This window comes from Muntiacus reevesi, chromosome 18 (genome assembly GCF_963930625.1).
Source record: "Muntiacus reevesi chromosome 18, mMunRee1.1, whole genome shotgun sequence".
Lineage (NCBI taxonomy): Eukaryota > Metazoa > Chordata > Mammalia > Artiodactyla > Cervidae > Muntiacus > Muntiacus reevesi.
Window position 1 is genome coordinate 37993921 of NC_089266.1, and position 287918 is coordinate 38281838.

The 287918-nt window shown below is 48.9% G+C and overlaps 5 protein-coding genes, 1 non-coding gene and 1 pseudogene across 8 annotated transcripts; 3 read left to right on the plus strand and 4 right to left on the minus strand.

The window, feature by feature from the left end:
- Window positions 1-1061: 1061 nt before the first annotated feature.
- On the minus strand, window positions 1062-2012 carry LOC136150171 (olfactory receptor 1468-like). The gene has a single exon (XM_065910926.1). The coding sequence runs from the start codon at window positions 2010-2012 to the stop codon at window positions 1062-1064; it is 951 nt and encodes a 316-aa protein (XP_065766998.1).
- Window positions 2013-14549: 12537 nt separating this feature from the next.
- LOC136150172 (olfactory receptor 1D2-like) lies at window positions 14550-15528 on the plus strand. Its single transcript, XM_065910927.1, has one exon. It carries the CDS (start codon window positions 14593-14595, stop codon window positions 15526-15528), a length of 936 nt encoding a protein of 311 aa, XP_065766999.1. The 5' UTR covers window positions 14550-14592.
- Window positions 15529-24915: 9387 nt separating this feature from the next.
- LOC136150173 (olfactory receptor 1D2-like) lies at window positions 24916-25920 on the plus strand. Its single transcript, XM_065910928.1, has one exon. It carries the CDS (start codon window positions 24928-24930, stop codon window positions 25918-25920), a length of 993 nt encoding a protein of 330 aa, XP_065767000.1. The 5' UTR covers window positions 24916-24927.
- Window positions 25921-40452: 14532 nt separating this feature from the next.
- On the minus strand, window positions 40453-180702 carry RAP1GAP2 (RAP1 GTPase activating protein 2). Of its 3 annotated transcripts, XM_065908783.1 has the most exons (24): window positions 180573-180702; window positions 141490-141574; window positions 98047-98082; window positions 92728-92772; window positions 92001-92033; window positions 91388-91600; window positions 90032-90135; window positions 82764-82842; window positions 81934-81987; window positions 78872-78955; window positions 73938-74038; window positions 71158-71287; window positions 68080-68235; window positions 62679-62750; window positions 62080-62166; window positions 60591-60725; window positions 52281-52418; window positions 50244-50362; window positions 47186-47299; window positions 46803-46920; window positions 46165-46291; window positions 42570-42646; window positions 42119-42157; window positions 40453-41256 (listed from the first exon to the last, which is right to left on the minus strand). In XM_065908783.1, exons 1-23 carry the CDS (start codon window positions 180677-180679, stop codon window positions 42149-42151), a joined length of 2223 nt encoding a protein of 740 aa, XP_065764855.1. In that variant the 5' UTR covers window positions 180680-180702; the 3' UTR covers window positions 40453-41256; window positions 42119-42148. The 3 variants fall into 3 exon arrangements, with proteins under 3 accessions (XP_065764855.1, XP_065764857.1, XP_065764858.1); XM_065908785.1 differs by lacking the exon at window positions 92728-92772; XM_065908786.1 differs by lacking the exon at window positions 81934-81987.
- LOC136150489 (U2 spliceosomal RNA) lies at window positions 147997-148094 on the minus strand (annotated as a pseudogene).
- An 88300-nt stretch (window positions 180703-269002) lies between the features above and the next one.
- On the minus strand, window positions 269003-269109 carry LOC136150353 (U6 spliceosomal RNA). The gene has a single exon (XR_010659788.1). It is a non-coding gene; the product is annotated as a U6 spliceosomal RNA (small nuclear RNA).
- A 3420-nt stretch (window positions 269110-272529) lies between these two features.
- Window positions 272530-280730, plus strand: CCDC92B (coiled-coil domain containing 92B). Its single transcript, XM_065910929.1, has 3 exons — window positions 272530-272674; window positions 277106-277153; window positions 280135-280730. Exons 1-3 carry the CDS (start codon window positions 272545-272547, stop codon window positions 280728-280730), a joined length of 774 nt encoding a protein of 257 aa, XP_065767001.1. The 5' UTR covers window positions 272530-272544.
- The last annotated feature ends 7188 nt before the right edge of the window (window positions 280731-287918 follow it).

Sequence of the window (287918 nt, forward strand, 5' to 3'; positions counted from 1 at the left end):
ATAATCCTGCAGTTGAGTTTTCTTAAATCTGGTACACTTTACACTCATCGTATTTCTTGCTTGGCTCCCCAGGAATACAGCTTACAACTTCAGTTCTATAATTTCTGATTGTGTATGAAGAAAACAGCAATTCAATGCCTCAATAAGAAATATGAAAAGTACATAAAAAATCAGCATGATTGATTAACAAGTGATTGGAACTGGACAGAATCCACCGTTATAATGGAAGAGAGTAAGATGCTATAGTCTGAAGATGCAGTATTGTATGGTCACGGAGATCTAGAGCTGTGAAGCCAAACTACCTGAGTTCAGATCTTAACTACACCACTTATTTCTTATGTGATGTTGGACAGTAAATTAATGTTTCTATCACTTTGTCTGTAAAAAGGAAAATAATAGGAGCAACATCATAGAGGTGGTAGATTAACAGATGGGAAAAGTGCCTGACACATACAAAAACACTCAGTAAGTGTTTTCTATTTATTATCTCTCTTAAAGGAAGGTTGCTCTGATCTGGGCCCAAAAAGTAAAATTAAAGAACAAAATGCTGTTAGTATATGCATGGAGATAAGGTAGTAACAAATGTTTTAATCATGGTGAAAAAAGGAAAGGTGTATCAGAAATAGAGAACTCCAGGAGTCTCTGTGCTTCTGTGAGCCAGAAAGCGTACATTTCATTCTTTCTTCATTTGTGAGCATCATTAAGGATTTTTGGGCAGGAAGAAAGCAATGATTCCAGTGATGCTTGAAAAGCTAATTCCTGAATTGACATGGATAATAGACATTCTGCACAAAAAATATATAAATCTTATTTTCAAACATGAATTCCACCTGGGAAGAGGAAAATAAAGATGCAGAGCAGATGGTTTCCTGACCTCAATTCTACTTCAAACACAGTTTCATGGTCATCATATTTTCATATTAGCCTTTATCATGGGGTTTTGCTTGAATAAAAAGGTTAATGGCTTCAAAACTGAAAAAAGAAAGCCACTGATTTAGAGTAATACTCCACTGGCAACATTACCATAACCACTGAGTTAAATAGTGTAAAAATCCCAATTGTTACCGTTTTAGAGAGAAAGATATTTTCTTTTTCCAAAAGACTCTTCCCAGGGCTCTTTTCATGTCTCTGTTCCTCAGGCTGTAGATGAAGGGGTTCAGCATGGGAGTCACCACAGTGTACATCACAGCCATCACAGTTTCCTTAACAGTAGAATTATTAGTTGATGGGCACAAGTAGAGACCAATAATTGTCCCATAGAAGAGAGACACCATGGAGAGGTGGGAGCCACAGGTGGAGAAGGCCTTGCGGATACCCCTGGCAGAAGGAACTTTGAGGATGGAGGAGACAATTCGTGCATAGGACATGATGATGAGTAGAAATGGGATCACGAGAATGAGTCCTCCCATGAAAAGTATCACCAACCCATTGACTCGAGTATCAGAGCACGACAGCTTCAACAAAGTAGATGTGTCACAGAAAAAGTGAGGAATCACATTGTCAGCACAGAAGGACAGCCTGGCCATGAGCAGGGTGTGCAACGTGGCATGGGCAGTGGTCAGCACCCAGGACAGCGCCAGCAGAGCGAGACAGAGCCTGGGGCTCATGATGGCAGCGTAGTGCAGGGGGAAGCAGATGGCCACGTAGCGGTCATAGGCCATGGCCACAAGCAGGAAGCTCTCAAGAACTCCAAAAAACAAGTAAAAATACATCTGGGCCAGACAGCCTGCGTAGGGGATGGACGGGGCATGGCTCTTCATATTCTGCAACAACTTAGGCATGGTGACAGAGGAGAAGCAGAGGTCAGAGAAAGACAGGTTACTGAGAAATAAATACATGGGTGTGTGGAGGTGCGGGTCCAGTCGAATCAGGAACATTATGAGGAGGTTCCCCAGGACGGTGGTAACATACATGGCCAGGAACAGAGCATAGAACAGGTTTTGATGCTCTGGCTGGATAGGCAGGCCCAGAAGGAGGAACTCTGAGATGATGGTTTGGTTCCTCTTTGCCATTCTATAACTCTATTATTTATCTTAAAAAAAACCACAGACTTTAAATCCAAATATAAAAGTAAATAATGTGTACAGCATGTGGCTTATTGTCAAATGGTGGATGAGTGAGAATTTAGGCACAGGCAACAGGTGACTCTACTGAAACTACCCCTGAATAACATTCATGTCTCTAAATCCAATAACATATCCCATTTAGTACTAATGATCACTTTTTTCCTTTGTAGGTCTCTCTCATCTCTTGGCCGTGGTGATACCTCATGCTCCTGTTTTATTCTGGCCTCCATAACAATGCCTTCTTCACACAGTCATTAGAGAAGTCTTCATGACAAATCATTATTTGAATATTGGGGATCCTCAGCATATTGTCCTTCTACTCTTATTCAGCCCACACCATTCTTCTCAGCTACAGACCTGGGTGTTCAACTCCCTGATGGCCATCTTATTTGCATGTTTCACCTTCACTCCAAGACAAATCTTCCCGATATTAGGCCTGTTGTTTCTTCAGTTCCATATTTGACTCACTCCCAATGTTCTCTACCTCAGTGACTGACAATACCACCTATAAGATATACAAGTCAGACCTGAGAGCCATCCTCCCTCTGCTAATCTCTCCTTGTTCATTTACTATATGTTTCCAGTCCCACTTTCTGAACATCTCTCATATATGCCCTTCTTGACATCTTACAGCCACCATTTAGCTCAGTTACTAGTCTCACCTGAACAATGTCAACAAATTTGGACTCTCTCTAATTTCACTTCCCTACAATGCATTGACATTACCCAGAATCATTCTTTATATATCTCAAACGTTTCCATGTCACCATTCTAGCTGAAGAGTTTCCCCCTTTCCACTAACACAAAGACCTTATTTTATCATGGGTGACATGGTCCACAAGACCTTATTTCATCAAAGCAATGAGCTCATGGCCAACCCTCTCTCTACTCTAAGTAGACCAGGTATCTCTCATTTTCTCAAAGGCAGACTATACTTTCACCCAGCATAGCACATCATGCTTCCATTACCTGGATGTGTGCTGTCCCCATCCCACTCCATTCCTTCTCCTAGGAACTCATCTTCCAGATCATTAAACATGGATTATTTGCTCTTTGCTAGATGCTAAAGATAAAAAAAGGTTCTACTTTGTTCACTGATGAACATTAATATCTAGGACAATGAGAAGCACAAAAAGAAAACTTTCAGGCCATCCAAGAGATTACTGAATTGTTTCAACAGACACCAAAAATATGGAAGGTAGAAACATCCACTGACAGCCTTTCCAAATCTGAGCTACAAATCTGACAGCTCCCTTATCTAAATCATTTGTGTTGATTTCCAAATACTGTACTATAGACTATCTAGAATTTTTCTCCCCAGGTTAGAAAACTACCTTATCTCAAGCTATCTTATTATGTGGCTTAACACTAATGTACCCAAGCAAGGCTGTCATTTTTTTCCTTAAAACTCAGCCCACACAATGTCAATATTGATGCTGAAGTTCAGAGGTCATGCGTGCATCCATGCTAAGTTGCTTCAGTTGCATCTGACTCTTTGCAACCCCATGGACTATAATCTGCCAGGCTCCTCTGCCCATGGAATTCTCCAGGCAAGAATACTGGGATGGGTTGCCATGCCCTCTTCCAGGGGATCTTCTCGACCCAGGGACTGAACTTGCGAGTCCTGCATTGCAGGCGGATTCTTTACGGCTGAGACAAATGTCATGAAAAAGCAAATAATAATAAAAATAATTTACAATCTCTTGGACCCAGTGCCTGGTCTACTCCCAATACATTTCCCCACAGTGTGAATCAGGATTTGACCAAAAAAAAGAAAAAAACAGGAGGAGCACTTCAGAATGAGGGAAACTTCTTCTAACCCCAAAGAGATATAGAATAGTACCCTCACTGCAGGTACTCACCAAGATCATAGGGTTTAAACCAAGCAAATGTATGTGTTTTCACAATTGGACAGAAGCAAGATATTTGTTATATATTAGTGAACCAGAGGATGAATTTCTGACACCTCAGGAACTTCCATTCCTGGGAACTAGGTGGGATCCATCTATTATATAAAACGCCTGATTACAGAGTCCAAATCAGTCAGATATCATCTAAAAACGCTGGCCTTGAGGAAACCCACTCCTAATTACCTTTTCCTTACACTTCTCTACATATTACCTTCTTCAGTTTTAACATGACAATGCTGACTTGTTCCTGACTATCTTTCAAAGCTTCTGTAAACTTGAAATCTCTTTTGAGAATCTCTTGCAAAATACAGAGGACTCCATTATGAAATACTTACAAATACTATATTGACAGAAAAGTTAAATACGGTAGATGCTAATCAACACAGACTTTCTAGAATGTTGAGCAGGGGTTTTTTAGACAGCCTGAAAAAAAATCCCATAGAGTCATATCATAGGATCTCAGTAGTCTGGATACTCAGGCTGCAAAATCCCCAAGGCCTGGAGGAAGAAATGGCAACCCACTCCAGTATTCTTGCCTGGAGAATCCCATGGACAGAGGAGCCTGGTGGACTACAAGTCCATGGAGTTGCAAAAGAGTCAGACATGACTGAGTAACTGAGCAAAGGCATGGACTCTCCAGCCTAACCTACCAAGTATGTCTGAGGATGACTTCAGGGCTTTGACCTGGGGGTATTCACTCTTTTATTCATTATAGGCATAAGGAGATAGACTCTGCAGTTATCACCTGATTCTACAACATACCTTTTGTCATTCTGTCTTACTGGGCCTGAGGGACATTGGGTCCCAACGGATACTAGGACTTGGAAAAACTCATTAATAACAAAGTAAATTTTATTGCTTCTCTGGGACAAATCCCCTAGGAGGTCTAAGGCAGTTATTTCTTAATTACTAATCATCTTTGGGTAGGGGAACAGGCAACAGAGGATGCAAGCTCACACACTAATCCCACAGGAATACTCCTCTGACTGTGCTAAGTCGCTTCAGTCGTGTCCAACTCTTTGTGACCCTATGAACTGCAGCCCACCAGGCTTCTCTGCCCATGGGATTCTTCAGGCAAGAATACTGGAGTGGGTTGCTGTTTCCTTCTCCAAGGGATCTTCCCAACCCAGGGATTGAACCCGCCTCTCCTATGCCTCCTATATTGGCAAGTGTGTTCTTTACCACCAGTGCCACCTAGGAAGCCCACTCCTCTGGCTACCATAGCCCAAAAGAGCTCGTTCTTCTCTAGGTTCTATATTATTTTCACTCCTGAAGTATTTGCCTTCCTCCTTTAGAGGAAAATATAGGAGAACATTGATAAAGATATAGCAAATATCCTTAAACACTAATTATAAAATAAATATTGCTAAATTGGACTGTTTTGCAATTTGTTGTTGTTATCCAGTCCATAACTCAAGTCTGACTCTTTGCGACCCCCATGGACTGTAGTACACCAGGCTTTTCTGACCTTCACTATCTCCCCAAGTTTTCAAGTCCACTGAGTCGGTGATGTTATCTAACCATTGTATCCTCTATCACCTCCTTCTCCTTTTGTCTCCAATATTTTCCAGTATCAGGGTCTTTTCCAATCAGTTTGCATCAGGTGACCAAAGTATTAGAGCTTCAGCATCAGTCCTTTCAATGAATATTAAAGGTTGATTTCCTTTATGATTGACTGGTTTGATCTCCTTGCAGTCCAAAGGACTCTCAAGAGTCTTCTTCAGCACAATTCAAAAGCATCAATTCTTCAGTGCTCAGCCTTCTTTACAGTCCAACTCTCACATCCATACATGACTATGGGGGAAACCATAGCTTTGACTATACAGACCTTTGTCAACAAAGTGATGCCTCTGATTTTTAATATGCTGCCCAGGATCGTCACAGCTTTCCTTCCAAGGAGTAAGCTTAATTCATGGCTACAGTCATATCTGCAGTGCTTTTGGAGGCCAAGGAAAAAATATATCAATACTTCCACATTTTCTCCTTCTATTTGCCATAAAGTGATGGGACCAAATGCCATGATTTTAGTTTTTTAATGATGCATTTCAAGCCAGCTTTTTCACTTTCCTCTTTCTCTCTCATATTTCTAAATATCCACCATTAATTGAATGAAAGTCAACTACAAAGTTGAAGACTACATACATCTGACAAAGGATTTGTAACCAGAACATATAAAGATCTCCTACAAATCAAATGAAAGAGATAGGTAACCCAATAGAAAAATGGGCACAAGACTTGGCCAGATAATGTACAAAGAGGATATAGCTCTGGAGAATAACCATATGCAAAGGTACTTAACTTTGTTAGTCAGCAGGGAAATAGAAATGAAAACCACAATGTGATACTACTATACAGTTATCAAAAAACTCATAGGAAAAGGATGGGGAAAATACCAAACCACGTTAAGAATGTGAAACAAGAGGATTCAACTGTTACAAGGGGTGGGGGGTAAGTGTGACTGGTGACTGCTTAGCTCTGTCTTCTAAACTAAACAAGCACCTGCCCTATAATCCAGAAATCCCACTCTTCTGTAGAGATGCTCAGGAAGAACAGGGAGCTTCAGGATTCATAACAGCCAAAAACTGTTCATCAGTGGTAGAACGGATGTTGTTAATGGCTTATTCACACAATAGAACTCTACACAGCAATGAAAATGAACAATCTACCACTGCACACAGCAACATGGATGAACCTCACATACATAACACTGACTGACAGAGGGAGACAAGAAAGAGAACAAAAGATGCACTTCCATTCAGATAGGCCCAAAAACGGGTAAAATTAATGTATGCTGTAAGTTAGTTATTAATTATTAACAACTGAAGGAGATCAGTCCTGGGTGTTCACTGGAAGGACTGATGCTGAAGCTGAAACTCCAATACTTTGGCCATCTCATGTGAAGAGTTGACTCATTGGAAAAGACCCTGATGCTGGGAGGGACTGGGGGCAGGAGGAGAAGGGGACGACAGAGGATGAGATGGCTGGATGGCATCACCGACTCGATGGGCAAGAGTTTGAGTAAACTCCGGGAGTTTGTGATGGACAGGGAGGCCTGGCGTGCTGCGATTCATGGGGTCGCAAAGAGTTGTACATAACTGAGCGACTGAACTGAACTAAACTGAATATTTAGATAGCTAATATATTTATTATTATTAAATTAACTAATTTAATAGCATAAATTAAATTAATGCTATTAATTTAATGACAAGAGAGTGAATGCCCCTGCAGGAACAGCAACTAGCAGAGACGTGACAGCATTCCTGCAGGGCTAGTAAAGTTTTTGATCTGACTGCTGGTTACTCATGTTTGTTCAGTTTGTAAAAAGCCCTGCCAAAATTTTCACCTTTGGTTCTATATCCAAAAACTTCCTCAGCATCATTGGTTTTTCAGTCCATGTCTGATTATTACGCTATCTAGAGTAGATAAAGAATCTGCCTGCAATGCAGGAGACACAGGTTCAATCTCTGGGTCAGGAAGATCTCCTGGAGGAGGGCATGAAAACCAATCCATTGCTTTTGTCGGGAAAATCTCATGGACAGAGGAGCCTGGCAGGCTACAGGCCAAAGGGTCACAAAGAGTCAGACATGACTGAAGCAACTGCGCGCACACACACAGAGACTCCCTGAGGCTTTCAGCTGCTGGTTCTTGCTTTAGCAATCTTATTCCCTGACGTGTTTGTTTATCTTTGGGTTTCTGCCAGATACTGTGTATTGAAGGGAAAGCACTTGAAGTCTTAGATGATATTCTTTTCCTCCAAATATTTTTTTTCAATTTTTCTCTTAGTACTTGGAGTCACCAGCAATCCAGGATCATCCCAATCCAAATTTAGTTCTCGAGATTCTGTGGACCTCTGCTGACTCTCACCCAGGCTAGAGCATGTGTGTGTTGTTCTCTCCAATTATGGTTTACTTTTACACCTAGGGCACCTATAGGATTGCTGCCCGGTGTGAAGTTGTTTTACTCCTTGTAAACAAGACCCATTTCCCAAGACTTTTGCTTATGGATACTAACTTTGGAAGCAATTATCCAGGTTCATCTCAACAAGCTGTCTTGGGATTGCTTCCCCAAGCCGTCTCCAAAACTGATAAATAGATCTGATGTGGCTCCAGTTCAGTTCCTCTCTTCATGAACCCGGTATCCAAGGGTCGGCTCTCAGATTCCCCAAGCTCATCAGAACATCCACAGTCTTCTTCTCCTTTTGTGCAGGCGCTCAAGTTCCAGGCACCGATTCCATCCTTCCTAACTTCAGCGAATGAATGAATCACCAAGTTCTATTCAGAAAGAGGGCCTCAGTGTCCTCCACGTCCTGACTGAATTTTCATCCGTCCAGCAGGAAAGTGCAAGCGGCAGAACTAGGCAGCCCTGTGACCAACACAGAACAGTGGGAAAGGTCTGCACATTTCAGAAATATTCATATCCTCTGCCTCTCTCATCCCTTTCTTATCTTCTCTTCTCCATTTACTTTCTCACAAATATACTCACATACTTTGAAAATCTTCATTATCGTCTAACTCCTTAGTATTTAAGGTAATTAACAATCCCTCCTATCTTGTTAGCACTCTAGTTTTCAAAGTGCTCTCACTAGCCTTGTGGCACGTGATTCTCAAACGTATAAGAAAGGCTTTACAGGTGAGATGAAGAGCTCAAGGAGGTTTCATGCCCTCCTCAGGGTCCTTCCACTAAAAAGCAGCACTGGAGAGACAAAAGGACGGCTTTCTAAGGCTGAGTTTGGAGCCCTTTTCCATGACACCTCAAGCTATCTCCCCTCTCCATCCGGCCACACTGCAGAGGAGTTTGTGTCTCTAAAGCCAGCTGACTACACACATGCTCAGAACCCACTGGCTCTTACAAAAAGAACAATGTTTCCAAAAGTGTACAACCAGAAACATCAGGTGATTTCAAAAAAGACTTTGTTTGCAGAATAAGAACCAGTATTTCAAGGAAGTGAGCCACAAAATGGACTTTTATTTAGTTTTGAAGCATCACGGGTGACTCTGATGGACACTAAAGTGTAGGAGACTCCTGTGTTGATGGCCGAAGCAGAGGTAGAGATTCCTCAGGTCCTCTGAGTTTTCCCAGCCCTCATTCCTGCCTCCCTCCCTCCCTCCTATCAGGCAGATGCCCCAGAGGATCCTGAATCCAAGCAACAGGCTGTGAAAGGAAATAGTTTCTGATGAGGTCAAAGGAGGTGGAAGACCTCTGTCTTCATGGCAGAAACAGGTGGTGGCCAGATGTGCTTAGGGCTGGGGTTACTTGGGGAGTCACCATGGTGCACCTGTCATTCTCAGGTCAATTTGGGGGGTCTTAGGATGAGCCCATCAGTCCCCACTTCTCATTGAAACTCTGTTTTCTGATAGACAAGCATCCTCTTCAACTCGAAGCCTCACTTACATACTGTGAGAGATAAATGAGCTCACCCACAGTATAGAACCATAGGTGAATGATATGAGTATCAAACAGCAGATGTGGGAAGCTGTACATGCAAAAAAGTCTCTAGAGAATGTCCTAAGGATTACTCCCACTTCACTCAAACATCAAAGGACCACCACATGACTACTCTGTAATTTGGAATCTTAATGGTAAAAGAGAAATGAACCATCACCCACCTCCACCAAATGTGTGAATCACCTCTGAAATGATCACTGAGCTCACTCTATCATGCAGGCTGTTCAAAAGCCTTCTGTGAATCACTTTCCCTCTGCCAACTCCTCTGTAGGCACAGCACTTCAGTCTTCTGGAATATAACCTGAACTTTCTGCCTCTTTTACGTTTTCTAGCTCCTGAACTGAACAATCTACAACCCTTCGCACATGAAGGCCACAATAATACCTTCTTCACTCTTCTCTCCTCCATGTAGATAGCACCAAGAGGACAGCCACATGTGAATCTCCACCTTGACATCCTGGGTCATTTCCTGCAGACAAGGTGGGCTGAGGCTGTACCCAGGTGAGTGGGGAGAAAAGCCATGTCCAGGATGGAGTCAAGACTGGGGACACTGATTCTTCTTGGTTCTGAGAGCAGGGCTGCCTACTGAGCCAGGGTGAGGGGCAGGGGGGTGTTACTCAGCAACACTGAGAAATGGTAAAGAATAGGACTCCTTCTGAGCGCCCCTGCCCCCAATAACATCATCTCTCCCGCCACTTACACAGGGCTTTAAGGATGGCGGAATGTTTCGACATCTAGCATTTCAGATCTTTTCTAAATGCACAGTGAGGTAGGCAATTTTTGTTTTGGCTGTTCTGGGCCTTCGTTGCTGCGCATGGGCTTTCTCTAGTTGAGGCAAGCTGGGGGTACGCTCTAGATGCAGTGCGCAGGCCTGTCATTGCTGTGGCTCTAGTTGCAGAGCACAGGCTCTAGGCACACAGGCTTCAGTAGTTGCAGTATGTGAGCTCAGTAGCTGTGCCTCAAGAGCTCCAGGGTGCTGGTTCTGCAGTTGTGCCGCACAGGCTCAGTAGCTCCCCGGCATGTGGGATCTTCCTGGATTAGGGATCGAACCCGTGTCCCCTGCGTTGGCAGGCAGATTCTTAACCACTGGACCACCAGGATAGTCTGAGGTAGGCATCTTTACTCTTGTTTAATGTGTGGTAGAGTGGCTAGGGTGTCGACTCCAGAAACACAGAATGGGACTCAAATCCCAACTCTGTTACTAACTAGTAGAAGGAATTTGGGAAATTCATTAACCTGCTAAGTCTCAGTGACCTCATCCACAAAATGGGGTAATAAAAACCAATAGTACTGTTGTGCAGACTAAATAGAAGAGACAGATAGATAGATAGTCACAACACATTATCTGAGCAAATAGGGTAGTGATTTGTGTTTTTTTGGGGAAAAAAAAGAGTTGTATGTGTTACTTGGGGTTTAGACATAAACTTCTTACTCAAAATCTCAAAATAACAATGTATATATGTCTATGTTACTTTCGCCATTTGTCTCATTTTTCCATTTGCCCATTTCTTCTCCTTCCCCCACTGTGTCCACGAGTCCATTCTCTAGATCTGCGTCTCATTTCGTTCCCTGAAAATAGGTTCATCAATACCATTTTATAGGTGAGAAGTTACTATATAACACAGAGAGCCCAGCCAGGGGCTCTGTGATGATCTAGAGGGGTGGAATGGGGAAGGGGAGGGAGGCTCAAGAGGGAGGTGACATATGTATAATTATGGTTGATTTGCATTGTTGTATGGCAGAAACCATCACAACATTGTAAAGCAATTTTCTTCCAATTAAAAAATAAATTTAAAAAAATCTCAAAATGAAATGCTAATTATTATCCAATATGTAAGATAAATTCCAAGAAATGTAGCAGAAAAAAAAAATAATGAAAAAAGTGAAAGTAGATTCTCATTAAATGAGGTGAGACATAATTTTTAAATCAGAAAAGACATTATAAGTCAGATAAATCAATGAAGGAGAAACATCCTTCACGTTTCAAATTTCAAAAATAGCAAAATATGAATAGTTGTTCTCTGTCTTCCTATAGTGGAATACAATGCAGTTCCTAAACAGAGTTGGTAAATTTTAACTTTAAGAATAAAGAAAAAAATTATGCAGGTAGAAATATAGTTTATTTAAGGAGGAAAAATAGGAAACAAATTACAATTTTGAACTGGAGGAAGCTCTTGATCTCATTGTTGACTGAATAAAGATGACTGGAAAAATAAAAGTATGCTCACTAAAAATGTTAACAGTAGTTGCTTGGCAGAATTTGGGATGATGTTTACTTTCTTTTGATTTAAATTTTTCTGTATTGCTTGACTCATTCACACTGGAATTTTTTGTTTATAATCAATAGATTGCAATGTATTAGAAACTATTTTGGGAAAATGAATTCCATGGGACTTCTTTTAAAATTTACATATGAAATTATTGAAAAAATTTCAACAAATTCCAGATAACAGAAATAGACAATAAGTGAATATAAGTTTAAGATAGAGGATAATGCAAACAAATTATATGCAAAAAATGCAAACAAAAAATTAAATCATATAAGGATGGCATATAAAAAAGAAATAACAGAATAACAGATAAACCTCATATATAAATGTGGCTACAACAGTCTAAATTAAACAACTGGAAATCAACTTCAGTATTTTATACCAAGATTGGAAGTGTTTCAATATTATCAGAGCTATTAATGTAACAGGCACTGAAAAATCATTTGATCAGAAATGAAAATACATAATTATTAAAATAATGTTACCAAAACACAAATAAAAGAATAGTTGTGAGGGATTTCCCTGGTGGGCCATCAGTTAAGACTCCCCACTCCCAATGCGGGTGGCATGGGTACGGGTTCAATCCTTGGTCAGGGAACTAAGATCCCACAAGCCAAAATAGTTACTAAATATATACACCCTCCTATGCTTAAACATTTTAATGATCCTCACTGCACCTGGAATAAATTTTAAACTCATAATAAGGCTCTGAATGACCTGACTCCCTGCTCACCTATACAATCCCATATCTCACCACTCTGCTCTCCAGCCATCCCAAACTATATTTAATTCCTTAAATACAACAAAAGCACAGCTTGGGTCTTTGCACATGGAACTCTCTTTCTGAAATGCTCTCAACACTTCATAGACTGACTTTTTTTCACCCTTCACATCTCAAATAATAAAAATATCAAATATAAACAGTTGTTATCTATCTCCATAAAGTATAATTTGATGTATCTTATTTACATACTTTTTTATTTTTTGAACTTAAAAAAGTTTTATTTCTTACATATTAAGTTTTCAAAAGGAAAAAATACACATTATGCTATCTTCATCCTCAGTATGCCTGAAAGGTATTTCATAAGAAGCAAAACATTGATCTCATGGGTGTATGTTCAGACACTCAGTGGTGATCAACCCTTTTGCGATCCCATGAACTGTAGTGTAGCCCAGCAGGCTCCACTGTCCATGGCATTTCCCAGAGTACTGGAGTGGTTGCCATTTCCTTCTCCAAAGTATCTTCAAAATCCAGGGATCAAACCACATTACCTGCATCCCCTGAATTGGCAGGCTGATTCTTTACCACTGTGCCGCCTGGGAAGTCCGTTGCTCTCACATTTCCCCCTAAACAGACAATTGTCTCAATGCCATTTACTGACTAATACCAAATGTATCTCCTGGTAAAAGTGCTCCCATAATAATCAACTAAATGCTACATGTTATTTGGCCTACATTTGAGTTTCTGTTCAATTCTATCAGCCTGTTTATTCCACCGGTATCACACTGTTTCATAATCTTTCACATTTGGCAGAGGAAGAATCTCCTTATTATTCTCTTTTCCGGCATTCTTCTAACTTATTCTCACACTTATTTTTAGACTAAAATGAGATGATATTTTTCTTTCTCAAAAAACCTGTTAGAATTTGGACTTCAAATGAGTTAAAATTTATATTAATTCAGTAGAATATGCATCTTTGGGATCTTAATGTGCTTACCCATTTATTGAGTTTTTATCATATGCTTCTCTGGAGAATTTAAAGAACTTGACTGATCCTTGTTAACATTTGGGGGGGGGTAGTGCAGGGTCTTTGTTGCTACGCAGGCTTCCCTCTAGTTGAGGTGAGTGGGGCTACTCTCTAGCTGCGGTGTACAGACTTCTCATTGAGGTGGCTTCTCTTGCTGTGGAGCCCAGGCTCCAGGTGTGCGGGCTTCGGTAGTTGCGGTTCTCAGACTCCAGAGCGCTGGCTCAATCAATAGTCGTGGTGCATGGGCTGAGCCGCTCAGTGGCATGTGGGATCTTCCCATGTCTCCTGCATTGGCAGGTGGATTCTTTACCCCTGAGTCACTAAGGGAGCCCTGATTCTTGTTAACATTTTAACACACGGGTTTTTTCAGTTGTTGATGTGGATGGGATTATTTCACATTATATTTTAATCTTTTTATTCCTGAGTATTATTATTGTACAGTAATAATAAGGAGTATTTCTGGAGCATTCACTGCAGGCCAGCTATCTATGTTAAGCACTTTATTCATTTTATTCTCACCTTAACCCATTTTTCACATGACGAAATGGGATCTTAAAGAGCCAGGTAACTTGCTTGAGTTAGAAGAGCCAGGTAACTTTCAGAGTTAGAAAGAGTCAGAGCCCAGGCTTAACTTCAAGTGTTTTGAAATCCCTTTTTATTTCTAGTAGCATTTCAGTTGATCATTTTAGATTTCCTGAATATGTCATCTTATCAGCAAATAATGGTAATTTTTACATTTCCTTTCTAATATTTTTACCTTTTTCCCCTTTGTCCAATTGTGTAACATCAGTTTTTTTTACTGAAGACACTTGTTTTAAATATCATTAAATCTACAGAATATCGTAACACACTGATCTTTAAGCACATCAAGACAGTTGTAACAAGATGTGGTTTAAAATAAGACCTAGGCATTATTCCTATTATATTGAGTATGCCAGACTAGAACTTGCCAGAAAGACTAAATTGCATGAAGATTTTCCATATCTTGTTTTTGTGTTTGTTACATTGTCTCTTATATCCCAAAAAAATGTATAAAATTTAGCCTAAGATACTGTTCATGTTAGGAAAACAGCTGATTTTGCTTATTTTAATGCTTTTACTTACTTGAGGGCATATAGTAAACATCTGTGTTGTGCTGCAGGAAGTTGGGGAAATGGATGGAAGCAACCATAGTAGAGTCTCTGAGTTCCTGCTCCTTGGGCTGTCAGAGAGTCCTGAGCATCAGAGGATCCTGTTTTGGATGTTTCTGTCCATGTACCTGGTCACAGTGGTGGGAAATGTGCTCATCATCTTGGCCATCAGCTTTGATTCCCAACTGCACACTCCCATGTACTTCTTCCTGGCCAACCTCTCCTTCACCGACCTCTTCTTTGTCACCAACACAATTCCCAAGATGCTGGTGAACCTTCAGTCCCAGAACAAAGCCATCTCATACGTGGGGTGTCTGACCCAGCTCTACTTCCTGGTCTCCTTGGTGGCTCTGGACAACCTCATCCTGGCCACGATGGCATATGACCGCTACGTGGCCATCTGCCGCCCGCTCCACTACACCTCGGCCATGAGCCCAAGGGTCTGTATTTCACTCCTTACCCTGTGCTGGGCACTCTCTGTCCTCTATGGCCTCATTCACACCCTCCTCATGACCAATGTGGCCTTCTGTGGGCCCCAGAAGATTCACTATATCTTTTGCGAGATGTATGTCTTATTGAGACTCGCATGTTCCAACACCCAGATCAATCACACAGTGCTGATTGCCACAGGATCCTTTATCTTCCTCACCCCCTTTGGATTCATGGTCATGTCCTATGTCTGGATTGTCAGAGCCATCCTCCGAATACCCTCAGCCTCCAGCAAGTACAAAGCCTTCTCCACCTGTGCCTCCCATTTGGCTGTGGTCTCCCTCTTCTATGGGACACTTTGTATGGTATATCTGAAGCCTCTCGACACCTACTCCATGAAGGACTCAGTAGCCACAGTGATGTATGCTGTGGTGACCCCCATGATGAACCCTTTCATCTACAGCCTGAGGAACAAGGACATACATGGAGCTCTGGGAAGATTCGTCATAGGAAAATCTTTCAGAGGTTGACTTGAGGATAAATTTGGAAAGGGCATTACAGTGGAGATAGGAATTTCCTTCACCATGTCCAAGGCATTATCCTATGTGGGATACAAGATAGATTTAGCTCAAAATAATCTCATACGTCTATGATGAAAAAATACACAAAGCAAAACCCACTGTCCACCAAACCCGACCAATTTTGACAATAAATATAGTACCACTAGCAAAAAATGCAGGTTCCATCCCTGGGAAGATACCCTGAAGTTGAAAATGGTAATCCACTCCAGTATTCTTGCCTGAAAACTTCCAGGGACAGAGGAGTCTGGTGGGCTACAGGCCATGAGGTTGCACAGAGTCAGACATAACTGAGTGACTAACACGCACACACGCACACACACAACACTAATTAATAGTAGAAGTTTGCACGATCAAATCCTTCAGCTTGCACTAACCTAGGATTACAGTCCCAGCCTTATCCAGATATATCCAGTTATGGCTTAGTGAGTCTCACATGTTCACTAACATACATTCACTCATATCCTTCTGAACTCTGAACTTCTTTGAGGAGCCTGCTGCCTTCAAGCCATTTATAGAATACACTTGACAATACACTCACTGCAGGTACCCTGAGTGAGGCCACCCCCTTCCTGATGCTCTCTCTGCCAGACACAGCTCCCACTGCTCCAGTTTTGACCCACAGTCCCTCTGGACACAGCCCCTGGTATTCAAGCAGAAATAGAAAGATATTTTTGTGTTTTTCTCTGGGATGACTTTTATCCCTTGGACTCCAAAGCCATACTATATCACTTGCCTTTTTCCTGCAATTTTTTTCCTCTGAGAGAAATCAGACCATCCTGCTCCTTATTTCTGTGGCTCTTCACCTTCCATCTCTTCTTCATTACCTCAAAACAAAACTCTCAAACATTTCAACACATGCTCACAAACAGGAGTGGTGGTGGAGGGAGCAGAAAGGGAGGAAGTCATTGTGAGATCCAATCTGTTTAGGTTCTATGATTCGGATGCCAATTCTAATGTGTGTGTGTTCTGTCCACACCACTAAGCAATTCTCTGACATTAGATAGGGGTCCTACAGTTCCTCAATTATAACAGTATCTACCCAGAGATGGCATCAGATTCCACAAGTTAAGGGCTCACCTCCCCACCCTCACCCCACCACTTCAGGTGACAACCTCAAGTCCAGGTTGTCACCTGTGCTTCTGACTGACCAGCTATAGACAGGAGGTTCCTAAGACCCCTTCTTTGGGCTCAATTAATTTGCTAGAGGTCCTTACAGAACTCAGAGAAAACATTCCACTTGCCAGACTACCAATTTATTATAAAAAGTCATAACTCAGAAACAGTTGGGTGGAAGAGACTCACAGGGCAAGGTATATGGGAAGGGGCATGGAGCTTCTATGCCATCTCTGGATGCAGCACTCTACCTAAACCTCCACGTGTCACCAACCCAGAAGCTGTCTGAACCCTGTCCTTTGCAGTATTTATACAGACTTTATGACATAGGCATAACTCATTAAATCTCCAGCCACTGGTTATTGATTCAACCTCCAGTCCCTCACCCTTTTCCAGAGATTGGGGCTGGAAAGTCCCTGAAGGGGAAAGAAGTCCCAAAAAAAGGGGGCTATACGTATACATTGGAGGAGGAAATGGCAACCCACTCCAGTATTCTTGCCTGGAGAATCGCATGGACAGGAAGCCTGGCAGGCTATACAGTCCATGGGACTGCAAAGAGTCAGACACAACGTAGCCACTACACAGATATGTATACACATAGCTGAGTCACTCTGCTGTCCAGCAGAAACTAACACAACATTGTAAAGCAATTGTATTCCAATAAAAAAATTAATTAATAAAAATATTTTTTTAATGTGGAACAGGAGGAATCCATTGCTACCAGGAGGGTGATCATTACAAGTGTGATGGAAACCTGTTTAGCCCTATCTTCTAAACAAACACCTACAGTATCATCCACAAAGCCCACTCCTCCACAGGGATGCCCAAGAGGAATATGCAGCTTCACTATTCACAACAGCCAAACCTGGAAACCACAAATCCCCATCAATAGTAGAATGGATTTTTTTAATGGCTTATTCACACAATAGAACGCCATACAGCAATGGAAATGAAAAGTCTACAACCACATACCACAAAGTGGATGAACCTCACACACATAATGTTGAGTGAAAGAGGTAGACAAGAAAATAAAAAAGGTGCACTCCCATTTAAATAGGTGCAAAAATGGGTAAAACTAACTCATCCTTTTAGGAGTCAAGGAAGTGACTGCCCCTGCAGGAACAGCAACCAGCAGAGACCGTGACAGGATTCCTGCAGAGTTAGCAATGTGTTTGTGATTGGACTGCTGGTTATTCATGTCGGTTCAGTCTGTAAAAAGTCCTCCCAAATTTTCCATTCTTGGTTCTATATGCTAAAACATCATAAACATCACTGCTTCTCACCCTGTGTCTGACTACTATACTATCTACAGTCTCTGTGGGCTTCCCTGGTGACTCAGACGGTAAAGAATCCACCTGCAACGCAGCAGACCCAGGTTCAGTCCTTGAGTCAGGAAGGACTCCAGTATTCCTGTCTGGAGAATTCCATGAACAGAGGAGCCTCTGTATGCCTTTCAGCTGTTAGTTCTTGCTTTAGGAATCTTATTTATGTGTCTGCTTATCTTTAGTTTTGTGCTTGATGTTATGATTGAAAATGTGATGAAGTATTTGAGGTCTAAGGTGATGCGATTTTCCTCCAAATACAACTTTTTAAAATTTCTTTGATGCAGGACTTGGAGTCACTAGCAATCTGGGATCATCTTAATTCAAATATAGTCCCCGAGACTTTCTGAATCTCTGCTGATTCAAAGCCAGGCTGCACTCTATGTGAAGTCTTCTTTATTTCTGGCTTAATCCAATCCTAGGAAAACTAGGATTAAGATTTCTGCCCAAGGTGGAATTGGTTTACTCCTTGTAAATAAGATTCATTTCCCAAGATCTTTGCTTACAGATAATAATATTGAAGCAATTACCCAGGTTCATCTCAAGAAGCTGTCTTGGGACTACCTCCCCAAGGCCTCACCAAAGCTGATATATAAGTCTGATGTGGTCTCAGTTCAGCCCCTTCACTTATAAACTAAGGATCCAACCATCAGTTCTTGGGTTCGCCATCCTCATCAAGGCATGAACTGCTTACCTGTTTTCTCCTTGTTTGCATGGGCTGATTATTCAGACACCAACTGCCCTGCTTCCCACCTTTAGCCAAAAGGAAGAGTCATCAGGTCCTATTCAGAAAGCAATGTCTTAGGTCCTTTATATCCATCCTGACTGAAATTGCATCCTACACAGGATGAAAGTGTAGGTGGCAGCACCAGGGAACTCTGAGATCAGCAGAGAGCTGTGGGTAAGACCTGGTCATTTCTGGCTTACGCTCTCTCTTTTCTTCCTTTCTTATTATATCTCTCTTGTCCATGTTCTCTCTCACACAAACATACTCACATACTTGAAAGTGTTCATATAATCTAACCACTTCATATTTAAAGGTGATGTAATCATCCCTCCAGGACTTCCCTGGTGGTCCAGTGGTCAAGGATCCGCCTGCCAATGCAGGGGACACGGGTTTGATCCCTGGTCCGGGAAGATTCCACATGCCAAGAGGCAGCTAGGCCGCTGCACTGCAGCTACAGAGGCCATGCTCTAGCATCCTCAAGCTGCAACTACCGAGGCTGTGCGCCGCAACTACTGAGGCCCCGCACCCTAGAGCCCACACACAGCAACCAGAGAGTAGCCCAACTAGAGAAAGTTCACATACCGCGATGAAGACTCACAAATTAAAAAGTAAAGTGGTGTGTACATGTCAAAGAAAAAAGATCACCCCTCCAATTTGTAACTTAATGCAGGAGATGTAAGAGACGGGGCTTCCATCCCTGGGTTGGGAAGACCCCCTGGAGGAGGGCATGGCAACCCACTCTGGTATTCTTGCCTGGAGAATCCCACAAACAGAAGGCCCTGGCGGACTACAGTCCATAGGGTCAGAAAGAGTCAGACACAACTGACGCGACTTAGCACACATGTACAGATTGCAAGGGTTTTCCTGGTGGTTCAGACGGTAAAGAATCTGCCGACAATGCAGAAGACCCAGATTCAATCCCTGGGTCTGAACAATTGTGAAGATCTCTTGGAGAAGGGAATGGCCACAGTTCATGGGATCACAAAGAGTTGGACATGACTGAGTGACTAACACACACACAGACATAGAGGTTTCAAAGTGTCATCATATGCCCTGTTGAATACAGTTCTCAAAATGGCAAAGAAGTCTTCATTGGTGCAATGAGAAGGCTCAGAGAGGCTGCATGCCCACTTCAAGATCATGCAGCTGGGAAGCAAAAGAGAACTGGAGGCCAACTTTCCAGCATCATGTGTGGAGCCCTTTTCCACACTCTCCCCATATTCTCCATTCTCCATCCAGCCACACTGCACTGAAGTTTGTATCACCATTTGACCACACAGGTGTTCAGAACCCACTGACTCTTAAACAGACTCAGGTCAGTGTTTCCCGAAGTACACAATCAGAATCATTGAAGGCTTGCTGCAAATGACTTCATTCTCAGAGTGAAGTCCTAACAAACACCTTACACATACATATCTATGTTTCTGTCTGATTGTATTTCAAGATAAATCTGTAAAACTGTGTGTTGGTGCATTCATAGTCACGTCCAACTCTTTGCAACTCCATGGAGTGCAGTCCTCCAGGATCCTCTGTCCATGGAACTTTTCAGGCAAGAATAGTGGAGTGGGTTGTCATTTCCTACTCCAGGGGATCTCCCCAACCCAGGGATCGAACCCATATCTCTGATATCTCCTGCATTTACAAACGGGTTATTTACCACTACTGGGGCTGCTCAAAGGGATACTTTATTTAAGAGCCTATGACATGGAATGTCAAGTTTCCTTCTAGAACACTGTTTTTAATTATTTCCTTTCATCAGATATAAAACTGCCTGTTCATCCCACCTTTTGATAAGTAATGTTTGTTCATGTGTTTAATGACTTGGAATTTTCTTCTTTTATGAAGTGCATGTTCCTGTCTGTTCCAGTGTGTGTGTGTGTGGGGGGGGGCAGTGGTAACTTTATTACTGACTTAACTAGATCTTTCTCTTTTTAGCATTTTAAGCCTTTACATATCACATCCATGGCAAGAATTTTTCCTTTCTGGCATTCTTATTTGTTCATGTTTTGCTGCTATATTATGGTGTTTTGGTGAAGGAGGTCTTTTACTTTTATGAAATAAAATATGACATAACTTTTCATTGTATTTTTCTCCTTCAATGCTGTTCTTGTGAAGACAGTTCCCATATCAACACTTTTTTCCCCTAATGAAACAATTTAATAGAGAAGAAGAGAAACGATATTCACTTCCCTCCTTTGCAAATATTCCACTTCAAAATGACCAAAGAAATTTAAAAAGTAATTTAAAAATTGAAAACCACTCTGGACAACAGGTGACATCATAAATCAAGAACTTAAGAGGAATCATTGCATGATGTAGATCAATGGGCTTGGATTGAGGGACAAGCTGTAAGGTGTCAAAAGACCCAGCAGATTTAGTGCAAAGTTTTTGCTGGGGAGAAAATTGGTGGTGATTCTCTTCAATGAGGTCCTGGAAAATCAGTAAGTAAGGAACAGCAAGGGATGAAGCAGTCAGTGGAACAGGGAGAAAGACCCTAAAAAATGTCAGGAACTGCCCCGGGCTCAGAGCAAAAGGGCACTGACTGCAGCTTCAATCCCATGGTTCCCTTTTATGAAGACAATAGGAGGCTAAGGAAAAAGATGAAAAAAGAATCTAAAACAGAGTGGATATATGTATAACTGATTCACTTTGCTGTGCACTTGAAATTAACACAACACTGTAAATCATATAATTACTCTAATAAAAAAATTTTAATAAAATAATTAAGAAGAAAAAATTCTAGAATGCTTCCATCACCTCCAAAAGAAACCTTGTATTCTTCAGCTGTCTGCTTCTTACCCATCACCCTTCTCTCAGGTGTAATCAACCACTAATTTACTTCCTGTCTCTATAGATTTCCCTATCCTGGCCTTCCATATGAATGGAATAATATCACATGTGGTCTTTCGTGACTGGCTTCTTTCATGCTTTCAAGGTTCATCCATGTTGCAGCATGTACTAGAAATTCATTCCTTTTTATGGCTGAATAATGTTCTATTGTATGGATGTGCCACATTTTGTTTATCCATGCCCAAGTAACAGACATATAGATTATTTCCACCTTTGGGGCATTATGTGTGTGTTAGTTGCTCAGTCATGTCCGACTCTTTGCGACCCCATGGACTCTACCCCACCAGGCTCCTCTGTCCATGGGATTCTCCAGGCAAGAATACTGGAGTGGGTTGCCATGACCTCCAGGGGATCTTCCCGACCCAGGGATGGAACCATGGTCTCCCGCTTTGCAGGCAGATTCCTTATCGTTTGAACTCATAACGCTGCTATAAACATTCATGTACAAGTTTGTATGTGGACCTATGTTTTGATTTCTCTTGGGAGATACCTAGAGTGGAACTGCTGAGCCATTTGGTAACTCTGATTAGCCTTTTGAGGAAATGCTAGACTGTGTCCAAAATGGCTGCACCATTTTTCATTCCCATTGGCAGTATAGGAGTGTTCTGATTTCTTAACCTCCTTGCAAAGGCTTCTTCTTTTCTGAATTGTTTATTATCTGAATTGTTCCTAGAGGGTGTGAAGTGGTGGCCTTCATTTGCATTTCCCTGATGACTAATGATGTTCAGCATCTTGCTGTGTGCCTACTGGCCATTTGTGTATCTTCCTTGGAAAAATGCCTTCAGAATCTTTGCCTGCTTTTAATTGGGTCATTTTTCTTTTCATTATTTGGTTATCAGAGTTCTTTATATATTCTACATGTAAATGCCTTATCAGATATATAATTTACAAATATTTTCTACCACTGTGGAAGTATTTGTACTTTCTTGATAGTGTCACTGAGAGCACAAACATTTTTAATTTTGATTAAATTGAATTTATTTTTTTCTTCTGTTGCTTTTGGTGTCATATCTAAGAACTCTTTGCCAAATCTAAGGTTTGAAGATTTGCCTGTTTTCTTCTGAGCCTTTCGCAGTGTTAGCTCTTATATCTGTGTCATTCATCAATTTTGAGTTAAATTTTGCATACAGTGCGAGGTAAGGGTTCACCTCTTTGGCACATGGCTATCCTGGTGGCCCAGAACTATTCATTGAAGACATCTTTTTCCCGCTGATCTTGACATCTTTGTTGAAAATCAGTTGACCACAGACACATGAGTTTATTTCTGGAATCTCAATTCTATCCCATTGATCTATATGTCTATCTTTATTGCTTTGTAGTGAGCTTTGAAATTGGGACATGGAATCCTCCAAATCTGTTTTTGTTTTTCAAGATGGTTTTGGCTATTCTGGGTCCCATGCACTTTCACATGGATTTTTGAATCAATTTACATGAAGTTCTACAAAAGAAATCAGCTGGAATTCTGATAGAGGCTGTATTTAGTCTGTAGATCAAGTTGGGGACTATGCCATCTTAACAATATTAAGTCTTCCAATCCATGAGCATGGGTTGTTTTTTTTTTTTTTCTGATTATCTAGATCTTTAATTTCTTTCAACAATATTTGTAGTTTTCAGAGTACAAATTTTGAATTTTTGTTAAGTTTATTCCTAAAGATCATTTTCTATTTGATGCAATTATGAATGAAATTATTAACTTCATTTTCTGATTATTTATTGCAAGTATAAAAAAATGCAATCAATTTTTCTATATTGATCTTGCTGTGCAATCTATCTGATTTCATTTATTAGTTGTAGTAGTTTTTCAGTAGGAATATTTAATAAGATTTACTATATGCAAGATCATGTCATCTGTGCAGAGAGATACTGTAATTCCTCATTTCCAATCTCAGTTCAGTTCAGTTGCTCAGTCATGTCCAACTCATGAACCGCAGCACACCAGTCCTCCCTGTCCATTACCAACTCCCGGAGTCCACCCAAACCCATGTCCGTTGAGTCGGTGATGCCATCCAACCATCTCACCCTCTGTCCTTCTCCTTCCATCCCTTCTCCTCCTGCCCTCAATCTTTCCCAGCATCAGGGTCTTTTCAAATGAGTCAGCTCTTTGCATCAGGTGGCCAAAGATGTCTTTTAATCATTTTTCTTGACTAATCATCTTGGCTAAATTAAGCTTTCATTTTAGTTTTATTTTTTCTGTATTGCTTGAATGATTCACACTGGAAATTTTTTGCTTTTAATCAATAGATTCCAACAGAGTAGAGAAGCTATTTTTATTTGGAAAAATAATTCCATGTAATATATTTTAAAATTCATATCTTAACCTGCTGAAGAAATCCCAACAAATTCTAAACATTAGAAATTGACAATAAATGAAAGCAAGTTTAATTTTAAATCTAATGCACACCAAATCATACCAAAAAAGAAACTATAGATAAACCTCATTTATATTAATAAATACAACTACAAAAGCCTAAATAAAATATGACAAGTAATTTAAACCAGGAGTGTTAATATATTTTTTTACTTCTGTTTTTTGACTGTTCTAGGTCTTCATTGCGGTACATGTGCTGTTAGTGGTGCGTGGGCTTAGTTGCCCCTTGGCAGTATTTTTAAATATTAGAAAAGCATAGTGTCTCATGATAGGCACTGAAAAGTATCTGGTTAAAAATGCAACAGCTACACCTGATTTTTGAAACACTATTGGTAAAATACAAACAAAGGTAGTTGCTAATATATATATACACTGCTGCTTAAACCAGTTTATATTGGTCATTCTGCTTAAAACTTTTACACAGTATAAAATTTTTAAAATCTTAACAAGGCTAGCATGATCTGGGTACTTTTTACTGCACAACCTCATATACCTTTGTTCATTTTCAATGGCATTTTGGTTGACTGTCTTAGGCTTCCCAGATCATTTTATCAGTAAATAGTGATACATTTTTCTTTTCCCTTCCAATATTTTTACTTTTCCCCTTTGTCCAGTTGTATAATGTCCATTTGCTATAATGCATATACCTATTTCAAATATTATTTTCAAATTTATGCAATATCAAAATAGAGCATACTAAATCTTTAGGCATTTTAAGAATATTGTAAGATGACAGGGCTTAAAATAAGACATAGACATTATTTCCATAATATTGAATATGCCAGATTAGAAGTTGCTGGAATGATTAGGTTGCATAAAGATTTTCTACATTACGTTTTTTTCCTCTGGTATTACTTTGCTGCTTATGGGAAAAAATTTCTGAAATCAGCCTGAAGTATTTTTATTGTTAAGAAAATAGTTGATTTTGCTTATCTGAATGTCCTTAATCAAAGGCAATTAGTAAACACATGTTGGTGCTGATGTTGCAGACGGCTGGGGAAATGCATGGAGGCAACCAGAGTGGTTTCTCTGACTTCCTCCTCCTGGGGATCTCGGAGAGTCCTGAAGAGCAGCAGATCCTGTTTTGGATGTTCCTGTCCATGTATCTGGTCACAGTAATGGGAAACGCGCTCATCATCTTGGCCATCAGCTTTGATTCCCACCTGCACACTCCCATGTACTTATTCTTGGCCAACCTCTCCTTCACTGACCTCTTCTTCGTCACCAATACAATCCCCAAGACATTGGTGAACCTTCAGTCCCAGAACAAAGCCATCTCATATGGAGGGTGTCTGACCCAGCTCTACTTCCTGGTCTGCTTGGTGACCCTGGACAACCTCATCCTGGCCACGATGGCATATGACCGCTATGTGGCCATCTGCCGCCCTCTCCACTACATCGCAGCCATGAGCCCTGGGCTCTGCATTTTGCTCCTCACCTTGTGTTGGGCACTCTCTGTCCTGTACGGTCTCTTTCTCACCCTCCTCATGACAAAGGTGACCTTCTGTGGGTCCCGGAGAATCCACTACATCTTCTGTGAGATGTACGTCCTGCTGAGGCTCGCCTGTTCCAATACCCAGGTGATTCACACAGTGCAGATTACCACAGGTTGCTTCATCTTCTTCACCCCCTTAGGGATCATGGTCATGTCCTATGTCTGGATTGTCAGAGCCATCCTCCGAATACCCTCAGCCTCCAGCAAATACAAAGCTTTCTCCACCTGTGGCTCCCACTTGGCTGTGGTCTCCCTCTTCTATGGGACACTTGGTATGGTGTATCTGCAGCCCCTCAAAACCCACTCCATGAAGGACTCAGTAGCCACAGTGATGTATGCTGTGGTGACACCCATGATGAACCCTTTCATCTACAGCCTGAGGAACAAGGACATGCATGGGGCTCTGGGAAGACTCCTCTTAGGAAAAGCCTTCCAGAGATTGACAGGAAGGAAACTGAGGCACTGAAGTTGAGTCTGGGAATTTCCTCCATCATGTGCAAGGCATTATCCGGTATGAGATACAGAAGCTAATTAAGACACAGATCCAGCTCAGAATGAATCTGTTGCTTTATAGTAAAGAAAAGACATGCATGTGTAAACCAATGACCCTTAGACTTCACCAGCCTTGGCAATAAATAAGGGCACACTAAGACTAACAGAAGACGTTTGTAGGATCAAATCCTTCAACTTGTCAGACAAGACCACAGTCCAAGCCTCATCCAGATATATTCAATTATAGCCTAAGGAGGTCACTCATGCTAACACACATTCACTCAAATTTCTGAGCTCTGACCTTCTCTTAGAAGAATGACTTGCAAGCCATTTATAGACGATGATTTGTGTTACCCCTACTGCAGCTGTCATAGGCAAAACTGTCCCTTACCAGATACACTGCCAGGAAGGGTATGTGCAGCAGGGTACATGCAAAGAATTTAAGCAATCTGAAATAATGCGAGTGGTGGCAATGATGCCATCAAGACAGTATCACAGGCTGGGTTCTCCAGAAGCAGGTGCTGAGATGGAGTTTGGAGTACAAAATGTTTGTTAGGAATAGATATATGTGAAGGAACAAGGGAAGAAGCTTGATCAGGCAGAGGAGGAAGTCAAATTATAAGCAAGCCCACAAAGTGTTGACCAACCCAGTACAGAGATCTGGAGTGAACACTGACCATCAGAGTTGTCTCCCAGCGAGCCAAAATGGACAGGCTTTATAACCACCAGGTGTGGATTACCCTGGGAAAGACGCAGCTGCAGACAAGGAGGGTACGTGCAGCTGAAGAAAACCCTCGAGGAGCTGACAGCTAGAGGCTCTCTGCTGACTGCTGCATTCTCCACAGCTAGACAGCAAGCCTGTCACTGAAGGGGGATCTGGGAAGCACAGCTCCATTTTTTCAATGCAGAAGCATTGTCTTCGAGGGCCACCGATAGCTAGCTAGTAAGCTAAGATTTCATTCTGTATACATAAATGCCTCTTTGCATAAATTGTTGTGAAGGACATTCAGGTAACTTAGAAGTTCCCTCTGGATAGGGAAATAGGGACATCAGAGTAAGAAAGAAACTTTTCACTAATTATTCATTTCTGCAGCTTTTATTTTTTATGTTTGTTACTTTAAAAATAAAAAAAAAATACTGTCAAGAGTAAAATGAAAAATAAGTCTGTACCCTTCCTTCCACATCCCCATATCTGCTTTGATATCCAAAGAGTAACCCACAGTTAATCCTTTCCTCCACAGATTTTTCTGGCCCAACTATTTGTCTACATCTACACAGGAACAAACTACTTAAAATTACCTAGACACTGACTCTGTGTTATCTTCGTAGTTCAAAGTTCAGAGCAATAGGAGAGGGATCCAGATGGGTAGTGACCAATGCTGCTGGAGTGGTTTTTGCCAGGTTGCCAGTGTAGCAGTGCCCACTACAATAAGCATCTTACCTCCTGACCCAAGCCCACATGATTAGACCACTAACTCTGTGAAAGTGAAAGTCGTTCAGTCGTGTCCGACTCTGCGACCCCATGGACTATAGAGTCCATGGAATTCTCTAGGCCAGAATACTGGAGTGGGTAGCCTTTCCATTCTCCAGGGGATCTTCCCAACGCAGGGATCAAACCCAGATCTCTCACATTGTAGGCAGATTCTTTACCAGCCAAGACACAAGGGAAGCCCAAGAATACTGGAGTGGGGAGCCCATCCCTTATCCAGTGGATCTTCCCAACCCAGGAATCAAACCAGGGTCTCCTGCATTGCAGGTGAATTCTTTACCAACTGAGCTATCAGAGAAGCCATAGTATCAGAGCCAGACTGGCTTGCATTTTCCATATTCAATTTTATTGTTTAGCAAGGATCCTCCCAGGTCCTATTCTAGTATACTCCTTCAGCCTTTTATCTACAAATGTCTATTCAGCAGCACCAAGCCCTGGGCTGCAGAGAGCTGGGGAGCCAGTTTTTCTCTGAAAACCATGTATGTGTTTGTGTGTGTGTTGGAGGAGGGTGGGACAGCACCATAATTTTTCTACTACCCACTATAGGCATCCCGCCTTGGGCCTACAAGTTTTCCAAGGACTAATAATATGACTGAATCCTAATATATATATATATATATATATATATATATATATATATATATATATATAATGTATTATTGACTCCAAAATACTAAAACTTCAAAGTTAAAATTACTAAGTGTTTTTTTCAATGTCTACAAATACAAATGTCTAAAGGGCCCTCAAAGGTATGACGCTCCCACTGGGAGATCCCAGCTGAAGGGAATACCTCCTGCCCAGCTCTGGTAGGAAAGGGTAAAAGCTGTCTACAGTGATCTCCTTCCCCATTCAGGACTCTACCCCAGACTCCAGATCTGTAGCTCAAGCAAGACATCCCTTCCCCCGCTCCAGCTGTTTTCTACAGGGTTGGCACTGCTGAGCCCCCCAAATCCACCCCGGTTACAGCTGTCTCCCGAAGCTCATCCAGCCCTGTGTGCCGCGGGTCTAAGGCAAACAACGCTAAAGAGAGATGACAGCCACTCGAAGAGCATCGGCTCCGCTACGGAAGCCCGCTAAAGCGCCAAGGAGAACCTCGGCCACCCCAAAGCGAGAGCCGCCGGAGTAAGGCAGCAGACACTGGGAAGTCTTGAGAGGAGGGGTTGAGCCTCCTGTTTGAGAGCCCAGTGAGAGGCCCTGATTGATTGGTCCCGGTAAACCCGGACTTCTGGCTCTCTCCTACAACCTTTTCAAACCCTCAGAAGGGGCTGTCCAAAGACTTACCGGCCGACAGCCAATGAGGAGGTCAGAAAAGCGGGACTCCCGCAGAACCAGCTAATGAAAAGCCGGGAAAAGTCGGCGCTCTAATTATTCTTTCCCAACCGCCGCGGAGCGATGCTTGCTGTTTCCGCTGGTTGCGCGCGCCCTCCAGTGGCGCCTGGGCAGAGATCTCCAGCGTCATTACTGTTGTTGAGTCGCTCAGTCGTGTCCGACTCTTTGCCACCCCATGGACTGCAGCACGCCAGGCTTCCCTGTCCTTCACCATCTCCCGGAGCTTGCTCAAACTCATGTCCATTGAGTCGGTGATGCCATCCAACCATCTCATCCTCTGTCGTCCCCTTCTGCCTTCCATCTTTCCCAACATCAGGGACTTTTCTAATGAGCCGTCACTTCGCCATCAGGTGGCCAAAGTATTGGGGCTTCAGCATCAGTCCTTTCAATGAATATTCAGGGATGATTTCCTTTAGGATTGACTGGTTTAATCTCCTGGCGCTAAAGTCTTCTCCAACACTACAGTTCAAAATTATCAATTCTTCAGCATTCAGCCTTATTTACCATCCAACTTTCACATCCGTACATGACTACTAGAAAAACCATAGCTTTGACTATATGGACCCTTGTTAGCAAAGTAATGTCTCTATAAGTGTCATTATAGAAACTTAAATCTAGTTCACCATCTTTGTGGTGGTGGTCGTGGTCGTGTTCGTGGTCGTGGTCGTGGTGGTGTCGTCACTAAACCACGTTCGATTCTTGCATAGTGTTAGGTCAAGTCAAAAGAAAGGATGTCTCTGCCAACCCTCCTGGTCCACTGGGGAGCAAAACAGTCCTGGATCCTTTAACCCTTCCTTAAACTAAGCAATGGGCTTCCCAAGTGGTGCTGGTGGTAAATAACCTGGCTGCCCATGCAGGAGACAGAGGAGACCCAGGTTTGCTCCCTGGATCAGGAAGATCCCCCGGAGGAGGGCATGCAACCCATTCCAGTATTCTTGCCTGGAGAGTTCCACAGACAGAAGAGCCTGGCAGGCTACAGGTCATAGGGTTGCAAACAGTCTGACACAAGTAGTACACGAACTTAGCACACATGCAAACTAAGTAATTCTTTCCTACCAGCACCAAGCACCCATTCCCACTGCCCCGGTTCTGTCTTTTGTCAAGGAATTTGATGCAAAGTTTCTAAATGAAATACGAGCAGATTAAGTCTAGAATTACATTTTTTAAACAACATGCAATGACAACAATCAGATAGTTAAATGAACAAAGGCCTTGGATAAAATTTAACATCGATCACTGAGTTTAAAAATAAAAAATTCTCAGTAAACTAGGGATTCAAAGAAACCTTAATTAATAAAGACTTAGAAGACCACAGTGAATCACAAACTGTATGATACTCCAGAAGCATTCCTGCTAAAGTCTACATGGATATTAATACCCCTACTGTCATCAATTTCGTTTAACGTTTTAGAAGAGCCTGACCAAGCTATAAGACTTTAGACAGGGCAGGGCAGCTAAGTGGAAAGAAAAAAGAAACTATGATTAATTAGGTCAGGTAAAAGGATTTATACTTGAAAAACCAGAAAAATCCACTAAAAACTAAAGAATTCAGTAAGGTAACTGGAAGAAAGGCATATATGTGTATAGAATGTGTTGTGTTTGAGTATACGGGAGAAAAAGAAGAAAAGAGGTAAAAGTAAAGATTTGACCTGTTAAGACCTCTGTAAACACTTTTAAGCTTCCCTGATGGTTCAGAGGTAAAGAATAGGCCAGCCAAGGCAGGAGACACAGGTTTGAATTCCTGGGTTGGGAAGATGCCCTGCAGAAGGAAATGGCTACCCACCGCCCTATTCTTGCCTGGGAAACTCCAGGGACAGAAGAGCCTGGCAGGCTACTGTCCATGGGGTCACAAAAGAATCCAGCACAACTTATCGACTAAACGACAACAGGAACAACACACTTTTAAGGTTCCAGCAGGTGGGTGCAGAGATCTACTTCTCTAGCAGTCACTCAAGATAACCGTCATGGTTTCCCCGAGTATTAAACCTGCACCTACCAGTCTGGAGCGGTCTGCCTGTTACTTCCGTCTCTCCCCGTGCTCCATGTAGACACTGCCAGTTTCACACTTCACGGGAAACTCCTGAGGTGACGGAGCAGCAGGTGTAGGAAGAGGGTGCTGCTGGGAGAAGCCAATGGGTGCTCCGGGCCGTGGCACATCGCGGGCCCATGCACTGGAGAAACTGCGGGCAAGGCCTGGATCCGCTGCCGAGACAGCAGCCGGCGCTCGGGCAGCCAAACCTGGAGCCGACGCATGCGCACCAAGTGTTTGCCCAGTGAGGCCTGAGGGCTTGTCGATCACGCATAGGAGAACCGGAAAGAGCCAGGCTTTGGCTTCAGAAATGCACAGCACACTGAGAGGAGAGATTCAGGATGGCCACCTCACTCTTTCAAACAGAGGCACCGAGCTCTGTGATGAAACTGGCCCGATGGCCGATTCCCCCACCTCACAAAGAGAGACCGCATTCTGAGAAGAAACACCAGACTGCCAACACTCTACCTCAGAAAGCTTTTCTGAGGAGAAATCTGGAATAGCTGGCCTTCTCTTTTGTTGTTCTTGTCAGTTCTTTTGCTTTTCTCATGTGTAGTTTTTTAATAGGAGAAAGAGGGGAGAAAACAGCTTCTAGGAAAAAGGAGTGCTGCATGTTGACATAATCTGTATCATAGTTATTGGAATAGCTGGCCTTCTAATTTGAAAAGGATAAAGAGCTCTGTGACAGAAAGAAAGATGTCCAGCTCTCTGAGTCAGCCAGAGAGACTACTCTCTCTGAGGTGAAAACCTGAGGCTCAGCCCTGCCCCTTGAATAGACAGACATCCCATCAGAGGAGATATGCTTGTTGGTTGGTATTGTTAATCAAACAGAGAGTCCTTCAGGAAGAAAAAAGCCTCATGGTCAACCTTCCAGCTGACACAGAAACACAGCTCTCTGAGGAGAAAGGCAGGAGGCTCAGAACTACCATTCAGTTAGAGACAGCCCTCTAGAAGGTGAAGGGCTGGCCAGCAAGACTGCTTTAGGCAGAGATAGGTCTCTATGAAGTGAAATTCAGGAGAGTCTGCAGGTTTTTTCAAGCAGAGAGACAGACCTCTCTGAGGAGATAATGCCCAATGATTGGTCCTCCACCTCAGACAGACCATACTCTGAGGAGAAATGCCAGATTGCCAGCACTCTGCCTCAGAAAAGGAAACAGCTTTTTCTGAGGAGAAAAGACAGATGTCTAGCTCCTTTATTTGTACAGGGAGACAGCTCTCTCTGGGGTGAAGTGCCAGAGGCTCAGCCCTCCCCCCTCCACAGCTTGGCAGCACTGATAGAGGAGAAATGCTTGATGGTCGATTTTCTTTAGAAAACCACAAAAATAGGAGAAACATTCAATAGGCAGCCTTCAGGCTCACATGGAGAAATAGCTCTCTGAGGGAAAAGGCAGGAGCCTGGGACCTACCATCTAGTCAGAGACAGTGTTCTAGGACATTAAGAGCTGGAGAGCCAGGCTTCTTCAGACAGACACAAGGCGCTCTGAAGCAATTTCTAGATGCCAGCTCCTTTTTCAAATAGAGCTCTCAGAGGAGAAGTGCCTGATTGCCAATTCTCCCCTCTGACAGGGATTCTCTGAGGAAAATGGCCAGAATTCCAGTTCTCTACTTCAAGCAGTTAGCTCCTTATGAAGAGAAACCGCAAATGGCCTGGAGCTAGTGCGTGTGCCTGTGCTGCAAGGGTTTTCCAAGTGAGGTCTAAGAGCTTGCCAAGCCTGCGCAAGAAGATAGTGAAGGACAGCGAAGCCCAGCCTGCTGCCATCCATGGGATCGCAGAGTCCAACATGACTTAGCCACTGAACAACAAAACCTGCACAGGTCTACCAGAAACAAAACTCCTTTACCTTTTGCAGTGCCTCTCTTGCACCCTCTACTGACAAAGCCTAACATCGTGCCAGCTGACGAAACAATTCATGGACCCAAATCCATAACCCTAGATGCAAGACAGAAAAAGAGTCACAGATGTATAGAGCAGACTTTTGGACTCTGTGGGAGAAGGCAAGGGTGGGATGATCTGAGAGAATAGCATTGAAACATGTACATTATCAAGTGTGAAACAGATCACCAGTCCAGGTTGGATGCATGAGACAAGTGCTCAGGGCTGGTGCACTAGGTTGACCCAGAGGGATTGGGTGGGGAGGGAGGTGGGAGGGGGGATTGGGATGGGGAACACATGTAAATCCATGGCTGATTTATATCAATGTATGACAAAAACCACTACAATATTGTGAAGTAATTAGCCTCCAACTAATATAAATAAATGAAAAAAACAAAAAATAAAAAAAAATTAAAAAATTTTTAAAAGGTCTAGGCAGTGAAGACAAAATGGTGCTGACACCAGCTTAGCTGGTCTTCAGAGAGAGAATAAACCAAGCAAAAAACCTTCAATATTCATAAGGAAGTGACACAACACAACAAAGAGAAAAGAAATACAGAGAAATGCAGAAAGAAGTGAGAGATAGGCATAAGGCCTGATGACCTTTGTTGTCTTACTATTGGCCTAGTTGTATCCCCTTCGTTTTGAATCTAGGAGAAACCCTGTCCCTTTTTTCCCCTCATTTTTTAATGAAGTATAGTTGATTTACCATATTGCATTAATTTCAGATTGCACAGCAAATTGATTCAGTTTTGTCTTTCAGATATTTTTTGTTATAGGTTATTATAAGATACTGAATGTAGTTCCCTGTGCTATAGATTAAGCTCTGTTGTTCATCAATTTTTTGTATAGACCCCTCTCTCTTTTTAATAAATGCCTCCTTTTTTGTCAGTTTAAACCAGTTTGAACTGCTTCATGTTCTGCAACCTAGTCATCCTAGTGTACATGGGCTAGCATTAGTCACTGAATTAAAATCTTAGATAATAATTTTATCATTGCTGAATCCTTGTAATAGATTCCAGTTGTTTATATCTGCTGGAAATGTATCCTTTCTATATTTTTGGAAGCTCTCTTCCTTGGTAGAAAATTCTACGGCATTCCCTGCAGGTCCAGGGAACTCAGTGCTTTCACTGACTTGGGTCTAGGTTCAATCCCTGGTCAGGGAACTAAGATTTCCTCAAGCCATGAGGCACAACCAAAAAAAGAAAGAAAAAAAAAAAAAGATCTATGATTAAACAAGTTAAAATCCTTTCCCATTACATATACTACTATACTAGGTTTCATAGATGGATTTCATCTAGGCTTTGCTGTTCGTTTTCCCTGAACTTTCCCTCAAATTCCTTATTAGTGATAAATTCTTGTAAAACCCACCAACTGATACTTTAGAGCAAGGCTATGAAGACTTCATTGTTAGTCTTATATATATATATTTAATGTTAATATAATGTTTGAAAGGTGATTAGTAAAATTTATCTGATCCAATACTTTGAGCACAGTTTCTCCCATCTTTCTCATAAAGTGTCTGCATTTTTCTGTAACACAATCTAACTTACATCTGTCTAATCATTTGTTTGTCTTCGTGTGGGGTCATTTATGTGCCAGTTTGTTTCTGCTAGTTCTTTTATGGGGCTGTTTTGTGTTATTATTCCCCTTGATGGAGTCAATTCATCAGCCACATCCTTTCATTTACCTACTGTAGTTACTAGATTACTTTGCCTCTAACATCATTAGTGACAGGGAACATGTCACCCAGGGGTGCTATCTTCAGCTCTTTCCAGCAGCTGATTTGTTCCTAGATTGCCAGTGGGTTTCCAAAGTCTCCCATCACATCTTTCATCTGATAATTCGGCTTGGTTTGGAGAAAGAGGCTCTAGCTGTGTTTTAATTTTTAATTTTAATTTAATTTTTAATCCTCAGGATCTGATTTTTTTATTTCTTTTCACCAAGTCCTTTCTCTCTGCTTCAAGCATGACCTCATCTTTTCTCCCAGTCTTATTACAGGAGGCCCTGGTCATTCATGCAGTCATAATGCATTTTCATCTTAAACTATTCCTTACAAGCTTCATGTTTTATTTATATTTCTCTATTCTCTTCTCTCTAAGCGATTTCCTTTCATTTTCCTGTAAGAGCTTGTGTCTTGCTGGGACAGACATTTCTCCCATATTTGTGATAATGATAATAATAGTCCCCTTAGGTGGGGGACTGGCATCTCTCAAACTCCCCACACCCTCACTGTTCCCCATCCATTTCCCACTGAGACTATTGTAATAGAAAAGGGATGTATATAGAGACTACAAACCAGATCAGTGCATCAGAATCCTTCACAAGCTCATTAAAAATGCAGATTCCTGGGACCCAGTCAAATTCGAACCTCTGAAATGGTGCCTGATATCTGCATTTTTAACAGTCTCTCCAGGTGATTTTTATGCACTCTAAAACTAAAATGCTTGAGAAGCCATCCCTGGATGGGAGCAGTTTTCTGTTCTGAGGGTAGAGGGAGCTGGTCTGAAGCAGGGATGACCTGATGCTCCCAACAGGTATTATCTCTGTCTGAAGAAATGAAGTCTGGTGGCCCCCTTCAGCCGATCACTGCCTTTAGGTGTCATAACTACTTCTCAGAGTTCCTCCCTGGAACTTAACTCTGGTTCCTACAAATAGTATCTGTCATGGGAGCACAGAGATTTGAATGAGCCAAAACAGTGATCTGCCAAATCTGCATTTCAAATTCAGAGAACCACTGGATCACTGGAGCCAACTATGGAACACCACCAGGCTGGCAGAAGGATACCATTTCATTAGAACCAGCAATAAAAGCAACACTCCACCTCATTCACCAGGCAGTAGAAGAGGGGGATTGGCTCCATGAAAGAAGAGCATTTGGCTTGTTTCTGTTTATTCCTACAAGATTGAGGGTCCTCCAAACACATCCCACAGTGAGTCATATATGATGATTGTCTTAACATTGCCAAAACCACTTGTCACGGCTAGTGTCTGGAGAAAGGAGAAGGTAGATGCAGGGTGAAGAGAAAGAGTGCTAGGATGTGACATAGAGCAGCAGATATTGCTACCTGCAAGGGTGGTGAGGATAAGGGGACATCCTGAGAGCTGAGTGGACACCAAGGAAGTAGCCAAACTTGAAATTCTTACACTATTAAGCAAAGACTGTATGCGTGTAGATTTCTCTCATAACAAGGGAATTTATAACAAATCAGCAGCATCTGAAAACCTGCCAAGCACAAGGAGCCAACAGAGGGTTTATATCAGACAGAGAGGCAAAAAGAACCAAGAGAAAGGAGGCTTTAACCACCCCCTACATTGCTGTGGGCCCGGTGGCTCAGTGATAAAGAATCTGCCTGCAATGGAAGAGCTGCAGGGAGATGGTGACAGTGCCTAGGGCTCTGCAATAGCCTTGCTTAGAATTTTCTTAGAAATGAACTGGCAGGGGGGATCGGGATGGGGAATACGTGTAACTCTATGGCTGATTCATGTCAAGGTATGACAAAACCCACTGAAATACTGTGAAGTGATTAGCCTCCAACAAATAAAAAAAATTTAAAAAAAAAAAAAGAAAAGAAATGAACTGGCATCAAAGATGCCTCCATGCCATGCTGCTTCCTCCCATCTCTTCTTCACTCATGGTCAGATCCGCGTGGCAGTCTGACAATTCTTCAGCTTTCTTCAGCTCCCTCCCCATTTTCTCTCACAGGTCTTTCTTCTAATAAATGTCTTCTTCGTGTCTTGGTGTCTGCTTCTCAAAGTACCACAACTAACACTGTACTCACTCGGGAGCAGTCTCAAAATCAGAGGTCTCTTCTGCCTCCCTCTTCTCCCTACTAACACTGGTGTGGATGTGCAGAGGAGAGGCTAGGTTGGGGGGCAGAGGAGGACAAGTTAGCCACCTGTCAGGGAAAAACTGCCCCAGAGTTCAAAAGGCAAGGAAGAGTTTATTTGAGGATTTAAGGCTATTGCAATCAGGGAGAGAGACTGAACTCAACTCCAAATACAACAGGGACAAATGGGGATTTCTAGCCAATGGCCGGGTGAGGAATTGGATGGAAAATTATCAAGAGGAACTTGGTTAGGTATCAAAGGTGAGGGAAGAGCAACTTGATTGGCTATTGAGAATGAAGCTGGGGGGTGGGGGGTGGGTGCCAGTGGTCAGAGGGATGTTTCTTGACTAATACACCTACAGGTTAGATACAGCCTATGGGAAAATGGATTCAATCTCTGATGTACTGAAAGATGCGCAGGACTGGGGCCCTAGGCAAAGAAGTCTGAACACTGATGGACACAAAATATCTTATTTATTGTCAATTTCTGCAAAGACACATTTAAGCAACAAAATATACATTTGTCAACCTTTTAGAATTCATTTTATACATTAACAAATACAATGTGCTACCATAGCAATAAATTAAATGTACACTATTTACATTACATAGGCAGGTGGGGGTGGGGGTGGGGGTGGGGGTCTACAAATCACCTCCTCTGAAAGAGGAAAGAAAGAAAAGTCATCATCACATGGATCATCATCTCCAAGCTACACTTTGCAGGTTCTAGCACACAGAGGAATCTCTTCACACGTAAACAGCGGCACTCCCCAGGCTGGAGTGTGGAAGGGCAACGCCCGGGAGAGGGGAGAGTGGACACACATGCTAAGGAGCAGGAAGCGGGGGATTAACCCTTCCAAGTAGAAATGTCACAAAATCAGAAACGATGGCATTTAAATTCCAGTCTTCCAGCCACACACTCTCTCCCTGGGACTGATAAGGACAGGACAGTGCCCTTGCCTCCCAATAGGGTCTCACTAGGCAGGACTCCACTGTCCTTGGCCTTAGTGGGGGGTTCCTCCTTTCTCCCAAAGAGGCACAGGGCCCTGCTGAAAGGAGGGAGCTGTGGGGTTGGGGTAGGTAAGGAACTGGCGATAAAACAGCCATCAGAGCAGAACAGAATGCCCCAGTCGGGGCCCCCAGGCGGTAGGAACAGCCCTGGCAAGCTGCTGACACCCTGCTCTGAGAGAGCCACGGGGCCCCTGCCAGCCACTGGCAGCCACGAGATCTGTTTGAACCTCGACCGTCCCCCCACAACAGACCTGTCTCTGTTGACTAAGAATGAATGAAGGTAGTGTTTGAGTTGGCACCTTAAACGTCAGGGTAAGAACATGAAACGGGCTATCATCCCTTGAGCTGAGGTTCTTATTGACTACCTTTGTTTAATGATCAGGGAGAGTTCAAAGAGTTTCCTTTTATCCCTTTTCTCCTTAACTAAAAAAAAAAAAAAAGGAAAGTGAGGTTTGGTTAACTGCATCTTGGCCCAGGCCTATGCCCTCATTACAGATAGGGACTGAAGAACTAATGTCACTGAGGAACAGTCCCCTGAAATCTCTTTCCCCCCTTGTTTTCTTTGCACGAGCTGCAGCCAATCCCCAGGACCCTCACTGAAAAAATCCCAAAGAACATCCCTCCTGCTGAAAAGAACAGAGTGAGACTGAGACCCACCAGCCCTTGTGGCTGATACCTCCCAACCAGTGCCGAGAAACTGGCTCACTGGCTTCCTCAGATCCCACGGCCCCGGTAAATCCAGTCTCTTGTTCCACCAACCACATAGGTAGTGCCGAAGAAAGGGCTCTGGGTTGTGGATTCTCATCCCAGTTTTGCCACCAGCTGGCTATGTGACCTCAAGCAAGCTGTTTCCCTTCACTGGAGCTGAAGGTTCTCATCTGGAAGATGACACGGTTGGATTAGATGCCAAATGGCACCCGGAAGGCTTGGACATGGAGATGAAGCTGACAAGGCTAAAGCACAGAATGTTTTTCCCATTTCCATCCATTAGCAGAGATAGAAACTCTAGCTAAGACCTTCTCCCTTCAGCTCTCTCTGCATCTGTTTTTAAGCCTCAGTTCATTAGAGGCATATGGATGCCCAACAGAACTGAAAAGTATAGCTTCTTCCATGAGGTCCCAGAGCCAAAGTTACATCCAGGAAATACGTCTCTCATGGGATGCCTCAAATACCAGCAAGAACACCATCAGGGCTGAGTCTAGTCATAAAGACCAAGGAGGTTGGAGCAACCTTTGAGCCCCAAGACTAGATGGGGCAATAAAAGGAAAGACATTCTGGAGCAATGCAAGAGGGTATGGAGCGAGCGGCCTTCAGGAACCCAAGCTGTCAGTCCCGTGGTCCAGGGGACAAAGGGAGACTGGCCTATCCTTGTTCTCCCTCTCCTCCACAGCTTTGGACCTCAGTGGGGCTAGTGGGGTACACTCTAGAAGCCACAAAATAAACTTCCTAGATGAAGTGAGGGAGGGACATTTCAGATCCTGCCCAGAGCATCTCCATCAGCACACAGAGGGTAGAGGCTACTTCTCGGGTGTGTTTCTTAGGAAGCCCACGTACGCCTCTCAGTTTCTCTGGACACACGGAGCAATCATCCTGGCCACTGGCTCAGAGGCAGGGAGCAGAGCCCTCCCGGGAGGTGGGGGCTGCAGAGAGAGCAGCCAGAGCAGTGGGGGAAGGTGAGTGGAAGGTTCCCAAGTAGGACAGAATGGGGACCACCTGAAAACCCCAGGGGACCCCCAGAGCATGACAAACAGCACAGCACAACCACCAGGCGACTGTAAATACCAGCTACTCAGAGAAGCCAGCCAGAACCTGGAACAGTTTTTAAAGAAATGGAGTTTGACCTTTCAAGTTCTTTCAGAAGCCCAGCCAAGAGAACGTTGTCAGAATCCACGGGCCTCATTCCAGCCATGCGTGCTGCTATGGGGATCTTTAATAAAAGCTAAATAGACACTGTTGACCTTCTAACCAGAATAAATCTAATCGGACTAGTACTTTAAGTAAACACATTTCCCAGATAGTGTGAAGGGGAGACGTCCACCCAACCTATAAATAGGATCCCACAGAGTTCACGTCAGTTGGGGATGAAGGACCAAGATTTTGCTCTAAAAGCAAAAGCAATGGGGAAATTGTCACATCAGTCAAAAAACGAGTGCAACATTTTTATGTCTTGCTTTGGGGATAGGCCCAGATCCCGATGCAAATACAGCATTTAGTTGGAAGCCCATGTAATCTGCTCGTTGAAATAGGAACCTAGCGGCATCACCCCGGCAGCTGTGTGTCACTGAGGCCCCATACACACTTGGAGCTGTGGCACCCCTCAAGGGTCTGCTCTCCAGACTCTGTTTAACTCGGAGGACACCTCCTCACCTTAAACCCCACCATGGCCAGTCAACAGAAATGACCTATCGCTGGCTCAGATGGCTGAGAAGAAAGGAGGGCCCACTTCTCAGACAGCGAGCCAGCTCAGCCCGGCAAAGGGTGAGGGTGCAGATAACAGATAGTGCCTGAACTATACCCAGCAGGGACCTAGGTTGCAGGAGTCCCACTCATGTGACAAATGCTTACAGACTTGTGGCTGGAGAGGAGAAAAGAAGGATTTAAGATTTAGGGTGGATCAAGCCCTGATAAAACCAAAGGGCTTAGTAGCTGGAAAGAATCCCCCAGGGCACTGGTGGAGGCCAGACATCTAAACTGCAGAAAGACATCACCCATCCCCACACCTAAGCTAGACCAACCCAACCAATTGTCCCCCACCCCGCCTCTTGGGCTCCCCTCTAAGTGGGGGATGGAAGTAAGTCTCGATGCCTCCCGTGAACCTCCACAGCCAGCAGTGACTTGGCTCCCAGTCAGTCCTTGGGCCTGAGGTTCTCCTTGGCCAAGGCTCCTGCATGCTCCGGGCTCCCCCTGAATACCCTCCCACCCCCGCTGCCCACCCCTTCATGGGAAAGGCATCCGCTCAAAGGGGAGAGGCTGACGACTTCCCCGGCAGCTACTGCTTTCCTGCAGGAAGTGAAGCCGTCCAAGAAGAACACGCCTCCCACGCGTGCCCAGCTGCGTGTCTCAGCTTCACCCGACCGCATAGCTCGAGATCCAGGGGCAGCAGGGGCAAAAGCAGTCTGGCCTGACGTCAGCAGGTGGGTAAGAAACTCCCAGCACAGAAGCAAGTAGATGTTGGGAGCTCCAGACACGTAGGAGCAGCAGAACCGGTTTCTATCAGGACGCCTTCGAGGACGACTACAAATCTAGATTCTTAGAAAAATGCTCCCTCTACCACTACTAAGTGCATCTGCTTCGGGGAAGGGAGACATGCTCAGTGTGGCTGCAGCCTCCTGCCTACCACGTCCAGGACACGGCGCTGCCCCTGCCTGGGTGTAGTGCCCTGCTGTCGGCCTCTCCTGCCCACCTCACCACTCTCTCTGCCTCTCTGGACTCTGACTGGTACCCAGATCCCCCTCTTCCCTTGCCCAACTCTTTCCCCTGCAGACAGAACGAGATGACAAATGACCCAGACACACATCACATCGGGCAGTCAGGAGCGGAGGGAGCCTGGAGGGATGAGGCCTTGTCCAGAGATGGGGAGGTGCTGGCAGGGACGGGCAAGGCTGCGGCCAGGTCGGGACACTGGGACAGACAGCTTGTCTGGTGACCAGGTGGCCAGTGGAAAAGCAGGCCTGTGACGGTCAGAGTAGTGGACGGCACCCCCAAACTGCTGGAATAGGAGCCTTCTCCGAGCCAGAATCAGGGCTTCCCTGGAAAAAACAAGAAGAAGGCAGAAGATGATCGAATAGTAGGTAGAGGAAGAGAAGGACACGCTTGTGTTCACATGTGCTTAGGACGGGTGGCTGCCAGAGACAAGGGTACAGAGAGGCCACAGCCCGAGAAGTTGGGCACAAACATTACTTTAGTGAACAAGGCACCTGAAGTACATGATGGAAGTGGGAATGAGTGTCAACATGCCCATTTACACAGGCCGGGTTTACACAGTGAGTGCTCACTTGTGCTCCTCCCCTTGGTTCCAAACCTGACTCATACCCCTGGAAGCCCCACGGCAGGGAGAAGGCTGGGAGTCAGACGGGTCTCTAGTAACTTCCTTAGCAGGAGGCCAGGCCTTGGCGGTGGAGAGCTGGACCAAACCTCACGAGTCCCTGACTGAGGCTGGGAGGCAGGGTCCTCCTTGGGCTCACCCTGCACCAGGTTTAGGAGACCAGGGCATCTCTGGACACACAGGGAAGACGTGTCTCATCTCAGAGAACTGGACAAAGACACGAGGAGAGAAAGGCTGCCAAAACAGGGAGGCCAGGGGCCAACTGAGGAAGCAGGGCTCTGGGCTACTGCCCTCTGCATGCTGAAACAGGCTGCTCCGGGGAAGGGAGATGCTCAGTGAGCCGGGTCCAATCCGATCAGGCAACCCTTCCCATGGGCACCTGAGGCCATGTGCCCTCTTCCCCATCCAGACCTGAGTCCCACCATAGAGACACCAGGGAAGAGGCACTGGCCTTCCCCGGCAGTCAGGATCTCTCTGGCCATTCTCTGGGTATCAGACCACCAGCACACCGGATCTTAGTGACACACCCTCCCTCGTGGCCTCAGCAGGACCAACACCTGACCCACCTTTGACAAGCGAAGGACTCCTCTTTCACATTAGTGACCCTGTTTCAAGAAAAATCCATATGAGAGTTTTAAATCACTAGACCACATAATCCCCACTGACAACACAGCTTCTGTATATTTGGTGCTCATCTCTCCGGAGAGCCTGGGAAGGGACCTGAGGCCCCGGGAGCCAACAGTTTCCAACCTGCATCTGCCTGTGTTCAAGGGTGTGGCTCTGATACAGGAGGTATGGAAAGGTGAATGATGAACCCCAGGCTGATGCCTGCACCATGGGGACCAATGGGGAACCAATGGCACCCGCAGATCAGACCAGAGCTTCCTCCCTGCCCCCAGGTGAGGTGTGAGGCACCCTCTTCCTCCAACCCCAGGAAGGATGGCTGGCTTCTGGAGGAGATGGGCACACGGTAGGTGGAAGGCTCCCCCGGCTCCCCCCACGTCCCTAGATCCTTACCGCACTGGAGCTGGCATGACTGAGCTTATCAAAGCGGAATTTCAGGTTTGACCTCGGGGAGTTTCTGCTTTTGACATCTAGGAAAAAGAAGAATGCCCTTGAGAGGAGGGTGGGGCTACAGAGGTCACTGGGGCTGGCGGGTAGGAGCTGGATAGGGAACCCCAGAGAAGCAGGGGGCGTCCTCTCCACTAGGCACTCTAGCTGACCTGTGCTGATTCACAAGAGACAATTCTCACATTTTTAGAAATGTCATGAGCTGGTTGTTACACACAGTTATCTTTTTTTAATTCTACAAGCTTACAATTAAATTATATTCATCAAAGGAGATAAATACTCAGAAGTCATCTAGTTATTTCAGTACATTTTACTATTATTTATTCTCCTAAGATTATTTACATCTATTATGTCTGATGCATGTGCGTGCTTAGTCGCTCACACATCGCTCAGGCACGTCCAACTCTTTGTGACCCTGTGGACTGCAGCCCACCAGGCTCCTCTGTCCATGGGGTTCTCCAGGCAAGAATACGGGAGTGGGTTGCCACGCCCTCCTCCAGGGGATCTCCTGACGCAGGAATCCAATCCGCGTCTCCTGCAATGCAGGCGGATTCTTTACCGGTGAGCCACTGGGGGAAGCCCCCATTATGTCAGTTAGTTCTTCCCAACTCCACGTCACACGGATACTTGAGACCAGCCAGGAAGAGTCACACCACGGAAGTCAGCAAACACTACAAATCAGAGCTTCATTTAATGTTTTCTTGTTTAGACGTAAGAAACTCATGGAGCATATGTTAATAGAACGGATTATACTTGATAATGTGTTTGTCTCTAGTCATTACATTGTGAATGGCACAAAAAACTGAGAAAACACTCTTTTCGTATTTGAAAACTATTATCTGATTCACCAGAGAAGCTGCTCACATCACTGACAGAATAATATCAATCATCATTCATGTCAAGACAACTACACTCATTCATCATCTGGAACTTTATGTTTTCTATGGATACAAAGGTTGGGCAAATATCAATAAAAGCATTTTGTGAGAATCAATTGACTCTGAGGAATTTATAGTAAAGAATGCTGTATATTTTATTAATATCATTATTTATAAATTATGTGCTTCAGCTCCTTTATATCAGTAAAATTTAAGTAAACATATGTTTGTGTGTGTGTGTGTGTGTGTGTGTGTGTGTGTGACAGCCAGTTGTTAAACGCTGACAGCACACCACTGGCAGGGAGCTCACTTGGCTTTCTGATTTTCCCCTGGCTGAGATAAACTACAGCTTAGTACACTCCATCTAGAAACTGCTGACTTACTCTTGGTGCTTTATATTCAAGGCTTCCACTTGGTGCTATGATTACCTCTCGGTGTGAGCCGCCAGCACCCTCTCAGGACCCCAGGGAGCTCACGTATGAAATGACCAATGACCATGGCACTGGAGATTATGGAAGACCAGATGTCAAGCCCTCCCAGCCAGCTCCCTCCTCTCAGCCCTGTCTCTTCCGCTGAAACACGTTTCCAGATCTCCACAAGCCCACTCCAGTCCTACAGGTATAAAGCACAACCCTTGTGGGGCTGGGAGTGAGAGGCAGCCCCCACCCCAGGGTTAAACACTTCATGGGAGGTGGGGGTGCAATAAGCACTTGCAGGAGTCACAGACCTATTGGAGATCCCCTTCTGCCCTAGGTGACCTTCAGCAAGTCACACTCTAAACCTCCTTTTACTCAAAACCTTATTTATTTGGATATTTATTTAATATCAAGTAGGATCCAGGCTTGGTTACAGATTCAATCATTCCTTCAATATTTAATTAATAAGCCTTGTTAAAAAAAAAAAAATCTGGGAATTTACATTACTATCCCACTTTATAGATGAGGAAACTGAGACTCAGAGAGGTGGACCTGTCAACACTGCACCAGGATCAGAACCCAGCTCCACAGCTGCTCAGCCACAGGGGATTGCCGCCCTAACATAAACAATTGTTTAGTTGGGAACCATGCCTTCTCTTTATCCCTAACATCGCATGTCATCATTTGTCAACATTTCTTCACCATGAGAACCCCAGAAGCACCGTGGTTTAAATGACCCTGCTGGCCCACTGGCCTAAAATGTTTCTATCATTTAGACTAAAGTTCCTCAACCCCAGCCTGACATTATGAGCCAGATAACTTTGTTTCGGGGCAGGGCGGTGGTGTGGGGGGGCAGGGGGCTGCCTTGTACACTGTAGGGCGGTTAGCAGCATTCCTGACTTCCGCCTAGGAGATGCCAGCAGGACACTCCCCTCCCACAATCATGAAAATCAAAAATCCTCCAGACACTGAAAAGCATGCCCTAGGAAGTAGCATCACCCCCAGTTGAGAACCACTCATTAAGCTATTGTTTTCTTCCTGTTATTCAACAAATACTTAGGTTAACAGTTCTGCGTCTCTTACAACCATAAGCTCATTTACTCATCACACAACCAACTATGTGAGGCAGGAAATATTCTACTCCCTCCATTTTTCGTTTGGGGAAACGGAAAAGGCACAGAAAAGGCTCAGTAACCTGCCCACTGGCACATCACTAGTAAGTGGCAGATCCAGGATTTGGAGCCAAGCTCCAGAGTCCTCCACTACATAATACTGCCCCCCTCAGGGGGCAGGACCAACTGTCTGATTTCCAGGCACACCCAGTGCCCAGTGAGGCCAACCACACATGTCTGCTTAGACACCCCTTGGGCTCCAACCCCTCACTCGCTCCCCAGAGCTGGCTCCTCCTTCTCTGCCTGATTGCAGGGATCACAGAACCCTGAAGGGCCCACACTCTTTGTCTTCCCTGAGCCCTCACCACTGAGCCTGGGCACCCCTTGAATCCACATCCTTCTCCCATCACCCCAGACACCATCCCATGGCCCTATGACCCCTCACCACTCACCGTGACCCCTCAATGCTCTCTCTCCCTGCATCCCCTCCACCAACCCTTTCTATTCAGCCAGCTGCAGCCACCAAAACAGTCTCTCTCCTCCTTTAAAGACTGAAGGCCCTCCAATGTCTCCCACTGGGGGCAGGATGAAGCAAAATCCTCACCAGGGTCCCCGTGGTGGTCCTACTATCTAACCACTGTCTCCCCTCGGACACGTCCCCCTCCATGCACTCCAGCAGCACTGAACCACACGTGGGTCCAGACACGGCCTCTGGGCTTCCCCCAGGCCTCCCCACTGCGGTTCCGTCCACCTGCACCACGCTTCCCACTCCTTATCACTGTATGATCAAGATGGTCGCTATGACAGAGAGGCCCTGGGTCGGTGACGGGGTAACGGAGAGGTCAGGGGAAAGAGCCTCAGCTTTCCAATCATACAGTCTCAATGCCTCTGGCAAAGCACTGAACTCTCCGAGCCTCAGTCTCCCCACAAGTAAGGAGGGGATGAGAACACAGCCTCTGGAGGGTGATGAACAGATGTGGTGAGCCGGCAGAGCTGGAGGCCCTAACACTTCGGGGTTGAAATGGAAACAGGACAATTGAGCGTGCCTGGGGCTCGAACCCCACCAACTGCAGCCAGGCCACAGCCCCGCCCCTGCCAGCCACATGGTCCACACCGCCCACGAGACACCACCGACCTGTCGGACTCCGGCTCATGATGATGGGGGTGGCGGCTGCCCCCAGGCTGGGGCTCTCGCTGCTTGGGGACGGGCTGTAGACAAACACCTCCTGCTTGAAGGGAGAGGTTGTGGACGGCTGGCTGCTCTGGGGAGAGAGGCTGGGTGAGCCAGGCAGTCCCACCCTCGGCAGGCCTGAGACAGGTTCCCACTACCCCACTTGGACCTGCTCTTTCCCTGCCAACCTCAACTCCAACCTCAACTCCAACCTCAACTCCAACCTCTCCCCTGCCCCCCAGGAATTGCCCCTGACCCAGTCCCATGCAGAGAGCTGAGCCCTCCTTCAGCTGGGAAGCCCGCTGCAGGGGCACCATTCAGTCTGACCTCTGACCCCTGCTGCTGATACTCCTGAGGGAGTATCACTCTGAGGAGGGAGGGAGTGTCACTCTGAGGGAGGATCCCCCACCCTACCCTGAACCACTGCTCCCAGAGGGTGGAGATCGCTGACTGGGCCTTCTCCCGTTTCCTCACTTCCCCTTTAATCTGCCGAGCCTGCGTGAGGCTCTGCCCACAGGAGCTATTTTAATGCACAGAGCAGTATCCCCCTGGGCCCAGGGTGCCCCTCGCTGCTCCCCAGGGTTGGACGGGGCCGCACCTACCCCACTGTCACACTCCTCCATGGCCTCGCCCTCCCCCGCCGTGCTGCTGAAGCTGCTGGTGCTGGAGGAGGAGCGGGAGATGTTGGCTCGGCCGTTCTCCTTCAATTTGATGAAGGGCCTGCAGGAACGGGAAGGCAGGCAGGCCCTGGTCACACGCCGCGACGCCCCCCACAGGCCCTCCCTGAGACTGAGGGTAAGGCAGCCCGGCAGACCTGAGCTTGCCCCCCTGCAGCCCCCCACAGGCCCCTGCTTTGGTGCTGGCTTTTGTGTTCCAGAGAGTTCCCAAGGCAAGAGAAGCTGGTTGTCAGCCAGCCAGGAGTGGAGCACATATTCTGGGGCCCCGGGTGCTAAAGCCCACCCCACCCCCACCCTCGCCCTCTTACTTCTCCTTGTTGGGGCAGATTTCCGGAGAACTGGGGTTGGATGAGGTCTCAGACTTTATCTCCTGAGAAGAGTGTCCGCCCTCTGGGGTCTTGGGGTTGCTGGACGCACTGTCACTGAGGAAGTGAGGATGAAGAGGAGTGAGGCCACAACCGCCCCCCACCCAGCACTCAGCACCACGGGGACCTGTGGGGTCACAGTGCCCTCCGACAGCACGGCCACCAGGACCTCCACTCCCACCCAGACCGCCTCAGACACTGTGTCAGACCACCGAGTCCCCTGCGCCCTCAGAGGCGACTCCAGGCTCCCGGGTGAGAGTCAAGAGCCATCAAGCGAGAGCTCTAGGCTGGTGCGCCTGAGCCCAAGTCCACCTTCCCCCACCCCAGGCTGGCCATCTCACGCGGCAGAGCTCTAGGTCAAGAGCAGGCCACAAAGGGAATGGAGGGGGTCTGGGACAACCACCCCTCAATGGGAAAAAAAGAAAAAAACAATGCACATGGGCTCCCCAGGGTGCTATCCAGGCCACCCACTGCTCAACTCCAGAGGTCACACTTCACACAGACTAAAATGAGCTCCCTGGGTCCAGGTGATGAAGCGGCCCTTGTGCTGGGAAGTGGGTCACTTTCAGTCTGGGGTTCCAGGGTTTCTTCCTCTTCTTGCTTAACAAAGACCAGGTCCTGACGCCCACTGCCCTGCTCACTTTTAGAGACATGATGGCCCTGTCTTCAATGCACTTTTATTTTTATAATAGCTTTATTGGGAAATAATCCTTACACAATTCACCCACTTAAAGTGTGCAATTCAATGGTTTTCAGTCTATTCACAGAGTTGTACAACTATCACCACAATCTAATTTCAGAATATTTCAGCCTCCCCTGAAAGAAACTCTGGATGCACTTACAATCGCTGTCCATTCTCCCTCCCCCCAACAGTCACTGGTCAACTGTCTCTATGGATTGGCCTATTCAGGATATTCCGTATAAATGGAAACATACAATGTAGTGTGGTCTTTTTCTGATTGGCTTCTTTACTTAGCATAGCATTTTCAAAGTTCATCTATGCTGTAGTAGGTACTATGTTATTTCACTGCTTTTTATTGCAAGCAATATTCCATGTTAATTTCATTATTTTTTATTGCAAAGTAATATTCCATGTATGGATATACCACATTTCAGTTATCCATTTTTCAAGTGATGAACATCTGGACTGTTTTCACTTTGGGCTATTATGAAGAATGCTGTTATGAATATCTGCATGCTACTTTTTATATAGACATATATATTCTTTCTCCTGGGTACATACCTAGGAGTGGAACTGCTGGGTCATTCAGTAACTCTCTGTTTAACCCTCTGAGGAACTGCCAGACTGTTTTTACAAGCAGTTGCATTATTTTACACTCCCACCAGCTATGCAAGGGAGTTCCAATTTCTCCATATCCTCACCAACATGTGTTATTATTTGTCTTTTTATTTTTATTCTTAGAGCCATCCCAGAGGCAAGAAGTGCCTCAATGTACTTTTAATGAGGCGCTAATGACCTCCTAGGGTTTCCCTGGTAACTCAGACAGTTAAGAATATGCCTGCAATGTGGCAGACCCAGGTTCAGTCCCTGGGTAGGGATGATCCCCTGGAGAAGTAAATGGCTACCCACTTCAGTATTCTTGCCTGGAGAATTCCACGGACAGAGGCTAGTCTCATGGGGTCTCAAAGAGTCAGACACAATTGAGCAACTAACACTTTCACAATGATCTCCTGGTTGTCAACCCAAGCCGGGGTTTGGGTCTTTGAGTTGGACTTCTCTGTGTACTTGGTACAGCTGACTCTCCCTCCAGGAATATCTCTTCTCCTGGCCTCTGAGATCCGTCCCCTACCCTTGCATCTCCAGGCTCTCTCCTCTTTCACCTTCTTCCCAATCTTCCTTACTGGCTTTCCTCTCTCCACTTGCCCCTAAACGCAGGTCTTCCCCAGGCATTCTATACACCCTGTGGTGTGATCATATTCTTTGGTCCCTCTTTAAACATCACCCCACCCCAGGAGCTCCTGTCTCTCCTTCTCCAGTCAAGAGCTCTCTCCTGAGCTCAAGACCTGCAGTCTGATCACTCCCAACTCTGCCCTTCTCTCCTGGGGGGCCCACATGGACTTACTCACATTTACAGGTTTCAGATAGAGCTTTTTCAGCCCTTCTATAAACCTGCCCCTGGTCCTGCATGCTCAAGCCCAGGGGATGATGCACCATCCAGGGCTGCAGACAGACAACTTGGAGGCCTGGACACCAATGCCTCCCTTCCCTTCATAAGATGATAAGCTTCTGGAAGGTAAGTTTTCATCTTCTATAGCTCTTGACAGAGCATGGAGCCCAGCACGGGGTAGGCACTCAGTGATGCTGCTTACTGAATTAAATGATAAGTGGGCTCAATGATTAAATGATCAGAAAGAACATTATCAGGAACAGGTGAAGTATGATGCAATATGAGAGTTGTTTTAAAACAAAAAAGAGGGAGAAAGAGCATTCTAGAAACCCAGAGGAGGTTTGATGAACTTTGCCTGTTAGAATCAGGCAAAGGTTGCCGTAAGAGCTGACATCTGAGTAAGCACTGAAGAAGGAGGCAAAGAAAGATAAGAACTGTAGTGACATTTCTGCATGCGCGCATGCTAAGTTGCTTCAGTCATCACCAATTCTTTGCAACCCTATGGACTGTAGCCCACCAGGCTCCTCTGTCCATGGGATTCTCCAGGCAAGAGAGTGGGTTGCCATGCCCTCTTCCAGGGGATCTCCCCAACTCGTATGTCTCCTGCATTGGCAGGCGGGTTCTTTACCACCAGCGCCACCTGGGAAGCCCAACGGTGTTTCTAGTTTGGGTCAAAATGCAAATTTTGGAAAGTCCTGTGCAGAGATTACTCAAATCTGCCTCGGTGGATAAAGAGCTGAATGAGTGACAGGGGGCGTGCAGGTATCTGAAGTGGGGACCAGGTTCAACAGGAAGCCATCTCCCGATCTATGCCAAGCTCTCCCCAAGGTTGGCCTCTGACAGCTGCAGCAGTGGTGAGAACTGACAGTTACCATCGCGTCCGGCTGTCCCCTTGGCCTTCAGAGCCCGTGTGCAGACGGGGGAAGAGCCCCGACCTCCGCTTTATGGGGCTCCGTGACTGGTTCTTCGCCGTTGCCACCGCCACCGGAGGCTGCCAATGAAACTGCCAGAGTGAGTGCTGACCCCCCAATACTCAGCCCTCCTTCTCCTCATCCCCCTTTCCTACCTACAAATAGGCCCTGGTCTGGAGGAGACCCCAGAAATCAGCAAGCCAGCCAGGAAGGTGAGATCTAATAATGGGGGAATGGGAGCTGGGACCCTGAGACTCAACCCACCTGCAGCCTGTTTTCCTGTGTTCTTAAGCCACACCTGTTACCCAGGTAACACTCTACCAAAGACCAGGATTCCTGGAGGTCAGGGGCACCCTAAGGAGAGCCCCACATATTTAGAAGGACAAGATGACTCAGACTGAGAACCACAGAGCTGAGAGTCCTGAGAGAGACCTGGACCAGTCTCTGGCTTTTACCAGTGAGGATGCTAAGGAGCCCAGGGATGAGGAGAATTGGCTTAGGTCATATGGCAAACTGCCAAAAGACAAGCACATGTGCCCAGGGCTCCTGACTCTACCAAGAAATGGGTCCAAGCTGGTGTCACAGATTGGACCCAATAATAAGACAGACTGAAAGCAGCAGAGTCAGGTGCACACACGGCCCCAGGCAGGGGGAGCCCAAGAATGTGGCTCTGCTTCAGCCACATGCAAGGAAACCATGGAGAGCTGGGAGACCATGGAGGGGGAGACGAGAGCCTATGGCCAACCTTCAGAGCCCACCAGGCTCCTAACCCAGGTCCCAGCTTCTGCCCTCCACGTGCTGTTCAACCTCAGGCAAGTGACAAAACCCTCTGGGCCTCAGTCTCTTCATCCACAGAATAAAGATAAAACTGCCCTGCCCTGCTCATTCACAGACCTTGGGGGAAGAACCAGATAATAGCTATGAAAATATTTGATAAGTTAAATGAATTGTGCAAGGGACTCCCCTGGCAGTCCAGTGGTTAAGACCATTTTCCAATGCAGGAAGCATGGAATTAAGGTTCTACGTGCCATGGAGTACGGCCAAAAATAAATAAATTGTGGGACATTATTTATACTACTAACGATTAGTATCCTGGTGGACATGTTCTGCAAAGAAAAGAAAAAAATCTAATCCATGCAAATGCAAAGTCACTTTGCTTTTTTAAAGAACTGACGGGCTCCTTGCCTGGCCAGCCTCTGGTGTGAGCTGACCAAACTAAAACTCACAGACCTGCCAGGTTCCTTCCTTGGGAACCGTCTACGCGGTGACTAAGAACTCAGACTTTGGATTAGGGAGACCTGCATTCAAATCCTAGCTCTTCAGCTTAGCTGGGTGACTTGTAGCAAGTCACAAACCCTCTGGGCCTCCTTTTCCTCCAGGAGCTGTCATGGGAACAGATCAGATAATGTTCAGGAATGATATAGCTCAGTGCCCAGTGCACGGCAAGCGAGGGGGGCAGGGGCTAAGGGGCGGGGCTAAGGGGGCAGGGGGTAAGGGGGCGGGGCGGGGTAGGAGACTGCTACTGTTATCATTAATAAGAACAAAGCAAGGACACGCCTCTCACAGTCAGGGGTCCCAAGCCCCCAAGCAGAGACTCACTTCAGGCCCATTTTGCAGGGTTGGCCCTGAGGATGGCTCAGTGGTCGAGGAAACTCAGGGAACAGGACAACAAAAGGGCCTCTGCTGCTGATGCTGCTGCTAAGTCACTTCAGTCATGTCCAACTCTGTGTGACCCCATAGACAGTAGCCCACCAGACTCCTCCATCCCTGGGATTCTCCAGGCAAGAATACTGGACTCTAGACCGGGCCAACCCCAGGGATGCAGGCTCCATTTCAGAGGCAGGGCCTGGGCTCACTCCCCAAACAGCCTTAGTTTCCCTCTGTCGTCCCTGCTCTAAGTCGCCTGGTCCCAGCCCCCACCCCCCGCCCCCCACTACACTGGGGCCTGGAGGACCCTCCCCAGGCCCCACGTGCCACCCTCGGGCCAGCAGCTCTCACCGAGAAGGTCGTCTTGGTGACCTCCACGCTGTTATGGGTGATGCCCCCGCTGAGGCTGCCGGGGATGCCCCCGCTGTGCTGCTTCTTCTGGCTGCTCACCATGGTCTCCATGGAGTGGCTGCGCACGCGGATGGCCCTCTGCGGGGACAGCAGATGACAGAGGCCTAAGGGCTGGAGTCTGGTCCCTCTCGATGACCCTGTCCGTTTAACAGGGTCTGCAGACGAGCCCTCAGCATGTATACACGATTACACACACACACACACACACACTGTGTGTGGCCCACACCACACTCACTACTGTTTGCAGAGTATTTTCACATACTCCATGCTCTGGGCATGGGTGGCTGTTTGCAGGCAGAGGTCAGAGAGGACACCAGCCAGAAGGAGCCTGAGGGGCCAATGCCCCAGCTCCTGGCAAGGTGGACAAAGGCTGTTATCCTCATCTTACAGGTGAGGAAAGAGAGGTTTGGACAGCCCAGTAAACCCAGGTGACCCTCGTCTGACTACCACCTCTCCAAGCTACAGCTTCCTCATCTGTAAAACGAGAATGATGCACTCCATGCAGCATCACGTGGGGACTAAATATGGTCATGTGCCTGACCCCAATCTGACTTTTTCTTGCACAAATTAAATGTATTTCTATATTTATGCACCAGCTAGCCCTACTGCCGTCATCCCAAAGTGTGCTGTGTGCAATGTGGAATACATTCACCTTGCTGAACCATAAGGAGCTCTTACTAATCCACGCACTGAGCCTCCCTTGCAGTTGCAGGGGCTTAAGAGACTATGAAGACAAGCCTCCAACCTCACACAGCTGCTGGAAGAAGAGATGCATGCTCAGACTGGGCAGAGATGTGGGTTTTTGGTGGGGGCGTAGAACTGCTCAGGCCCATGTAGGATCACCAAAGCCCAAAGGGCATGTGGGCAAACAGTGACATGTCCAGGAGGGGACAACCAGGATGGCCAGAGGCTTGCACAGAGCAGGCAGGGATGAGAAGAGCTCAAATCAAGGCTGCTGAGCCCTCAGCAGGGATGGGCTGGGGAGGTGATGACTGCACCCTCAGGCGGCTTTGCAGACCAGTGTGGTTCTGGAATCAGATTCATGGGCAGTGGTCCTCCAGAGGCAGTGCTCAGCTTGACCCAGGGGTGGATTTCCTGACAAGGGAAGGCCCACAGGATCCCGCCCACCACGTAGATGATACTCCCTGGTTCTGGACACCTTCAAAGATGACCTGAATGTCTAGGAAGGGAAATTCTCTCTAGTGACCCCCAAACTCTCCCATCACTTTCCTTTAATCACTCATTCGGTGACTCAATAATACAGCCAGGAGGTAACGCAGCTCAGAGGTCACCAGCATGGGGTACCAGGGTCCATCTGCCAGGACCTATATCCGGACTCTTTGCCCCACAACCTCTCAGCTGGTAGATTAGCTGGGGCCCCTGGTAGGTTCCTTGGCTTTTCTGAGACTTACCTGAAGTGGAACGGAGGAGATCTACACTGCAGGGCTCTGGTGAGCTTACATACGGAGGGCCCAGCTCATCATAAATAACCCTCGTATGTGGCTACTCTGCTGTCAGTCATAAGCATTTGCTGTGTGCCTCCCTTGTGCCTAGCACTGTGCCAGGAATAAGGAGATTTAAGGGAAGGGAGTCAAAGAAGTAGAAGACGCAGCCCCGGCCCCCAAGAAGCACACACGTCAGCTGAGGGAACAGGACACGTTCCTTAAAAGTAGGATGACACCAAAGACCCAGGGCCAGTGGGGGGCGCCCTCTGCACTCATTAGCTGTCCAGGGCCCCAGGACCTCAGGTCCGCATACAAACATATGTGGATGCAGATATCCTTAGTTGCTCACAATCAGGTGCCTTTCCCCTCCACTGTCAAGCCACTTTTTAATAGCAGAGCCACCATTGATCCAATGTTCCCTCTTCCTCCTTGAGACAAAGGAATAAATCATGACCCCCATCCCCCTGCCAGTGGAACATGAGGGGACGCCTTCTGGGGGCTTTGGGGAAAGGTTTACTCAATGACCCCCAAAAGAGATATGACATGTCTGCTTCTATAACCACAGCAGCCACCTTGGGGCCAAGAGGCATCAAGCCTGAGGGACGAAGCTGACGAGCTGAGGATGCCAGAGGGGAAAGGAGAAGAAACCTGGATAACCATGAGCCACCTTGGGCCCTGTTTTAAGTGAGTTAATGGACTTTCCTTATTGTGTGAACCAGCAGAACCTCAGCTTCAGAAAACTGACATGGAAGGATGAACATGTGGACACAGCTCCCACCCTCACCGGGTTCATTCCCACACTCACGCATGCATGTGTCAGCTTACACACTTCACGAGATGGCCTCATGTGGAAGAGCTAACCTCCTTCCCTCCCTTAAAGTATCGAGAGAAAAGCTTTGTCTGCAGCACAGCGGTCCCAAGAAATCAGCATGAATGGTGCCCCCAACCCACACACCAGACCCCCTGGGGGTGTTTCCTCAAGGTCAGGAATTCAAGCTTCAGCCCCACTGAGAACAACAACCTGCCTGCCTTTCCATCCTGACAAGGGAAGCTGATTCAGGAAGGAACACTGTTTGCAAATAAGCATGGAACCTACCAACCTCACATTCTTCGTGCCACCTAACCTCTCCCATCTGAGCCAAAGACACCCCTTAAGGGATCTCATCTCTCTCCTCCTCTCTCCCTTTCTAGGCCACAAGACAGAGTCACCGAGCAACAGTTTACTGCAACATGGCTAAAACAGCCACCACATCCTATTCATTTCATCATGCAAAGAACATTAAGTCATGGACCCTTTGGAGAACTAAAGGCAAGGAAAGTAGGTACCATGCTAGGGAGTCCCTCCCCAGATAAACATCAAAGATCCTTAGATGAATCAAGTGCTCCATAAATCTCAGCATCACTTCATTCCATGGGTGCCCTCAGGTGCCACGAACACTAGTCATCAACAACGCCATGTCACCTAGTCATTTATGTTCTGATGTGTTCCCTGCTCGCTCTTTCCAGAGAACATCTGACATGGGTAATAAGCCCTGTGTGATGGGATCTGATCTGAGCTCCACATACACAATCTTATGGAATCCTGCCACTCTTAGATGCAGAGAGGACAGCACCGATAGAAAAGGTCCCTAGAGGTAAATGATGACCCAGGTCACACTGCAGGTAAGAGATGGAGCCAGGATCCAAACTCAGAACCTGGGCTCTAAATACAAGGGCTCTAGGATCCTAAAAGTGGTTCAGATTCAACATATAATTCAACTGGTTGATGATCTACAGGTGGTCAGAAACCATGAAGCTTTAACACCTCCACTCCCCACTCCCCCACACACACAAAAAAATTTCCAACAGTGATGTCAGGGAAGAATCTTCTTGAATGCCCCTAGTGCCGCTGTTTGAGTCAACAAGACAAGAATGATAGATAAGGGACTGACAGGGAATTCCAGGGATGTGCTGGGCAGCCATCTGCTGCTCAAAGCAAACAGGGGGTGGTTTGCATCCTGGTTCTTCCCAGTAGAGCACGTGAGCCTCTCGGAGACAGTCCTCTTGTACATAAACATGAGAATGACATGGGTGTGCCAGACACCTGGTGCGATACCTGCGTGCTCAGGGTCAGCCCTCCTCCTCCACCCTTAGGGACCGAAGGAGAGAGAGACAATGGCTCCCTCCAAAGCCTAAAATAATGCTTGATTCAGACAAAATCACCCAGTGACATGGTCTAAAGTATTCCATCAGTTTCAACCTGATGTAGAGCTGGCAGCGCTGGGCTTCTCATGTTGGGCAGAAGACAGAAGCAGAGGGCAGTGCTGTGGGAAGAAGGCACATGAAGCCTTTGCAGGAGCATCAGCTCTGCAGGGACCAACTGCACCTGTTCCCACTCTCCCCAGCACACCCAGGCCACAGTGCATCGCCCCTCTGCTTCCCAGGGACAAGCTCCACTGCTTTCAAGGCTGCCTGTGCCAGCCGCAGACAGCATGACCTTTGGAAAGGTCTTCTGTGCACTGATCTGAAATCTTAACATTTCCAGCCCTTGGAGTCTCTGACTCGCCTACTCCCAATTCACACAACTATCCTTACCTGTCCTCACAGTCTGCTCTCCTCCCAGCCAACCACCACCATCCCCAGTCACTAGGGTTTCCCAGCCCTCTTTTCACCTCCTGGCTTACCTTCAAATGAGTTCTCCTCTGGGAGAGTCAGAAAGGAGAGGGAGTCACTTTCTGGGTACCTGCTCACGTCACTTCATTTCAGCTGGGCAAGGGAGCTGAGTACCAGTTAGCATCATGGAGGAAGCACGTCTCCTCCGGGTCAACCACAAACCTCGCACGCTTACAGATGGGTTTTGTGAGTGTTCCAGTTTAACTCAAGACACAGTTGCCAGACATGAGCACTAATGGGGACATGCCTACTGATACCAGGCAAGCACCAGAGGCAGGGGCCTTGGAGAGAAATATGCTAATTGCTGGCCTGCTGAGATGGCTCCTAATCAGGAAGTACTGAGGTTCATAACAGGTCTTTGGTCCCTCTAGCAGCCCAGGAGGATAAGGAAATAACCCTCTGCATCTCCACCTCGACAGACCAGAGCTCCAAGCCACGAGCTACAGGGCTGCCCTGACTGTAGGGATTTCTGCAGGGATTTCTGCAGCTCGGTGCTCCTCTCCTGCCACTAGGGGTCAGAGAAGACCAGTGCATCACCTACCACATACCCACAGAGGCTGGGAGGAAGTCACCTGACCACTCCCTGGTTGCTGTGGTCCCAGTTCCCCTAACACTGGGTGACCATCCCCTCCATGGGGTTGATGAGGTTGGCGGAGGGTTAGCTACCTAGCAGGGCTAGCTCTGTGTTTCTTGCTTGGGGTATTAATTCCCTGATAGCTCAGTTGGTAAAGAATCTGCCTGCAATGCAGGAGACCCCAGTTTGATTCCTGGGTCAGGAAGATCCAATGGAGAAGGGAAAGGCTACCCACTCCAGTATTCTGGCCTAGAGGATTCAGTCCATGGGGTTGCAAAGAGTCAGATATGACTGAGTGACTTTCGCATAGCATGTGGATACATCAAGTATCATCACTCTTTCCCTTTTATTGAATGCATGCTTCGTCACTCAGTCATCTCCTACTCTTTGCACCCCTTTGGACTGTAGCCGTCCAGGATGAATAAAAACTTCATCAACAGCTGGCAGTGGTTGAGAATGGCATTCAAGAACAGTAGTCAAGAGGTCACTATTTTTCAGTAACACACACTCCTTTTAACGAAAAGTCTTCTTGCAAGACTCCAAAAATATGTTCACAGAGCTCCAACAACAGTGGTCCCTGGACTGTGTCTGCAATATACCTACCTAGTCCATAGAAATATCTTTGAATGGTGAATTTCAAGGTAAAAGTTTAGCCTCTATAATTAGAAATATGCACATACAGATAGATGGATACTTACGTGTGCATGCGTGCTAAGTCACTTCGGTCATGTCTGACTCTTTGCAACCCCATGGAATGTAGCCCACCCGGCTCCTCTGTCCATGGGATTCTCCAAGCAAGGCTAGTGGAGTGGGTTGCCATGCCCTCCTCCAGGGGATCTTCCCAACCCAGAGACTGAACCCACGTCTCTTACATCTCCTGCATTGGCAGGGGGGTTCTTTACCACTAGCGCCACCTGCGAAGCACCAGATAGATACTCATCTAAAGCAAAAGTGCAAAATTTCAAAGTGTTTGTAAAACAGGCAGATTCCTCAGAATATCTCTAAGCATCTCAGTTTGAAAAGCATGCCTAGATGCTCATAAACGAATGGTTCTGTTTCTCATGAGACAAAAGCTTAAATGAGAGTCAAGGGGATTGAAGTAACAGATGAAGAGCTATTCTAAGTAGTGTGCCAGGCAGCACAGCCCAGGTCTGCCCTGGAGGTGGAGGAAGAACAATCACAGAGGCAAGGGGAGAGAGGGCTGAGATGGCTTTCAGTTCTGGGAATTCTCAGTTCTGTTTCCACGTGCCTATGAGATGAGAAATTTGACAGGAGTGAGATGAAACATGCAACTTTTCTTCCTGAGGTCATTTCCTGCACTGTTCCTATGAATGATTCCACGGAGGTCTAGGTGAGGAGTTCCAAGGGAATGCCAGTGATTTTGACACCCAACACCACCCAAGTGGCCCCTAAAGAAATACCAAAACTAGAGATGGTTTCCTGAGCTGTGTCGGACCAAAGGCAAGGTCACAGACACGGCCCAAACACCAGAACCCTCCCCCATCTACTGGGCTTCATGCCACTACACCTGGCCTGCCCCCAGCTTGGGAGACATGTGAGCAACAGTGGAAGGGACAGGGAGAAAGAGCTCATGTTCCCAGCAAGGTTTGCAAAAAAAGCTAATCATACCTGGCAGAGCTCTGAAGGTTTACTCGGTGTGACTGACCATAACAGTGACCATGACATGACTATCCCCTCCCCTTACCCAACAGAGCTACCTCAAAGACAGACAGGGAAGCAGAAAGCAGAAGTGAGTCTATCTTCAGCCTACAGTTAGAAGGATTTAGGGTTGAAAAGATGGATTCCCTGGATTACAGGATCAAAGATGAGCAATGATAAAGTCTTTAAACATCTCTCTTGGAAAAGCCTTTTAATCGGACCCCCTGGAGTCAAAGATAGATCTACCAATTCTGCAGCTGGAGGCAAGAGCCTGGACAAATGGCCTCAGGCCACTCTCCCTTAGACCCACAACCTGTCTGTAGCTGCTGGGGCCATTTTATCCACTGTCCACAGCCTACAAGTTTTTTCAGGTTATAGAAACATTTGAAATCTAAAAAACTAATTTATTAACTCCTCGATACAGAAAAAAACCTGCAAAACCGAAAGCAGCAAAGGCTTCATTACACGTCTGCAATACATAGCATGATGTTAGCTAGCCAACTGCAGCTCGAGTCTTACATGAATTACATTGACTGTGGGACTCAGGAACAGCTTGATGCGCTTGCTGAGATGGGGTGGGGGGAGCCTACAAAGGTTTTACCAGTTACCTGGTCTCATGGTCATCCCACTCATGGCTAGGCTAGCCAACCTGGCTCCCTCCTTCCTCCCCTTTCATCTCGTCCATCTCTTATCCCTCATCCCCCTTTCTTCGTGATCTCCCAATTTCTATTTCACCCTGCCTGGCTCTGACCATCAGGACTAAAACAGATGCCCCAGGAATCTCTCGCCAACCTTGCCAAGCAGCTTGGCTCCTACCCTCACCCCTGTGAGGAATCTCAGCAGCTGGCCCCAACTAGGCCGGCAGAGCCCTGCCCTGCTCTCTGCGGTCCAGCCTGGCAGCCAGGGACGGACCCCAGGCTTGCCCAGGCCAGGCTAGCCTGGGTGGAGTCCTAACAGAGTTGAGAACCAGGAGGCAGTGTCATATAGTTGTTAAGAACACGAGCCTTTGGAATCTGGCAGACCCAGATTTAACTCCCGTGTCTGCTGGGTGACTTGGGACAAACTGCTCTGTCTCTTTGAGTCTTAGCTTCCCCACATGTAAAATCACACCCATCATTATTAAAACTGAGTGTGAATTATCAAACCAAAATTATCGTGCCCATAATAACAGCCTTCCTCACAGGGCACAGAGGGCAGTCGTGAGGCTTTTGATGGGATAATGTGCATTAAGCTTTCACTTTCCATGAAAACAGTAATACCAGCTAACACTTCCACTGAGCACTTCTTGTATTCCAGGTCACAGGCACTTTTCCACGCATTATTTCAATGAGTTTTCCCAATGATTCCACGACAGAGGTTCTATTGATCATCCCTGTATTGTTGGTAAGGAATCCACAGCTCATAGACTTTAAAGACTGTGCCCAGGATCACATAGGGCTGGGATTCTAATACGGGTAGGTCCAACCCAACCCAACCCCACACATACTTCCACCAAAATGGCAGCTTTACAAATCATTCTGCAATGGGCAATCCAGCAGAACATGGACCTAAAAACCAGAAAACCTGGGTTTGAAACAAGGCTCTACAGCTCCTGTAGGGGTAACATTTCAAGCAGCCCTTCAGCCTCACTCAGCCTATCCCCTGGTGTGTAAGTGAAAAATATTGATTTGGTCAAAAAGTTCATTCAAGTTTTCCCATGAGATGTTATGGAAAAATCCAAATAACCTTTTTGACCAATCCATTCACATTCCCCGATGCCCTCTGCAAACACCTGTGATGCCCCTGCTGCCCGCCCCCCTCTGGCTGACACTTGGGCTCTGGGGTCAGGATCACGAGGACTTTGCCCTGCTGTCCTCCCTGGGTCCATCCACACACACACCTCACTGCCCTAGCAATAGCCAGCCACTCTTGTGCCTCTACCTTAAAAGACTCCAGGAATCCCCCATGGCCCCCATTCTCAAATTTGTCCTCTTCTGGGCCCAGTCCAAGCATGGCCTGAGTGTGGGCGTGGAGTTCATCGTGAAGGTTGTCCAGGAGGGCGGCCCTCGTCCGGTCCTGGAAGGGAAGAGGGATGTTGTGAAGCTGGCACTTGTGGCAGAGCCGTGCCCTCTCCCTGGGGGGATCTAGACACCTGGCCCAAGGGCTGCTCTTCTGATCAACTGCATCCGGGTGACGGTGTGGACCTACCTCCTGTCTGGGCTCCACACTCACAAATGCTGCAGCTAACTCGGGCCTTCTGCCCTCTACCCTCTGCCCCTTTTTTCCCGCCCTCCCATGGCTCTGCCCTGATGACTCCCCACCCTGATCTCTGCCCCAGGCACCATCTGCATGTACCCAACTACCCAGAGCTCTTCTCCATCCAAATGTTTATCCAGGGCCATGTACACAGCCTTCATTGTGGGGGGCGGGGGGCGGGGGGCAGCGGTGGAGAGAGGGGATTCACACAGACCAAAACAAGCCCTTCCATCAACTTAGCCTTTGTGAGCATCTCCAAATAGCAGGTCTAGATAGAACCCATCTTCAGTGGTCCCCATGTTAGCAAAGAGCCCAAGCCAAAGACTCAAGAGCCACCTCACAAATCCACTTCCCCATACCCTTATAAACATCATGTCTTTCTGATTCTAACCATTTCCTATGCCCAGTGTAAGCAGCTGTCACTATGTCTTTTGGACTCCCATAATAGCTTCTAACTGGCCACCTTTCCTGCTCTCCTCCCCTTCAATCTCCCCTCTCTCCCACACCCTCCTGTATTTTATTAGGGCCCCATCACCTCTAGCTGGAAGCCTTTCTTGATCTGACCCCCTAGCATTGCCAAAGGGGCCTCCCACCATTCCAGACCCTACATGAATGCTTAGGCCACATTCAATCCTCTAGAGTCCCTCACAAAGTCGTGCTCTGAATCTGCTTGGCCTTTGCTCATGCTGTTTGTTTTTCACACCTAGAATAACCATTCTCATTCTTTCTTCTGGGCAAAAGATTCATCAGATATCCAGATTCAGCAGCTCAAGGGCCACCTCCTCCAAGAAGCCTTCCATGAACATACCCTCCATTCCCCAGAGGCAGAAGCAGTCTCAGTACTAGCCTCCATCACAGTCTAGTGCACTGTATCCTACCTGTGTCCTAACAGCCTACAAGCTCTTTAAGGGCAGAAACTCTGTCTCCAGGATCCCACGATCCCAGGGAACAGAACAGAGTCCAGCACACAGTAGGTGCTGATCAGTGAATGGTTGACTAGACCTAAAGTTTGGACGGAGTTCCCACAAGAAGAAAGAGCTCCATATCAACACAAGGCTGAAGGCTCAGAGGGGCAAAGACAGTGCTTCCCCATCTTAAACAGCCCCCAAGAACAGACCCCCCAAGAAAAGGCTCTCTGGGAGGGCAGGAGGAAGATCAGAAACCACGCTCTCACCTCCAGCTTCGCAAACTTGTCCGACTTGCAGCAAGCATTCTCCGCGTTGGTGAGCTTGGTGAGCAGAAACTCCCTGAACTCCGGGCCCTGGAACAGACAAGACATCCCACCCTTATAGCTGTTGTTGCCCAAAGGGCTTCAGCCACAGGAAGAGGTAGGCAGAACAGAGGGTCTGGGAAGAGTCCCTCAAAGGTCTGACACTTCATCATCTCTAGCCCAGCCCAAGCCCACCTGCTAAGATACCAACACGGAAACCAACTTCCCTGAGGCTGGGAAACCAACCCTCACACCCCACAGTGGCATTTCCATGACTGCAAGCCATCTGTGCCCAGGGCTCCTGGGACTGGATCATGGTGTAAAACCCTTCTTTTGGCAGAAAGGCAACCCCAGGGTCAAACAGCCTGACGAAAGGCCCTGTGTGGGCCAGGCTGGCAGCACAAGGAGAGGTGGGGCGAGACCCCACACGAGGAGATACCCCTAACCCAGCTGAAGGTTCTCCTGAAAGTTCTGGCCCAATTCGGCCCACTGCAGTCCCTGCCACTCAGGTGTGGAAACCTAGAGTCTCAGATATGAGAGGGGCAGAAAGGAGAATTTCTTACCTTCTGGAAAACAGGGGGGCTGGGCAGGGGTGGGCCGAAGGCAGGCACGTCTTCCCGTGCAGTGACTGCGACCTGAAACACAGAGGGGCTTGGTGTGGGCCGGGAGGGAGGAGACGCAGGCTGAGGATGATGTGCGTTCAGAGCCCTGGCCCTGGGGGGCCTACTTCCCTTCTCCCTCCGCCCCTTCTGAGAATACAAGGTGCCTCCAGAGTCACTGTTCCTAGAAGCGGGGCTGGACGGCACAGAGTCATCCGCATGCCCTCCTCTGCATTCCCGAGGCCGGAAGCCAGACAACTGAACGGGGTTGAGGAGCAGCCTGGAACCCCAATTCTAAGGCAGTAACAAGGGCCCAGGAGATGGTATCTCATTACCGCATTCAACTGGGATGCTAACCCTACAGAGAGGACACAGGGAGAATTATCAGCCCTGGATCCCTGATGAGGAACCAGATGCCCAGAGCCGTGGACCCAACCCCGCAAAGGCTCCAGAGATGAACCCCAGAGATGAACAGAGAATCCAAAGCTTCCCAACCCTGCTCTGGGGCTCTCTCCCACAACACTGACTCCCAAACCTGGCCAGACGTCAAAATCCCTTCAAGTGTTTAAAAATAAATGCCAATGGCATGGGCTCCACCCTGAACCTACTGAATCAGCAGCTCTGGGGTGGAGCCAGGAGTCTGTACCTAAGAGTTTCTGTGCCGTGAGTGGACTGGTGTTCGGGAGCCCTGGTCTCAGACACAAAGGGTCGGTGAGACCAGGTGAGGCCTGAACTAACAGAGCACCAGAGCCCAGGCTGGGAGTCCTAATTCTCAGGCAGTAACAAGAGCCCAGGAGATGCTATCTCTACAGATGCTAACTCTACAGAGAGGACACGGAGAGGCTGGGAATTAGGGGTGGGGGTGCTCTGCGTGGGGGTGTCCCAGGCTCTGGGTCGGGTGTGCACCTCCGGCCCGCCTCATGAGCAGGAACTTGGTGAGGGGGGCACCGAGGTGCTCTGGGGTCTCCCCGGCTCGGGACAGGCCCCATGCCTGCACCTCTCCTCCACCTCTGCACAGAGGTGCCCTGGTTTCACCTGCTCTCAGCCCACAAGGCTGCAGGCCTCTCTGGAGACTGCCCTCTCCCTTCCCCTGGCGGCTGCTGACGTGAGCCCAGCCTGGTCCGCCGCCAGCCTCCCGGGCCTGTGAAGTAGGGCAGATGCAGAGAGTCTGCCAGGCGGGGTGAGCAGGCAGCTCGGAGCCCGGCCAAGGAAAGGCCCTGCCAGGGTCTGGAGGGGGAGGGAGCCAGAGAGGGCCGGTCAATATGACTCTCTCTCCCCAAGCGCAGGGCTGTCCTCGCAGCTGCCGCCACCCCGCCAGCTCCCACCCCTGCAGTGCCCGGAGTCAGGAAATGGTGTGTGTTTGACTGACGTGATTTTTGGCTGGTTCCAGCTGCCAAACTGTTCCCCCTCCACCACCCACCATGCACCCGTGGCACAAGTCAAGAATTCCACCCACGGAGCCAAAACTGGGGGGAGAGGAGGGGAGGCCACTGAGAGGCTACTGACGGGGATGAGGCCAGAGGCCAGACTCAGCTCGCCCTTCTTCCGTCCCAACGCCCCCTCCTTCTCAGGCTTGCATTAGACAGGTCTGTGCTGACTGGGGAAGATGTCCTCTTAAATCCATCCCAGCCACCCAGCCAGACAAGCCCACGGAAAGGAGAGATGAGCCTTCCTTTGACGGCCATTCTCGACCCCCACGTGCTCCATCTCCTGACCCTTTTCCAGCCAAAGGCCCGGGCCTCTGTTGTTCCCTCCTCCTGGGGACCGTTGGGTGGCTGAGTTGAAAGCAGAAGCTGCCTAAACACAACCTCACCTTCCTGTTTTCTAAATCCAGCCCAGGCCTCCCAGCAGGGGTGGGGGCACGGCTCAAAAGGAGAGAGGCAGCAGGTGACTCCAGGGAAGAGACTCTTCAGGACTAGAAAGCGGAAGGAGGCATGGGCCTGTGGGTAACAAGGATGCCCCAGGGAGGCGCGGAGCCTCCAGCGACTCCAGGCTTACTAAGATCCTGCCTGTCCAAATGTGGCCTGGAAGCCTTAGGGGACCACAAAGTTGCCCAAGCAACAGACCAGTAGTGAAGAGAAGCGGGTACACAGATAGCAGCCCATGCCCGTGGTCTGCTTCACACAAGATTCCTGATGCTTTTGCAGAACTTGAAGAGTCTGGGAGGAGACAGACTCCTAATGATGGTTCAGCTGGAGTTTCAATTAGCAGGGTAAGGATGATATTCACATGTGAAACACACTCCGATGTGATGTTTCATGTTCCTGGGACTCACACCCCAGGTCATGAGTCCACGTTCCCACCTGCCCTGATAGCTCTGGGACGAAGACCACAGTCAGACAGGGACAGGACTCCAGCTCCACTATTCCAGGCTCAGTGGCCTCAGGCCTTATGAGATGTAAGATCTCAGCTTCAATCTGCCCCCCTGTGAAACAAGGTTAATGGAAGGCTTCCTGGCTTGGGAGAACTCAAGAAGACTGCTCTCGGGGGCCAAGCACAGTGTCGGGCAAGATCAGATGCCCAGTCTTCATATGAAGCTTTTATTATTTTCCATGCTGACCTGCACCTAACAAAGGACACCTGAAATACTACAGAGTTCCCCCAAACCACTTCTTAATCCACACACACGCCCGTCTTTCTCAACTCCCCCTACTTCCCCAGCTCAGCATGTCAGAACTAAAAGGATCTGAGATTGCCTACTCCAACTTCCTCATTTCACACAGGAGGCAACAGAGACCCAGAGAGGGAAGGAACGACCCAGGGTCACACAGCAGTCAGAGGCAGGGCCAGGACCAAACCCCGGATTTCAGAGCTTCTCAGTCTGGGGACCTTTCCTGCATATTTCCACCTCTGTCCTTCACCCTTTCCTCTTCTTTCCTGTTGTTTGTCCTCCCCAGTGGGGGCCCCTGGGGCACTTGTTCAGCCCCCAGGAAAATCTCACCCTCCTTTGCCATAGCCCCTAGGCCTTCAGGGGTGACACCTGGACCCCCTGAAGGATCTAACCATGTTGTCCTCAGTCTGCCCGTCACTGGAGTGCTGCTGGGGGCATGGATAGACAAAGCTTTGGGGAGCATCTTGAAAGGCTAATCTTCCTCCCTGCCCCGCCCCCTCCCCGGACCCAGCCCCCACTCACAGGTCTTGCCTTCTGGCTTCAGTTCTGTCTGGCAGGTGGAGCCCGAGGTCCCACATTCCATGGGCAGCCCCCTCTCCTTATAAGCTCTGGTTCTCACCCTCTCCCTGAGGACAGTGCATTTCCCTGGACCAGAGACTGTGGCTGGGGAGACTTGGTTTATAAAGACTTCCAGCATCACCACTGGAGGTGGGGCAGTACTTCCCTGGATCTTTGATTTTCTTTCTCTCTTCTATTTTCCCATTCTGCTAAAGCTCTTAGAAACTGAAGAGCCAGTTAGCCGAACCCCATTTCCTATCAAGAACTAAAAGCAAATACAAAACATCCACAAGAGGCTTCATTCAGCCAGCAGATGAGCCATATGTACATATAATGACTGATTAGCAGAACCTGGGAGCCCTCCTATCACACATCTCTGAGGCTCCTTCTTGGCCTCCACTGGCTATTAGAAGACCCAGGTGGCTGTCTGAGTGTCCCGATTGTTGAACCGCACTCATGGCCTTTTCTGTCCCTTCCCTGAAACTGATTTTTTATGTCACTTCCAAGTGCCCACAGACAGCAGGCAGTGAACGAGAACACTTACTTCCACCGACAAATTAATCAAGCCACTGTTTGAAGTGACCACCCATGTCCGTCAAAGCCTTCAAGGAAACACCCAAACCATGGCTTCTCCAACTTTTCAGCTAAAACTGCTCAACACCAGAAGAGGATGAACGTGGGCATGTAAAGGAATCAGCTCTTCTCAGCAAGAGAGTTAGGGGGGAAGCTTTGTTTTATTCTGAAGCCTCCTATTTGGCTTTAAAGCTGATGTGAATTTTGTACTTAATACTCTTGGGTTTGTACTAGTATAAAAATTATATAAGATGATTATATAACAGCATTTTTCTTTCCCAAAATATTCAGGCAAAATTGATACTGTGTAAAGATGGCTATGAAGTCCTATGGCCTCAGGAACCCCAGAGACCAGCACTGGCCTCAGCTCCTATAGAGAGAACAGAGACCTCTCTGGTGACAGAGTGGATAAGAATCCGCCTGCCAAGCAGGGGAGGTGGGTTCGATCCTTGGTCGGGGAAGATTCCTCATGTGGCAGAGCAACCAAGCCCATGCACCACTTCTGAGCCTGTGTGCCACGGGTACTGAAGTCCTCCCGCCCCACAGGCCGTGCTCCTCCAAGAGCAGCCACTGCAACGAGAAGCCCGCACATGGCAACGGAGAGGAGCCCCTGCTCACCACAACTGGAGAAAGCTGGAGCTCAGCAACAAAGACCCGGTGCAACCCAAAATAAATATAAATAAATGTACAGAAAACACTTCAGGCCTACGGTTTCCTTTTCCCAGGCTCCTTTTCCCTCTCCCTTACAACAGTGATTCTTAACGGGGAGCATGGAGCTCTCTGAGAATTTGAGCTATGGCCTCTCTCCCCAGAAAACACAAAGAAGCATGTGAACTTGATATTTTGTCCTTATCTACAAGGAGTTCAAAGACTGTCGAACATCCACGTTAAAAACTCTGCCTCAGTCTATCTCCCTGGGACCCCAGACATCCCAACACCACCGTGATATAGAGAAGCTGTTACCCAGGGGGTTGAACTCAGTCCTCATGGAGAGACGAAGGGGAGGTTTAGCAACAGGGCCATCAGGAGGGGGCAGAGTGAGGGCAGCTGAGGCTCAGCTGCATCCCCGAGGATTCTGAGTCAAGGCGTCAGGAGGCTTAGACCCAGGGGCTCACAACCGCGGCCGCCTGTGAGTCTGCAAATAGAGATCATTTGCCCAGAACGGCTAAGTCAGAGGGCCCGCCCGGGGCCAGGGTCTACCAGGTCCCCGCTCTCCACCCTTCTCACCATGAACACCTCTCCTTTTTCTTCCTTCCCTTTGTTTGATGCCACCCTCCTTCCTCTCGCCTTTCCTGACAGCCCTCCCCCCTTTTTCTCTTTCACTCTTCTCTGGCTCTTCCCTGCTCTAGGAAACGGCATTACCAGATTCCAGGAAGGGACACAGGGAGCTCTTCAACCCCTGAAGGTTGGGAGCCTTGGAGGCTGGGAAGCCCAGGGGCAGCAAGATGGATAAGGTGACTTCAGAAGGCGCTCTCCGAGAGTCTCGCTCCCAAATCCCAGAAGCCCGAGAATTCAAGGGAAATCTATCACATTTTTGGAGAATGGTCTGAGGAGCCACGGATCCCTGGTGTTCCTCGATATTACTCATTCTATGTCCTTCCTCCAACGCGACTTTCTCCTCACCTTGTAGGATGGGGACTCTGTGCCCGGGTTCTCGGCCTGCACAACAATGTAGGCATGTAAGAAGTTGGAGGCAATCATGTCTGGGACAAACGGTGTGTTTTCCTCTTGGAAGATGATGGCCACAATGTCATTCCCGATGTGTCTCTTTCTCTGGAGCTAAACAAAAAGATTTCCATTATTCTAAGCCAGTTAGGAACATCCTGAAAACAGAACAGGTCTATATAGGAAATTCTTCATTATTCTATCTTTATACATAAACCCTGGAACACAGAGACCTCTCTCTCCAGGGAGCTTTTTCTTTCAATCTTTAGAAACCACTAAAAAGGAAAAAAATGAGAAAAATGTCTAAGTTGTCAGGACCAAGCTCTACAGCATGTAGAGTGAGCTCTGACTCAGGACTTAGGGAAAACAGTTAAAAAGTGAGGCTGGTTTTGCCCTCGGAGAGCTCACAAGTGACCTGGGGGGGACACAAACGCTGGTGGAGCCACCTGAGAACACTAACAAAGCCACTAACAAAGCGATTTAGCAACTGCTGAATCAGTCACTACCCACAAAGTGCCGACACTATGGGGGCAGAGAAGGGGGCAAAGTCAGAGGCCTAATGGTATTCTAAGAAGACTTCCTGGAAGAGGAGATTGGGAGAGAAGGGAGCACTTGATGGAAATGTGGATGAGCGGGAAGGAGGGGCCAGAAGGGAGAAGAACCAGGCTCAGAGAAATATGGGCAACCTGGCTTGGTGGCGGTCATGGGGGAGAGAAAAATCTGACCCCGATTTAGGATCCCAGGTTCTGCCAGGTGCTGTCACAGGAGATCTCAATCACCAAGCACCTACTGTGTGCCAGGAACCACGCTGGGCTGTTCACATGCATGATTTCAAATGTTGAGGCCCTCCTGTATACCAAATCCCGGCTAGGTACTTATCTAGCTTTGTTCCTTTATTAAGCACTGACTGCATGCAAACTATGTTTCCCATTGAGTTTCCCACTTACTGAGCACCTGCTGTATCCTGAGCCCTGTGCCGGGCACTTTTACAAATCGTCTCACTTATTCCACACACATCATCCTATTTCTTCTGATGAAAAATTAATATCTACTCAGTCCTTGCTGAGAGTCAAGCTCTGTGCACGTCCCACTTAACAGAGGAGACACTGAGACAGGCAGAGAACAGCCCTCAGTCTTAGGCTGGGCAGGGGTGAGGGGGGCCGTGAAGGAACAGAGCTCAAGGTAAAACACTGAGCAAAAACCTCCTTTGGATACAACAGGAATCCCGCTCCTATTTGTTTCTGGAACATTCAGTAGTTATTTTAGAGCCAAATCACAGTCTCCTTTGCCAATTTCCTTTTTTCCTAAGAAGCCAGGCACTATGTTTATAATATTACATCTGTGCTCCCTCCCGGGTTCCCTGCTCAGAAACAAGAGTCCGAGTTTGGTGAGAGGCCCAAGTTCCTTCCTTATCTTCCTAGAGACTAAAATGGTACAAAGGGTGGGACGGGGCCGACGGGGCCACGGGGGGGCCAGCTACTGGTTTCAGGGCTCAGTGAGGAAGAAAGGTAGGTTGGGAATTCCCTGGCAGTCCAGTGGCTAGGACTCTGGGCTCTCCCTGCCAAGGGCCCGGGTTCCATCCCTGGTCAGGGAACTAAGACCCTGCATGCCGCAGAGCACGGCCAAAATAAGTAAATAAATAAATAAAACGACTATTTCACCAACAAAACAACTCCTGTTTAAAAAAAAAAAAGAAAAACTATTTGCAGGGCAGGAATAGAGATGCAGCCGTAGAGAAAGGACTTGTGGACCTAGCAAGGAAGGAGATAGTGGGACAAATGGAGAGAGTAGCACTGACATATACATACGACCTCATGTATAAAACAGATACTAGCAGGAAGCCGCTGTCCTGCCCCGGGAGCTCAGCTCGGTGCGCTGTGATGACCTAGACGGGGGGATGGAGAGTGGGAGGTGGGAGGGAGGCCCAAGGGAGAGGGGTTACGTGTATACTTAATGGCTGATTCATGTTGTTGTGCAGCAGAAACTAACAACATTGCAAAGCAACTATCCTCCCATTAAAAATAACTTTTTACAAAAACTGGGAGAATACCTTTATGACTTGAGAAAAGGCAAATATTTCTTAGACAAGATACCAAAAATGCATTAAAAATCTAAAGGAGTAAATTCAAAGCTACACATCATTAAATTTAAAAATGCTGCTTGTCAAAGAACATTTTTTTAAAAAAAAAATCAATAAATCACAACCTGGAAAAAAAATAATAAAAAATAAATAAAGTAACAAAACTAAAAAAAGAAGAAGAAAAAAGGCCAGGTCCTCCCTGAGGACATGCAACTGTCTGTGCCGCAAATGAGGGGGAAAGCAGTCTCATCCAGGGTTTTCCAGTCAGGCAGAAGGCTGGATTCCTCCCCACAGCAGGCGCACTGAGAGGTGAGGCTGTGTGACTAGGAAAGCTGTAGGGGGTGAGGGGTGTCTCGTGCAATAACCAGACTTACACCTCTGGGCCAGAAGGGTGGGCAGTGAACAGCTGCGAGGTAGGAAGTCTGCCACAAGCCAGGCATTGTACTGAGCCCTACAATCGGAACCCTACGTGATCTCCACCACTACCCTCTGACATTCGTGGTATAACCCCCATTTTACAGATGAGATGAATGAGACCACAGGGTTACCAGCTTGCCCAGAGTCACAAAGCCCTAAGGTGGCAGAGCTGGCTTCAAGCTGCCATGTGCAGACCCCATCATGTACCCTTTCATCACCACTCTCCACGATCAGGGCACCTGGGCTCTGCTCCCAACTCTGCCCCTATCACCTGGGACACAGTCTTTTAACTACTATTTCCCCATCAGCCACAGGGGTACCCAAGAACTCTGTCCCGCCTCCCACCCAGGCTGGTGACCTGCGGCCTCGGTGTGACAATGCAGTAGGACAGGTTTTGATAAGAGGAACAAAGTTGAACAGACAGGCCTCTAGATTATGAAAATGGGAAAAGGGGCCTCGGGCCCTGGGGGACACCAGCCTGAATGCAGGTTTTCACTTCGCACGCCCCGGGCTCCCAAAGCCATCATGAACACGGTTACCTGCTGGGTGTCTCCCTCGGTAAATGGCAGCTTTGTGGAGACATGGAACATGATCTCTCTGTCCCGGAATACCGTGTACACTGATTCCACCCCCGTCTGTCCGTGGGTCACGTCCAGGCCTCCTCGGAAACTGTCAGGGAAACAGGCAGGGGGCGGCAGGGAGAGAGAGAGAAAAGGGAAGTGGGCAACTTGGCACAACCTTCCCTAAGGACGTAGGGGCAGGAGAATGAATGGGAAGACATGGAAGAGCGGAGGGCAGAGAGATTACCATGTGGGGAAAGCAGATAACCCTCATCTGAGCAGATGAGCCCTGGTGTTCCAACCATAAATTATTATTTAAAAGACAAAGGCAGACCCTCCATTCCAAGCCTCAGCCAAGCCCCTTCCACACCATGGGAAGACGGAGGTCCAGCCACAGTTTCAGACAAATGCCACCTCAGCTACTAGGGGTCCCCAAGCCTGGGCATAAACCCTTCTCTCTGCAAGGGCAGGTCCGCAGCCCTGAGCCAGGGCAGTCGGGCATCCTGATGGTGATGAGCCCCGCCGCCCCCAGAGAGTGTCCGGAGTCAGCAAGAAGAGGGGACAGACGCCTGACTTCTACCCACTCAGTCCCAGAAGTGGAGATTTCCCCTGGAGATTTCCAGGTATCCCAGGGGCTCCCTTCTCTGGCTACCTCCTCACAGGCAGGAAAGAAAAATACTAAGGAACTGGGTGGACTTCTAGGAGTTGCACCTTCTTCCTTTATAGAAACATGGCTGCGGGTCGTGATCATATCCGTTAGCAAGCAGAGTAGGATACAGGTTCCTTTAAGAAAATGAAATAAAATAGACCCTGGACATCAAGTCCTCCCCAACCCCCAAACACTGCAGTTCAAGCCAGAAATGTGCTCAGCCCCACATGGAGGAAAGCACAGGAGGCCGGGAGCTAGGAGCTCCACAGGTTCTAGACCAGCTTCTGCCACGAAGTCAGCACACGCCACTAGGCACATCACTTAATCTCTCCAGGCCTCAGAAAATAAAGGGACAGGATTATATGATCTCCAGAGTCCTTTGTGGTTTTAGCCTTTGTGTATCCTTTGTGTATCCAGGGTCCTTTGAGTACTTTATCTCATCAACTGCAAGATGCAACATTTTTTTGACATTTTAATATCTCTGAAATCAAGATATATCCTATATTTTATTTTTGATGTTTTATTTATTTGGGGGGCCACTCTGTGCAGCCTCTCTGAAGCACAAGGGCTTCCCTTGTGGCTCAGCTGGTAAAGAATCCACCTGCAATGTGGGAGACCTGCGTTTGATCTCTGGGTTGGGAAGATCCCCTGGAGAAGGGAAAGGCTACCCACTCCAGTATTCTAGCCTAGAGAATTCCATTGACTGTATAGTCCATGGGGTCGCAAAGAGTCGGACACGACTGAGCGACTTTCACTTTCCCTGCAGCATATAGGATCTTAGTTCCCCAACCCTTGCCCCCTGGAGTGAAAGTTCAGAATCTTAACCACTGGACCAGCAGGGTAGTCCCAGGATATATCTTGTAAGGATGGCATCTTAGAGCCAATGGTAAGTGGTATAATAAGAACAATAATAATGACATCCATTGCTTACACTGTGCATGAAACTGGCTTAAGTGCTTCCTGTGCATTATCCATTTTAATTCTTCAACAAGCTTGTAGGGTCAGTGCTATCTTTATCTCCCTTTTTATAGACAAGGAAACTGAGGTTTGCAGAGCTTAGGTCCTCTTAACCTCTTGTTCAAAGTCACAGAGCTAATAAGTGGCAGGGATGAGATTTTGACCCATGTGTGACTGACTCTAGACAGCAGTGATGACCTTGAAGGGAGAGGAAGAGGGGAAAAGGGAAAAGGAGAAGGAAAATGAGAGAAGGGAGCAGAAGAAGTAAGTGATTACTGAACGCCTATGCCATGCCAGGCACGGGGCTAGGTGCACTCACACGTTCGGAAATCCCGTTAAGGTGGCTGTTAAGGTGGAGAAATCTGAGGGTTTAGCTGTGCTCCAGCCACAAAGCAAAGAATAGGTTGGCCAGGTCTGCAGGCCGTCCCCAAGGGCTGCCTTTGTCAAAGGAAATAAAGGGCTGAGTTTTCAAAGCAACCGTCCCAATATTCTCTCGGTCCACTTACAGAACCACAAGCTGTTGCACAGATTCCTGCCAGAAGGACTATGGCATTTGCACCAACTCTATTACCCAATTTTTTTGTGTATTATCTAAAATGGTCACTCACCCCCACCCCAACACCAAACTACACAGGACTCTCTTTCCAGAATGCCTAGCAGGTGAATGACCTGCTCTTCTGGAATGGAAGGTAGATTCATTTAACTCTCAGTCTGAACCAACTGTAATTAGGAAGGCAAATCTCAAGTGGGACAATTTCATCATGCATCCCAAGGGCAAAAGTCAATGCCTTGAATCAGGTCATCTGCCGTTCGGGATTATCCCCTGTACCACATGGAGAAGGAAATGGCAACCTACTCCAGTATTCTTGCCTGGAGAATCCCACAGACAGAGGAGCCTGGGGGGCTACAGTCCATGGGGTCGCAAGAGTCGGACACGACTTAGTGACTAAACCGTCAACCACCACCTGTACCACAAATTCCTTAGAGATGCAATCAATGAATGTTGAGCACTTACTGAAAAGTAATCCCATGTTCCTTGTGTGTGTTTTTAACTCTCACATGCCCCCTCCCTGCTGAAACTCAGCTGTTGGCTCTCACCCTTCCTCTAGGGCTTCATCAACGGGGACAGAACCATCACTTGGCTAAAACTCACCCTTTGAAGTCCTGCAGCGTGATTGTGTCCCCTAGCAGTTCCAAGAACTCCTTGAAAGCTGGGCTCTCTTCATTGTTCCCAAACAGTTCCTCCTCCAGGGTCTGAAAGAGAAACAGAATCAGGGACAAAAGTTCAGGAAAAAAAAAAAAAAAAGACTTATTGGTGCCACCAAGGGAGGGAATGTGGTTGTGCGGATACCTGGTCCCTTTCTTCCTTTCCCCATTCCGCACAGTTGCCATCCAGTGGCTCTGTCATGCTCAGGAGAAAGGACTAATGGGGCTCGCTGAACAGAGCTGGATTTTGGGGGGCGATTAATGAAGATTTGTATTTGAACAAGAGCTACTGCTCACTGATCACTTTAAAAAGAAAAAGGCATGACCAGTATTCAGACATCTTGATTTTTTTAAAAGCATGCAAAGTTTAATGGATAATACATTTTCCCAAGCCTATGGATATATAACTGCTAATTTAGTTAGCCATGCTTTCATTGCATACTATATGATAATATTAATACGTGACTTTTTAAAGTACTTGAGAATTTACAAAATGCTTTCACCATGGTGTCTTTACAACAACACTGTGTAGTAGGAACAGAAAATAAATTGAGTCTCAAGGAAAAAATAAAAGGACAAAGCTGAAGGAAAGAGTTCTTAGACTTGAAACCATAAACCAATCCAAAACTGAAAAATTCATAATAGGACTTCTGACAAAGGATTTATATCGGAAATATATAAAGAACTCTCAAAACTCAATAGTAATCAAAACCACAGTGAGACAGCACTTCACACTATAATAAAAAAGAAAGACAAGAAGAAGTGTTGGTGAGGGTATGGAAAAATCAAAACCCTCATACATTGCAGGTGGAAATGTAAAATGGTGCCATTTCTTTGGAAAATAGTCTGGCAGTTACTCAAAAAGCTAAACATGGGGTTACCATATGACCAGCAATTCCACTCCTAAGAATATACCCAAAAGACATGAAAACAACAGTTCATACAAAAAAAAGCTTGTATACAAATGTTAATAATAGTATTATTCATAATACTCCCAGGGTGGAAACAACCAAAATGTCCATCAACTGATAAACAGATAAACAAAATGTGGTGAAAGTGACAGTCACTCAGTTGTGTCTGATTCTTCTCGACCCCATGAACTGTAGCCTTCCAGGCTCCTCTGTCCATGGGATTCTCCAGGCAAGAATGCTAGAGTGGGTAGTCATTCCCTTCTCCAGGGGGATCTTCCCAACCCAGGGATCAAACCCGTGTCTCTCTGCATCACAAAGTCTTTACCATCTGAGTCACCAGGGAAGCTAAAATGTGGTATATCCATATGATGGAATATAATACAGCCATTAAAAAAGAATAAAGTACTGATTCTTTGCACAATATGAATGAACCTTGAAAGCATCATGCTAAGTAAAAGAACTAGACATCAAAGGCCACATATTATGATTCCATTTATATGAAATATCCAACAAATCCACAGAAATAGTAGAAATAGATATGTGGCTTGACAGGAGCTACAGAGAATAGGGATGACGGGAGTGACTGTTAGGTATGGAGTTTCTTTTAGGGGTGATGAAACTTTTCTGTAGTTAGTGGTAATAACTGCACAATTCTGTGAATATACTACAAACCACTGAATTGTGCACTTTATTGAGATATAAGTCACAGGCTGTTGTGAATTGTATGGTATGTCAGTTATACCTCAATAAAGCTGTTATTTAAAAATTTTAAACTTCACAGTAGAAAAAAAAAATCCTATTAGGAAATGGTCAAAGGACATGAACAGTCATTTCACTCAAGAGGATCTACAGACAGCAAATATGATGTTCAGGTGAGAAGAGATGCTCACTGTTATTAGCCATTGCGCTTGTGCATATGCTTAGTTGCTCACTGTGTCCAACTCTTTGCGACCCCACAGACTGTAGCTTGCCAGGCTCCTCTGTCCATGGGACTTCCCAGGCAAGAATACTGGAGTCAGTTGCCATTTCCTCCTCCAGGGGAATCTTCCTGACCCAGAGATCAAACCCGTGTCTCCAGCACTGCAGGCAGATTCCTTACCCACTGAGCCGTCAGGGAAGCCCCATCGCTAGCCATTAGAGAGGTGCAAATTAAAACCACCATGAGATCTCACCACACATGCACTGGAATGGCTAAAATGAAAAATAGTAACAGCACCAAATGCTGGCAAGGATGTAATGAAAACGGATCACTCACACATTGCTGGGAGGAATGGAAAATGGAACAACCATGCTAGGAGACAGCTTGGTAGTTTCTTACAAAACTAAACATATAATCACCACACACCCAGGCAATTGTCTTCCTAAATATTTATCCCAGAGAAATGAAAACGTCTGCTCACATAAAAAAACTATATACAAATGTTCACAGTGGCTTTATTCATCATAGCCCCAAACTGAAAACAACCCAGCTGTCTGCCCCTCGGTGGGTGAATGGTTACACAGACTGCAATTGTTGTTTTTGTTGTTTAGTTGCTAAGTCATGTCCAGCTCTTTTGTGAACCCATGGACTGTAGCCCGCCAGGCTCCTCTGTCCATGGGATTTCAAAGGCAAGAATATTGGAGCGGGTTCCTTCTCCAGGGGATCTTCCCGACCCAGGGATTGAACCCATGTCTCCTGTACCGGTAGGAGAATTCTTTACTACTGAGACACCTGGGAAGTACAGTGTAGGTGCAATTAAAAAAAAAACAGAAGAGTAGAATGATATGATCTTGGATATGGTTTGTAAATGTCTAAAGTTGGAGAAGCAATGCTCTCTAGCAGGGGCCAGCAGACTATGTCCCGGGGTGCCGAGTCTGGCCTGCTGCCTGTTTTATAAATAAAGTTCTTTTGGCACACAGCCAGGCCAATTCATTTAATATTGTCTGTGGCTCCTTCTGTACAACAAAGGTAGGGTTGAATAGTTGCAACACAAACTGCATGGTCCGAGAAGTCTAAAATACTTCCTGTCTGGCCCTTTATAGAAAATGTTTCCCAATGCCTGATCTATCACAACCCTAGCCCAATACGCTGTCTGCCTCAGGTCAGGAAGCTAGGGTTCAGTAGAATAACCACTTCCAGACAATGTACCTCTTCTCCTGAAAAAAAGACAATCTAGCTTACGTTCTGGGGTGTGTACCTCTCTCCAGGATTTAACTCTGTCTGGGATTACTGTCTTTATTTTTGCATTGGCTTTGAGCTTGATCATGCATTCAGGGAGGGGTTCCGAGTCATTGCTGTATCCTCCACAGAACTTAGCAAAGTGCCTGACAAACACAGAGTCAGATGGGGCTTATTTATATCCTCGGGCCAGCATAGGGCTTTCACACAGCAAATGTTCATATTAATCCCTCCTAATGTAGGTTTGCAAAACAACAATCCATGCTTTTTAAGAAGAGACTTTTATCTGTCCTTGCACCCACTCCTTGCCTCAGTTACGTCAGGTACATAAACAACATGCAGACTCCCTCAGATTCCTTTTCTGAGGTGGATGGTTAATGTTCAGTAATTATAATTTTGCTGGAACATTGGGCTGTAATCACCTTATGAGATCTGCTTTGGTAAATTTCACAAGCAAAGAACTTTAATTAGTGGGACTGTATTATCAGAGCTGTACAAAATAAAAATGCAATATGTGAAAATAATTAGAGCAGCTACTTGAATAATTCCCTTACATTATAAGATTCATCTGTGTTGGTCTTTCAGCTCCTCAAGCCTTCATTAATTAGAGAGTTTTTAAGCAAACACATCCCTCTTGTGGTCTAATATCTTCAGACAAGGAAGTCAGCTATCACCCAGTCAAGAAAGATGTTGTCACGCAAAAGAGATGACAGAGGTAATACTGAAAAATATTATTGACCTACCATCAGGAAGGCCAAAACTTTTATTTATTCATTCATTCAGATAACAAAAAATTGAGTGTATTTCTATAAAGTCACTGTGCTAGGCTCTTGGATGATACGAAGATGAAATGGATATGGAACCTTCCCTCATACAACACAGATGAGGAAATAGTGGTATGTTCAGCCAACCACTTCTCAGGATGTTAATAAATGTTCATGGTAGGAAAGATGGGAAGTTTGTGGTCAAATGAGTATGGGAAATACTGAGTTCAACAAAGTTATAAAGAGTTATCTACTTTGAGGGTTCTCAGAACCTTTAAAATGTTCCCACACAACTGATCACTCCCCCCGGAACTCATTTGTTCATAGAGTACCTCACCGGACTCATGGAACATACTTTGAGAAACACCATTCTGGTCAACTAAGGTCTCACGGAACACATTTTGAGAAACACCGTTCCTGTCAACTGACTCCAAAGCAGCACATGAAGCACCCCAAGAGACAGAGAAGGATGAGCAGGGGGTACTGGTAAAAATTTTAACAACTTGCTCTCCAAAGAGAGAAAAAAACAGCAGCTCTGGTGTTTGCCCATTTCCACGGTGTGAACACTTTGATCATGGCTTATTGGAAGCCACCAGCATGACATCAATGAACACAGACCTGGGCAGAGAGCACACACTCGATGCCAGGACACTACTCACATCTGGGGAGCACAAGCGAATTCCCAGCGGGGAGAGTGGTGGGCAGAAAGAAAGCAGCCTTCACTAAGCCATTCCCTTCCACCCCGTCTGATTTTCCTTGTGACCAACAGACCATTGTTAAACACAAGCAGAAGTAAGCCAGCAAAAACTAGAATTCACTGAATGAAAAATTGTATCACTGTTTCAAGGACATGCAAGCCTTTTTGAGAGCAGCAGCCTACCTTGAAGACTCTGCCACCTCCAGTCTAATTCTTATCTGGGCAGGATGGTTGTACTCACAATATTTAAGAACCTAATCCAGGTGCTCTTATGTGTGGAAAACGGAAAAACAAGCGTCCCCAGGGAGAAAGCACAGGCTCAAGTGAGCAGTGTGGATTCGTGATGCTTACCTGCCTGGCTTTCTGGTAAATGACCCCGAATTTGAAAGTGTTGTTGACATCATGCTCGTCGTAGGCCACAATCATTTGGGAGGCCTGGAAAACGTGGGAATAAAAGAAATTAGATTATTAACCTGGAGGCAGAGTGAGGAAGCAGGTGGAAGGGGAAGTACCCATTTCAGTGGAGGACGGGCCCCAGTTGATATGAGATGTCCACACATGGAGGAAGAGAAGAGATGAAGTCAAGGACACAGTCAGGACGCAGCTCCGAAGATCTCAGCTAACTTTCAGCCCCTGGGCTTCCCCCAGTGACGAAACCTCTGGGTCACCCATTCCATTTTCATCTAGATCTCTCACCCAATGCCTGCGCACACAGATAGTCCAGCAGGACACAGGGAACTGACTTGACCCCAGTGTTTTTATCTGGGGAAAGAAAAGTGAAGCTGGGACTCCAAAACCACAGCCATCAAGGATGATGCTAGCTCTAATTTCACCTCTCATCAGCAGTGTGACTTTTTTTTTTTTTTTGGCTGCGCTGGATCTTCACTGCTGTGCACGGGCTTTCTCTATGTGAGGCAAGTGGGGCTACTCTTAATTTCGGTGCATGGGCTTCTCATTGCAGCGGCTTCTCTTGTTGCGAAGCATGGGCTCCAGAGAACGCAGTCTTTAGTAGTTGTGGCACACAAGCTTAGCTGCTCTACAGCACATGGGCTCTTCCTGCATCAGGGATCGAACAGGGATCGAACCCATGTCCCCTGCATTGGCAGGCAGATTCTTAATCACTGGACCACCAGGGAAGTCCAGCAGATTGATTTTGAGCAAGGCACTGCTCCTGTCCAGACTTCAATCCCCCTTATCCATAAAATGAGAGATCTCTAAGAAGGAACATACCCTAATTCAATAAGCAAAGAAAAAACAAACAAAAAATCCGGACCATTGATTCCATCTAATTGTCTCTTGTGTTTCAAAGAGTTGGTCAGAAACACTAATCTCTAATTTTCAGTCCACTGCTTTTACCTGTGCAGCTTTGATTAAACCACTTAACTTCCTCGGGCTTCAGTTTCCTCATCTGTTCAATGAAGACATGTGAATGTGAAGATTCAGGGAAATGGGGCATATGAAGTACAGAGCACACAGCGGCAATTATCATCACCATCTAGGTAAACCCGCTAGAAAGATCAGAGCTGGACCAGATTGTTAGGAGACTGGTGGCTGTTCTCTGCAATAAAAAGGAAGGATTCGACCACATGAGATGCTACGGGAAGAACACCAGGCACAATTTGTTGGCCCGAGTACGTGACCCATGTCAGCTGTCACCCCCGACATCTCTCTCTGTGGCCCTCAGCTGTCCGATAAAATGGACACATCTCAGCTTCACCTGGAAGATCAGCACTGCCTGACCCCAGAGGGTGCCCCCCGACTCCCGCCTGGAATGAGTCAAAGGCTCGGAGCAGTTGCCCTGCCCAGGAAGAGGCACTGAGCCATGGACACCCTCCAAGGAACATTCTAAACTCTGTGAACTGTAAAAACATGCACACATCTCAGCCAGATGAACATCCCAGTCGGACGAAGCAATCCTTCCAATCTAGAAAACATGAAAATACAGCTGCTCTTCCATTATTCCCAGAGCCGGAGGCTTTACAAGCTACAGAGAGAACACTACAAAAATGAGAGTCATCGGTGGCTATGATTTGACAACAAAAATTGCCAAATTTGTAGTTCAGTTAGGACTTTATGATGGGGTTTTGATGTTGGGCTAAACCTCAGTAATTCAGCTTTAATTACAAAGGGGAGGGCAGTCTGAGTGATAGAAAATGTTCGATGGAGCGCAGCATTTTACTGGGAAGCGCCTTGGATGCTCGGATGCAGTGAAACAGCTGTCTTAGAGGAGAAGGATTCTGGCACATTCTCCACATGGGAGAAGATTCTGCCATTAACTCTGCCACCGCATGGGGACAAATAGTGTGTCCAGCACAATCGTGAAGATCTGAGGTGTTGGTTCTAGGGGTTTGGGGTGTTCCAACCAGGACAGGGTCCCTCTTCATACGCACCACCACCAGACGTTTCACCTCCTGGTTCCTGGTTGTCAGAACCGGGACTCAGGAAATGGACTGACCAGCCCCAGCCAGCCTTAGCTGGCCCACAGTGTACGCTTGGGAACACCAACCAGCTTGCACGATCTCTGCCTACCCCCTGCAGGCGCACAAAACAGTAGCCAATGCCCTGGGTCTCTTCCTAAGGACAATTTTTTTTTTCATTTTAAAAAAAAAATTGTGTTTTTACTATTTGGCAGCACTGTGCAGCATGCGAGATCTTAGTTCCCCAACCGTGGATCAAACCCATGCCCCCTGCATTGGGAACTTGAAGTCTTAACCACTGGACTACCAAGGAAATCCCCCTGTGACCAATCTAAAGCAATTCACTGTCCATGCACGATTTAGGTCCTTTCACGCCGAGTTGTTCTTGAGTGGGCTTATGAGTTCGTTTTGTTAGTACTGCTTTTCTCCCCACCCACACCCCCACATCAGAACTGGGGTCAAGATCAGGCCAATCCTAAAGAAGTTGTTAAAAGAGGACCAGCCGAGTCGATTAACTAGAGCCCGGTGGAAGAGGCCTAGCTTGTGAGGTCTCAGAACTGCAGTAATGCTGGCAACGGGGAGGTCTGGCCTTGTATTTCTTAGTGGGGTTCTGCCTTATGCTCGCTCCCCGGCTCCATGCTCATGGCTGACCAGGTCTGCAGCAGCCCCCCGACCTAGAGACAGAATCACTCCCCAGCCCAGCACCCGCCTTGGGGAGGTTTAATCAGGGTGAGACGGAGAAACTGTTGCCCATCTGCTGTCTCCACGAAACTGGGGACCAATCGATGGGGGCCGGAGACCCAGGTGTGGCTGAGGACGGGTCTCCAGCAGATCAGTTCATGAAGGGGTGGGCAGGGAGAGGGGAAGACATGGAGGTTTGTCATGGAGACCCCACAAAAATCCCCAAGATGCAGAGAACTTCCCACAGAGCCACAGGCATGCAAATCCAAGCCAAGCGGCAGCGGCCTAAGTCAGGGGGAAGGGGACGGTCCTCACCTTGGGGTACAGGACAGGGTTGAATTTCAGCCCCACTGCGTCGTCACAGAAAGCCTGAGCGGAGAGAGAGAAACGCACAGCTCAGGGCCCACGTCCATGGAGCGCACCTGGGCTGCCCTGCCCACCAAGAGAAAGAGCATGAGGCCACGACCTGCAGGGCCCGGGGGTCTGGGGTCAGATGCTGGGCACTGCTGGTCACTCGTGTGTGGTCAGGAAAGTCTAGGGACCTTCCTGGGGTTTCCCACTGAAGTGAGGCCACCAAAGGTATCCAGCACCGTTCTGCCTGACCTTCCCACTCCCGGAGTGTGGGTCCAACCCAATGCAGCTGATCATCCTTCCTGCCCCACTTTTCTGACTCAGTTCCCAGTATCCCAGAGAAGGGACCCGGGCCCCTTCACCCACTGATGGTTCCTTACCTGAGGGGCTCCTCTGTCTGGATCAACAGCCTGACCATCCCTCAACCCCAACCATCCTCTGCTGTGAAGGCTCCCAGTTGCCCCCTCCCCTCCATCCTCCTCTGAAGCCCCACCCTACTCTCCATATCCAGGCCTGTCTTTCCATTTCTCTGGTCTCCTGAACTAGCTGCAAACTTGGGGTAAGAACCCGGGGTAAGAACAGCCTGTTCCCTGAGCAGCCTCAGCAGCAAGAATGAGATGGAGTAGGGATTCGGGGGTATCCACCAACAGCTCCCCCACCCCATGCATGCAGTCAAGGGTCCAAGAGGACAGTGGCTCCTCCTTCCCAAAGGCAGAGCCCACCCAGGACAAGCCTGCGCCCCCCAAGACCCGGCCCAAAAGAGGAGGCCACCTCCTCTTGGTGCCAGCTTTTACCTTTGCAATCTGAGGGACACTGGGCAACTTGCTCAGTCCGGCCAAGGGAATCCGCTCGTGTACCGTCTTCACTTTGGACCTATACACGTCCAAAAGATGAGAAGGGGTGAAGATCACCTTTCACGAGATGGATGAGGATGAGAAAGGAGAGTCCACAGAAATGGAGTCAATGAGGAAGGTGGCTAAGGTCACGACAGGCCACAAAGCAGGTACTTGATTCAAGTCACCCCTCGGTCAGACCTGCCTCATGCCACCCAACCCAGGCACTGGGTGCCCCCGACTTAAATGGGAAAACAGAATCCTACTTAGGGACCCCACGGGAAATGGATACTCAAACAACCTGCTGGGTACAGCTGACTGCAACTGAAACACAGGAAATGCAAATAGTCACCTTCAAATTCAACATTATTTTTTTGCTTCTTGGTGGGTTTTTTGTGTTCTCCAGAAGTGGGCAGAGCTTCTGGATATATTCGGGTCTGACATGCAATTAAACCTTTAAGAAAAGAAAACCTAATATTTGAAAATCTGGACTTACTCAAAATATAAATGGGATGCCAGTTGCTTTATAAAGAGATTCACCATAAGATTCTAAATTTAGCCCATTCCCCTGATTCATTCAGCACATTATGAAAGTGTTGAATTCCACCGAATGCTTTTCTGCATCTGTTGAGATCATCATATGGTTTTTAATCTGTTAACCTGGTGGATTACATTTCTGTTGAGCTATCTTTTCATTTCCTGGGTAAAACTTCACTTGCTTATGCTGTATTATTTTTTTCATATCCTCCTGAATTTAACTTGTTGATATTTCATTTACAGTTTCATACCTACGTTCAGTAGCAACACTGGCCTATTTTATTTTCTTGTACTTCCCTTGTCAAGTTTTAATATCAAGCCTCAAAAAAATGCTAGGAAGCATCTCATCCTTTGAAATAGTTTGTATATCATAGGAATTTTCTGTCCCTTAAAGGTTTGCTAAAATCTGTGAAATCTCTGGGCCTGCTGTATTTCATTTGGAGGATACTGCTGGCTACCAGTTAGGTTCTTTAACGGTGAATGTTAAAGTTTTCTACTCCTCATTGAGTCAATTTTGGTAATTTATGTTTCATTCTATAAAATTATCCATCAAATGCTTAATATAAAGTTGTTTTTGGTGTTCTCTTAAGATTTCATTTCTATTTGTAGTTGTATCCCTTCCTTCATTGCAGAAATAGTATCTGTTGTTATCTTTTCTGTTTTCATTATCAGCCCTTGCTGGGGGGTTAGTTTATTAATCTTTTCAAAGAGATAGCTTTTAATTTGTTTACTATTTCTATTCTTTTTTTTTTTTTTTTTGCTTTCTACTTCACTAGCTTATGCTTGCCTTTTTTCTTTCCTTCTATTTTCTTTGGTTTCTGCTTTGCCTAAAGCTATGACAAACCTAGATAGTGTATTAAAAAGCAGAGACAACACTTTGCTGACGAAGGTCTGTACAGTCAAAGCTATGGTTGTTTTTTTCCAGGAGTCATGTATGGATGTGAGAGTTGGACCATAAAGAAGGCTGAGTGCCAAATAACTGATGCTTTCAAATTGTGGTGCTGGAGATGACTCTTGAGAGTCTCTTGGACAGCAAAGAGATCAAACCAGTCAATCCTAAAGGAAGTCAACTCTGAATTTTCATTGGAGGGACTGATGCTGAAGCTAAAGCTCCAATATTTTGGGCACCTGATGAAAGAGCTGACTCATTGGGAAAGACCCTGATGCTGGGAAAGATTGAAGGCAAAAGGAGAAGGGGGAGGCAGAGGATGAAATAGTTAGATAGCATCACCGACTCTATAGATAGTGGAGGATAGGGGAACCTGGCATGCTGCAGTCGATGGGATCGCAAAGAGTGGGATACAGCTTAGCAACTGAACAACAACATACTTTTTCTAACATCCCAACTTGCATGCTTACACACTGAATCTTTCTTCTTTTTTACAAATGCATTTAAAACTATACATCTCTTCCTAAGTACCACTTTAGCTGCATCCCACACATTGATAGGTGGTATTTCCACTGTCACTTAGTTCTAAATATTTTGTCAGTTCTTTTGTGATTTCCCCTTCAGCACATGAGTTATTTAAGAGGGTTTTCTTTGGGGTTTTTTTGTTGTTATTGTTTTTTACCATTCCAAATGTATGAGTTTTATCTTTCAGCATTTTAATTGCTGACTTCTAATTTAATTTTTGTATATTCTGGCAATATAACCTATCACATTAGTTAGAAAGTCACTCAGTTGTGTCCAACTCTTTGCGACCTCATCGTCTATACAGTCTATGGAATTCTCCAGGCCAGAATACTGGAGTGGGTAGCCTTTCCCTTCTCTAAGAGATATTCCCAATCCAGGGATCGAACCTACATCTCCCGCATCACAGGCAGATTCTTTACCAGCTGAGCCAGAAAAGAAGCCTCCATATAAGACATTTATATTTGAAATTTGCTAACTTGATTCATGGACTGTTTTTTCATGTCCATGTGAGCTTGAAAAAGAATGTCTTTTTTTCTTTTGTTGAGTTCAGAAATGTATCAGGAATGTATGTTAGAGGATCAAATTTGTTAACTGTGTTGTTCAAATCTATATCCTCACAATTTTTGTGTCTGCTTGGTCCATCGGTATCTAAGAGGCATTCTTGAAGTCTCCCACTGTAGCTGAGGATTTGTCTACTCACATTCCTATCAGCATTTGCCTCTTTAAACTCAAGACTATGTTACTAAGTACAAGTTCATGACTATTAGACTTTCCAGGTGGACTGTTCTTTTGATCATCATATAGACTGAGGCCTCTGAGGTGAAAGAGCATCTTTCCTGGCCCAAGTTATGAACAAAATCAGAAAAAAAAAAGAAATTAAAAGGAAGGCAGTTGGGGACTTCGCTGGTGGTTCAGTGGTTAAGACTCCACACTCCCATTGCAGAGGGCTCAGGTCTTAGAGAACTAAAATCCCACACGCCACACGGCATGGCCAAAAAAAAAAGTGAGGCAGTTGGAAATGAAAATAACTCCTGTGGTACTGATAAAGATGGAGAGGAAGCACAGTAGCTTAGTGTGAAGGTGAAATGGATGTTTAAACTAAAGCCCAGAGTTATCCAGCAGTCACAGGCAGTGCGGGGCAGGGACACACCTCCTCTCCTGGGGTTTCCTTGGGTGAGACCACAATACAGGGAGCAGAGGGAGTGCCTCGAGGGCAGAGAGCTTCAAGAGGGAAAAGGACGCAGCTACCTACATCAAGTTCCTACTGCAAATGCACCTACCAAGAGGGTGGAGAGAGCCAGGAGTGCTACCCAAAGCAGGAAAATCAGGAGTAGGGAAGGATTGCCAAGTTACAAGAGTGCTCCTTTTATCTCTGATGCATTTTCCTTGAAATTCTACTTTTTTCCAACAGTACTATTGCTACGCCAGACTTCTTAGCTAGTATTTTTCCAGAATTCCTTTTTCTATTTCTTCATTTTAAATCTTTCCATGTCATTTTTCTTTAGACATGACTCTGATAAGTAGAATACAGCTGCATTTTAGTTCAATTCAATAGCCCGATATTTTCATAGATTATTTGTACTTGTGCTTACTAATATACTTGGAATTGTTTTTATCACTTTGTGTTTTTAATAACCCTGTGTTTTTTCTTTTTTCTCCTTCCCTGCCTTCAGTTTGGTAAACTTTTTAAAATTCTCTTTATCCCTCTGCTAGTTTAAGAGGGATATTGTATTTCTAAAACTTCCAAAAAACCTATCTATATTTTTCCAACCAACTCTAAACTTAATTGCTATCTCTCTCCTGAGGAAGGAAGGAGACACAAGAGCTACTGAACTCTTTCCTTCCCATTGTCTTTCCTATATTTGTTTATAAATTTAATTCAAGAACTTTTTCTTTAAAAAAATTACTTCTTTTTCCAGTCAGGAATTAAATTTATCAACATAGTTTATCCATTTTTTCTTACTTTTTAGTTGCATCTTTTCTTTTGGTTTTTCTTTTCTTCTAGCTGAAGTATACCCTTTAGTGATTCTTTCAGTTAGATTCTGTGAATAATGTACTCCCTTAATTTTTTTAAATGTTTGAACAGCTTTCTTCCACCATTTTCTTTTTTTTTTTCTTCCATCATTTTAAAGCTACTGTCCCACTGTCCCATGGCTGATAAGAAACTTGCTCTCAGCCTGGTTGTCATTCATAGATAATCTATTTTTAGGTAGCTTTAAAAATTCCCATTTATCTTTGAAGTTCTAAATGAAATCTGTTCTTTACAAGTTTCGAATAACTACCTGCAAACCATCTAGATCTAGAAACTTCTGGAGAGAGAATTCTTTGAGAACTTTTCAACTTATTCCATTACTGTTATTGACCTGGTCAGGTTTTTCACCTCATGTTAAATTTAGTCACGTATGCCCTTCTAGAAAAGCATCTGCTTCAAATGAAATTTACAATATAATAGCCTGGGTTGAACACAATGGGCTTCTCTTGTGGCGCAGTGGTTAAGAATCTGCCTGTCAATGCAAGAGATGCAAGAGATGTGGGTTCAACCCCCAGGTCTTAAACACTGGACAGCCAGGGAGGTCCCTAATCTTTTGTCTTTAAAACAGTTTATTTTTTTCTAGAGGTTTGCTGAAAATACAAAGTTAATGGATATTGGAATTTAACTTGGCTTGCTATAATAAATCCTTTCCAAAGCTTGGATATTTTCCTACCTTCTAAACGTTATGTTTTTTTAGATGCAGGATCTTTTCTTTCACCAAACTATTAGGGTTTTGTTTTGTTTTTTTTTTTTGCTCTCCTTCTTTTTATATCCAAACTTAAGAAAAGTGGAGCTTCCCAGGTGGCGCAGTGGTAAAGAATCCACCTGCCAATGCAGGAGACACGAGAGACGCAGGTTCAATCCCTGGGTCGGGAAGATCCCCTGGAGTAGAAGATGGCAACCCACTCCAGTATTCTTGCCTAGAAACTTCCATGGACAGAGGACTCTAGTGGACAGTCCATGGGGTTACAAAAGAGTTGGACATGACTTAGTGACTGAACACACACACACATTGAAAAAGGTGACATCTACTCAGGCCTGTTACTTATCTCCAAATTGTAAGGAGATTCTCCTTGGCAACTGTTGTCAGAATCCTCAGATTTTAGCTGGAGAGCTGGCTGCTCTAAGACATCAATTAAATAATCCAGAAGCCAACAGGGAATGAGGAAGAAGCTGGGGTAGGAGTCACTGCCAGCAGGGGAATTTCATCTCTGCATAATTTCTTCTTTGTGCCTGATGAAGTTGCTAGGCCATGGAGCCAATTTTTTTTACATCTGGCTTTCGGTATACTTTGTGATTACCCAACTTCCTAGCTGGGGAATGGCTTCCCTCTGCCACCCTGTTCACTGGATTTCTACTGGGAGAGCCACATTTGAGCTTAACTCCCCAGGGCATTTTTTTTAAAAAAAGAATCCTATGCATTTCTTTTTTAGTATTTATTTACTCGGCTGTGCCTGGTCTTAGTTGCAGCACGAGGGATCTTCGATCTTCCTTGTTGTACGCAAGATTTTTTTAATTGCAGCATGCAAAATCTTCATTGCAGCATGTGGGATCTAGTTCCCTGACCAGGCCCCCTGTACTGGGAGGGTAGAGTCCTTGCCACTGGACCACCAGGGAAATCACTCCCCTAGGCATTGAATTCAAACGCTGTTGATCTGAAACAACAAAAGTGGTTCCATGTGCAAAGACCCCTGAATGTTCCAGGGCTCACCCTTACTTCTAAACAGCACAGAATTATCGCCAACATGCGGGAAACCCGGGTTCAATCCCTGGGTTGGGAAGATCCCCTGATCTACCCACTCCAGCATTCTGGCCTGGAGAATTCCATGGACAGTATAGTACCTGGGATGGCAGAGTCAGACATGACTGAGCAATTTTCACTTTATCTATTCCCTCACTACACTGCTTTCTAAGGAAGAGGCACTGAGGTCAGTTCTCAATATCGCCCCATAGATTACCAAAGAATAAAAAAATCATCAAAATGTGCTGTGTGTCAGGCATCTTTCTCTCTCTTTGAGTCCAGGTGTGGCATTTCAGATAGGATATGGTATTAGAAAAAGAGGGTTAGATGCTTGTGTTCAATTATCTTCTTAACTCAGAAATGCTACCCCATCTGGGTCTGATTTTTATTAAGAAAGGAAGTAATTTTCTTCACAGAGGTTCACCAACTTGAAATCCTATTAGGATATGGGGATCCAGGTATTACTCTCTCAGAATATTGGTGCCAGCGATTTAATGGACTCTTCCTTGCCTTACAAACATCATTTCTAGCCAGGTGAACCTCAGCAAAGAAAATTGGTTCCATTCTTAAGAAAGAGCAAATCCAAATTGGATGAGTGCTGACAACTTCCTTGTACCAGCTCCCCCCTCCTCCTATCTTTCCCGTTGCAAGGATAGGTGTCACTCTCCATCCCATTTTTATCTCAAAACTTGGGCAGAGAAAAAATGTTATTGCTCTGTTCCAAATACCATCAAAGACTTCCAAATAGATTCACAAATATGGACTGGGAGCTTGACAGGTCCACAGCACACTGCTACGCACCACTGCTGTTTTTCCCCACTTCCCCACCAGCCCAACGGGGATAGAGATATTTAAGACTGACTCTCTGTGTTCCCACAGCATCCTGTGCAAATCAATAAAATAATACTTGTCCCATACATTAAAATCCTCTGTGTTTCTCACCACTAGGCCTGCAGAGAACATGGACCATCCCACTGTCATTATTGCTAAAGATGTTCTAAAAAACACATAAGTCCAACAGAAACCAATTCCAGTTCCTGCCCTTGGGAAGGTCATAATCCGGAGAGAGGTCCCCGGCCTGACTGTGAATCAGTGCTCCGGTTGTTACCACCATTCCTTTCTGGGGAACCCAAGGTACACAGAGATGCTTTGGGACCTATTTTCCACGACTGGATGCACACTGGAGGCAGTGTTCTGGCAAGCCTCCTCCCAGGACAGGCTGGAGCTGTATCTCAGCAGGGTGAACCATCTTCCTCAGAGTCCCAGTCCCCACAAGAGAAGCAGGTGGGGGTACAGTCTAGGTGACCTTGAGACCAGACGCCACGCTGACTCCTGCAGTCAGCCAGCTGGCACAAACACCCGGTCTCCCCGCCTGGCAACCCACACGTAGCCCCAAGACTCCAGCCAGGTTTGTTTCCCCAGCACACCCAGACCAGACTGGTCAGACCAGTATTTCTGGGTACCGGCCACTAGAGGCGTGGCCTCCAGCAGCGCCGAAGCCCCACCTGAGAACGATCCGAAGGTACTCAACGCCCTCGGCCTCCTCACACTTGACGGACAGGAGCAAGTTTCCCAGGCTGCTGCCGGTACAGTAGAAGTTCAGATGATCCTAGAGACAGAAATCAGCTGTTAGCAGGGATGGGGGGACCCTCCAGACATGTTCCCCCAAATCACCTCCTTCACCAGGAGGGCACCCTCCAGACATGTTCCCCCAAATCACCTCTTTCACCAGGAGTCAGAAGCCCAACAGCAAAGAGCAAGAGACAAAAGCTAATTTTGTGGTTCTGCTGGTGATGGTGAGGGGAGGGGTAGATGAGGATAAGGAGGAGAAGGGTCACAGTAACAGGTTCCAACTGCCCAGAGTCCCAGGACCTGCCAGACACTGAGCTAAAAGCCCAATATCCCTTCACTTCTTTAATCCTGACTTTCAACTTTATGCATGAGAAAACATCATCATGCCCATTTCACAGATGGGTGAACCACATTCAGAGTCGTTAACTATCCAAGGTGATACCACTAATAAGTGAAAGATCCAGGATTCCACATCTGTCTTGACCAAAGCACAAGTTCTTAAGAACTGCCTCGCTCCCAGGGGCAACCCTCCCCAATTCAGACTATTTGCAGGAATAAAGCCGGAAGGGTGGAGCCAGTTGGTTCTCTAAACAGTGGGTCTCTCCCTGGCTCAGGGAGCCCATCCTGGACCAGCCATCTCAGGGTGGGGGCCTGGAGTCTGCATTTTAACACATTCCCCAGGAGGTGCTGACACACAGCTCCTAAGACAGAAAAGCTGCCTTAGGCTGGAGATTTCCGGAATCTGCCCTCGGGACTTCCGGAACCTGGCAAGTCTGACGGGCAGAATATATTTAAAGAAATGTAAAGTCGTCACTTTTAAGCCATCAGAGGTTCACAGCACATCATCTGGTACAAGTACCCAGGGGGACCTGCTAGAATGAGGACACAAGAGACTTGTACTATTTTGATAGAAACAGACTTCCAAAGTGTGAGAACATTTTTTTTTTCTTCCAATCTCCTTCACCTCCAAACACTACCCCTTCCATCACCTTCTAAAATATGTGTCTAAAATATGTGATGTGTCGGGGGTGTTGCCCACCTGGACCCATCACACATGAGCCTTCCTGGCTCTGCAGACACTCTGCCCTACCCTCACCCCCAACCCCCGCCCAGGGGCAGAGCCAGTCAAGACACTGGCAGGCAGCAAGGACAGAGACAGGACTTGGAAGAGGAGAGACAGAGAGAAAGGAGGCCTGGAGAGGAACGCCAGGCTCCTGCCCCTACCCCCTGCCCCCCGTCCCCCCCTCCAGCAGCTATTTATTTCCCTGCCCTGGATCCCCAGGCCTTACCTTCCCCAGAAAGTGCCTGCGGTAGGCCCTGGCTTCACCCTTGCACTCGAGCTTGTAGCCAAATGTGCTGGGACTGAGGCTGTCCTCCTCCTCATCCTCACAAATGCTGCTGCCCAGGGAGGTTGGTGTGCTCACGTTCTCAGGGTCCTCAATCCAGTAGCCCCCAAACTGGGGCAGGACGATCAAGGGGTACGGGCCTCCCTTCTCCACGACCTGGAGGCAGAGGGAGGTTCTGGCACTGCAGCCTGCCCCGGGGTCTATAGAAGGAGGGGAAGGGTGCCGGTGGGGCGTCCCTCAACCTTCCAACCGCTCCAAGGAGGGGATCCCATCTTTGAGGCCAAAAGCAGTAACATGAACCCCTCCTTTAAGCCCTGTAACACCTCCAGTTTCACTGACCCTGGAACACCAGAGGTGCAAAGCTCTGGCAGATACCTTCAATTTAAACATGGAAAAGCTGAGGTCACAAAGCGGATAATGGAAAGAGACCTCAGGCCCTCAAGTTCCAGGGTCAGGGTTCTCTCCCACATGGGGCCGGGCAGACCATCAACATCATCACCCCCAGCTGTGCCCCAGAGACAGGACCCAGAGCTGAACGCAGCCAGGGGGCTCCTACCTCATCGATGCTGGGGTATGGAATGTAGTCATCCTGCAAGACAAACCAGACAATGTCACCATTCATCCCCGCAACACCCATCAGGTTTGATCACTGTTTCCATTCCCCTCTCCCAGATCGGGGAGGTAGTGGGCTGGGGGCCTGGCAGACTGCAGCAGGGCCTTGGGAAGATCAGCGGGCAGAAAACCAGACAGAAAAACAGCCTAGAGGCAGCTCTGGAACCTGGCTTGAGTTCTTCCCCAGAATGACAGAACCTGAGTGCAAACCCTGCCAGCTGAAGACGCAGTATGCAAAGCGCTGAGGCCCACACTCCTGGTGACCCAGTTGCTCACCCTAGGAGGCTGTAACAGGAAGGTAACCTCTGTAATCCAGCCCCCTCCAGGTAAGAGGGCTGCACCCCTGGGCCTGGGCAATGGAAGTTGAAGCTGATAGCTGATGTCTCTGGAACCTGGAGCACAGAGTCTGACACCCCTACACACAGCACGTGGTCCATTCTCAGGAGTGGGTGCAGAGAAGCCAGGCTGAGCCTCAAGCCTTGTCTCCACCCCCGTCTACCCAGAAGCTGCCCCAAAGGCATCAAGCCAGGGCTCCCCTTGCTGCCCACTGTGCCCCAGTCAACATGGTGTGGTCACTGAAGTGGCTCATGATGAAAATCTGAGGGAGACAGCTAAGATAACAGAACCCAGCAAGCCCACTGTGTCCCCTGCCTGTCATCCGCCCAGCCCACCTTGTTCTTCTGGGGTCCCGGCTTCTGCTCTTCAAGCTTGATCCCCTGCAGAAACAAGGAAAAGAGGATCCATGGAAAAGCAAAGGTCACAGAAGACGAGCCAAACAGAGGAGTCTACCAGGAGCAGCTGCCTTTAGCTGGCGGTTAGTGATAGCAGCGGCAGCAGCTGGCATGTGCTGGGCCCTTACACACTCAGGCCTCACAGCAGCCTCCGGCAAGGCAGCAGGTTAAGAGCATGGGCTCAAGCCAGATACAGGGGTTCAAATCCCAACACTGCCACTTATGACCAGATGACCTTGGACAAGCCACAAAACTCTCTGGAGCTCAGTGTTCCAATCTGTAAAATGGGAACGAAAATGGCACCTACTCTTGTGGTGAAAATTAAATGTTGAGAACATGTTGAGCCCTTGGAAGAGTGGTCATTATATGGTAAAAGCTATAGGGAAACAGCTTTTTCATCTTGGAGCAATTTTTGTTTTTTACTGCGCTGGGTCTTTGCTGCTTTGCATGAACTTTCTAGTTGCAGCAAGCAGGGGTTATTTGACATCGGAATGTTGTGGTCTTTGTTGCAGAATATGGGCTTTAAGTGCACGGGTTTCAGTAGTTGCAGCACTTGGGTTCAGTAGTTGTGGCTCATGGGCTGTTGCCCCATGGTGCGTGGGATCTTTCCGGACCAGGGATCAAACCCATGTCCCCTGCATTGCAAGGCATGTTCTTATCCACTGTACAATCAGGCAAGACCCACTCTAGCACTTAAATATCTCCACCAGGCTCTCTCAAAGCCAACAGGTGAGGGGTGAGGGACGGGAACCTGCATCTTGGGGTGTCGGCACCCACAGGCTGGACCTCATGCCACACCAGCAGCACCCCTCCCGGGTGGGAGGGCCCACAGCTGACAGGCAGGTGGCCTGGTCCTCACTCTGCTATTGCCTTACTGTCAGTGACCCTTGACGAAGCTGAGCCTCGTGCAGTTTCCACAGCTTCAACTGCGAAATGAGGATTCTAACACCCACCCATCCATCTCACAGCGGTGTCATTGCAAGGGTCAGGCACCTTCACTGGGCCTGGATTAAAGGGCAGCATCTGCAGGTGTCCGGAAGATGCTCTTCTGGGGAGCACGGCCCGGTTTCCAGTGGTGCCACGTTCTGACTTAAGTGGATTTTGAGCAGGTGGGGTACATGGTGTTCCCAAGACTGAAGAAATTCCGACAAGGGTGTGAGATCCTGGGACACGTTGGGACACGCAGGTCCCTCTGGAGAGAAGAGCGTCCTGCAGCAGCCCCTGCCCGATCATAATAACACAGAGCAGGAACCTGACCTTGCACTCCCTCCTTCAGTCCCCTCTGAAAACCCTCAGCACCTATTTACCAACACAGAAACGGGGGCCCTGGGAGGAGGTTTCTGGAGCTGGTGGGTGTGAGCACCCAGAGGTGAAGCTGGGCCATGGGTCTACAGTACACAGCCCTCAGAGCCCAGGACCCCTGCTCACTCACTGGGTGGATTTAGACTCGGGCTTCTCCGGACTTGCCGGGGCTGAGTCACCTGCAGGGTCACCCAGGAGGGCGTGGGGAGGGCCCCTCCCGCTCGACAGGGCACCCTTTCTCCACACGGGGAGAAAACCACCTGAGTGGACAGCAGTCCGTCACCAGGGAAGCAAACTGGGAGGATGAAGAGAGGGGTGATGTCAGGAGTTGGTCTGTTTGTCCTTCGTTAGTCATCCCTGCCTGGAAACAGCCCCGAGCAGGTGAGCAAACCTCCTCCCGTGCCCTCCCCCATGACAGAGCCGCCACCCAGCACTGGGCCCTCTCCAGTGTCAGCCTTTGCTATTGTTGTTGTTCAGCTGCCAAGTCGTGTCCGACTCCTTGTGACCCCATGGACTGAAGCACACCAGGCTCCCCTGTCCTTCACCATCTCCCGGTATCCATTGAATCAATGATGCCATCCAACCATCTCATCTTCTGTCGCCCCCTTCTCCTCCTGCCTTCAATCTTTCCCAGCATCAGGGTCTTTTCCAATGAGCTGGCTCTTCACATCAGGTGGCCAAAGTATTGGAACTTCAGTGTCAGCATCAGTCCTTCCAATGAATATTCAGGGCTGATCTCTTTTAGGTTTGACTGGTTTGATCTCCTTACTATAGGTGTCATGATTATGGCCCCCTCCCTCATCCCTGGCCATGTGGACACTGAGGTTCAGAGAGGTAGAATGACTTGACCAAGGATGTTCAGCTAGAGAGTATCAGATAGAACTTGAACCCAGGACCGAAGGGATCCAAAGTTTGAGCACTTCTGTTGCTTCAAAGGATTGTGCTCTTCTTCAAATTCCTAGACTCGGGGGTCAGGAGTCCCGGATCTTAGTCTCAGCTCTTCACAACTCTCAGAGCGCCCTGGAGGCTACAATACTCGAGGCTCTGTCTCCACACCCGCAACATGAGAGAGGGCGCCCACACTCAAGGACAGACTCCAGCCACACTTCACACCAGCCACTTCCCCACAAGACTTTCAGACACACGGAAGAGCTGGAAGCTGTGGCCCCTCGGAGGCTGGGGCCCAGTGGGCACTTGGCAGAGGCCCAAGCATTGGGAAGTCTGATCTCAGCCCTAGTCTCAACTGAGATGAAACTGACCAACCACCCGCAGGGGTCAGCCACCTGCCATGGAGACAGAAAGGAAGCATAAAAACCAGACCCCTGGGAATTCTCTGGTGGTCCGGTGGTTAAGACTCTGAAGTTTCACTGCAGAGGGCGTGGTTGCATCTCTGGTCAGAGAACTAAGATCCTGCAAGCCTCGTAGTATGGCCAGAAAAAAATAAAACAGACCTCCTGCCCTTGACAGGCTACCAATCTAGCTGAGAAGACAACTCAGCAGCCTTGAAACAAGAGAATGATGAGGTCAGTTGAGTGGGGCTGGATTCTGGGCTCAGAGGAGCCCTTTGTGGAGAAGGCAGGGCTAGGGGGAGGGAAGTGGGTAAAGGGTGAGGAGTGAGTGGATTGCAGGAGCAACCAGTGAGAAGGCAGGGCAAGCTGCAAATTCCCCACCAGCTTGGCAGAGTGCAGAGTGGGACTCCAGGGATTGAGGTGGAAATCCCAGCTTTACTTAATTATATGCTGCCTCCCACCACTCACTGTCAAGGCCAAGGCCCTCCCTGTTTCCAAAACTTGACTGTAAGTTCCCTAAATACATATAAATTAGCTTGTAGTCCACACACTGCTGGGCACAGAAGGGGATTCTAATAACTTGCTTGTGATAATAACACAACCACTAATAATAGTTTTCCCTTAAACCATCCCTATCTCTCCCCACCGTTAGGGCGGCAACCTGGCTTTCCCATGAGGACCATGCTTGATTGCTTGCTGGTGGCAGTCACCCTCTCAGCAGCTCCACCTGCATCTCGGGCTGACTGTGGGCACTTCATTTGCCTCCCTCCTAGAGCTTCCAAACCATCACTACAGAATCTTCCTTCCTGGAGCCTGGAGCGTCTACTTAGCCACCATAACATAGTGGCTAAGCCTTCTGGCTCCAAAGCTACAATAATAACTTACCAGCCCTTGAATGCTTTATTTAATAGCTCTGTGTCTTGGTTTTCTCATCTGTGAAATGGGGATAACAATATACCTACTTCCTGGGGGACTTCTCAGGAAGAAATGACGTGACACCTATCAATCTCTGAGCCCAGAGAAGTGCCTGAAATGTGTAGGCTATCATCAGCATCTTCTTCCCATCTGTAACTGTTATTTCTCATTTCATCTGGACAACCATGTGAGTGGGTATTTGCATTCTCATTTATAGAAGCTGTGCTATTGTGATTTATGAGAAATATTAACATATATTTGGTACAGCCGCCAGGCCCCAGGGGCTCCCACTGGCCAAATCTAAGACAAGTTGAGCATTAAAATAAAGATTTTATTATATAGACTATAAACTATAGTATAAACAGAATCCATGAATCCATACCAATGAGTGAATGGATGAATGGATGGATGGATAGATGGAGAAATGAACAAATGAATGGAGAAAAGGGAAAGCTCTTTCTGATTATAGAAAGCCAACTATAAACGTAGGAAAAACCTAAAACCCTTGGCATTTCCTAGGTGCTAAGACCAATGGAGCATCTATGGAGCATCTCTTTTTACAGCATTTGAACCTTTGTCCTTCATTCCTGAAACAGCTCCAGAGCCAGAAAGGTGAAAGGGGCATCTTAAGTTTATGTTAATGAGGTAACTTCTGGGAAGCCCCTAAGGATGGGAGCTTGCCAGGGGAACCAACCCTGATTAGAGGGTTGGAACTTTCAGCCCCACCCCCAACCTCCAGAGACAGAGGAGAGGCTGGAGATTCAATCAATCACCAACGGCCGATCATTTAATCTATCATCCTGTGTAAAGAAGCCTCCACAAAAACCCACAAGGACGGGGCTTGGGGGATTCCCTAGCCAGTGAACACACACTGTTCCCGAAGGCGGCAAGGGAGCTTGCATCTCTTCCCACATACCTTGCCCGCGGTCATTCTTCCATCTGGCTGTTCCTGAGTTATCTATTTTTATAATAAGCTGTTAATCTAGTAAGTCAGTGGGTTTCCTGAGTTCTGTGAGTCGCTCTAGTGAATTAATGGAACCAAGGAGCCATCATGGGAACCTCTGATTTATAGCCAGTGAGTCAAAACACGGGTTTGGGATCTGGATTTGTGATTGGGGTTGAAGTCAGAGGAGGGAGGTCTTGTGGGACTGAGCCTGTCACCTGTGAGATCGCCGGGGAGACTGTGTCAGAACTGGGTGAAATTGTAGGGCACCCAGATGGTGTTGATGAATTGTTTAGTGTGGGAAAACAGCCACGCGTTTGGCATCAGAGTGAGGCGAGAACAGTGCTGTGAGGAGACAGAAAACAGGAACCAGAGGCTCAGAGAAGGGTAGGAACTAGTGCTAGCAAGTGTTAGAAGCAGGATTTGAACTCAGGTCTGTCTCCTACTTGGCTGCTCTGCCTCCCAGACATGAGACGACTCCTCTAAGAAGGGGCTTTCTTTCTCACCCATTCCAGGAACAACAAACCCTCTCAAACCCTCCCCACATCCACCTGCCCTGCAGGCAGGTTCTGTTTATCTTCTCTCCATCCTTCAGGCAGGAGCCATTCCAGAATCCTGTGTGCTGTTCATGTGGACATGACCTCGGCTGGCCCAGGCCATCAGAACTGTGAGTGCTCTCTTTTCTGCCCTCCCTCCCAGGACCCGAGTTTTGCCCATGGGTTTCTCCTGGTGTTGTGTCCTGAGTGTCCTGCGGCATTCCCACCCGGGACTTGCCCCACCCCACCCCACCCCGACATTGAGGATGCTTACCTGCATCTTCTCCAGCATCTCGAAGAACTCCGCTGACTGAAAGATACAAGCAAGGCAGAGAGACAAAGACAGGGCGTCAGCCAGGAGGCAGAGAGAAAAAGTCTCCCTGCTGACTGTCTGGAAGCTCAACCCGGGCTTCCCCAGGGATGAAATTCATTTGGATCAAGAGAAGATAATTTGATTTTGCCTTTGCAGGGCTGGAAGGGCCAGAACACCCCATACAATGAAGCATGCCCAGGCTGGCACATGGCCCTGGAGAGAACAGTCACTCAGTCTCTGTCAAGAGGGAGGGGCCCCTGGGAAAAGCTGAGGTTTCCCCAATGCTTGGAGACTCACCCTCCAGCAGCATTCGTGGTTGGGATGCTTTCAACCCAACAGTGGAGCCAAGATGTCCCACACACACAGATTTCCAAGTTTTGTGGCAACACACAGCCCCTTCTGTCTTCTCACAAAAGTCTCACTTAGAATTCCAGCATACAAAACCAGTTAAAGCATGCTGCTCCGGCCAAGACAGCTGTGGAAGCTTGCGCTCCTGGTGGCTCACCTCTGCCTGCCTGTCCCTGTCCGCTGTCCCCAAGAGACATTTTTGGGAACCCGAGAACTTGAGAGCAAAGCCTGAAAACTTCACCCTCCAGGAGCCTGGATGGGTTATTTTTAAAATCATAAACTATGTAAGTCCAAAATTTTAACCTACTTTGGTGCCAACTTTGTAAACTCCAGATAAGACCAAAAAGAGAAAAAGAAGGTGGAATGGAAGGGCGAGGGGCTGAAAGCTGTACCCTAACAAAATACAGGCAGAGGTTCCACCAGAAGTCCCCACTTCCCATTCTAGGAAAAGAGCTCTACTTTCTTCTGGGCACTGGCAAGCCCTGAGTTAATCAGCGCTCAGAATGAACAGCCCCAGATGAATAGGGGACAAAAGAAAGCAGTGAAAAGGAAACAACGTCCTTGTCTCTTCTCCACTTAAAGGTAGGGCATCCATCCTGCCTTCCTCTGCAGGCACTCACAGGCCAGAATTGCCTGATGCCCCCGTCAGCCTCCACATTCTCAGAAGAGAACCACCATGGAAAGGACCCTTGTGGAGTCACAGGCAGAAACCTGGCCCTGCTGTAGACTCCAAGCGACCTCTCCCAAGCTAAAACTGGCCCATCAGAGGTGAAGAGTCTCCAACTTTCTCAAGTTCAGGTGCCAAGGTCTGGAAACCCCACATGTGAATGTTCAGGGTTGAGAACAAGCTTAGGGCACCCACATCAAGCACCTTTGACCAGAAGCAGCCATCAAACATCCAGCTCTCAAATCTATCCTTCCCATTTGCTCTGTGGATTCTTACCAACTCCAATCTCCAGGATACAAAGAATGATAAACATAAAGAACTTATGGAGGGACTTCCCTGGTGGTCAAGGGGTTAAGAATCCACCTCCCAGTGCAGGTGATGCAGGTTGGATCCCTGGCTGGTGAACTAAGATCCCACATGCTGCAAAGCAACTAAGTCCATGCACCCACCGCATTTACCAAGCCTGCACACCACAACTAGAGAGACGCCCTCAAGCTGCAACAGAAGACCCACGTGACACACCAGAGACCCGGCACAGCCAAATAAATAGGTAGTTTTTTAAAAAAAGAACTTATACAAATTAGTAAGGATAGAAAGATGAGAAGAAAGAGGATAAGAAGATAGAAACAATCAATATTTTAAATACACAGACCTCTGACCCAACAATTCCTCTTCTAGAACATACACTACAAACACACTGACACATGAACACAAAAATAGACACAATAAAATGGTTATTGCAGCATTGTTTGTAACAGCAAAAAAAAAAGTGGAAACAACTTAAACATCGATCTACAGGAAACTGGTTAGAATACGCTACATAGAATAATATACAAATACTATGGGAAGCCATGTGTCAATAATTTAGATAACTTAGATGAAATGGGGACTTCCAAGGTGGCTCAGAGAGTAAAGAATCTGCCTGCAATGTGGGGGACCCAGGTTCAATCCCTGGGTTGAGACGATCCTCTGGAGAAGGGAATGGCAACCCATTTCAGTATTGTTGCCTGGAGAATTCATGGACAGAGGAGCCTGGTGGGTTACAGTCCATGCGGTCACAGAGAGCAGGACACAACTAAGAGACTAATACATACACAGGTGAAATGGATAATTCCCAGCAATCACAGGCTACCAAAACTGACTCAGGAAGAAACAGAAGATCTAAGAAGACCTATAATAAATAACAGAGGTTGGATTAGTAATCAAAAAACTACCCACAAAGAAAAGCCCAGGTCCAGATGGCTTTCGTTGTAAATTCTACCCCTTAAAGAAGAAGTAATACTAATTCCTCCCAAACTCTTCCAGGAATAGAAGAGGGAACACTTCCCAACTTGTTTCCTGAGGCTAGTACTACACTGACACCAAAATTAACATCACAAGAAAAGAAAACTACAGACCAATACAGCTTATGAAAATAAATGCAAAAATTCTCAACAAAATTCCAGCAAACTGAATCCAGCAACATAAAAAGAACTACCATATCAGTAATTCCACTCCTAGGTATATATCCCCAAGAGAAGTGAAAACATACGTCCACTCAAAAACTTGTACACGCATACTCACAGCAGCAGTATTTGTAATACCCCCAAAAGTGGGAATAACCCAAATGCCCATCAACTTTTGCATAAAGATTATAGTATATCTATACACTAGAATATATTCGACCACTAAAAAAAGAATGAAGTCCTGGCACATGCATGACACCGCATGGATAAACCTTGAAAACACTATGCTGAGTGAATGGACAGACATAAAAGGTTGCATATTATGTGATTCCATTAATATAAAATGCCCAGAATAGGCAAATCTATAGAGACAGAAAATAAATTTGTGGTTGCTTAGGGCTCAGAGAAATGGGGGATTTGGAAGCTAAAAGATACAAGGTTTCTATTTGAGCTGATGAAAAATGTTCCAAAATTGATTGTGGTAATGGTTACACAATTCTGCAAATATACTAAAAAACATTAAACTGTACACTTTAAATGGGTGGCTTTATGGTAAGTTGTTCAAAAAACTGCTCAATTATTCGGAAAGAAACCTGAGGACTTCCCTGGTGGTCCAGTGGTTAAGAATTTGCTTACCAATGCAGGGGACTCAGATTCAATTCCTGGTTGAGGAACTAAAATCCCGCATGCCTCGGGGCAACTAAGCCCGCACACCACAACTCCAGACCCCATGCCTCAACTTGAGAGAAGCCTGCCTGCCACGCGAAAGATCCTGAATGCTGCAACTAAGATCGGATGCAGCCAAAATAAATATGTTTTGAAAAGAAAACAGTAGCTCCATATTCCAGCACAAGATGCTCTCCAAGATCTATTAAATATCGGGGTGCGAGGGTGCAATTCAGAACATCACAGAGAATGTGACCCCATTTTAGTAAAAACAAAACCCAAAATTATTTATAGATATGTATATAAATGCGTAGAAAATAATAAAGAAGAATATATTTCACACTGTCAAAAAGTTATTATTACAAGAAGAGGGAGAAAGAAGGGAAGGGAGTTCTGCTTTATATATGCGTTGCTTCAAAAGCATGTACATTACTTACATAGTACATTACTACATTACTCACATAGCTCAATTTCAAAGAAATAAATTTTGTAAAGGAAATAAAAATATGCAAAGGACTCAATTTGCTGAAGAAGAAACATAAAATGACCAATGAAACATGCCCAGCCTCCCTAGTTATTAAAGTAAGATAATAAGATAACATCTTTCACCTATCAGATTGGCCAAGATTAAAAAGAAAATCCAGTGCTGGCAAGGACAATAGATAAAGTGTGTGCCTGGTACTTTCTGAAGGGCAATTTGGTACAATGTGTCCAAAGCCTGAAAAATGTTCAGGTATTTTGGTCCATAAACCTACTGTAAGGAATTTACACTAGAGTAATATCTGGGCAACTACACAAAAATACTGTATACAAGGATATTTGTAGAAACATCGCTTATGGGTTAAAAAAAAGTGGAAATAGTTGAAGTACACATCAATAAGGGAAAAATAAATAATACACGGAAGTATGCACATACAATAAAATAACTCTAAAAGGAGATCTGTACCAGTTATGCTGGTATGAAGATTCATGTCATATCGCTCAGTGAGAAAAGTAAGGATCAGAACAATATGGTCCCTCTTTAATTATTATTTACTTATTTATTTTTGGCCATACTGGTTCTTCATTGCTGAGTGCAGCTCTTCTCTACTTGCAGCAAGTGGGGCCTATTCTCTAGTTGCGGTGCTTGGGCTTCTCACTGCAGTGGATTCTCTGGTTAAGGAGCACAGGCTCTAGGGCACACAGGCTTAGTAGTTGCAGCTCATGGGCTCTAGAGTGTGGAGTCAGTTAAGTTGTGGGCTTAACTGCTCCGAGGTACGTGGAATCTTCCCAGACCAAGGATTGAACCCGTGTGCCCTGCATTAGCAGGCGGACTGTTAACCACTGGACCACCCAGGGAAGTCCTAATCCTTTTTTTTTCCCAACATATATATCTTCATGTGGATGTACACATCACTCTTGAAGGATATTTGCCAAGTTGAGTTTAAGGCTAAGGATAATTTTTTCCTTTTTGCTTTTCAGTATTTTTTCAATTTTCTATAACAATTATAAATCATTTCTGTAATTAATCAACTGCAAAGACTTCAATAGATAATCAGAGGCTCTAGCGTGCCTCTCTTCACTTCCCCTAACTCCTGCTACAGTATGCCCCGTCCGGCACTTTCATAAGATAACACTCCCAGGAACACAAGTTTTACAGCCTTTTGTGCCCACAGAAAGCCCCTGAATTCAGGCCAATTAATTTCCAGGTCTAATCATGACCCTGTGTGTTATAGATAAAGAAACTCTCTTGAATCACCCCCACATCCAACTTACCCATTGGCATCTATATAATCTGGCAACCAAAAAAACCTTAGGTGTGTTCTTACACAACGCTCTTGTGCTAGTTAGTCAATTAACCCCACACGATTAAGCACTGGTCACTGGAAGTGCTGGGGAAGGGCCCTCTCCCAGGTGGCTCAGTGGTAAAGAACCTGCCTGCCACGCAGGAGACTCTGGTTCAATCTCTGGGTCAGGAAGATCCCCTGGAGGAGGAAATGGCAACCCACTCCAGTATTCTTGCCTGGCAAATCCCATGGACAGAGGAGCCTGGTGGTCTACACTCCATGGGGTCTCAAAAGAATCGGACATGACTTTGCAACCACACAACAACAACAGATCTTAATTATGAGACAAAACTATGCAGAGTGACACTGCAGGTGACCAGTGGTTCAGAGCAGGCAGGCCGCACTCCTTGCTGGGAGGTAAGGGTACTAGTTCACAACCATGTAACAAATTACTCCCAAAACATAGTGACCGACAAGAGTGTCCATGGGTCAGGAATTCAAACTGCTTCTTTGGGCAGTTCTGGTTCAAGGTTTCTCAGGAAGTTGCATTCAGGATGTCAGCAGAGGTTGAAGCCTTGATTGTGGCCAGGGGATCTGCTTCTAAGATGGTTTAGTCACAAAGCTGTCAGCAGGAGGGCCCAGTTCCCATCACATAGACCTCTCCTTTGGCTGCTTGAGTGTCCTTACAACATGGCAGCTGACCCTCCCTCACCCCAACCCACCCAGAGCAAGACAGCCAAGAGAGAAAGCACAAAAGAAGTTATAGTACCTTCTTCTAGTCCTTATTCTAGTCCTTATTTTTATCTTATTTTATCCTTATTCTTTATCCTATTCCTTATTCTTAATGTTTTTTTTTAATATTTATTTTTTTATTTGGATGCTTGGGGTCTTAGTTGCAGCATGCAGGAGCTTCCTTGCAGCATGTGGGATCTTTTGTTGCAGCACTTAGACTTCACTCTAGTTGTGGTGCACAGGCTCCAGGGCACCCAGACTCAGAAGCTGCAGCCTATGGGCTTAGTTGCCCATGGCAGGTAGGATCTTAGTTTCCTGACCAGGGATGGAACCTGTGTCTCAAGCATTGAAAAACGGATTCTTAACAAATGAACCATCAGGGAAGTCCCTGTCCTATTCTTTAGAAGCAAGTGTCCATGACCAGCCTGCACTCAAAGGGATAGGAATGAGGTTCCACCTCTACAGGAGAGAAGTGTCAAAGAATTTGAGGTCATGTTTTAAAATGACCACATCAAGGAAGGCTTCTTGTAAGGTTTCTGGTTGTAAATGCAACCAGACCTTAAAAGATAAACAGGAAGAGGGAGGTGGGAGGGGGGATCGGGATGGGGAATACGTGTAACTATATGGCTGATTCATGTCAATGTATGACAAAACCCACTGAAATGTTGTGAAGTGATTGGCCTCCAACTAATAAAATAATATTAAAAAAAAAAAAAAAAGATAAACAGGAATCACTTGATAGAGAAGGAGGGTGTGTTAGTCACTCAGTCGTGTCCAACTCTTTGGGACCCCATGGACTGTAGCCCACCAGGCTCCTCTTGTCCATGAGGATTCTCCAGGCAAGAATTCTGGAGTGGGTTGCCATTGCCTTCTCTGGGGAGGGATCTTTCCAACCCAGGGATTGAACCCGGATCTCCTGCATTGCAGGTGGACGCTTTACTGTCTGAGCTACTAGGGAAGAAGCCCTATAGCGAAGGTGGGGAGGGCGTTACAGGCAGTGGTAACAGTGAGGGCAAAGGTGAAGGAGCATGGTGTGTACTCAATGAATGGTGAGTGGATCGACTCGGCTGCCCGAGGCCTCTGGGTCAACACCCTGAAGCTCAGACTGAAAAGGAGGGTGCAGGCCTGAGAGACTCTGAATGCCAGGAATTTGGGCTTAATCTGGAAGGTCCTGGAAAGCTACTGAGGTTTGCATATGGTAGAAAGACTGTCTCCCTCAATGTCTGTGGGGGATTGGCTCCAGCATCCCTGAGGATACTGAAATCCAAGGATGTGCCTTACAGAAAATGACACAGGGAATTCCCTGGTGGTCAAGTGGTTAGAATTTGCCTTCCAATGCAAAAGACACAGGTTCCATCCCTGGTCCGGGAAGATTCCACATGCCCCGGGGCAATTAAGCCTGTATAGCACAACTACTGAGCCCGTACCCCCCACAGCCCATGCTCCAAAAAGATAAAAGAAGCCAATGTAATGAGAAGCCCATGCACCACAACTGAAGACTAGCCCCTGCTCACCACAACTAGAGAAAGCCCACGAAACACTGAAGACCCAGTGCAGCCAAAACTAAAGAAAGAAAGAAAGAAAAATTTTTTAGGAAAAGAAAACGGCGGAGTACAGCTGCCCCCTTTTCCCACAGGTTCCACCAGCTGGGGATCAAAATCAAAATCATTGGTTGAATCTGTGGATGCAGAACCCGCAGATACAGAAGGTCAACTCAACAGGAGGTGGTAGAATCCAGTGGTCAAACCCAGGTCTGGAGAGTGGCCGACATCCTACGGACTGGTTTGTATGGCACAAGGCATGTGATTCAATTTCTCTTACTTCCCTCACCTGAAAGCAGAATCAGCCCCTGCCTTTCAAGGCTCACAAGAAGCTGAAGTAAGAACATGAACAAGAAGTACCAGAGCCTGTCCACGGCTTTTGTTGTTGTTCTGTCGCTAAGTCGTGTCTGACTCTTTATGACCCCATGGACAGCAACACACCAGGCTTCCCTGTCCTTCACTATCTCCTGGAGTTAGCTCACATTCATAGCCATTGAGTCCGTGATGCTATCTAACCATCTCATCCTCCGCTGCCTGCTTCTCCTCCTGCCTTCAATCTTTTCCAGATCAGGGTCTTTTCCAATGAATGGCCTCTTCGCATCAGGTGGCCAAAGTGTCGGAGCTTCAGCTTCAGCATCAGTCCTTCCAATGAATATTCAGGGTTGATTTCCTGAAGGCTTGACTGGTTTGATCTCCTTGCTGTCCAAGGGACACTCAAGAGTCTTCTCCAACAGCACAGTTTGAAAGCATCGATTCTTCGGTGCTCAACTTTCTTTATGGTCCAACTCTCACATCCGTACATGACTACTGGAAAAACAGCAACTTCTACAAGGAACTTCTATAAGAAAGCTCACTCTGGAAATAAACTCTGTCCTGCTGGGAAATGATCTAGTACCTTTAGGTAGTTAGCTTTTCCTTTTATTTTCATGAAAATTTTTATTTATTTAATTTCTGGCCTAGCTGTGCAGCATGCCAGATCTTAGTCCCCAACCAAGGATCAAACTCGTGCCCCCTGCAGTGGAAGCAAGCAGTCTTAACCATGGAACACCAGCGAAGTCCCAGCTTCTCCTGATTAAGCTTTTCTTAACTTCATCCATCTTCCCAGAGGCAGTGTGTTTCGATTCCTGTTAAAAATGGGTCTACTTCCTGAATGAAGATGCTCCATGGCCTCAGCGCTGGCACAGGTGGGGAGATGAAAGGGCTGTGACTCACCCTCAGTCCTGAATAATGCACAGGATGGACAACTGTGGCGTGGACAGTGTCCAGGAGCAGAAATCGGCCACTGGCAACTCGGCCTGGGCTGACCTGGCCCCACTTCATGGTGACTTGTTGAACTTTCCAATGGGATGGTGCCAGCCTTGGCAAAGAGCAAGCCTCCTTTTCTACCCAGAAGCAAGGTGACTCAGGCCAGCCTGGGACAGCAGTTCCAGTCCCACCCTTGTCCACACCCCCTGAGACTGCTTCACGCAGCCAAGGGCGTGCAGCAGGCAAGCAATAAATGCTCAATGACTCACTGGCATCATTCCCCCAGGCCCTTCAGGATAGACTGAAGCCCTGCCGGGAGCAGTCTTCACAAGGGGATACCCCTCCATCAGTTACCAAGAAGTGTAGTTCAGCCTCCTCACCAGTAGCAGTGGCCCAGCTGTCTAATTTATTATTAGCAATAGCCATCACCACCCAAATCTGACCAGAGGCCAGCTTTCCCCCTGGGCTCTGCTTTAACAGCCAGTCGAGTAGTCCGTGAAATAATCACCGAGAACCAGTACCCAGCCAAGGAATCCACAGGCTGGGCCCCAAGGCTTTGTCCAGGTCAAGCCGTGTCCTCCCACCTCCAGGCCAGCTTTCCCCCTGGGCTCTGCTTTAACAGCCAGTCGAGTAGTCCGTGAAATAATCACCGAGAACCAGTACCCAGCCAAGGAATCCACAGGCTGGGCCCCAAGGCTTTGTCCAGGTCAAGCCGTGTCCTCCCACCTCCCCATATAGAAACCACCTGAACTTTCTTTAGAAGGACAAAGGGAGTCCTTGCGGGGAGAGGGTCAGAGGAGGTTCGAGGTAATAGGGGCAAGAGAGAAAAGGGACTGCGAGGCCAGTCTTGAGGAATCTTCCCTGCACCCCTCCTTGTTCACTCTGGGGCCAGTCCCCTGCCCAGGTGATGAAGAAGCAAAAGCAACGGAAGAAATTCAGTACAGTGGGGCCACCACCCCGTCTCAGCACCCTGGGCCCTTCCTGGGGACAGGAGCGGACTGGCCTACCTCCCTCTGGTCCACAGCAGCTCTACACGTGGACACGGCCTTTCCTGGCAGATGGGCGGCCACCTGTTCTTTCCTTCTTACAGCATCACAGCTCGGAGGCCCCCACCAGTACATCCCCCACCCCCTTTCCTCCTCCTCTCGGAACCTCGCTGGAGATGTAACACCCACTGGCATCCATCTGCTGCCCACCGGATCCCTGCTGGTGGTCCTGCCCTAGCTCTGGGTTCCTCCGCTCCCCTCTTGCAGGCAGGCTGTGTTTGTGTGTGAGCAGCCTTCCTACACTCCTGCCCAGGAGGTACCACCCACCTACTGCTCACACACAGGATGAGGTCATGTGAGCGCCTGAGCCTTGCAATGGGGCTCAGAACTGCGCCGACTCACAGGGCCGTGGTCAGATAACGTGAGCCAGTCTGCAGAGCCAGGGATGGTACCCAACGCAGGACTCACTCCATGCACGGCAGCAGCGGCTGTTTCCTGATCCAGCCTCAACGCAGGACATGCACGAGGAGGCCAAGTCACGTTAATAGCAACTGGAAGGGCTAAACCAGACAAGGATGGAAGACAAGGTGTCTTCCAGCCCACAGGGGTCCCACGAAAACAGGATGGAGATGATGTCGGGGGTGGGGGAGAAAACAGGGGTTTGAGCAGGTTTCTCATCCCACAGGGAAGGAAGACATCACTAAAGAAAAGGATTCCTGCAGAATTTCATAGGGATTTTTGGAAACTTGAGGAGCTGGGAGCCCAGAGCACATACCCCGTTGGGAACCAGCTCAGATGTGTCCCAGGGCTGCCCAACCACACCACACACCGAGCTATCCTGGCTCAGCTGCTGGCTCAGAGGCCCCTATCTACAGGACAGCAGGATGAGAGCCAGCTGGATGCCAGCCTGGCTGCTGAAACCTGTAGAGGAAAGCAAAGGATGGCCCACGAGAGCAGAAAGCCCTTGAGGGCAGGGCTCTGATTATTTTGTTCACTGCTATATCCCTGGGTTTACAGCTGCCTGGCACAGAGTAGATGCCCAGGAAACATTTCCTGAGTGAATGACTTAAAACCCTGCCCTGCAAGATGAGAATGAAATGGGCAGAGGAGACTGTGCGTGACTGGGTCTATCTCCTCGGGATGGCTACAGTCAGGGCAGGACAGGCCAATGCATGTGCTCCTAAGCGCTGTCTCTTCTCTGACCACAGACTGCACCCCTCACCCTGGACAGCCAACAGGTGTCCCCAGTAAGATCCATCCAGACACAGGTCCCATTCCAATCAATCCTCCTCCCCTCCTCTCCCCGGTGCATGCTTCATGCTTCTCCTTCCCTGCTTTGGTCTCCCTTCCCACCATCTCGCACTGAACACAGCTCCTTGGCTGCCGGAGTAATGCAGAGGCACAGCTTCAATTATGTCAAGTTGGGCCAGATTTGCAAGACTCTCTATTACCTACGGCAATGGTGATACAATGGAACCACGCGAAGGACCTATTAAAACCCAGGTTCCTGCCATCACCACCCCCACCACCACCACACTGCTGCCAAGAGAATCTGCATTTCTAACACACTCCCAGGTAATACCGATACTCCTGACCAGAGACCACACTGTGAAAACCACTGACCTAAGGAATTATCATATCTAATGCAGAGGGGGTGTGAAAGGGACCAAACTGGCCAGAGCAGAGATAGGACAGGGAGAAGGGGTGGGGGGGATGGCTGGTTTTTATAAGACATCTTCAAAATTAGGCAGATTCATATTTAAATCTGTGAAAGAGGATTTGAAAATGCAAATGACTACAAGTACCAGGCAAGTAACAATAAGAAATGAAGAGATAACAAGAGATTGGATCGGTAATCCCAAACCTCCCAACAGAGGAAAGCCCAGGGTCAGGTGGCTTCATGGTAAATTCCAGCAAACATTTAAAGAAGAATTAGCATCAATCCTTCATAAACTCTTCCAGAAGAAGCAAAGAGGAAGGAACACTACTTAAGTCATTCTATAGGCCAACATTACCAAAACCATACAAAGAAACCACAAGGAAATAAAACTATAGACCAATATCCCTGATGGACACAGATGTAAAAATTTTCAACAAAACCCAACGGCACGTTACATGCTGTTTCCAGGTGGGATTTATCCCAGGAATGCAAGGTTGGTTCAACATAAGGAAATCAATCAGTGTAATACATCACATTAAAGGAATTAAGGGGAAAAAAAACACAAAATCATCTCGATGCAGAAAAAGCATCTGACAAAATCAAATGTCCTTTCTTGATAACACTCAGAAAACTAGGAATAGAAAGGAACTTCCTCAACATGATGAGGGCTTTTTTTTTTAATCCATAGCTAACATCACACTCAATGATACTGAAAGCATACTGCAAGCTTCCCCCCTGAGATCAGGAACAAAGAAAGATGCCCACTTTCTCCGCTACTATTCAGCATCCTGAAAGTTCTATCTGGAACAATTAGACAAGAGAAAGAAATGAAAAAAGAAAAATAAAACTATATTTGCAGGTGACATGATCCAATATGGGAACCCAAAGAATCCAGAAAAACACTGCTAGAGCTAATAAAGGAAATCAGAAAAATTGCAGAGTACAAGATCAGCACACAAAAGTCATTTGTACTTCTTTACACCAGCAATGAACAACCTGAAGAGAAAATTAAGAAAACAACTCCATTTATAAGAGTATCAATAAAATAAAATAAAATACCTAGAATAATTTAACCAAGGAGGTAAAGGATCCAAACACTGAAAACTAAAAGACATTGATGAAAGAAATTAAAGAAGACTTAAATAAATGGTATGGCATTCCTTGTTCATGGGTTGGAAGAATCAGTATTGTTAAGATGGCAATAACCACCCAAAGTGATCAACAGATTCAATTCAATCCCTATCAAAATTCAAGTTGGATTTCTTTGCAGAAATTGACAAGCTGTTCCTAAAATTGAAGTGGAAACTCAAGGAACTCAGAATAGCCAAAATATTCTTGGAAATATCCTCACAATTCCCAATTTCAAAACTCACCACAAGGCTACAGTGATCAAAACAGTGTAGTACTGGCATAAGGATAAACACGTAGACCAATGGAAAAAAATTTAGAACCCAGAGATAAATCCATGCATTTATGGCCAATTGACTCTTGACAAGGTCAAAACCAATAGACAGAGAAAGAACAGTCTTTTCAACAAATGGTGCTAGAAAAACTAGATACCCACACGCAAAATAAACAAAGCTGGACACCTGTACACCACACCACATCCAGAAAGCAAAAACTTAAACCTAAGAGGTAAAACTTTAAAACTCTTAGAAGAAAACATAGGGTTAAATTTTCACGATCTTAGATTTGGCAATGTATTCTTAGACATGACACCAACAAGAAAGGAAACATAAATTATCGAACATCATTAAAATTTAAAACTTTTGTGTTTTAACGAACATTATCAAGAAAGTAAAAAAGACAACCAACAGAATGGGAGAAAATATTTGTAAGGCTCACATCTGATTAGAGCCTGGTATCCAGAATACATGGGCTTTCCTGGTAGCTCAGCAGTAAAGAACTGTCCTGCAATGCAGGAGACACAGGAGATGCTGGTTTGATTCCTGGGTCGGGAAGACCCCCTGGAGGAGGGCATGACAACTCAATCCAGTATTCTTGCCTAGAGAATCCCATACGCAGAGGACCCTGGTGGCCTACAGTCCGCTGGGTCGCAGAGAGTGGAACATGACTGAAGCCGCTGAGTAGCCATAAGCGTGCACATCCAGAATATATAAAGAACTCTTATAACTTAACAAAGAGACAAACAACCCTATTTTAAAATAGGAAAAGGACTTGAATAGACACTTCTCCAAAGAAGATATACAAATGGACAACAGGAAAATGAAAGAACTACTCCACATCATTAAGTTGTATGCATGTGTGGGCTAAGTCCCTTCAGTCGAGTTGTGGGGAAATGCAAATCAAAACCACAATGAGATACCACTCTCACACCCACTAGGATGGCTATAGTCAAAAAATAGAAAATAACAGGTGCTGGCGAGCATGTGGAAAAATTGGAACCCTCATACATCGCTGGTGGGAATGTAAAATGGCACAGCTGCTGTGGAAAACAGTTTGGCAGTTCCTCAATAAATTAAACATAGAGCTGCCATAAGACCCAGCAATTCCACTCCTAGGTAGATACCCAAAGAACTGAAAACAAGTACTCACACAAATACTTGCACACGAATGTTGTACATTCGTACCCTGAAGAGTTGCACTATTTACACTTGCCAAAAGGTAGAAACAACCCAAACGTCCATCAACAATTGGACAGATTAACAAATTGTGGTGCATCTACACAACAGAATATCATTCAGCCATGAAAAGAAATGAAGTGCTGATACAAGCTACAGGGTGAATAAGCCTCAGAAAAACATCCCAAGTGAAAGATGCCAGACACAAAAGGTCCCATACTGTCTGACTCCATTTCTACAAAATATCCGGAATAGGCAAATCAATCTAAAGAGAGAGAAAGCAGATGAGTGATTGCCAGGGGCTGGAATTGGGCGGGGGGGTGGCGAATGGAGAGCAATAGTTAAATGGGATTTTATTTGGAGGTGACAGAAATAGTTTAGAACTAAACAGAGATGATGGCTGCAAAATACTGTAAATATACTAAATGCCAATGAATTGTTCACTGTAAATGATTAATTTTATGTTGTGTAAATTTTCCCTCAATGAAAATAAGAGTTGGGAGAGTGAAACAATGGTAATGAAAGAGTGCACATCCCTTACAAAAGGGGCAACTGCTGCTCCTCTCTGCCAGGTTGCAAGCAGGAATGCCAGTTTAATGTTACCAGAGTTTTCAACATTTCAAGGTAAGCCAGAAATCCAAATTTGTATGCAAACTCCCAACTTTTAGACATTGATGACCAATTCAAATTTTCTCTACATGGACCAAACAAAATGTGTCTATGAGCCAAGTCAGTCCACAAGACACAATTTCCAAGCTCTGCTCTGTATAACAAGGAGCCACTGAATGTTTCTAAGCTGGAAAATGAGAAGATACAAGAAAAATTTAGGAAGTCCCAAGATAATCTCTGCTGGGTGCACATGATATGCCAGGCACCGGGGCACTGGATCAGGCAACATTACAAATGCTATCCTGTCAGTCCAGAGAAGGAGGGTTAGAGGGGTGGAAGGCATTGAGTGATTAAGCAACTTGCCCAAACTGAACACATTCACGAAAGGCAGAAGCCAGATCCAGGTTCAGATCTATCTGGGTTTGAGAACTCCACATCTCACTGCGTGCCTGACAGACATCTCAGACTGAACTAGGCCCAAAAGAACACTCATAAACTCTTTTTTTTTTAATCATTAACTCTTCCCCTCAAAAGCTTTCCTCCACCCAAGCCAGTCTTCCCCATTGTCCACCCACCCTGACAAAATCCCCAGGATCATCACTGATTCCTTTTTCCTCATTCTCCATACCCAATAGGCCTGCAGAGTGAAAGTGTTAGTCACTCAGTCATGTCCAGCTCTTTGCAACCCCATGGACTATAGCCTGACAGGCTTCTCTGTCCATGGAATTCTCCAGACAAGAATACTGGAGTGGGGTCCCTTCTCCAGGGGATCGTCCCAACTCAGGGATCAAACCCAGGTCTCCTGCATTGCAGGCAGATACTTTACTTTATGAGCCACCAGGGAAGCCCCGATAGGCCTGCAAGTCCAATGTCAAAATATCTCCCAAGTCTGAGCACCTCTCAGCAGCACCCCTACTCCCATCATCTCTCACTGCCCCTCATCAGGACCAGGCAGCAGCCTCCTCGGCAGTCCCCGGCTTTCCCAGCAGCACCTCCCTAACCAGCCCAGCCCCCTTGGACATCAGCCACACAGTCTTTCTGGAAGGTAAATCAGATGACACCCATCTCCTCCAGTGTACCACTCCACACCCTGCCAAGGTCCAGGGGTGTCAGGACATCTCGGTTTGTAACAAGGTAACCAGGCTCATACCCTGCCCACCCTGTTCTGGAGCTACTGGTGGCTCAGCCTGAGATTGGGGGACTTCTCGACCAACCCTCCAACAAGTATCCTATCACTCCCCACAATCCCTAAACAGTCACAGTCCAGGAAGGGAAAGAAAGGACAGAACACAGCCCACCCAACCCCCCTCCCTGACCCCCCGCCTGCCACAGATAGGTGTGAACGAGAAGACAGCAGTCCTGACCCCATGTTCAGCAGGAGGGGCACAAGGCCTGGCAGAGCTGGGAGAGAGGGGTGCCCACTGAGCCTCCAGGGACAACCTGACTTGGCAGGAAGGGACCCTGACTCCCAGGCCAAGGGGAAATGTCACACACACCACTGCCAGGTGTCACCCTAACAGCCCCAGGGCCCTGTGACAGCACACGGTCCCCTGCCAGGGCCTTCCCAGGCACAGCACAGGGCAGGGAGGGCTGCAGCCACAGAGCCGGCCTGCCAGCTCCAAGTGTCTGCAGCCAGGCGGAAGGAGGGCAGCCGCAGTGTCCCTCCCTCTCCCACCCTGGCACCCCACCTGGCAGAGCCTGCAGGTGGGTGAGAATCCCCTCAGGCCCTCACCCGGCATCAGGAATCCTTGACAGAGGAGCACAGATGTGAACTCTGTCTGGTCTCATGCCAGGACCCCGCCTCACGCCTCCAGGCCAAGGAGGAAACGCTCTGGTCCCTGACTCTGCCCCACACCCCCTCTTCACCCCCAAACCCCTCTGTCCTGGGTCTCTCCTTCCCCGAGTGACAGGCGGCCTCCACACCCCACCAGGGGCTCCCTGCCAGGTGACAGCAGGAGTGGTCGTCTAGCTCCTCCCTTGACTGGGCCACTCTGGGCAGCCGGTGTGGACAGGCACAGCCCCATAACCCAGCCCACTCACCAAAATGTTCTTTAAGAAATCCATCATCTTCCACCAGCGCCTTCCCCTGCGAGTTGAGGAGCGCCCTGCCTGTCTGCCTGAGCAACACCGTAGTGGTGGCTGCTAGCGCCCCAGCCGCTGCTGCTGACGTTGAACAACTTCCTTAAGATCAAACAAGGAACTGCAGGACTTGGGTGTCCGCCCGGAGCTGTCATTCCACACTGACCGGACCTGACCTTTGACCCCTCCTTTGCCGCTGTTGTTTTTCTGGGGAACCCAGAGCTGGTGGAGCCACCGCATAGCGTATGTAGTGAGAGCAAGAGGTCTCCCCAGGGGAGAGGCGCCACAGGTTGTCAGGGGAGACTCGTTTGGGGGTGTTGGAAGCACTACTGTCCCTCCAGCCTTATCTTTTCATTTAATTTCATTTATTTATTAATTTATTCAGGCTGTGCTGGCTCTTCATTGCCGGACAGATTTTTCTCTAGTTGCAGTGCCTGGGCTTCTCCGTGCAGGGGCTTCTCTTGCTGTGCAGCATGGACCCTACGGTGCGAGGGCATCAGTAGCTGGGGCCACGTGCTCTAGAGTACAGGCTCGGGAGCTGTGCAGAGCAGGCTCCAGGTCACACAGGCTTCACTAGTTATGCCTCTGGGCTCTAGAGCAGAGCCTCAATAGCCGTGGTGCGCGGGCTTAGTCGCTCCATGGCACATGGGTGGTATCTTCCCCAACCTGGGACTGAACCTGCGTCTCCTGCATAGGCAGGCCGATCCTTTATCACTGAGCCACCAGGGAAGCCCCCTTCCATCCTCATCCTGCGTGACTTCTCAATGCTGCTGGCCTGTGAGGTGTGACGGGAGACAAGACGGGGGCACAGGATGCTGTGGGACTCAGGGCAGGCCCCACTGGCTTGGGACCTCAGTTTCCCCATCTGCGAATTGAGAAGTCCTATGTATAAGAAGAATAAAAATGAAGTGGAAAGAAAGCAGGGGCCTGCATCTTATAGGCATCCGCGTGGTCCCCATAGAGCCCCAGATCTCCTACTCAAAGAAACAGCTAAAAGAAGAAGACATGGTTCCTTCGCGGGTGGGTCTAGTAAGAGGGAGGGCATCCGCGGTGGCTCAGCCAGTAAAGAATCTGCCGACCGATGCAGGAGACTCAGATTCGATCCCTGCGTGGGGAATTCGGACACGACTTAGCAACTAAACCGTCACCACCTGGGAAGAGGGAACAGAGGCATGGTGAATGGCTTTCTTTCACCAAACACACTAGGTCTTGTTTTTTCAATCATTGTAAGGTATTACTTTGGTTTAAAATTTTTTTTAACGTGCCTTAAAAAAGAGAGCAGTCCTCACGTCTTGTGGCTATCCCACAAGAAAAATAAAAAATAAGGAAAGTAAATGGCTTGAGAAGACTTGTACTGCATCTACAGTCCAAGGCCCAGAGGCACCAGGCGCTGTGCTGTTAGCAGAGAAGAAACCAGGCCCCAGAGCTCAGTCCAGGGCTCACCTGGGTCTCGGAGTCTCTTCCAACACTAACAAACACATCACATTTAATATCCATCCACAGTCCTTGGTGCCCTTCCAGCTTTGGAAGCGAAGTAACGTCCCAGCTCAAAAGGAAGGGAATGAATTTTTAAATCCCTCAAAAAAAGGTGGCATGGTGTGGAAGAAATAGCCCCTAGACAGTGTGCACAGCTGACAAGGCTTTTTAAGCCGAAGTTCTGCTACTTACAAGCTGTGCGGGCTGGTTGCTCAGCCACTGAGCCTCAGTTTCCACATCTGTAAAATGGACAAAATCTGACCCACTTTACACAGTAGCTGTAGAGTAAGATATGATATATACACTACGTCCAGGGAGAGTGAGGCAAACACCGTCAGTATATGGCCACTATGATGATCTTCATTCCTTCCCCCAGTGCTCAATCCTCATGCCCTGGCCCCCAGAGACAGTGTGAAAAGTACCCCACCACTTGCTCAGCCCCACCCAGAAGCTGATCTTTTTTATTTTTTGGCGTGCCACGTAGCATGTGGCATGTTAGTTCCCTTACCAGGGATCAAACCCGTGCCCCTTGCATCAGAAGCACAGTCTTAACCACTGGACCACAAGGGAAGTCCCCAGGAAGCCAATCCTCTCTCTGCTTTCCCTCCTCCAGCCCAGCCTGCCGCCAAACACACAGCCCACCCGCTCTGTCCAGTGCAGTCCCATCCTACGCTGGCTTGAGCCCAGAAACCCCAACAGCATCCACGGGAGATCAGAGAAGCCAGGATATGTCCCCAGGGACTGGGAGAGGACACAGCTCAATGGAGGTCAGAGAAGGTCTTGGCATGAGTCCATCCCTGGGGGCATCAAGTGACAATGAAGGTCAGGGAAGGGGGAAGGGGGCAGGGTCCTAGGATGTGAACTGGGCCATCTCACACATCTTGAGGCATCATGTGCCAGAGGAAACCCTGGCCATGGAGAAGGCTGGCAGTGTCCCTTCCAGCTCTTACAAACCTGACAGAGAAGTTCATGTCAGGAGAAAGGAGTGGTCAAGCTCACCAGCCTCCCTGTCCCTAAAGAGGCCCCACTGTGCTGTCCCTAATGAGCCCTTCTCTCCTGCCCCTGGAGAAAGGAACTCTGGATGAGGCTCCTGTGTCCTCAACATCCTTGCACACCTGTTTCTGGCTCATCTGCATTCCTGCTCTGGGCCTGTGAGTCAATACCTGGGCCCCACCCCTACCCCACCCTGCAGCCAGGCTGTCCAGGACAAGCCACATGCAGAATACTTCTGCCATCTGCTTGGCCACAGCATTCCAGGATCCAGTACAGGAAGCCTTGTGGTCCCAAGTCTCTGCCTCCGTGCAGAAATGCATTCAGAGGCAGCGAGGAAGGAAAGAGACAGGCAACGACTTACTGATCCCCTCTGGGCCTGGCACTAACTCAGGGCTGTGGACCCTCGGAAGATCAGCTTCAGTTCCTCTCCTTCTTTCTACCCACTTCCCTTGACATGGTTGACTCCTACTTGTCCTTCAGGCCTTAGCTAGGAGATCACCTCCTCCAGGAAGCCGTCCTAGCATCCACCCCTCCCCCAAGCAGTACTTCCATAAACATCCAGCATGTGCCCTATTGGGTCACTTATCTCTGCATTCTAATTTTTCATTTCATTATCTGTTTCCCCCACTTCATCTGTTAACCTCAGCACCCGGCACATAGGTGCTCAATAAATATTTGATGACTGAAGGGCCAAATAAAAGAACTGACTTCCATCTAGTGACTAAGATAATCACAGTAGTAAATATATAGAACCCAGTAAAAGAGGAGCAGTCATGGTGGTGAGCCAGTGCCTGCACGGACCCACAGAGGAGCAGACAATGTCTGTGCTGCAAAGGAGCGTGGTGGTTGTTTAGCTGCTAAGTTGCGTCTGATTCTTTGTGACCCCATGGACTGTAGCCTGCAAGGCTCCTCTGTCCATGTGATTTTCCAGGTAAGAACACTGGAGTGACTTGCCATTTCCTTCTCCAGGGGATCTTCCTAACCCAGGGATCGAACATGTGTCTCCTACATTAGCAGGTAGATTCTTTACAACTGAAACACCAGTGAAGCCCCACTGCAAAGGAGGGGCCTTCCCAAAGGAGCTACTTTCCTTATCTTGCAGATAGAGTCATGGCAGTACAAGAAAACCAAGTCCTGCATTTAAGCACACATAGCAGTAGACCATGAGTCAATATCCAGGCCCAGGGTTCATTCCCACTACCTCCCACTTGACCCCTAGATTAACCCGGGGGTGAGAAATGAAGCTCAGAGACAGCAACTGACCTGCTTAAGGTCACATGGCCTGTTAGTAGCAGAGTCAAGCATTGTAGGTGAAAGATGGGATGTGGTGGAGAAAACAGGGGAGAAGAGGGGGTCAGGGAGGGACAGAAGGTAAGTGTGTTTGCGCTAAATTCAAGGGGCAGGAAGGAGACTCCAGACACGAGGAGGCCCTCAGCCTCCCCTGGCAGGGTCATGAGCAGTGGTGTGGTAGTATGACCCCACGCTGGCAGCCTCTCCAGGGTGGGTGAGGGATGGGGGAACCCACACACCACAAGAGTGAGTCCAAGGACAGGCAAGCACAGAAGAAGGAACGAGGACCAGAGAGACCAACAGCCGTCCAGGTGGGGCAAAAGTGCCCGCTGACCACTGGGAGCCGGGAAGGGGAGGTTAAGGTTGGAGCGCATTTCCCGTCTGTCAAATTAGCCCCCACGCCTCTGAATGAGGGCTCTCTTCCTTCAGCGCCAGAAAAGCCACTACTAAGAGCACCCAACAGTCATCTGATTATAAAAAACCTGCCCGCAGCAAGGCCACTGGGATCAGCAGGGTTTCCTCCCCGACATGTAATTTTTCGCTGGCAACTCTAGTCCAGTTGAAAGAGTACGGGACTGGGAACCAGACAGACCAGGATCCAAATTCCAGTCCAGCTCTGGCCAGCTGTGACCTCGGGCCCCCTCCTCTTCATTTGTAAAGCTGGAATGATGATACCCATCTTCCCAGTGACGATGAAATGAGATGACAAATGTGAACTCACCTAATACAGGAACAGTCATTGATCAACACACGTCGGCCGGCTCTGAATCTATCGGATTTATAGGATTAATTTTGTGACAGGAGCAGTTGACGTTTACTGAGCTCTTACTACGGGTGCCAGGCCCCTGACAAAGTACTTTACGTGCATCCTCTTAGCTGATCCCCAAGACCACCCAAGAGGCAGTCACTGTTACCATCCCCACTCTCAGATGCAGAAACTGAGGCTGAGGGTTAAGTATCTAGGCAACAGGCCGCATCATTGATACAAACATAGACAGCCTGCAGCATCCAAGCTTTGAACCACCACACTAACAGGGCTCAGGTACCTGGCTGGTCCATAAGAAGCAGGATACTCAAATCCCTGCCAACCTCTCTCAAATCTTTCTGAAACCTCTCAGCCAGAATTCCCAGGGCATGTGACTTGATCTGGGTATCATATTTTGTTTTGTTTTTTTGTTGCTTGTTTGGGTTTGGGGCTGCACCACATGGCTTGTGGGATCTTAGTTCCCTGACCAGGAATCAAACCTGGGCACCCCCTGCCCCCACCCACTGCCCTGCTTCAGTTAAAGCACCAAGTCCTGACCACTGAACCATGAGGAAATTCCCCTAATATTCTGTTTTATCTGAATGGCTCCTAAGACTGTCTGATCTTTCCCCTAAACTTAGAACTCCTGGCCAGCAGAAGTTATGTCTACACATATTACACACGCCACATTTCATCAAATCTTGAATGACATCCATCATAAGAGATACTTTACTTTGTATACCACAAACAAAGCAAAAACACGACCAATTGCAAACTATTGCTAGGGGAATGCAGCCTGAGACCAGAGATATTAAATGAGAGAGAGGGGAAACGTGTCTTTGAAACGATGAAATACAGTAGTAGATACGCAGTAATTATCTGTACTCAGTAATTATTTCTCCGAGTAGGAGAAACGAGTGCTAACTCGAAATTCTATCTGCCTCAAGTTTGTGTCTCACCAGCTGGCTAAGGAGAATGCCGCCTTTCTCTAAGACTCAATTTTCTCATCTCTAAAGTGGGCAAAATAGTTCTTCTCTTCCAGGGTGTCTCTGAGAACCAGGGGGGTTTGAGAACGTGCTTGTAAGCTGGAAAGCACTGTACCAACCTCCAGGGTAAACAGGATGAAAAGGAGACGATGAGGGGCACCATCAGCAGTTATGAGCAACACCAGTAGACCCTGTGGGTGTTTGCAAGGGGCTCTGTAAGCGTGTGGCTGCCTTGGAGCAATCCAGACCCATTTTCTAGGAAATCATTGGCACTGCTGCTTCCAAGCTGTCCCTCCCTTGCAACCACAAGATTCACAGCCCGGCACTGGTGAAGGAATCACAGTGTCCACACCGTTGGAGGCTCTCCAAGTCAGGCTTTGGGGTGCCAGTCCACAGACCTTCTGCTTCTGATTGAGCCTGTGGCCTGAAACTTCTAGTCTTCCCAATAAAACTGGGGTCAGCTTCAGTTCCGAGCCTCACCATGGGGGCACTGGAAAAGCAGTCTATGAACCTGATCAGATGATCAGAGATAAGCCTTGATGGGTCTGCCACAGGATGAACTGGAGGGTTAAGTACCCTGGGGGAGACAACAGCCTCAACAAAGGTATCATGGCAGGAGAGTGAGGAGGGGGTTATTCTGGCTTTGGTCTCACCAGTGACCATCCTTGTGGTTCAGGCAAGAGGCCCAGGTCCCCCTGCTCACGTCTGTCCAGAGGAATAGGAAATAAAGCAACACTGAAGCTGAGAAGGTAGGATCAAAAGACAGTGTTGGCCTCCTAGAAAAATGTCTGCTTCCCTCCCAACCCCCTTGTCCCTGAAATGCAGCGGCTGGCGCTCCACGGCTGTTGTCTCTCCTAACTGTCTCGGGTGGGTGGGTGTCAGAAGCGTGGCTCTCTCTTTCCTCACTTCTTGGTGGCCCTTGTTCCCCAGGCAAGGTTCCTGCATAGCCAGCATCCTTCCCACTTACCCTCTCCTTCTTCCCTGGCTTCCAGATCCTGCCTATTTTCCTGCAGCCTTGTTACCGACATACTAGGACTCTGAGGTTTGCAGCAAGAGCAGCAGAAGCCCTGCCACCACCTCTCCATCTCTCCGCCCATCAAATGAGTTTTAAGAACCAAAGAATATTAATACATAATATGGTGGCTCAGATGGTAAAGAATCTGCCTGCAATGCAAGAGACCCAGGTTCAATCCTTGAGTCGGGAAGATTCCCTGGAGAAGAGAATGGCAACCCACTCCAGTATTCTTACTGGAAAATCCCATGAACAGAGGAACCTGGAGGACTATAGTCCATGGGGTTGCAAAGAATCACACATGACTGAGTGACTAACAACATATTAATATATATATGTATGTATGAATCACTTTGCTGTACATCTGAAGCTAACATAACATTGTAAATCAACTATACATCAATTAAAAAAATAAAAGAACCAAGCACTAAGGACTGTGGGACCAATTAGCCTCCTCCCTCAATCCCGGCCCTGACATGTACCTGGGAGAGAAAAGTGGCTGCAGAAGCTCCTGGGTTTTCGACTCACAGAGAACAGGTCACAGAGCAAACATGGAACCTGCAGCCCCCCAGCAGACTCCGCTCTCCTTCCTTGATCCCAGAAGCTGCCCCCTGCCCAAGGCTCCCTTCCAGCTCCCCCACCCATCCACAAGAATGTCCCCGTCCTCCTGGCAGAGTCTAGCATCATCTCAGGGACTCGTGAACGTGATCGGCTACCACTGGGGAGGCGTCCACCAGCGGCCGGTCACGTGACTGTGATCAGCGCTCTGTTCACTCATCTCCAAAATAAACATTCATCCTGTTCTCACTACCCAGCTCACGCCCAGGGCGGTTCAGGCAACACTGAGTGAGTGACAGGGCGCAACCTCACCTATTTCTAAAGTAGGAGGCGCCATATACCAAGATATACGCCATATACCAACCTTCTCAGCGAGTCTCTCCCATCTCTGTGCCTCCTCCGTTTCCACGCTCATTACAGAGGATGCAGGTGGCTGCTCTCCCTTCCCCTCCATCAGGGCTGAGCTGTTGCCCCAGAGGGACCACTGGATGCCCTATAGCCAGCAGCAAGCTATGTGCCTCCCCCAGCACCTTCCTGCCTACAAAATGTCCCAACTGACCCACGTCTACTATAAAGCAAAGCTCCCCATCCCCCCTGCCCACATCGGCACTGTTAGTAAGTGGCAAAACAAGGTTTAGAGATTATCTGAGTCCGAATTTATCTGGGCTCTTCCTGTTAGCACTCTCCTCCACCCAGGACAGTAGGTTACTGGGATTTTGCTGGAGCCAGTACTTGCCTAGCACACAGCCAACTCTCATCAGATGTTCAGGGCTGAGAATCGAATAAATCAATACATGCTTTGTTCTGGGCTGAGCAAAGGGCAAAATCAGGAAAGAAGTCATGGGAAATTGGCAACTTTGGGGACTCCTGCTCCCAGATGTTCCCCAGGAGATGCCATCCAAGGCACCCCCATCTCAACCCTGTGCGTGCTGCATGCGTGCTAAGTAGCTTCAGTCATGTCTGACTCTTTGCAATTCTACGGACTGTAGCCCACCAGGCTCCTATTGTCCATGGGGATTCTCCAGGCAAGAATACTGGAGGGGGTTGCCATGTCCTCCTCCAGGGAATCTCCCCAACCCAGGGATTAATCAGCTCTCTTCGTCTCCTGCACTGGCCAGCAGGTTCTTCATCACTAGCGCCACCTGGGAACTAGTCTCAACCCTGGGCAGCCCCTAAAAGATTCTGAACTAGCCCTCTCCAGAAGGCAAGAGATGGCAGGAGGGAGGTTGCTGGGAGTTTCATTTCAGGCTAACCTGCAGGAAGGGCATGTTTGCAAATTGCATGTTCTCTTCCTTCCCCATCTTCTCATTAATGATCACCTAAATAAACGCTTCGGTCCCGAGTGATCTTACAATCAGTCCCTGAGCTCCAAGAGCCTAATTATACGTATACAATGCGGGGGACTGTGATGCTAAGCAGCTCTCTTCCCCCAAAGCCATATGTCAAATAACACCATTGTCCTGCCCCCTTGTGCCAGCTGGGACTAATAAAACGGGGTGCTGGGGCAAATGCAGGCCTTCAAAAGGCAAAAAATATTCCCCCCAATGCAGAGTCCCCCAGCACCCACGCCCCATACAGCACCCCGAAACATGATGGTACAACAAAGACCTACCCAAACATTCACATTCACCCCACACACCAGAAACACTCATTCATGCAAACACACACACCCAGTCCTTGGGAGGTTTATGAGCCCCCAAGGCCAGGACCATTAGCCGGCTGCACACGCCCTCCTGCCATAGGCAGTGATCTGTTCCCATTTGCAATCTGCCTGCCCAGTGGTCCCCTCCTCAAAAGCAGACCGGCAACAAAGGAGGCGCGCGGAATGAAGGAGGTGCGAAGTTAGAGACCTCAGCCTGCTTCTCACAGTCCATTCCTTTCCCACCAGAAGAGATCCTTCCGTGCATCCAGTGGATGTTTTGGAAGTGGTGCCAGCGCCTGGCTCGAGGGCTGATGTCACCTTCCAGGCCTTCCCTGAAGCCACCAGGGCCGGACCAAAACAGCAGAGGAGCCTGTGATGCTGCGAGCATGGAACTCATCCTGACCAAGGCCCGGTCTCCCCTAAGGAGGTCTCCAGGGGCACCCAAGCAGCGAGGATGGCAGTGGGCACAGTGGTGGGGCCCCAGCTCCTAGCAGCCTGACCCAGATGGCTTAGCAGGCAGCCGGTGGATTTGTCACTGCTCCCCAGTTCTCCCTCCCTCAGCCTGGTGTTGACGGCAGAGGCCACAAGGGGGCCAGGTGAGCAGTATGGCAGGTACACCTGGAGAACCAAGACAGCTCCCAGCTCCTTAGATGGATATAGCCAAGACAGCCCCAGACACATTTCCAGGCCCCTCTCAGCTCCCCAGAGGGCAGGTGATGTGCTCTGGTCCCAAGACACAGCCCCGTTTACACTGAATTGGGAATTCCTCTGGCCAGCTATCCAGAGGAGAGAGTGAACTGGAGCCCTGGGAGTGACCAGTCCCAAAGGGCCGCCAGGAGGTGAAATCATGACCCTGCGCTCCCAGGCCTAAAGGACAGGCCATCCCCACTGCAGAAGGAAGGTGCGTTCAGGATTTTGACTGAATGTGTACAGTTCAGGCTGGTCTCCGACCCTCATGACCATCCCCTCCTGGAATCACCAGGCAGCCTGGATATGTCCTGCCCTGGGAAACCAGGTGCCGAGCTGTGAAGAGAGCCTGGTGCCTTTGTGGGGCAAGGTGGTCGTGGGGCCCTGGCTACCAGGAGGACTGTGCGCCTGGCCATGCACACAGGAAACCCCGGCTCCAGCTGGAGCAGACAGAAACACCGTCTTTCTACACGTGGCCACTCTGGTCAGCCCTGCAGAATTCTGTGCCTCTTACGTGACTGTCTTCCTGCCTCCATCCGTCAATCACCCTGGCCCCACAGCTCCCCTGAAACTGCTCTGGTCAAGGTCACCACTGACCTCCATGTTGCCAAAGCCCAGAAGAACTTCTGCCCTCATCTTCATCCTCAGTACTACTGCCTCCTCCTTTGAGGGTATGGGGGTCTCCTTCAGCTCTCCTCGCAGGCTCCTCTTCCTCTTGGAGACCCTCAAGGCTCAGGCTGGGATCTCCCCTCATCCCTGTCTCTGCTGCCTTCCCAAGGTACTTAATCATCTGTCAGGAATTTAATTCCAGCTGCACACTGCTACCTCCACCTGAATGTCTCTAACCTTGACCTCTCCTTGGATCTCCAAATTAGCAAATCTGCAGTCATGGGCATCTCAAACTCAGCATGTCCAATACAGAGCTCCTGATCTGCTCTTCTGAACCTGTCTCTCGAGGGCTACTCCTTCTCATTAAGATGGGACCCAAACCTACCCATCACTCAAGCCCCACCTGGGATGATGAGACATCGAGATCCCTCCCTTCCACCACCTCCCAGGTTCAACCCACCAGCACCTCCCGTGGTCCTGACTTTCTCACCATAACCCTAATCCCTTCCTGTCTCTCCATCTCCACAGACAACAGCCACTCCCCCACCCCGGGTTCAAGTCCCCTTCATTTTTTTGCCTGGACTAGAGCAACAGCCTCCAATCTGGTCTCCCTCCTTCCACTGTTGCTCTTGCCACGCGGCAGTCAGAGATGAATCACAGCGCCCTGCTAATCAGGTTCCAAACCCTTCTTAAGACCCACAGGACTGGCACACTCTGCCTCTCTGCAGCCTCCCCTCGCTCAGCCTACTCCAGCCACACAGGCCTCCTTTGTGTTCTTCAAAAGCTCAGACAGATGAACAGCAAGATCCTGCTGCACAGGGAACTATAGTCAATATCTTGTAATAACCTATAATGGAAAAGAATCTGGAAAAGAACATATATATACATACATTTTATATACCCATATATATGTTACATATGTATAAAATGTATCCATATATATACATTTTATATAAATATGTATGTATATTTATTCATAACCGAATCACTTTGTTGTACACCTGAAACTAACACAACATTGTAAATCAACTATACTTCAGGAAAAAGGAGAAAGAAAAAAGAAAAAGCACGCACCCAGGACTTCCCTGGGGGTCCAGTGGTTAAGATTCCACACTGCCAATGCAGGGGATACAGGTTTGATCTCTTGTTGGAGAACTAAGATCCTACATGCTGTGTGGCACAGCAAAAGATTAAAGAAACAAAAAGCAAAGCACCAACTTTCCTTGCCTCAGTGCCTTGTACTTGTTATTTCCAGCGTCCAGACAACCTCCATCTCTTCACATGGGCATTCCTTCTCATCTTCAGTTGTTATTCAGTCACTCAGTCATGTCTGACTCTTTGCGACCCCATGGACTGCAGCACGCCAGGCTTTCCTGTCCTTCACCATCTCGCGGAGTTTGCTCAAATTCACGTCCATTGAATCAGTGATGCCATCCAACCATCTTATCCTCTGTCGTTCCCTTCTCCACTTGCCTTCAACCTATCCCAACATCAGGGTCTTCAGGGCTCAGCCTAAATGTTACCTCCTCCAGGTCTTCCTTGAGACCCAGGCAAAACCATTTCTCCCTCCCACAGACACCGTATTCTCAAAGAGCACCCTTAAAATGATGCCCACCCCACCAACACCAAGTTTGTGTCTCTCTTCGGAGCACTGATCAGAAGTTGCTGTTGTCTGACGACTTTCTTACCTACCATCCACCTCCCTCACTGGACAGCAAGCTCCGTGAGGGCAGCAATCATGCCTGCCAGGCTCACTGCTATGTCCCTGGGCCCTAAAGCAGTTCCCAATCCATGGCAGGTGATCAATAAATATTTGCCAAGTGAATGAAAGGATTTCGCTGGCACTTCCACCTGTAAGGTGCTCCCATGCAGGACAGCAAGCAATACAAACTCCTATTAGCGGCATTCAAGGAAGGCTTCATGGAGGAGGTGATGTCCAAGCTGCACCTTTGATTGAAGAGATTTAGAAAGGAGGAGGAAGGTTGTGGGGTGGGGGTGCAAGGAATAAGCCGAAGCAACAGAAGAGGAGCAAGCACAAAATGCATGCAGGGAAAATAATCCACCTCACTGGCTGTAGACCACCCATTACCATCTAGTGAGGCTGGCCTCACTAGGGCCCCACCTCAGGGTCTCCCCCTCTAAGTGCTGGGAGATGCTGCAAGCAGCCATTTTTGTATCTGCATCTAAGAGGATGCTGGCCCACTTTCCCACCCCACACAGAGGGAGTAAGTCTGCCCACCTCCCCTCCATCCCACAGCTGCTAGGACCCCTGCTCCTCCTCAGGATGCAAGTGGCGTGCCTAGGAACAAGCCATGTGATGCTCAGCATCCCGCAGGAGGTCTTGAGGACTCAACCAGCACGATGAGTTTCCCTTTCGCAGGACCAAAGCTCCAAAGCTCACCTACAAAGTGCCTTTGTGTGAATTAAAACAGGGCGCCCCTCTGGCTGGATCAGTTGGAAAAAGGCATCCCTCCCTCTGGTCAGACAGTCCCTCACGAGATACCCAGTTGGCCAGCAGATTGTCAATTTTAACCTCCACTCTTCCACAATATTGGGTGGCCCATGTGCTTCACGCCTTCCACAGGGACCCAGCCCACCACAGCGATCTCTCTGCAGTCCAAACAGAGTCTGGACCAGCTGCCCCCAGATCCCCGGGCCCTCAATGGTTCCATTCCACGAGGAGTCCAGGCTACCCCCAGGGGCTCCTGGGAGCCTTGCCCAGGTGACCAGGGTGACGGTCCCATGGGGCTGATGCTGTAACTCTCTGACCCCTGCCGATCCCTCACAACAGCTGATGGCCAGTTCCCAGAAGAGACCATCTGGGTCTCTGTGCATCGCCACCTCACCCCCACCCCAACACACACACACACACACACACACACACACACACACACACACACACTCTCTCTCTCTCTCTCTCTCTTTCTCTCTCTCTCTCTCTCCCTCTCTCCCTCTCTCTCTCTCTCACGAAGCGAGGAGAATTAGAGATTATCGGTGGGCTGGAAGGCCATGATCGGGTGTTTACCCTCCCAGGGATATTGAATTTTAAACATGTGCGCCTGTTTACTCTCCCTGCCAGAGCTGCGCTGGCTGCCCCGTAGCCAGGCAACACTATCTGACCTGAGGGACCAGGAGGGGGACTTTCTGTGCCAGGCGGGTCACCTGGGGAGGGTTATCTAAGTACGGCCAGTCTCGGCACATTGATGGGCCTCCCACGCCTGCCCTCACCCCCTCTCACCCCTCCCTATCCTCACCTCCAGGTGACCCCACAACCACAACAGACAGTCGACCCTAACAGCAAGCAGGAGAACATGGTCCTGGGACAGACATGGTGACACCTTAGAATGCGATCTGTTAAAAACAGATCACCAGGATTTGATGCATTATCGACCTGATGACTCGCTTGGCTGTCTCCCTACCGGCCAAGCTGAGAGCCAGCAGGCTGAGATCACAGCAAGAAAGATTCAGGTCAGACAGGAGGAAGATAACCACTTATGACTGGAGACAGGCAATGGCACCTACTTTCAAAGAAAGACTGGACAACTCAAATCAGGGCTGGAAGCTCACATGCGTCATTTTTTTTCCTCCACGAGGGGCTAGTTTTCTGCCTGGATGGGGGATCAGCAAGTTGCTGACTGAAGGTAACAAAATCAAGGTCATATCTCAGCTCCATATTGACAATATGAGTGCTGAGTGGGTTTCTTTTCTCCATGGAAGTCAAATCCCATGGCCTACACATCAAATCCCATGGTCAGGGGTGTGGGTGTGGGTGTGTGTATTAGTCAGTCAGCTGTGTATGACTCTTTGCGACCCCTTGCACTGAGCTTGCCAGGCTCCTTTGTCCATGGAATTCTCTAGGCAACACTATTGGAGTGGGTTGCCATTCCTTTCTCCAGTGGTCAGGGGAGGACATTTGAAATCATATAATCAGTCATGATCTCACAAAGTAATGAAATCAGTCAGGCAAAAGATCAGTTACAGGGCCACAGAATCCCATAGAAGGAAGACCTCCTGTGTGCTGGGCCTCAAGGGTTTCTGCTAGGAAGTGGGGTAAAAAAAAATCTCCCGCACTTTACAGATGAGGAACCTAGCTCTAATAGGACCCAGCCTCTCCTACTGAACCATGAAGGTGGCCTGAGCTTGTCATAGCTGAACAATGCCCACCTACAAAAGATGCTCTTGTCCTTAATCCTCATGACCTGTGAGTATGTGAGGTTAATGGCGACAATGGGGATTCAGGTGCAGGCGGAATTAAGATTGTAATCAGCCAACCCTAAAGTGAGAGGAGGATCCTGGATTATCCAGGAAAATAATCAAAAGCGTCCTTATAATAGAAGGAGACAGAAGAGAGAGGATGAGCGAGACGGCAGTGTGGGAGGGGCCTGGCCCGATCAATGTTGCTCCCTTTGAAGATAGAGAAATAGGGCAGGAGCCAAGGAATGCAGGTGGCCTTCTAGATGCTGGAAAAGGCAACGAAATAAACTCTCTCCTACAGTCTCCGGAAGGAATGTGGTCCCGTGGACACCTCGATTTTAGTCCCATGCAACCCATTTCAGACCTCTGACCTCCAGAACTCGAAGATGAGAAATCCATTTGTCTTAAGCCACTACATTTTTGGTCATCTGTTTCAGTAGCTCTAAGAAACTAACACAAACCTTCTGATAGATCCACGGGAAGGAAGGAACTCTAACTCTCTAGCAGCATGTCTCAACCCTGCAAAACTGAAATGTTCTGTGACACATAACCTCTCCAGCCTGCCGCCAAATCAAATCAGCTCAGCCGTGTCATTTGCTAGCAAAGCCGATTCTCTCCCACAAGGGGTTCTGCTTGATTTCCATGTGAAACTGAGCGGGGGCTCTTGAAAGGCTCCCTCCTCTCCACACACCTGAAGATGCAGATCCTTTCCACCCAGGCTGCTATTAAGGGCCCAGCAGTTCCCCTCAAAAGGAGTGAGTGAGCCAGGCTGTTCACAGACAGCACCAGCTCGCCTCCAAAGCCACCTGATTCTCACATTTCAAAGTAGGGAGCCAAACACTATGTTTAAAGTGGGAATAATTTATTTTAAAAAATTAATGGGGGCATCCCTAGTGATCCAGTGGTTAAGAATCTGCCTTGCAAAAAAAATAAAATAAAATAAAATAAAAGAATCCGCCTTGCAATGCAGGGGACACCCATTCAATCACTGGTCCAGCAAGATCCCACGTGCCACGGGGCAACTATTGAGCCTGTGCTCTAGAGCTCATGGTCTGCAACAAGAAAAGCCACTGCACAAGAAGCCCACGTATCACAAGAAAGAATAGCCCCCACTCACTGCAACGAGAGAAAACCCCCTGCTCACAGCCAGGAAGACCCAGAACAGACAGAAACAAACAAATAAATATTTTTAAAAATTAATGTCTCCACCCTCAAAGATTTGTCTGTTTCCAATAAAAGAATTTAATAAAACAATTTAGCTCATCTTCAGAGGGCTCTTACAGGGATTACTATCTCTTCTAGAGTAAAAACATTTATCTAAACTTCAGTGACTCCTGAGTCGCCTGGCTTTCTCTTCACTGGTTGAATGCAAGTAAAATCGAATTTGACTCCTTTTATTATAAATGGGCACAAACAACACGATCCCATTTATTTATGCCTCTAAATGTGTGCATGATGCCGAGATGTCTGCGGATTTAGCAAATGATAATGATGAATATGTCTGGCTGGTGGGATTATTACTAGAGTTTTGTTTTAGATTCTTTTTTTCTACTTTCTTTATACTTTACAATTGCTTACATTTTTAATAAGAAGCATATATCATTTTAGTTAAAACAGGGTGTGCTGTTTACTTGCAGTAAAAAATCTAATAAAAACTCTCCAAGAAAATACTGGGCTTTTTTGTTCAATGTCACATTCTCAAGGCTGGATCAGTCCATGAGAATTCATAAATCACCTATTATGAGTATGTATTGCTTCCCTGGTGGCTCAGTCAGTAAAGAATCTGCCAGCAATGCAGGAGACCCAGGTTCGACTCCTGGGTTGAGAAGATTCCCTGGAGAAGGAAATGGCAACCCACTCCAGTATTCTTGCCTGGGAAATTCCAGGGACAGAGAAGCCTGGCAGGCTACAAGTCCATGAGTTCGAAAGAGTCAGACATGACTGAGGAACTAAACTACAACCATGAGTATGTATTAAGAACCAACCACTAAGGGTTGATGAAGCACTTACTCTGGGCTCCTTATGTACCAAGCTCTGTGACAGCTAGAATAGGAGAGCACGTCCTGCCCTTCAGGACATGGAACTGTGGCTGCTCTGGGCCAGTTCCTTCCAGCCCTGCACCAGCAACGCCCCACCCCATCTCACACACACACACACACACACACACACACACACACACACACAAACGCACACACACCCCTGTGGTCACACCTGAGTGACTTCTAACCACACAAGGGCCAGCTGCTGGCAGAGTTTCAGAGCCTCACCAGGCTCCCATCACAGCTCTTATAGTGGGTTAAACGGTGGTCCCCTCAAAAGATATGTCCACCCAAGATTCTGTGAATGTGACCTTATTTGCAGGTATAATCAAGTATCTTGAGATGAGATCCAGGTAGAGCCAGGTGCCTTAAATCTTCATAAAAGACCCACAGATCCAGGGAGAAGAGAGGGTCTCATGAAGACGGAGGCAGAGTGGAACCATGTAGCCCCAAACAAAAGGCATGCCTGCAGCCACCAGCAGCTGGAAGAAACCAGCAAGGATCCTCCTCTAGGGCCTTTGGAGGGAGCTCCGCCCTTCTCATACCTTATATCAGACTTCCAGCCTCCAGAGCTGTGGGAGAATCCATTTCTGTTGTCTTAAGCCGCCAAGTTTGTGGCTCTGTTACAGCAGCCCCAGGAAATGAATGCACACCCTAAGGCCTGAAACTCCATCTCCATACTCATCCAAGAGCAGGGAATCTACTAAGAGGGGACACACAGGGAGTACCTAAGGGGCTCAGAAGTGCAGGGGTGACGCCCCCAGGAACAAACACAGGAGCCACTGTGCACTGTTCCCCAAAGCGCCAGGCACACTGGACCTGAGTGTCAAGCCAGTGACACTCCCCCTCCCATCGAGGCATGCAGGCGGGCTGGGATGGGAGGTGGGCATGGAATCTGGCCAAACCCCACTCCTGAGCTGGTCTCAGGGCAGTAGTGTGCATGGCAGCCCGAAGAGAAGAAGAGTAGGGTAATCAATGAAACCACCCCACAAGCATTTAGCTCGCTGCCCATGATAACAACCACAAGTATCAGTCATGTAACAACATAATATGCATGTGGGTGCCTCGTGTTTCCTGAAGCCCCTGCCCACCTGCTTCCTCCTATAATCCTCACAGCAACCCTGCAGGGTGGGCTCAGTCCTACCAATGGAGGAACTGAGGTTCCTAGAAGATGACTGAACTGCACAACGTCACACAAGAGAAGCATCCCCAAGGAGACGCCCTGGGCTTCCTTGGTGGCCCAGAAGTTAAGAATCCGCCTGCCAATGCAGGGGACATGGGTTCGATCCCTGGTCCCGGAAGATTTCACGTGCCACGGAGCAATTAAGCCCATGCAACACAACTGCTGGAGCCCATGCTCCACAACAAGAGATGCCAATGTAATCAGAAGCCCGAGCACCACAACTAGAGAGTAACTGCAGCTACAGAAAGCCTGCCATGCAACAAGGAAGATCCAGCACAGTCAAATAAAATAAAAAAAAGAAAGCAGACGCCCTGAACGCCAAGGGCTCTATCAAAGCACAAGGTCAATGTCTGTCTAGAAATATAGACTCCTTTCAGTATAGCCTCAGGCAAAAGGAATTAGGAAGGAACCTTCTGATGGAAATAAACAGATTATAAAATGCATTCAAGGCCAACCCTGGGACTCTCCATGGCCTTGAATTATCAGGTCTCCATTCAGTCCAATCCCCAAATCCTTCATGAGAACTCTGATTCTGCAGGCTCTCCCTGTCACCTTGGGGACCACCTGGCCTGTGAACCCTGACTGGCCCAGGGCAGCCTGACTTCAAGGCTCAGGAACAAGATCCAGAAGGATTCTCCTTCCCTAAAGACCCCTCCCCCAGGTCCATCTGATCTTTGCTGGGCAGGATCTTGGGTTTTGGCCTTTTTCCAATACCCTCAGGATCATCCACAGTTACCAGGCAGGGTTTTGGGTTTGATACACAAGGCTCAGGTGGGGCCAATCACATACGATGCAATTTCAGTTTTTGTTCATTGGATGTGGAGAGGCACTCAGTCCTGGGTACCAGGCAGGGCAGGAAATCAAGAAGAATTGAGGAGGTATTACATTAACAACAGAAAAATCAGGGTACTTCCCTTCTGACTTTCCCTCTGAGCACTGTTGTTCTCTGGAGGAATAATAATGACTAACATTTCTGTAGCACATCATCTCAATTAATTCCCATTACAAACACACGTGGCAGGTACTCTCATATTCCTCCTCTACAAATGAGGGTAATGAGGCCGAGATGGTACGCAGTTAGGAAATGGCAAAGCCTCAAAGGCAGGTGGGCTCCAGAAACTATGTCCTTAACTGCCACTCCATACTGCGCCATCTTTTTGAGGAAGAGCCACAAAGGGATATGGGTCCAGGTCACAGGAACTGGATGAGCCTCCCCAGTGGAGGAGACCATGTGGTCCATCAGAAGGAAAGGGAGATGGACTAGAGAATCAAAGGAGAGGGGGAGAGGGCTCCCAGAGAGATCATTCTGGAAGCCCAGATGGCCTATTTCCCTGAAAGAATGGAGAGAAAGAAAGAAGGTCCAAGCGGCCCAGATGCCTAGGCCAAGACCTGAAGTTTGAGCTCCATTAGCAATTTCTAGAAAGCAGGGCTTCCCCTGCCCCAAGGCCTCCAGCTCAGAAGTCTCCATGGGAGCAGGCAAGGGACTCTCATGAGCTGGCAGTTCCCAGTTCCCAAGAGAAAAGTCCTCTTTGTATGTCTCAGGGCAAGAACTACATAACCATCATCACCACTGTCATCACCATCATCATCACCATTATCACAGCCATTTACTGAGTTCCCATTATGTGGTAGGCACTCCACTAGCTGCTTCATAGTGTACCTCATTACTCTTCGTACCTGCTCCTCTAGGTGGTCACTGTCCCCATTCTACAGGGGAAGAACCTGGAGGACAGGGAGATTAAGTAACAAATTCACAGGACTCACAGAAGGCAGTCTGGAGCGTGGTTAAGACAGCACAGGTTTCCGAGCCACACAGACAGACCTGAGTCCAAATCCTGGCTCTGCTCTCACCAGCTGTGGGACCTTGAGCAAACAACTTAACCTCTTCCGCCAAGTTCAATCAGAGATGCCAGGAACAATTCATCTCAAATGTCAGCTCCAAATGACTGGCGGTGGCTGCCTGCAGGGCTTTGCTGGAGAGGATCCTGAGACCATGTCTAAATTCATGAGCAAGGATGCTGTGATCATTACTGACATCTGCCATCAGGGCAGAAGTCTGGATTGATGGCACAAGGGTCATTCATTTACCATCCCTGATCTAGAGAAATACCAGGGCTTATAGAGGCATATATATAGACACATATACACAGGCATGGGTGCCTGAGACAGTCAGCAGATTTTTGACTAAGGTATCAAAGCAACCCAAAGTCTCTTCAATGACTGTACGTCCATATGAGGACAAATGGACCTTGACACCAGTGTGATGGCTATTCTTTTGTTCCCTGTCCATCCCCCTGCTTGACCAGTCCCTGCCTCACCTACACCCTACACACCTGACAGACTTTCCCTCTTAGTCACAGAGCATAATCAGTAAATGCCTACGTACTTGCCCCCAGACCCAGCTAGTGATTGTTCTTATCTTCAGATCAGAACATCCTCACCATGATACCTTAGCAAAGGGGCAGTGAAGGACGTGTTCCTCTGCTGGTTTCCCTGGTAACCGATGAGTCAACCTGATGTCAATTCCACCTATAACTTAACATCCCTCTTCCCTCCCGGAGCAAAGCTTGCTGCCTGTCCTGCCCTCCGTCCGCCACACACAGTGGAGTGTCACTCCAGGATCTGTTTCAGACATAAGATCCTCTGTCCATTAAGCCACGAAAGTCTCTCTCACTGACTCCTGGTTCCTTCTTCAATCTCAAGGCTGGGCAACTTCAGGGCTTGCTGCCCAACAATGCCTATTCAGTGGTCCCCAACCTTTTTGGCACCAGGGTCTAGTTCCATGGAAGACAATTGTTTCCACAGACTGGGGGGGTGGGAGATGGCCTCAGGATGATTCAAGCACATCACATTTATTGGGCACTTTAATCTCTGTCATTATTGCATCAGCTCCACCTCAGATCATCAGCCATTAGATCCCAGAGGTTGGGGGCCCCTGGATCATGGCACACAGTTAAGCTGAGATTGATCTTAGATCCACAGCTCAAACTAGAAAGCTTCTAGAAGAAAAAAATGGAAGAAAATCTTTGTGATACAGAGTAAGCAAAGAATTCTTAGGATGCAGAAAGCTGTAGACACAAAACAAAAAATAACCCACATAAATTGAACATCATCAAAATTTTAAAACTTCTATTTGTCAATGACACTATTAAGACAAGGAGTGAGCTTGTATCTAGAATATGTAAAGAATGCCTACAGGAAGACAAACAACCCCATTTTAAAGGGGTAGGCGGGACAGAGGACCTGTAAGAATGGTCCACAAGCATGTGAGAAAGTGTTCAATGTCATTAGTCATCAAACAAATGCAAATTAAAGCCACAATGAAATACCCTCTCCCTACACACCCACCCAAGTGGCTAAAATTAAACAGACTGACAATGGCAAATGTCGACAAGGATATGAAGCAGTTAGACCTCTCATAACGCTGCTGGTAGGGACACAAAATGGTACAACCACCTGGTCAAAAGTTTGGCGACTTCCTATAAAGCTAAACATTCACCTCCCTTTTGACCTAGCTGTTTCCGTCTAGATATTTACCTAAGAGAAATGAAAACACGTGTCCAAAACAAAACGTATACCAGAATAGTCAAAGCATCTGGCTATTCATTATAGCTCAAAACTGGAAACAACCCAAATGTCTCTCAACAGAATAAACAAATTGTGCTATATTCATACAATGGGGACAATAAGGAACAAACTACTGATATTCTCTACAGCATGGGTGAATCTCACAGATACTATGCTGAACTGGACGCAAACAAGTACAGACTGTATGTGATCTCTTTTAAATTCAGTTCTAGAGCAGGTAAAAACCAATTTACATTGGGGAAAGAAAAGTCCCAGAATACTGGTTGCTTCCCAAGGGGGTGGTTGCAATTGACTAAAGAAGGGACATGATAGAATATCCTGGGGGAAGAGAAAGAACCTATATCTGAATCAGAGTATGGGTCCTATGGGTGCACTCATTAATAAAAGTGTACAGTTAAGATTCATGCATTTCAATGTATGCAAATTTTTTTTAAATCCGGTTACACCTGAAGTCATTTGCAAGAAGGAAACCCAAAAGAGACGGGATATGTGTATACATGTAACTGGTTCACTTCGCTGTACAAGAGAATATAATACAATATTATAAAGCAATTATACTCCATCGAGAGGGAGGGGACATATGTATACCCATGGCTGATTCATGCTGATGTGTGACAGAAACCAAATCAATATTATAAAGCAATTATCCTCTAATTAAAAAAAATAAATTTTTTAAAAACTAAAAAAAGAAAAAGACAACTATACTCCAATAAAAATTTTAAAAATAAAGAAAAAATTTTAAAATAGAATGTCTTTGAGAAGGAAAAAAAAGAAATGTAGGCTAGCTGGCCTTAAAACAATGAACAAAATCAGGTACGGTATACATATGTGCACACGTGAGGCGTGGGTTCATGCAGGCGGCGCACACACACACATCCCCCAGCTCGCTAAGCCTCCAAGGTGCACCCCCCGACAGGTGCAGAGCCAGGAAGCCCCCCATCACATCTGCACTGCCCTCGGGCTCCCCTGCCCACTGGCCTGCACACAATCAGAGGCCTCCAGGGAAGTGGTTCCTGAGAGGATGGCATCTGGACCAGCGACATAAACAGGGTCCATGTGGAGACCAGGGACAGCCCTCCCAGGAGCGCCAGTGAGAAAGGCAGCTGAACTCCTGGGAGGCAATCACGGCTGGGGGTGGGGAATGCGAGTCCCGACTGTCATGCCCCCCACGCAACCCAGGGCTTTCTTAAGGAGGGGGAACCAAATCCCTTTGCCGCTGTCCTTGAGCCCTTCCTGTCCCACTCCAGGGGGGTCCCAGCCCTTCCCACAAAGGCCCCCTCATCTCGCCCACACAAACTGATGGGCATTGATGGGATCTGATGGGATCTGATGGGAGCTGATGGGATCTGATGGGAGCTGATGGGAGCTGACACCCCTCACTCAGTCCTGACAGCGAGGTGTGGTCTCTCTTCAGAGTGAGATCAGAAGGCAAGGGCAGGAACCGGGGGCAAAGTAAGAGCTGGCATCGGGCCTGGGGCTGGGCTCCAAGCTGGAAAGGAAACCCCAGCGCCCCCAGCCCTACTGCCCGGGAGAGAGGGTGGCTGGTGGGCAGTTCGAGGTGCAGCACAGCCCTGCCCACAGGAAACGCAGGAAGTGCAGAGAAGGCCCCTCTGACGTCCACTTTCTTCCTCTGGGGACTTCACACCTGCCTGACCCACCACTGGGGTTTCGAGGGATGCAGAGCAAAGTGCCAGGGGACAAAGCAGGGGCAAGACTTTCTGCACCCCCCTACAGCGGGCACCTCAGGCCTCCTTGTTGTCTTCGGGAAAGGGGAAGGTTTGGGGTGGAGGGGGCTGCCCTCGGACTAGCACAGAGAAAGACGGAGGAGGCTGAGCGAGGGTCACCTCCCAGACTAGGCCTGGTGGGGCTCCAGAGACGAGTGCGATAATTCAGGCCAAGGTCACACCAAGGCCCCGGCATCACCACCTTCAATGGAAGACCCATGCACTTACTGCGAGCTAGAATAGAATCAGGAGGTCAACCCCACCCTCTTCAAGGCCAAAAGGCTGTTCTACAGTCATTCCTCGGGGGTCGACCAACCCTCATGCTAGACATTAGGGTCCCTTCCAACTCCCCCACCGGCCTCCCCACGAAGCCAGCCTCACTTCTCTCCCCGCACTGAGAAGCCACTGGACTCACTGCAGCTTGTCACATGCTGAGCCATATGGTTTCTTCTGCTCAGTTAAGGCCCCCCAAAGATGGCAGGTTCTTTGAGGGACAAGGACGGCAGCCCTGGTTTGACCCCACGGGGTCTGGCACAGCGCGGGAGACACACCCGGCTCTCCTGGGTGCCAGGTGATCCATCTGGGCATGAAAACTGGATGGTAAAAAACATGAGCCTGGAAACGATCCACTGCATTCCCAGGAAGACAGCCCCCAACCCCTCTCCCAGCCCACCCTGCGCCATCCACAGTTTGAATTCTGGCTGGGAACTGGGTTCTCATTCTGCCCATCTGCTCAGCATCTCTTTGGTGCCTTTTTCTCAGTTTCATATTAGCAAGGGAAAAAAGAAAAAAAAAAAACCCTGAAAACCACAAACAGAAAGAGGTGGGTGAGGGGCAGAGAGGACCGGTTGCAGCAGGCATGCCAGTTGGGGGCAGGGGTCTGCAGGGGGCTTCTCAGGCTGAAGGCCAGCTTCTGCTCCACCACTCCCTTCCCAGTGCAGGGAGCAACTAGAGGAGGGCTGTCCCTGGTGTGCGGGGTGGGATGAGAGCATCCTATCAAAAATGGTGTGTGTCTTAGACTGAACTGACTCTATGGCCATAGGAGGAAGACAGCTATCTGCAGTGGGACCTTGGGGAAGTCATTTCCCACCTCCTGGCCTCCAGCTTACCTGGAAAGGAAATGGATCACCACCCCTGAGATTTTGTGACTCCCAAGCTAATCAACACCAAAGCAGTTTCCCTGCCACCCCTGCCCCAAGCCTGCACTGCCAGGGAACCGAGTCAGACCCTCCTCCCTTGTCCAGATGCTGGGAGGGCGGGGGGCTGATGGAACTCCAGGGTCAGTGACCCCCTGGAGAGAGTCCAGCCTCCACCCCGTGGTGTCCCAGACCTCAATGTCTGGGCCCAATCCCACCCTGGAGAGGACATCACAGGTGAGAGCCCAGGTCCTCACAGGTGACTTCACGTGGAACTGATGGGGAGGGAGGGGGCTTCAGTCCACATATCAAAGAACACATATATCTGGGCTTAATTTAGAGAAGAGTCTGATGGTAGAGGAGACTCAAGCAAAACCAGAGGCGTCGAAGATAAGTGCCTGCTCCTCCAACCAGGATTCCAGTATCGTCAACACACCATAAACCTCTACCAGATGGACTTCCCTGGTGGCGCCGTGGATAAGAATCTGCCTGCCAATGCAGGAGACACAGGTTCAATGCCTGGGCCAGGAAGATCCCACATGTTGCAGAGCAACTAAGCCCATGCGCCATAACTACTGAGCCTGTGGCTCTAGAGCCTCAAGTCGCAACTACTGAGCCAGTGAGCTCCAACTACTGAAGCCCATGCACCTAGATCCCGTGCTCTGAAACAAAAGAAGTCCCTGCAATGAGAAACCCGCTCACAAAGAGTAGCAACAAAGAGTAGCCCCCACTTGCTGCAACTAGAGAAAGTTCACGAAAAGCAACAAACACCCAGTGCAGCACAAAATAAAAATAAATTATTTTTTTAGAAAAAAACCATCCACCAGAATCAGGGACCCACAGAACGGGACGCAGTTGCTGCCCTGAACGCAATGCTGGGACGCGTTGGGCCGGCAACATGACTTGGTAAGTGCTGTCCCAAATGGCCGCTCCCCCTGTGCTGAAACTGTGACATGAGTGAGCGTTGTAGTTTTGAGCAGCCGCCAGACCACTAACCCAGATCTGCCCATCCCTCCCACCACGTCTCCAGCCTCCTCCGCACCAGCCTTCAACCTGGGGAGGCCACCCCAGGAATCTCTCATCTGCCGGCTCCATTCTCTCCCTGGAGAGTTCACCCACCCGTCCACCCCCAGCTTCCATTCCCATGTCGACAAAAATAACTCCGCGTTTCTACCTCCAGTCACACCCTTCTTCTGAGCCTGGCCCCCAAATACCCAGCTGCTCACTGACACCCCCATTGGTGTCTCAGGCTTGTCCAACTCAGCACGTGGAACTTAAGCCCTCATTCTCTCTCCCGGGGCACTCCCTCTCAGAGAATGGCTGTACCGTTTGTCCAGTTGCTCCAAACCTGGGGCCATCCTTGCCCCCTACCTCACCCCAAATGCTCACATCTCACCACATAGGAAATGTATGATCTGACCACTTCCAAACAACCTCACGGGCCCCTCGGAGTCAGGCCGCCATCCTCTCCACACTGGATTCCTGCAGTGGCCTCCCAAGCCACCCCACTTCCACTCTGCTCCCTCCCACACAAGCCAGGGTGACTCTTCAAAAGTCATCTCACTCCTCAGACTAAAATCTTCAATGACTTCAGTGCCTCTAGTTAGGATAAAGTCCCAATTTTTTTTTTCTTTATTTAAAATATTTATTTATTTATTTGGCTGCTGCAAGTCTTAGTTGTGACGTATGGGATCTAGGAACCGCCTGCCAATGCAGGAGATGTAAGAGATGAGGGTTCGATCCCTGGGTTGGGAAGATCCCCTGGAGGAGGACCTGGGAACCCACTCCAGTATCCTTGCCTGGAGAATCCCCAGGGACAGACGAGCCTGGCAGGCAGGCTACAGTCCTGGGGTCTCAAGGAGTCAGACATGACTGAGCAGCTAAGCCCAGCACAGCACGAGAGCCCAGAGATGAGCATCCCACACCCAACCCTGCAGAGCAACGGGCTGAAACTGAGAACGGCAGCAAGTTTCAGTATTGCCCCGTGCAAACAAGCCAGCCCGACGCCTGGTTCGGATGCCAGCACTGTGACCAGGCTGATGCAGATGGTCTGGATTTCAACGCCCCTGGGCACTCCCACCAGGAGGAGGGCAGAGCTGTCCTAAGTGGGCCCTGCACCGCGCCCCCCACCCCTGAATTCCTAATTCAACCGGGACGCAGGCTCTGACTGCCATTCCAGGATATGGCCCTCACGGCGCATACCACACAGCTCTGTGCATGGTGGGCATTCAAAGTGGGATGGTAATGGGAAGATGGCTTTTACCTACTTCCTTTGAAGGTATCACTTTGCAACAGATTGGGTCAGGGAAGAGGGGGTACAACTGGGACTCGCAGGAAAGAGATACCTAATTATTTCCCTGCGAGTCACCAGGTAGCAGAGCCTCAGGACAGCGGGGGGCTGGCCTAGATGTCCCCTCTGCTGACTCAGGAGGCAGGTGACTTCTTCAGAGCTGGTCGTCACCTGGCAAAGGGTGAGGGCAGGAGGGAGGCGCGTTGCCGCCTAGATGGCAATACCGGCTGAACCAAAGTACCCCCTGAGGGCCAGCCCAGGCACACGTGGCCCCCTGGCCGGAAGACAATGACAGGAAGTGGGGAGCTCAGTGTGGGGAGGATGAGGCCCCTCGGGGTCCTGGGACGCAATTTCCCACGAAAGAGACTTGTGAATGAAGTGCTAACAGGAGAATTATGGGCTCCCCAGAACCTCCAGGGCAGCCCTCCCATAGAGACTGGGGTGACAGAGGCACCTAGGAGGGCCAGTCAGAGGCAGGCTGACCAGCATTCAAGAGTCGTCCAAACCCCAGGAGGGTCCCAGCCCACAGGGCCCCTCCTTCCCCACCCCCAGGCAGCCCTTCTGAGCAGGTGGTCCCATGAGGCACCCGGCCACATTCTGAGTGTCCCCACGTAAGAGCCCCGCCTGGGCCCCTCGCTCCAGAATCTACAGCTCCACAAGGCCTCTCGCTAATCATCAGTCATCCTGCCCACCGCAGTCAACCCCAGTCTATTTCCTCACCCGCCCCGACACCCCTGTATCTCACAGTCACACCTTCCTCCCGCACTGGTTATCTCAAGTGGACACTGCATCCAGAGGTGCGGGGAGGCTCCATGGCCCCCACGGAGGGGACAGAAGCAGCTGGGCCTGGGGCCAAAGCAAGAGGGTTCCCCCGCCTCCAGTCCCTGCAACGCCCCCTCCCCACTTACCAGCCCGAAGCCTCTTACCTTCATGGTGGGAGGCGCCGTGAGAGGAGGGGACAGCGGCCGGTCTGGGAGGGTCACATCCGAGCTGTTGGCCAGCTCCTGCTTCCTGTGAGGAGACCACAGAACACAGAAAAGGTCATAAGTGAACAGGGGCCTGTCTGCACCTCCTCCCTCTCCTATATCAGCAGCTGGGCTTAAGGACACAGGCTGACATGTGCAGAAAATAGTCAGTGCACTTCTTGGCTAGGATGCAGTAAAATCTAAGGCAGGGCTTACTCTCAGAGTAACCCCTGCACCCACAGCATCAGTATCACTTGTTAGAAAGACACATTCTCAGATGCACACCAGACTCTCTGATGGCAGGGCCCAGGAATCTGTGTTTTAACAAGCTCTCCAGGTGACTGCGATGCTGAGGTCTGAGAACGGTGAGGTTAAAGAGACACGGGACTGGGAAGGAAAAAAGAAGAGGGGGGTAAACATTTTCAACTCATCCTCCCTGGGGGCCCCATTGTCCCTAAACACACACACACACACATCCTGGTCAGACAGCTGACTTTGAAAAGACAGGGCTGCCTGCTGTGTAAGCTGCAGGTAAGACTTATTTTAGTCCATGTGGGCTAGGACCACGGAGAGGCAGCTAAACAGAGTTGTGTCTCCATGACAACACAATCGTGACAAGTCCGCTGCTCTCACACGCTCCCCACTTTCCATCTGGCCCTTGCTGGTGACCAGGGAGTGCTGGTTGACAGTCCAATCAGCAGGGAGAGTATGTGCCAAGGATAAGCCTTCAGAGAGATGGTTACGCAACAGGGCCAGCTGGGCAGAACCGGGGGACTCCCCAGACGAGGGGCTCTACTGTCCGGGACATGCTCTGGCTATCTCCTGGGACGGTAGTAAGTGCCGAAAAAGACTGGGCTGAGCCACAAAGCCCCCAGTTTTGCAACTGTTTGCTTCTCCAGAGCCCCACCCCGACACAGTCAGGAGTCAGTCCCCAACCTGGTCCCACTGAAATGATCAAAGGACGCCCACTGCCACTTGGAGAAAACGCTTCTGTACTTTATTCCAGTCTATGTCCTGCCAACCAGGGTGACAGCTCCAACCCCGAGTCCCCTTCATGAGAGAAGCCACATTGCCTACAGAGCCCCGCCCTCCATCTTTCCAGAGGTAACCCTGGCCCCAGGGCTCAGACACCAGCTCAGGCTGGCTCCCCTCAGCCAGGCAAGCCCAGCAAACCTGGCACACCCCCTGCCCATCCCCGTAGCACATCCTCCAGGATGCCAGGTAAGCAGGCTGAGTGAACAGCTGGCTTCGCAGAGGATCCTTGTGACCCTGTTAACCTCATCCCTGCCAACCCCTCTTTCTGCTCCTCCATCTGCCTTCCTTCCTCCTTCCTTCCTGGACCTGGGGCTCATGCTGATAATTGGAGAGCGGGGTCCCCTCCCTCCTGATCCAGACTGTAACTAGGGTAAGAACCAAAGGGCCAGCATTCAACACCTGTGTCTGTGCACACACACGCTCACACACACTGGGACAGACACAGCTCCTCGTGCGGCTCAGAGCCACCAGCCTCCCCTTCCCTTTAAGGCCTTGGGTGTGACATTGTGGAGAGTGCCCTCCTGCTCCGGCCCGCACCTGCCTGTGGATCCAACAGAGCTGGGTTGGGAACCAGCTCGCTTCCTCCAGCCACTCTACCCTATCCAAGCAGCCCCTGCTCCCCCTCAATGGGCCTGCACCCCAAGAGGGAAAGGGAAGTGGGAAAGGATGCTGAGGGAAGAGGAGCATCACCCTCAGACCCCTTGAGATGAGGACGGACAGGGCGGCTCCTCGGTGGGACAGGCAGCCTGGAAGGGAAAACCATGCAGGGAAGCGAGGGGAGTCAAGCTGCCACTCAGAGTCTACAGGATTGTGTGAGGCTAGCTGAGGGCCCCTGGCTTTCTCTGCTGGAGATGGTTTGTGGGCAAACTTGACCAACCGCCACCCTGGTTCTCCAGAAACAAACCCGAGAGCAGGGCCGTGCCAGCAGGTTTTTAGCATCAGTGGTCAGGGGACCCGTTGTACACAGTCACACTGTCCAGCTCTCTCCATACGGTGGGAGATGTCTAGTCCCTCAGAACCAGAGCAGATAAGATTATCACCGAGGTCTCTCCAGTCCCAGGCAAAGGGCCCCGTACCCAACCCTTGGTGGGCTGAGCCCACCTCCCATGTGTTAGGTGCTCAGTCATGTCCAACTCTTTGCGACCCCATGGACTGTAGCCTGCCAGGCTTCTCTGTCCATGGAATTCTCCAGGCAAGGATACTGGAGTGGGTTGTCATTTCCTTCTCCAGGGGATCTTCCCGACCCAGAGATTGAACCCAGGTCTCCTGCATTGCAGGTGGATTCTTTACCACCTGAGCCTCCAGGGAAGCCTTCCTCTCCCCTGAGCCAGCCTGTTCTCCCTGGACCAGTCTCCAGGGAGTGGTGAGGACTATTAGGTGGGGAGCATGAGGCATCTGCCAGTGTGATTTCCCAAATGATGCCTAGAGCTGGAAGCTGCTGGAGCAGGAAGGCGCATCCGTGGCTATCAGCCTCCTGCAAGCTTCAGGGCGCCGTCCCAGACTCCAGAGGGGACACCTGGCTGGGCAGAAGGCATGACCACTGCCCTCAAAAAGATCAGAACCCAGAGCACATGGGCACCGATGGCTACAAATTAGAATCTACCCTGCCTTGGTATCTAGATGGCTTGGAGTGGCTCTTATGGGAGGGGACGGGCCACACTGCACCAACCCTACTCTCAACTTCAGCTCTCCCTCTAGGAGCCAAAGTATTTATTTAAGAGCTAACTGCCTGTTATATAGTGAAGTAAGTCAAAAAGAGAAAAACAAATATATATTAACGCAAATATATGGAATCTAGAAAAATGGTACCAAAGAATCTATTTACAGGACAAGAATAGAGACACAGAGAACAGACTTGTGGACACAGTGTGGGAAGGAGAGGGTGAGACAAACTGAGAGAGTAGCATTGAAACATATACATTATCACACGTAAAACAGAGAGCTAGTGGGAAATGGATCTATAACACAGGGAGCTCAACTCGGTGCTCTCTGAAGACCTAGAGGGGCGGGACGTGGTGGGCATGGGAGGGAGGTTAAAGAGGGAGGGGACGTATGCATACTTACAGCTGATTCACGTTGTTGTATGGCAGAAACCAACACAACATTGTAAAGCAATTATCCTCCAAGAAAATGAAAAAACTAGCAGGTGCCAGTGATGGGTTGAACTGTGAACTCAAAGATATTTTGAAGTCTTAACCCACAAGTGAATGTGACTTTGTTTCAAAATAGGGTCTTTGCAGATGTAATGAAGTTAAGATGAGGTCATTAGGATGACGCCTTAATTCAATATGACTAGTGTCCCTAGAAGAGGAGAAGGTGGCCACGTGAGGACAGACACACAGGGGGAGGCCATGTGACAACAGGGACAGAGGTTGAAGTGAAGCAGCTGGAACTCCAAGAGTTGCCAAGGACTGCAGACCACCATGAGAAGCTACAGGAGCCAAGGGAGGATTCTTCCCCAGAGGCTTCAGGAGGCGCGTGGCCCCACTGACACCTTGATTTCAGATTTCTAGCCTCCGGAGCTGAGATGAATATCTGTCATTTTAAACTGCCTGACCTGTATACTCGGTTAGAGCAAGCCTCAGAAACAAATACACTGCCCAAGCACCACCTTCCAGCCTTGGCTTTGTAACCGGAGGACCAAAAACAAAAAGGGTGAAATCCCTGCTTCAGCCTCACTCCCCTTACAGTCAGCTGCCCCAGCCTTCCCCACCAACGACATCTGTGTGTGAGCCACCCTCCCAAGGACAGCCAGGCCCAGCCTCACCACCAGCTGGTGCTGAGATAAGGCAGAGTGAGAACACGGTGCTCAGTGCAGTTTCAGCCCTTTCTCAGGCCAACGTATCACACAGACCAGGTGGTGAGAGTGGCATGATTGTATCAAGCGATCACTTTGAATCTGCTCTCATGTCCCATAAGGCAAAGGTAAACTATTAGCAGAAGTGGTGTCCTCACTATTATTTGTAATGACTTTCTTGTAACCCACAGTGATCTTGACACGTGTCATGGCAATGAGGTTGAAAACTGCCTCTCCAGCCAAGCCAGCTCACAGGCAGCCCTAAGGGGGTGGGGTCCCAGACCCTCAAAGGGACCCACAAGAGGAGGGATTGGTGATGGAGGCAGAGGAGGGAAGGAGGGACATTTCATGTGCAGCTAAGAGATAAGGGTGGTGAGAGCAGGTGTGAATGGGAGAGTCAGGAGAACTTCTGGGGGTCCTGGAGATGTTGCCCACTTAGCACCCCTGCCCAGAGCTGCCTGGTCCTCTACTTTGGGATTCTTTTCCCAGCTGAGAAGGCCCAGGGAGACCCAGGGCCAGGGGAAAGGGGGTCCTAGCTGGCTTTGTGCTGTCCTTTGTTGCTGAGTCGTGTCCAACTCTTTGCAATCCCATGACTGTAGCCCACCAGGCTCCTCTGTCCATGGGCTTCTCCAGGCAAGAATACTGGAGTGGGTTGCCATGCCCTCCTCCAGGGGATCTTCCCAACCCAGGGATCGAACCCAGGTCTCCTGCATGGCAGGGGGATTCCCTCCTTACCAGGGAGGCCCTAGCTGGCTTCAGTCAAATGTAAGTCTCAGGAGGAAATAATCAAGGATCCAGGAGAGGAAAAGGAGAAACCATAGGGATGATTCACCCAGACAGGGCTGGTCACGGGGAACTGGGCAGGACCCCCCAGGCCAAGGGCCCCCAGGTCCTTACCTCTAGTCTCCAATGACTCTGCCCCAGACCATCTGAAGTCATTGCAGTTCATCTCTCCCACATTTCTATGAAAGGTGACCTACACTAAGATTCAAGAGATTCCTGGGTTCAAGTTTGTCTCTACCTGCTACCCCACTGTGTGACCTTGGTTAAGTTACCTCATCTCTCTGTGTCCCACTTCCTTCCTCTGCAAAGATGGGGTGATAATGTTCTGAGGCATTAAACACAGGTGCATGTGCATGCTAAGTCGCTTTAGTCGTGTCTGACTCTATGCGACCCTGTGGACTGTAGCCCACCAGGCTCCTCTGTCCGTGGGATTCTCCACGTAAGAATACTGGAGTGGGTTGCCATAATGGCTGTAAAATAAAATAGGAAGTCCTACACAAACGGAGACCATTATTACTATAATTCATACAATGGTGATCAGGTTTCCAAGTGAAAAGAGAGAAGCAAGGGTCCAGGGCTCTTTACACATCTTTGAAAACATCTCTGGCATCTCAAATAAGCACCAGTTCTAGCCCCAGGGATCTACCGCCAGGGTCATAACCATTGTTAATAATCAACAACAGGAAGAAAAAAAAAAACCTGTAATGGCAAGGTAGCTCTGAGGCCAGGTTTAAGCCCTCCCCCTGGCACAGAGCTTCTCCCAAACCAACGTACTCCCTTGTCAGCATCGACCAGTACACCAGCTCCACAGCCTCCCTCCCAGGTTCCATCCTGGTTTCTCTTGCTTTCCAAGTAGCCAACCTAGAGAGATGCAAACGGCTGGCTGCTATGCGGAGCTTCCCAGGAAAACCAAACCAAAGGGAATGACATACTTTATCACAAAATAGATGAAAATAGCTCAAGCATCCGTCCACCAAAGAATGAACAACTGAAACATGGTCCTTCCGCACAGTGGAATATTACTCACCCATGAAAAGGAACGGAGCACTGATACATGCTGTGACATGAATGAACCTCAAAAACACGCTAAATGACAAAAGCCAGAGACAAAAGGCTACACGTTACATGATTCCATTTCTAGGAAACTTCCACAACAGGCAAATCCAGAGACAAATGTAAGTAAGGCAAAATAGGCAAATCCAGAGAAAGCAGATGAGTAGTTCCAAGGGTCAGGGGCACAACAAGAAGGAATGGGGAGGCTCTGCTCTTGGGTACAAGGTTTCTTTTTTGAGGTGATAAAAATGTCCAGGAACTACGCAGTGGGGATGGTTGCACAGCTTTGTGAAAATACTAAAAATCTGGAGAAGGAAATGGCAACCCACTCCAGTGTTCTTGCCTGGAGAATCCCAGGGATGGCAGAGCCTGGTGGGCTGCCATCTATGGGGTTGCACAGAATCGGACACGACTGAAGTGATTTAGCAGCAGCAGCACAGGCAGCAGGAGTGTTAAAGAAACCCCCAGCCACGCAGGGACAGGAATGGCAACCCACTCCAGTGTTCTTGCCTGGGGAATCCCATGGACAGAGGAGCCTGGTGGGCTACAATCCACAGGGTCGCTAAGGGTCAAACACGACGGAGCACGCAGGCACAGGTACAGTTCTTTTGGCGGGAACACTATTTGACCTAGTACAGTGAGTAACAAGGAGTAGCCTTGGGAAGGTGGGGGGTGGTCAGGAATGGGAGAGAGAGAAACTTTTCTCTGTATACAGTTCTGAGCTACTCACATTAAAAAAATTTTTTTTCTTGTAAAAAAAAAAAAAGAAAATACTAAAAATCACTGAATCTCACACTTTAAAAGGATGAATTTCATGGTATGTAAATTATATCTCAGCTTTTTAAACTGATAAGAACAGATACTACACTTGATCTTAGCCAAAAGGCCGAGAAGCGATATATCTCAGCTTTTTAGAAAGAAATAAGAATGAAGAGGCTGAATGGGCTCCATTTCTGTCACTCCTCCTGCTTAATTTTCTTCTCTGGCTGCCTTTAGATGTCCCCGGGGCCCCAGATGGTGTGCAGATTCTAGCTTTCTGGCCATGCTAAAGACGCTGAGTATGGTTTCCTGACCAATCCCACCTACTGAAAGCAATGTCTTTCTTCCCATGCCCAGCATTCTTCAGTACTGATTCTTGCAACATAGTACCTAAGACCATAGGAGAGAGTTTTACAGTTCCAACTTTCCACACTTCCAGGTCCTGTATAGCCAACTAGACCATAAACAATAGGAAATAACACAAATTTTTTCAAAAACTTCAGGAGAAATCATCGTAAGAAGAAGACACAATGGGAAGAAAAGGGAAGCCAGGGCTGACTCCCACCAGCTCTAACCCTGACAAACCAGAAACCTCAGTCTTGGTATCTCTGTTTCCCTCTCTACAGAACAAGCAGGCTAACTCCACCTCCTGTTCCCTCCACAGGACTCAGAAAATTGCACTCAACTCCTCAATACAACTAGAGTCTCAGTCTTTCGTACTGGCAGAGAACTGTGTGGTCACCGGACAAGCCGGGCCAGGGGGAGGCACGAACAGAGAGCAGGCTGGGTGTAGGCTGGGGGTCCCTGCCCAGAGGAATCCACTTTGCTCTCTAGAGACCCAAGGTCAGCAGCACAATCATGTAGCCCTCGTTCCAGCGACCAGCAGTGCTGGGAAGTCCCCGTGGCTGGGAAACATATCTGAGAACTTCTGTCCATCATGGCAGGATAGCCTGGCAGATACTGGAGTAGAGGGCCAGGCTCCAGCCTCAGGGAGGCAGGCAGGCAGTGTTCACAGTGGACCTAAATGGGGGGCATTCTGGACCAACAGACCTGGATTTGAATTCCAGCGCCACCCCTGGCAAGCTGCATGGGTTTGACCAGGTTACTTCACCTGACCCCCACTTCAGCTTCCTCATCTGTAAAATGGTTTAATAATATTTGCCCCCTTGGATGGTTTGAATAAGGCGTGGAAAGCACTTAGCTCAGCGCCTGGTACATGGCAAAAATGTAGTACCTGGCCACCAAAGTCGCTGCCAAGGCTGCCCTCAGCTAAGCCAGAGGGAATGGCCTTGGGGGCGGTGGCGGGGGCACCAAGGCAGAAAGTCAATCAGAGGGCAGAGAGGGGGCAGGAGGGCCTGCTTCAAACCTGGGGGAACCTGGAGGCGAGTCCAGCCACTGTGTGTGGGCCTCCAGGTCCTGGGTTTGTGCACATGGCTTGATTCCAAGGCCCCGGGGCACAGGCGTGGAGGTAAGGACGTTACTGTTTGCACTGTGCTGAGGCTGATGTAGAGGGGGAGAAGGACGCCAGCCCAGCAGCACAGGCCGGGGGCAGAGGGAGGCAAGCAGGTACAGGATTCAGGAAAGAGAGGCTCCAGCTGGCGGAGAGGTTGAGTCCCCATCCCCCTCTGAGAGCCCCTTGGGAACGAGCAGGTGTTGCTCACCTGTCAGCACCTGGCAGGCTGGCTCGGGTGACACATCCCACCCCTGGGCATTCTCTGAGAAGAGCCAGCAAAGTCAAGCACACTTCTGGACCTTTGAAGATGTAAAACATCCCCAGGGAGTACAACACTCACTTCATCCCACCATGCCCATCCAACCCCAGGGTTCATGCAGAGACCAGCAGCCCAGGGAGAAACTAAGAGAAGCTACCCTACCACTTAACCACAGTGCCAAGGACACTGAGGCCCGAAGAGGCAGAAGGAGATGCCCAAGCCCCATGGCAAGCCTCTCTCTTCTTCTGGGAAGAGGCATAGCTCCCATGTCCTCTTAGCACAAGTGTGAGAGAAGAGCAGGTCACGGCATCTCAGGAAGAACTCGAGGAACCAAACATGGCTGGTTCCTGGACCAACGCTGTTAAGGACGAGTGCCAGGGCCCCGTGTGAGGGGAGGGGCTGAGCAGGGGCCCCGGAGATGCTGGGGTGCAGGAGGTGTGCCCGGTGTGACTCAACCGCAGGCCCGCCACGTGGGACCAGGGAAGGCCCAGGCGATGCTCCCTGCGTGCAGCTTCAGGAAACACGCTGGCTTCTCTCTGGGTGTGTAGGGAGAGGATGGCATTGCCCTTCCCAGGAGGCCCCTGAATCCCTGCATTGAGCCAGGGGTAGGAGAAAGGGCAGGCACCAAGACGAGCACATGACAGGGCAAACCAGCCGTGAGGATCGGCCGTGGCTGCCGGCCCGGGGGGTGACACAGCCTCCCTCCACCCGGGCATGACAGCTCAGCGCTGATGGACCAACCCGCCCACAGGGGCAAACCTCCGCACCCCTGGGAAAACACGCCTTTACTGAACAGACAAGCTTTAGAACCGACTGGTGCTGTCGGGTTCACACATGAGTAAGCGGAGACTCAGAGGGGTACTGTGTGGGCCTGAGGCTCACAGAGCCAGAAAATTGGAGAGTTGGGCCTCCACCCCAAGATCTCTGACTCCAGTTCCATGGCTCCTCCCGGTCACAAAGGGAAAGCCAGCTCTGCCCAGCCCAAGAGCTATAATCTGAAAGGAGAACACGGGCCAGCACCTTCCATGGCCTTTAAGCTTGAGCTCCTGCAAACCAAAGATGGGCTGTGTGTCAGCGTGGGTGGTGATGTCAAGATTATTTACAAGCATCTGAGAAGACAATCTGAGCGGGAGAAGTGAAAATGCAGAAGCCATCCTGAAGGCCCAGTGCACCCACGTGAAAGACCCTTCTGCCAAATGTGCACTGTGGGTTACAGGTTAGAACAGATACAGAATCAAGAGCAGTGGGGACACTGGGAAGAGGGGGCCAGGTCTCCTTGGGAGATCAGCTAAGGTAACCGAGGAGGTGACAGCCGAGCCAGACCTGGAGGGAAGGGCCAGCATCTGCCTGGAAGAGAAAGAGGAAGGAGAAAGGCGCTGCACAGAGGCACAGAGGAGGGGAAGCCAGAAGACTATGGAGCCTCAGAAGAAACACACACCTGCACCTAGCAGGCCCTCAGAAAGGAAGAGTGAAAACTAGCACGCAGTCCTCGGGGCTTATCACGTACACGGTACTGTTGAAAATGACCCACATATCCTTTCACAATTCATACTAACAAAACCCTCTGCAGCAAATGTCATTAACCCACTTCACAGATGGAGAAACTGAGACTCTAAGAGGTTGCTACTCGCCCAGGGTCCCAGAGCAGGGAAGCAGCAAAGCTTAGACCCATGCAGTCTGGCTCCACAGTCCAGGGTGTTTACCATGGTGCCAACCGGGCTGCCTGCAAAAGCAGCAGCCCACTCATGAAGAGCATTCTCATTACACTTGCCCAGAGTGGGGGGCACGCCTCCCTGCGGGCACCCAAGGGAATCTGGGGCACTCTTTATTGCAGCTGTCACTTACTGATCTTTTACACTTGTGGCAGGCCACCCTGATCTTCCTCTTATGGTACTGACATAACGTTGCCTTCTAAAACGAGCTCATTCAAGATGTTAAAACTGAGCCAGTTCAAGGCAACTGGTAAGTAACAGGTACAGGTGTCATACTGACATGACAGAAGCAGTGAAGGTGGTTTGGGAAAGAGGCACCGAGCAATCTGAACTGTCTCGTGAGCAGGGGGGAGCGTGCACGTGGCAGGCAGGCGGCTGCCCTGCAGGGCTTTGCTGGAGGGCTCCAGGCAGGATGGGAGGGCGCAGTGACCGGAAGGGGAGGGGCGCAGGGAGAACGAGAGTGGGAGGGGCTCCACTCCGCTTTTGTTCACAAAAAATAATCAAAAGGGTCCTATCCACCAGGATTTCAGAAGCAAAACGAAGGGCACCTGGTGCCTGAGAAAAGAAGGAAGAGACCGCCGAGAAAGTGCAAAGACGTGGGCTGCAGAAAACTGAATGAGTGATGCTTCACGACACAGACAGAGGAGATCTGGGTTTGCAGAGGCACAAGATAAAGCATCATTCTGTAGCTCAGGAGCCCCTGGGAGCCTCAGGTTGGATCAGAAAAGAACTGCAGCCTAAACAGAGGGACAGGTGTAAGGGAACAGAGGCAGAGGCCACAGGAGGAGAGGAGGCGCCCAGGGAGGACAAGGAGGGCTGAAAAGGCAAAAAGGAACAGAAGCCCTCAGCAGGACAGAAAACGAGAGGTGAGAGGGAGGACCATGCCCAGATGGAGTCTGAAAGCCAAGGGAAGGGCAAGTGCCGAGGAGGCGATGGCGGGCAAGTCACCCCGTCGTCCAAGAGGCTCTGTTTCCAAAGCGCTGAGGCTCTGTTTCCAAAGCGCTGAGGAGATAACCTACCCGCCGTGTCATCCCTCCCCTAACGCACTGCATCACTTGAAAACTGCTGAGTGAGCAGCTGCCCTCACGTGGTCAGCGGTTCTGCTTGGCGCTGCCTGGCCTCAATTGAGGGAGCTACGTCATGGTCACAGCGAAGGCAGCCAGCTCACAAGGTCATGGCCCCAGACAGCTTCAGCATCAAAATCATAAAGCCATGGAGGCACAAAGGCACAGAATACCAGCATTTCCCGACCAGTGAGTATTTCTTGACCCAGATGGCAAGTCCGTGGGTGCTTATTTCATGACTCAGTTTGGACACAGGACGGTATCACAGTAAAAAAAAGTAATTTTTAAGCAGTTCTCTCTCACTTCTTTTAGGAGAGATGGATAGAAATATGGATATAGATGTAGAGATAGAGACAGATAAACTCTTTTTTTAATTTTTTATTTTGTATTGGGTATAGCTGATAACAATGTTGCGATAGTTTCAGGTGAATAGCAAAGGGACTCAGCCATACACATACATGTATCCATTCTCCCCCGAACTCCCTTCCCATCCAGGTTGCCACATAACATTGGGTAGAGTTCCATGTATTATATAAGAGGTCCTTGTTGGTTACCATTTTAAATACAACAGAGTGTACATGTCCATCCCAACCCCCCTAACTATTGCTTCCCCATCATCCTTTCCCCTGGAACTATAAGTTCATTCTCGAAGTCTGTTGCGTCTCTTCCTGTTTAATAAATTCATTTGTGTCATGTCTTTTTAGATTCCATATATGGGTTATCACATGATATTTCTCCTTCCTGAGACAGATATACTCTTAAGCCTGCTGAGATTTTATGATGAACATATCAGACTGATCACATGCATTTATTCTGCTTCTTCTGGAAGCCCCTTAAAAAGTGTGAAATGACAAAAGCAAATGCAACAGAAGAAGAATATTCAGCCCAGAAGAGATTACAAGTGCCTGGAAGAAGGATGGGGGGTGGATGACCTGGGCTAATGTCTGATACTTGAAACCCAAAGTCTTTGGACCCCCTCCCCCAACCTTTCACTTCCTCACCAGCCACATGACCTCACCAACAGCCACCACCATGAGAAACTGAACCATCCCTGAGAAAAGACAACATCTGAGTTCCCCCAATGGAAACGGCAGCTTGCTACCCAGCTATCGCCCTGCATGGAAGCCCCCAGGCGGCACACCAGCCCAAATACACAGGGCTTCTAACCCACTTTCAGTACCTCACTCTGACGACTGAGGTACAGCTAGGGATGGCTAGACTTTTGAGGAAGTCCCCCAACACAAGCAAGAGACATCCAAATAAACAAGTGGAACCTGAAAGAGACAGACAAGGCAAGGAACCAATGGAAACTTCCAAATACACTATGAAGTAGTCGTCTCAGTTATCAGACAAGAGTTCATACGCACAACACAAGGAAAGAATGCTATAAAGATGGAATGATCAGAAAAGAAAGAGATCTTAGAAAAGAGAAATATGATTGGAAGGCTAAGTTGAGGAAGTCTTCCCAAAAGTAGGACAAAAAGATAAAAATATAGAAAATAAAAGAGAAAACGTAAAAGCATCAGAGGATCTGATACCTGCCCAAAAGAGTTTCCAGGCAGAGGAAAACAGAAGAGCAGAGTTGTGGCAGCTAGTCTCCAAAGGTGGCCTCCTGATGAGTGTGTCTCTTGGTATTAATGCACTTGGACCCTCCCCACTGCCGCCTTGAATCTGGGCTGGCCCTGTGACTCAGTATTGACTGACAGAATAAGAAAGAAATAATACTACTTAACTTCCAAGGCTGAGTCATAGGAACCCTTGAAGGTTCCATCGCAATCTCTAGGAACATTTGATCTAGGGAAAGCAAGGCAGCATGTAAGAAGCCTGACCATCCTGAGATTGCCAAGCTATGGTTAACAGATGGAGAGGTTGCTGGAGAGACACCCAGCCCACTCTCAGATGTCCCAGACATCTCAGTCCATACAAGTGAAGAAACCGTCTTGGACATTTCAGCCCCAGCAGATGCCATGAAAAGTATCAAGGAATCAAACCAGAACCAAGGTTCAAGACATATGGCCCCAGCTGAGCATCCCAACCACCTCCATCCATCTGAGCCACCCACAATGAGGTATCAAACACTGTGGAGCAGAGATAAGCCATTCGTCACCAATATGCCCTACCTGAAAGCCTAACCCATAGAATTTGAGCATGACAAAATGGTTGTTGCTTAGAGAACAAACATATGGTTTGTTCCCCACCATATGGGGGAAAGGGATAGTTAGGGAGTTTAGGATGGACATGTACACACTGCTATGTTTTAAATGCATAGCCAACAAGAACCTCCTGCAGAGCACTGGAACTCTGCTCAATGTCATGTGGCAGCCTGGAGGAGAACGGATATGTGTAGATGTTTGGCTGAGTCCCCTTGCTATCCACCTGAAACTATTACAACATTGTTAATCAGTCATACTCCAACACAAAATTAAAAGTCTAAAAAAATAAAAGATAAATACATTTTTTAAATGGTTACTGTTTCACGTTAAAAGGAGAAATTTATCAGAGAATCAGTACAAGCACACGTCCCCAAACTGAAGGAAGGACTTGAATCTCTGGGTCCACTAAACAGCCAGCATAGCAAGTGATAAAAGATCCACCCCACACATTGTCAGGATATTCCAGAATGCCTGGGTAAATGAAAACTCCTCAACAATTCTAGAAAGAAAACACACCATATACAAAAGAATGTAAATCAGCATATCATCAGACTTTTCAGCAGAAATTCCAGAATCTAGTATAAACAATGATACGATACCTTCAAAACTCTGGAGGAATATTATTTTCAACCTACTATTTTATACCCAGGCAAACTATCAAGCAACTTTGAGAGTAGAACAGAGATATTCTGAAATATGAAAAAGCACCCAAAAATTACCACCTTGCAACCATTTCCTGTTAGATAGAACTGCCAGGATGTCCAATGGGTATAAGCTTTCAGTGGGGAGAAAAATGCTATTAAAGGAATTATGGTAGAATAAATAAAAATAGAAAATGGAAAAAGGTACATAGAAAACTACACGAATGGGGGAAACATGAGTTGATCATTAACCCTAGGAAAAATACAAGGTTATACAAGAAGGGACACACATTTATAGCACCCTCCTTGGCTCAACAATAAATAATATTTACACAGTTATAATAAGTAAACATGGACTATTAAATCAAACAAAAAAAATAGTGCTAGTGGATGGATACACTGCTTACTAAGGGACCCCAAGTCTTTACCGAATTCCTGGTAAGACATGGGAAAGAAGAGGCATCCCCACCAACTGACCCACCTCCAGAGTTCCCAGCACCGGGGTGTGTTAAACCACCCAACAGTCTGTCAGCATTGGAAGTCACCTGATCACAAAGCATACCAGTCTCTCAGTTAATCCATCATCCCAAGACTCTGCCTCTTTATTTTTTAAACATTTTAAAAATTTTTATTTATTTATTATTTTTGACTGCACCGGGTCTTCGTTGCTGCACACAGGTTTTCTCTAGCTGTGGCGAGCGAGGGCTACTCCCTAATTGCAGTTTGCTCCTCATTGGGGTAGCTTCTCTTGTTGCAGAGTACAGGCTCTGGGCATGCAGACTTCAATAGTTGCAGTGCACGGGCTTAGCTGACCCAAGGCATGTGGAGTCTTCCCAGGCGAGGGGTCAAACTGGTGTCCCCTGCATTGGCAGGTGGACCACCAGGAAAGACTCTGCCTCTTAATTCTTAACTCTGAAGAAGTTATTACTTGCTTAGGATTGGGATTAAGGATTAGATTAAGGATTTGCATCACTGGTTCAAACTAAATGATAGTCTCAAGGAGGAAAGATCATAGTATTTCAGAGTATGTATGTCTGGTTTTATCAATTAATAATGTTATTCCCTATCCGAAAGTTTCAACTCATTAGACAAAACAAATGCTTGGAGCTATTTTCCAGGACTGAGACAAGGTACATGGCCCTCCCTCATTCTGGCATCACTGGGAGATGAATGTCCAGGGCAAGGAGGATCCACCTGGGGCTGAGTAATCACCCATAGCTGACTCAGCCCACAGGAGCAAGGGCTACAATCTCATTTTACCAACAACATGCTCTAACCTAGCCTATGGAGCCCAGGCAGATGAACCAAACCCAGGGATATCAAACCTCCTGGCCTTCTCCCAGCATTGACTTCTTTCCTGTGGGCACTAGGAAAGAAAGGATAATTATGAGAGCCTCCAGGGTCATAATTATCCTGGAATCTGGGAGTGATCCTTGCAAGTATTCTATGACTGGAAGGTTCAAAAAAATAACTTGACAGCCTGGAGCACCCTGGATAACCAAGAACCCCAAGTGATGAGCAGGGACCTACTTCCCAGGCCAGGCCCCTCTTCTGAATCTGAAGGCCATGATGAGCCACCCCTGTGTGGCCCTTCACAGGTCTCTAACATGTACCCTGCCTACTAGCCCACCTCGAGCATAGCAGCTGGCACTAAATGAACTCAAGAATGAGTAAGAGGGACTTCCAGGTAGTGGTCCATTGGTTAAGACTCTGCACTTCCAATGCAGGGGGGAGCACAGGTTCCATCCCTGGTTGGGGAACTAAGATCCCACATGTCACGTGGCATGGCCAAGTAAATAAGAATAAGAAAACAAGGGAACTCACAGACCTTCAGAGTAGAGAGTTAAGTTGGAGGCTACTGTCTCCACTGTAATCCGGTTTGTCCAATGCTGTGGCTGCGACTGACCTCAATGCCCTGCTCAAGAGTCTGAGACACAATTAACCCATTCCCCACCAGCTTGATGTGTTACTCAGCTCATGTCATTCCCTGGTAACTGATTCTGTTTCTGACCTTGGATTCCTTCTCTGGACATGGACAGTGGACATCAAAGAAGCAGCCTTCATCAGTATCCTCGTCCTCATGCTACCAGCTAAGATGTCCTTAGTTCTATGCGAAGATCCTTAGATGCATTATTTCATTCCACCTATCCCTAAGGAATAGATACAGGTTTATTCTGTCATTTTACAGAGGAAGAACTGAGACTCAGAGAGGTTAAGTGACTTGCGAAAAGCCCAACAGCAAGTAAGTGGCAAAGGTGGGATTCCAAGGGACCCTGGACGGCAAGTTCTGGATAGCTCCCTCACCTCTGTTGCACTACTGCTTTGGAGGTCCTCAGCACTGACGCCACTCCTCACCCCTGCAGCCCCGCAGCCCTGGCCTCTGAGAGCTGGCAGCCAGGGCACTGGGATCATTCATTAAATGTTCTGCTGGGGAAAAGGTAGTTTAAGAGACTTAAGGTTCTCTCCTACACCAACCTGGGGTCCAAACACAATGATGCTTAGGAAAGGGGCCTAAGATGAGTATCTTCTTAAGAGAAAGTTACTTTTCATTTGCTAAATGTCTACCAAAATATTCCTTTAAATATACTTAGTCTATCCTGGATTGTTTCAAAGGACTCCATGAGTGAGAGGCTATCACTCTGAGTTTCACATTTTGTCATCAATATTAATATAAACTCACTGGGAACAAATTCAGAGGATCCAGAGGCATCTCATGAAGTGGACTGGGGGCGGGGAGGGGCCCTCCCACCTCTGCTCTCTGCTATTCTGATGTAACCCATCAAACCAGAGCACACAAGGCCCCGGGGATCAGACCCCGCATCTGCCGCGGGGAATCAGGGCTGAGAAAAGGCTGCTCTTTCAGCCTTCCTGCTGAATCACTGCCAGCTGCCCTGGTCACTTAAGTGACAGGATGATACATCAACGTCAATAACGCGGGGCGGGTCTGTCCACGGACAGGGCATTATTCTCCCCAGGAGGCATGAAGTCAGCCTTGATAGGCAGCTGAGGCCCCTGAGAATTAAGGGCCCCTGCCCAGGACCCCCTGTCCCTTCCCAGATCTCCTCCTGGTCCCAGGTGGCCAGACCTAAGAGTGACAGGAAGAGGCCACTCCTGGGCCAGCCAGAAAATCATCCGAGAAACAGGCGCTGTTGGAACTTAGTGTGTGTGATGGGATGGGAGGAGCAACATGCAGAGGACTTTCTGCCATGGGTCTTTCTGCCAGAGGAGCCGGGCATGGCTTCAAGACTCAGTGGGGCACCAGGGCCCTGTGCCAGCCTCCAATCGGGCCCTGCACATCCACTGGCTCTTCCGGGCACTCGGTAACTATCTGTTCAATGAATTGAAGAGCCTGGGGGCTATGATGGGTCAGTGTCCCTGAGGAAGCATGATGAGAACCTCCCAGGCATTTCCTCCAAGAAACAAGTCTACTTGCAGATGAGGCTGGAAGGGCTCTGAGGACAAGGACGGTCTTGATGACCTCCACAGAGCCCACAGGGCCCACGGCAGCGCTGGAGCACCGCAAGCCCTCAAAACTGTCCGTTAATACTAAAACCTCACGTTCCTATAACAATTTGCACTGGGGACGTTTATCATCACTTTCTCTGCCAAGCACGGTTTGGTGAAAATCTTCAAGACAAGGACTGATGTTTTATATCTTATATTATAGATGAGTCAGCAGAGGTCTGGAGAAGGTGGAAGGATTTCCTAAAGGATTCACAGCGAGTTAGTGGAGAGACTAGAACTCACACTCCAGAATGACTCCAGATCTGTGGGCTGAGCTCTCCTGTTTATGTGTAGACCGAAGGAAGGAATGAAGGACAGGGGGACTTCCCAGATGGTCCAGTGGCTAAGACTTCACACTCCCAATGCAAGGGGCGCAGATTCGATCCCTGGTTGGGGAACTAGGTCCCACATACCACAACTAAAAAGATCCCACATGTGCCAAGACCCAGTGCAGCCAGATAAGTCAATTTTTCAAAAATAAATGACGGAAAGGACGCCTGACCTCTCCCACCTCTTTTGTGTCACAGTAAAGCGTGGAAATGAGTGCACCTGCTTTTCCCTGCTCGTTCAAGTCCTGCCAAGTGAGGACGGTTCTCACTTGCGGTGCAAACTCCAGGCAGGTTTCCAAGGACCACACCCTGATCTCCTTATAGCCGCCCCCCACCCTCCGCACCTCCAACAGTGCTGAACAATAAATTCCTGCCTGGCTGAGTGGAGGACTTGGCTGTGTCCTTGCTGGGGCAGCACGCGGGTTGTCAGCTGAGGCCAGGAACATAAACTCACAGGTGGAGGCATCCTCCCACCCCCACAAGTCGCCCTGCTCTCCCTTAGGAGAGGACAGCAGGCAGAGGTTGAGTCTGTCAAGGGGCCCAGGGTCCTCACAGACCGGCAATGACTGCAGCAGCCTGTCCTGGCTCAAAGGCTTGCCGAGGCCTCTGGTCCCCTGCCTGTCCTTTCTGGTTCCCTCTCCAGACCAGTAAGTAAGCAGGGAGTGGACAGAAAGAGCCACCCACCTGCCTATCTGGGTGAGGGTCTCTGAGGCAGGGCTGACGGGCCCCAGGCCACGTGGCAGGGCCCTGGGACTCTCTGCCAATCGCCCCAGGAACAGAGCTGACTGATGCCAACCCGAAAAGGCCAACTCCCAAGGGAGGCAGCAGCTTTATCCTGCTCTGAGCTGCAGGAATAGGTAAGTGAGGTGTTTTTTTTTAATGGGTTTGTTTTACAAATTTAGGGGGTAGGCCAGAGGATGAAAAAAGAGGGGGCGGGGAAGGGTGGATAGACAGGGAAGAGAGAAAATTTAAGCTTTTGGAAGGTTTTAGAGAAAAGACACTTCCCTCTCCATCGTGGCCAAAATCCATCATTAAAAGGCCACAGAGCTGAAGAAGCCCCAGTGGGGAGGGGGGCGGGGTGCGGGGCAGCACCCAGAGCCAAGGCCTTTGGTGGGAACATCCACACAACCACACGGAGTGCTGGAGTAGATCGTTCTGGCCCTCCCAGAACCCTGGGAGAAGTGGCAAGAATGAAGGTAACCATTTGGCGCCCTGAGCCCACCCCCTCGAGTGGCAGGGCTTGCCAGAACATCCCAGCGACCCGCAGACAGGAAGTGCTTCCCCTCCTCCCTAAAGCTGGGGCGCTCAGAACAGGCTTCACCGTCCTCAGAGCTGCAAGTTCAGCCCTCGATGGCTCCCACCAACTCAGACCCTCACCGAAAGGCCACTCTCCCCAGCTCCTCAGCTCCACCCACCGAACCATGAGTTCGTTCCATAAGGGCAGCAATCAGGCCAGCCTTATCCCGGCTGGATCCTCAGCCCCTACCCAGCCTCAAGGACTGATGTGTGATGGGGAACATGGATGGACAAGCAGGCAATTATGCTGCCCCCAGGGAGCTGTTTGCTTTGTGGGGTCCTGAACCAGCAAGGTCAGGGTGGCATTGAACAAGCTTAGTGAAGAAAACACCTGTCCCATGACTGGTGTCAGTTGGGTGCTTTAACCAAGGCCCTGCCCTTGACACTGGATCTTCCAGGGAGCAACAGGGCTCCCCACAGCCCTGCCCACCCTCAGCACACCCTCTCCCCACTCAGCCTGAAGCAAGCCAGGGCTGTGACTGCCATCCCTACAATGACCCCATTTTCTGCCTCCAACCCAGGCCTCTCATCTGAGCCTCAGACCTCACTGCCAGACCCCACTCCCCTGGGATCTCCGAGCACCTCAAACTCAACATGTCCAAAAGTGACCTCATCATTTCCCCCAGCTTATTCCCCCTGCTGGGTTCTGTCTCCCAATCAAAGTCCCTAAGCACTCCTGACCCTTCCTCCTGCCTTATGTCTGACCTCCAACCCTACGGTGACTCCACAGACCTGCGACAGGATCATCACCTGGAAGACGGTTTAAAATGCAGGTTCTCACAGGACTTCCCTGGTGGTCCAGTGGCTAAGACTCCCACGCTCCCAATGCAGGGGGCCTGGGTTCAATCCCTGGTCAGGGAACTGGATCCCACACACTGAAAATAAAAGATCTCAAAAGCGGCAACAAAGATCGAAGATCCACATGCTGCAACTAAGATCAGCACCGCCAAATACCTAAATAAAAATTAAGGGGAAAAAGAGGATGAGATGGTGGGATGGCATCACCGACTCAAAGGACATGAGTTTGAGCAAGCTCTGAGAGATAGGGAAGAACAGGGAAGCCCCAGCGCGCCTCAAGTCCATAGGGTCCCGGAGAGTCAGACACGACTAACCAACTGAACAACAACAAAGGGGGGAAAAGGAGGGAGTATTCAGTTCAGTTCAGTTCAGTTCAGTCGCTCAGTCGTGTCCGACTCTGCAACCCCATGAACCATACCACGCCAGGCCTTCCTGTCCATCACCAACTCCCGGAGTCCACCCAAACCCATGTCCACTGAGTCGGTGATGCCGTCCAACCATCTTATCCTCTATCATCCCCTTCTCCTCCTGCCCTCAATCTTTCCCAGCATCAAGGTCTTTTCAAATGAGTCAGCTCTTCGGACCAGGTGGCCAAAGTATTCGAGTTTCAGCTTCAACATTAGTCCTTCCAATGAACACTCAGGGCTGATCTCCTCTAGGATGGACCAGTTGGATCTCCTTGCAGTCCAAGGAACTCTCAAGAGTCTTCTCCAACACCACAGTTCAAAAGTATCAATTCATCGGCGCTCAGCTTTCTTTATAGTCCTACTCTCACATCCATACATGACCACTGGAAAAACCATAGCCTTGACTAGACGGACCTTTGTTGACAAAGTAATGTCTCTGTTTTTTAATATGCTGTCTAGGTTGGTCATAACTTTCCTTCCAAGGAGCAAGCATCTTTTAATTTCATGGCTGCAATCACCATTAACCAATGTCAAATGACTCTAAGTTGAGAGCACAAAGGTAACCATTGGATTTGGTAACCAGAGCAGCACTATGCCATGGTGGAGAGCAGGGCCAGGGGCAACCTTCCAGAAAGAGCAGTAGATCAGGGTGGATATGGGATTGGGTGGGGTGGGTTAGGAGTGACAGGGTTTCTTGGTTGACCGATGGGTGATCTCGTTTTCTGCAGATCTAAATCTCAGGCTTCGTCTGGGCTCTGTCAGCCTTGGGTCTGCTCCTCAGCTCTCCTTTCTCCTTTCTCCTATCCACCTCTTCCCCTTCCCACTAGCTGGGAACATTCATTCTTCTGCTTCCAACTCCACCACCTGGGGCCACAGGTGAGGACAAAGTAAAAATTTAACTCTGCCCAGGAAAAAGAAAAGATCTCATTTTCCCCAGTCAGGGAGCTATAAATTTTTCTGAAATTCCAACCATTCCTCCCTTTGAGTCTGAATGTTTTTGGTCTTCAAGAGTCTCTGTTAAAATGCAAATGTCCCAGCTAGTCAGAAGGAGGGCAGCCCTAACAATCCTCACCTTTCTGGATCCTTAACCCACAGGGAGGCCTATGAGTCCCCAGTTAAATCCTTTACCTCCCACCCAATTCTCAGGATACAATCTTTTATAATCCACTCTTTCAGTTCAGTTCAGTCGCTCAGTCATGTCCGATTCTTTGGGACCCCATGGACTGCAGCACGCCAGGCTTCCCTGTCCATCACCAACTCGAGCTTGCTCAAAGTCATGGCCATCGAGTCAGTGATGCCATCCAACAATCTCATCCTCTGTTGTCCCCTTCTCCTCCCGCCTTCAATCTTTCCCAGCATCAGGGTCTTTTCCAATGAGTCAGTTCTTCGCATCAGGTGGCCAAAGTATTCGAGTTTCAGCTTCAACATCAGTCCTTCCAATGAATATTCAGGACTGATTTCCTTTAGGATGGACTGGTTGGATCTCCTTGCAGTCCAAGGGACTCAAGAGTCTTCTCCAACACCACAGTTCAAAAGCATCAATTCTTCGGTGCACAGCTTTCTTTATAGTCCAACTCTCACATCCATACATGGCTACTGGAAAAACCATAGCTTTGACTAGACGAACCTTTGTTGGCAAGTGACTAAACTGATTCTCCAAAAAGTTAAGTAATGTATCTATCCAATCATAAAACCAAGAAGTAACAAAGTCAGGATTCAAACCCAGGCAGTCTGACCCCAGACTCTCATGCCATGCTTTTTCGGTTTCTTCTATTTTTTTCTTTTGGTCTGTTGACTTTTTCACTTTTTTTTCACTTGTGTTAAAACACATAACACAAAATTCCATACTGACCATTTTAAAGTATACAATTCAGTGGCTTTAGGGATATTCACAACATTGTCCAACCATCACCACCACAAAGGTTCTATTTCCTTTTTTATCACCCCAAAGGAAACTGACCTGGTGATTTTTGAATGAGTAATACGTTCATGTAGTCCAAAAGCTGACAATTATTAGAAGATATACAGTGAAAGGCCTCATATTTGTCCCAATCTGTCCAGTTCCTACTTGGCCCATGAAAGGATTTTTACACATCCTTCTGTAGCATCTTTATGCAAATATAAAACAATACAAAGACAATGTCCTATTTTCCCCCTTTTCTTACACAAAAGTTAAAAATATACTTCCATTCTGCACCTTGCTTTCTTTACTCAAAATATCTTGGGAGAACTTCCTATCGCTACATAGAAAGCTTCACCATTCTTTATAAAGTAACATAGTAGGCCACGGCATGAATATGAAATTCAGGTAACCAGTTCTCTATTGATAGGCAATTGGTTGTTCCCATTGTTTTGCTATTTCAAATAATATGGTAAACTGATCTTGTACTGCACCATTCCACATGTGGAAATATACAAGGGAAATATCTCCTTGGTCAAAGGGGATATGCATGCATAATGATGACAAGTGTTGCCAAACTGTGCTGCTTATAGGATGGTACCACTTGATCTGTTAAAATTGTACAAGAAAAAAGGCCCTGGAACTTCCCTAGTAGTCCAATGGTTAAGACTCTGTGCCTCCAATGCAGGGGTGCAAGTTCGAACCCTAGTCAGGGAACTGAGATCCCACATGCTGTGTGGCTCGGCCAAAAGAAAAGAAAGAAGGCCCACATGTTCACCCAACACACTGTGCTAGCTCTTGTGTCTGGAACCAGGACCAAAGCAGCTTGTGTGTGGTTTTACCTGCCCAACTCATTCTTATCCCTTCCTCTAGTAATAAAACTCCCCACCCCTACTTTGGGCATCTGATCCTCTCCCACTGAAAAGGACTCTTACGGTCACGGTACCAACACCAGCCACAGGGATGAGCCCGACTCAGGCTGAGCCACTGTCGTTCCCCACCCTCAGCCCCACACAGGGACTGATGCAGAGCTCGGCACATGATCCAGGTCAACCAGAACTGCTCCTTGGGATTTATCTAACTGGAGTTGGTGAAAAGGAGCTATTATTTTTTCCCTCTCAGGAGGAAAAGGGATTGAAATGTAAACACACAGTGGTCTGCCACCATGGTTTCAATAACATGGGAAGAGATGTCCCAAGAGAATGAAGCCAACACAGGGCGAGACACAGACACAAAAGACAGATAGGAAGACAGACAGCTCATGGTCCTGGATCCAGCTGTTCCTGAAGCCGTTTCTGAAAATGAGTTATGCCCACCAATATATTCTCTGGTCTTATTTGGCTAATTCAACCTGGGCTTCTGTCGCCTGCCCTCAAGAGTACTGACTAATACATTGTGTATAAAATATAATCCCAATTGTGTTATAATACAGAGAAACAGGTGTAGATGCAGATGTAAATATATTGTGTGGGAGGGTATGTGCCTGAATAGGAAAAAAGACCAGAGAAAATGTATTAAATGTTAATAGTGGTTATCTCTGCAAATCCCCCATCTGGGATTGCAGATGATTTTTATTTTAGTCTTGTACTTTTCTGTGTTTTCCAATTTTTCTGCAAGGAACATGGATTTTAAAAATATAATAAATGTTTCTTTAAAAAAAAAATCCAACTGGTGAGAAGCAGCCCAGAAAACACTCAGAGGAAGGTTCTGAGCACGTGCTGTGGTCAGGAGCAGCAGAGATGCCCTCTCTGCATGGTCCACGCACCCTGGGGTGGCCGCTGCCCGTCTCAGGGCTGGCTGGCAGGTCACTGAGCGTGGCCACTTCGTGTGCACAGACCCCAGCCTTCCATCGTGTGGCCGCATAGGCTCTGGTCTGTGCCCCAAGGTCAGCACAGGGTCAAGGCTCTTCTCTTCATACTGAGACCATCCTGAGCTCCTCCCATAGTTCCCGCCCATCCCGAGTCCCCTCAGCCTCTGAGGAGAGCCCTGCGTGTGTGTGTGTGTGTGTGTGTGTGTGTGTGTGTGTGTGTTAGTCACTCAATCACGTCCCACTCTTTGCAACCCCCATGAACTGTAGCCTGCCAGGCTCCTCTGTCGTTGGGATTCTCCAGACAAGAATACTGGAGTGGGTTGCCATGCCCTTCTCCAGAGGCGTGGGTTTTCATCCCGACCCAGGGATCAAACCTGTGTCTCCAGCATTGGCAGGCAGATTCTTTATCATCTGAGCCACCGGGGAAGCCCTGAGGAGAGCCCCATAACACACTGGCAAATGCCTGTCCATGAGCAGTTGACCACAGGAAAAAAAAACATGGGTTACAAGGAGAGCTCACAGGAGGGGACCCCATCCCTCCGGCGCCTGCTCCCTGGACTGACCTTCCCCAGCAACACGTGACCATCAGTGGGGAGTGAAACTTGGGCAAGACAGAAGCTTGGGGGACCCCCAGCTTTAGCACATGAACTGGACTATCAGGGAAGGAAGGACTGTCACTTCCCTGGAGTCCCCAAAGCACTCTGGGTCCAAATGCATCTCCATTTTCACAGAAATGGGACTAGAGCCGCCCCCATCTGCCCACCCCATCTCCACCCAGGGAAACACTCTTTTATCTGCTTTACATTTTAGGATCCTGAATAAGAATTTTTTTTTTAACCACTGTAGCCATTTTTAAGTGTGCGATTCAGTATCATGCAGCCATCACCACAATCAGGTTCCAGAACTTTTTTCAGAAGCCTTAACAGAAGCTCTGTATACATTAAACAATAATTCTCCCTAATCCACCCCCTTAACCCCCGGTAACCTCTATTCTAGGGCTTCCCTGGTGGCTCAGATGGTAAAGAATCAGCCTGCCATGCAGGAGACTGGGGTTTGATCCCTGGGTAGGGAAGATTCTCTAGAGGAGGAAATAGCAACCCACTCCAGTATTCTTGCCTGGAGAACCCCATGGACAGAGAAGCCTGCGGGCTACAGTCCACAGGGTCATAAAGAGCGACATGACTGAGCGATTAACACACACACAAGCTCTACTCTATTTGAATTTTTGTGTCTCTTTGAATTTATCTATTCCAAGTACCTCATACAAGTGGAATCATCCAATCTCTGTTGTATTGTGTCTGGCTTAGCTCGTTTAGCACAATATTTTCTTTTTTTGGCCACAACTCATGATTTGCCAGATCTAGTTCCCCAATCAGGGAGTGAACCCACATCCTCTGCAGTGGAAGCACAGAGTCCCAAACACTAGACCACCAGGGAATTCCCACAACAACGTTTCCGAGTTCATCCACGTGGTATCAGCATTCCATTGTATGGGCTTCCAAGGTGGCGCTAGTGGTAATCCGCCTGCCAATGCAGGAGATGTAAGAAATGGAATGCATGCCTGTGTGTTAAGTCACTTCATCTCTGTCCATCTCTTTGCAGCCCATGGACCACAGCCTGCCAGGCTCCTCTGTCCATGGAATTCTCCAGGCAAGAGTACCGGAGTGGGTTGCCGTTTCCTTCTCCAGGGGATCTTCCTGAACCAGGGATCAAACCCACATCTCTCTAAACCAGCAAAGCCAAGAGAGTGGACAGCGGCTGGTCTTGTCCTGCCCCACTTCCATCCCCTGATCTTCTGATAGCAACATACCCAATTTCCTCAGATGATCCACCTCTCCTATTGTCTCAGCCCAGGTGACTCCATCTCTAGGATCCAGAGTGGGCACAAGACCCAGACTTGGCTAATCAGTGTACCCTATCCTGGTTAGGGAGTTTGGCATGGACAGGGACATACTGTTGTATTTAAAATGGATAGCCAGGGATTTCCCTGGGGGTCCAATGGCAAAGACTGCACCCCCCAATGCAGGGGACCCAGGTTTGATCCCTGGTCAGGGAACTAGATCCCACATGCTGCAAAGAAGAGCTGGTACAGTCAAATAAATAAATATTTTTAAATAAATAAATAAAATGGATAACCAACAAGGACCTACTGTAAGCACAGGGAACTCTGCTCAATGTTATGTGGCAGCCTGGATAGGAGGGGAGTTTCAGGGAGACTGGATACATGTATCTGTATGGCTGAGTCCCTTCACTGCCTACCTGAAACCATCACAACATTGTTAATCGGCCATACTACAATACAAAATAAAAAGTTTAAAAAAAATACTCTATGAGGATGGGGATTGAACATCATTCTAATAAAACTTCACTTCCTCTTGAACAGAAATTTCCTCTAAAAAAATAAAAAACATATACTATCCCTCTAGCCAAAGTCAAGGATGGGGGCACAAACCACTGTATCCAGGGTGAGTCACCCTTGGGACTCTGGCTGATACTACTGGTCTTCCTAGTGGTGTTGCTAAACTGCCAGTATGTAAGCTTGAAGCAGCCATCATCCAATTTTGTGGATAACCTATCTGAGGGTGAAGACAACCCAAAAGAAAGCATAGCCTAGAGACTGAGAAAGAAAACCAGTGTCCAGGGACACCAATGAAGCCCTGGATCCAGTCATCCCTGAATTGACCTAGTCCAACACACCTCTTTTTTTCCTTTGAGTTAATTTGAATGGGGGTCTGTCACTTACAATCAAAAGATTCCTGACTAATTCAGCTCAATTTCCAATCAAGGAGTCATTTGGGGTCATTTCCTGGTGGTCTAGTGGTTAAGACTGTGCTTCCACTGCAGGCGGCACGGGTTCAAGCCCTGATCAAAGAACTAAGATCCTACATGTTATAAATTTAAAATTTTTAATTAAAAAAAAAAATTTTTTTTTAAGAGTCATCTTGGAGGTACCACCCTCCAACACAAAGACCCTCTAACCTGAAACCCCTGATTAAATAGATGGCATTAAAACAAATGTTAGACCATTGTTCTTCAAAACACAAAGATCATTTTGAAGTTTACGTCTCCTTACAATCTTTCCATAATACATGACAAATTATCTTTTCTTGCTGTTCGGACAAGGAAACTGAGTCACAAACTGATTTATTCACTATTAAATAAAAAGCTTTGGTCTCTTGAAAAAAAATTAAAAAACAAATGTTAGAGAACTCTATGTCAACTGTAATGTTGACTGATTCTTTGTTCCTCTGCTACCTGGGGTTCCACACTACCACATAGGTTTGGCGGTGGGGGTCACAGAGCAGTGAAGCCTCCCACTGCCTAATCTGTGCTTCTGTCCCTGCCATTCAGCACCAACCACAAAATGGACCCAGATGACCTTGACAGCCTCATTTCCCGCTGCTCCTCACCATGAAATCCACATCACAGTCCAACTGGGTTCTGAGCGTGTCCCCTACTCCTCCCACCTCCATTCCTCTGCTTGCACATGCTATTTAACTAGAACGTAGTTCCCCACTTCATCATTCCCTTCTGAAACCTTCAGGTTCCACACCATGTACCGTGCATACTCAGTCATGTTCGACTCTTTGTGACCCACAGACTATAGTCTGCCAGGCTCCTCTGTCCGTGGAATTCTGCAGGCAAGAATACTGGAGTGGGTTGCCCTTCCCTCCTCCAGAGGATCTTCCTGACCCGGGAATCAAACCCACATCTCCTGTGCCTCCTGCATTGCAGGCCAATTCTTTATCACTGAGCCATCGAGGAAGCCCAGGGCCCACCTCAAACACCACCAATTCCAAGAAGCCTTCCTCGGGTGGCCTCCAGGGCACCAGGCACCTCTTCTCCAGCACCCCCACCTCTGGTCTTGGGTTCACACTACATGTCTGATCTCTCCTGCCAGGGTACAGACTGCCTGAGGCAGGAAGAGCATCTCATTCTCCTCCTGAACCCTGCCATCCAGGGCCTGGTACATACCCTGTGCTCCCCGGATAGTGATGGCCGTGACCTGAAGCAGCGCAAGTGAACGTCTGGAACCCAACTCATTTAGAAGCAGGACTGCCACCTGCATTTGCATTTATGGAGGAGACAGAGAGGGCAAATGCTGCAGAGGGGGGTGGCAGCACCTTCCAGCAGCAGGGGGAGGTCAGAGGACCTGCGACGTGGAAGCCAGGTGGCCCCGTTCCCATCACTTGAACCACAGCCTGTCCTGCTCCGCGGGGCTGTGCCCTTGGGGGACCTTGTCAGCTACCGGCAACCGGCCTTGGTTGAAGTCGCACTCGAAAGCCCTTTCTGGTGTATTTGCAGATAGAGTTTTCAGACAGCCTGCTACGGTTACCCCTTGATTTACACACTCTTCCTGCCTTTGCACCTCGGATTAAGTATCTTATTAAAATAAATGTTCTATTAAAATACAGATGGCACACGGAACCCAGGCTCCAGCCCAGACCTTCCCATTCTCATAAAGGAGAGGGAACTTCTATTCTAATTAGTGAGGACAACAGCCAAGAGACCTTTCAGCTTATCTGACGCCTGACAGGATAGAACCCTCCCCAACCTATGGCTCCATGGACTGCATCCTCCCCCCACCCATCAGCTACAGCCTGGGGTTCAAAAGAAGCCCAGCTGCCCAAGAGACCTATCCAGTCCCTTCCTTAAAAAATAACAAAACTGTGCTAAAATGTCATGGTTCACTATAATCTGAATCCTTTTCATACACTTGGTAGGTGTCTCATACACCCGAGATACGGTACAGGCCGCTTCATAGAAGGTGAAAGTCAAGGGCAGAGAGGTCAAGGAACTTGACCAGGGTCACCATGGAATAGGTGAAAGGACGAAAGCCTAGAATTTGGCATCAGGCTGGGGTTTGAATCTCAGCTCTCCTATACAAGCTGAGTGACACTGGATGTGTCACTCCTGAACCTCTGCTTTCTCCTCTGTGAAAAATGGAAATCACGATGAGCAGTGTTGCAGAGAATGAAACTAGTGAGGTTCAAGTGCCAGCACCATGGTGGAGCCATGCCCAGGGTGGAACTCAATACTAGTTCTCATCCCTGTCCCAGCTCGTGGGAATTTCTGAGTCTGTGTTCTATGGAACCCAGCCTCCCATCATTTCTGTTATTTTGTTTGGGGGGTAACTAGGGAGGTAAGACAGGAGGAACATCTACAGACAAATGAACAGTAGCCATTCTCCAGCCCAGTTCTTGCAGGGCACCCAGCCACACTGCCAGGACCCCTCATTTCCAGTCACAATGGACTTGCCCCAAACCAAGGAGACCCAAGGGCATGCCTGGCAAAGGCCCAACCCCCAGCCTGCATGTTTCATTAATTACACAGAGAGCTCCCCAGCCCTGAGCCTCCTGTGGCCCACACTCTGTATCCACCCCCTCACAGCGGGGGCAGGTGACCCAGGGGCAGCCAGGTATGGGTGCTGGGGTGAGCGGGATGGCACCAGCCCCACATGCAGCCGGCAGCTGGCAGTGGAAATGCCAGGCGGGAAGGCAGACCCAGCCAACATTGCCAGAGCTTCTGACTTCTCCACAGAAGGCTGAAATACACATTAGTAACACGGAACCTTCCAATTCAAAAATACTGACTTAAAAGTGAAAAACATATGTGGGTCTAACAAGCCCCTGGAGAACAGGCCAGGCTTTGCGCTGTTCCCTGCTGCATCCGCAGGGCCTCCAGCAGAGTCTGGAACAGACTGGAGGCTTCTCGAAGACCTAAGGAGTCTGCAGGGGCCAGTTTCTGACTTCTGCCTCCGACCCTAAACCCCCAGGTGCCAGCTGTCCCCACTCTCTGCAGACAAGACAGTCTGGTTACGAAGCACGTGACAGTGAAAAATGAGGGGAGGGGGGTCCTCCACCCTTCTCAGGGTCTGTCCTGTAAACCCAGTGAGAGCTGCACCCTGCTCGGGGGCTATTTTTGAGCCCTCAGAGTAAGCACTTATTTTCGGGGGGGGGGGGGGATGGAATTTGTTATTATTATTTTTTAAACGTTTAATTTTGTATCGGGGTAAGGCTGATGAACAATGTTGTGAAATTTTCAGGTGGACAGTGAAGGGACTCAGCCATACATATACACGCATCCACTCCCCAGTGGCTCAGCAGTAAAGAATCAGCCTGCAATGTAGGAGACTCGAGATATGGGTTCCGTCCCTGGGTCGGGAAGATTCCCCTGGAGGAGGAAATGACAGCCCACTCCAGTATTCTTGCTGGGAAAATCCTATGGACAGAGGAGCCTGGTGGGCTACAGCCCATGGGGTCACAAAGAGTTGGACACGATTAGGCACCCCAGCACATTCTCCCCCAAACTCCCCTCCATCCACATAATATTGAGCAAAGTTCCACGTGCTATACAGTAAGTCCTTGTTGGTTATCCATGTAAAATAAAGCACTGTGTACACGTCCATCCCAAACTCCCTAACAATCCCTTACCTCCATCCTTCCTCCTGGTAACCACAAGTCTGTGCTTTGAGAGCAAGCATTTATGACAAGTGTTAGCAGAGCGCCCTGATTGTACCACACACATTCAGTGTGGTTGGTAAAGATCTTTACAACGAAGAAACAGAAAAGTGGTAAGGAAGGGAAGGATGGGGAGGGGGCAGCTCTGACCAACAACCAGCTCCCACCCCACCAGCCACCTTCAGAGAAGTGGCCCCGCAGGGTCAGCCCACCCACAAAAGGCTCCGGGAAGCACTTGGCCAGGGCTCCAGCCTTCATGAAACAGAGTGTTCATAACTGATAAGCTTAAAAGCAAGTGACAATTTTTCAACCCAGCTTTGCTCCAAGGGCAGGGAATAAACACAGCATGGGCACTGGGTCCCCAGTGAACACGTCTGAAAGGAGAGGGGAAGGTGAAACCAGGCTCATTTGTCCCTAGAAGCCAGTGCAGACTCTGGCACCATCCACCATGGTTGAACTGGGGCTCCCTACTCAGAAATTCCAACTCTGACATGAGTTCCCTTTATCACGGCCAAGGCGACCCCAAGTACCACCCGGATGCAAGGCAGTGGGCAAACTCCATAGTAATTACAACTGGACTGTGGAGGGGCCTGAGGGAGCCTGCTGGGGTGCTGGAAAGTGCTGCATCTGACCCAGGTGGTGTCTACACAGGCAGATACATATGTGGCAATTCACTGAGCGATACCTTTAAGACTTGTACACTCACTATATGGATTTACACCTCAGTACATTCATAATTGCAGCAGCACGGAATAAGCACTTCTCAGAAGCTAGGCACTGCCTAAGTGCTTATCCTGGGTTCCAGATAATATAATAGTTAAGATCACAGCCTTTGGACTGTAGTAGAAGCAGGTTAAAATCCCCATTCCTCCACCTCTGATTCTGTCCCCAGCATGATCCTCAACCTCTGAGCCTCTGTCCCTCAGCAAGAAGACAAAGATAATAACTGGTAGAATTGATAGACGCACACACGAGCCCTCAGCCCAGAGCCTCACAAATAGTAAGCCTCAAAAGGTGACAACCATCCAGTCCTCAACAACCCGAGTGCTGTAGCGTCCATTCTAACATACGAGAAACAGGCAACCTTCCGGCCAACAGCACTCCCTAAGCCACAAGCATGTCAGCACCACCTTCCCCATCTTCCCCAAAACCACCACCTATTACTTCTCTTAACACTTCTCTTTAAATTGACTCGCAATTTTTTACTTAAACAAATTTACTTTTTTAAAACGTTATGTAAGTGTCATACGTAGAAAACTAGCATTACTTGCCAGAATTCTTTTTTTTTTTTAAATAGCTATTAAAACAAAAAACACTCGTCCACCTGAAATCATCTTGCCTACCTCCTTTACTTTTTATGGATTCCGGAGGCAAATAAACTCCATTTGTCGGGCGGGTGTGGGGCGGGGTGGGGACCAGGCCAGGTGAGGGGGGGCCTCATCTGCTTAAAATGACGGAGAAACTTCCTGCGCCCTTCAGCAGCCCCCGAGCACACAGAAGTGATTCTCGTTGGTTTAACCAAGCGAGCCTGGCAAGCCCTCTATTTGGCAACATCCTGGTAACCAGCCATCTGTGTGCTACACGGGCTCCCAAGAGATAAAGCTACATTTCGAAAAAAATATGTATTTGCTAATGGCGACTGATTGCTAATTCAGATGCCCACTGGCCCCTCTTTGGCATGAATGAAGGGACCCCGCTTCTGCCTATCAGGTAGCAGCTCCAGGACCCGAAATCTAGGAACCCAGAGTCAGGACAGCCCTGGCATCCCAGTCACAGCTTCAGGATGACCTGGACTCAGCCAGGACCCTCACATCTACGGATCCCCAAATCACAGAGAGGCAGGGAAGAGTCAGAGGAATGACATGGGAAACACACACATGTAAGTAATCAGGTTCATTTCTCCCCAAAATCTCTTGTGGAAGGAAAGGAACAAGAGCCGAGGGGGGAAATCTCAGACAAGAAAGGAGCTCCCTGGTAGCCCAGCGGTTAAGACTCCATGCTTCCACTGCAGAGGGTGCAGGTTCAATCCTCGGTCAGGGAAGTTCTGCATTCCATATGGTGTGGCAAAAAAAAAAAAAAAAAGGAGAAAGAAAAGGGACATCTTGAAACCCATCTCAGAGAGCACTGCCGTATTAAGAGGACTTCAAGGTAAGAAGCAGTGAACACATTTCGCCTGAGGAGTCAGTGAGTCTCATGAGCACCCACTCATTCATTCAGTAAATATTTACCGAGCGCTCCTGTTCTCAACAATGATGTGAAAAAGGCAAAGTCCTTGCTCTCAGACAACTCGCCTTCTAGGGGAGGAGATAGACAATAAATTGTTTATTACCCATACTAGATGATATCAGTTAACGGTAAGTGCCATGGAGGAAATAAATCAGGGTGAAGTTGTAACGGCTGGAATGAGTTGCTTAGGTTGGAGGGTCAGAGGAATCCTTTTGGAGGAGATGATATCTGAGTTGAGAGCCCAGTGATGAGGAAGCATAGTCAGTGAAGTCACTGTAGATAGCATGTGTAAAGGGCCTGGGGTAGAAGCGAGCTTGGCATGTTCTAGAAACAGAGAAGGCCGTTGCAACTGAAGCACAGTGATCACAGTGAGGGAGGGGGAACAAGGTCAGAGGTGAGTTCATAGAATCAAGGAGCGGATGCGGATCCAGCTTCAGATTTTAGATTTCATTTCAAGTGTAATGGAGGCACTTCCCTGTGGTCCAGTGGTTAAGGCTCCATGCTTCTAACACAGGGGGTGCAGGTTTGATCCCTGATCAAGAAACAAAGATTCCACATGCTGCGCAGCTCCAAAAAGAAATAAAGCCATTAAAAAAACTTAAAAAAATAAAATTTTAAAAATAAAATATAATGGAAAGTCCATGGAGAGCTTCTTGCAGTAGACAGACTTGATCGTATTTGAATTTTTTTGTATTGTTTTACATTTGAATTTTTAAAACTCCACTGTGGCCACCATCAGGAGAATAGGTAAGGGGGACAAGAAGTGAGGAAACCAATTAGGAGATTAAAATGATAGTTCAAAAGGAATCTAATACACTCATGTACGCCTCCAATTCTGTTCTTTAACTCCTCATACTTGCAATGAGGTTAAAAATGGGAAGCTGGTTAAAGGGAGAGGTTTGTTCTTTAAAGCAACGACAGCAACTGGCTCAAGCGTGAGACAAGAAAGGGTGAGCACCAGGCCCTTCCACAGAGGACAGGACCAAGCCACCTCCTAAGACGAGAACAAGCGGCCATCTGTTCCGGGGCCTGGGAGCAGACCAGCTCCTGCCTCGTGCCCTTTCCAGCCCCGGGACTCTGGGGCTCCAAGGCCAGGACTCCTGGACACTCCTCAGGCTCAGACTCCATGCAGCTCGAAGGGCTGTCACCAGCTCTCCCATGTGAGAACCCAGGTATCATCCATGACACCAGCCTTCAAACCCTAAGGACAAAGCAATCAGTGACTGCTAATATCACAGAAGCAGACAACTGGACAACCTCCAGTACTGTATATGCATGCTCACTCAGTCATGTCTGACTCTCTGCGACCCCATGGACTGTAGCCCACCAGGCTCCTCTGCCCATGGGATTCTCCAGGCAAGAATACTGGAGTGGGTTGCCATTTCCTTCTCCAGGGGATCTTCCCAACCCAGGAATCAAACCCAGGTCTCCTGCACTGCAAGCATATTTTTTACCATCTGAGCCACCAGGGAAGCCCAACTTCCACTAGCATAGTCTCACCAAAAAAAAGAAAAATCATACCCAAATCTACTGTAGCCTCTAAAACTAAATGCCACTCACACTTACATAGGGGATAGGAGAACATGTTAAATGACACCCGGAGACTCCATCCACAAAATCTTGATTGTGGGAAGGTCCCCAAGGCAAGCAACCCAGTTTCTTCAATAAAGAAATTATAAGGAGGAAAGGAAAAAAAAGAGTTGTAGGAGAAAACTTATAATGAGACATATCACTAATCACACTGGGTTTTGTGAATCTTAACCCCAAAACACTTTAGAAAAAATTTTATGAGGCAAAAAAAAGAAATAATCATCTTTGACTGGGGGAATATGAGACAGTAAATGAACCATAAAATCTAAATAAAAAATAAAACTTTTAAGAGGCAATTAGGGAAATCTGAACACTGATTGAATGTGATATTAAGAAATTATTGTTAATTTAGGGGGTATGGTCATTGCTAGTTTTTCAGAAGAACTCTTATCTTTAAGATGCATAAAATATTTAAGAATGAAATGATATAAAGTCTGGGATTTACTTCAAAATAATCTTGCGGGGGAGTGAATTAGTAAATAAATGAAACAAGATTGGCCATGAGTTAATAAAAGCTGAAACTGAGTATTGTATTGGACCATTCTCTCCAGTTTTGTGCATGCTTGAAAAGTTCCACAATAAAAAGCTGGGGTTTTTTTTAAGCCAAGGATAAGCTTTTTCTAATAACCTACACAGGGTTAACCCTCTATACATTATGTCCCACCATGGAGGGATCAGATTCATTAGATTCACTGTTCTGCCCCATAGAGCATGCCATGAGTGACTTGCTGAATGATGAATGAATTTATATTTTCCTCCTCGTAAACCCCATGGTGAGAGTTGTCCCAAAATAACTACCCCCGTAAGATGCGGATTTTTTTTTTCATTTATGCTAACTGACCTCTCTACAGTTCAGAACATCACACCTGCCGCCACATGGACTTTACCCAACATTTCAGAAGGTAAACATTTTTATTATGCTCCCCTGTTTCGAACCAACTGCCAAAGATGCCCGTTGCCCCTGAGTCAATTCCTAGGCAGGTTGATAAGAAGTCCGGGGTCCCCAAGGAGGAGGAGGAGAAAGGAGTCTGAGGCTCTCAAGGAGGAGAAAAGGACAAAAATTTTTTTTCTACATTGTTTTGTGTTAATATAACAATGTATCTTGCTCAAGGATATGTTTCTCCTTAACAAGAACCTTCTGACTAATCTTGTTATCTTAAAACTTGTATACTGTGGGAGTGGGTCTGGTAAGACCTTTCTATTGTTAGTTCTAATCTTATTAATTTAAGATGTATGTTGTGGGAGTGGGTCTGATAAAAGTATATAAAGCCTTGCTAGGACTAGCAAGGGGGACACTCTCCATCCCCCTTCTGATGTCTATGTCAGAAGCTTTCTCTGCCCCTTTTCATACTTTAATACTGCTACACAAAAGCTCTTGAGCGATGGAACCTGGTCCCTGGTCCCAAAGCTGCATCTTCTTCGGAGATCACGAAACTGACACTGTTCACCATAAGCTATCACCCTTCAGAGGGCACCACCCCCCCTCATTACCCATTTCTGTGATTACTGAAGCCATGCTCTTGGTCTTGCCCTGCTCTGCCACATCTGTATGCTCTGAAAATCAGAGCGCTCTAAAGCAGCTCTCCAGGCACTTCCCTGGTGGTGCGGTAGCTAAGACTCTGTGCTTCCAATGCAAGGGGTCCGGGTTTGATCCCCAGTCAGGGGACGATATCCCACATGAAGCAACTAAAAGATCTTGAATGCCAAAACTAAGACCCAGAGCGGCCAAAGAAACAAAAAAAAAAAGAAAAGAAAGGTGCTCTCCATCAAAGGGGTTTCCAAACTGCCATCACCAAGGAAGGCTTTGTTCAGGTGCCTCCTTGGAACCACACTCAGATTCAATCCCCTCTCAAATACAACATTGTTTCCATAGGATCACAGGTGCTAGAATTCCTCGGAAGATGGTGGGAAAGAAGCAGGACCTCCAGGTTGTCCCAAAACTCCCACAGAGCCGTCAGATCAAGGCTGGTGAGCCCCACTCCCATTTCTCCAGGAGGCAAACTGAGGCTGGAGCTTCCAGTACAGTTCTCAGGACCTACCAAAAGTGTCTGGGAGTCTCCTGCTTCTGCGCCCGTATGGATTACCGATGTTGTAACCACTCTCCCTGGCATACCTCCCTCCCCCTCCCAAACAATATTTCCAAGTGGCCTGGGGAGGGCAGGAAGATGAAGGACCACTGGGCCATTACTACAAGACACACAGTACGTTACATCCCTCGTGGCCAACAGCCAGGAGTGTTATCTGCATAGGGCTGTCAATTAGAGGTGCTGGGAAGATCGATGGGTGAATCAAGCCTTCTGGGATGGATGACAAGGGGACCTGAATCTGACCTGACCCTGGGATGAGAGGGGGAGGAAGAAGGAACTCACACATTTCACACTCAGCATGAAGCTTAGGAAGTGCATGAGAGAGGCTGGCAGCTGCAGCCTGCTCCAGGGCCCCCATGGCCAGCGCCTGCAGAGCAAGGGTCAATCGCGTGCACTGATTTCAGACACTCAGAGACAAAGAAACTCCAGATAACAAACAGCAAGGGAAGTAAAGGTCGTTCAGCACAAGCATGAAAGCAAGCCCTCTCTCTCCTCGGTAGGTTAAATCCATGGCCAGAGCCATCAGCACGGCAGGAGCAACAGAAGAGCAGGACGAAGGCAGAGGCTGAGAGGGTCACCACTGTCTGCCTGCATTGCAGGGCAGAGCACAGAGCATCCAGGAGGAAACCTAAGTACCAGGAGCCTGGGGCATCCTCACCTGGGCCAACCCCTTCCTGTTCCCTGTCCAAGTCCTGCCCTGTGCCTCACTGCAGCTCCCCAACCCCAGACTCTGCTCAGGCCCACACCCGCCTGGCTGCCTTCTCAGTCCACACTCAGCTGGTCTGGACCACTGGTGGGGCTATCACCACCTGCCATCTTACTGTGGTTTCCAGGACACGGGCGCAGAGAGAGGAGAATGGGAGTGATCTGCTCAAATCCCTCCATCCTCATGCAGTACTTCCTACCTTTCAGATGCATCATGACCCATATCACATCCCTTGAGCCTTGCATGCCTTTTGTGGGGATGCAGAAACTGAGTCTCAGAGAGATGAGCTCTATCATGTCACAGTCGAGAGAGGAGGGGGGACTAGAGTTTCTAGTCCTCTGTGCAGGACCTCTGCCACACTTCCACATTCAACATTCTGAACTAGCTGCCATTCCATGGAGCATGCCTCCCTTCTCATCCCTCAAAACAGGTCCAGGTTGTCTTGGAACAGCCACCCCGTATCTTTCTGACTGTAGAAGGTTGGCTTGCTCATCTCCCTGTACGTGTAAAATGCAGAAGGGCAGGGAATGGATAAGAATCAAAGTCTTCGGGTTCTCCCAGACCTGGAGCCCTGAGCTTCTGAGTCCAGCTGACAGCTTTTTCTGCTAGACAAGTGTGTCCTAAGCATCATTCATTCCTAGATCACCTGCAGAATTTGTGCCACGTTCTATACCATCTGTACTATTTCTACTAAATAGATTCATTCTTGTGACTAGATTCGACTAATTTAAAGTGATGCTTCATATCACCACTGCAAGACAGAACATCAGTACCACTGGCCGTAACCAGGAGAGAATCCTAAAAATAAACCCTACAAAAACAACCTAAGTTGCAGGCAGGCACTGTTCCCCCACTTAGAGGCCCTGAGCCAGAGGTCTGCACTCTCTTTGTTATAAGTGGGAGATTAACAAGTGTTTAAAAGGTGTTAAAGTCAGACTAACACCAACCTGAAACTTGCCCCTTAAAGAAATCACAAGGATTAGCAGAGAACTGAAAAGGGAAGAACTTTCTCACTAGGTGACTCAATGCTATTTCATACTTAACCACCTTCAGTTACTTCACTGGAGATTCATCCCGGGCTGTGGGAAACATCGAATTACATTATAGGAAGGGGGAGGAGAGGGACGGAAGACAACCGGACCATAGGGGGCAACCCATGCCGGTTTCTCCAAGCGCTTCAGTTCACTGCCCACCACCTCCCCCAGGCACACCCAGCTTCTGGGTGAGCCCAGGGGCCGCCAGTCACCACCCAGGTATCTCTGGCTCCATTGTCCTTGTCTGAGCCCTTGACCAAAGCAGAACGCAGCACTAACTCTGACCGTCTCTGGAGATTAGAGTTCAGCAGAGCCACCGGAGCTTGCCCAAACCCCCACATCTCTGTGGACAGTCAACTCTAATGACCCCCAGTTGCTGGCAGGCTTTGGGCTCATGTACCCTATAGAGCACAGAGGCTCTGTCAGCCTGTGTGGCCAGTTCCCTGGGGTCTTGTGGGCTGGAGTCCAGGAAGCTGCCTCCAAAGCTCCTTTGCCCATCCCAAACCCCACATCTCTCACCCCCATAGATCCTTCAGCCTACCTCTGAAACAGCCTGGGAGAACGATTTTCAACATCCAGGAGCAAACAGGAGAGTAAACCCAAGAATGGTGAAAGACAGAGAAACCCAAAGACAGACACGGAGGCGGGGGTGGAGGTGATAGACAACCTCCAAACTTGCTCCTGGCCTGCCGTCATCCTGCGCGAAGCTAGCAGATCTCAACCTGGCCGGCACCTCGCGGGCTCAGCCAAGTTGCAGAGAAGCAAATGGCATCTCCAGCGCATTGGGCCACTCGGGTCGGGGCCTGAGCCAGGGACGGTCGCCCGGGTCGAATCAATGGTACCCGCGCTGCAGGCTTTGGAAAGGACGCCGCGCTAGGCAAATTCGAGGAGTGGGGATGAAGGACTTGGAGACCCTCTGTGGGGGATGAAGTCCGAGGGTCCTCCCGGCCGCCCTCACCCACCGTCCCCCCCACTCCCGATTCAGCCAATGCCCAGCCTGGGCTTTTTCCCATAACAGCCAGTGTCCGGGGATGAGCTCCGAACTCGCTCGCCCGACGGCGCCCGGAGTGGAGGCTTTCTCCCATCCAGCTCGGAGCCAAATCTCTCTTGCAAAAGTCCACCCCCAAGAAAACGGGGATTGAGCCCGAAAGCGGCGGGAAGAGGGAGATGGCGCCGCCAGGCGTTACCTTTTCTCTTTACTCTGCTTTCGGGATTTGTGCAGGAGTCCGATGAGCACCACGGCGGCGCGGATCCCAGCCTTTCGGCAATGCATCCTGCCCGCCGGCTGGGACATGGCGAGGCCGCCGGCGGTGCCCGGCCGCGCCCTCGCCCGCCCGCCGCGCGCCCCCGCCGGCCCGGCTCCGCGCGCTCCGCGACGCCCGCTCCCGGCCCCTGCGCCCGCGCCCGGGTCCCCGGCCGCTCGCCTCGCATGGGCCCCGCCCCGCCTAGGTGCACCCCGGGGGTCAGGTGACCGGGCGCTCACTTCCCGGCGACCTTCAGTGTCTCCTCGCGGCCCGCCGGGCGGCCGGTGCCCGCTCCCCCAGCGCGGGCATTTCCAAGGCTCGCTCGGGGCGCGGCCCGGACGGGCGGCTCCGGGACTCCGGCTCCGACTCGCCGCCCGCGCCCCGGACGCCGCCCCGACCCCGCCTCTCCGGCCCCGGCCCGGGGCGCCTCGGGTGCGGGCGGTAAGGGCGCCCCGGCCGCCCCGGTGGGACGGCGACCGGCTCGCGCTCAGCACTCGCGGGGCTCGGCGCCGGCGTTCGCCCTCTGCCCCGCACCCTGGCCCCTTCCCGTCCTGCCGGGCGGCCGGGCCCCGGGGCTCCCTCGCCTCTCCTCGGTCCCCTCCTCTGCGCTCCGCGTCGCCCGCCCCCGCTGGCCCGGCCCCGGGCTCGCTCCCCAGGCAAAGGCGGCTGACGCGCTCTCCCAGCCCGGCCCGCCGGGATACTTCTCCGATGCTGTCACTGTCTTTAGAGGGAGAAAAAACATGCACCGAGAGGAAACCGCGCGTCCTCAGTCCAAGCGAAACTGCCTCCGCGCGCGGGCACCGCCGCGGGCCTCCCCCACCCGAGCCAGGAGGCCGGGCGGTTAGAAGCGCATCCCGCGCCCAGCGCGCGGCGCCCGCCCTCCCGGGCCGGGGCTCCCAGGCGCTTTGACTCGACTGGATGCTAACCCTCACCTTTCGCCAAATCTGGGAAGGGCTCGGCGTGCTGGGGCTGGAGGGATCTACTACAGAGTCAGCGTCTATGTGGGTTGGTTGGGCTCAGTCCCCCGGTTAACATTTGTTCTCCCGGCCCTGGGAGTTTGACACAACATAGGGTCCATGATGGATTTCCCCGCTGCTACACCCGCACCTCGCTGTCCCAGGTTGCCAGGGAGATGCAAGTTGAGGGAGGGGGGCCCCTATTCCACCAGCAGCCGGGGCCCCAGCACCAGCCGCAAGCACCCTGCCTGCCTTCTTCCCACACCGCGTCCATGCTTCATCTTCCCTTCAGAACGCAAAGAGAAGGTCATGCCAGGCCGTAGGAAAAGGGCTCTGGCTGGGTCCCTACTGCGGGGCGCAGGGTGCTCCTAAGCCCCACTCATTAACTTCCATTTGCTGCCAGGAAGCCTCACCGCCTCTCAGCACCCCAACTCCCCCCACCCCCTGCCTAACTACTGGCTTGGCTTTTCCTTCCACCACCACCCCCCACCACCCCCAGGGAAGGAAATGGGCAGAGGGTTGGAGGGAATTAAAACAAGCCTATTAGTCTATCTTGGGAAACAGCCCTGTTGGGGCCAAAGAGGTCCCACAGGCAATTTGCCTTGGTTTTTTTGTTTGTTTTTTTTTTAATACAATCTGCTGTTCAAGCAAGCAGAGAAAAGCCAGACAGGAAAGGGACCTTGCTGAAGAGGGGACTGGGGTGGTGAATGGTTCAAGGGCCTGTGGCCTCAACCCCACCTCTCCAGTAGGCACTACTTCTTGCTGGCATTGGAATAGGGGTAGGGCATGGAGCACCAGAGGGATGCCAAATTGTGCCTGGGTTATTTATGAAGCATCCATTAGCAATGGCCTCAGCCCCCCTGAGCCCGGCTGGGGGGTGGGAGATCACAGATATAGCCATGGCCATCTATTTATAGCCAGAAAACAGTGCCCCAGGCCCCACCCCTGGGATTGCAGCTAGGCAGGCTGCAAGGACTACACAAGTGACCTGAGAATCAGTCTGAAAGAAGGATGGGGAAATGAGTGCGTACTCAGTGGGCAAGAGAGCAGAGCCCCAGCACCAGAGCCCAGGGCTTCTCCAGCCTTTGCCATTCACAGAACTTCTCCATCGCCAGGAGGGTGCTGGGGGCACTGACCGTAGGTCTAGGCCAGCATGGGGTGTATTTTATCCACACACGGGTAGAGTACATCTCAGTGCAAAACCTGACCCCCGTCCCAGGTGGGTGAATATGAATGACTCTCACCTTCGCCCCACTGCCTGGGAGGTATTTTAGGTCAAGTGCATCAGTGGGAAACAGGACACTGGGATGAAAGTGAAAAATCTTTCCCCTGAGAGGTAATTTTATTCATGCCATTCTGGGGTTCCAGGCCCTCTCAACTCATCTACACCCTCAATGTTTCCAGCCCCAGTGTGGCTGAAAATACAAGGTTGTCCCCAAAAGACCTGATCTGATTCCTAGTGCCCTAAGATGTAGACGTTTCCTGGGGCTGGAGAGTCCTACCTTTTGCCCACACCCCACACAGGAAACACCAAAGCATTCGGAAACACCAAATCCATCAATAGAGAAGATAATGGCCATTTGCTAGATGGGCCCATTCCACCAGTAATTATGAAACAATTAGGATGCATCCAGTTTTGTGCAAGAAATTAGGGTAAGAGAAAGTCAAGACCATCCTTGCTAAAACAAACAGGGCTAACACACATAAAACTACAAAACCATCCATTCCCGGCTGGCTTATCCACTGTGACCCAGCCGCTGTCCCCCCAAATTCAGGCCATTCGCATACTGCCTTCACAATTTTTTGTCTTAACACCATACTACTCACTTACTTATTATTTTGCTTTAAGTCCACTCATTTCTTAATTAATTTTAAAAGAAAACACTACTACCACCCTAAAAGTGAAAATCTATTATCGCTTGTCATTCATCCCATAAAAACAAATACAAATTTATTAAATCCTAGCTCAATACCATTACCTGGTGAAGGTTTGGCACCTGAAGCACCTTCGTTAAAAGACAAGCGTTAGATGTTAGCTACACACTTGTGCGAAATGAAGACACTGTCCTTGAAGAAATCACAGTTTGAAAGAGAATCAAAAGGGAACAATTTTTCAGATGGGTGACTCAAAGGCCCTCTAGGGCCACATCCATGGGGCACTTCAGGGCGGACCGAGGAGGCTGGATGCTTCCAGACTACAGGGAATGAGTTCAGTGAGGACAGAAGTGGTCAGAGAAGGGGTCTCCTCCTGGATCCCAAGTCATTTAGCAGTAGTTTATCGGTAGAGGTGTCCCAGCTCGCAGGACCTCCAAGGTCTGTTCCAGCCCTCCCCTCTTTCCAGTCCACAGTCCCTGAGAACAAAGTGCCAGGCAGCTGCCAGTCTGGGTCTCTGCCCCTGATCCAGGGAAACCTAAAGACTTCGGGGGCCCTGGGTGTGAGCGGAAACAGGAGGGGATGGGGGAGTTAATCATGAACAGAGGGCAGACAGCTGCACAGCCCCGTTCCTAAGGGGCCAGTGGGGTGAGGCAGACAGACACGCATGCTTGGTCCTGAAGAAAAGAGCCTTCTGTGCCCGGGAAGCCGCTCCAGGAGACACATCCGTGTGAAACCGGGACTCAACCCCGCTGCCAGCGCCCAGGTCTGAGAGAGCCCAAAGCAAGCGCTCCCTCCGCGCCCCACCCCACCTCCACTACTCTCCAAAGGATCGCAGCCCTTCTTGGCTAGGATCGTGGGTAGGTGTGGGGCAACCGGGGCTGCGGAGCCACACGGGATGGGGCCTTTTACGAAAACCAGCTATTTTTAGATGTCTTGCTTGTCTGCAAGGGGACAGTGTGCCCAGCCATCACACCAACTTTGGAGCAATTCAAGAGTTAAAACCATCCAATATTAGATCTACTCAGGACGGATCAGCACCCCTCACGCTCTTATGCCTTTGAGGCTACACTCACACACACACCAGCTGCAGCTCAGAGAAATCACTCAGAAGCCCCCAACCCCACCCCCGTCTCCTTTCTGCAGAGCACTCACACCTGGGGTTGCGAAGAACCAGACCGACATTCATTCGTGGCAGGTCCGTCAGCGCCCCCTGCTGGACCACGTTACTATTGCGTCTCTGGGACATCACCAAATGAGCAGAAGAGGAGGGGGGAGGAGGGGCGGAGAGGAGGGGGAGAGGAAAAGGGGAGGGGAGGGAAAGATTGGGAAGGTCATTTGAGGTGGGGAAGCAGTTGCTATTTTGAAAAGAGAGAGGGATGCAAGAGAGATCTTCGCCAACACGTTGACTCTCCTCCCAGCTCCTAACCTCCCGTCTCTGAGAACTCACAACCAGCCCCCCAAAGGGGTCCATCCCACAACAGGGTCCTTCGGTGACAGCAAGAGGACATGCCCAGGAGCCAAGTTTGGGAACCGCAGCTCAGCCTGCCTCCCCGGAGCCACACACATCCTACCGAACGGAGGATCTGCCGAGAAACTGGCTCAGATTCTGGAAACGGATCTCAGTGACTTGTGTGGCATTTCCGAGCTCCAGGCAAAGGAAACCAAGCCCGAGGAAACCCACAGATCCCACTCAGCGGCAGGCATCCATCCACCCCTTGGGCCACACATCATTTGGTATCCAGAGCCTGCAATGGAGGACGTCCATCAGAACTTTGCTGATTTCCTGTTCGGGAATTACAAAAGGGGGGTGGGGCGGTAGGCGGAAGAAGAAAGGAGTTTTTCATCTTTTTCTTGGGTTCCTGAAGGTATTTAAAATATTTCTTTTTGGTTTATTTAGGGAATTTTTTTAAGAGTGATCCTGGAACCCAGTTTGCTTATTTCTTGGTTGTGTTAGGTCTTGGTCGCTCCGTTGTTGTGGCCGGGGTTCAGTAGTTGCCCTGTGGCAGGTGAGATCTTAGCTCCCTGGCCAGGGATCCAACCGTGTCCCCTGCACTGGAAGGCGGGACTCTCAGCCACTGGACCACCAGGGACGCCCCTATTTATGGAATTTTGAATGGATGAATCTAAGCATGTTTATAGCATGACTATAATTTTTCCCACAGTAGAAACATTCGAAAGGATTCTTCCATGTGTGGAATTCCTGATGAACAGAAAGACGTAGACTTTGCGTGGAGGCTGCCCGGGGTCATTCCGGAGAAATGGGAGCAGATGAGGCCGAGGGTGGGTGGTCTGCAGCAGTCTTCTCACACCCAGGGTCCCCGATCAGTCCCCACCTCACTGATTAGCTAATCCTGCCAACTATTGCTACCACTGGAGCCACTTCCAACGCCAGGCTTTCTGGGCTGAGTGGAAAAGTGAGGAAAGCTGTCTTTCCATAATATTAGCAACATTGCTTAGCAACAACTTTCAAAGCAAGAACCGGCAGACTCTCCAAAAACCTATTCTGTTTGGCTCTACAAAGAACACAGTGGTTTCTTATACATGCATTATTTATATACTGTTCTGTATAGTCAGTAATGCCTTCTGTGCCTCCTCGGGAGAGGACTTATAACACCTAAGTGAAAATTCCAGACAACAGAGCTTTGAGGAGCAAAACTTTTCTTTGTTTGCTGGCTTGCTTTTACTGTAGTGACCTTGGCTAGAAATTTCTGTAAGACGTCTTACATATTTTTGCCCACTTCAAATACAGGTTTAACAGAATCTTTTCTGGGTGACTCAGAGCCATCATCATCAATATCACCCACTGTACTTGAGCTAAAACTGTTCTGAACAACAGATCATTGAGATGAGGACCCATTTGTTTCTAGACTTAATGACTTCAATCAGCTGTGATGGAAAGATACCACAGTGAGGGAATAAAAACTAAAAGATCCTGCAGTTACACAAACCGGAGCTCAAATCCTGATTTCAGCTTTTACTGTCTTTGTGGTTGTGGGCTAGAAATTTAACCTCTCTGAGCCTCAGTTTGATCATCTGTAAAATGGGAATAACAACAGTGTGTTGCTCCTAGGGTTCTTCCAAGGATTCAGTGAGCATGTGTGGTCCACATAAAGACTTGTATGAAAACGTTCAGGGTGGTTTTATTCAAAATAGACATTCCATGGACCTTCCTGATGCTCCAGTGGTTCGGACTCCATGCTCTCACTGTCGAGGGCCAGGTTCTATCCCTGGCAGGGGAATTAAGATCCCACAAGCCACAAGGCATGGTCCAAAAAAAAGAAAAAAAGAAAAAAGTTCTTAGTAGGGGGAAAAGGTTAATAGTGTTTATCTCTAGAATTATGATGATTGTTATTGTTGTCTTTGCATTTTCTTCTATTTATAATTAAATGATCAGCTTTTATTACTACATGAACTACATGTTCAGGTTAATAACATTTATCTCTAGAATTATGATGACTTTATTATTGTCTATGCATTTTCTTCTATTTATAAATATAACTACATGTTAGTTTTAATAAGTTAACAGGTGGATGTTATCATCAGTTAAAGGAGAATGCATGCTAAAGCACTTCACAGGTACTCTTCAAGTGGCCTTTCTCACTGTGCTATTTTGAGTCATGGCTCATAGTGACTGCTCCCCGGGAAACCAAATACAGGTGTTGTTGTTTAGTTACTCAGCTGTGTCCAACTCTTTTGTGACTGCATGGACTATGGCCCACCAGGCTGCTCTGTCCATGGGATTTCCCAGGCAAGAATATTGGAGTGGGTTGCCATTTCCTTCTCCAGAGGATCTTCCTGACCCAGGGATTGAACCAGCATCTCCTGCTTGGCAGGCAAATTCTTTTAGGGAAGCCCTAAATACAGGTGTACCTGGAAGATACGGCAGGTTCAGTTCCAGACCAGTGCAATAAAGCAAGTATCACAAGAAAACAATCTGTACCAATTTTTTTGTTTTCTCCAGTGCATATAAGTTTTTTACACCATACTGTAGTCTAAGTGTGCAATAGCACTGTGTCTAAAAAAAAGTGCACATACTTTAATTAAAAATCACTTTATTGCTAAAAAATGCTAACTATCATCTGACAATGCAAGGTTGCCACGAACTTTCAATTTTTTAAAAAATAAAATGCAATATCTAAGAAACGCAAGAAAGCAAAGTGCAGTAAAATGAGGTTGGCTTGTAACTGAGCTTGTCAGATATGAGGGCAAGCGTCGTGGGTACCAGCAAGCAGGTGAGTATTCACTTAACAGACACACAGATCTTACACATCGGAACATAACACGATGAGGCCCCCAAGGTGGCTGTTCTTGAGCTCTCCGTACATCCCCTGCTCAACCAGCCCCTGCTTCACCTACACCCTACTCATATGACCGGCCTTCCTAACAGTAAATGCCCATATACACGTCCTTGGCCCCAGCTAACGATTGTACAGTAGCTTATCAAAGGGGGTGATGGGCGTGCTCCTCTGCTGGTTTCCCTGGTAACTGATGAGCCAACCAGACACCAAGTCCCCCTCTTACTGCCATCCTGTCCTGCACCCATCTGATCACACAGGGAGGTGTCACTCCAGGACCTTGCTCCAAACATGTAGGACCCCCTTGTCTATTAAACTATCGATGTCTGTGTCTCTGACTCTGGGCTCCTTCCATCTCAAGGCTGGGCAAGTACAAGGCTTGTAGGCCTGCAGGGTATACAGTCCAACAGTGTGTGTGTGTGTGTGTGTGTGTGTGTGTGTGTACCAAGCAGAACATGAAGATCACATTGTGTAGACTGCAGATCACACACAAGCCTTGTCAACCAGAAAATTCATAGGCTGTGGCCCCACTGACCCAATTCCTTGCAGATCCTATTTTTCTTTCCTGTTCTCTGAACTCATCTCCTGCTTCTGCGGGTCCCGGAAGAACTCTGGGTCCGATACTCCTTTCTAGAGGGAAACTGCCCCTATGGGCTGCGGTAATCAAACGCTTTCTACCTAACCCCAACTGGAGTTTGCTTCAAAATGGCCTCTGGATGCTAATGCATTAATGTGTTAACTGCTGTTTCCCACTGTGACTTTAAGTCCCATTAGCCTTAAAGACAGACACAAAGCTTATCTTCCATGTAGACACAGATTCCCTGACTTTCGCATAGCGGGGTGGGGGGGCTAAGCCTTGAGCCTCCTGGTGAGCAGCTTTGAGTCTGCAATTTGCTAATTTTTCTGCTTTCTGGGGCCTTTCTGCTCTTTCCATCAGGAAAGTTCTTCCAGCTGTCTAGCCTGGATCACTCCTGCTCTATTAAGCTCTTCTGGTGAACAACTCCCTCCATCCTGAGGGAACGCCCCAATTAATGCCCACTATCTTACCCCTCCTCCAAGTCTCAAAGCAGCTGCAGAAACTGTACCAACCATTTCCTTTTCTCCCCAAGGCTCCAAATTTCCATCCATTTCCCCCACTGCCCTGCCCCCCTCACTCAGTCATGAGGCTGCATGGGTCACAGCTAATAACTAAAGGACCAAAGTTTCTTCTTCAGTTTCTTCTTCTTAATGCATGAAAGCAGGTTCAAGGTTACAGGGAGCTGGGCTCAGTAGCCAGCTATATGTGAACACCATCCATCAAACCTGTCATGCAAAGGACATGTAAAAGGATGCTGGGAGGCCGTCTCCAGGCAAGACAGGCAGTGACCTTCATGAGGGTCCCTTCTTGGAGAACCTGGGGCAGAAACAATCAACCCATCCGTCTGTGAGGCAGTGGGATGTGTGGGAATTAGGGTAGGAGGAGCAACTGGCAATGTAATCCCCAACAATCCAATGTGGAAATTAACCTTGTCAGCTATTGATCTGTCCCAAACGTCCCCTCCTCAGTGGTCAAGGCCTTCCTGGACCACTCACCTGGAGAACATCTCTTAGTTACTCTGCACCTAGCCCTTGGTTTGTTTCCTTTCTGGCAATTATTCTAATTTAAGGAGGGGTTTTGAGGAGGTTTTACTGATTTATCTGTTGGCTGGTTTTTTTATCTCTTTGCCCCAGTGGACTGTAAACTCCATAAGGGCAGGCACCATACCTATCTTATAGGTCATCACCTCCTCCTCTGTATTCTGTACCCAGAATACCATCTGATACGCTCCAACCTTCAATAAATACTGTTGGAAGTGAGGAAGGAGAGGAGGAGGAGAGAAAAGTGAGGGAGGCATCTCCCACTAGGAGGACCATGTTCCTGGAGTCAAGCTGGACCAGAGGGGAAGGCAGAGCATTGCGCTCCCAGAGATGGAGACCCACTCTCTACCTTCTCATAGGTGCAAAAATTCAGGTAATGTGGCAAAAAGGATAAAAGGATGGGGGTTCCCAGGGGTGCAGTGGTAAAGAACCCACCTGCCAATGCAAGAGACCCGGGTTCAATCCCTGGGTCAGGAAGATCCCCTGGAGTAGGAAATGTCAACCCACTGCAGTATTCTTGCCTGGGAAATCACATGGACTGAGGAACCTAGCGGGCTACAGTCCACAGGGGTCACAAAGAGTCAGACACGACTGAGCCATTAACCAACAACTCCTACACTGGAAGCCCCACTCCAGGTGGCACAGCTCGTGAGTCCGGCGAGGAGAAACCTCAAAGCAGTGGGTCCAACTCCAAGGTCTCCTTCGGGGCACCTGAAAGTCCCCTCAACTGTTAGACAGCCCTCCAAAGAAGGGTATTAGTATCCTCATGTTAACAGATAAGCGGAGGAACTGGTCGAGGGCCCACCCTGGACAGACTCAGTCCGACTCTGGGGCCCACACTTGAGTGGCAGGCAGGGGTCCGGCCACCCACCCCTGGGTACAAGTTACATTCCTTTATGCTTCTAAAAATACCTTTGAAACATTCTTCCAGGATTGGCAGGAAATGCCGGATTTTTAGAGCCCTCTCCTCCAGCCCATTTACTTCCACCATCTTCCATTCTTCATCAAAGAATGACCAAAGGGCTCAGACGGTTCCCTTGTGGGACAGAGCCATGCCTCCCTTCTATGCTCACCGGTGTAGGAATCACCCACCCATCCCGAGGGTCCACGGCCCTGTGAAGGTCACCATCCCAAGGGTCTGAGGAGCAGCTCCAAGGGCAGGACTTGCTCCCCTTGGAAGGTGATAAAACCTCCCCCCAATGCAGCATTTGACAGGTGCAAGCACATCCCCAGCTTTTATTCCACTGGGTGCTCACAGCTCTGTGTGGAAGGAACATTAATATCATCCCCATTTGCTAGATGAGTTACCTTGGGACCCAGAGAGGTTAACTCCTCTGTCCAGGATCACACAGCTCCTGAGAAGCAGTGCTGAGACCCAGACACAAGTGGTCCCCGTGGTTACTGACTCCCACAAAACCCAAAATGAAATGAAAAGGATGGAGACTCAAAGGGGATTAGGAAATGATGCAATCAATCAGAGGCTCACCAAGCTTGTCAGCAGACAAAGTGAGGCCTACTTTTCCGCCTGCTTAGCACCTAGGCCCCTTGCTTTGGTCGAAAGGCCCTGATTTTCCCTTGGGCAGTGCCCTGACACCAGCGCTGGCTTCTGTGCTTCAGATGGGGCTGCCCCTTTCCAAGTTCTAGAGTGGGTATGTGGTTCAGGCATGGCCAATCCACATACTCTACTCATCAGGCCAAGGTGACTGCTTCAGGGATGGGCATATAAACCGAGCCGGTGCAAACATGTGAAAACCTGAATTTTTGTTGGCACCATAGAAAGAAGCAGCTCACTACTCCTTGGGATTTCCAAAGTCAGTGGCTGTCTTATGAGAGGAGAACTTGCCTGTAAGTGATGTGGATGAAAGGAAAGCAGAGCCAAGAGATAGGGACCGTGATGGTGCTGTCTGACCCACCTGGACCCAGCCATTCCTGAAGCCATTCTCTTAGATCGGTTACTTCTTCAGGAATCTTTTTTTCTTTTTCCTCTCTTCTTAAACTAGTGTGAGTTAGAGCTCTGTCACTAGTAAACTAGTTAAAATTAACATACAAGCTCTCTACCCAATGGGCGAGAAAACCCATGAAGGAGCAAAATAATAGCTTTAGACAAGTAAAAAAAGCACATAAGTCCTTCATCCAAGGGGAGCATCCCCCAAAACAGGCCACAGGAAAGTCCTTCCAGGAGGAGCCCCTGGGAACACCAAACAGACCTGGCTGCATCAGCCCAGCCCAGCCCACGAATGACAGGCTTGGGGATAATCCTCCCGACCCTACTCAAGGGGAAGGCAGGATGGCTTAAATCTGAACCTGAAGATAAAACAGGAATTTCTCCTTTCCTCCTCACTGTCAGCATGTGGGTCACTCATTTTGTCTTTCTTCAGTAAAATCAAGGCTTATTCAAAGAAAACACTGGGAAAAAAAGAAATTCAGACAAATCTAAAAAAGTGGAACAGGGCCGGGATGGGGGAGGGAGGCTCATACATACATACATATATATATATGTCATGTACATGCATATATGTATGATCACAGCTGATTTCCTTTGTTGTATGGCAGAAACCAACACAACATTGTAAAGCAATTGTCCTCCAATTAAAAACAAACTTAAAAAAATTAAAATGTGAGATATTCTACAAAACAACTTTGCTAGGTCTGTTGTTCCACATTTAAAAAGACTAAACAGATGCGATAACCAAGTACAAAGAGTGACCATTAATAATAAAGTGAAAATGTTCGCCACTCGGTCATGTTCAACTCTTTCACGACCCCATGGACTGTAACCCACCAGGCTCCTCTGTCCATGGAATTCTCCAGGCAAGAATACTGGAGTGGGTTGCCATTCCCTTCTCCAGGGGATCTTCCCAACCCAGGGATCTAACCCGGGTATCCTGCACTGCAGGCAGACTCTTTACAGTCTGAGCCACCAGGGAAGCCCATTAATAATAAGTCAATAACATAATCTAATATACAATGCACATTTCAACTTGGGGAACATTTGGAAATGGACCGTATATTAAGTTATGCTGTTAAATTAACATCCATTTTCTTACATGTGATCATAGTATTGTGGTTACATCAGAAAATGATGTTATTTGGGAGAGACACCTGCTGAAGAATTTACATATGAAGTATTATGATGTCTGCCACTTACTTTCTGTTCTACTCTCGTTCTACAGAGAAAGCAAGAAGAGCTGCGCAAATATTAGTAAGTGGTGAATCTGGGTGAATGCAGCTGCTCAATGTACAATCCTTCTCATTTTTGCATAGGTTGATAATTTTCAAAACAAAAAGTTGAAAAAAGGGACTTCCCTGGTGGTCCAGTGGCGGAGGCTCTGTGCTTCCAATGCAGGAGTCCTGGGTTCAATCCCTGATCGGGGAACTAGATCCCACATGCTACAACTAAAGATCCTTCATGCCACCACAAAGACTGAAGATCCCATATTAGACCAGGCACAGCCAAATAAACAAATAAAATATTTAGAAAAAGAAAAAAGTTGAAAAAAAGCCACACCACCCTTGCCAATACTTGTCCTTAAATTTGCACACACACGTGTATGAGTGTAGGGAGCACGCCTATACACACGTGCACGCATTCTGTGACCCGAGAGATGGGTGTGCAAAGAGCACCGGGCCTGAGTCAGCAGAACCAACTGTGGCGCAGAGCTGTCCGCTCAGGACCCGAACTTCCTTTTATCCGAGTCTATGTTCTCAGCTGTAAAATGAGGGCTGAAAATTCCACACACACCCACAAGATGCAGGATGAGCATTTTAGGTGGATGGAGTAGTACGTGAAGTGGCTAAGAACCAAAGGCAGAGACCTCGGTAAGATGGCCTTTTCTATCTCAAGGCTCCTCTCTAAGGAAGGGGGTGTCGGTGACAGAAGTTGCCTCCACAGTCACTCCCTTCCCACTCAATTGCCCAGTTCTAGGCCTCTCAGGGACCTTAGAATTTGACCTTGGGGTCTGAGATCAACAGACAACACCCCACACCAGCCCAGTGAGAACTGGCCTCTGGGTTCAATCGGCAGAGGAACTGCATTTGGGCTCCAAGCTGTGACCAAGGGGCCCTCAAAGCAGAACCCATGCAATAACAAGGATGAACCAAAGAAAAGCCAAGGCCAGCCCCTCTGAACCTGGCCAGGGAAGTCAGCGCTTTCGGTCTCACAGACAACATGCCGGCCACCCCTCTGGTTAATAAAGTTCTCTGGAGCCTCAGGCTTCTGGAAAAGGAGAAGTAAGTGAGGCGAAAATCGCTCAGTCATGTCCAACTCTCTGTGACCCCATGGACTATACAATCCATGGAATTCTCCAAGCCAGAATACTTGAGTGGGTAGCTGTTCCCTTCTCCAGGGGATTTTCATGATCCCAGGAATCAAACCAGGGTCTCCTGCATGGCAGGCAGGTTCTTTACCAGCTGAGCTACAGCGAAGCCCCTGAAAAAGGAGAAGCTGCAGATACTCTCGCAAAAGACCATCCTACAATGATTCCAGGTTGCTGCAGGAACCTCAGAGGGCAACAATTCACTGACTTAGGGAGGATGGTGCGGGAAAGGGTAGAGGGTGTGACAGGCAACACAGCTGGAGAAACTCAGGGGTGAGCAATCAGAAAAATGCAGCCACAACAAAGAGGAGCTTTCACCCAAAATGCACATGCCTACTAGTGGTGGGAATAGAAACTGGAGAGCAATTTAGCAGTATTATTAAAATAAAAAGTCACCTACCCCATCACCTAGCAATGTCACCTGTAAGATTTACTCACATCTAGACAAACACTTGCAGGTGTGTATAGAGGTGAGTGCCAGGCTGTTCTGGCACTTTCTGTAAAGAATAAATAATATCAGAAGCAACCATTCAGAACAGAGACTGCTAAGCACATGTGATATACTCAAAGCTAGATACTATACAATGTTTGGAAGGAATGAATTAAATATGTATATATGGACATCAACTGTTACTTAAGACACATGCAAAAATATTTAGAAAGTATGTATCAAACTCTGAATAGTGGCTACTATGAGGAGAAGAAGAAGCAACTGGCATTGTGGCCACAGGAGATTGCATCCTTATTTGTAACATATTTTTTAATTGAAGGATAGTTACTTTACAACGTTCAACTGTACAGCAAAGTGATTCGGTTATACATATACATATATGTATATTTTTTATAAGATATTGAGTATAGTTCCCTGTGCTATACTGTAAGTCCTTGTTTACCTATTTTATATATAATAGTGTGTTAATGTGTGTAGTATATGTTATAGTGTGTATATGTTAATCCCAAACTCCTAATTTATCTCTCCCCTTGCCTGGAAATTGTATCATTGATGTTCTGATTTTGTTTTTTAAAGAAAATGTACTCTCATGTTACTTGTGTGCTGTAAAATTAAATTTCTTAAAAGAATCATCAATTTCTAAAAGTAAATCTACACAGTGAAATGCTACAGTGATAAAAGAAAGGAAGTGGTGTAAGAGGCTTTCAGCAGATGGCTACAGAAGGATCTGTAAGATGTATTCCCCAGTGATAAAAGTAAGATGTGAAACCATAGTGTGTGGGATATTACTTTCCATGTAAGAAATGAGATAAGAAGAATAAATGTTCATATAATATAGGAATACAGAAGCACTGGAAAGAACCTGTTAAGTGAATTTAAGAAGGAGGTGTCAGAGTGGATTGGAGTGAGAGCAAATATTCTCACCATATATAATTTTTAATCACTTTGGTTTCTGAACCAAATACACATAAACACAACTACTATTCAAAATAAATTATAAAGAAACAGACTAGTCAGATAACCACAACACATTAGATCATGTTGTGAAAACAATTAGCAATAGTCATAAAAACAGAAGTTCAGGCCTAAAGGGTCGGTTATTCCATTCTTAGGACTATATCTAAGGAAATATATCTTGCAAATGCAAGAAACTACATGCAGGGCTTTCCTGGTGGCTCAGTGGTAAAGAATCCGCCTGCCAGCGTAGGAGATGTGGGATTGGTCCCTGTTCCAGGAAGATCCCTCATGCCGTGGAGCAGCTATGCCCATGAGCCACCACTCCTGAAGCCCCAGCACCAGGTATCACACTAATAATACATCACCATTCCACTGCTGCCATTATATCACTATCAGTTAATTAATAATGTAAGTAAAATACAGTCTTAATTATTAAAGTGATGTAGTTATGAGAGCAAGTAATTTCACTGCATTTACCACGTGTGTGGCAGCACTTTACACACGTTGACTCAATCCTCATGACAACCTGGTGTTGCTATTATTGTTCCCATTTTACAGATGAAGCAGCCAACAGACAGGAAAGTTAAGCCAATGGACAGATTAAGCATTTGGCTGGAGGGCCCATGGTAAGGCACAGAGCTGGACTTTCCACTCAACAGGAAGCTTTAAGACAGTAAGCTCTTAACCACTGAGCTCATCCAACAGCCTTCACCCTGACAATGACAAGCAGGAGGTCAACTTCAGGCTGCGACCAGCTCAGTCTGCACTGAGAAATAACTCAGAGCAGGTCCTAATGGGGGTCAGGGAGATGCTTTACCTTTGCCAACTAAAATGACCCATCATAAAAGTCCCTGTGGAGACTGCTCTTTTGCTGTCTTACGCTTTGCTGTCCAGATCTCCGGCCGCAGCTCAAGCCCCGATTCCCACTGTCAGCAATGACGTGAGGCCAGGGCTGCTTGCTGGAGGTAAGCCGGGCCTGGCCCTGGGAGGCAGGACCCCTTTGATGAGGTTCATCACCCAAGTCCTGGCCTGCCCTGGAGAACTGAAGCCCCAGGAAGGAGCGGCAGGCACAGAGATGTGGAACATTCTCCTCCCGACTCTAACTCACACGCCCTTCACCAGAGCTACCATCAGGAAAGCGAGTAATTAATCTTTGAGACAGAAACCAGTTGCACCAGGGAGCGACGGGAGAGAGGAGGAGCAGAGACTGGGAGAGCGAGACAGAGGAACCAAGCGACAAGGCAATGAGGCAGCTCCCCAGAGGGCAGCCAAGAGAGATGAGCAAAGAAACACGGAAACACTGATAAAGCCATGGGAGCAGAACAGTCAGGAAATCACCGCCTGGTGATTCTGGCCACCTGGTCTTCTGGTCCCGGCCAGGCACCCACATGCATCCACCTCAATCTCTCCGGAGGGCAGGGGTGCACGTCCCAAATTACTGTCCGACCCTGAAGTCAAAGCACCTGCCCGACTCGCCACACCCAAGAGCTGGCAGAGCTGGGCTAAGAGCGCCACCTGCTGGTGTCGGGGAGAACTGTCTGTGTCCCCACCTGGGAGGAGGCAAACTCCCCATCCCATTCCCTGACCCTCTTGCTTCCTCATTTCACACCTGCCAAGCCTGTTCCCCCTCAAGGCCTCTTTACCTGCTCTTCCCACAACCTGGCGGAGAAGGCAATGGCACCCCAGTCCAGTACTCTTGCCTAGTAAATCCCATGGACGGAGGAGCCTGGTAGGCTGCAGTCCCTGGGGTCGCGCAGAGTCGGCCGTGACTGAAGCGACTTAGCGCCCACCACCTGGAATGCCTCTCCCCCAGATGTCTCACGGCCGGCTCCTTCTCTTTCTTCAGGTCTCTGCTCAAACGTCACTTCAACGGAGAGGCTGCTCCTGACCCCACCTAAAGTAGCCCCCTGTGCCCCTCCCCCACCACCTCACTCATCTTGTTGCCTTTACAAGTCTGGGCATTATCTGAGGCCACCTGGATTTTTCATTCGGCTCCTGTCTGCCTCCCCCATTAGAGAGGACCCACCCACTTTTGCATGATTTGCACTCAGAACTGACCTTGGCAGCAAAAGTTCCAGATGTTCCTTCCGGAAGAGCCACTGGTGTCCCTACCTACCCCTTCTTCTCTAGTCAAGCCTCCTTACTTCTGCTCAGGCAATAGAATGTTTGGCCAATACATTATTTCATATTCAATTTCGTTGTTTCCCTACTCTGTTTAATCAATAAATGCTCTCTGTTGTTTTGCATTCTTCCCAGTTGCCTTTTTTTTGGCCATGCCACATGGCACATGGGACCTTAGTTCCCCAACCAGAGACGGAAACCAGGGCCTCGGCAGTGAAAGCACCAAGTCTTAGCCTCTGGACCACCAAGGAATTCCCAGTTTCTTCCATTTTAAAATGGGGAAAACAGCAAGAGACGCTTCACGGGACAGTTGCAGGATCCAAAGATCCAGTTTGTGGCCGCCTCCTTGGCGCCACCTAGTGGCCAAGATTTAGGCAGCTCAGACATCTTCTGGCCTAAAGGTCTGGGAATATTTCTGGAGCGTGTGAGCTAGCTCAGACCAGGTAGAATCTCTGGATTTGTCTGGCCCTTGGACGACCTCCAGGGGAGTCTGTCCAGCGCTGTTCTGATGATGGAGATGTTCTGTATCTGTGCGTCTCCATCAACAGATGACTACTGAGTACTGGAAATGGGGCTATATTGTGACTGGGGAACTGAATTTGTAATTGTACTTCATGTTCATTCATTTAAATTGCAACATGTAATTATATTAGACAGCACTGGGGTGGAGGATTGTTTGAGGCCTGGGATCCAGCTATGTCTCAGGCCAGACTGATTGACTCCCTGGTCCTTTCAGTTATGAAAACCAAGACATTCACTTTTCATGTAGGCTGGTTAGACCTGGGTTCTGGCCACATCCACTGAGAGTCATGACCAACTGGGTGCCCTTCTAGGGCCTATGAATACAAGACACACTTAGGGAAGGCAGGAGGAAGGCAGGAAGGCCTGCAACCGCAAGACAGAAGGCCCCGGCCCCTGGAGCTACAGGTGGGTACCAGGCAGGGCTCCACGTTTCCAGAATGCTGCACACCCCAATCCTGGAAGAGCGGGGACCCCACATGACTGAAGAGCTCCCCAAGACCTTTCTGTACCTTTTGAGTGCAGGCACAAGCAAGAGCTTGGAGACAGATGAACCTGGCGCAGTTCCCAGGCTGCCAGTTGAATGACCTGAAACAAGTTTTCTTGCTTCAGAGGCTACTTTTCCCCATCTGTGCAATAGGAATCAGAGCACACATCTTATAGGGATCGGGAGAGGGTTTCACACAGTATTTGTTGTTGTTGTTTCGTCAGTCATGTCTGACTCTTTTGCGACCCCATAGACTGTGGCCCACCAAGCTCCTCTGTCTGTGGCAAGAATACCGGAGTGGGTTGCCATTTCCCTCTCCAGGGGATCTTCCTGACCCAGGGATGGAACCCATATCCCCTGCATTGCAGGTGAATTCTTCATCACTGAGCCACTTGGGAGGCCACTTTCGTTCAGTACAGATACAGAGAATAAGCACTCAATATTTGCTTAAATGACTATTAGTCCTACATAGCTTTATATCAAACCATCATCACGTAAGTTTTTACAGCTTGAAAAAAGCAAAACATGAATTACAGAACAATTATCTGGATCATCCCATTGCCACACTGGGCCACAGTCCTTGGCTCCCTCATTTCTCCCCAACCCAAGCCCAGCCAGCCTCCACATTTTGCAGATTCCATCTGGGAGCATCTTGCTAGCATCTTGATTCCACATCATACCTGAAGCCACCTTCATCTCTCTCTTGAGCAGTTGCTGGTCCATCTGCTTCCGGGATCCTGTTGGGTCTACCTGAGCAGGCACAGTGACCCTCCAGACCTCGACTCAAAGCCTCCAGTTATCTACCTCCCCACAGCTCAATAAACTGCATACACACTCTGAAGTCTGACCTCCCAGGCCCACCAGCACGACCAGGCCCCCACCTTTTGGACATGAATCCTCACTCTTCTGAGACTCCAGCCATACCAACTCCCTGAGCAAACCTTGCTCTCTTTCACCTCTGGGCCTGTACAAGATTCAAGAGTCAGGTCAATGGAATCAAAAAGAAACCCAGGGACTTCCCCGGTAGTCCAGTGGCTAAGACTCTGCCTGCCAATGCAGGAGACATGGGTTCGATCCCTGGTCCAGGAAGAATCCACATGCTGAGGAGCAACTGAGATGATGCGCCACAACGAGGGGAGGCACCACAATGAGAAGCTCGCACACCGCAACTGGAGAAGAGTCCCCACTCTGCAATGGAGAAAGCTCGTGCACCACAGCTAGAGAAGAGGCCCCGCTCTGCAACGAGAGAACCCTGCGCACCTCAGCAAAGACCCAGTGCCACCAAAATATAAAAGTAAGGGTTTTTTTTAAGTTAAAAATAGAATTACCACATGATCCCAGCAATTCAGCTTCTGGGTTTAACCCAAAAGAACTGAAAGCAGGGACTCAGATACTTGTCCACCCATGTTCACAGCTGCATTATTCACAACACTCAAAAGGTGGAAGCAACCCAAGTATCTATCGACTGATGACTGGATGAACAAAATGTGACACTGACAAACAATAAAATAATATTCAGCCTTAAAAAGGAAGGAAATTCTGACACATGCTACAACATGAATGAACCTTGAGTACATTATGCAAAGAAAAATAAGCCAGTCACCAAAGGGCAAATATTGCATAATTTCACTTATGCGAGGTCCCTGGCATAGTCAAATCCATAGAGACGGAAAGCAGAAAGGTGAGTGCCGGGGGCTGGCAGGAGGCAGGGAATGGAGAGTTAGTGCTTAATGGGGACAGAGTTTCAACTGGAGATCATAACAAAGTTCCAGAAATGGATAGTGGTGATAGTTGGGCAACATTACAAAACGTACTCAATGCCACTGTATATACTTTACCACAATTTTTTTTTAAAAAAGGTTTGATGAAAATGCAACAAAATGTTCAGTTCAGTTCAGCTCAGTCGCTCAGCTGTGTCTGACTCTGTGACCCCATGAATCGCAGCACACCAGGTCTCCCTGTCCATCACCAACTCCCGGAGTTTACTCAAACTCATGTCCATCGAGTCGGTGATGCTATCCAGCCATTTCATCCTCTGTCGTCCCCTTCTCCTCCTGCCCCCAATCCCTCCCAGCATCAGGGTCTTTTCCAATGTTAACAAGTGTCAATTCTGGGTTGTGAGTACGCAGAGGTTTGCCATGCCGTTATTCTAAAAATAAACTAACAAAACAGGACACTGGTGTGGCCAAGGATGTGGAGACCAAGCCCACAGCAGGCAGGATGCCCCTCACAGCTGGCTCAGTCCTCTTCCATTTCTTCTCCTGTCCTATTTTTACTGCATTGTGGTTGCTATGGAAACAAGGGGCACCTTGAGAGCCCAGAGCTCAGCCCATGTGCTGCTCACTCCAGGAATAATGTCAGAGTGTGAATGAAATAAAATCCTGGATTACCTGGGTCTCGTGTACACATCCGTCCCTCCTGGTATGTCTAGCAAGGGATCGTGTGTTTGTACATGAGCCTGCGGTGGCCACCACCTGCAAGAGCCTGTCCTCAGCAGGCTGGGGTCCGGGTGTGTTATCCAGTCCAGCCCTGGTCTGCTCACCACACGTAGGCCAATTAACTGAGAGACAAGGTGTTGAGGCAAGGAATATGACTTTACTCGGAAAGCCAGCTGACCAAGAAGATGGAAGACTACTGTCTCAAAATAACCATCTCACCAGGACTCTGAGCGCCAGGTTCTTTTATAGAACAGAGATGGGGAGGAGTTGAGGAAGTAAAGACCATTAGCTTGTAAATATCTCCTGGAATGGCCAACCTCAGGGAGGGGATGTGTTAATCAGAGAGGCAGGGTACTGCAAGGCTTTTTATTTCAGGGGATTTTATCTGGGGGCTTCTCCAATGGCTCAGCAGTAAAACAATCTGCCTGCAGTGCAGGAGACACAGGAGATGCAGGTTCCATCCCTGGGCCATGAAGATCCCCTGGAGGAGGAAATGGCAACCCGCTCCAGTATTCTTGCCTGAAAAATCCCATGGACAGAGGAACCTGGCGGGTTACCTGTCCAGAGCAAATGAGCACAGCACATGTGTGGTTATAATAATGAAAACAATGAAAAACAAAGGTCAAAGTCAAAGAAACAGATCCATTCCTGGGGTCAGAACTGGCTCTGCCTTGCAGCAGGTTGCACATGGCTCTGGTTTACTGTGGGGATCTGCTTGCTTACATGCACGTGGGCATGTCACATGGTTATGTGTTATCCACACAGCCCAGGACCATCACCACCAATATCAGAAATGTTAAGGCAGGTACCAATTGCCAGGCACTAACTAGGCAGCAGACACTGTGCTCCATGCTTCACTTGGATTATCTCCTTTTAACCTCACAACAGTATCTCATATAAGTACTATTACTATCCCCAGATAAAGAAATCGAGGCACAGAGAGGTTACAGAACTTGCCCAAGATCACTCAGAACACATGAACCTAACTAACCACTGAATCTGTACTGTGAGGAAGGAGTGATTTAAATGTCACTAGTTCCCAAACAGCTGCAGACCCAGCTGCATCAGAAGTGCCACCTCTGGCCCTGATAACACAGGTTTCCTGGGCCCCACCCAGGCCTCAGGAAGCACAGTCCCCAGGGTGGGTCTGCAGTGCAGCCAGGATGGACAGCCACTGGTCCCCTGGGCGGAGCTGACCCACGGGACTCACGGGGCAGGGCAGGGTGGGGATGGAGGTGGGGGAGGCTGTTCCTCGGCCGGAAACGGGCCAGGGAAAGTCTGCGGTTCAAAGATGCTCAATTCCAGAGGGCATCAGCTAGTGACACGGTGACAAGAAAGAGGTAGTGGCTGTTGTCACACACACACACACACACACATACACCAGGGCAGGGCTCCAAAATTCAGTTATGTGGCTTTGTGGCCTGCCGGGCACGGATTTCCGCCCACTCCACCCTCTCAGAATGAGCTAGGCCCCGGGGCGGAGGATGACAGTGTGGTAACCCACCCGTTCACAGCTCAGGGAGGGGTCAGCCACCTCACCTGGACAACAAACAGCCAGGGCGGGCACCCTAGAGGCTCCTACGGGCTCAGCCCTCAAGGGGAGAAGGACAAACAGACAGAAACCACATGGGGGAGGAGCTTAAACAGGACCCTGAGGTTCCAGCTGCTCTGGGAGCAGGAGGAAGGGAGTGCTTTGTTCTCAAAGGGAAGGAGTTCACAGAGGAAGCAGCAGCTAAGCTGGTCCTGGTGGGATGGGCGAGATGACACCCCGATGGGGGAGGAGACGGGAAGGCATCTCACACCCAGGGAACAGCATAAGCAGACATCAAGGCAGAAACCCCAGGAAATGGCAAATCTCATCATCTGGCTAGAGGTACAGGCCAAGAGGAGATAACAGAAACAAAAACAGAAAAACAAAACTAGCCATGCACTGAGGCACAGAGAGGTTAAATCACTCGCCCAAGGTCACCCCACTGCCCAAGGTCACCCCACTGGTGGAATCAGGATTTAAACATAAGCTGCCTGGCTCCAAACCCCATGGATTAACCACTAAGATGAGGTTCACTGGCTGGTAGCTTTGTCTTCTGCACATAGTTTAGAACGCTGCAGGGATTTCCCTGGTGGCACAGTGGATTAAGAATCTGCCTGTCAATGCAAGGGACACGTGTTCGATCCCTGGTCCAGGAAGATTCCACAGGCCCGGGGAGCAACGAGGCCGTGCCCCACAACTACTGAGCCCATGCTCTAGAGCCTGCAAGTGGCAACCATCGAAGCCAGTATGCCTAGAGCCTGTGCTCTACAATGAGAAGCCACTGCAGAGAAGCCTGTGCACCTCAACGAAGAGTAGCCCCCGCTCTCCACAACTAGAGAAAACCCTCACATAGCAACAAAGACCCAGTGCAGCCAAAAAAAAACAAATAAATAAAATGATAGAATGCGCAGAGGTGGATCCGGCTGGACCAGGAGCAATGCTTCTCAGTGGGTTGGGGGAGCTCTTATACCCCTGCCCCGGAAACTCAGCAATGCCTGGAGACATTTTTGATTGACACTACTAGGGGGTAGGCTGCTAGCATCTCAAGGGCAGAGGTTAGAGATGCTGCTCGACCTCCTACAGGGCACAGCAGAGCCCCCAAGACAGAATCCTCCAGCCCCAGAAGTCAACAGAAACCCTGGGCCAGAGAGACTCACCCACCTGCAGCCCATATTCACAGTGACGCTCACTGCGCTCGTTTATCCCTTGGGACAGGGGTTCCCAAATTTGGCTGCCCACTGGAATCACCTGGGAATCTTTAAAAAGTACTGGCATGGGACTCCCCTGGTGGTCCAGAGGCTAAGACTTCAAGCTCCCAGCGCAGGGGGCCCAGGTTTGACCCCTGATAGGGAACTAGATCCTGCATGTCACAACAAAGACCAGATGCTTCCCTGGCGGTTTAGTGGTTAAGAATCTGTCCGCCAGTGCAGGGGACACGGGGTTCAACCTCTGCTCCGAGGATTCCCACATGCCGAGCAGGAACTAAGCCTGTGCACGGCCAACTACTGAGCCGGCGCTCTAGAGCCTGTGTGATCCACAAGAGAAGCCTGCGCACTGCAATGAAGAGGAGCCCCCGCTCGCCGCAACCAGAGAAAGCCCTCATGCAGCAATGAAGACCCAGCGCAGCCAAAAATAAAAACTTCTCTAATTAAAAAAATGTTTTTGAAAAAAGACTGAGCTAAATAAATAAATAAAGTGCTGGCACTGAGTCCAAATCTGGAATTGATTTCCAAATCGGGGTACCCTGGACACTGATTTCCAAATCTGGAATTGAGTGCAATCTGGACCTGAGAATTTTTCTTATGCCTAAGTTTAATTTTTCTTTTCTTAAGCTTCCCAGAAAAGCTTGGGAACCAGTGCTTTGGTTGGGGGCCACGGAGGATCCAACTATCTGCCGTGGACCACAAACAGTTTAGTGGATGTTAATGCCAGAAAGAGAAGTCACGGCGGGGTAAACACACCCAGAGACTGCCCAGCCCCCAGCCAAGGTCCCAGGGACAAGTCCGAGTGGAATCCGCACTAACAAGGTCGGGATGGAGATCCAGGCCTCCTTGGAGCAGTTAGAGGCGGCCGTGAGGATGATGAATTAGTCAGAGCTGGCGGAGGCCCGAGGAGGAGGTAATTAGGCTCTGTCACTGTCTGGGCAGGAGATAATGGGCCTGAACCGGGAGGAGGGCAGGAGAGGACCAACCCCTGTGACTCAGGGGCTTCACAATTCAGTGACAGGGAAAGAACTGGATTTGGAAGAGAGAAAAGGTTAATTGAGAGTGAGTCCAGTCTGGGGCCAGAGCAGGAAATGACTAGTCAACAGCAGAAGGCAGGGGGTGAGAGCATCGGGGAGGGGTGACTTGGGGAGAAGGGATCACAGAATCGACCCCGGGGAGAAGGGAGCTGAGACACACAGGGCTGACCCCCCTGCAGCAGAAGGGGCACACAGGTGGGGTGAATCCGGCCTGCAGGATGGGTCACATGTGGCTTTGTCTTTTTAATTCTTGAGCTACTTGTCAAGTTGTTGCCGAAAACTCCAGAATTCCAGCTTCTCCTGTAACGTGGAAGGTCTGGGGAGACGGGCGGCATTTTGGCAGAGCACGGATGTGTGCCTGCTGTTCCCCCCAGGCCCCTCCCAGCCCTGCCAGATCCCTGCAGGCATCAGGTCTGTCTTCAGAAAAACAAGACCAGTCCTAAATCAGCAAGTGGCAAAGATGGAGGAGTGGATGGGGAAGCAGAAAAGGAGTCAGGCACTGCACAGACGCACAGAGCCAACCTCTCATGGCCCTGCACCCGCCACCTCTGTGCTGGGCCGTCTCAGGTTGGGACATCCCCACTTGGTGCCTCGTGTACTCATCTGTAAAGAAGGAGGTTGAAGCCAATGACTTCTCATCGTCCATCGTCAGGTCCATCAGGCTCCTGCAAGCTGCCTAGGCCAATTCCTTCATCTAGGCTTTGAAATGAAGCCTAGAAAACCTGAACACTTCGGTGAGAAGTCCCAAACAGAGCCAGAGAGGCCAGGGATGACCCAGAAGAGAAAAATCAGGGAACAGGAGCCACCTTCCAAAGTCTGGGGGCTCTCAAGAGAAAGGATTGTTAGCCTTGTTTACGGACAGGAGATAAGGGACCAAGCAGTTGGCAGTTACAGAGATTTCAGATGAAAATAATGATCAGCTTTGACCAATCAGAGCCATATTGGAACAGAGCAGGCATATTTATAAGGTAATGAGCTCCCTGTCACTGGAGGTAGCAACCACGCTCAAGCTGGGTGACTGGTTTTAGGGGCACAAGAGATTCACATAGTGGCTAATTTGACCTTTTTATCTCAAGCCCTAAGATGCAAGGACGCCAGGGATCTCGGGATCTCTCTTGAAGGCTCCCTGTCTTCCTTTACCAAGGCTCCCAAGGAAAGGTGTTAGGGATTAGGCTTGGACTTGGCCTTCAAGAGGGAAAGCCAGGAAAAAGCATAGAATGTCTAATTCTTTGCTCCCCTTGCCCTTCACCAGGACCACGGCCTCCCAGTCCCCCAGTAAGACCCAGCAACCCCTGCCACATGGCCCCCATCCCCAGCACAGCCTCACCCGGACCCCTCAGAGGCAGGAGGAGCAGCAGCTCCTGAAGGGGCCTCCTAGCACAAGCCAGGGGGGCCGCCTACCTCCCTTCCTGACACCCCCATCCCCACTCCCTGCTCCCAGCCCCAGAGGAACCAGCAGGAGGAAGGCGAGAGAAGCAGGCGCCCCCGCCTCTCCAGACACCCCTGAGTGCCTCCCGGCCACCCATCCATCAGCAGCCCCTCCAAGGGGATGCAGGGGCTCCTGACCAACCCCAGGGTCCACAGTGTGCAGACAGGAAGCACAGGGACACAGAGGGTGGGAATCAGAGCCTCCTGCCAAAGCCCAGTGGGAGCAATTCTCCCCCAGCCTCGGCCACGTCCAGCTCCTGGTGACCCAGGCAGGGTCCCCCAGCCTCCTCCGCTCGGGCCTCTGAGCCTTCCCATCCAGGACAGGCCAGCGGGCCTCTGGGGACACTCAAGGGCATGGCCAGAGCCCCGGGGGCCCACAAGGACTTTCAGGGAACTGAATGGGGTGAGGGGAAGTCCCCAGGATGGTTGGAGCTGGGCTGGCAGGTCTCAGGCTGCCCCATCTGCATCCTGCTCCCCCAGATGCCTGCCCCTGTCCCTGTTAGCCCTGTCCCACGGGATCAACAAGCACCATTCAGCTCACCAGCCACATGGAAAACACCCCCAATGGGGCCCAGGGAATAAGCAGAGCCCCTCCTGCCCGCCTTCCCACACCCATCTCAGAAGAGCCCCAGCGTCCAGTACCTACTGGCCAGAGCTGCCAGTTGGCTCCCTGCTGCCCATTATCAGATAACCCACCAGACCTGGTCAAGACCCAGGGAGCTGCTTGCCTGTCAAGAAATCAGAGCAGGGACTCACCAGGGCTTCCTGGGCATGGTGGGGACCTGCCCGGAGGAGGGCCAGGAGCACACAGATCACCCCGGGTTTGCAGACCTTACTGCCTGGCAAACCGCACCTCCAGGTGCTTCCCTCGTGCCTGGCAGTGAAATCAGGCCACAGCCCAAGTGCCGGCTAAGCGCCCGCCCGCCTTGTTCTCCTTGTAGCCACTCACGCCCCACGACTCCAGATCCCAAAACAGGCATGTTCGTGGTTACCATAGGAACTCGCTAAAGCCAAAAAAGGCACCGCACAGTCTCCCACACGGGCCCTCAAAGCTCATGTCCACCTGCACGGGCAAGCATGCACACACGCCTACACACACCTACACACGCCAGTGTTGTTCTCAGGCCCGGGGACTATCCTAAAGAATCAACAGACCAGAGCTGATGCTTGAGACAGAAACAGGGGTGTTCCTCTCCGCGCCACCTGGAACGTGTCTGCAAGCGGTTTCCCTGCACGCCCCGTGCGGCCAGCTGTCGGTGACAAGTGCGGTGGAACCAACCAGGGCTCACCTGGTGTTCACCCATCAGAGGCAGGCCTGGAGCTGGCGCAGGGGGCGGGCAGAGAGTCCAGGACCGCCACCAGCTCTGCAAGGCCGGGGAGAGGGCACTGCCCAGCCTGCTTCCCTGGCCACCCACCAGCTCCAGCACCCCTCAAATGCTGCTTCTCTCCTCCACGCCCTTCTCTGGGGGGCGGGGAGGGCAGGGAGGCTTAAAGGTCGGGACTTAAGCCGGCCGCATGGGAGGGGAGAAGGGAAAGGAGGAACAGAGACTGCATATGCAGAGCCTTACTCTCAGACTTCCCTGGTGGTCCAGAGGTTAAGAATCCTCAAGGCAGGTCAGGATACTCAGGTTCCATCCCTGGCCAGGGAAGACCCCACGTGCGGCAGAGCAACGAAGCCTGAGAACCACAACTACTGAGGCCCACACACCTAGAGCCTGTGCTCCGCAAGAAGAGAAGCCACCGCAATGAGAAGCCCGCACACCGCAACTAGAGAAAGCCCTCGAGCAGCGATGAAGACCCAGCGCAGCCAAAAATAATTAATTTTTTTTTTTTTTAAAGCCTTACTCTCTCCCTCCATCCCTAGCTGCCCAAATTCCCCCATCCCCGTGCATGGGACCAACATCCACTCAAGGGGTCGCTGAGAAACTTGAGTCTTCACCTCGATGGCACTCCTGGCCCTCACCTCCCACATCCAAAGCAGCTCCAGGGTGGGAAGTCCACCTACTCGGGCACTCTCCAATCTGTCCCCCACTCTCCAACCCCATTGGCCCAGCTCCAGCCTCCAATCTCTCCAATGAGTCAGCAGATGGCAGCCGGCAGGGCCCTCAGACTCAAATCCGGTCACGTTACTCCCCTGTCTGAAAGTCTTTCCACGGCTCCTGGCCACGCAGAGAGGCAAGCCCGGCCAGCCACACAGCCCTCCCACACTCCTGACTTGGCCCAGTCTGTCCCCGACCTGGCGCGCAGTGATCCGTCTGGTGTGATGACGGCACCCAGGTCCCTCCCAGCCCACGCCATTCGCACCTCACTGCCCGCAGGCTGGTGCTGCCTGGGGAGCTGACCTCACTGTCAGAGATGGCTGAGGCACCACCAAGCCTCCAGAAAGCCCCTCCATCCTCTCTGAGGAATCTCTGCTAGCACTTCTCACATCCCATTGCAACTGTCTGTCTGTCCCCCTATGGGACTATAAGTTTTCATGAGCAGAGACTGTCATTTTGTTTGTTTGTTTTTTTTGGCCTCACTACACAGCATATGGGATCTTAGTTCCCTGACCAGGGATCGAACCCAAGTTCTCTGCAGTGTCCGACTCTTTGAGACCCCGTGGACTGCACAGTCCATGGAGTTCTCCAGGCCAGCACACTGGAGTAGGTAGCCTTTCCCTTCTCCAGGGGATCTTCCCAACCCAGAGATCGAACCCAGGTCTCTTGCATTGCAGGTGGATTTCTTTACCATCTGAGCCACCCAGGAAGCCCCGAGAATGGAGACCATCAATTTAAAAGGTGGATTCTTTTCCCTACAGGGCAATGGGTTCTAACTGCCCCGTCAGCAGAAATGTGCATGACGCTGTGTTCAACAGTAGAGACACACTGCCCTGAACCACCTCCACGCTCAACCAGCCCCGTGATGGCCAGTACCTGTGTATGACGGTCATCTCAAATGGCTGGAGCCAGCCCCGTGATGGCCAGTACCTGTGTATGATGGTCATCTCAAATGGCACACACACACACACACACACACACACACCTCTTTCCATCTCTTCTTTTTTTTTTTTCTTCTTTTCCCAGCCACACCACTGGGCTTATGGGGTCTTCATTCCCCAACCAGGGATTGAACCCAAGTCCTATGCAATGAAAGCACAGTCCTAAGCTGTGGACCCCCAGGGAATTCCTCACATCTCTTTCTTTAGCAAAGAAGCAGCAGTCTCTGAGAGGGAGGGCAAGAGGCAGCAGAAAAAGAATGGGGAAAAGTGCCTGAGGCTCTCTGCTCAGGTCCTCCCCTCTGGATGCTGCTTCAAGGACCTCCACGAGCAAACACTGGCCCTGCCAACCTGGGATCTGCTCTGTGGGAATCCACTCAGATGGTGGTTCAACCACTGTAACACAGACCACATCCCAAGCTGGCCTGGGGGCAGGCTGGAGAAGGGCGGTTCCCCTCCTTCTCTCTCCAGTCCTCCACCTCCTGTGACGGGCGAGTAACCCAAAGGACTCATGATGGATTCATCCAGCAAATACAGACTGAGAACCTGCTACATGCCAGGCAAGGTGTTAGGCTCTGGGAAGTCAGAGATGAAGGATGAAGAGCCTCTGCTCTAAAAGGCATTCATTCATTCATGCCTGCATTCACTTATTCAACAGCAAGCACCCTTCATCATCAAGGTCCTGAGAGAAAAACAAAAGGACAAACGGCATGAAAGCAAACTCCCAGAAAATCAAAACTTGAAGAAAGCAAACTGGACACCAGTCCAACTCTCCCATTTTACAGATGGGAAAACTGAGCCTGGAGAGGTGAACAATTTGTTAGTCTCCGACTCCCAATTTTTTCTCCTGCATGTGCCGCCACCACTCCCCTCTCCACTGTTCCTCTGTGACTCCAGGACAACTGGCACCTCTTGCTTCTGGGGGTCTTTATCACTCAGATACCCCAGAGCCCTCTCAACCTGGGCTTCCAGCAGGGGGGCCTTCCAGTAGGAGGGCCTAGCCCTCCTACCCACAGTGTTGTGGAGGCAGAGGTGCATTCTGTCCACACTGGGGAAAGAGTGGGCAAGTAGGGCAGGGGAAGATGCTGAGAAGGATCCAGTTCCAGCCTGGACTGAACCAGGGATGAAGTACAACCTGGATTCAAATCCCAGCTGCATGACCTACTCACTGATGACCTGGGCCAAGTTCCCTAACCTCCCTCACCTCCCTTTCTCTTCTGTAAAATGCAGACAGTAGTGGCAGCTGCTTCACCAGGTAGCTGTGAAACTTCAGGGGAACTGTGTGATGAAAAGTGATCACCCCAGTGATCTGCTGACTAAGACTCTGAGCCCCCAACGCAGGGGGGCAGCGGCAGGGAACTAGATCCTGCCGGCTGCCATTAAAGATCCACATGCCACAATGAAGACAGAAGATCCTGCATGCTGCAACTACGACCAGTGCAACCAAATAAGCAACAAAAAAAGTGAGCATATAGTAAGTGCTCAATAACAGTGGTGCCGGAATCCCCCATTTCAGAGCTCAGGGACACTTTCAGGAGTGACCTGGCTGACTGTCTGCATGCCAAGGACACCAGGTCCCTGGCGGAGGCGCCAAGGAAATTGGGAGCATCGGCTGCAGCCCAGGGGTACCTGGTGCTCAGTGGAGAAGCCAATGGGCTGCACTGGTTGGGAAAGATGTCTCACCCAGCAGAGGCAGAAGGAGGGTAGCATCCGGGTACCTGGCAGAGCCCACGCACGTGCCCTTGGCAGCCTAAGGACCTGCCAGTAAACAGAGCCATGTCCTGGGCATCCGGGCAGAATTTCATCTTAGGTATTGGTGGGGTGGAGGATGAGGGAGTAGGTACCAATCTTCCTTTCGGTCCTAAGGGTCATGGGGGTGGCTGGATAAAACCTCCCATGGTGCCGGTCCAGCCCACAGCTCATCCTTTCCTCTGAGAACTAATCCTTCCCACAGGGAGAGGGGGCTGCAGCAGCCATGTTTTATCCATAAACCCCATTTCTCTGGCTAAACTGATTGGACCAAGATGGGCCAATCAGATTCCCTCTTTTTTTTTTTCAAACGATTTTAATGAGATGTAGTTTATGTCCTATATGTAGTTATTTACTATATTCACCATTTCTGGGCTTCCCTGGTAGCTCAGCTGGTAAAGAATCAGCCTGCAATGCAGGAGACCTAGGTTTGATCCCTGGGTTGGGAAGATCCCCTGGAGAAGGGAAAGGCTACCCACTCCAGTATTCTGGCCTGGAGAATTCCAAGGACTGTATAGTCCATGGGATTGCAAAGAGTCAGACATGACTGAGCAACTTTCACTTTTACCATTTCTAAAAGTACAATTCAATGTTTTTTAGTATATTTGCAAGTTTGTACAACCAAGAACCAAGAGTTTGTACCAAGAACTAGTTCCAGAACGTTTTCATCACCTAAAAAGAAGTCTGTATTTTTACATCCACTCCCCTTATTTTCCCAACAACCTACTCAGCCCTAGGAAACCACTAATCTATTTTCCGTCTCTTTGGAGAAGGAAATGGCAACCCACTCCAGTATTCTTGCCTGAAGAATCCCATGGACAGAGGAGCCTAGCGGGCTATAGTTCATGTGGTCTCAAAGAGTCGGACACAACTAAAGCAACTTAGCACACACGGATTTGCTTATAGAGACATTTCACATAAATAGAAATATACGATATGTGGTTTCCCAAGGACCTACTGTATAGCACATGGAACTCCGCTCAATGTTATGTGGCAGCCTGGATGGGAGGGGAGTTTGGGGGGCAATGGATACATGTATATGTATGACTGAGTCCCTTCACTGTCCACCTGAAATTACCACAACATTGTTAATCAGCTACCCTCCAGTACAAAATATAAAGTTTAATAATAAAATATGTGGATTTTCTATGACTAACTTTCACATGTAATGTTTTCAAGGTTCATCTCTGTTGTAGCATGAATCACTACTTCATTCCCTTTTATGACTAAATAATATACCATTGCATGGTGATACAATATTTTGTTTATCCATCCATCTGTTGATGAACATTTGGATTATATCCACTCAGGGCTATTATTAATAATGCTGCTATGAACATTCATGTACAAGTTTCTGTATGGACATATGTTTTCATTTCTCTTGGATGTATATTTAAGAATGGAATTGATGGTCACATGGTAATTCTATGTTTACCCTTTTAAGAAACCGCCAAATTCTTTTTGACATGCACACACTACTCTATTTACTTGTTTACTTTTGGCTGTGCTGGGTCGTCGTTGCTGTGCACAGGTTTTCTCTAGTTGTAGAGAACAGGGGTTACTCTCTAGAAGCGGTACACGGGAGTCTCATAGCAGGGGCCTCCCTTGTTGCAGAGCACAGGCTCTAGGTTGCATGGGCTTCAGGAGTTGCAGCACACAGTCGCGGTTCATGGGCTTAGTGGCTCCGTAGCATGTGGAATCTTCCCAGACCAGGGACCAAACCCATGTCCCCGCTTTGGCAGGCAGATTCTTATCCACTGCGTCACCATGAAGTTTGAAACTGCCAAACTGCTTTTCAAAGCAGTTGTGACATTCTACATTTCCACCATCAGAGTATAAGGCTTTGATTTCTCTACATTCTCACAAAACACTTGTTATTATGTCTTTTTTATAGTCATTCTAGTGAGGATAAGTTAATATCTCACCGTGGTTTTGACTGCAGTTCCCTGATGGCTAATGACACTGAACATCTTTTCATCTGCCTATTGGCCATTTATATATTTTCTTTGGAAAAATGTCTATTCAGAGTCTTTGCCCATTTTTTAATTTTTTTCTGACCACTTCATGAAGCTTGCGGGATCTCAGTTCCCCACCAGGGACTGAACTCAGGCTACGGCAGTGAAAGCCCAGAATCCTAATCACTAGGCCACCAGGGAACTCTCAAGTCTTTGCCCATTTTTTAATTGTTTTTGCCTTTGTATTACTGAGTTGTTAGAGTTCTTTATATGTTTTAGATATAAACCCCTTATTACATATGTGATTTGGAAATATTTCCTCTCTTTTGTGCACTGTCTTTTTACTTTCCTGATGGTGTTCTTTGTAATGTACAAGTTTTTTACCTTGATGAAGCTAAATTAATCAATTTGCTGTTCTTACTGGTTTTGTTGCTTATGCTTTTAGTGTCACACCCAAAAAACCATTGCCTTATCCAAGGTCACAAAGATTGTCATCTGTGTTTTCTTTGATAGTTTGGGCTCTTACATCTACGTTTTTGATCCATTTTGAGTTAATTTTTATATATGGTGTGAGAGGAGGATTCAATTTCATCCTTTTGCATGTAGATATCAACTGTCCCAACACCATTTGTTGAAAGACTATTTTTCTCCATTGAACTGTCATGACACACTTGTTGAAAATCAACTGACGGGGACTTCCCTGGTGGTCCACAGACTGGGACTCCGCGCTCCCATTGCAGGGGTCCCAGGTTCAATCCCTGATCGGGGAACTATATCCCACATGCCACAACTAAGACCCAGTACAGCCGAGTAAATTAATTAAAAAAAAAAAATCAACTGACAGACTTCTCTGGTGGTACAGTAGATAAGAACCCACCAGCCAATGCAGGGGACATGGGTTCTATCCCTGGTCTGGGAAAATTCACATGCCAGGGGGCAACTAAGCCCTTGTGTCAGAACTACTGAGCCTATACTCGAGAGCCTGAGAGCCACAACTACTGAAGCCTGCACGCCTCGAGCTGGCGCTCTGCAACAAGGGAAGTCACCGCAGTGAGAAGCCCGGGCACCAAAACAAAGAGCAGCCCCCACTCACAGCCGCCAGAAAAAGCCTGCACGCGGCAACCAAGACCCAGCACAGCCAAAGAGAAACAAATCAGTATTTTTTAAAAAAGAAAACCAACCGGCCACAAATGTGAGGGCTTATTTCCGGACTCTGAATTCTATTCCACCAATCAATATGTCTATCTTTATGCCAGTTCTGAACTCTCTTGATTACTGTCACTGGGTAGTAACTTTGAAATGAGGAAGTATAATTCTCCAACTCTGTTCTTCTTTTTCAAGATGATCCTTGAACCACAACTAAGACCTGATGCAGTCAAAAATAAATAAATAAATTTTCATTTAAAATTTAAAATTAATTAAAAAATAAAAGACTATCCTTGAATTTTCTATGTGGATTTTACGATCAGTTTATCAATTTTCACAGGGAAGTCAGCTTGGATTTTGAGGGATGGATTTCCAGTGCCTATTCAGTCTTGCTGAGCTCTAGCTCCACCTCAGGGTTCCCTGAGGCACCCTGCGATTTTTTTCAATAAATTTCATCATTTGCTTAACCAGATTACACTGGATTTTTGCTTCTTGCAATCAAAAGATTCTTAACCAAGCATAAGAAGGAACATGGTCCTACAGGCTATCCCAAACAATCCTCTCAACACCACCTTCCCAAGGCCTAAGCCCTCAGACCCCAGGTACCCAGAGACCCCAGTGAGGTCCCACTCTCAACACTGGTCCTTGACCCCAATGCTTCACTCTGCCTTGTACTCGTTCCCTTCCGGGTTACATGTATCATCTTTACCAGTTAAAACAACCAGGCCCTCAATAAACGCTTGGGAAATTGAATTAGACATCCCAAGACAGCATCGAAAACCCATTCTTACTACTCTACACCCCTTAGTAACTCAGCGTCTTACCTAGCATTTCATGTAGGATGGCGCAATGGTAAAGAATCCGCCTGCCCATGCAGGAGACATAAGAGACATGGGTCCAGTCCCTCGGTCGGAGAGATCCCTTGCCGGAGGACATGGCAACCCACTCCAGTATTCTTGCCTGGAAAAGTCCATGGACAGAGGAGCTTGGCAGGCTACAGTCCATGGGGCTGCAGAGAGTCGGACATGACTGAGTGACTGGGCACGCAAGGGGGAAAGAGGATCCAGAAGTAGACAAAATGTTTGGCCATAAACACGGAGGTAAAAGGAGCCAAGGTGATGAAAGAGGATCAGTCAGGGGTTCTAGGACAAAGGGGTGCTTGCTCAGAGCTCCCCAGCAGACGGTTAGACACATGGTAAACCAAGGCAAACGATTCCCAGACCCTGAATCTGGTGCTGGGATTCTCAGAGAGCCCCAGAGGCCAGGCTGTACAGGATGACAGACGTCTGGTAACAGATGACTCAATGACCAATTGACCACACACACACACACACACACACACACACACACACACTGGGGTGTCTTGGCAGGTCCTAGAACTGCGTGGCACAATTTTCCAAGTAGGTGGGAATGTCAGAAAGACAGCGCCATGGGACTGGGACTCCATATAAAAATTAAAGTGACGGAAAATACAATTATCTCTTTTACACCCTTGAGCTGTGGCCTGAAAGTTTCACTGCTTTTCACATGTCACATTTTCCCCATGCTGGTACCCCTGCTCTCTTCCCAGCATCTGTCTTTTCCCAGATATTTCAGGAATCAAAAACCCAGTCGAGCCTCCTCCCAGGCCATGAGCCCCTGGACTGAGATGGAGAATCTGACATGCAACAGCCCCGCTCATAGTTTCCACAACCAGGAGGGAAATGAAGGCCCCAGCGCCGCTCTGTCTGCCGTTACCTCTGACCTTTACATAACAGGAAGTGGCTACTTACTTGACCTTCAGGCTCGCCAGCATGGTCTTGTCGATCCTGCCAAAAGAAAAGCAAGGGCTTCCGTCAGTGTGGGGGCTGTGGGCTCCCACCCAACACCTGCAGCTGACAGGTCCTGTGGCCAGCCCAGACCACAGGCCCCACAGGGCCCTGCAGGGGACAACGCTGAAGTTCTCCTCTAGGCTGGGGAAGGGAGGAGTGGGAGCTCTGGGAGGGCTGAAGCCACTCATAACCTGGTGAGATGGGTCCTGTTACTCTCCCTATCTTAGAGGTGAGGAAACCGGCTCAGAATCACTGGTCCAGTCTGGATCCCAACACCTGAATCCAGACCCTAACCACTTTGAATGTCATCTCCCTTCGTAACCCACACTCCACTAGAGGACCCTGCAACCCAGCCTCGGGGTGGGGGGGTGGTCACAGCAGCTGGACAATCGATGCATGGATATTTCTGCTTTAGAAAGATGCCACAACCTCCAGCGCCAGGGCCCCTTCTCCTCAGGGAGCTACCACTACCCCCCAAGGAGGCACAAGCCACTTCTGGGACAGAACCTGACCGCAAGCTACAGGGCGCGTGGCGGGTGGGATCTGTCGGGCACGGGAGCTCAGAGCAGATCACGTTTGCGGCAGACGGTCCCCGCAGCCAGCAACTCCGCCCAGCCTGCGCCCACCCTCGCTGGAAGACAAGGCAGGGCTTCAAGGCTTCTATTTTTACCCTCTGCATATGCCAGCCCTTATGGCTGGTAAAAGAGGCCCCTTCCTCTCTCCAGAGACAGAAAGGGAGGTGAGGTTCCCACTGTCTGTGTCTCCTCTTGTTCAGGGGTCACAAACACCAGTGTCGCATCACCATCAGCGTCATCACTGCCCCATGTCATCATCACCATGGATGTTCTTCAGTCGATCAGTCGCTAAGTCACATCCGACTCTTTGCCACCCCAAGGACTGCAGCGAGCCAGGCTTCCCTGTCCTTCACCACCTCCCGGAGTTTGCTCAAACTCATGTCCATTGAGTCATTGATGCCATCCAACCATCACCAATCATCACTATTAGTGCCACCAAGCTAGAGACCCTGGAAAGTTCTTACAGCCACCCCTGTCCAGCACCTCAGCTCTGCCACAAGCTTCCTATCCACACAATGACTGGGGTCAGCAGGGGGAGGGGACAGGTGTCAGGGGCCACATGGTGTGGATGCAGAGCTGCCACAGAAATCTCAAGTCAGCACCAAGCCCTGGAGCAGGGGGCGGGGTCCTTTCACTCTGAGTAAACTCCCAGCACCTCCGGGTCTCAGTTCCCGACAGCAAAACGAGCCACACCCGAGGTTCCCAGCCCAGGTCCCACCTCCCAGCTTCTTCTCCACACGCCTCCTGGTCCCCTTCCTCGGGGCTTCCATGGGGTCCCCAGGGGTCTCATTCCCACCTCTGGAATGCAGACCCGCCTCCTCTCCCATCCCACCCACCGAATAGGAGTAAGGTGGACCCAGGAAGCAGATCCTTGCATTCTGCTGGAATATCTGTCATCCACAGCGACCCAAGTGCAACCCCGATCCATAAGCCCTTAGATTTTACATTTTCTCAAGGAACCTTTTTTCCTTATTTACAACATCCCTGTGCTGTGGGTAAGGCAGAAACACTCCACTTATACTGGTGGGACACGGAGATCTGGGGAGCGGAAGTGTCCCATCTGGGTTCCTCAAAGAGCAAAGGTGCAGCAGCCTTCCCCGGGCTCCCAGCACGGTGCCCTCTCGCTCCCCTCGACCCGCTGCGCACCGCCAACACTCTGGGTCACACTCTGGGCCGCAGCAGCTCGGTCCCTGCACCCACATCCACACCTACTCAGGCAATAGGGTTCCCACGATGGGGTGTGGCCTCTGAGGGCAGGGCCGATGGTCTGGCAGGGCTGAGATGGGGCGATAAGGGCAGCGTGACAACTGAGCTTTTCCCTTTCAGGAAACCAAGGCCCCCAGGTTCCTCCCCCGCCCCATGCCATTCATTCACATCACCTGGTCCACCCCAGAGCTAGTGGATACTCAGCATCCAGCATCCAACAGAGCTCTGAAAATACCACCCCCGAGAATCTCTGTACTGTCTGGGGTGGACCAGGGCTCCAGGAATCTGTAATTTAGCCCTCAACCAACTGCAGCAACTGCTCCCTGCTAGCAGCCATCCCGGCGCAATGCCCACCCTAACCCTCCAGCCCCACCAGGAGGCCCTGCCATCCCATGTCTGGGAGCCCCTGTGCTTCCTCCCACTCTCCCTCACCGCTCACACCCCCCACCACGGGCCACCCAGCGTCCACACCAGGACAGCCCTGGCCACCCTCCTCCCACCCCAGCACTGGGAACCTCTTTTCTGACAGCACTCCCAGCCTAGAAGCTGAAAGGAAACTGATAATGAAAACCACTAGACCCGGCTCCCCAGCCGCGGAGAAGCTGCCAGCAGCTGGTGACCAGAGACAAGTCTTTGACCTCAGTGTCTCCCACTTTCTGGCCCTACAGGGAGGAATAGGGTCTCAGACAGAAACTTCAGTGGCAAAGGGGGGGCACAGAGGGTGAGGGGAGAGGTCAGAGCACAGAACCAGCTGCTGAGGCTCGGACAGAGCGAGGATTGGCTGCAGGGGAGGGAGGGGGCGGGCCCCTGGAGGCAAGCCTGCTGCCCGGCTCTGGGCTCTCGTGGCTCACTGCTCACCCCTGCCCAGAGGAGGCCATCCAAACGCCCGTGCAGGCTACACACTCTCCCTGCAGCGAAGTCACAAAGATGACCCAGACGGGAGCATAACACAGACAGGACACAGACAGGAGCACGAGCAGGTCCAGAAGCTCAGAGGGGCACCCAGAAACAGGGCACACAGGTCACACGCGCAGGCACACCCACCCGGTCAGGCACACACCGCACACCCGGTCACACAGACATGCACACCCACATACATCGTCTCAGATACACGCACACACGTTCGCAGTCATCACAGGTGCACATACACGTATATGGAAATACAAGACACAGAAACACACATTCATCAGCCACAGAGTCACACTGCCTCCACCTCCGACCTCTGAATTCCCTCGAAGATTGTACCCAAAGGGACAGTGAGGAAAAGCCTGGTGTCTGATGCCCCTCCATCCCCCCGGGATCTTCCACCTCCACCTGGCCCAGGCATCTGAAAGTACCCCCCCACCTCGCAATACCGACCAGGTCCCAGCCACAGGCTCAACCAGGCTTCACGGTCAAGCTCCGTTCCACCCCTTCCCCAGCCCTCCCATCTGTTACAGACCATCCGAAGCCCCCAAAGGAGACACTGCGCTTCCTGCCAAACATCGTTGGGGCCGGGGGGCACCTGGTCCAGCGACGTCCCCGGAGTTGTTGGCAAGACTGCCGCAGCCTGGGAGCAGCGGGGTCCACGGCCTCCCACGAGGGGCGGGGCACCCACTGTGGCACCTCCCCCATCGCCTGCCCCCCAACCCGGCTTCCTGTGGGTGAGGCCATGGGGTGGGAGGTGTGTCCTGGCCCCCAGGACGCACCAAGACAGGCAGGGGAGGTCGCAGAGGGCAGCTTCCCCTCACCCAGAGGAACCCGCAGCTCCGGAAGGGGCTCGGCTGGCAGATTGCACCACAGCCCAAGTTGGCAGCTCTGCCCCACACCACCCGGGCTTCCTGGAAGCCACGGAGGCTGAGGATTCCCATGATTGTGCCTGGGTGGGGGTGAGGGAAGAGAGACCCGCCTGGGAGCCCTGCAGCCTGCATCGACTCCCTGGGGCTACCAGAGGTGGGACCTTGGCCTTTCCACTTCACCCTACCAGATAAACCAGCCCCACACCTGTGATCACACCTGCATGCATGTGGACACAGTATCCGTGCACCCACGTGGGCCCAGGGCGCGCGCACACACACACACACACGAGCTCATAGGTACACACAGGACCCATGGGTATACATGGACACACACATGCTCACATACGTCAACAAACATCCACGCACATGCGCACACGGGTACTGCACACTCATACGCAGGTGCATGCAGACAAAAACACCCATGTGTACACCTCAGGCACACACAACTCCCCATACAAACACACCCAGGCACACGCTCAGATCACACACACGCTCCTACCAGCGCCCTCACTTACACAGGCACCGACCTGTGCTGCTCAGACGCCGCCCTGGAGCGTCTAGACAGAGGCCAGCAGTGCCGAGCTCCTGCGGACAGCGGCGGAGGTGGCGGGCGGCACCCTGTCTCCGCCTTTCCCTCTGGAACCACAGGTGAGTGAGTCCTCATCTCTGCACCAATGCTGACCCTGCCTGGTACACGGCAGGCGCTCCCTCAGGAGAGCCCCGTAGAAGGGCGTGGCACACACATGGCAGCAGCCTAGGGTGCCTGCTCAGTCATTCAGTCGTGTCCGACTCGGTGCGACCCCGTGGACTGTAGCCCACCAGGCTCCTCTGTCCATGGGATTCTCCAGGCGAGAATACTGGAGCCAGATGCCCTCCTCCAGGGGATCTTCCCTGGGGATCGAACCTGCATCTCCTAGGTCTCTGGCATTAGCAGACAGGTTCTTTACCACTAGCGCCACCTTGGAAGGGTGAAGGGTCACAGACGGGCGCCAGCCCCCTCCACTAAGCAATGGCCTCTCCCATTGGCCCTCCTTCCCTGGAGCTGGGAGTCGGGTCCGTGCTGTAGGGCCAGAGGGCCATGCCCATGTCATAGACAGAGGGCACAGGCATTTTTATTTTCTTGACTCCTCATCTGCAGGGAAGGCAAGAAGGGGCCTCAGCCCTTTGGGGACAGCAGAGGGGCCAGCCCAGTCCAGGGCTGGGAGTGCCCAGTGCGGGGTCCTCTGCTCAAAGGCAGCGGGCTGCTCAGCAGGAGCCTGGTGGGCCTTGGTTCAGGCTGCACCCTCCACCCCCACCTTCACCAGGAAAGGACGAATCACGGGGTTCACCTTCTAGGGTTGCACAGACCACTGGCTTCCCGTTGGATGTCCACTCCACACCCAGATCTGTCATCCCTACTGCACCCACCCCAGACTCAGGAGACACTCAGCAGGTACTTAGGACACCTTGGGTCCTGCCTGTCTCGCATCCATTAGGCGTGTCTCTGAGCAAGACAGCTCTGTGCCCCACCAGCTTCTGGGGGGAAGCTGACCTCCTCCAGGGGATCTTCCCCACCCAGGGATCGAAGCTGCATCACCTAGGTCTCTGGCATTGGCAGGCAGGTTCTTTACCACTAGCGCCACCTTGGAAGGGTGAAGGGTCACAGACGGGCTGCCAGGCCCCCTCCACCAAGCAATGGCCTCTCCCACTGGCCCCCCTTTCCTGGAGCTAGGAGTCGGGTCCGTGCTGTGGCAGCTGACCGGTCCAGGCCAGGCCAATCAAGGCTTCAGCCTCCTGGTTCGGGAGTAGGCAGGAGACCTAAGCAAACCCACCCTGACTCGCTCCCAGAACGCTTCCCTGCTCTCCTCCCTAGGGTTTCTGAACCACAGGATGGAGCCCCAGGGTAAGCCAGATGCAACTCACAGCCTCGGCCCAGGAGTCATGTGGGGTGACTATTAATAATAAAAAAATTCCTTCTGCAAAGTACTTACTTTAGCAGTTAGAGGGAGTTCCTGGCGAGCCCATCAGTGGAGCACATCGTCTGATGTGTTTTTGCGTGAGAGAGAGAGAAGTGGGGTTGCCGTCACAGCAAGTTTGGACACTTCCGACCCTTCGTCTTATCTATCCTTATCAGTACGCACATGTACCACGTGTGTCGTTCTCCATCAATGTATTCTAGGGACGACACGGCTGAGAGATGCTCTCCTTCAGGCCCCTACAGTCGAGTTATCACCCAGGTAGGAGGCCACTTGGGCCAAGTGTTCACAGACCCAGAAGGGACACAGGCCCAGGTCCAAGCATCTGAAGATCAGAAGGGCAGTCCAAGGACCAGGCAGGGAGGAGCATTTCAAGACCAGGCTGGATTCTCCCGCCTTGCACGGCAATCACAGAAAACCTGGAACCATGGGATTCAGACACTTGACCAAGGAGTAGCAATGGCCTGGCTGCATCAGCAGGAAGGGGCACAGAACTCACAGCCTGGACTTGAACTTGAGAGTCCAGAAGGACCTGTGCCCTCCTTGCCCCCCAGGGCCCAGAGAGTGAGAAGGGAAGTTCCCAGAGAGCTTTTAATTTTACCCCATAAGCTCAGGAGGGAGGTGAGAGCCTCATCCACTGTCCTCTCCTCAGTGCTCAGGTTCCCAAGCTTTGGAGCTGTGTGACCTCCAGCAACTTACCGAACCTCTCTAGGCCTCAGTTTCCTCCCCCCAATAGGAGGTGAGTGCCAAAGAATTGATGCCTTCGAACTGTGGCACTGGAGAAGACTCTTGAGAGCCTCTTGGACTGCAGCCTCTTGACTGCAAACCAGTCAATTCGAAAGGAAGTCACCCCTGAATATTCATGGGAAGGACTAATGCTAAAGCTGAAGATCCAGTACGTTGGCCACCTGATGTAAAGAGCCAACTCATTGGCAAAGACCCTGATGCTGGGAAAGATTGAGGGCAGGAGGAGAAGAGGGCAGCAGAGGGTGAGATGGTTGGATGGTATCACCGACTCATTGGACATGAACATGAGAAAACTCCAGGAGATAGTGGAGGACAGGGAAGGCTGGCGTGCTGCAGTCCATGGCGTCACCAGAGCCAGACATGACTTAGCAACTGAACAACAACAAGAGGGGATGGCTGCCACCAACCTCACAAGATTATAAACATTAACACAGCGCAGGGCTCCCACACCATCACCGGAGCTGTTACATGTATTATCTATTAGGATTCCACCTTCTCCTTCGGTCTCACTCAGCTTCCTGCTGCCCCTGCTCTGACCCCTCGGCTTTTCTTCTGGGTGGACGTGGGCAGTGAGGGGCCCACGGCTCCCTGAGAAGGACTGTGAGTCGAGAGAAAAGAGAAGCACTCTGGGAGCCAGGCCCAGCCCTCCTGCCTCACCGAGCACAGCCCAGCTTCCTCCCAAACCTCTGCTGACTCAGCACGCAGGCAGTCGGGGGGAGATGAGGACAAGAGACCAGGCAGTGGAGCCGGGGCAGTGCTGGGTCTGAGCTGACTGCAGGCCAGCACTGACCTCTCAGTCTCACTACTGCCTCTGAGATGACACCACTTTCTCCCCATTTTACAGCTGGGGACACAGAGGCACAGAGAGGTTAACAAACCAGTGCGATGGTAACAGAGCTGGGTCTGACTCCAGAGCCCAAGTTCTCAGCCGCTGTTCTGCACAGTGATCTGCATCAGCAAATCAAACCTGCCCCCATGACTCTGGGAACTTACAGAAATACCCAGTTCATGCAGAGCCCATTTTACAGATGGGGAAACTAAGGCCCCCAAAGCAAGACTCATCTCAACAGCTGGGAAAGAACAACGATGAAGCAGGAAGGAGCACATACCCAAGTCCTTCTCTCCTGAGGTTACTTCCTCACCCTTCCACAGAGGAAGGGCCCACTTTGGGTCAGCAAGACCCAAGGCCCTGGTTTCCCTGGTGGAGGAATGTGGGTGTTTCTGGCCAGCTGACGAGGCAAGTCCCGGCCAGAGTCCCAGCCTGGGGACAGGGCTCCAGGGAACCCACACAGTTCTCTGGGCTTTAGAGAAACTCGAAACTGAGAAAGCTGGCTGGGGTCAGAGGAGGAGAGGCAGCCCCAGGCCCTGCCAGCAGCCCCTCCATCGTGTCTGCAGGGGGCAGGAGGGAAGGGTGAGACAATGTGGTTTCCTCCACTTGTCCTTGCAGCCACCAGCGGGAGCTGAAAGATGAAGCAGCTCCTTTCCCAGGCGTGGGGACGAGGCAGTTACAGGAAGCCAAGGAAACAGATGTCCCTAGAGAAGCAGGCACTAGATCACTCGGCCTGGATCCTCCCCTACTCCAGACAGCGTAAGCTGGCATCAGTACTGACCCCGCAGGGCTCAGCTCTCCTCCTGGCTCGGCTACTGAATCACCTCGAGCAAGTCACATGCTCCTCAGTTCACCTGGCCTCAAAGGGGACGCTAGGTGAGCCTCTCTTTCCTTTATAAGCCAGGTGAGGACACAGCACAATGACAGAAGGACACTCTGGTCCCCAGGAGAACAGGGCGCCATGGCATTTGGAGCCAGCAGACCCACAATGGTTGGGCATGTACGCCTTGGGACAAAGATTAAACATCTCACATCCTCTTGGTGATTTACAGTGCCCCGGTCACCTCCCCCTCACCCTGTCTCAAGGGTTAGACTGAGTTTCCCATTGCACAAGTTCTGAAAAGCAAGACGATGACCAAAAGAATTACAAGAGGAGTGCTTGTGAAAGCTGGGTTCCAAGGGCAGGACCCTGACATACGATGATTGTGCAATTTACTCTGATTTGTTCTATAACCCAGTCTATCAAGAGAACTCCCAGCAACGTGACTGTGGACTGTAGAAGCTGAAACATGTGCCATTATTTTAAATTATTTTTAAATAATAATAAGGTATCAGTCTGCAATGTGGGAGACCCAGGTTCGATCCTTGGGTTGGGAAGATCCCCTGGAAAATGGAATGGCAACCCACTCCAGCATTCTTTCTTGGAGAATTACATTGACAGAGGAGCCTGATGGGCTATAATCCATGGGGTCACAAAGAGTCAGACATGACTGAGGAACTAATACACTTACCTATCAGATAAGAAAGGTTAAAAAAATTAATAATAATAGTGTGAGGCTATAAGGAAACAGACACCCCACCATTAGTGTCTAGATATTTGGCAAGATTTATCCTTTTTTTTTTTTTTTAATTTGGCTGCACGAAGACTTGGTTGTGGCACACAGGATCTTTGATCTTAGTTGCAGCAATGTGGGCTCTAGTTTCCTGATCAGGGATTGAACCCGGGCCCCCTACATTGGGAGCACGGAGTCTTAGCCAGTGGGCCACCACAGAAAAGCCAAGATCTATCAAAATTTTAAGTGCACACACTGTTCGTGTCAATAATTTTGTTTTTAGAGATTTATCTCACTGGTAAACTCATATAAGTTGACAAGACCTATGCACACAGATGTTAACTGTATCACTGTTTATAATAGCACATAGAATTAGTAACATAAATAACCATTATTTTAAAAAAAAATAACCATTATTTCACTATATTGTGGAACAAGCACACAATGGAATACTATGCAGCCATGAAAAAGGAGGTAGGATTTATATGTGTTACTACATAAAGATATCCTAAAAACTAAACAAACAAACAAAAAGTTACCAAACAGCTCATATAAAGGATCTCCTTAGTTTAAATAAATGTGTAAATGTTTGTATATGCCTAGACAACTTCTGATCCAGGACTGGTTGGATGCAACTGGAATTGGAAACCTGGGGGGAAGGAACTTTTCACTTTATGTCCTTCTGTGCTGTTTGATTTTTTTTTTATCAAGAACATGTTATAATTTAAAGGAAAAGTGTTAAACAGATGGTTTGCTAAGAAGAAAGAAGATGAAGAAGAGGAGGAGGGGAGGGGCAGAAGCTACAAAAGCTGATTTCTTTAAAACCTTCTTAAGCTATTTAGAGCTCAAACTGACCGCTGATCCCAAACCTGAGATCACCTCTTCTACCCTGATGATAACTCTGTTACCCTGATGATAAGCCTGTCTTACCCCAGAGAGGGAGAACCCAGGTCTCTCAGAGTCTGACTCCATATAGTTCTTCCACCCACTCTGGGTTGGTGTGTTTTATTTGTTTGCTTTGTTTTTGGCTGTGCCATTCAGCTTGTGGGATCTTAGTTCATCGACCATGAACCGGGGCCCTCAGCAATAAAAGCACAGAGTCCCAACCACTGGGCCACCAAGGAATCCCCCATCCACTCTGCTTTTAAGCAAAGAGTTTGTGTCTCCATCTCAAGTAAGAAAACTCCAACAAGAGCAATATACCACTTTTCTGGAGGAAATTTGACAGCACACATCAGAGTCCTTATGTACATGCTAAGAAGCTTCCAGAGTGCAGATCAGGGTCAGTTTGGGCATCTGCATACCTACATGTGCACTTCTCTCTAAGTATATTATGCTTCAATAAGTAGCTTTAAAAAATTGCACGCCTTTTGACCTAGAAATCCCAGAGGGGGTGAAATCAGAGCTGTGTGCCAAGTTGTACTTTTGAGGGTCTCCAGCTAATTGTTACCACAACTATGAAACACTGGGGATGACCTAAATTTCCAACAGTAGGAATAGGTGAGAGAAAGACAACATCTCTCAACAATATAGCTCAACTCAGCCAATAAAAACCAGATGGTAAAAATGTGGAGAAAAACGTTTCCATAAAATTCCAAAAAGCAAAACTTGAATTTGCCATGTTGGCAACTACCTATGTAGCATTTACATTGTATCATGTGTTTGTGCTTAGTCGCTGAGTCATGTCCAGCTCTTTGCGACCCTGTGGACTGTAGCCCGGCAGGCTTCCCTGTCCATGGGTCCTTCAGGCAAGAACACTGGAGCGGGTTGTCATGCTCTCCTCCATGGGATCTTCCCAATCCAGGGATCGAACCCAGGGTTCCCGCATCGCAGGCGGATTCTTTACTGTCTGAGCCACCAGGAAAGCCCCAACATTGTATTAGGTAGTGTAAGTAATCTAGAGATGATTTAAAGTATATGAGAGGCCTAAGTGACCATCAATAGAAAAATAGGGAAAGAAGAAGTGGTGTACTACTCAGACATAAAAGACAATGAAATGTTGCCATTTGCAACAACTTGAGTAGACCTGGAAGGTATTACACTTAGTGAAACAAGTCAGACAGAGATAGACTGTTATCATTTACATTCCAAATCTAAAAACAAATCAAAGGAATGAATATAACAAAACAGAAACAGACTCACAGATGTAGAGAACAAACCAGGAGATACTAGAGGGGACAGAGAAGTTGGTAGGGGGCAAGAGAGGAGTAGGGGGTTAAGAAGTACAACTATATTTTATAATAAATTTAAATGGAGTACAATCTTTAAGTTTTTAATTTAAAAAATAAACTATAAGGGAGAATGACAGAGGCTATACGAAAATACTACACCATTTTATATAAGGGACTTAAGCACTGCAGAGTTTTGGTACCCTGTGGGGGGGTGGAGATGGGTGGGGATTCCGGGAAGCAATCCCCCAAAGATACTGGGGCACAACTGCGTATGTGATGCCAGGCAAGCAAGTCACAGCAAGTCTCTGAATCGGATAAAGCAGGCTAACACTCTCAGAACCATGCTGTTCAGCTCACTGTTGTTGCTGTTGTTGTTGTTTAGTTGATGAGATATGTCTGACTCTTTGCAACCCCACGGACTGTAGCCCACCTGGCTCCTCTGTTCATGGGATTTTCCAGGCAAGAATACTGGAGTGGGTTGCCATTTCCTTCTCCAAGGGATGTTCCCCGTCCAGGGATCAAACCCGAGTCTCTAGCATTGGCAGGTGGACCCTTTACCGCTGAGCCACCAGGGAAGCTGTTGTTCAGGTCAAATTAAAAAATCATGGTTTTTTCCCCGCTTTGTGCTTTCCTAAACTTTCTAAATTTTCTTAAACAAGCGGGGTTTGCTTTATAGTCAGAAAAACACAACAAATGTTATTTAAAATAATGACATATAAAAGGCAGCAAAAGGAAACAAGAAAGCGGACGGGCCCCGTGTTATATTAATAAAATAGTGGTTCTCACATGCTACGGGTGTGAGAACCACCTGGGGCTTGAATAGCAAGGGGTCAAACCCCAGCCCTGAGGCTTGCAAGCAGTGTGAACTTGGGCAAGTTTCTCAACCTCTCTGTGCCTCAGAGCAGACCTATAAAATGGGGATATTAATGGTACCTACCTCATCAGGTTCTTGGGAGGGGTACATGAGTTAATGCGTGGTAAGCCTTCAAATCGGTGCCTGGCACAGATCTGTAGACCTGTTAGCCAGTGCAATGGCTAAAATTCGGATCCCATCCTTCTGGGGTTGGGCCATGGAATCTGCATCTTTAACAAACTCCCCAAATAATTCTAATTCGGTGAGAAACACTGGAATGAAACCCACTAAGATACCCCCTTTATCTTTGGTGGCCCTTGGAGTTATCTACAGGAAAACCTGGGCACTAGGAGCTGTCTGAAGGGCATTCTCCCTAAAGAAGATGGCAAAGGCAGCTCTTCACTCTCCCCGATTCCGCTGGGTCACTTCCCACCCTCCCCTACTACTGCAGAGCCTCACCTGGCCGCTTCCCTTCCAAAATGGGTGAGAAGGTGGGCGTCAGCACCCTCTACAGGCAAGTCTGGGTAGTGCAAAGAGCAAATGTGGGCATCTCGCTTCTTGCTTCTAGGATGGCAGCCATATTGCCTCTGGCAAAAGGGATGGAGGGATGGAGGAATTCTCTGTATCGCAGGAGAAAAGCAACAACCACCTGGTGTCAGAACACATGGGTTCAAGCCCTGATTCTGACTGTAAATGTAGCTGTGGGAAAATCACGTAGACTCCTGTCGCCTCACTTTGTCCACCTATAAAGAATAACTGCCAACATTTCTTGAGAATCTCCCATGAACGAGTTATGCCATACATTTTTATTTCATTTACTCCTTACACAACCATGTCGTCCATCCTGAAGCCTCAGAAAGATTAAGATTGAACTTCCCTAGTGGTCCAGTGGCTAAGACTCCATGCTTCCAATACAGGGAGCCCTGGTTTGATCCCTGGTCAGACGGTGAGATCCCATATGCTACAACTAAGAGTTCGAATGCCACAACTAAAGATCCAGACTGCTGCAACTAAAACCTAGTGCAGTCAAATAAATGAAAATATTTTTTAAATAATAATAATAAAATATTGCTGGCTCAGTGGTAAAGAATCCGCTCACTGATGCAGGAGACACAGGTTCAGTTCCTGATCTGGGAAGATCCTATGTGCCACAGGGCAACTAAGTCTGTGTGCCAGAACTATTGAGCCTGTGCTCTAGAGCCCAGGAACCACAACAACTGAACCCCATGCACCTACAGCCTTTGCTCCACAAGAGAAGCCACCGCAATGAGAAGCCTGGCACCACAACTGGAGAGTAGCCTCAGCTCTCCGCAACTAGAGAAAAGCCCGTACAGCAACAAAGACCCAGAACAACTAATAAATAAATAAATTTCTATTAAATAATTTTTTAAAAGGTTAAGGGATGTGCCTAAGGTCACAGGGCCCATAAGTGGCTGTAGCAGAATTCAAACCCAGAGCCCCTGCTTTTAACAGTTCTGCCATTTCCACAGAAAATGAGGGCAGTGCTTGATGCGAGATACAGCCAGGCTGGGCACCAGCAAAGCCCGAGACTCTCCCTGGCCCCCTGCCAACGCCCAGCTGAGGAGCAGCCCCAGCCCAGGCCAGGATGAGCAAACCCTGAGATCCCCAGGTTTGGCAAGCTGGGTGGGAGTCATTCTGGCTGATGAACAGTGACTCAGGCGGAGGCAGCCAGGTGGGGGACCGGCAAGAGGAGGGAGCTCTCTCTGACATTTTAAAAAAATGACCTGCAGCTCAAAACCAGCATGTGCATTTATCCTGACTTCCCTGGATAAAGAAGTGGGTCCTCGTGGGATCTGTGCTTCCAAGCCCAGGGGAAATCCTGCTGGAGTCCTGACTTTGTGGCACCTCCACCAATCCTGTCCCTTGCTCCTTTGAAGGGAGCAGGGCTGTCTTAGAATCACAGAATAAAGAGAGACAGAAAAGGCCTACTCCTCTCAGGTTCCCTCTTCTTTACCCATCACTGCCCTCAGAAAGATGCTGCACAGGTTGGTGCCTCCTGTATTACATGGGAGCTGGGGGTGGGATTGGGGCTGAATCATGCAACTCAGTGAAAACCTGGACCAATATCTCATCTGAGGCCAAGGGGATCTGTGAGTGGAAGTGTGTGTGCCTGCGCGCGCTGTTGTGTCAACTCTATGTGACCCCATGGACTGTAGCCCGCCTGGCCCCTCTGTCCATGGAATCTTCCAGGCAAGAATACTGGAATGGGTTGCCATTTCTTCCTCCAGGGGATCTTCCCAAGTATAGTCACGGCCAAAGAAATAGCCCAGTGAGTATGAAATAACCCAATACATACTGATGGTGTCCCCAATTTAAAGATGGAGAAACTGGGGCACAGAGAGACTGAGTAATGTGCTCAAGATCACACTCCAAAGAAGTGACTATGGCAGACTGTCCATCCCATAATAGATCCCCATCCCACATGCTCTTCTTACCCTGTGACAGTAACTCCCCTCCAATAAGTGGGGGGGGGGGGGGGTGTTCCCCCTCCTGTAGCATCCATGTGGATCTTCGACTCTGGCAGAAGTAGGGTTGCCTCATTTCCAAGGCCAGGTAACAAAAGGTGAAATAACTTCTGCCTGGCTCTTTCTTGGGCTTCCCTGGTGGCTCAGATGGTACAGAATCCGCCTGCAATGTGGAAGACCTGGGTTTGATCCCTGGATTGGGAAGATCCCCTGGAGAAGGGCATGGCAATCCACTCCAGTATTCACATCTGGAGAGTTCCCATGGACAGACGTGCCTGGCAGGCTACAATCCATAGGGTTGCAAAGAGTCAGACATGAGTGAGCAACTGAGCAGAGGCTCTTTCTTGCCCTTTAATTCAGCCACCACACTGTGAGGAAGCTCAATCTAGCACACAGAGAAACCTGCGTAGTGAGGAACCAAGACCTCAGGCCAATAGCCAGGATCAAAGGCCAGACATGTGAGCCACCGAGTCTTCAGACATTTCCAGCCCCAGAAGACGATGGCAGAGCAGATACAGGTCTCCCTTCAAGCCCTGCCCAAACTGTAGATTCCTGAGCACAATAAGCATCACTGTTGTTTCAGGTCATAAGCTTCTGGATGGTTCATTATGCAGCATCAGATAACCAGAACAGAGAACCAAGCAAGCTGGTTCCAGAGCTATGCACCTGGCCACCCAGCAGTGGTACCTGTTGTGAGAGACGGCATAGAGGAGGGGTAAAGAGCTTGGGTCTGGAGTCAGATATACCTTCATGTATTCATTCATTCATCCATTCATCACATGTTTACCACATCCCGACCACGTTCCAGGCTCTCCACTAGTGTGGAGGGTATTCCAGCGAACAAGTCAGACAAATCCCTGCCCTGGGAGGGCAGGGGAGTGGAGTACCAGAGAGGGATAACTTTACACAGGTATTTACATAGGATGATGTAATCCCAAAGGGGACTGGGTGGGTGGAGAGCCCTGTTTAGAGGGGATGATCTGAGTTGGCCTCTCTGAAGGGGAGACTGTAAGGATGAGACGGACGTAGCTTTGTGAGCAGCGGAGGGGACAGCAACTAGTGTCAAGAACAGACCCAGGGCTTCCCTGGTGGCTCAGTGGTAAAGAACCCACCTGTCAATGCAGGAGACACGGGTTTGATCCCTGGTCTGGGAGGATCCCATGTGCCTTGGAGCAACTAAGCCCATGTGCCATGACTATTGAGCCTGTGCTCTAGAGCCTGGGAGCCGCAGCCACAGAAGCCCGCATGCTCAAGCCTGTGCACTCTGGAGCCTATGCTCCTCAACAAGAGAAGCCGCCCCAATGAGAAGCCTGTGCCTCGCAACTAGAGAGTAGCCCCTGCTGGCCTCAACTAGAGAAAAGACCGCACAGCAGAGGAAGACCCAGTACAGCCAATAAATAAATAAAAGAACAATCCTGGCTACACTATTTCCTAGCTGTGTGACCTTGCAGAACTGACCCAGCCTCTCTGAGCCACTTCCTCGTAAGATGGGGATGCTTTCTGAACCCACCTCATAGGATGGTTCTGAGGAGCCAGTGAGCTAAAACATAGATCACGTGTGACCCAGACCTGACACAGGAAGAGGAGCTCCATAAATTTCACTGATTACGCTGCCGGTGGGCTGTCTGGAGCCCCAGAGACCATTCTGCTCCCCATCAGACACTGCCAGGCGTGGCTCCAAGGGAAGACAACATGGGCAGGGGAGGTGGAGGGACCCTCCCACTGCTGCACTGGTGCCCAACCCACTGAGGATGGGTCAAGGGGACGCGGGGTGCACACCCCTGCCTGAAGATGCTGACACCCAGCCTAGCTTCCGCCCACCCGCTGCAGCCATCCTGACTCATCTCCTCCACCCAGGGCTCACCCAGTCATCATCCTCAACTCAGAGCTTAAAGGATGGGGCTGGAGATTGGACCGGCTGTCTCACGGCAAGCCCGCCCTGCCTGAACAGCAGTGGGCAGCCACATGGCCGGTGGGGGGAGAAGCAACCTCCTCAAGGCAGAGGGAGGGAGATGGGGACAGGAACGCTGGAGCGCTGGGCAGGGCAGGAGACTCAGGGACCTCAGGGGACCAGGAAATCGTGCTGGGTAAAACACCACCTGCCACCAGACAGGCACAGCCTCAAGGACCTGGAGAGCGCTGGGTGGGTGGCCAGCTCACATCCCCAGAGTGAGAGCACGAATAAGTCAGAGCACACAGCAGTGCACACAGACGCAAGCTCAGAGGAGCACTGCTTAGTCACACAGAGATGTGCAGACACGGCGATCCAGCAACACGCCCTCCAGGGACCCATCTGCAGACGGGAACGCACACACAGTGGACCTCACTGTGCCTGAATGCCTGTCACTCCCCTCCAGGTCTTGCTCACCACCAGTCAGCTAATTGGCAGGGTCCCCCGGGTGCCCAGACTCGATGCCATCTGCCGAGCCAGGCCTGGCAGGGCCCAGCTCACACGCCCAGCATGATCCGGGAAGGAGGTTGACAGCCCTGGATCCGAACAAGAGAAAGAGGTGGAACCCCAGCCGACCCGGAGAGCAAGCTGCAAATTCAGAACCCAGGCCTGGTCTCAGGCCAGGTTCCCCAGGGTTCAGTCCTTGCCCTGGTGTCCCACCTGCCTTGGGAGCCCCAACAGCTGGTTTGCACTCTTGAGCAGGTAGAGTGGAATCTACTTAAGGATGGTGGCAAACAGAGTAAAAAACAAACAAAAAAGTGCAGCATGGCAGACCTGATGCAGAACTTCCCTCGACAGAAGCACAAAGCACTGAATAAGGGGTGGGCAAGAAGAGAGTGTCATCTGGCTGATTAAAGGGGAGGACATGGGACCTCCCTGGTGGTCCAGTGGCTAGGACTCTGCACCCCCAATGCAGGGGGCCCTGGTCCACGAACTAGATCCGGCATGCTGCAAGGTACATCCCCCATGCCGTACAGTCAAATAAATAAGTAAACATATTTTAATGGGGGGGAGGGGAAGAAATGGATAGGCTGGCATTACTGACTTCGTTTTTAAACTAAACTTGTTAAAAATAAGAGGAACCCCAAACTGTAGAGGAGTCTTTAAACGATTGTAAGTGAAGACAGTGGCTGTTGCAACCACCCAGCCTAGGCTGGGTGTGACCTTGCCTGAAGGCAGAAGGATGGACACCGTGACCGTCGTGTGGCCAGCCAGAGCGGCCCCTGCACAAGCCGGAGGCAGCCGGACACCTTCCCCACTGTACGACCTCCCCCTGGGGAGGGCCACGTTGCTCAGAGATGGGAGAGGACCGGGAGACAAGGGTCACCACGGTACCATGGCAACAGGCCTTGGCAGAGGCACATCCTCGCCTTCTCCAATCACGGCTCACAATGGGACCCAAGTGTTTGCAGACAGCGCCTCACCTGCCAACGTGGGTGGTGACCCAGGAAGCGGAGGCAGATGTACTGGAGCAAGAAGGAGGGAGCTTATAGGTGCTGTTCCCCGAAATATGATACCTGCCCTGGCTTATGCCAGAGGGCCCCCAACTAATCCCCAACCAGTGCCATCCCTTCCCGCATAGCACCCCACTGCTCTCCCACCGGCCCATCCTGTCCCCGCCACTCCAGACACCCCCAACCCCTGGGCACCAAGGTTGCCCAACTGGCCCCACAGCCCTGGTGCCTCCATCACTCTGGGCCGCCCTCTCCCAATCCATTCTCCCCGCCCTTCCCGTTTTCCAATTTCTCTCGCCCTCCCCCACCCCGTGCCCTCTCCTCCCCACTGACAGTAGTCCAGACCAGTGCCCACGACCATCTGCCAACTCCAAACGCCAGCATCCACCCTCCTTCCACTCCTCCTTCAACCACCTGCTTCTGCAATGCTTGCTCCCCTCGCCCCTTCTGCCCACCCTCCAGGCTCCCATGTCCTCCAGTGGACAGAGCCCAGGGAAAGGCATGTCTGAGCAACTGGCATATTGCCTCCAACTCACAGAATGCAGAGCAGAACCATGCAGAGGGTCTGGGAGACTGTGCCACATGCCAGGAGGACCTGACCAGGTCAGGGTCCAGACCCCTGAGTCCCAGATTCTCTGACCAGGATGGGGTCAGAGACCCCTTCAGACCTCTAAAGACTAGAGGTCACCTAATCCAATTCCCTTCACTACTTTAAGTGATGAATATCTGAACCACCTAGAACATACTGTCTTGCCAAATACACAGAAATATTCCATCACGGAGCCCTCACTATGGACCCACTGCCATGTTCAAAAATTTAGTAAATACCTAAAACCCCCAGAGAAGGAAACTGAGGCTCAGAGAAGATCGGAAATTTGCGCAGAGTCACGCAGTGTCTGACACCTCAAGGAGTACTTCCAACCATCTCGGTCCCACATCTTACTCCGATCACTTCTGTAATGACTGGTTCCCTGCAGGCTTTGAGCAACAGCCTATAGCACCACGTGGCGAAGCTTCCTCGAGGACTCAGCGGGATCTTCCCTGAAGCCGCAGTTTGGGATGCCCACACGAACCTGCTGAGGCTTCACACGTGCAGCCTGGAAGCATGCGGGACTTAACGTCCATGGACGGGACAGAGTTGATGGGTGAACACTTTCCTGTTTCTCTCCCCGACAGGGCAGTTCTGAAATGCATGCTCCTGGGAAGACCTCCCAGGAGAGAGTGGTGGGAAGATTAAAAGCATGCATCCTCCTGTTCTGCTTTGGGAAAACACAGGTGGAGACACAGAGAGAGTGTGAGAGGTGGAGCTGGGATTCAACCCAGGTCTGGATCACAACACAGCCTTGTCTGCTGCTGCCACCACCATCCATGCCAACGCCCCCGTCTCTTAAGGTTCAAGTCATTCTGAACCACAGTGACTCAGCCACACTTGATCCAGACTGGGTCATGGGAAGGGGTAGGGGGTGGTAAGGCTGCCTGTGGCAGGAGGGTCGTCTTCTCTGGAACTGAGGCCGTGTGTGTGTGTGTACTAGGTCGCTTCAGTCGTGTCTGACTTTTTGGGACCCCATGGACTGTAGCCCGCCATGCTCCTCTGTCCATGGGATTCTCCAGGCAAGAATACTGGAGTGGGTTGCCATTTCCTACTCCAGGGGATCTTCCCGACCCAGGGATCGAACCCACATCTCTGACATCTGCATTGGCAGGTGGGTTCTTTACCACTAGTGCCACCTGTGAAGCCCGGAACTGAGGCCACCTCCCAACAAACCATCCAACACCCTGGGCTAAGCGTGCTGAGTGGGAATCCCAGTCAGATGTGCCCACGCCTACTCAACTTTAGCATCTGCCTCTGCCCAGAAATTCAGTGATTCCAAGCCCCCATCCCATCCAATCCCTCCACAATTCTCAACATCTCAGAAAGGAGGAGGAACCTGAGGTAGCTTCTGGAAGCCTGAGCAGCCGGATCTAGAAGACACCCACCCTGCCCCACTCCTACACTCAGAATATCCAACACACTTGCTTGGAGATGAGGGGAGAACACCCCCCAACTGCTTCCCACCTCTCAAAGATGTGCGGGGACTTTCCTGGGGGAAATCACTGATGGAGACCTCACATGCCCTGAGTCACTCTCTGCCTCCCGGCTCCCCCGCAGCTGGGCGAGCTCTGCTTACTCCTTACTATGCAGCAGGAAGAACAAGGGAGGGGGGGATGGATGTCTTCTCCCCTCTCCATGGGAAACTGAGGCCGATAGGGCTTAAGAGACAGCCCCAGGATCACCAAGCATGAAAAGAATCAGAGTTCTGGCGCCCAGCCCAGGACAGCCCTATTATTCCCTACGGAGGCTGCTCCGATGGGGGCCACTCAACAGAGGCAGATCCCAGCATTCAGACCCCAAACCCCACTTGCATATAAATGCCCTTTGGTCTGTTAAGTAGGGTGTAGAGGAGCCACACAGATGGAGAGAAAGAAGGGTGTCCTCCTCAACCAGCTCCCAGGTCAGACTCACAGTGTGTCCCGGACCCCCACCCAGGGCAGGTACCCCCACACTCGTCACTCAGGGCCTCCAAAGGTGAGCACCAGGCTGGAGCCCAGCCCTGCCCCAAAGGTCCACAGAGGCCTCTCAGACAGCGCCCCCACTGTCCTGGCTCCCCTCCCTGCAACAGGCACAGGTTGGAGTCACGCCGGGGTGGGGTTTATGTCCTTTAGGAGGAAAAAAACCAACAAACCAACCCAGTCTAGCTCCAGGGTCCTCCCTGGGGGTCCTGGCTTTTTCCCTTCACCACCACCACCACCTGTAAACACCCCAGCTCTGACCTCCATCCACATGGGTCAGCTTCTCCAGCCAGAGACTTTGACAGAGGCTGGGCTGACGTCTCCCTCACCGCATAGACACCCCAGACGTGTGTGTGCGCCATGCCCCACCGGCAGGGTGTCTGAGGACAGTCACCCCACTTCCCAAACAACCCATTACGCTGAACTGCTCCGTGGAATCGCAGCACAGAGCTCACTCACGTCCACACGAGCTGATCTCTCTTTGCAGACACACGCATTTGCACTCACCGCAGACACCCCAATTCCACCCTGGGTCCAGTCCCACCCAAGCAAGACCCACGTTCTGATCCCCGCTGACTACGGGGTCGCCACCCAGCCCCAGCGCCTCTGACCTTCTGTGACGCCGGCGCCCGCGGGCTCACTGCTCGACGTGGACGGAACAGCAGCAGTCTGTCGCGGCGGCGTCCCCCGTCTCCATCCGGCCGCAAGCCCCCTCCTCCTCGGCGGCGGGCTCCCCCGGCCGCCCGCCCCGCCGCGCGCACCGTCACCGTGGCGCGCGCGCGCGCACCCCGGCCGCGGCACAAAGCGGCTCCCGCGACCCGCCGCCGCCGCCACCGCCCGCACACCTGGCGGGCGCGCCCCACCGCCGGAGCCGCGCACTCGCCGCCCGCAAGCCCGCGCCTGGCCGAGGCGGGGCCCCTCCTGCCGCCCTCCGCGACGCCGCCGCCTGGGTCCGCGCCCAGGTCCCGGCGATGCCCACTCGGCTGGCCTGGCGCCGCAGCCGCGTAGCTGCCGGAGAATGGGAGGGAGATGGAGGGGCGGGCACGCGGGGCCGGCGAGGGCACGGGGGCGGAGGGACTGGGTACTGCGAGTCCCGGGTGCGGCGCCGGGGATGCTCGCGTCGCTGCCGCCAGGGGACTGCCCGAGGCGGCTCCTCGGAACAAAGGCGCCGGGCGGGGCAGGCGCGCCCAAGGGACCCAGGGGAGCGGAGGAGGGGACAGCCCACCTTCCCGCAGAAGTTCCTGGGGGATGGGACCCCGGGCCGGTGGGGAATGGAAATAGGGAAAGATCGGCGGGAAGACACTGGGGTTCTCCCCAGCTCTGCGTGCGGCGGGACGGGGGAGGGGGTTCGATAGTACGGGGCGGGGGGGTGGGGGAAGCGGTGCAGTGCTCTCTGGGTTTGGAAGTGGGAGGTTTCAACGACTGCCGGAGTCCTTAAAACTGCCTCTGCCTTGGACCTGGCAGCCTGGAGCTTTCATTCACTCGCTGCACAGACATCCTCCCAGTTTTGGCTAAACCAAGGATGCTCCTAAACTTGAAAGGGCTGAAGGCAGGAAGGGTGCCCTGTGGAGCCCCTGAGATGCTTGAGTCTTGCTCCCTAACGTCCACGAAGGGTGGCCTCTGAATATGGCTTGCACATCTCAGTGGTGGAAAGCTCACCCCCTCAGGACGCAGCTCACGCTGTACTCAGGCAGCTCTGAATGTTAGAAAGCCCTTTCTTTAATTGCATGGACATCTGCATCGCGTCCCTTTGTTGGCCAAGGCCTCACTCTGCTCTGGCCACAAAATCCAGAACGTAGTTAGGGCCTTGTAACTGAGATTCTCCTTCCCATCTTCCTTCCCCTCCCCAGCATTTATTCAGCACCCTTTGCCAGCAGCTTCTCCCTGTGGCTGCCCTCTTGTGTCCTTCAGGCAGGACTCTCCGCTCAAATGTTTCCTTCCCAGTGAGCCCTTCCCTCTCATCCAGAGTTCCCACCCACCCACTGGTCAATCTTTATCTTATGCCATGTTTGAGTTTGTTCAGCACTCTGATCATCTCAGGAAATTCTCTTATCTATGTGTCTACAGACTGTCTCTGCCAGTAGAATGTGTGTCCCTTAGAGGCAGGACCCTTGTGTTCCTTAAGACAAGGCATCAAAACCCCAGGGCCTGACCTGGAGCCGGGTGTAAAGATAAAAGGAAAGCGAGTTGCCAACTCACCCTCTGAGTCCGTTCAGCAGCCTGACCCACTGCCCCAAAACACAACTTGCTCAGTGTTTGAGCGTAATATCCAATATGGTATTAGCAGAGAAACGTGCTCAATCTCTATCCACAAAATAAATGAGGAAATGATAGAGCATTCCTGTGGTATATTAGTGTCAATCGCTCAGCCATGTCTGACTCTTTGCAACCCCATGGACTGTAGCTCTCCGGGCTCTCTGTCCATGGAATTCTCCAGGCAAGAATACTGGAGTGGGTAGCCATGGCCTCCTCCAGGGGATCTTCTCAACCCAGGGATCAACCATCTGAGACAAAAGAGCAGGACCTTCCCTCTGCAGCTCTGGACTCTGCCCTGAGCTCTTGAAGCCCCAAGGTGCGAGCATTTTCTTAAATCATACCCAAGCTTCTAGTCAACTGGAAGCCCTCAGACAGCTGATCCGCTCAGCCTGCTATCCAGATGCAGACAACACTGGAGGCTTGAAATAGACTTCTTTAATTTCTGTTAAACTGTACCTTCTAGACTTGGACTTGGACCCCAGCCGCCAGGACTCTTCGAGTCTCGTTCTGCTATCTTGTCCATTGGGATGGTGGCCAGGTTCCTGCCGTCAGCAACATCACCAGCATGCTGTCTACATCCTTCCTCACCAAGTCCCTCATGAACGCCCTGAGCAGTCTCGGCAAGTGCAGCCCACTCGTCAACCTCCCAGCTGTGCCCGCCCCCAGCCCACATTCCTCTGTAAGGCTTTGATGGGAAGACAAGAACAATTTCTTGCTGAAGCGCAGGAACCCCTGTCTCCTGCTTTACCACCCCCAACCTAACTTCTAGTCTGGAAAACTAATCGGAAAAGCAAATAAAGCTTTCCCCAGCAGGATGGGTTCCCAGGGAATTCACTCGCTGCTAGTGGTCCTCTATCTCTTTCCTTGCTAAGTGCCCCCAAACCATCTCTTTAATAACAGACTCTGAAACCTGATTAGGACTGATGCTAAGCTCATTTGTTTATGGTTTGTGGACTTATTTCCTCTCTGTAAAGATACAAATTACTTTCACCATCTCCCACTTTGGGGCACATGTCCTATTCTCTGAGAGGGAGTGTGCACAGTGGTGGTGAGCACTGCCACTGACTCTGTGCCTCAGTTTTGCCATCTGAAAAATGGGGAGAACAACAGTACCTAGATCATAGCATTGTTATGAAGGGTAGATCAATGTATGCCTGCAAAGCATTTATAACATGACACATAATAAATACACATAATAAGTTAGTACAACTTTCGTGATATAAGAGCAATAGTTTTTTGAGTGCTTAGTCTCAGAGCTATGGCAGCCTCCTCTTCAAGTCCCTTGGGAGGTAGCCGTCTCAGGTATGAAAGCTAAAGTTATTTCGAATGGCTCCATCCTATCTTATGATTGCTTCCCTCCTCCATGGACTCCTCTGACTCTGAAAAGCATTTTTCTTTGGCTCAAAAAAGGGTTTGCCTAAAGCCACCCACATGGGCAGGCGGCCTCAGCCTCCTCTTCTTCCCTTGTATCTTGGGCAGGTGTAGCTGACCCATCCTGATCTTGGAACTCGCCTCCCTTCCAGCCTTCCTAGCTGTGAGCCTGCATTATGTTCATTTGTCCTTCACCTGGTGCTTGTTAAATGAGCTCCTTCTCTGGGCTAGGACCTCAGAATATAGACGAGGATAAGAGGGACAAGGGTCTGCCATCATGGAGCTCACATTCCAGGGGAGCCACGGGCAATGAACAGACAGGCGAATAAACTGATGTCAAGTAGCATGAGAGTTTTGATGAAAGGAAAGGAGGTGAGGGGGAAGCTGCTTTCCGTCAGTCAGATGGTGCTCGGCCTGCAATAGGGCTTTGCAGGTTGCCTGAAACTGCAATCTGCCCTTCATGGCTGTGTCTCACCAGCGTGCTTGCAAGGCAGCCATCTCTGTCTCTGAACGCATTCACAGCCTACGCTCAGGATCACATTGCCCTCCTCATACTCTTGCCTCAGGCTCGAGGGGCTTTTCAGTCTCTTCTCTGCGCCATTTGCAATCTACCCTTGGGAGCTTAGAGCATTTGTCTAACCTCCCATTTCCTGAATACCAAGAGTTCCCGGGTGGCCTGAGTCACCCTTCCCAGGGTTTCTGTCACTTCTATGTGCATGCGTGCTAAGTCGCTTCAGTCGTGTCCAACTCTGTGCAACTCTTTGGACTGTAGCCCACCAGGCTCCTCTGTCCATGGGATTCCCCAGGCAAGATTGCTGGAGTGGATTGCCACGCCCTCCTTCAGGAGATCTTCCCAACCCAGGGATCGAACCCAGATCTCTTACATCTCCTGCATTATCAGTCGGGTTCTTTACTGCTAGCGCCACCTGGGAAACCCTATCATTTCTGTATCATCATTCAATTAATTCTTCCTCCTTGAGCAGAACTGGATCCAGAGTTCCTGTTCCCCTCACTGCTTCCGGTACCTTCTGAAATCGTCATTGAGACGAGAGAGCAGATGCACTGCTCTTAGCTAAGTAGGACCCCCAGCAGATATCTGGGGAGGTGAGGTCTGCTAGCATTGCTGAACCTTATCCCTGGGGCCGGTTTGGGGAGATGCAGGAAGAGCATGGTCTCTGTTTACTTACTGGCCAGACCAGGGTGTTCCCCCAAATGACATTCCAAATGACATTCAGCCACCCCTGGGAGGAAAGACCTGTTCATTCTTGGCTTCAAAAGTGAAAGTGTTAGTCACTCAGTCATGTCTGACCCCATGGACTGTAGCCCACCAGGCTCCTCTGTTCATGGGATTTTTCCAAGCAAGAATACTGGAGTGGGTTGCCATTCCCTTCTCCAGGGGATCTTCCCAACCCAGGGACTGAACCCAGATCTTCTGCATTGCAGGCAGATTCTTTACCATCTGAGCCACCACAGAAGCCCCTTGGCTTCAAGGGTCCTGCCACTTTAGAAGCTGGTGCAAAGAGGTTTGGATGGGGCAAGTGGGAAGAAAGCTCCAGGGTCAGGTCTGGCAGAAGCCTTGGGAAGGGGTGTGGCGGCAGCAGGGCTTCCCAGCATGTCTCCATCAAGACCACTAACAGTTGTCATGCCTGTCCACAGTGTGGAGGAAGGAGCCAGCGGGGCCGGGGAGCAGGAATCTGGGTGTCCCTCCCCCAGACTCAGGATCCCAGACAGAGGAGAGAGACAAGGAAGGGCTGACTCTACCCAGGGCAAAGCAGGGACTGCCCAGCAAACTTGCCAGACGTTCTTCCTCTTAAAAAGGAACCAGCCAGGCTTCCCTGGTGGTCCGGTGGTTAAGAATCTGCCTTGCCAATGCAGGGGGCACAGGTTCGATCCCTGGGCCAGGAAGATTCCACATGCTGCAGAGCAACTAAGCCTGCATGCCACAACTACCAAGCCCACGTGGATGCAGCTGCTAAAGCCTGTGTATCTTCAGCCTGTGCTCTGTAACAAGAGGGACCACTGTAATGAAAAGCCCGCACATTGCACCTAGGGAGTGGCCCCCACTTGACACAACTAGAGAAAACCCCGGCGCAGCAGGGAAGACCCTAGCACAGTCATAAATAAATAATTTTTAAAAAGAGAAAAAAAGGAACCAGCTCATCTCCAGGCTCATTTCACTTGAGATTCACGATCTTCCCAACAGAAGGCAGGGAAAATATGATCAAACTCATTTTACAGAGGAGAAAGCAGAGGCAGTGACTCTGCCTCAAATCACTCAGAATATTCTAGGCTGGAGCAGCGCCGCAGCTGATAAACTCTTTCAAGGACCCTAGAAGGCCTCTCCACCACAGAAGGCAGTGGTTCCCACTGGGAGTTCATGGACCAGTGTAGGGCTGGCTGCCTAACAAGGACCCCCTGGAGGGGCCTGGACCCTGGCTGAAGAAGGAGAGGAAGGGCAGAGGGTGCTCTTACCTGGAGGGAGACTCCAGGTCAGCACGGCTGAGGATGCGATGCTGCTGGGGGCTGTAGAGCCACTGGAAGGCTGTCAGCGTCCTCTCCTCAATTCGGAACCGTCCCTCCTGCACATACCTGCGGGTGAGATGGGAGAGAGTGAGGCGGTGGGCAGGCAGGGCCCTGCAGAGGTCCTCTGGGAGTTGGCCCTACATGCCAGAAAGTGATAGATGAGAGGTACCTGTCCCCAAATACCCCTGCTCATCAGCCAGAAAGTCTTATCTCCAAAGAGCCATGATTTAAATTCCCTGAAGAATAGCTATATAGTTGCTATATGGAGCAGCTCAATAGAAAAACTTTCTAAGTGTTAGTTGTCTGAAGTTGAAAGGAGTCAGTCGGGAAGGGTGAGTTCCCTGTCACCAGAGGTATGTAAGCAGAAACTGGGCAGAGAACACAAACATCAGACAAAGGTCCATTCTCCAAGTCCTTTATAAGACTGACACATTGGACTTCTTGAGCTCACAGCAGGAGAAAGCATGCTCTGGGGTGGGGGTCTTGACTCAGATGTCAGGATTAGATCTTCCAGAACCTCAAGGGTCTCTCCCAGGGTTCCAGCCACCCTGGGGATTGACACTCAGCCCAGAGCAAGGATCAGGGAAGCTGGACCGGGCAAGGTGAACACAAAAGGATCTCATTCACTTCAGCCACCAACTCCTGTTAGACTCATAAATCCGTCCATTAATCCAGTACTTACTGAGCGCCTGTGAGAATGAGCAAAAGAGACATAATCCCTGACATCCTGGAGCCTACAGTTTTGTGGGAAGAGAAGCCATCAAATAATCACATGAACTAATATATCATTATAAACCAGCCTCTTCACACATAGTGGGATTGTCAATTGGTACAAGCCCTCTGCTGGATAGTCTGACAACATCTGTCTAAGTTACAGACGCAGTTCCTCTGAAATCCAGCTATCCCTCTTCAAAGAATTTATCTACGGATTCTAGCATGTGCACAAGGTTATATGTAGCTCTGTTTCTAATAACAGAAGACAAGGAATGGACCAAGCAGCCATCAGCAGAGGGCTGGTTAAATAAATACCGGTGGATCCATAGAACACAACAGTGTGCAGCCATACAAAGTGGTTTTATTGAGGATCCCCTGTGTGCTATCATGCAAAGATCTCCAGGATACACTGTTTTATCTCTTTTTTTTTTTTTTTTTTGAGTTTTTGTTTTTCTTTTTGATACATTGTTTTAAAAGGGGGGAAAGAATAAAGTAAGAATTTTTATTTGCTTATCTTTACATGTAGAAATTCTGGAGACACAAAAGCTAATAAAAGTAGTTACCTAGGTGGGGGTAAGGACAAGCTGGGGGAACGGGGCGGGGGGCGGGGGCAGTAACTTTTTAACAATGTGTCTTTTATAAAGGAGAGTTATTACCTATTATTAAAAATCTTTAATTATATGTGTGTTTATGAAATAACAAACTGTATAAAGTGCTATAAAAAACACCAAATTGTGCAGCTACTCTGATACTGCCTGATCAGGCACAGGCTCTTTGTTGAGGGAGATTTCCCAGAATGCCGGTTGCAGGAGGACAGAGGGCTTCCATTGCTCCTATGGTCTCCCAAACCAGGGCATCTGGTCCCCACCTGTCTCCCTTCACTCTCTTCGATATGATCTGAGGGGCATTTCAGGAAGATCGTCCTGGAGGAAAAGGGTAAGGCAGCCAGGTTAAATGTTCTTGCAGGGGGTCCAGATGGGACAATGCTGGTTTGCACAGGAGACAGTGCTGGAACAGAGAGACACGGCAGAACTCAAGAAGGAAGAAGTGTCATCTGGACCTGGGGATGGGTCGGACATGGTGAACAGGAGACAGGCAACAAAGTTTTTCCTGAGTTTCTGATTTGTGTGGGCATCTGGGTGCAGTGTCCTTCTCACTGGACAAGGACAAGTTTGGGAGGGAAAATCATGATTTTATGACTTTCCTTTGTGGGACATGACCTTCCTCTGCTTCCTGCCTCAAGATGACCCCTGCCCTGTAAAACCTGGTTCAAAACGTGACTCCTTAGAAAACAAATAACTTGGCTCCTCCAGCAAGCCTTCCCTGATTAATCCCATCCTATTGTGATGATGCATGTCTATGCCTTTCCTCATTCTCGGGCTCCTCCAAATGTGCTCCTCCTCCTTGTCCCAGCCAACCCTCCTCTCCTCTCCCCAAGTCAGGGCAGAAGGGACTATTATCCACTCGTTGCAGGCACCTCAACCTGGATTCCACTTCCCAGCTTTAGGTGAGTGATTTTCCACTCTGAGTCCCAGATTCCTCGTCTGTAAAATTGGAATAATAACACCACCCACTTCAAAAGGTTGTTAAGAGGATTAAATGAGATAATTCGAGGAAAGCTCCTGCCACATGGTCATCCTTATCGCCTCTCCTCTCCCCCCCCCCCCATCCTCATCTGTCCTCACCAGTCATCGGCTTTACTAGCTTCACTCATGACAGACAAACCCTATCCCTGCACGCTCTGCTCCAAGCTTCACATGAAATCCCTCAGAACCGGCTGATCCCATTTCAGAGATGAGGAAGAAGAGACCCGGGGGATGGCAGTGAACTCGTCCAAGGTCACAAACACACAGGAAGCAGCAGCCTTCTCTGTACCTTCATCCCCTGGCATCCAGTCCTCTCTCCACACACACACACACATCCTCTCCCTCCTCCGTACCAGCCCCCACTTGCCAGCACAGATCTTGTCACCTCCTCCCCTGGCCAAAAAGGTTAGGGGCTTCCCACCACATATCAAATGTCCTCCAAACTGCTCACCTGAGAGGTCTAATTCTTCCCCACTTTGTTCCCCTCCAGTCCCTCCCGCCATGACATGCCTTCCCCCCCCCTCCCCCCCGCTCCCATCCCTACATTCTCAATCTGTTTGTCCTTCTCTAAAGATGCCCTGCCTTTTCTAACCTCTGCTCAGGCAGTGCCCAGATCTCAGCTGCCCTCCCTCCATCTGTGTCTTGCTCCACCCTGGCCAACTGCTCAAACCACACTGCTTCTAAAAATCTGTCCCCAGCCTCCCAGTGAGCCTCCAAAGTGGTTCCAAGTTTCCGGGGATGCTTTGCTTAACCTTGGTCACCACGCTGCTCTCTGCCCGCTCGTACGTGAGTTATTTATATGCCTGTCTGTCTCCCTGCTAGAGTGCAAAGATTATATCTGATCATCTCTGAAGTCCCTGTAACACTCTCACCCAGCTCGCCAGTCAACTGAGCCAGTTTGCCTTAAAAAATCACAATAGTCACAGTCATCAACTCACTATGTTCTTGAGAAGATTTTCCAGAGACTGCTCTGACAGAGATGATCTCCATTAATGAATCCAATTTACTAACTTAGGAGGTAGGATTGGCTGCACTGGACTTCATCGACTATAGGAAAACAGAACATCATCCATCCCCAGATATCTTCCCTATAAACCTGTCTCATACCTGAAACTCTACTCAGCAGTACACAAGGGATTAAATACTGCAGAGGGTCAACCTTGGAAGTCACTAATAGCCATTCTCACTTTAGCAAGAACCAGCTTCTCAGATTATTGCTGAGAATGTAGGAGTCAAGACCTGGGCACGATCAGGGACATTGAAAGGAACGAGAAGAGAGGAGCAGAAACCACTCACATAAGAGGCCCCCAGTGTGGAGGATGCAATCCATCACCAAAAGAGAGAAGGGTCAGGCACTTTAGAGGTTATACCTATTTTTTCTGTTGAACACTCGGGTAGGTCAGGCGGGCACTGAAAGCTGAACCTTGAAAACATTTTGCTAAGTGAAAGAAGCCAGTCATAAGGGACCACGTGCTGTATGATTCCATTTATATGAAATGATGTCCAGAATAGACAGATCCATAAAGAGAGAAAGATTAGTGGTTGCTTAAGACTGGGGGTGGGGGGGAGGGGGACTGCTGAAGGTTATGGGATTTCTTCGGGGGATGATGAAAATGTTCTTAAATTGACTATGGTGATAGTTGCACAGTCCTGTGAATATATTCCCACCGAATTTTATACTTTGGATAAGTTGTGTGGCACGTGAATCCTATTTCAATAAGGCTGCTGTTGAAATAAGTGAATAATAGTGCATACTGATATAAATGAATGACTAAATAATTAAATAAACGGAGAGGAAAGAGACAAATCTCATGTGCAGAAGAATTCAAAACAATATATGTAAACAGTCTACCCCCAGGAAGGTGGACCACTGCTCCCTCTACATAGATGTGGCCTTCACAGAGCAACTTCCTTCAAAGAGTACACTATGGGGTTGGGGGGGGGAGTAACGCCAACAAACACTTTGACGTTGTCAAAGTCAACGTCAACAAGCTTTTTTTGGCCACACCCCAGCGGCACAGAAGATCCTATGTTGCCTCTCCCCCAGGGATTGAACCTGTGCCCCCTGCAGTGGAAGCACGGAGCCCTAACCACTGGACCGCCAGGGGATTCCCTTGATAAGCTATGTTGGCAGTAGGTATCCTTGATATGATGTAGGAAAATGACACTCTATCCTTGTGATCTTCTTCTCCCAAATTCATAATTCCAATCTAATAATGAGAAAAACATCAGATACATCCCAATTGAGGGACATCATCCTACAAAACAGGGCCACAACTCCTCAAAATTGTCAAATTAATCAAAAACAAGAGCAGTCCAAGAAACTGTCACAGCAAAGAGAAGTAATTACATTAATTACTAAATGCCATGTGGTATCTAGATGGGACCCTATAACAGAAAAAGGACATAAGAAATCCGAATAATCTATGGGGCTTAGTCAATAATAATATATCAATATTGGTTCATTTTTGTAAGAGATGTACCATACTAGTGTAAGAAGCTAATAATACAGAAAAGTGGGTGTGGGGTATATGGGAACATTGTACTATCTTCTCAATTTTTTTGTAAATCTAAAGTCATTCTAAGGGCTTCCCCAATGGCTCAGCAGGTAAAGAATCCACCTGCAATACAGGAGACACAGGAGACTTGGGTTCAATCCCTGAGTCAGGAAGATGTCCTGGAGGAGAGCGAGGCAACCCACTCCAGCATTCTCCCCTGGAGAATCCCAAGGACTGAGGAGACTGACAGGCTACAGTCCAAAGGCTCACAAACAGTTGGATACAACTGAGCAACTACATATGCACACATGCAAAGCTGTTATAAAATACAAAATTTACTAAAAAAATAAAAAATACTAATCTCCATGATGAAGAGCTTTTGGAGATCAATGTGAAATATATATATAATGAGCAAATCAACAGGGGGAGAAAGGACAAAGGAAATTAAATGAGTAGTTTACAAAAATAGAAACACAAATGATCAATAAACATTAAAAAAATCAACTTCTATAAGAAATGAAAATTAAACAACGAAAAACCATTTTTCACCAGCAACATGAATCAAGGTTTAAAAGTTTGTGATTAATAATTCCCAGTATGAAAAAAAATAATAATAATTCCCAGTATTCGCAAAATTGTGGGGAATGTGCAACTCACACATCACTGGAGATAATATGTGTGTGCATGTTAGCCACGCAGTCATATCAAACTCTCTGCAACCCCACAGATTGTACCCCACCAGGCTCCTCTGTCCATGGAATTCTCCAGGCAAGAATACTGGAGCGGGTTGCCATTTTCTTTTCCAGCAAATCTTCCCAACCAAGGGATCGAACCCTGGTCTCCTGCATTACAGGCAGATTCTTTACCGTCTGAGCCACAGGGAAGCCCATAAAATGGTGCAGCTTCTTTGGTGCTCAAGTTGGCATGGCAGAACATACACGTCTTTTTACTCTGTGATTTCACTTTGGAGAATACATCCAACCATTATCTTTCCACATGTTTGCATGGGTATAGGTTCCCTGCAGCAATGTTTGCAATACCAAAATATTCAGAATTCCTTGAAAGGCCATCAATAGAGGCTAGATAAAGAAAATTATGGTTCAACTGTGAATGGAATACTTTCGAGTCAGTCAAAAGTATGTTGCCAGAGCATTCTGCACTGTTTTTCAAGTTCTCACACAACCCAAGCCTGTAGCCTCTGTCAGGTCCTTCCCCCAGATCCAAAGCCCCACCATCAGAAACTCGGCAACAGGCCCTCAGACAGTAAGAGGAATGCCAAAAAGTCTTACATATTTAATAACTTGATCTGATGAACCCAACCAAATTCTAATTTAGTTTTTGATACTTTATGGAGAATTTGGAGGAGGAACCTTTAAAGCAAGAGCTGTTCTAAAAGAGTAAGTAAACGTCAGACATATTTGTTGCCCAAAGAATATTCCCCACCCTCCTTCCCACTCAAAATTTTGTGGTTTGGGTGGAACTAACTCCAGCCCCCAGATTCCAGGATGAGCACTTGACCCAGCCTGGCCAATCTAAGCACTCCATCCCCCATTCCACAGTGATTGGCTGAAGGATGGCCATGTGACCCAAAATAGGTCAATGAAAGGACATTCTGAAACTTCTGCTAGAACCACTGAGAAAGAGAAGCTCTTTTTTCAGGAGGGTTTTGGTCATCTGAGGTTTGCCTGCAACTCCTGCGAGCCACCTTCTTTCCACAAGGGAATAAAGAGGGAACAGAGGAAAGAGAAAGGACAGAGAGAGTAAGACATTATTTGGTGACATTAGTTGAGAACTTGAATCCAGTTTTGTCTGAAACATGGAAAGTTCTTCTGTTTTCAGATCTGTAAGCCAATACTCTTAAAAGGGAGCCAATACTCCCTTTTACTCTTAAGCCAATTTAAGTTGAGAAAACTGACTCAATCTGAGATCCAGGAAGCAGAGGCCAAGGCTGATCACGTTGGGAGCATGCCATGGAGTTCAGAAGGTGCCTTGTCCTCAAGAGTGCTCCCTGCCAGGCAGTCTGACCACTCAAGTTATGTCTTCAGGACCTTCTCAAAGCCATGGGCTTTTTTACCCAAGACTGAAAGGAGACCCAAAATCTAATTAGGGTCCTAATAATGATCTATGCTTCATCTGGTTCAACCCAAGATCCAACCCAGCCACATATCAGGGCAGAGAGAGTCAGAGCAGGAATCCAAGCTCTGCCCCTTTAAGACTCTTCCTATTTCCTCCTCCACGGAGGGAGGGAAGGAATCAAACTGCACAAACTGACCTGGAAGGCCCTGGGGTCCTAGGGTGGTGCCTTCTCTCCAGGGAGAGGGTACTAAGTAACTACCCACTCCCCACCAGCTCTTCAGACAGATTAACTCTACTTTTATCTGATTTATATATTGGGGTTTCATCTGAAGAGTAACTCCACTGCTAAATGATAATTTTGATTATTTGGACTTTGATTCTTGGAACTCTTGAAGGACAGGATGGACTGAGCAGGCTGGAAACCCACTGACCCCTCCTGCTCTGACATGCTGAGATTTTTTTGACAATGTGAACTTGGAATGCTGGCCAGGCCCAGAGTTCAGGAATTAAGAAGCAAAAAGGAGGAGGGACTTCCCTGTGATCCGTGGTTAAAAATACACCTTGCAATGCAGGGGATGGGGAACAAAGATCCCACATGCTGAGGGTCAGCTTAGCCAATAAGCAACTACTGAGTCCTTGCACTGCAACTAGAGGGACCGAGCACCGTAATGAAAAGATCTTGCCTGTTGCAACTAAGACACAGCCAAATAAGCACTTTAAAAAAAAAAAAAAAAAGGAAGAGGAGGAGTTAAGCCCCTGGGGAAACCCTGAGTTCAAACCCTGACTCTGTCACTTGCTTGCTGGGTGACCTTGATTAACTACCTTCCTTCTCTGAGTCCCAGTTTCCTCATCTGTAAGAGGGGGCTGCCAATACCTTCCTAAAGGAAATCGACCCTGAAAATTCATTGGAAGGACTGATGCTGAAGCTCCAATGCTTTGGCCACAATGCTTTGATGCAAAGAGAGGACTCATTGGAAAAGACCCTGATGCTGGGAAAGATTGCAGGCAGGAGGAGAAGGGGGAGACAGAGGATGAGATGGTTAGATAGCATCACTGACTCAATGGACATGAATTTGAGCAAACTCTGGGAGATAGTGAAGGGCAGAGGAACCTGGTGTCCTGCAGTTCATGGGGTCACAAAGAGTCAGACACGACTTAGAGTCTGAACAACAACGATACCTTCCTCTGAGTATCGCCGTAAAGAGTAACTGAATCAATGCCTGATTATGGTAGAGCCAATAAGAAGGGCTCTGGAAGCCAGGTTGCAATTATTAAGGATATCATTGTTGTTCTTTGTATTCAGGCTACAGAATGCATCAGGCAAGCAGTGTCCTGGAATTCTTCTTCAAAGATGCCCCTGGCCCTGGTGTGGATGGGAGGATTTGAGATGGGGAGGGGTCCCAGCCAGACATTCTTAGAATCCTTCCAGGACAGGAATGGGCTGAACAAGCTGTCCTGCATTCTAAGTCCCGCCAAACAGAGGTCAGATCCCTGACTGAAACAGTCCTGAACATTCGGGCAACCGGGACTTGGGCCCAACACAGGTGACTCCTCAGTGATGCGTCTGAAACCTTCTTGGCCTGCAGTCTGGCAACCTGACACCGCAGGCTCTGATTTCCCAGCCTGGACAGGACTGCGGTGGGGGGAGGGGCAACGACCCTTGGGGTACCTCTTCCCTCACCTCCTAGGCACCCCCTTCTCCAACACCCCCATGACCAACGTGCCCACCGCCGGGCGTCCGCATTTAGGTGCACTGAGGCATCTCCTTGAACAGGAGAGATGAGAATTGCAGGTTGGACCCAGAGCAGCAGAAGGTTTGAGGGTAACAAGGGAAGTCCCTCTGCACAGAGAGCAAACGAAGACCGAGGTGCCCCCAAAGCCTAACGTCGGGGGCAGGGTCCGGGCTCCGGGCGACGATCGCTCTGGAGAACCGCCAAGACCAGGCTCGGGGTCGCGGGACGGAGATGAGCAGGCAGCCCAGCGCCTCTAGTTCAACCTGGCCCCACCGCCTCCGCTCGAGAAGAAACTTCGAGCCAGCGCCCCCGCTCCCTCCCGCGCTCCGCCCGGCCTCAGCCCGCGGGTTCGCGCCCGCACCAGGCCCCGCGCCCCCCGGGTGCCCACTCACCAGCGCACCAGCTGCCAGCGCTTCTCCCCCGGGGCCCGGCGACCCGCCATGCTTCCCGGCCGCCGCCCGCTCCCCACCCGCCACGGGCCGCACCGTGGAAGCAGCTCCGGCTGCCGCAGGCCAGTGCCGAGGGCGCGCTCCGCAGCGCGGGTCCGGCGGGCGGGGCGGGAGCGAGGCGACTCGGCCGGAGCCCGGGCGGTGCGGCGGGCCGCGCGCATCTCCCCCCGGACGGCCGCCGGCCCCGCCCCTGGAGTCGGTCGGGGCTGGGTCACCGCGCTCCTCGCCGCGGCCGCGAGACCGCAGCCGGTCCCCTCACTGTCTTCACGCACGCCCAGCCTGCCCAGAGGTGCAGCGGAGCGGACTCGCTTTGGAGCACTGGGCGAGGAGTCAAGTTCTCCAAATTCTACCTGACTTGCTGAGTGACTCGAGGGAATTCACTTAATCCCATTGTTTCACTTCCTTTTGACACCTGTTCCACCTATCCAGAAAGTTATGCCCCAAAATAAACTAATATAAATGTCTTAAATAAAAACTGATGCGCCTTACAGATTATTGAACTATTTTAAGACGGTAGTCATTGGCTTCCCAGGTGGTTCAGAGGTAAAGAATCCGCCTGCCAATACAAAAGAGGTAGGAGACTTCAGTTCCATCCCCGGGTCTGAAAGATCCCCTGAAGGAGGAAATGGCAATCCACTCCAGTATTCTTGCCTGGAAATTTTCTTGGACAGAGGAGCCTGGCGGGCTATAGTTCCATGGGGTCACAAAGAGTCGGACAGAACTGAAGCGTCTGAGCACAGTACTCAAAATAAAATATTATGGCATTGGCCCAGAACGTTGCCAAACCCTAGGATTTTCTCCACCCAGGCCTTCAAACTAGTTTCATCCCAGAACGTTAATTTGAGTTGAGCAGAGACCAGCCTGGCCCACAGCATCACGCGAGCCTGGTTTGAAGGAGCTGAGTGTTAGACATGTTTATAGAGACTGCTCGCAGCAGAGTGCCATCCACCTGCCTTTCATGTCACGACAGTCCACATCCTTTGCAGGAGGGAACCTTACGCAGAGAGGAGAAGACCTGGCTCTGGATGTAGAGCTCCGGAGCTTCACATTAGGGACTGGGGGCCCCTACTCAGGAGCTCGGCACAAGTTTCCAGGGGAATCCAAATGCTACTGACATCTGTCACCATATCCATAGGCATCCTCCCCAGGGTTCAACAAAAAATCAAGATTACATAAATCCTGAGAATCCTTATCTGAACTTTCCAGTAGGTCTCAACTAGAGAACTGACAGGAAACAACAAGGACTGAAAAATCTAAACAACATGTAAAAGGAAACAGGGAAGGCGTAACAGACAAGATTGGCAGCTCGCCTTTGACCTTTAAGTATAGTGTCTAGCATGAGGCTAGCAGTTGCCTTTGAATATCCTTTCTTTAAGCTTCCCCAACATAATTAACAAAGAAACCAAGGAAACAGAATAGAAGGTCTAAAAACATCCCCAGATGTGTGTATGTGTAATACATGTATTTCAAATTAGTGAGGGATATGGTGATGGGATAGTTGACCATTTTCAGGGAGAAAAAAAGGCTTCTCTTTCACATCACAAAGTATATTTCAGATGAATTATAAATGTAAATGTATAAACATATAAAAAGCACTCAAAAAAATACATAGATAAGTATTCTTATATTAAAATAGGGATGGACTTTTTTAAGCTTGGCATCAATGGCAGAAGTCTTATGGAAAGAGAGTAATGGATTTGACTAAAATAAAAATATTTAACCTTAGCACATCACAAAAGTACAGTAAGCAAAGTTAAAAGGCAAATATCAAACCGATTTAAAAATATACATGCCTGCATTTGAATATCCATATTCACAGCAGATTATTCACAATAACCAGTGAGTGGAAGCAACCCAAGTATTCATGAGTGTATTAATGGAGAAGCAAAACGTGGTCTACATATAAAATGAAATATTATTCAGCCTTAAAAAGGAAGGAAATTCTGACACACACTACAACATGGGTGAACTTTGAAGGTATTATGCTCAGTGAAATAAACAAGTCACGAAGAACAATACTTGTATGAGTTCACTTCCACGAAGTACCTAGAGTGGCTACATTTATAAACACCGAAGGTAGAACGATAGTTGGCAAGGTCTGGAGTTGGAAAGGGAAGAACGGGGCATTCATTTTAACGGGCACAGCTTTTCAACTTTACAAGATGAAAAGAGTTCTAGAAATGGGCCGTGGTGATGCTGAATGTGAATGTATTTAATGCCACTGAATTATACCCTTTAAAATAGTTGCGAGGGCTTCCCTGGTGGCTCAGTGGTAAGGCATTGCCTTGCCAATGCAGGAGACCCAGCTTCCAGCCATGATCTGGGAAGATTTCATATATGGCAGAGCAACTAAGCCCATGTTCCACAACTACTGAGCCTGTGCTCGCAAGCCTGGGAGCAATGACTGTTGAGCCCAGGTGCTGCAACAAGCCCAGGCATCCTAGGGCCCAGCTCTGCAACAAGACAAGCCACCCCAATGAGAAGCCTGTGCACTGCAACTAGAGAAAAGTCCACGCAGCAGCGAAGACCCAACATGGCCATAAATAAATAAAATCATTTGTTTTAGATAGTTACAGTAGCAAATTCTATGTTGTATACATTTTACTACACAGTAAAAGATTTTAATGTTGAAAGCTTTTAGTACAAAGAAATAAATGATAAATGTTCTAATAGAGAAACGGCAAAGGACATGAACAAACAAGTCGCAAAAGAAATATAAATAGATAGTAGACACATTTTTAAAATTTAATATTACTGGAAATTAAGAACTTGAAAATTTAAGTGTGACAGTACTTTTTTCATTTGTCAAATTTGGAACAGTTGGTTGTTGCTGAATTGTTGTTAATTATCCCTTGCAGGGCTTGTGTGGAGAAGGGAGACTCTCCCAGTTATGACTGAGATTGATGTACAAACTGGTCCACCTATTGTTCATGGCAGTTTGACAGTATGATCAAAAGTCAACAAATGTGTATATCCCTTGACTTAGTAATTTTCTCTTTTTGAAATTCATCCTAAGGAGATAATTAGAAATAATGGAGGAGAGACTTCCCTGGTGGTCCAGTGGTTAAGCCTCTGCCTTCCAATGCATAGGTTCAGTCCCTGGTCAGGGAACTAAGATTCCACATGCTGCGAGGTATGGCCAAAATTTTAAAAGGTAAATAAAAATAAATTTTAAAAATAAAATAGATAATCTAATAAGGGCATACTGTCTAGCATAGGGAACTCTACTCAATACTCTATAATGACCTATATGGGGAAAGAATCTAGAAAAGAGTGGATTAAAAAAAAGAAAGAAAAGAGTGAATATATGTATATGAGTAATTGATTCACTTCGCTATACACCTGAAACTAACACAACATTGCCTATTACCTATACTCCAAAAAAAAAAATTTTTTTTTAAAGAAATGTGTGTGGGGGGGAAAAAGTCTTTGGAAGACGGTCCATTGCAACATTGTTTGCAAAGAGAATAAAACTGAAGACAACACAAAAGTCCAACAGGAGATTAAATAAATGAAGAAGCATACCCATGTGATGGAACATTATACAGCTATTAAGAAAGACTTACTGGCATAAAAAAAAATCAAGATATATTTTGAAATGAAAAAAAGTGGTACCAAGTAGAACTAGTATATTAATAAACTTGCAGAAAATCAGGAAGAACTACATATTTTTAAAGTGATTTATCTCTGGGTGGGTGAAGTTACAGTGGTTTTTATCTTACTGATTTTCTTACCCATATACCCTAATTTTTCTAAGTAAACATTTTGTGCAATAAGAAAAAATACAATAAGTCACTTGTTAAATGATAAAGCTACCAAGACACTCACAACATTACTGCTTATAACATTAAAAAATAGAAAGAATCTAATTATCAGACAATAAAAATATGGATAGATGCAGTACACTGTACTTTATCAATACAAAGAACAACACTGAAGCAGGAGAAAAACGTTCATGCTACATTGCTAAGCCAAAAAACAGACTACAAAATGAGATGACAAAATTATATATAATTAAGATTTTATATAGTTAGAGTTTTTTTAATGCCAAATGTTACTTTTTGTTAGGCCTGGAAAGTAAAAGTGGGCACTTTTATTTTTATGTCTTTGCTTGTCGAGAATTCCAAAGATTTCTGCAATGAATAATAAGGGAAAATTTTTTTTTAATTTTAATACACAGGCATTGATGAGCGAATGAAGACATGTAAAAGCTTCTGTAATAAAACACAATATTTAAAAGCACTGACAGGACTTCCCTGGTGGTCCAGTGGCTAAGACTCCACACTTCCAATGCAGGGGGCCTGGGTTTCATCTCTGGGCAGGAAATTAGATGCCACATACCACAAGCAAGAACAAGTGCACACAAATAAATGAATAAATATGCTTTTAAAATCTGGCTGAAGGAAGTGGTACATTTAAGCAAAATGTGGAGCATTACATGTGGTAGAACTAATACAAAATTAGGGAAAAAATAAAGGAAAAGAGGGGCCACAATTATACCAGATAACCAAAGAACTGGGGAGTTCGTTGCCCGAGATCATGGAGAGTGGTCTGGAATGGAAGAATTTCAGGCACAGGTACTGGCATGTCTCATATCCCTTCAATGAAGCCCATCAGCTGAGTGTCTGAGCTCTGTGCCCTAGAGGGATGAGGATGTGGGCAGGGTTGAAGCAGAGGTGGTATGTCTGAACCTGAATTGCAACCTAGTATACACACACACGCACACACACACACACACACACACACACACACACTCAGAGCTCATTCTTGTTGTTGTTCTAGTGGTTTAGGAATAATCTGAAACTCCAAAAGCCTGCTGAGATGTTAGGGACCATTTTCTCCAAATGAACAGAGGAGCCTGCAGAGCACTCCATGAGGTTGCAAAGGAGTCGGAGACGCCTTAGCGACTAAGACAACAATTGATCCAAATCAGCCATCTGAGGAGAGTGCAACCTTGCCCCAGTTTGATCTTTCATTTGTTAAGTAAGCTGACTAAGAGGCTTATGCACAGTAACCTCTGGTTAGGTCTCTGGTCTCAGAGCTCCCAATCCTTCTAGCCACCGCATCCCAAGGCCCCCAGATTGGGTAGTCTTTGGAGGTCAGGACAGATGGCCAGAGTCTTTGAAGAAAAGAGGGTATCCCTGTAACACTGCCACCTGCCCGCCTGTTTGGAGCATCTTGGTGACCACCATCACTGGAGTACTCAGCAGGCAGCAGCCTGGCAGAGAACAGCAAATGGGACCCAAGTTGAAGAACGTTGTACCAGATATCTCCTCCCTCTGGAAACTTTCCCCACCTTTGCCTACTCTGCTTGGTCCTGGGAAGTCTACCTGTACAGGCAGTGCCTACGGACTCCCTTAACTGCTGGCTTCTGATTGGGATTGGCTGGAGAAGGCGCCAGAAGGAGACTGGGAGCAAGAAGACAGTGAGGTTGCATACTGATTCCTCAGCTCCCTCCCAGGTCCTTGTGGGTCATACATTTCCTTTAAAAAAAAAAAAAAAATGCTATTTATTTGGGCTTCCCTGATGGCTTGGATGTTAAAGAATCTGCCTGCAATGTAGAAGAGCCAGGTTTGATCCCTGGGTACTCCCTGGAGAAGGGAATGGCAACTCACTCTTATATCTTGCCTGGAGAATTCCATGGACAGAGGAGCCTGGCAGGCTACAGTTCACAGGGTTGCAAAAAGTCAGATGCAACTGAGCAACTAACACTTTTCACTAACACCAACACTTTTGGTCTTAGCTTCGGCATGCGGGATCTTTGTCGCATCATGCAAGACCTTTTTCAATATGGTGCACAGACTCTCTAGTTGTGGCATGCAGGCTCCAGAGCAGCTTCACTGGTTGCAACACACCAGCTTAGTTGCTTTGAGGTATGTGGGATCTTAGACCCCTGACTAGGGATCAAACCCTTGTCCCCTGTATTGCAAGGCAGATGCTTAACCACTGGACCACCAGGGAAGTCCCCAGATACTTTCTTTTAAGGGAAGCCACAGTTCTTGCCAGGTAGCCCTCTCCCCAAACACATCCTTTCTGAAATCTCATCACTGCCTTCTCTAGTCCCTCATGGTATTAGCTCTTTATATCCTTCTTTCCTAAACTCTGTCCATAGCCTTGCAGACAGTTTCTTAACTCTCTTCAAATGATTCATTTCAAATGTGCTGTCTGGGACTTCCCTAGCAGTCCAGTTGTTAAGACTCTAAGCTCCCAATTCAGGGGGCACAGTTTCGGCCCCTGGTCAGGGAACTAAGATCCCACATGCTGCCTGGCACAGCCAAAAATAAAAAAGGATTAAATGTGTTGTCTGTTACTTTCCAGGACACCAACCAATAGCACTGTTACTCAGAAAGTCACTATTCCACACTGTCATGAAGAGATACAGGGAACCTCCAAGCCTTCTTTGCCACCCAGACCTCACTCTCCCCACTGGTTTTCAAGGCTTTTGCCTTCCACTAAAGCCCATGACAACTGTGGGTGCCTTCTGCTACAGCTGGAGTCACCTCCTCACTGAGGGGCTTGATGAAGCCCACCTCTGACCTTGATTGGGCTGGAGTTTGAATCCTGACTCTGCTGCTTACAAGCTGGGTGGTGTCAAATATAACCTCTCTTAAGCTTTATTTTCTCCACCTACAAATGGGAATAAACCTTTCCTATAGGATTTCCCTGAAGTTTCTTATTTTTAAATTTTTTACATTAATTTTTTTTTTTTTGGTTGCGCTGGGTCTTCACTGTTGGGTGCAGGCTTTCTCTAGTTGCAGCGAGTAGAGGCTACTCTCCATTGCGGTGCACAGGTTTCTCATTGCAGTGGCTTCTCTTGTTGCAGAGCACAGGATCTAGCCAGGTGAGTTTCAGTAGTTGCATCTCTCAGGCTGCAGAGCTTGGGCTCAGTAGTTGTGGCACTCCTTCGCATATGGAATCTTCCCGGACCAGGGACCGTGTCCCTTGCATTGGCAGGTGTATTTTTATCCACTGTACTACCAAGGAAGTCTTCTCTGAGAGAGATTATGTGGGTAAAGTCCTCAACTCCAAACTTCTGAGGCCAGAGATTCAGTTTTTATACATTTAGTTTTCTTTGACTTGGTTACAAGTTTAATTTTGAAAATAGGAATAAGATTTTTTTAAGTATTTAGTAGATGACATAGCATATAGAATATGCTTAATAAATGTTGTTATTATCAACATCATCATTTGCAACATCATCATCTCCATAAGTCATCATATATCTCTAAGTGTCCCCATAACATCAGATACAGGGCCATGCAGTCTTCTTTGCTCAATATTAATTTACTCTGTGTGCTGACTGACTGATTGCTAACCTCCTCCCAGGAGGAACCCCTAAGTCTCCTTGCTGGCAAGTCCAAGCCCTAACTCTGCTGGTTCATCATCTTCAGTTATTCCTTGGATGCTTTTGTGCACATCTTTTGTTGTCTCACACGTGGATCTTTTTCCAGCCAAAGATGTTGCAAGTGTCCTATGGACAGCCCTAGAGGCCCAGCTGGGAGCTTGGCCCAGGGCAGGACTCTGCCAGAAGCACTTACTGTGTCAAAGCTGGAGGCCCCCAACCCATGACCAGGCAGGGCCACCCCTCAGACAGGCATCAGGAGCAGTTTCCATATTGATACTGATCAAGGTGAAGACCATTTGGTATCCAGTTATAACAATTCCATCTGCACACACATTAACATTACAAAACCCTTTCACTCTCGCCTCATAATATTGCCCCCTGCCATGATCCTGTTGGCAAAGTAGATGTTGCTTTTCTTTTTTTATATTTGAAAGAGGTTAGAGAGGTTAAGACTTGCCCAGAATTACCCAACTAATAAGCAACAGAGCTCAGACCAGAGCCCAAGTTTTCGGGATATAAAACGTACCTTTCATCCTTCTTAGCAATATCTCAATTAGTTCATCAGAACTGATAAATCAATGGGTTAGCAGACCCATAGCCCTGCTGGAGACACACATACACACACACACACACAATACATGGCACAGGAATGCTGGCCCAGGAGGGATATCAAGAGATGAAGAAGCAGGACTGGGCTGGCCTTTCTGGTCCTCTCCTAAGGGTTTCCTCAGAGGAGAAGAGTTGAAGAGGGTCTACCCACAGCACAGCCGGAGGCTAGAGTTCCCACAGTGGGATTTGAGATGCCTTTGAACACTCAGATGGTAAAGCATCTGCCTACAATGCAGAAGGCCTGGGTTCAATCCCTGGGTCAGAAAGATCTCCTGGAGAAGGAAATGGCAACCCACTCCAGTATTCTTGCCTGGAAAACCCCATCGACGGAGGAGCCTGGTAGGCTACAGTCCATGGGACTGCAAAGAGTTAGACACAACTGAGCGACTTCACTTTCTTTGAACACCACTGCCTGTCAAGCCAACTAGCTTGACACCCTCAACTAAGAGGGTGATTTCTTCAATCACTGCTGCCAAGAGCAGCTAAAACTTTCATCCACTGACACCCAAGTCCAGTTAAGGTTTAAAAGTTGACTAGGGAGGGGGGACTTTGAGGGAGGATGGATACGTATATATGTATGGCTGAGTCCCTTTGCTATTCACTTGAAACTATCACAGCATTATTAATTGACTTTATCCCAATATAAAATAAAAAGTTTAGAAAATAATTTTTTTCTAAGTAAAGTTTTAATGTGGACAAAAAAAAAAAAAAAAAAAAAAAGTTGACCAGGAAGGAGATGGAGCAAAGAGATCCATAGAGAAAAGACAGGAGGACCTTGAGGCCAATGATTTGTTGGAACCTGCCCCAAGGCCCTCATGCAAAGGTCCCGCAATTCCAGAGACAAAGGCAGAAGATTTCTCTGGACATTTGGCCCAGGAGGGTAAGGAGGAAAGTTCTTGGCTGGTAACAGAGTGGGAAAAGCCAGATCAGCCCTTTAGTCTGAAGCCCCTCAGTCCCTTCCTCCAGTCCCTTCAGGCAGGGATGGAAATGACTTACCCAGAGACAGTTCTGAACCACCTGCTGCTCACTCATGCCACCTGGTCTCTTGCCATCATGAGCACAAATGCCTAATAAGCACTCAGCACTGTTTCAGGCACTTAAAGTGTATTAACTTATTTAATCCTCACGACAACCCAAAGATCTTATGAGCTGCATAGACCATCATCATCCCATATTACAGATGAGGAGGCTGGGGCCCTGGAAGGAGGAAGGTATTGGTAGACGAGAAACAGAAGCCAAGCAGTCCAGAAGCCTCCCAAGGCATAGTGAGAACGGATCAACTCCCATCTTCTGGACTCTACGATTTCAAAAGGATCCTCTCGGCTCTTGGGACCCGCAAATAGAGGCAATAGAGGATGTCTGATCAACTGAGGCCCAGAGAAGTGATGTGACTCACCCAAGGTCACACAGCTAGTGAGCGATCTGAAGCACGGGGCAGAAGTTCTGACCCTTGGTCAGTTCGCACTCCCCAATCCCAACACTTCCCTGGACTGGGCGCGGGGGAGGGGTGGGGTGGGAAACCGTCTCAGGTTTCTACGCCAGCGGGTGGGCAGAGGGGCGGAGCGGATCGCGGCCTGCCGGCCTGGGCGCTGTCCACGGTGCTGATACGCCCGCCGCGCCCTTGCTCTCCAAGGGGCCGGCGGGTTCCCGGGGTTTCCCTTCCAGTTTCAGTCAAAGGCGGCTCCGAGAGTTCGGCAGCCCGCCGGGGTCCTTAGGCCTGGCTCCCGGGGCTCCCGGGACTCCCGGGATTCCCCCTCCCCCGGCCGCGCTCAGCCTTCCTCCCCTCCCCCCGCCCCGCCCACGGCCCCTCCCCGCCAGTACCAGGTCCCTCCCCTCCCCCCTTATCTCTCCCGCCCCCCGCCTTCCCCCCTACTGCTCGTTCGCCAGTTCCGGTCACGTTGCTGGGTGTTTACGCCTGGAGCCCGCCCCGGACCCCCCTCCCCGCCCCGCGCACTCGGCGCCCGGGAGCCCCCCGGAGCCCGGGCCCGATCGCCCGGCAGCCTCGCAGCAGCTGATGGCGCCACAGCTCGGGCGGGCGCTGCGGAACCCCGGGCGCAGCTAGCGCGGGGAAGAAGAGCGCCTCCCCCCACACAGCCTGGCCCGGACTCAGGGCCCCGCTGGCCCGTCGCTCCCTCAGGTCCCGAAGGTGAGGAGGCCGGTGGGCGTGGGGGGTGGGCGCCCGGTGGGGAACCGCACGACCCGGGCTCCTGCTCCCCCGGGAGGGCGGGCGCGGGGCTGCGTACCGCAGCGCGGGAGGCGGACAGGACCCCGCGGGCTGCTGGCAGAAGTTGTCCTCCGCCGCCCAGACTCCGACCCTTCCTGGCCCTGGCGAAGAGTCCACAGCGGCCCGAGGGGGAGCCCCCGGCACCTCCTGCCCTCTGCCACCGCACACATCTTTCTTTTCGCCTGCCTTTCCCTGCCCTCCCTGGGTACCTCTCTTCGCCGTCCTCCTTAGCCTCCACATCCCCCCACTGCCTTCGCTGGGAGTCATATGCGAGGCATAAGCAGGGCAGAACATTAAGACCGAGGGGGTGGGGGCTCCAGTTTCCCCAGGCATCCCACTCCCCGTGTCCCTAGATCTTCAGCTCCACCGAGGTCGGGGCTCCAGGGATCTTCAGAGGAGAGAGGAGCCATAGCCTAGAGGTCTGGGGGGGGGAGGAGGGGCCCCGGAGTGGGGAGGACCACAGGACCTCCACCCGGAACTGTGGCTGCACAACTGGCCAAGTGACCCCCACCCTGCATAGAGCCCCAGACGTTTGTCAAGGGCTGACTTTCTGTTCCCAAGGCAAGTCCCCAGAAGAGCCAAGGACTTGGGGGGAGGGGGGGTAATTATTTTTTAATACGTGTACTGCCTTGGCTTGGTGAAGCCCTGTCCTCAGGAAGCTTATGGCTTAGAGCAGAAGTCAGGTTTGCACATGCGTAGGAGCACACACACACACACACACACACACACACACACACTGAAGTGATACAAGGCAAAATACCCGGGAACATAAGGAAGGAGAGCCAGCCTGGTGTGGTGGGCCAGGGAAGGCTCCATGGGGAAGGTAGCATTTGATCAGGGCCCTGAAGGATGGGTCAGGTTTCAGGAGGCAGCAACAGGATGGGGGATAGTGAGGGGATGTCCATGACTAGCAGTAAGAGGTAGAATCTGAAAGAAGTGTTCAGACTGCAAATGTGGACTGTGTTTAGATTGTGAAGGGTCTTCAATGCCAGGGTGAACTCCCAGTGGGGTGCTCCCAGTTACCAGGCGCTATAGTTGTATATTTTGAGCAAACTTCTTAACTTCTCTGAGCCTCTGCTTCCTCATCTATGGAGGGGATATACTAATAAAGCCTTCAAAGCCTTCAGTGAGTTAGGGAGTTCCCTTGTGGTCTAGGGGTTAGGACTCAGTCCTGTCACTGCTGAGGGCCTGGGTTCAATCCCTGGTCAGGGAACTAAGATCCTGCAAGCCGGTAGGTACAGCCAAAAGAAAAAAGAAAAAATGATAAATAAGTTAATATTCATAAAATAAAATAAGAGCAGTGTCGCCCATTTTTCATTATTATATAGGTATTATTACGTATGCACTGATATTTTTTTTAAACTTAGCCACATGGCTTGCATGGTTCCCCGACTGGAGAGCAAACCCAGGCCCTTTTCAGTGGAAACTCAGGGTCCTAAAGGCTGGACACCAGGGAATTCCCCTGATGATTATTATAATAAATATTGTTACCTGTGCATCCATGTCCGAGGAAGATTTCTTGAGTTCCTGCTCTCCTTCCTACTCCAAACCTGAGAGTTAAGTAGTGAAGAGGAATGATGGCCAAGAAAAATAAAGAACATACTAATTCATTTATTTATCCATATATTACCATGCCTATCTTATCTAATATACCTGCCTGGACTATAAGAATGATAAACATAGTTTAACATTCTTCTCAGTTGGAAAGATCCCCTGGAGAAGGGAATGGCAACCCACTCCAGTATGCTTGCCTGGAGAATCCTATGGACAGAGGAGCCTGGCGGGCTACAATCCATGGGTTCGCAGAGAGTTTCCCATGACTGAGCAACTAACACGAAACAAGAATGCATACTTAAAGAATCTGAACAAAATATGGGTATTGGAGTGTTCAGAACAGTGCAAGGATATGTGTTGACTCAATAAATATTTTCAGTCCCAAAGAGAAAAGAAACCCCAAGTATGAAATTGAAACTGGGGCAAGAGAAACAGTCAGGGACTGCAACGTGGCAGACAATACAAACTCCATGTAAGCAGAAAGCTAGAGGCTTCAGTTCTGCTTCATTTCCCAGCCATGGTGTCTGCCTGAGGGAGAGATGGGGGCAGCAGAGACCAAGGGAAGGAGGTCTAAGGAAAGGAGGAAGTCAGCTACTCAAGGAAAAATTGGGCTGTATAAGTGGTCTTCAAACTTTTGGTTAGCGGAAGCCCTGTTTCCAATGAATTTATATGCACAAGCCCATTATATAAAGAGGAATAAATACAGCAAAGCCTCCAGTCCTGTCTTTTGCCCCCAAACCTCTTGGCAACATCTGAAATCCCTTTACAGAACTCAGGTTCTATGGAGCAAAATTTGAAAAACACTGTTTGAGATGATTCTTTGAGCCCTGAGTGCTATGATTCTGTACTTTCTGTGGTTCTTTCCACTCAGCAAGCTCTAAGAACTGGAGGGGAGAGAGAACTACAGTTTCTTCCTTGTCCAGTCTGTGGTAGGCAGATAGCTAAAGAAGGAAGGTGTACCCACAAGCTCCACAAAGGTACGCAGGAAATGAGCTCCTTTTCAGAGATCAGGAGCCCTGGCCTTAGAAAGTTAGAATTGTGCCAAGGTCACAGAGTTTCTGGGCCTGACACTTTGTTGATGGTTGGGGACCTGAGAGATTTCTCCCACCAACTTCACCAAGAGGGAAAAATATTTGTATCTTTCAAACAGAGAAGCATGTTGAAAATACTTGGAATCTGGTGACTCAGATGGTAAAGAATCTGCCTGCAATATAGGAGATCTTGGGTTTGATTCCTGGGTTGTGAAGATCTCCTGGAGAAGGGAATGGCAACCGACTCCAGATTCTTGCCAGAATTCCATGGACAGAGGAGCCTGGCAGGCTACAGTCCTTGGGGTTGCAAAGAGTGGGACACAACTGAGCAACTAACACTTTCACTTTTTTGGCAGCCCAGTGGTTAAGACTCCATGCTTCCAGTGCAGGGGATGCGGGTTCAATCCCTGGTCAGGGAACTAAGATCCTGCATCCTACATGATGCGGTCAAAAAAACAATTTTTCTTAATATGGTACTTGGAATTAACTCTATAAAAGATGAAGCTTGTATTACAGATCCTTTTTTATTCTTGATGACAATTCTCAAAAATGAACTTTTTTTTTTTTTAATCAAACTAGAAAATTCAAAGAAAGAACTAGGCGCACTAGGAGAAGGTGGGCAGCAGAAACAATGCAGGCCCTGAAGCGGTCAGGACAGTGGACAGAGGCCAGGGACCCTTCTCACTAAGCACTTTAATCTGTGAGTTTGAGCATCTCAGGCTGGGTGTCAGGAGAAGATAGCACTGAGAACTCTAACCCTTGGTCTACTGGCCTGGACCAAGTCCTCAGGCAAAACCATCTTCTGAAACCTGGAGCTTCCAGCACTGCGTGTCTTTGCAAACATCTGACATTTTCCTGGCTTGGGCCTTCTGAAGCGCCTGTGCTTCCCCAGCGACACAGCAATCTGTGTTGTCCCTGGTTCCTCCTTCCTCACCCCATCCCCCACCCTCCCCCAAACAAACTAAACTATAAGAAAGAATATTTGCCAAGATCGTTTGTGACCCAAATATCTGCCCTGAGAAGAACAGCCTGCCTGGTTGGAAGCAAACACTCAAGTCCTTCTGGGAAGACACAGAAATGGCTGGCTGGTTCAGTCTCTCACCATGGCCAAGGTCTGGTCTCCAGGGCTATGTGGAGAGGGCTTTACCCTTCAGAAATGTTTGCATTTCAGCAGCAGGAACGGACATTGTTCTCTCTTCATCCTAAGCATAGGTCCCCACGCCTTCATCTTCCAGGTGCATGACAGTAGACAAACAGATGCAAGAAAAGCAGGAACCCCCCCAAACACACACACACACACACACACACACACACACACGCACTCCTAGAGGCATGCATGCAGGTTCAGGTATATGTACAGACACACAGGCACACACATCACAACATAGATATACAATAGCACAGGCATAGTTCACCTTTCTTTTTTACCAGTTATGCACCAGATTACTGACTGTCTACTTGACATCTATTTCTCCTTGTTTGAGGTCTCCTGACCTCAAACCTCCTGTCAAACCTAACATGTCTCAGGCTGAAACCTACCTTTTCTGTAAATCTGCTTCTCTATCAGTCTGTCCCAGCTCCACAAATACACTCACTCATGGATTCTATACATACTTACTAAGTAGCTCCTATTTGCCAGAGTCTATGCCAGGTACTGATGCTGCTGCTGCTAAGTCGCTTCAGTCGTGTCCAACTCTGTGCGACCCCATAGATGGCAGCCCACCAGGCTCCGCCGTTCCTGGGATTCTCCAAGGCAAGAACACTGGAGTGGGTTGCCATTTCCTTCTCCAATGCATGAAAGTGAAAAGTAAAAGTGAAGTTGTTCAGTCATGTCCAACTCTTAGCGACCCCATGGACTGCAGCCTACCAGGCTCCTCCATCCATGGGATTTTCCAGGCAAGAGTACTGGAGTGGGGTGCCATTGCCTTCTCCAATGCCAGGTACTAGGGAACAGGAAGAAACAACATGGAGTTCTTCATCTTACAGTGCCAACGATCTGGCCGGGGAAACAGATAATAAGCAAAAATGTGATATATTCTTGTGATGGTAAGTTCATGAGAAAAAAAAAAAATAGGGAATAGAAAGTGACAGTGGGTTGTGTTTGTTTGTTTGGGCCGCAACGCCCAGCTTGTGGGGTCTTAGTTCCCCCATCAGGGATCAAACTTGGACCCTAGCAGTGCAAGTGTGGAGTCCTAACCACTGGACTGCCAGAGATTTCCTAATGGTTCGATTATATATATAAATGCTATATCATTTTATTTTCCTTTTTTTTTTGACTATGTCACTCCCTATGTGAGATCCTAGTTCCCTGCCAGGAAGATCTTTTGGAGAAGGAAATGGCAACCCCTTCCAGTACTCTTGCCTGGGAAATCCCATGGACAGAGGAGCCTGGCGGGCTACAACCCATGAGGTCAAAAAGAGTCCAACGTGACTGAACAACTAAACAGCAACAAATCATAAAAGGGCCCCGAACTAGAGTCCTGAATGCAGGGAAGGAATGTGCCCTGAGGATATCCTGGAGAAGTACAGTTCTGGAAGAGGGAACAGCACTGACAAACTCCCTGAAGCTAGTGTGTGCTGGGCAAGTTGGATAAAAAGGAAGGAAGCCAAAGTGACTGGGGTGGAGCCAGCAGGAACAGTACAGATGAGGGCAGACAGAGCCAGGGGCGATTGGCTTTCAGAAGAACTTTGGGTTTGGTTTTAAGTGAGATGGGAGGGCTTTGGTTGAGGGCAGAGAGATGTTAGATTCGCTGAAGGAGGCCATTGCAGGGATATATGAGAGGGATGGCGGGATTCTCTGGTTCCTCAGCTGGTAAAGAATCTGCCTGCAATGCAGGAGACCCCGGTTCAATTCCTGGGTCAGGAAGATCCCCTGGAGAAGGGATAGGCTACCCACTCCAGTATTCTTGGGCTTCCCTGGTGCCTCAGGTGATAGAGAATCTGCTTGCAGTGCAGGATACCTGGGTTTGATCCCTGGGTTGGGAAGATCCCCTGGAGGAGGGAACGGCTATCCATTCCAGTATTCTGGCCTGGAGAATTCCATGGAATTCCATGGGGTCACAGAGTCGGACATGACTGAGCAACTTTCACCAGAGGGATGGCAGGGACTGGGACTAGGGTGACAACAATGGAGACAGTGAGACTTGACTGGATTTAGGATTTTTTTAAAATATGTGTGTAGGTATTTATTTGTATGTAAGGAGTGTGTGTGTGTGTGAGTCACTCAGTCATGTCCAACTCTCGGCGGCCCCGTGGACTGTAGCCCGCCAGACTCCTGTCCATGGAATTCTCTAGGCAAGAATACCGGAGTGGGTTATCAATTCCCTTCTCCAGGGGATCTTCCTGACTCATGGATCAAACCTGAGTTTCCTGCATTGCAGGCAGCTTCTTTACCGTCTGAGCCACCAGGGAAGCCCATATGTGTGTATATATGGAAAAGACTTTAAACGCTGGGAGAGACTGAAGACAAAAGGAGAAGAGGGCAGCAGAGGATGAGGTGGTTAGATAGCATCACCCACTCAATGGACATGAATCTGAGCAAATTTCAGGAGATAGTGAAGAACAGGGGAGCCTGACATGCTGCGGTCCGTGGGGTCACAAAGAGTTGAACACAACTTAGGGACTGAACCGTGCTCAGTCACTTCAATCATGTCCAACTCCTTGTGACCCCATGGACTGTAGCCCGCCAGGCTCCTCTGTTCATGGGATTCTCCAGGCAAGAATACTAGAGTGGGTGGCCATGCCCTTCTCCAGGGAGTCTTCCCAACCCAGCGATCGAACCTGCATCTCTTGTCTCTTGCATTGCAGGTGGATTATTTACCCACTGAGCCACCTGGGACGCCTCAAATAACAACAAATGTATTTGTTTATTTGACTGCCCCAGGTCTTAGTTGCACCTTGCAAACTTTTGGTTGGGGCATATGGGATCTAGCTCCCTGACTAGGGATCAAACCTGGACCCCTGCATTGGGAGCACGGAGGCTTAGCCACTGGACCACAAGGGAAGTCCTTAGGCTTTTTTTTTTTTTTTTTTTTAAGGTAGAGACAATAGGATTTGCAAACAAGTTGGCTGTAAAATATAAGAAAGGAATCAAAGATGACTCCTAGGTTTTTGGTCTGACTGAGTTCCCTCTATCAATATGGCAAACACCTGGTCAGAGCAGAATTGGAGGAGGAATCATAACAGTTCAGTATTGAGACTTGAGGAATAGCCTTGAGAGTATTGAGAGTTAAGTCTGAGGAACCTATTAGACACGCAAGTGGTGGTGTTAAGAGATTTAATTTAGGGATCAGCATATAAATATTGGGTTGGCCGTAATATTTCATTCGGATTTTTTTGTTCTTTTTTTTTCATCCAGTTCATTTGGATTTTTAGTAAGATGTTATGGAAAAACCTGAACGGCCTTTTTGGCCTATCCAATAGCATTTACAGCCATGGGATTGAATAAGATTATGGAGGGAGTGATTATAGAAAAGGTCCAGCCGGAAAGATGAAGAAATGAGGAAAGATCCAGTAAATGTGTCTTCATACTTGAGTTTCCCAGACTAGAAAGCTGGGAGACATGCTAGACGTCCCTTTCCCCATGAGCATGATCTAATCCAGCCCATTCCCTCATCCTGCCAGTTCTATCCCCTAGAATACCCCTGGACCTTTCCACCTCCACCTCCATCATCAGGTCCAGACCTGTATCATCTCTCACCTTGGCAACCGCTCCATTTCCCAGCTGACCTCCTCGAGTCTGTTTGTTCTGCCCCCTCTAATCTGCCCTCCATGACTGCCAATGGTCTTTTAAAAACACAAATCATATCATGTTCATCCCTTGCTTAAAGTCCTTTAATAAAGTCCCAATTCATTTAGCATTAATCCACAACTCTTAACATAGTTTACAAGTCCTTGGGGGATCTTTCACTTGCTAAACCTCACTTCCTGTGACTCTCCCCTAATACTTTACACTTCAAATTTCACCACCAGTAGCCATGTCTCCATTCCTCAAGACCACATAAAACACTTAAACACAAAGCTTGGGGACTTCTCCAATGTGGTCCAGTGACTAAGACTCCTTATTCCCAATGCAGGGGGACTGGGTTCAATCCCTGGTCAAGGAACTAGATCGCACATGTTGCAACTGAGTTCTCATGCCTCAACTCAAGATCCCACATGCCACAACTGACCCAGCACAGCCAAATAAATAAGTCAACTTTATTTATTTATTTTTTTCAGGCAAATATGTTTAATTTTTTAAAATAACTGATGGCAAAATAAAATATTTACATCACATCATACTGTGTAAACATGTAAGGTCTCTGTACAAAGAAATATACATGCAAAATAATGTAAAAATTTAACTGAAATAATAAAAGAAACAATACACAAATTAAAGTTGTGAGGTTACGAATACACATCCAGTTTTGAATCCAATTTCTTTAAAAATATGGAACGCTTCACGAATTTGCGTGTCATCCTTGCGCAGGAGCCATGCTAATCTTCTCTGTATCGTTCCAATTTTAGTATATGTGCTGCCGAAGCGAGCACATAAGTCAACTGTAAAAAAAAAGCTTGGCATATAATAGGCACTCAATAAATGTAAGCTATCATGATTATGCTACCTCTGGGCTCCACAGATGCTGTTCCCTGTTTGAGATGCTCTTCCCTTTACCTTTCTAACTCCTCCTCCTCCTCCAAGTTTGTGTCAGTGTTCTATTGCTGCATCAATTTATTATCTCACAGTTTCCAAGGATGGGAAGTCTGGCACATTCTACTTGGGTCTCCCACTCAGGGTCTCTGAAGCCTGAAATCAAGTGGGCCTGCATCCTTCTCTGAAGACTCGTCTAGCAGAAGATCTGCTTCCAAGATCCCATCGGTTCTTGGCAGAATTTGCTTCTTTGCAGCTGTAGGACTGGAGTCCCCATTTTCTTGCTGTCAATCAGGGACCATCCTCAGCAGCTAGAAGCTTCGCTCAGATCCTGCTGTGGCTTCCTCCACAGCCTGTCTCACAGCTGGGCAGTTTTTCCCTTCTAGTGTGCATGCCTGCTCAGTCACTCAGTCGTGTCCGACTCTTTGTGACCCCATGGACTCCTCTGTCCATGGAATTTTTCAGGCAAGCATACTGGAGTGGGTTGCCACTTCCTACTCCAGATCTTCCCCACCCAGGGATTGAACCTGTGTCTCTTGCATCACCTGCATTGGCTGTAGGATTCTTTACCTCTGAGCCACCTGGGAGGCCTTTCCTGCTTCTAAGCCAGCAGCCAAATATCTCTCGGGCTTCAGATCTCTTCAAGCGCCCTTTGAACCTGCCTCACCCAGAATAATCTGAATTTTTTTTAACTCAAAGTCAACTGATTGGAGATCTCTATAAAATTACATCTGTAAAACCCTTCACCTTTGCCGTATAACCTAATCACAGGAGTGAAACCTGTCATATTCACAATCCCTAAGGTAGGAGAGTGTGTCTTCCAGGGGCTGGGAATCTTGGGGACCATCTTGGAATCCTTCTTGCCACAAGGTCTCAGCCTCAAATCATTTCCACAAGGAGACCTTCCCTGACTCCTAATTTAAACTAGGTCCCACTTTATATTCTTACACTTTACTCTGCAGATTTCTTTCATGGCTCTTATAGGCTGTCATTTTTAACTTATTTGGCTGCATTGAGTCTTAGTTGTGGCGGGCAGGAACTTAGCTGCATCATATGGGATCTTTCATTGCGGTGCCCAGACTCTGTGGGCTTAGTTGGTCCTTGGCATGTGGGATCTTAAGTTCCCCAACCAGGGATCAAAGTTGCATCCTTGCCATTGCAAGGCAGATTCTTAAACACTGGACCACCAGGGAAGTCCTTATTATTTGTTTGTTGAATGCACCTATTTATTTGTTTGATTGTCTCCTCTTCGCCCTGTGAGCTCCATGAGGATAGAAAGCAGGAATATCCTTTTGTTCATCACTGTGTCCCTGTACCCAGCACAGTGGTTGGTAATATTAGATCACTGAATGAATGAGTGATGAGCAAATGAGCAAATGTGGGCAGGGATTAACCTCCTCACACATTAGACAGAGAGGAGAAGGGATGAAGCATTGATTGAGCCAGGTCCTCTGCTAACTGCTCTATAACTTCTATTTTCATTTAACCCTCACAGTCATCCCAGGACTGTCACTATGAGTAGCCTCATCTTATAGAAAGGGGAAGCAAGGTTGAGAAAGGTTAACTTTCTTGCCCAAAGATACACAGCAGGGGACCGAAGGATCTAGGATTCAAACCCAGGACTGTTTTCAGTGTAAATACTGGGGAACTTCTTTGGATTCGAAAGACTTGGTTGGAGAACTGGATCTGCTGTCAGTTACTGGCCATGTGAACTGGCACAAGTCACTTCCATTCTGAGTCTGCTTCTTTGTGAAACGAAGGTGGTGATACCTACTGAAGGGTGGTTGGCAGAAGTAAATTAATGTGCATGACGTTCCCTAAATATAGCAGAATGGTCAGTAAATGTAACCTGTGATTCCCACAGACCAAAGAACGCCCCCACCCAGCTGAAATTAAAGCTCACTTGGTTGGATTAGGAAAGCCTTGGAGGTACAAGGAAAAGGGGCCCCGAGAGAGGAACCTGTGAATGTGAGGTTCTCATTCTCAGTCCTGCTGGCTGTGCTTCTGCCAGTGACAGTCTGGATTTGCAGAGGCTTATCAGAAATTGGGTATGAAGGAACCATTGCTAAACAGAGCAATCCATCAGCTGCTTTTCCTCTCTGCTGGCCAGGCATTCCTAGGGCAGGTGGAGGAAAGGCCTCCACAAGCTTTGCGAGTCCCTGGCAGAGGAGACATGAGCTCTGAGTCCTGGACATCAGAGGTCTGGGCTTCTGCCCTCTGCCTCCTGTTTTTGCCCTCTGCCTATGCTTTCCCAGGACGCTGGTCATCACAGAAGAGACTCACAGGGAAAGGGGCAGGATCAGAAGAGGGAGTGCTGGAGAGCCAGGCCACCATTAGGATTCAGGGATGTAAGTCTCCCTCTCCCATCAGTGTCAGAGCTTCCACCATGGATCTACTCCTTGGGTCTCCTTATCACACTCCCCCACTCCCCTTGGGAAAAGGGCTCCTACTACCTGCCTTTAGCCCACAGAATCAGTGTGAGTGAAACATTCATCAGACCTTCCTCCTCTGTGACCTAGAAGAGCCCAGAGCCCTGGGTTGAGGTTAAGTCAAAGAAATGCAATTGAATTGGAGGAGGGTTGTGCTGTAACCATCAAGTACATACTCAGGCGCTCAGTCATGTCCAACTCTTTGCAACCCCATGGACTGTAGCCTACCAGGCTCCTCTGTCCATGGGATTTTCCAGGCAAGATACTAGAGTGGGTTGCCATTTCCTCCTCCAGGGGATCTTCCTGACCCAGGGATCGAACCTGCATCTCCTGCATCTCCTGCATTAGTAGATGGGTTCTTTACCACTGAGTCACCTGGTAAGCCCTCTAACCATCAGTCCTGCCAGCTGATGGTTGCCCTCGAACTTGAGGGATGGCAGAGCTGGAGAGGGTTCAGGATTCTCCACAATCCCCTAATTTTACCCAAGAGAAAACCAAGAAACTAGAGAAGGGGAGGGCTTGCCTGAAGTCACACAGCTGGTTAAGAAGCAGACTAGAACCCAAATCTCTGTCTCTCTTTACTGACTTTGCTGCTCTGTTGAGATATAGAAGAGGCTAAAGTTCCATGGGGGCAAGGAACTAAAGTCATTCCCTCTGAGCCTCTGGTTCTTCATCTGTTGAAAAGGAATAATGATACTTCCTGCCAACACACCCGCTTGCTTCGGAAGTTTCAGTGAGTAAATGCAAGGGACCTGACTTCAGGGGCAGAATCATCTACCTGCCACAGCAGGACCCCAGATTGAAGGAGATCATTGAAAGGATCTGAAGGTGGACAGAGTGGATGGGCCCAGAAAATGTGGGTTCACCTTGTTATCCTCCCCAGGTGGGGCCCAGGCCTGGGTTGCCATGGATACCGTGTCCCTGGAGCATCAGATCCAGAGCGTGCAGCGCCACATCAGCTTCCTGAAAAAAGAGCAGATGGCCCTGCTGCGAGACCTGCACCTGGAGATCCTGAGGCTGCAGAAGCGCTGCTCGGGTAAGGCCTGGAGGGGCGAGGGGGGCGGCTGTCAGCAGCCGCAGCACCGTCTCTGATGGGGTGTCTGCCCTCAGCCTCCCTAAGCCAGGCACGTGTTCATCACCCCTTTCTCTTGGTGAAGAAACTGAGTCTTTGGGAAGTGAGATACACGGAACGTGCAAGCACCTCCCAGCCCTAAGAAGCCCCCAGTCTTGGACTTCCCTGGTGGTTTAGTGGTTAAGACTTCATGCTTCAAGGGCCACAGGTTCGGTCCCTAGTTGGGAAACTAAGATCCCACGTGTTGTGTGTCATGATCAAGAAATACATTTATTAAAAGAGATACACAAAAAATAAAGAGGGCTGACAGTTCATAGGCAGGTTCATGCTCAGCTTGAGGCGTAAGTGATGAGGAGGCCAAGTATCCCACACTGTCCCGAGGATTAAGCACTTCCTCTCCCTGAGAGCTGAGTAAGATTTAGACATGCTGAGATATTATGGGGCAATGAGAATAGAGAAAACTTCGCAAAGGAACGGCATGGCAACATCCAGAAGGTAGGAAATCAAAAGCTCATGAAAAGTTCTATTTGACTGGATTACCCTCTACTTAAAGCTGGTGGGATATATGGCTGGAGCCAGAACATGGAAGACCTTGACCAATATCAGGATGGCTAAGAAGTTTGGCCTCTCCCCCAGGGGAGAGATGAAGGGGGATGGCAAGGGGAGGAGGACCAGTGGGACGCAGAGGAACCTGGCAATCAGTCGGATTTGTAAGCAGGACAGAGGGAGACAACAGGGATGATGTAAACCTCGTGCCTGACCTCTACTCTTGGACCTCAAGTCTCAGCTGCGTGGCCTTCTCAGAAGCTTGGCTCTGGCCCAAATGCTCACCCTGCATCTTCAAGTGCAGGCTTTAGAGCCAGTGATTCAGTGTCTCAGCTGGAACATCCCAGTCTTGTCATTGTACAAATATGTAAACTGAGGTCCAGAGACAGAGAGTGAGCATCACAATGTATCAGAGTCAGGATTAGAACCTAGGGCTCCACACACCCAGTCGTGAAGCATCTGTGGCTTTTTTTTCTGGACACACCACACAGCTTATGGGATCTTAGTTCTCTGACCAGGGATCGAACCCTCGGCCCCTGTAGTGGAAGCACCGAGTCTCAACCACTGGACCACCAGGGAAGTCCCCTCTGCTCCTTTCCACCCATCCTCTCCCCAGCATACTCAGATTTCCACCTCCCTTCCCTGCCCTAGTCATGGGAGTCTCCTCCTTCCCTAGAAAGAAACTGAGGCTCAAAGGGTTTGAGTGACCCACCTGGCTTCTCACTCTATGGCACAAGAAGCCACCAGTCCTGACTTTCAGCCACCACAGTCCCCTCTAGCTCCATATACTGCCGTTCAGATGCCACCTGCCAAGGCCAGACTTCTTGTCATCTCCCCCAAAGCCTGGCAGGCAGCAGAGGCCAGCCCGTGGGGGCATGGATGCCCTACACCGTCCCATTCCTGCCTGATGCCACTTTTTTACTGTAGTAATGACATTAAAGGGATATTGACACGAGTGAACCCTAAGACCCTATAGCTCTTTCTCTAATTTCTTTTTGCTTCATAATTATTCTGAAGACCTGGGTCCTTCCATGCAGGATGCAGGCCAGGATCCCAAGAAAATGGGTTGCTGTCGTTCAGTCACCAAGTCATGTCCGACTCTTCACGACCCCATGGACAGCAGCATGCCAGGCTTCCCTCACCATCTCCCGGAGTTTGCCCAAGTTCATGTCCATTGCATCAGTGATGCCATTCAACCATCTCATCCTCTGTAAGAAAGTGTAACAGGCAGGAACAGAGGGCCCTCAGCCTCCACCCTCCTTCTCAGACAAGTGTGGGCCTGCAGCCTCTTGGTTATTGATTAAGGAGATAAAAATAACTCTAGGCTGGCCTGGAACAGCCACTCCTGGGGCTGAAATGACTGAATAAGGCCTTCCCTCCAAGGGGTGGAGGAGAGAGGAGGAGAGGAGAGAGGGCACAGGAGATGTTTTTTAAAAGAGATTAAAGAGGGATCCAGAGAGTGGAAAAAGGAGAAGAGTGAGAAGGAGCTGGAATAGGAACCAGGAGGGCAGGGCTTAGGGAAGAACTTGCCCAAGAAGGGGTGATAATTCAAATAAGGAGGCTTGAGAGGTAGGCGGGTGTGTTCTGGTTGGGAAGGTAGCTTGGATGATAATAAGAGCTGACTCAGCTAGACTGAGCCCTTTATTTCTTTTCTCTTAGCAAAGAATTTTCCCGCAATGCCAGAGACCCAGATTCGATCCCTGGGTCAGGAAGATCCCCTGGAGAAGGAAATGGCAACCCACTCCAGTATTCTTGCCTGCAGAATCCCATGGACAGAGGAGCCTGGAGGGCTACAGTCCATGGGGTCTCAAAGAGTCAGACACGACTGAGTGATGACCACTTTCACTTTCATAGGTGAGAAGACTGAGGCACAGAGAGGTGTTGTCACTGGCCCGAGGTCACGCAGCGTGTCTGACCTCACAGTGTGCGTGCCTGCTAAGTCACTTAAGCCGTGTCTGACTCTCTGTGACCTTATGCACTGTAGACCACCGGGCTTCTCTGTCCATGGGATTCTCCAGGCAAGAATGCTAGAGTGGGTTGCTGTGCCCTCCTCCAGGTGATCTTCCAGACCCAGGGATCGAACCCGCATCTCTTGCATCACCTGCATCAGCAGGTGGGTTCTTTACCACTAGCCTCCTGGGAAGCCGGTGCCCTCATGCATACTCATCTAAACCACCAGGACTCTGGCTGGAAGAGAAGCAGGGACGTTTGATGGATGAGGGAGTGGAGCCCAGCTGGGATTCTGTCTCCCCTCCCCCAACTCTGGTGGTTAAAGGCTGTTAGACAAGCCCACAGGCAGTTAGTGACAGAGCCAGAGTCCCTAGGCTACTCCCCAGACCTAGTCCAGGGTCACCCCTCCCCCGCCCCCCGGGTTTACATCCCAGAGGCTCGGAAGAGGGGCCAGGTTGGCCCCAGGAAGCCCTGGGGGAGATTCAGGCTCTGGTCACAGCAAAAGGCCCAGGTCCTCCAGGCTTTCTGTCTCCTGGAAACAGCTGGCCTCCCCAGGGAAGGCACCTCCGGTAATGCCCCTGGTATCTAAAAGAGCCTGGTGAGGGCAGCGAGGAGGGGCGGGTGGAGGGCCCACAAGGTGAGCCTGTCTCTGTTGGTACTGCCAGACAGTGGACCCGGGGATCCGCTTCCTTCCCCCACCCCCACCTTCACACCTTCTCCCTTTGAGCACAGACAACATCCCTGCAGGTACACGCAGGTGCGCCTGAGAGGTGCCCTCCGGCACAGGCAGCTGCCCCTCCTGGGCTCCCTCCTGCCCCTCTCCCAGCCCTTGAGCCCTGATGGAGTTGGGATGGAGTGGAGTGGGGAGTGGGCTGGAAAAACAATCAGACTCAGCAGGCTGAGGGGCGGGGCATGCTGGGCTCGAGGGGTGGAGACTGGGGACAGGGTAGGAAGGAGACTCCTGCACTCGTGCCCTTGGGGAGACCTTTGGCTGCCCTCAGCACCAGGCTGACAGCCACGCAGGCTTTGCTTCACTAGGTGGCTCCGTCCTCCTTGAAGCTCCTCTCCTTCCCCCATGGAATGTGGCAAAACCAGGACTTAGCAAGGGCACAGCAGTACTGGCTGTGAAACCATTGAAACACGTGTGTCCTATTGGTAAATACCCTGAATCCCCTCTTAGTGTCCCCAGGCAGCCCACCCAGGACACTCCAACCTTCCCAGACTAACCAAACCATCACCACAGTAGGAGGTGAGAAATGTCTGTTTGTTTTGTTTGAATTGGTGGGTCTGACTCTTGGCAACCCCGTGGACTGTAGCCCACCAGGCTCCTCTGTCCATGGGATTTCCCAGGTAAGAATACTGGAGTAGGTTGCCATTTCCTTCTCCAGGGGATCGTCCTGACTCAGGGATCGAACTAAAGATTGCAGGAGGATTCTTTACCGACTGTGCCAAGTCGGACCCTACCCAGACCCACCAATAGATACTGAAAGGTCTGTGCCCTGGACAACAGGTGTCCCACAGACTGGCTCTGATTGGTTGGCATGTTAAATATTTGTACATCACCTCTGGAAAGGGGCAAATACTCCCCCCACCACCAGCCCCAAAATCAAGCCTCCGTCCTGCAAGGGTTGAACTAATCCCCAAATTCAGGACACAGAGTTGGAAAGATCTATTGGAAAGATATCTGGACTTAGAATCAGGCAGATCAGGTTCAGGTTGTGCCTCTGACACCTCTCTTTCATTTCTTTCCCCCTGGGCTGCATTAAAATAGGTATGGGGTGGTTTAGATGGTTTCTGAGCATCCTTATTGCCACTTTTACTGGGTTGTGATTCTTAATCTCACACACATACTCTCTCTCTAACACACACACAACGGCCTTTTCTTATCTCTGCCCCCAGAACTGACCCATGACCTGGAGATGAGAGAGGCCCAGTCGCACCAGCAAGGTAAGAGAACAACTGGTCACCATTTCCCCCCCACTTAGGACCCATGCCTTCCCCATGCCCAGCCGAGACTTGGGGATAGCCTCACATGCCCACTCAGCTGGGTGGCCTTGTGCAGTGCACAGCCAGCACCACTGTGCATACACACATGCCTGGTATCCCTGTCTCCATCCAAATTGGGAAAATGAAAGCAGGAAGGAGATGGTTTCCGCAAGTCCACGTGCCTGACTTCATTCCTTTGTGGCCCACCTCCCCAGTCTTCCCATCCTTGTGCAAGTGATTCTCATGGTCAGTGTGCACACTCGTCAAGATTCAACATGATGGCAATAGGAGGTCTTTGACTTCAAGGAACTTAGTCTAGAGGAGGAGAAAAGAGACAAGTGCACATTAGAAAATTCTTAATTTTACAGAAACAGGACTTCTTGCGAGTGTAGTGGTTCCACTAAAGTGTTTGTTTATAGATTATCACTTCATCCATAAAATGGGGAGAGGTGTGGGGAGATAGCATTCAGTGAGTGTAGAGTTTCAGTTTTGCAAGAAGAAAAAATTCTAGAGATCTGTTGCACAACAATGTGAGTATATTCATAGTACTTTAGAGCTAAAAATGGAAAAGGAAATGGCAACCCACCCCAGTATTCTTGCCTGAAAAATCCCATGAACAGAGAAACCTGATGGGCTACAGTCCATGGGGTCCCAAAGAATTCGGACATGACTGACCGACCAAGCACACACATCCTTAACCATTTTTAACACTCAGTTAAAAATGGTTAAGATGGTAAACTTAGCTATTTAGTTTTTTGCCACAATTAATTTTTTTAAATGGGAGGGATTGCATTGTTCAGATCTTAATCCGCAGGTAATATGACCTCTGAGAACTAGGACTGGGTGTTACCCATTGCCTTCCAGTACAAACACGTTACCTGACATAGAGAGGGACTCGGTAAGTGCTTGATTAAAATGAACCACAGAAGTAGTATTTCTTTGACCAGAAGGGTTTTAAGAATGGACTTTTTGCCATGTGGATGTGCTGCTTATAGATCAAAAGCTACATGACCAAGAGTTAGGCACAGGAAAGGCTGGAAGGTTAAGGTAAAATGTTAGAAGCCCTACAAATTACCTGCATGTTCATGCATAAAGATCTAAATACTTATGAACTTGAACTAATTCTGCCCACTATAAGTGGCAGTTGTGGGCAACCTCTTGGTGCCTAGTGCTTGGAGGAAGGGGAGGCGCATTCCCAGATATCAGGAAAGAACAATTGTGTGAAAACAGTAGCTTTGGGGGCCTCTCAGGTGGCTAGGGGTAAAGAATCTGCCTGCCAATTCAGGAGACGCAAGAGACACAGGTTTGATCCTTGTGTTGGGAGGATCCTCTGGAGAAGGAAATGACAACCCACTCCAGTATTCTTGCCTGGAAAATCCCATGGACAGAGAGGATCCTGGCGGGCTACAGTCCATGGGGTCACAAGGAGTCAGACACGATTGAGCATGCACTCATAGTAGTAGCTTTTACTGTACCTACTGTCCTTGCTCTGAAACGGCTTTTGGGATCATCTGGACCCCCATGCCTTGGGTTGTTGCTTTTTTTTTTTTTAATAAATATTATTATATGGCAGCACTGGGTGTTAGTTGCAAGCAAGACTTTTTTTTTTTTAAAGTTGCAGCATGCAGGATCTAGTTCCGTGACCAGGGATCGAACCCTGGCCCCCTGCATTAGGAGCAAAAGAGTCTTACCCACTGGACCACTAGGGAAGAGTCCCCAGTGTCCTGGTTTTTATCCTGTCTCTCACTGGGCCTAAGAGCTATTTTTCTGTGTTCTCATTTTCTATGAAAATCACTTGGGGATTCTCCTATCCCCTCTAGAGTCACTTTTTACCTTCCCTTAGTCACCTTTCGGCTACTGATATCCCTATACTCACTCACGTGTGCCAGTCTTGGGATATAGTCCTGGCTGAGATGGAGCTTATGATTCAGGAGGCTGAAGTCCTCAACCGTGGGGGTGTATTAGAATCACCAGGGAAGATTTAAGAAGCACCAGTGTGCTGGTCCAACCAGGGGAGAGTCTGATTCAGTCTGAATTTGTTAGGGCCCAGGAAACTATTTTTTAAAACTCTGTAGGGAATTCCCTGGTGGTCCAGTGGTTAGGACTCTGCGCTCTCACTGCCAAGGGCCCAGTCTGGATCCCCGGTCAGGGAAATAAAATCTCACAAGCTACAGTTTCAAAGGTCAAAATAAATTAAATAACGCTTTCTGGATGTTTCCAGTGTACATCCAGGTTTGAAACCGAGTGCAGTGGGCAAAGACAAACAATGAACAAGTAAAACGTGTAATAAATGCTCTCTTTATGAAGGAAGCAAGGTTCACAGCACAGATTCACCTTTTCCGCTCACACCCCCAGTTCTTTCAGTCCCTTGTTCCTGTGTATCTCTCCTGCCACAGGGCTTTTACACAAGCTCTTCCTTCCGTGGGAAGCATCCCTCTCTTCTCTGTTCACTACTTAATTCCCATTCATCTGTCAGATCCTAGCCTCGTCATTTCTCTGCTGAGAAGCCTTCTCCGATTAGGTCACAGTCTCCTGTGACAGTCGTGGTGTTGGCAGGTGTCACACATGCACCTACACATTCTTTTGTGATTATGTACCCTACATCTCCCACTGTGCTTACTGACAGCTTCGTGAGTAATTATTATCCACCCTATCCGCAATCCCCAACACGACGCACAGAGTCAGGGCTCAACAAATTGTCGTGGAGTGAATAATTGGTCTGGGAAGGGTTTGCTCTTAAGGGCTGCACGGAAGAGTTTAGAGGCTCGGCCAAGCAGGAGGCAAGAGCTGGGAGGGGAAAAAAGGTAGGCGAGCAGGAGTGAGCCCAAGCGCTTGCGGGACCTGCAATCGGGGAGGTGCGGGGCTTCGCTCTGAAGATCGGTGAGCTGCGCAGGTCCGGCCAGGCGGGGACCCTCACTCTCGCCTCCCTCTCCCCTGCCCAGAGTTGGCGTCCCGGGAGCTGGAGAGCAAGTGCCGCGCGTTGGAGTCGCAGCTGGCCGAGCGAGCAGCGGCCAACGCGGAGCTGCGGCGGGAGGTGGCGCAGCGCGAGGCGCTGGTGTCAGCGCTGCGCTGCAGCCTGCGCGCGGAGGAGCGCCGCTTCCTGGAGGAGCTGCGTCGCCGCAGCCACCGAGCCACCGTGCTGAGCACGGAGCTGCAGAAGCACACCGAGGCGGCCGCCTACCTCTCCTGCCAGCTGCATGCGGCGCGCCAGAAACTGCAGACTCCGCGCCCGGGGCCCGGCGCCGCCGCCGCCACCGCCGAGCCCCGGATCCGCCGGCGCGCACAGCGGGCCCGCCGCCCGCCCGCAACCGAGGCCGCCACCAAGGGCCCCGGCCGGGACTGGGCCGCCTGGGAGCGTGCGGCCGGCGTCCCGGACGACCTCGATGCCATGCCCGACCCCGCGCTCTTCCTCTACGCCCGGAGGCCCCAGCGGCCAGGCGGCCGCAGCCCACGCCAGCCGCCTCCCCAGGAACCCCGGGACCAAGCCGACTCTCCGGCCGCGCCCCACCCACCCAGTGCGCCCGCGTACCCGGAGTAGACGCGGGGCGGGCGAGCGGGCGGGGAGCAGGGAAAGGCTGGCCCGGGTTTCGACTCAGCTCGGGCCAGGGCGGATAGGGTGGGGGCGGGTCCCTGGGGCCGAGGGAGCCAGTCCCTCCCCCAGGGAGCGGGCGGAGGCGGCCCTTGCTCCCCCGCGCGTTCCAGCCGCCCCGGCCTTTTGTATTTCTCGAGGCTTTGAGCTGTCGCCGCAGCTTTGAGCTCTCCTCTCCCGCCGGGGAGCTCCTCCGCCGGGCCCAGCGAAGGCACTTTTTTTTTCCTTGGAGAGGACTGACAGTACCGATCCTTATCTGGTCCCCACCCTGCCACTGGGAGGGGACGGGGCGGGAGTCACGCCCTGACCCAGGAAAGTGACAATCGTTTGGCCATAGCGGGGAGGCCGGGCTGGCCTACGGAAGGAAAGGAACCAGAGTGGCCCTTAGTATCCTTAGGCCTTCCAGCTCCCCGCTGCGGCCTCCCCCAGACCTGCACGGCCGCCCTCCCTTCCCAGCCTGCCTCCGAGGGGCGGTTCGGGCTGGGGGCTAGAGGCTGGACCTTCTCCCCCACATTCCCCACCCCCCAACCTGCTAATAGATCCTTACAGGTGAGCACGGAACACTTTAGAAGACGCCTCCCCCACAGCCTCTGGTGGGGGAGTATGGACTTATGGAAGTTTGAACTTCTAGAAATTAGCACCCATAGACCCTTAGAGAAGATTACAGAATGGGTTTGGTGGCAGATAACTGTCTCCAATTCTCAGTTCTTCCCAGGTATGTAGACTCCAAGGACACGCCAGAGTCGGGCTGATGGAAGGGTTAGAAACTGTTTTCAGGAGGTAGCTGGGAACCTGAAGGCTGCCCTGGGAGTTTCCCTAGTCCTGTTTATTGGTGCTAATTTTGCCCAGCTTCCTAATTAGCTGGTTGCACCCAGAGGCAGGAAGAGGGGCCCTGCTTCTTGGAAGTGGCAGCTGTTGATAGAAGTTTGAGTGTGCTGGGGGCGGTGGGCGGGAGGATGATGGGAACGCAGGTTAGGCCCAGCCAGGACTGCCCCCACCCTATCAGACCTGACAGCGGCCGGTGTTCAGTGCCCTTTGTCTAGGTTGGGGAGTGGCAGACGGGAAGACTACTGCCCCACCTCCTAGCGCGTTTCTCCCCAGCTCCCCCTCACGACCAAAGGCGGGAAGTCCAGCTCCAGCCCGGTTCATGGCGCCCACCTGAGTCCAGCCTGGAAAGACAAATCCCTAGAACCCTGTCTTCTCGTGCCATCCCTCTTTTATTGGTCGTGCATCAAGTCCGAAGTGCCTGTGAGGTCTTCCAGGGGCCACCAAGGGAGGACATGGGGCAGGAAGAGGCCTTGACCTCACTCACGATGCCCCATCCCAGCAGGTCCTGACCCTCTGCCTGGGGCTGAGACTTCTGCTTGACGCCCAGAGGTCTGGGAGGTCTCCGGGGGGCGATGAACCCTTTTCCCATCACGGCCCCATGAAGAAAAGGGGGACAGATCCCCAATTACACCCCCTTCCACTGTATACATTAGAGGGAGCAGGACACAGGTGAGCACACAAACGTGCAGCCCCCTCCGCGCTCAGGGCTGCTGAGACCACTGAGCAATAAGCAGGCCCGGTCTGTGTCCGCCATGGGGCGCCCTGGGATCAGACCGTGCTGTCCGGTCTAAAGGGCCGCGGGAGTGGCCTAGGGTCCTTGCTCTGCCTGCTCCCACCTCTCCGCTCCCCACTCTCTGTGGTTGTACCTCTGCCCTCTGTCTCCCCTCAGGTGTGGGTGACTCACGACCCCTTGACCCTTGACCCGCTGCCTTCCTTTTCAGAACGTGTCCTAGGAGGCCTCTCTCTCTGCTCGGGGCTGTGCTCACTTGAAGGGGCCTATGACCCTGGGAAGGAGGAGGGAAAGGGGGTCTTTCTGGAGGCGCCCACCCAAACGCTCATCTTCCACAACCATACTTTCGGGGTGAACTGGGTGACTTTGTGAGGTCAATTCTTCTGCAGAGATGGTGAAGTACTCTATCCACCCACCCACCCACTAAAAGCCATAGCTCCACCCAGCTGGTCTCCCCCGGCTCTATAGCAATAGCCCTCTTCCTCCTTCCTTCCTCTGTACCTGAGGAGCCCGGCTGGGGGCCGCCACAACACCCCTGCCCCACCATCCTCGCTGGTGGCCTGCCTGCCTCTCCCCAAGTGATGCGTCAGCAGGTCCCGTGTTGTCCCCCTTCCAGCAATCAGAGATGACTCTTGTTTCTGAGCTACTTGGAGATCCCGGCTCCCCGCCCCCCATGAAAGGTCCGGAGTGCTGAGGCGGCTGACTCACTGACTCTCAGCTGAGGTTTGGGGGTGCCTGGGAAAGGAAATGCAACCATCCCTCCCCCCTCCACTCAGCAGGCTGGGGGAAGGTCCAAAGCAAATACAGGGTTCCAATTTTAACAGAAATGCCCCCTCCCCATCCCTCTCCTGGAAATAATAGATGAGAAGCTTTCCTCCTCCAGAACCCTCAGGGCGCTAAATCAAATGAATAAGACTGGGAGTCGGTGGTCTGCCCTTGGCCTCAGTGGCAGGGAACTCCCCAGCCTTGCCCTCAGCTTCTGGCCCTCCCCCTCTCCTAGCCTGGGGGACCCACCGAGAGACCCCCCTCCTCGAGCCCCTGAAAAGTTTGGGTGACTAGAAAGGACATTGCCTTCCCTCTCCCTGTCCCCCCCGCCTCTCCACTCTCCCCTCTTTGCTGCACGAATCCCAATGGGGGAGGGGTGTGTTGACATGGACACTCAGGGGCCCTAGTTGCAGCCAGGAGCTGCAGGTGGGGACCCCTCCCCATTCTGGAAGCCAGTCAGGGACCTGTGGGCAATACAGCGTGAGGCTTTGTGCCCCTGCCCCCGCTCACAGTGGCCTGCAATTTGGGGGACCAGTCCGGGGCTGAAATGGGGTAGCCCTCCCCCAAAACAAGCAGCAGACTAGAGGTCCCCCTGATGGAGCAGAAGGAGGCCAAGAGGGTGTGGAGCAACACCTCTTCTTGGTGGGGAGCCAGCATTCTCTAAGCATTCTCTCTGAGCGGCCAGCCTTGAGCAGGGGACCTGCGAGGCTTCAGAAACACCAGGCAGGAGCCCCACAGGCAGACGGATCCAGCTCCAAGTTCTCTGTTGGCTGCGCTTTTTAATCCAATGCTTTTCAGAGTGTATTCACTCACCTACAGAAATAGAGCCCTGTGCTTTAGGGGTGACTGTCATATGCCTTATTCTTAATAAAATACCTGAAAAACACAGAAGTCAAACTTTTTTCTATGAGCACTCCACCCCACCCCCCACCACCTGATGGGGCTGGTCTGTGGAAAGGACGTGGAGGAGACAGGATGGTTTGCGAGTTAGTCCGTTGGGAGGGAGGAGGTGATGAGACTGGGAGCTGAGACTCCCGAGTCCCTTCTATGGATAACCCTCACATAAGGCACAAGGCTCTCATCTGAGATGTCCTGAGGCTGAAGCTAGCCCTGTCTCCTTACCACCCCAACCCAAGGGAACAAACAAGACCTTAGATCAGAGGCTCCTGGCTAGGGTTGGCAGGGATAGATCGGAAGGGTTTTATGCCTGGAATTGCCCATTGTTCTGGCCCAGAAGCAACCCTGGGCTTCTGGACATCTTTGGCAATGTTGGTTCTCCTTCCCTGACACCCATCTCCATCTGATGCAGCTACGAGAAGCCCAGCATCCCAGAGAAGAGCCCTAATCTTATCCTCCACTCCTGAGCTGTCCCAAGACTGCCGTTTGGGAGCTCAGCACACTCAGCACCTTCAGGCTCACACATCTTCAGTGTAGGCCTGTGTTGTTGATGGCTCCTGGAGAAAAAGCACAGCTCTGCAGTCTAAGGATGCAGAGGACATACGGGTTTTGCCTACAACCTTTCTTCTGATAACAGTACCTTCTCCCATGTTAGTGCATGGGCTTCCCAGGTGGTTCTAGTGGTAAAGAACTTGCCTGCCAATATAGGAGATAGAGTGTTGGATCCCTGGGTTGGGAAGTTCCCGTGGAGAAGAAGATGACAACCTACTCCAGTATTCTTTCCTGGAGAATCTCTAGGACAGAGGAACCTAGGGGGGCTACAGTCCATGGAGTTGCAGAGTCAGACGTCTGTAGCAACTTAGCATGAAGGCATGTTAATGCATGTGTTGGGGGCGGGGACTATCCCCACCCATGTGACCCAGGTCACACTAATTGGGTTAGAGGTGGGTATGCAACTCTAAGCCGATGAGAACCCACACTGTAACCTTTCATTTACCACACAAGTTAGGTGTAGGGATACAGCAGGGAGACAAACAGGACCACTGCAGGACAAATTCTTAGGTGGTTAAAATGGCAGAACATCATCCTGGAAGACTGACCATTTGCCCCAGGGATGGAGCTACCTGAGTATGAGGCTCCACAAAAAAGTAAAACCAAGAGAGATGGAGACACAGACTTCTCCTGCAGTCCAGTGTTTAAGACTCTGCACTTACAATGCAGGGGGATGTGGGTCTGATCCCTGGTAGAAGGAATTAAGATCTGCATGCCATGCCACATGCCATGCAGCCAAAAATTAAAAAGAGAGAGAGAACTCCATTTTTCTTTTTTTGTCACGTGTTTAATTCTACCTTTTAAACAACTTTTATTGAAATACATTTGGTTTACAATGTTGTTGTATTAATTTCTGCTATACAGCAAAGTGATTGAAACATATGTGTGTGTATATATCACCTTGCCTATTCTTTTCCATTATGGTTTATCACATAATATTGAATGTAGTTCCCTCTACTGTTCAGTAGGAACCTTGTTGTTGGACAGTTCCTGATAATTAAGTTGCCTGGACCCAGCTCTGCCTGCAACCCATATACTAGTGCCCTTTTCAACTATATAGACCAATAAGCTCCTCTTCCACTTTTGTTTTTAAATGATCAGCATTAATTTGTGGGGTTTTTATACTTTTTATTTTAACTTAATTTTAGACATAAAGTTGCAATAATGATACAGATTTCCTGTACGTCTCTCACCGAGCTTCTCCTAAAGTTAACATCTTATTTTATCATAGTGCAATTAGCCAAACCAAGAAATTAACATTAGTACATGGCATTATGTGAACCATGAAATTCCAGATGTTCAAGCTGCTTTTAGAAAAGGCAGAGGAACCAGAGATCAAATTGCCAACATCTGCTGGATCATCGAAAAAGCAAAAGAATCCCAGAAAAACATCTATTTCTGCTTTATTGACTATGCCAAAGCCTTTGACTGTGTGGATCACAATAAACTGTGGAAAATTTGGAAAGATATGGGAATACCAGACCACCTGACCTGCCTTTTGAGAAACCTGTATGCAGGTCAGGAAGCAAGTTAGAGCTGGACATGGAACAGCAGCCTGGTTCCAAATAGGGAAAGGAGTACGTCAAGGCTGTATATTGTCACCCTGCTTATTTAACTTATATGCAGAGTACATCATGAGAAAGCTGGGCTGGAAGAAGCACAAGCTGAAATCAAGATTGCCAGGAGAAATATCAGTAACTTTAGATATGCAGATGATACCACCCTTATGGCAGAAAGCAAAGAGGAACTAAAGAGCCTCTTGATGAAAGTGAAAGAGGAGAGTGAAAAAGTTGGCTTAAAGCTCAACATTCAGAAAAGTAAGATCATGGCATCTGGTCCCATCACTTCATAGCAAATAGATGGGGAAACAGTGGAAACAGTGGCTGACTTTATTTTTCTGGGCTCCAAAATCACTGCAGATGGTGACTGCAAGCCATGAAATTGAAAGATGATTTACTCCTTGCAAGAAAAGTTATGACCAACCTAGACAGCATATTAAAAAGCAGAGACATTACTTTGCCAACAATGGTCTGTCTAATCAACAAGGCTATGGTTTTTCCAGTAGTCATGTATGGATGTGAGAGTTGGACTATAAAGAAAGCTGAGCGCTGAAGAATTGATGCTTTTGAACTGTGGTGCTGGAGAAGACTCTTGAGAGTCCCTTGGACTGCAAGGAGATCCAACCAGTCCATACTAAAGGAGATCAGTCCTGGCTGTTCATTGGAAGGACTGATGTTGAAGCTGAAACTCCAATACTTTGGCCACCTGATGTGATGAGCAGACTCATTTGAAAAGACCCTGATACTGGGAAAGATTGAGGGCAGGAGGAGAAGGGGACGACAGAGGATGAGATGGTTGGATGGCATCACTGACTCAATGGATATGAGTTTGGGTAAGCTCCAGGAGTTGGTGATAGACAGGGAGGCCTGGTATGCTCCAGTCCATGGGGTCGCAAAGAGTTGGACATGACTGAGCGACTGAACTGAACTGACATGGCTATTAACTAAACCATAAAGTTTATTTGAATTTCATTAGGTTTTCCCCCAGGGTTTTTTTTTTTTTTTTTTTTTTTCCTGTTCCAGAATCCCATCTGGGGTCTCACTGCATTTAGTTTTTTTTTTTTTTTTTTTGCATTTAGTTATTTTTTTCTTAGCCTCCTCCAATTCGGAGCACACTTTTAAAAGCCATTTTGAGTTGGATTTTAGTGCTCTGTGAACTCCATGAGTGGGCTTCCCAGGTGCCTCAGTGGTAAAGAATTCACCTGCTAATGCAAGAGACAGGGGTTTGATCCCCAGGTCGAGAAGACCCCCTGGAGAAGGGAATGGCAACCCACTCCAGTATTCTTGCCTGGAGAATCCCATTGACAGAGGAGCCTGGCGGGCTTCAGTCCATAGAGTCACAAAAGAATTGGATGTGACTTAGCAAATAAACCACCACCAACAAATCCCACGCGTCCTGACAATATCCAAGAGCAATCACTGGGGGGGGGAAACAAGTGGACCCCAACTAATAAAGTACACTGAATGAAATATTTGCAGGACTCTGGGGAGGGGGTGGGGAGTGACTGCTTCCAGCTATCAGGACCGAAAAGTAGTTTAACAGACTCAGTGGTATCTGAGCTTGATTTCACAAACCTGGGACTTTCACCTCTTTTCCCAGGATGCTTCTCCCACAGAAGTTGGCATTGAGAAAAGCTAAGTAACTTATTCAAGATCACATAGTGAAAGAGTCAGGGATGGAGATACACCAGGTCACAAATAGTCATACAAGAGGGAATTGGTTCCAGGACACTCCCCCAAACTCCATCCACCGCCCCCCTCCTCTGCAGATACCAAATCTGAGGTTACTCAAGTCTCTGATAAAAA

Excerpts from the sequence above, each read along its gene's own strand:
- LOC136150172 (XM_065910927.1), top strand. The coding sequence starts at position 14,593 with ATGGATGGAAGCAACCATAGTAGAGTCTCTGAGTTCCTGCTCCTTGGG.
- LOC136150173 (XM_065910928.1), top strand. The coding sequence starts at position 24,928 with ATGTTGGTGCTGATGTTGCAGACGGCTGGGGAAATGCATGGAGGCAAC.
- RAP1GAP2 (XM_065908783.1), bottom strand. The coding sequence starts at position 180,679 with ATGTCCCAGCCGGCGGGCAGGATGCATTGCCGAAAGGCTGGGATCCGC. Across the intron at positions 98,083-141,489 it reads CGGCGCCTCCCACCATGAAG|TCAGCGGAGTTCTTCGAGAT; the intron begins GTAAGAGGCTTC and ends TGTATCTTTCAG. Across the intron at positions 92,034-92,727 it reads CGGGACCCCAGAAGAACAAG|GATGACTACATTCCATACCC; the intron begins GTGGGCTGGGCG and ends TTTGTCTTGCAG.
- CCDC92B (XM_065910929.1), top strand. The coding sequence starts at position 272,545 with ATGGATACCGTGTCCCTGGAGCATCAGATCCAGAGCGTGCAGCGCCAC. Across the intron at positions 272,675-277,105 it reads GCTGCAGAAGCGCTGCTCGG|AACTGACCCATGACCTGGAG; the intron begins GTAAGGCCTGGA and ends CTCTGCCCCCAG. Across the intron at positions 277,154-280,134 it reads GGCCCAGTCGCACCAGCAAG|AGTTGGCGTCCCGGGAGCTG; the intron begins GTAAGAGAACAA and ends TCCCCTGCCCAG.
- LOC136150171 (XM_065910926.1), bottom strand. The coding sequence starts at position 2,012 with ATGGCAAAGAGGAACCAAACCATCATCTCAGAGTTCCTCCTTCTGGGC.